This window comes from Vidua macroura, chromosome 3, assembly GCF_024509145.1.
Source record: "Vidua macroura isolate BioBank_ID:100142 chromosome 3, ASM2450914v1, whole genome shotgun sequence".
NCBI lineage: Eukaryota > Metazoa > Chordata > Aves > Passeriformes > Viduidae > Vidua > Vidua macroura.
Window position 1 is genome coordinate 46,040,621 of NC_071573.1, and position 256,290 is coordinate 46,296,910.

The window sequence follows — 256,290 nt, forward strand, 5'->3', positions numbered from 1 at the left end:
CTTGGTGCTGTGACCACTTCCCTGGGGAGCCTGTTCCAGTGCCCAAGCACCCTCTGGGTGAAGAATCTTGTCCTGATATCCAACCTAAACCTCCCCTGATTCAGCTTCAGGCCGTTCCCTTGAGTCCTTTCGCTGGTTGTGAGAGTGAAGAGATCGATACCTACCCCTCCACCTCCCTTTGTGAGGATGTTGAAGACGAACAATGAGGTGTCCCCTCACTCTCCTCTTCTCTAGACTGAACAAACCAAATATGTCCCAGCATATCTCCCTATAACCCCAGTCTAAACGTGGTCCAATCTGTACAACCCAGTCCAGACCTGTACAAATCAATTTGGCCCACTGTATCCCAGTGCACTGCAGTACAACCCAGCAGGCTGGGGCTCTGCTGCCCCAACGCTACACAGGTGAGTTGGGCAGGGCCACAGGACCCCCTGCCCCTCCATTGGGCAGCTCAGAACCCATCTTTTGCTCCCAACAGTTAAATATTTATCTGTAATTCATTTCCAGAATTGCAAAAAGGAATATTTCTGTGAAAAACTTGAGTGTTGCACTGATTTAATGTGCAGGGTTGCTGAAATTAGGATTCTATTTTCAATTCAGATGGTAATTCAGATTCTTCTTACCCCCTTTCATTTGGAGAATACACCTTTACTGGAGTGTGGAGACAAGCTTCAAGTCTAGGGTAACTACGTCAGAGGGCTTAAAAGTTTTTAGATTGACCTTTGTTATTTACTTACAAATTCATTCAAATTAGCTTTCCATTACATTTGTCCTTAGGGGCCAGTGTGTCACAGATTTTTGCATTGCTGAAAATGTCGCAAAGGGATGGTGTCTAGGAATTACAGAGAACATAAGATGAAGTAGGCAGTAGTTAGTCTGGTTCCAGAGACATGATGTAAATGCTCCTTTCTTTCCTCACTGGAGTACAGGCAGTACAACTATAATTTGGGAACAGATGACTAAATGAGAACCTATTCCTACTTCCAGCATCAGTGGAGCAATACATTAGCTAGATATTTGAGAAGAAATTAGCAGAACAGCTAATGTTAATGTTTACATTGCCATAGTTTGCTCTCAGTATCAGTACTCCATACTTTATCACAAGTGATTTGTACTTCTCACAAAGAAACTGTTTCTGTTCAGCAGATTAAGGTGAATTCATTGCATTTATTTACATTTTGTACCTTCAATTCTGGAAAAAAGTTTCCATCACAAATATTTAGAAAAGCCCTAAAACCTTGGAAGAATCAAGCACTGTCACATAAAGGCTGCATAAAGGCCACATAAAGGACTCTAAAAGTTAGACGTAAACAATCATATTTTTAAGTCATAGTGTTCACTGAGTTTTCAGTTCAGAACACTTTATGTTAGTTACAGAGGGTACTTTATTTCTTCACCTCTGAAATGCTTGTACCAGAAGTCAGTTGTGGTTTAGCTTTTTACTGCCATATTAGAAGGATAAGGAATTGGCTGTAAAAATATATAATGGATAATTTTAGGAGGCAGTAAAAAAAAAAAAATTCCTTTTACACGTAAGTATTGTCTAAGACAGCAGAGCTGAATGTAGCTTAACACAGTTTTCTAAACTCTAGGGTATTTTCAATCTTATTTTATGTTTTAGTGTAGATTTAAAACTATTAATGCTACTTTGCTAGTGGTATAAAAATGTCTAAAAAACTCCAAACTTAAAAATCCTAATATGGGATTTCTGTGTGAAATCAGCTTCAGGAAAGATCTGCAGAAGAAGCAGTGTTACAATTGCAATCAAAACCCAACAGCACATTACAAAGCTGTGAGTGTCTACTAAGCCTCTTTCTTTTAAAGAAATTTGCTACAGTGTTATGACATTTTAGCCAGGGCTGAGGACAAGCTCTTACTGGGGAGAGGGATAATCACAGTTTACAGGTTGCTGGGGTCATGAAGAGTCTGGCCTATATGTTTAATTTTTCAGTGTGGTTGTCATAGGAACAAACATCTGTGATTTCATAATATGTACTGCTGTTACACATGTTGACAGTTTAATTTAAAAGCATTAATGTTTTCTTTCTATGTACAAGCAAAGAAAGCCTTGAACACAGGAGCTAAAACCAGTGTTCTTTATTCTTAAATAAGAAGTAAATAAAGAACATCAGAGTCGCCTTTTCTTCATGACTCTCTGATGTTCTCCAGCGTAGGCACAGATCTGGGTGCACGAGTGAGAGACTGTCTTTTAGTGGATGCAGCAAATCTGCAATTACCAAACTTGCCTCTGGCCTGAAACTGATCAAGTCCTGCAAGTTTTATTGTATTACCTCCAGTGGTGCTTTTTAGCCAGCTCTTATTTGCCAGAATTGAGCTTATGGACTCTGGTTGTAGACAGAAATAATGATCTATGGACATCAACTGTGGAATCCAAAAATGGATCTTAGAGATTATTATAGACTGATTTAAGTGAACACACATGGTAAAAAAGGGTGGCTTCACATTTCCTATTAGGAGAAACTTCATAAATCCCAGCTGCTTTTTCAAGTTCATGAGTTCATGAGCTAGATTTCAGTAATCTGAAATGTGGATTTTTATTTTGAAGCTTTTTGCCCTTGAAACTTTTGCCTTTATTTATTTTTCTTTATTTATTTTTTGCCTTTGTTGATTTTTCCAAATTATCTTTTGAGTGACTCCTTCCTAAACTTAGGAGAGTAAACCAGAGGAATCAATATGTCACTATCTCCTGTTTAAGTCTGGCAAACAGCAGCAGTGGGAGGGCCATGCCTGTTGAGCAGTGGAACATCTTGTGGTAGTCTAGATTTAAATGATACAGCAAGGCACAGCTGTGGGTGAGAACTTTCAGTAAACCACCTGACATAAGTACAGAAAGCAGCCAAGTGCCAGGGCACAAGTTCTGTGGTCTGTCAGGCCTTCTACTGTGAAGAGCTTGTACACTCTGTTCTGTCCTGCTGTCGTTAGGCCTGATACAAGTTCTGTTTCCTTGCAAGTCATGCCTCACTGACATCTTGTTCCCCACCTACTGATGTCTGCCTTAAAACCACAACCTATACTTAAGTCTGCAGCAACGGGTGCAAATCTCTTTCGAAAAGTACCTATGGATGTCTAGGGTTATCTCAGGAGTGTGGCCTGTAAATGGCAAAACAATATGTCAAATTCAATACACTGGTAAAAAAGGTAAAGTTTTAATAAGAAAACTTTAATAAGAAAAGAGCAATATTTTCACAGTGACTATGAGGAAAAAAGCAAGGAAGATAGAATGCAGTAAAAAATAAAGAATAGCAAACTACAGGGATGAAGTGCATTTTTAGGAAGTTTTTGTAGGTGGTGAAAAGCTAACTACAAATCTTAGCTGTACACCTGTATTCTCATTTACATGTTTCACATGTGTGTGTTACAGCTGGATGTTAACAAAGAGCTTTGTGTAGTCTATAACAGCATCATCTGAGTGAAGATTAGGAGTAATCTATAGAGTTTTATTGTCATTTCTGTAATACCTATTCTTTTTTAAAGGAATGCCAGCATAGGAATGAGTCTACTAGTTCTGTCAAACTTCTGAGTATAGTGAGTGTGTTGAAAATACATAATATTGTTTAAAAAAAACCTAAGATTTGTGTGCACTTGCTCTTTCAGTGTGTGTGCTTATCTGTCAGCAAATCTGACCATGAGGTATAGATCTCATCTAAATTGATCATTTATGGAAACAAGCAGCCAGGCAGGGGGACTGGGCTAATGTCCCTGCAGAGGCATAAGCTGCAGCCTGAAATCAATTGTATTAAGCTCAGTTTCAACATGTCAATCTAGAGAAAGCAAGGTTTCACTGTTTCCGTGACATGTGTTTGACTTGGACACAGCACAGCTCCTGGAATGGTGGGAACATTTCCGTATCATGCAGTCCTGTCAGGCAAACAAATTTCCCACAGGCTTACATAAGATGGTCCAGGTATGTGTCATTTCTTCCATTTTCTCTATATAGTGCTGTTTCTGTCAATTAAATGTCAAAATCGTGACGTTCCTGTAAAAGAACTGTAAAAGAGCAGACTAATATAATTACTGGCAAAGAAAGTAGTTTTAACTTTCTAGCTGCTGGTTAATTATCCCTACTCCAAAGCAGTGTCAGAATTTTCAATAACTTTTCTAGCAGCAGTCTGAAGCTGCTGACAATTAAAAACTATCTGTAAGATACTGGGAGAGAAAATGCAGGGAGGTTTCTTTCTAAATCTCCTGAAATACAGAGTTATATTGACATAGAGGTATTTTACTTAATGTGAACACTTAACTTCCTTAAGTGAAGATATTTGAAATGTAGAAAGCAAACAGATGAGGAAGAATAAACAAGGTTGCCACGTGATTTTGGCAGGCCCACAGTTACCATGACTATTGGCAACCTGTGTCGAGGCATGGGGAATATTGCTGATCCCCTGTGTTATAGTAGCATTTGTGATCTGGAACAAAAACTCTCTATTTCCGTGTGGAAAGCTACAGAGGATCAACTGGAAAAAAAAAAGTTTGTTGTTTTTTTTTTTGTTTTGTTTTTTTTTTTTTTTTTTTTTTTTTTTTTTTTTTGTTTGTTTGTTTTATTTTGGTTTGGTTTGGTTTGGTTTGGGGGCGGGGGGGGAGGGTTTTGTGTGTATGGTTTTGCTTTTCTTTTTGTTGTAGGGATGTATAAGTTATATTTTTCTGGAGAGGAATATATTATCCCTTGTTTTATCTGCAGTCTTATGCTCAGAAGGTGGGAAGAGCCCCTTGAGACTGTGTTAATTGCTATTTCAAACAATAAATTCTCCAGCTCTATTACTAGATTGTAGATCTTTGAGAAAAGCCTCTGTCATCAAATATGTTTGGGTTTTTTGATGGGGCCAAGAGGAAAAGAGTGAGAAGAGATCTGCATAGACTTTATTTGTGAAAACCATTTGAAATTACTAATTCTGCATTTGAGGGGAAATTTACAAAATTCTGAACTCTTCCCATTAAAATTAGCTATACTGAATTTAGTAGCTTATGGGGTTATAGCAAGATAAGGTACAGATAGTACTTAGGTTTAGAAATTTGATGAGAAAATTAATCCAGCATTCTATGGAATGCCATTGCTTAAAGTTATATCATTCTGGACTTCACTTTTATGATACAGTTGTGTTTAGTTTTGCCAAAATAATTGCTGGTTTTCTGCACAGGTCAGTTGGCTAAGTAACAAAGATTTCGACAACACTCTTTAAAGAATGATACAAGAACAGGCATGCAACAGCCAATTTAATCTGTACTGTTATCAGTACTCTAGAGATACTTGTAAGTAATTGCAGTCTCCTCCTTCAGTACTATGGAAAAACTGTTAAATTATGATTACTAATCTAAGTTTTAAAGCAGTAATATTTTCTAGACTATTCATTTCTATTATTAAATTTAATTATTTTAAAGGGTTCTCTGTAGATAATTAAAAAAAGAAATCTGCTTCAAATTGAAAAGCCAATCTAATTTATAGATACACTTATTAAAATACATTCTTTTGAACAACATTAACTAGTTGTTAATGTTAAACACAAGTTGTTCCACTAAAAATACTTTGTTACTGTTTACTGAAATAATTTTTAATCCTCATGTAGGAAGATTTCAGGTTGTAAGTTATGAGAAGAGTAAATGCCATGTTGATTATAAAACCTGACTTAGCCCCAAGCACCCATGTTTTGTAGCCTTCTGTTGTTTACAGCCATCTGTGTAACAATAGTACACTAGGGATATTTTGAAGGAAATCAATGGGTACATTTTTATGTAGGTTGTAAATATATTTCCCCAAAGTTTTTGCAGTCACTGTGTCTACTTTTGGGGTAAAGTCCAGTAGTTTTTGAACAGCACACAGAGGCAATACATACATGGAGGTCCTCAGGATAGACATGGCATTCATTTGATTGAAGCATAAATGTGACAGGTTTGAGTCTAGAACATTCTTAGTTCTATTGTGGCTGTGTCATTCCTCACAGCTATAAAAGAGACTCCAATTATTAGTATAGCATTTGTGCAGATCTATGTATATAAGAATACACTTATTCTGCTCTCAGCCTAATTATCCATCACCAAAACCCTTGTGCTGCTAAGGAAATCTAGGGAAACACACAGAATCAGCAGTTTTAGTTCTAATTTGATTTGGTGTTACCTTTTAAAAGTAAGCCCTTATTATTTGAGAATGAGTTTTAATATGAATGTGGAAGAAATGAGAGGCAACTGACCTCTTGAACAGTTGGACGACAATGATAGGCCTAAAAATTTTTTTTTTGTTTTTTTCACATCATGAGTTGCATAAATCTTAGTGATCTATTAGGTGTACTTGGAGATTAAGATACATAGAGATATATGTATGTGTGTGTGTATAAGCCAATGGTGGAGCCTCCGTTTATCTCAGATGAAATTCAGTAAGAAAAAAAATGGAAAACATCAATATTACTGATGTTAACTAAAAAACAAATAACAAGTGTGATGGTGCATTCCACATCCCCAGCCCCCAGCCACCTCCCCTTTCCAGGCTGCAGTGTGAGAAATGTTCATGACAATAGGATGACAGCTACTGTCATCAATTTAAATTGTGGAAATAAGAGCAATTTAATCTTTGTCACTTAAAAAAAAATATTATTATTTGTAACATGAACAAGAGATGAAAAATAATCCATGGAAAAGCACTCCATTTTAATGCTTAATGGACCAAAGGCTACTTTTAGTTGTGCCAGTGTAAGCCAGTTGGCTGAATTGGAGTTCTCTCAGTGTAACAGAACAGAATCTGTCTGTAAATTTACCTCTTTAATAAATTAGCCAGGTGACTCGCAAAAGTGATCTTTATAATGGCAAATTCAGTTGTGCTGGCTTCTTTTGCTTGTATTGTACACTAAATAGCAATACATAATATTTCTTATTTAGAGAGTGATTTTATGCACAAACCCCATTTAAGAAGCTTGTATTACTTTACGTCAAAACCATAAATGAGAGAATTTGCCAGAGATGACAGTGGGGTTCCAAAGCAATTATATCCAAAAATTTGACTTCGTCATAGTATCAGATGTGCCTGTATCATAAGAGGACAAATTTTAAATATCTGTGAGAAACCAGTGCAGTTTATGATTGTTGCTCTGCAGTACTTGCGTTTATGAACTCTGTCCATACACGTTGAGTCACCTGCAAATGCACCTTAAGCCCTAATGGAGAACGCCTTTCTCTGTCGGAAGGCAGTGATTTAGGCTCGTAAATGTCCGCAAGAACAGGAGAGCGAGCACTTGATTTCATACTGCTGAAGTAGCTCACTTTTAAATCCGAACTAGCACTACTTGACGAGCGGTACGTGCACCCCGTGTCTGTGGTCTCAGCGAAACACGGCGTTTCCACTCAGGGGAGCACCTCCCGCACGGAGGATTTAATCCGACGTATCCGCGGTATTTCCCGCTGGGAAATGCAGGCTCCTGGCAAACGCGCTTTCTACCCCGGCGGCCGTCACGCCCGGGACGGCCATGGGTAGGACCGACCTGCCCGGCTCCGTCCCTGCTGGGAGCGCCCTACCTGCGGCAGGGCGGCGCAGGAAGGGGGCGGCGCGGCGCGGAGGCGGTTCCGGGCACGTCGCGTTCCTCGCCCCGGGACCCGCCGCGCCCCATGGCCGCTCCGCAGGACCCGTTGCCCCCAGGTGAGGCCGACGCCGCGGGGAGCCGGATGGGCGGGCGGGGATGCCCTGAGGGGCGGCGGCCGCTGCCGGGGCCCCCGGGGGTCCGGGACAGGCGATGCGCGGGTGCGGCCCGCGGCGCCCGTCCCGGGCCGGGCAGACCCGGGGCCGCGGCTACCGGGAGCCAGGTGAGGAGCGTAGCCCCAGCCGGGCTGAAAAGAGTTTTAAAGTTGCTCCCTTCCCTCTCCACACACGCCAGTTAAGTATGGTAATAATTTATCATGTGCTCTGCTGATGTGATTTAGTGTAACTTGTCTTGTCAAGCCTGCTCCAGTATTTAGCGTATAAGTTAGTTTGCGCTAGTCAACAGCATGTTCAAAATACCTTTCTAAAAGACGTTTTCTTAGAAGCCCAGAGCTCGGTTGGCTACGAAGTCCACGTGCATTAACTTATATAGTAATGGTAATGGTGCAAATGACTTTTAAGCACCTCGCCTGTGGTGTGCCAGCATCACGGATTTTTTCCATGGCTATCTGCTCAGACAGGGACAAAGTTTTGAGTAGTTGATAGTAAACAAAAATGCACAAGTGAGGATGGACTTGGGCTTTTCAGGGTACTGAATATTCTAATATAATTTGTCATATCTTCTCCTCCTATTCAAATCTAAAATTCATGTGCCTGTAGTCAAAGCAACATTTTTAATTTGGGTTTAGTTAAAGAGTTCATCTCTATGAGCAACATTAGTATTCGAGTGATTACTTGTTTAAGTTGTGCTAAGTTAAACTAATGATGTGTACGCCCAGCCTTGGTGTAGAAAGGTCTTGTGAGCCTGGTTGAACTATGTAACTATAGCTGGTCTTAGGTGCTTCCCTCACCTACTGGTGGTGTCAAGACTGTGTTGCAGAGTAATACTGTAACAGAGGGGAATACTGTCTCTGCTACTTGGTGCTTTGTGAACCCCCTCATGCTTAAAGGTCAAAATCTAGAGGGTCTCTAAAACTCGCTTTCAGACTTCCTTCCAATGCAAGGGTGAAAAGCAGAGAAACTGTTTGCACTGGTAAGTGCGGGGCATTGCATCCCCATTATAGCAGCAGTATTGGACAGAATGAAAAGGTGGGCATTGGTACAAGTCTGCTGCTCGTCTTGCAGACTGGTCATACTGGGTGGGCCCTGGCAGAGCTGTGGCAGCTGCTGAGCAGCATGCAGGTGCCGCGTGGCAGAAACGAACCTCAGGAGCAACCACTGAACCTGATTTATGCCTGTCCGATTCAACGTGCACAGGCTGATTTATGTCCATCTGAATCTATTCACTTGTGGTTCCCTGCAGAAATGTGGGGAAGTAAATGTGGTCCACTGTCTGTATCCTGTCAGGGTGAGTACAGTGGTAGTGATTTTGTGAGGGATCCCAGGTAATGTTGTTATGAAGCTGTCTGTCAAAGTAACCGTGAAATCAGACAGTCAGATGATTGGCCATTCAGCATGCAAAACTGTGTATGGTTTACATCTGAGATAAACACAGAACTTTCCTCCCTACTGCTTTGTGCACCTGTGTCCAGCTCTATGACATGAGCTATCGAATGTTGGGGCAGATGCATCTGGGAAAGAGAGAAAGGACATTCAATTTGTCCTAGTCACAATAAAATATTAGGTCTGTTTTCAGATTATCTGCCTACTATGAATGGTCAACAAGACCCTGGTGAATCATCTGCAGCCCAATATGTGGAACCTTTAATCTTAGGTGCAAATATTCACTTATAAAAAAAACGGGGGACTTGGTAGTGCTCTGCAACCAAAACAAAACAATGGAAATTAGTATTCTTCATAAAGAACTATTAAATAAAGGGAAGCAATTGAGGTATAGGAAATGAAATACAATTTTAAAATACTTTTCAGGATGGATGCTAAGCAAGAAAGATGCAGATTCCCATGACTGTGTTTATGTGTGAGACCTAGAAAGCAGGATTGAGAGGTACCACCCTTGTACCCCATCACCTCTTGTAGAGATATCCTTGGGTCTGTCAAATCCTTGTTTCAAATGTCCCTACTCTCCAAATTCTCCAATTTTTTCAGTGCTTCCCTCTGGGTTGTGGAAAGTAAGTTACCAGTGTCAAAATGTACCTTGGTAGTGTCATGGAAATGTAGCAGAGAATAGAGGACAGAGCCCTTACATAGCTACAGTAACAAGTGAGGTTCACCAAGGCTTGGGTGTTCTATGGGGTCTGCCTTCACCTGCCTCAAGGCTCCTCTTACATGGGAAGAAGAAAGTTCTGTGGGGTGTTTTGTTTGCTTGGCTGGTTGCATGTTTCCTGGGGTGTTTTTTGGGGTTTTTTTTTTTTTTTTTTTTTTTTTTTTAATTCATCTAAGGATCTGTAAGGAGGAGCTGAAAGGCCTCCAGAATAAACCAACAATGAGGTGCATGCTTTGCCATTGGTTTTGAGTGGAAAAACGGTGAGACTAGGGATGCCTGGACTAGCCTTCTTCCCTGGAGCCTTTCTTTGGCTCCCAGTGCCTCCTTGTTTTTCAGCTTTCTTTTACTGGGTGTGCTTCTCTTTGCCCAGTTCCTCTGCAGCTTTCCACTGCAGTTCCCACTACGAGCCTCTATTTTTGGCCCTACCCTCAAGCAATGTCTTATGCCAGCTTATTGTATTTTCCCATGTCCCAGTAACTCTCACTTTCTCTGCATTTGAGAGTCTGTGCTGACTGTTGCTATCAGGGCAGACTTTATCCAGAACATTTTATTAATACCATGTTTCTGGAGCAGGGATTTCAAATGTACCAAAAATATGACAGGAACACAGGGGTTTTGTTTGTTTTTTTTTGTTTTCCTCTTCTGTATATGGCTTCCTAATTTGCAGTGTGAACAATGCTCAACTGCAATTTCATGGGCCCTTGCCTTTTTTAAACATTCAGCGTGCAAAGACTGTGCTCAGCCCTTGTCATCTGATCATGTGCCACCTGCCTGGCCAATGTCTATGCATTTCCTGGGGGCTCTAGCACTGAGAAAGGCTTTACATGGAATCTCAGGGACACCCAGGAACTGCTGGTGGTGGGGGCTGCCTGACAGAAGCAGAAGGTAGAACAACTCTGTCCTACTACTGCCACCTTTTTTATTTTCAGTTTATTGTGCTGTCTTGCATTGGTTATTGCTTCAGCTTGTTCTGTTGTATTGAGTGGATTACAGTGGTGGGTCCTGAAATAAGCAACTATGCTTAATTTTAGCTGGTTAGAATAGTGTCTGTGTAACTTCTGTTCTGTTTTGGGGCTCCGTGTTTATAATGTGTGCTTTGTAGTTAATTTCTGTGACTCTGTTTCTAAATCTACTGGGTTTTATATTCCAAAGAAGGTAGTCACCAAATACTGATTACAGTCATGTCTTACTTGTTGCAGCTGAAAACTTAATGTGTACTTGCAGTAAGTGACTTTTAGAGTAAGAGTGACAAGAATGAAGATCTTACCACATAATTTAAAATGTTTTTATATTTTTGAAAACATTTATACTTATCACCAGAAGAGATTTCTGAAAAATATGTCAGGATTATGTTAAATTACAGGAGTAGTTTTGTGAATCCTGACTTCTGTATGAGATTTGTTTCAGATTCTCTGTGCACTTGTGGTCAGTATCCCACTAGTATTTGTCAATTTAGCCATTGATGCAGAGGGGTTAACATTTCATGATTCGCCTCCAGCTACTTTGAAGATTAATTTTTTGATTCTCTTGATATTAATATAGTTGAAATTTACTCTTTTATTGTATACAAATAATTAATATTTTGCTCAAATATTTTTAATTAGTATTTTCAATTTTCTATTGTAATCTGGTGTACATTATAGTATTAATTTTTGTTGTAGTGGGTATGTTCGTTTCCTGTTTGATTTCTTTCTTTGAGGAGAAATTTGAATGCTGTCAATAGGAGAACAGAACTTAATTCAGTTTTAGAACTGAATTTTAGTATTTATTGCTGACATGTTTTGTGATTTTTTTTCCCCACTACGGATAGTTTAGGATTTTAGTTGAAGTCTATCTTTTGTTAGGTTGGCATTGGGTGTCCTTATTACATGTAGTTTCTAATGTCTGTGCTAGTAGTTCCTACATTTTCCAGTTTGTCATGTTTTCTTGTGGAAATATGACATAATGCATGTAATGGCTGTATAGTTGTATTTTACCTTGGTCAGACAAAGAAACAAAATATTAATTGGCAGAAATACTTTGATGATTATGCAGTGGTAAAGTTTTCTTTTTTCCAGCAGATCATGCTGCAAAAGAGCCAGTGGAGGATACAGATCCAAGCACTCTTTCCTTAACAATGGTATGTGTTTCTGGTCTAGTGCAGTTGAATTCATTATAGCTCTCTATGGTTCTGCAATGCCACAGTGGGGAAAAAACATTCAAGGATGCTAAATCACACTGTGAGTGTATATACAAGATTTTGCTTATCTGTATGACTGCACAAAAAACCTTAATAAATTAACCTGTGCAGTCAAAGTGTAAATAAAAATACCAACATGTATATCAGTTGAACTGGATGGTATTATCAGCAGAGCTGTCCATGGATAACCTCCAAAGGCTGTGGCAGTGACATCTCTTTAATTTAGAAAAGCCCCAGCAACTAAGAAAAATTGGTGCTGACATTCTTCTGTCTACATAGTTTAGACGGATTAAAAAACCCACCTAGGGCTTAAAATTTCAGCAGAACTAAGCTATTATTACTTCCTGTAGCTGATTTGAAGTCATGGAAAGGTAGGATCTAAGAGCGGTGCCTTAGGCAGGCTCGGCTGAGCCTCGGGAGGGACCAAACCGCGCCCTCTGGTGCTCGCTGGCTCACGAGCACCGCTTGTGTCGGGATCTCAAACATCCCAGGCTCCTGCTGAGGTGGGAATAATACGTAAGGGCGAGGGCCATAGGGAGGGAGGTAAATTTCAGATCTAATAATAAGTTATGTCATGCCTGGGAATCAGTAGCTGTCACCTTAAACTCAGTAATAATAGCTTCCTATTGCATCTTAATCAGCTAAGTAGGTTTAGAGAAGAAGGGGAAAATATTTATTTTTCTTTCAATGCAGAAACATTTTATTAAAAGCTTAATCTGCTAAAAGAGAATTCACAATCATGTCTGTTCCTCCTGGCATACATTACCTTTTCAAGATTATCTTGCTACTTCAGTACAAAATTTCTTTTCCTAAACTCTGTTTTTTCACTAAAAATAACTTTAAAAGTACTGTAGCAAAGCAGCAGTCTCTATTACTTCTTCCTGTGCTAATCAGCAGTGTTAGTAACATCTGTTTCCCACAGAAAAGTGATGCTGTATCTGATGGTGAACAGATCAACTAGTAGCAACTTGAGAGATACAACTATAATTATGCACTTACAAAAGTACATAAAGAGCATATAAATACTTTTCCCCAGCACAATTGCACTCAAAATAATAAACATTGGTGTTTCTTGCCTTTTTGTGACAGACTGAAAAATATCCTGTCCAAGACACAGGAGTACCTAAAGGTAGGTATTGTGAATTCTGTCTATTCAGATATCATTGATATGTGTTGCTGTCTGCAATAAAACCAGTGGTGTTACCCAACAGATTAAAATACTCATACTTTTTGTCACCTATTTGTGTTTTAAATGTAATGCCCTCTTTATTTTTGAGGCCGGTTTGGTATTTATATTAACTTTTGAAATTTCCTTCCCAAGTTTAGTTTTCATCTAAAAGTCACTCTAAAACTATCATCAGAAGACCTGGGTTCTTCATCTGAAGGGAAAATACAGTGGTGCCATTGAAGGACACTGTTCAGACAACAGATGGGAGAGATATCATAATGTTAGATGGTGGCTTTGAAGGGACTACCAGTGCCTTCATGTTGTTAGAAATAAAATCTAGAAATACCTTTCAGGTCTTTTGCCTCTGACTATATTCCCAGCCTTATAACCAGTCAACTCTTCCTGCCATATTTTACCTTCAGCAGGTATTAATACCGTCTACTGGGGAACCTACTATTAGGTCTGCTCTGCACAAGTTCCTGCCTCTCCTTGCTGAAAATGGAGTGAGGGAGTGCAGGTTCTGAAGAAAAATACATGGGTTACAAAGTGTGAATATCCTCCTTATATTTCTTTGATGTGTGGGGTGGGATTTTTGTTGTCATCCCAGGCTTCGCCATTGACTTTTGTCCAGGGAATGCATGGGCAGGGGCTTGGCTGAGGAGCACCCTGCAGGAAGTGTGCTTTCCATCCTGTATTGCATAGCAGATTTGCAGTGGGACAGCCACAGGAAATCAGGCTTGTCACAATGGAAACTTGTGCTGAGGAGTGGGAGCAGTATACCACTGGGGTCAAAGAAAAGTTGGAGATAATTCTGGGGCTTGAGAAAGCCAGGCAGAGGAAATGAGCACTCTTCAGAAGTGCTGCTCAGCAGGGAAGGATCATGTGGGATGAAGACTCTTTGAACTCATAAACTAGTTTCTGTTTATTTGCAGGCAGGTGGTTTGGCCCTTCAAAATTGTTTATTAGCACCAAAGCAATTACACTGGAACATTCTTTTCTATGTTCTATTTTTTATTTCACCTGTGACATTAGATCCTCCTCAAAATTAATTAGATAAATTCCCAAATTTCAAATTTGTCGGGGTTGTTTAAAGTCCAAAATTGCATATTCTAAATGCATGTAATTTAAAAAGTAAAGCTAAGAGATAAGTAGAAAGGTCAGCACTTTCTGTAAAAAGGAAGTGCACTTGGTTTACATTTAATTTTCATTTTTGCTTCCTCTTACTTAGTGTAAGAAGATGTAATTACTAATATAGCTTGACATTTCCCCTTTGAAGTTGAATGTGATACAAATACCTCTTAGTATTCTGTTAATTTCTGTGAATTTAATTATTTCTCTGAGAATGGCTTTTCATAGTTATTTCCATAAAAAATACAAACTTAGAAGTATGAGTCTGTCAACTAAAAATTATAACATATGTGCTGATCTGATTCTGTATAACACACATAATTATGTTTGTTTCAGATTTAATGTTTGAACAGACAGTACATTGGTGAGAGGGGCTGTGTGTTTCTTTTATTGGTCAGTTAATTAATGGGCCGTTTTGGAGCCATAACTTACTAAAGTTCTTGGCACCCTTAACTGATTATGAAATAAAAGGGAGTTGAGGGAACTTGTTATCTTGCAGAGGTCGCCTTAATGTTTATCATGATCTGATAATAATTCTATTTCCACTGAAATACAGAACAAATTTTCACACATATTACTTCCACAGGTTTGATGTCCATGCCTTGCATTTTCAGACAGACTTTATTTTGGTGGTTTTTTTTTGTTGTTGTTGTTTTTTTTTTTGTGTTTTGTGTGTTTGTTTGTTTGTTTGTTTTGGTTTTTTTTTTTTTTTTTTTTTTTTTTTTGTGGGGTTTTTGTTGTTGTTGTTGATCACTGGGGATGAAATATTTTCCAACAGTCCTATAAAACCAATAAAAGAGGAGAACAGTGATTTTTGGTTTCCTTTTTCTGCAAGTGTAAGGATGAATTCTTTGATTCTTAGGTGAGTTAAGAAAATATTGATTCTTTCTGTTGTGTGATGATCCATAAAGGTAATAGAGGTTCTTCAATGAGATCTTGCCACTAAACAAACAACAAATGGAAACATACAGGTGCTACAAATGTTGTCACTCCCATGCAGTGTTCTTGTGTGTAAAAACATATGTACTATATAACCCTTTTAATAAACCTTGTGTTAATGGTTAGTCAGCACCTGACTCAGGGGAATTATGCAAATAGTTTGATGAGGAGGACCTTACTAATCATGCAGAGTGCACAAGGTCCACAAAGGGTTTATGTATCCTTTGCATCCCATTTTGAGGGCTGAAGTTAGTAGAGTTTGTGCTGTACTAGGGAATGCTGTGCTTTTAAGTGGACTCCCAGGGCTGTTGATAAACACACTTTGAAATGGATTAGTTCAATGCTTCAGCAAATTCCTGTGTAGTAGGAATCACTAGGATGAGTCCAGTTCACAAAGGGCAGAATAAAAGATAAGTATTTATGGAGTACTTATTTTAACTGTCATTTTAAGTATGATGAGAAAAGCAAAACAAAAATTAGAGTGACTTGTGACATCTTCAGCCTAATTTGTTGTATTGGTTCAGTTAATATTCTGTAGTCAGCTTTCTGAAAGAACAACATGACTCTTGCTTTAAAAATAGTGTGGTGTTTGTTTAGAAAACAACTGCTACTCTAATATCTAATCTCTGTAAGGATTATATTTCTTCTCACAGTCATGCTAAGCATGACTGTTACAAACTCTGCTGACTTAACATTTTGGGCTTTTAACCTAGCAATTCCCAGTGTTTGATCATGATATGGAGTTAAATTTTGTATGTTAGACACCTATACTATAATTTGTTTGATAGTCTTACTATTTAAATTTGTGTGTGAGCGGAAGACCAGTGTTTTACACTCTTTGCTTTAGATGAGGAATACCTAAGAGATCAAGTTACTTTGGAAATTGCATCTGTGAACATCAAGACCCTTACGTCAGATTCTGGCCTAATACAACAGGTAAGAAAAATGTTACTTGAATGTGAACTAAGTTACTGCTGTTACTTCATTAAGTATGTTAACAAATAAGTATATTTTCAGACTACATCTGGAGACCACAAAATTATTCAGTAAAACAGACCAGAAATTTGCTTTCTTTTCAAGAGTTAAATGAAGGGGGCTTTTGTGGAGAAGAGCAAAAAAAGAGATTATTTTATCATTAACATGTATTTTTAGTTTAAATAGGTTTTGATCAAGGTATAGATGTTCTGAAGAAGAGCCAGCAAGTGTTAAAGCTTTGTCATGCATGCTGTCCCTCTGATGGAAATATTTCCTGGTGAAAATAAAGCTAGACAGAAAAGAAGTGAAGAAGTAAGGAATCCTAGATTTTGCCTTTAGAGAGGCATTACTGTTTTGCTTTGATTTTGGGACACTGCTCTTCCCATAGTTGAAACACTGTCCACTTTTTGTGAAATCTTTCATTGCCATAGGAAGAGCAATGCTGAGTGACTCCCATGCTCCATGGTTATCATCTTTCAAGTGAATGTTTTTTTTCTGAATTTCAAATTGATTCTCTTTGGGTTGAGCAGAAAACTTGGAGAAGAGAAATGAATGAGCATTTTCCAGCAAGATGAAGAATTAAAAGGAGTTCCTAATGCCAGAGTCCCAGCTGAATTCCATCAGAAACAAACATGGGATTCGTATGCATTTCACAGATGATGGAGGTAACTGTTGCTTCCCATCATCAAGAAGAGAACATTTATTGTCAGCTTAGAATCACTATAAAGATAATTCAGTGTATTAGGGTGGTAATGGTTCCACAGAGCTGGAAAACTTTCTGCTTACGTTCAGACTGTACATAAGTTTATAGCTTTGATTAGACCTGTAGAGGATGATTGGATCTTCATTGTGGACAAAAAATATTGTTGCTTAATGCCTTCATTTCCCTGGCAGTAACACTACATTGTCTTATTGCAATTACATTACAAGAAAATGATCTTGAATAAACCTGAGTGCATCTGACTTGATAAATTGGATAATGATGATCAGTAAAAATATGAATTTTGAAAAAAGATGTATGGCACAGGTAAGTATCACTGCTTTTCTTTGTACTTTTTGCAGTACTACCCACTCTTATTTTTTATGCCTCATAAGGCATGTATAATGACATAAGGGAACTTAGGCATTGGCTTTCACAGTAAGCTTTGAGCTTCAAAGAATTGATAAAGTTTGGGAAATCAAGCAGTTAAGTGAACAGTATCTGCTTTTCCTTTTTTTTTTTTTTTTTTTTTTTTTTTTGTTTTTGTTTTTTTGTTTTTTTTTTTTTTTGTGTGTGTGTATTTTTGTTTTGTTTGTTTTTTAAATTTGCTTATTTGTTTCTTTTGAAGTAGATCACTGGGGAGGCTGAGCTGTCCTGGGAAGTTCCTCATTCTCATTCTCCCCAATGAGTTACTCTTCTGAGAATTTGCTCCTTGAGGCTCAGTAATAACATTCTGCCATTTAAGGGATTTGTGGGAGTGGAGACAATTACTATAATCAGGAACTTCAGATTTAATTTTTTTTAACTTTGGGTGCTCACATGTTGCCATGAAGGCCAACTTTGCGTTTAAAAAGCGTTGTCCAGATAAAGCTGTTGTGGTAGAAAAGTAAACTGCTAGAAGATAATGGCAGGGCTTATACAGTTGCAATTGGCATGTGCAGTCTTAGATCTCTCTTGAGCAGACAGCAGACATTTTGATGTTGCATGTGTGGTCTTGCAGTTTTCAGGGAGTAAAGAAATACTGAAAACAGTATGCAAATTTTTCCTTTCTTAATGAAGTCTGTAAATATTTTAGAGAGAGTTCACCTTCTTTATAAGTAGATTGTGAAAGCATGCAAGTTCACCACAGCAACTGAAATTGCCTGTATTCTATTTTTAGTGGATTTCTTAGTAAAGAAGGTGTAGCAGATAGGACTAGAGTATCTTATTACACTATATTGTTACCCATATATTGACTTTTGTTTGTATGCACAACCTGCAAAACTAAGAAGCCTGCTGTTTCAGAAGAATGATACAATAAAAAAAGATCAACAATACTTCATTGCAGCTATCTAAGGGGAAATTCCCCAATCTTTAAATTCTTCACAGAAGAAAGCTATTTCACCTGGCTTCACACCTGCATAGTTAAAGTAAGGGCAGCTGCAGTTTCCCCGCAGTTCTACAATCAAGGGGCTGTCCTTCCAGTTTTTAGAGGTTGCTAAGTAGTAGAATTTAAATGTTAGAATGTGTGTTACAATCTCAGGCTGCTAAGAAATTTCATTATGTTTAATTAGCAGATGAAACACCATTGAGGGAATGTTAACTTCAAATAGGAGGAGGGTTAGATGTGAGCTGCAAAAATATTAATATCCACCTGTTGTCTATAAAATCTTCCTATGTACGTAAAGAAGTTTATAAAAAAATTCTCCATTTTGCCTAGATCAACAAAACAGTCCCTTAATGCTGCTTGTTACAGGCAAAATTCTTGGTTTTTACATTGCAAAACATTTAAAAAATCTTTTTAATCTAACCATATGAATTGTTAAATAACAATTGTTAAATAACAATTTGAGTATTTAAGAGAGAGTTAGTCAAAAGATGCAGTGCTATAGCATATCATTAATAAAAATGCTGTTGTTCAGTGCATACAGCCAATAGAGCAGTTTTATGAGCCAAAGCATGGAAATGCTGCCTGAAAAGACTGCAGATTGTTAGCAATTCCTCAAAATGATATGTATATTCCCTGTCTGACTTTACAAGTAGCTTGGGATTCTTTTAAGTAATCTCCTGCTGGTTGTAAATTAGTCAAATACTTATTCTGGTGTTCAATTATATTGTTTTATTTTTACTTTATATTTGTTTTCTGCTTTGTAGCCAGAAGACAAAGACACACAAAATCATACTGATGAATCGGTTTCAGGTAATAGGTCAGCTTTATTGTTCTCCATATTTTATTCCTAGGTTTTATTTGAAAGTGGTTTTTTAAAAATTGCTATTTGTCATAACAAATAACTGCCTGGATAATTAGTGCTTATGGAGCTCATTTCATTACCAGTGTCATTTACAGCTTCCCCTTTGTTCTAAGAGGATGGTGATCAATAATGCAGACCATACAAAATATGCAGGTTGGGCTTTCCAAATATGTTTAGTACCTCTGCCTTTGGAAGTGATGCGGAAATAGCTGTCAGGAGAGAGCAGAAGCTGGCAGTAGGCTGTGAGTGCTTATCCCATAATTTGTGTGAGTTCTGCTGGAGAGGAGTGTGTGTGTATGCTATTCAGTTCTCTTAGTCTAACAGTAAGAAATGGAGAGTTTCCTATTAGTAAAGAAGCTTGTCCTATCAGGTAGCATTAGGATCATGTATTTCATTGGGTAGTGCTTGTCAGTGTCTAACATAGGGGCACCTTAGAAAAGCAGGATTCTTTATGATGCTTTTGATAGTCTTCCAGATGGTATAGCACAAGAAGCAGATTGGTTTAGTTTTGTTTACTTATCTGTGCCCTTTTACAGAGGTGTTTTCTTTACCCTTTCTTCCCTGTTTCTATTGGAGGACAAAACTTATCCTGGCAACCCTGCCAGAGTATATAAGATGAAATTCAGATAGGGTGCTTTCCTGCCCTCTGAGCTCAGCCAGAAATTTGATTGGGTTATATTATATTCATTTTGCCTTGTTTGTATAAGTAAAGGTTGGTATGAATGAAGCAAGAAAGTTTTGTCTCACTTCAGCAAGTTTAGAGTGCACAAGAAGAACAGAAGAGTTAATATACATATTCCTGTAGAGAACAGCTGTAAGGCCCGTGGAATACCTGTGAGCTAAGATGTCACCAGAACATGTTTCCCTTTAACAGGGAATCTAAGCATTTGTATGAAGTTATGTGTCTGCAGCAGTGTTGTTGCTGCACGTCCTAACTTGTTGAAAACTTCAGAAGTTGTCCTTGGCCTGCTAAAAAAACAATCTGATGAGCAATGTTACAAAACTAACAATAGCCTGTTCTTTCTTTAAAAATAAAATAGAACATGCATGCAGACATTATATACTGGAATTTTCACACAATCTGACAGTAATTACTGAAAATAAATAATTGATGTTAAAAAAAGAGCCACAAAATCCCGCAGATTTTGCTGAACAGATGCTATTGTCCTTATGAGTAGGTGGCACTAACTACCAGATTTATCCTTTGCCAGAGATACAGTTCAGGCCTCTGATACAGCACTTGTAAATTGTGTGTCACTGTTTTCTGTTGTTTTTAATCAATCTGTTGATTACTATCAGTCCCTTTTTCACAGAGTTTCATCTGAAGTAGGACCAGCTACTTCCCTATTTCAAGCTGTACAATGAGGCTGGAACACAGAAACTTTATGAAAAGCTTCTAGGTTGTGTCTATTATATACTATTTGGAGATACCAGATTCTCCCTGCTTTTGAAAAGGAGCAGGGAGAGTTAAGGTCATATCTGCAGCCAAAATGCTCAGACCATGTCCTGAACTGTGGCACTGTTAAAGGTCTTGGTATTAGTGTTTGACTGGAGGTATGACTCAAACTGGTTTCCATGTGGTTTAAGGGATATTAATATATAATATAGTCTGATAGCACCATATTGTTCCCAGTTTTGGGGGAGATACTGACTATAGTGTGTAGGAGATTTCTAAATGGCAATTTTCAGTATTTGATACAGATTTTAGAACATATCACCAACTCTTTCCAAGAACTTGGTAGTTTTGTTTTTCTCACACATGGAGGAGTATACACTTTATTCCTTTTCATGATGTACATTTAAAATAGGCTTTGTTGGTAAAACATAGACAGTTTTTATTGTGAGAGCCCTTACAAAGCAAAGGAACATATCTACTTTTTCATTGTGTTTACGTACTAGATGTTAGTTGTGTTTGGATCTGTCAGCAGAGATTCTCCTGGTGCACATATTTTATGTTGTTATGAAGGTAGCAGCTCAGAAATGCAAAACCTTTTCCTTCATTCTATAACACAGGTACACAAGATGTACAGAATGCACACATAATCCTGTTGGTGATGTAAGTGGGCATTATGGTAGATTCAAGGAAGACACATTGTTCCAAAAACAAAAAGGGGACTATCCTAGCTCACACGCTGCATTGAATCCTGTGTCTTTTCTGCAAAAGTATAAATATGGTACTTTCAAAATTACTGGCTTTTTTATTAAAGCCACTTTTGATTAGAGTGTAGTGAAGAGAGAAGTTTTAGAAAGTTAATTTAATAGTTCTTTATGAGAAAGAAGAGGCATTGCATATCACTATTCTGACTTTTTCAGAAGCAATTCAAAGAAAAATAATAACTCCACAACCCTTTATGCTTTTGACTTTTTGTTCCTGGTGATACCACAGCAATAGATCCTAATTCCTTCCCATGTAATGGTTTTCACTGCAGATCTCAAGAAAACCTGCAAGGAAAATGTCACCTGCTCCTTGTGCTTATTCCGTGCACCAACCATCAGTGACATGCTCAATGATGAAGACTTGTTGTACACAGTGAGGTTAAAGCTGGATCCCTGCCATCCAACAGTGAAAAACTGGAGAAATTTAGCAAGCAAATGGGGGATGACTTATGATGAATTGTGTTTCCTTGAACAAAAGCCCCAAAGTCCCACTTTGGAATTCTTGCTACGGAATAGTGACCGGACTGTGGAGCAGCTGATTGATCTCTGTAAATTTTATAAGAGAATTGATGTTGTGAAAGTGCTGCTGAAATGGGTGGAGGAGGAATGGCCCAAGAGGGGGAGCAGAACTTACCAGAATGACTTCTAAGTCAAAGAAAGTTGTTAGTCTGTACATGTTAAATGCTAGCTACCACTAATACACTGGAAGTTTCCCTTGCAAGAGAGAAAACCTGTACTGAGAGTTTGTATACTGTGTAAGCTTTATCTATACACAAGGTAAGCTTTATGCCCTCAGGGTTGCAAAGATAACCTTCCAAAAGTGAATGGAGTCATCCAGGTTGTGTTCTTGAGTCTGCAAATACCTTCAGTTTCTTTGCTGCTGTTCACAGCCTTCCTAAACAGAAAAGGAAGGAAAAGGCCAGACCATGTGTTTTATTGCAGCAGTTGTGAACGATATCAGTTGTGTGCTGTTGTTATTGGGAAAGCTGTAGTTAGAAGGCAAGTCTCTTGGCCTTACTGGTAGCCCTTCTACAATTTTGTATGTTCTACCTACTACAAGATGAGGTGGAATCTTTTTCTTCCTTTTTAGTTGCTTTTTAAGCTTTGTGACACTGTTTTTGGCACAGGAACACCTCAGTGTTCCAGGCAGCAATTTGGATCTGAATGTTACAATTAACTGAATATTCAACATCACTTTTGAGCAAATTAAGTCTCTTTTATGAACTAGAGTATACATTAAACAATAACAGATGTTAAACAATAAATAATTGCTCACATGTTACTACATCGTAGGCCATATATTTACTGTAGGAAGAAATCATGCAATTCAGAGAGACTTTTCAAGCCCTAACCTTCAGGGGCGAAAAGAACCAATTAAAAGGCTCTATGCTTAAAATTACTTTCCACAGGTTTAAAGACAATGTACACTCTGAGTGCAGGTATCAAATCCCTCTCACTTTGCAGTGCGAGATGATGGCACCACAGGGTATTGTTAGTATTGACTGTAACGTCCCTTTTCACAGGCTGTGGTTTTCTTTACAGTCCTGTGGATTGGCCTACTTTCTGTCGCACAACAAGGCAGTTGCAGTCTTGTGTGAAACTAGCACTATATATTGATTAAAGCCACTCTAATGGAAAATGAACAGCTGAATTCACCTACAGCCCAGGTGGATGGTTATTAAAGCACAGTGGTTAAGACTGATGCTTTTTTAAAGTATTTTAATAGTCTGAATTACACTGTTTACATTTTAAATGTTTCAGAATTGGCCTTTTTCCTACCATTCTTCTGACATCTCAGAAAATGTAGTATGTACATAGGTGTATATACCCAAGCACTGGTCAAGATGTGGGGCAAAACAAGAACGGGGTGCAGGTTGATACACAGTTTACTTTTCTCGAGTAGAAATTATAAGAATTAGTAGCAAAGCTAAGGGAAGTCTAATGCTGTATGCTGAGTTTCTTACTGGAAGAGTTTGAAAAGAGACCTCTAGTAATACTTTACTGTAGATACTGAGTGATATAGTTACGGAGGAGTTAGAAGTAAAGACTAACATTTTCAAGTCAGGCACTTGTTCTGGACTGACATAAAATTAGCTTTATTTTAGTGACTTCAAGAAGCTGAAAGTCTTGTTTCAGGGTAAAGAAATTGACCTAAATTTGAGGTTTGAATTTTTAATTTTTCTAGAAAAGACTGGAATTTGTAATGAGTTTTTTTAACCATTCCTCAAAAAAAGCTGCTACTCTTTAGAACTCTAGTTTTCTAACTGTATTTTAAGGAGAAAATTTTACTGCTCTGTCTTGTTGGGGCTGGAGTTCAAGTGTTTAATGGTTCTCTTCTATGAGTGAGTGTTTCCCAACAGATGTCTGTCAGCTCATAACTTTTGCAAATAATCTTCTGTCTTGAGTTAGATGCTCTAGATTCAGCTTTGGGGACTATTGCTGAGGCTGGGCTGCCTGCTGCTTTCAGTTCCTGCAGAGGAATCCACTGCTGATGTGCAGTAGCTCATAATGCAGCTTGTCCAACATAATTCCCATACCTTGGGCTGACTGCCTGCAGGATTTAGGATCATATGCCTGTGTGTTAAGTTGTTCTTCTGAGTGATGAGTGCTGGCATGTATGCACACAACTTTTCCCGCCCATAACATACCACAGGTGTACCTGTGTGGTATTATAATATGCTAATATGCTCTGCTTCGGTAGATCCAGACCAGCTAGGAGCTGGAATCCTCACCTAAGAATCAGAATGGGAATATGAAATGATGCAGTAGGATTCCTGAATCAAGGTGTTCAACTGAAATCTACCCCTTTTTCTGATTTCTGGGTAAAAACTGTAAAATTTTGAAGAAACTCTGTTGTCTTGTGAAGATGAGTTTGATCCCTTGAAGCTCTTCAAAAGTCAATGTCAGATGCAAGACATGTCAGATGGAAATAAAAGTGCTTCTGAGAATTCATAGGTGGATTCTGTATAAATTCAGCTCTGAAGATTGAAAATGTTAGCCTTAAACTTCACCACACACTGGATTATTCATTACTATACTTGAAATACTTTTTTTTCCTCCTTGTATGCCATAAATGGAGATGTACACACTCTTTTTTTAGTTTTATATCTGTTTACAAGATATTGGTTCTGAGTGTTCAATTTATTCTTATGTCTTCTGCTATAATGTGTACTATTTTTAGAAGAAATATAGTTGTCAATGTTTGACTTAAGTGTATTTGTTTTTTTTACAGCTAGGAAAACAGCTGTTTTCCTTCTCACCAGTCATCTTGGAATTACTGAACTATCAATTAGTTGTTCTGTCCTTATATATGAAATTTGTGATGCCTTAAAGCACTTATGTTTGCAACACATACTGCTGTTGAAGAAAGGAAGATGCGATTTTTTAACTTTTTTCCGTATGAAAAATGAGTTTTGATAAGCTGATGAACAGAAACTTGTAGCTGAGTTACTGACTAAGAGGTATGAAATCTGTATGGGGTGAACTTTTTCTGAATCAATAAAGAATCTGATACTGGACACTATAAAGGCTCTACTAGGCTGTCAGTTTTCTTCCATTATATCCTTCTCCTATTCCTGTGTATGACCTGCTCTCCCTTCAGGGATTTCCAGTTTTTTACCTGCTGTCTTTGTGCCTGGGGGATGATCAGTGGCTTTTGCCACCCATTTTGGCTTCTATGAAGCTGGCTAAACCACTGTATTATTTCATTCCTGCAAGCTTATCTAAGATAAAATGAGCTTAATAACTGTTCTTCAGTGACAAAGTTATGGTGCTGTGCTCCAGGAGAACCTAGCTTTCCTGTGAGGACAACTATGGGGTATCCCCAGCAAAATGGTGACAGTGTTCAGCTGCCATACTCTCTGCATGCACTTCCCTTGGATCTGTGGAGAGGAATGCAGGATGGGTTTGGGACTATCCTTTGGAACCTACCATAAAGGATCGGCGTAGTCAGCATGGTTCCAGATGCTTTGCTTCAAAATAACTTGTACAGAAACTGTAAACAAAAGATTATTCCTGAACCAGTACTGAAAAATGGAAAGCTGCAGCTTGGCCTGGGCAGTGCTTTGTGCAAGAGACTGTATTTTTCACTGTCTCAAAAGGCCTCCCACAGTTCCAAATCAAGCTGTTAGTGAGAGGAAAGAAATGTAAATTCTGCCCTATGGTTCTTTAAGCTAGGGTAGCACTCTTGACTTGTGGCCAGACATAGCTGGAAATTATTTGTCAGACAGCAGAATTGTTTAAACAAGGTCAAAGAAAATGCATGACATTTATAATAACTTAAAGAACAGCGTACTTGTGTAATTTTTGCAGCAGATAATATTCTTCTCTCCTTGAAGGCAAAGCAATTAGTTATCCATAACTACTTTCAATATATCTTGTAAATTTTAAATTTTGGCTCAGTTTTGGACAGAAGGGCAGAGCACCATTAAATAAGGATGTGAGCTTGTTGCCTGTTTTGACAGAAATGTGCTTTTCCTAGTCCCCAAGTTCAGCTAGTCTTGATTCCATGGCTATAGTCAGTCGGCCATAAGTGGATAGGTATGGATCTATTGGTCAGATAGGCTGAATATCAGCAGCACTAAAATAACTTACTTTGAGAGGTGCAGTTGGTAGTATTTGTCTGTATTTTGGCCAAGGACTGGAACTGACTTCATCTTACAAGAAACTGATGGCAAAGAGAAGTAGACAGCCTTGGGAAAGGGTTGCTGTACCCTCTGTTAGGGGCAGAGGGGCAATTAACAAGCTGGGCATACTTACTAGCTTAATCTCTATATTTTGCCTTTGTAAAACAGTGATTCTTAATTTCAAAGGCAGGCCATTTGAGGAAATGTATATTTGTTATTGTGGTAATGAGAGTTGCCTGTGATTCTTAAATGAGAAAGATCCGCACATGTAACTTGGATAATAAATGTGTTCTGTGTATCTATGTACAGCAAGGGATGGATACACAACTTTACACGTTCACCTGAAATTGCTTGTTCTTATTTGATTATGAGTTTGCTTCAAAATGACCCAATATTTAATTTGTGAATTTTTTTTTTGTCTCAAAAAATAACTCAAGTTTCATGTTGTTGATGACATAAAAAAAAAATTTACATAACAGAAAAGTTCCTTAACAGAAAGAGCCAGGATAAGAAAGGGGCACACAAATCCTTACAGTAGTAAAAATATCTTGAGTCTAAGCTGAGAATTTATTTTTGTCTTTGCACCCAATATATGTTAGCTTCCCCTACTTCATTCACAATCCCTTGAACAGTGGGTGGTATTTTTTTGGTCCTTATTTACTTTTGCCTCTTTCTCTGAAGCTGAGAAGTTCACTGTCTCAAAGATCTATTAAAAGCCTGATCCTCTCTAACCATCAGGAAACACCTACCATCATGTGGTGAGAGTGATACTACAGCCCTCACACATCTCCCTTGAAAATGAAGCAGAGCTGAGGGCAAGTGAGCTCATCTGTAAGTGCAGAGACTCACCAGGGATATCCAAGAGCAACTGCAAGGACGATGATGAAGGTGTGAAGGTAGAGTTCTAGAGATCTTGGGTTTGGTAACAGTCCCCAGTTTGAGAACATCACACAGTCTTTCCTGGATTTTATCTCCCTAGGTAGGCAGGGATTGGATCACTATGTGCAGATCATGGCACAGCCTCCTGGGGGTGAGGGTGTGCTGGGTGTGCAGACAGGGCAAGCACAGGCACAGGTTTGCTCTCCTATCTACTGCAACGCAAATGAAGGAGTGATCCTGACTACTTCAAGAAAGCTAGAATGTTGTGTCATGTCACTGATTTAAGAAAGCAGGGGTGAGTATGTTTTAAGGGTTATATGGCCTAGAATTGGTTTTCAAAAGGTCTAGTGACATCTTGGTATCTTCTTTGTCCTTTGGCCTGCATATCTGTTCTGTACCTTTTTTACTCTTATGCTTCTCTTAAACATTTTGCTTTAAAAAGCAGGCATTGCAACAAAAAAAACAGAATACTTGTTAGCTCCTGAAGCAGCTGTATCATTTTAAGCTTTTGAATCTGTAAGCCCATTTAAAAAAAAACATGACTTTTTGTTTCCTGTGGTTTGCAACTTTAAACTGAAAACTGGAAGATCTGAATGATCACTAAAGCTAAATAGTAACATATCAAGGAAAAGTTATGGAAGGCCACTGATTAACTCACAGCTAAGTAAAAGCTGAGCCAGCTGGGCGGCCAAATGAAATGTTAATGTTGGTGTACCAAGAGGTGGTGACTCATGTCCTCCTTGAGTCTAAAGCTTTTCAAAGAAGCTAGGGGAATAATTTCCATCAGAAAATGCTGTAATGCACAAACAGCTCCATTAAAACTACAGAAGACACAACAATGTCAGTCTTTTGAGATCATATGAAGTCCTTAAGCACAAAATATCTGCTGAACAGTCCAATGTGCTAGAGGCTTTACATCTGTGTCCTGTAGTACTGTATAAACTAGGGAAAAATAGTTATTCTGGTACCACAACTGTTATGAACAAGTTCAGTATGGTTAAAGTTGTTGAAACACTTACAGTTGTGATAAGCTAATAAATGTTAAACTCTTGTTGTACCCCCCCCCCCGGTTAACACCCCCACATACACTCTAGTTGTACCCCTCACTGTTAATCCCCTTACATATACCCTTTGTTCTTACACACCCTGGTTGTACCCCCCTTGTGCCCTCCCCACTGTTAAACCTTTACATACCCCTGGTTGTACTCCCTTTACCTGTACCCTTATTGAGTCCCTTGGGTATTGCCTCTGCTGCTCCCAAAAATGGCAGTCAGAAACAGTCCCGGTAATATGCAAATTAAACAAAGCAGAAGAAAATCCAACAAAAGACCCTAGAAACAACGAGCCAACCTAAAATTCAGAAAAAACTAAGTGACTGGACTTGCTGGGGGAAAGCGCCTCTATTCCATCAACAGGGTTTTCAAGGTCACCACCATCTAAGAGTAACCGGACTAGAATGAGGACCCTAGCCGACGAGCCAAAAGATGTCTTCCTAGGCACGCCTGTGAGGACAGGAGTCCCAGTTCTGCTGTGAAGCAAAACTGATCACCTCCTCCTCTGCGTTGCCAAAGGGAGCAGCGGCAGTGTGCGCAACCCCTCGGGCCCCCACCCAGAGCTGATCACTTAATAAAGGCCTTAAAAAAGGAGCTGGTCTCCTGGCCCATTTCTATCAACAACACTATAAAAAATTAGCCAAGAGTAACTTCCAAGGGCAGATATCTTAACGGAAACTAGTGCTTATTTGTGTCAAGTCTAGAGAATTCCATTATTGATCGATTTTTTTTAATTGGAACTGTGCATAAAATACCAGGCCAAGTAAGTGTGACTATGTATGTTTTCACCTTGACTTTGGAACATGGCTTGCTACCCTGAGAGACACAGGTTACAGGCTTGGCATCAAAGACAGAAGAGGCAGGTAACATTTCTTAGGGGTAACAGGGTCCTCAATGAAATGCTACCTTATGGCCAAGAATAGCTGCTATATTTACTTCAGCTGAAATTGGCTGCACCTGTCTTGACAACGCCTTTCTGTTTTTCCAGCAAGCAAAATTCTACTGAAACGTGAGAAGTCTGCTGATAGGATTACACAAGTCCCAGCAATGGCTGAATGCACATCAAATTTAGAAAAAAAAGCCTGAATTAGGACTTGGACTGTGGAAATAAGGGAAGACTTTGTCATTTGCTGTCAGGACTGCCATTAGTAAATGGTGCTAGAAATAGCAGTCACAAGAAATCAGCAGGATCAGAAGACAGTCTATGAACAAAGCACAGCACTGTAGCACAAAGCTGCTGAAGCTGTAACCCAACTGACTCATTGTCAATGCTGCATCAGGTTTGGGAGCTGAAATAGGGGTTTCCGTGCAAATTTCATAAACTGCCTGTGACTCAGCCTAAAATCACGTTAATCAAACAGCTGTTCTGCTTCAGTAAGGAACTGGTGCATAATTCAAATCACTGTATTTCCTCTGGATTGTTTCTTTCCAAAAGTAGAAGAGCCCTGAGCAAGAAGTAGTAAAGCAGTAAAACTTTCTTTTCTGTGGTTCTAGAAACACTTCCACTTATTGCTCTTCCTTTCAGCATCATATCTTTTTATTCCAACCTTTCAGCAAATTTTCTGTCTTTGCTGTTTCACCTGAACTTTCAAACCTGCTTTGAGGCTGCAGTCTCATACTGACAATTGAGTGTATTTCATGTATTTATGTCAGTCTGGTTTTATTAAAGTGCTCTACTCTTTCAACTAGAGTGCCTGGAAAAATACTAAGAAATGAAAAGAACTATCACTTAGTTTTTTAAAGAAAAACTAAGTGGTAGTTCAGGCTTGGGACCTTTTATTTGTTCTCTTTTAAAGTAGTGCTGTGGAATTATGTAGAACAGTTGAATAGCAGACTTTTTGCTAGCACCTAACTACACACTATAGTTGTCAGTTCTCTCTCACAACCATGCATGATTCTAAGGTACCTACCTTTCCCCAGGCAATCTGCTTTGCTGCTCTTTTATCTGAGTACCTCATTTCTGCAGTTCTCCTCAAAAGAAGCGTTATCATACCTTTCTGTGAATGAATCCTTCCAATCTGATATAGGTAAGCTGAGGTACCCATAAAAGCAGCAATCCTACAACTATCAGAAGAATTCTAGCAAGTAGATAGATGATTTGAGATGGGGCTTTTGTGTCGGTTAATTGTGGAATGAAAGACTGGGTATTATCTAGCTAAAATACTCTAGTGGTCTTTGTGACAAGTGGCTGAATGTCATTCTAAATTCTCTGCAGTCACATACACTGCTTTTTGCAAGGCAAAGAAATACTGAATGCCTTTATTTGAATAGGAGATGGTGACTGAAGCTTGTGAGCGTTTTATATTGCACTCTTTATTTTTGTGCTCATTTTTTCCCCATCCAGCGTATTAACAGGGGGAACCTGAAGTAGTGCTTCTCTAAGCAGACTGCTGTTTAGACATCATGAGATGTAAAACTGCATGGGACTTCGTTGGCCTTCCCGCTTACCTTACCAATACTGCCAAAATCACTCTCAGTGGGGCTTGCAAGGGAACAGGAAGATGGAAGCACGGCCTTGGGGCAGATGGAAGCTGGGCTTGGGACAAAAATGACCACAGTCATTGTGGGCCACTGGAGAGCCTGGAGAGTTGAGCACAGATAAACCTAATGAGGTTCCACAAGGGCCAGTGCAGGGTCCTGCACCTGGGGAGGAATAATCCCAAGTACCAGCACAGGGTGAGGGCTGATCTACTAGAGAGCAGCTTGGCAGAGAAGGGCCTGGGAGTGTTGGTGGGTGAAAGCTGACCACGAGCCGGCAGTGCTCTTGCAGCCAAGAAGGCCAATGGTATTCTGGGGTGCATTGGCAGAGTGTGGCCAGCAGGCTGAGGGAGGTGATCCTGCCCCTCTACTGCACCCTACAGAGGCCACATCTGGAGTGCTGTGTCCAGTTCTGGGCTCCTCAGTACAAGACAAGGAGCTCCTGGAGAGGATCCAGTGGAGGCCACAAAGATGATTTGGTGTCTGGAGTATCTCTTAGGAGGTGAGGCTGTGAGAGCTGGGTCTGCTCAGTCTGGAGAAGAGAAAGCTGAGAGGGGATCTCATCAATACATAGAATTATCTCAAAGGTGAGGTCGAGAGGATGGTGTCAAACTCTTTTCAGTGATGCCCAGTGACAGGGTGAGGCACAATGACCATAAACTAAACCCGAGGAATGTAAGGTAGAACTGCTTTATGTAGAGGGTGGCAGAGCACTGGGAACAGGCTGCCCAGGGAGGTCGTGGAGCCTCCCTGCCTGGAGACCTTCAAAACCCATATGGCATTCTTGTGTCATCTGCTCTAGTTGACCCTGTCTTCGCAAGGGGCTTGGACTTGATCACCAGAAGGTTGGAAAGGACCTAACAATTCTGTGACTTTGTGTGAGATGTGCCTCGTGAGGACATGGGGCTGCGCTGTAACACGAGGCCTTCAGAGGAAGCACACTACACATAGGAAGCGAACAGTTCGCAGGCGAGGGAGCGCCCCGCCGCCATATCGGCGGCCTCAACCCAACCCCGCCGGCCGCACGGGGAGGCGTCTGCGCGCGCCGGAGCCAGCAGGCTGCGCCGGGCACGCGCCCCAGCCCCCGCGCGGGCGGCGCCGCGGTGACGTCACCGCGGTGAGGGCCGGGGCGGGAGCGGCGGCGATGGCGGCGGTGCGGGGCGGGCACGTCCCGCCGGTGTGCGGGCGCTGCTGATCGCCGCGGTGCGTCCTGCAGGTAAGAGACGGAGCGGAGAATGCAGGGGCACGCCCCCTGCCCGTCCCTGTGCGTGTCGGGGAGAGGGACTGCTCCCGGCGGGGCTATGGGGAGCCGGGACTGCCTCGGTTCGCTGTAAAGCTGAAGTGGGCGAGGTTGCTTGGTCCTGTGTCCTTCCAGTGTTCGGGAGTCTTGGGTTTATAGTGGGGGACGGGGGGACACCGCCAGTGTTTTGTACTTTAAGTGCTTGCAGATGTCCAGAAAGCGTCTTGGTAATTCTCTGTGCAGAAGTCTTGTTCGCACTGGTGTAAAATCTCGTTTTAATTGTAAGGACTGGCCGGAGTTACCCTCACGAAGGTAACTCATGAAGGACACATTTTCTCTGTATCACAGTGGGAAGCCTAATAGCTGCTTATTATTATTTTTGGTCTCTGTGGTTTCCTGTTTGTCTGTGGGAGATATATCCAGCCCCTTGGAATGTGTGAGATAACAGGGCAGCCAGGGACCCTAACTTGCCGTGTTGCAGATTTGGTGTAACACGTACCCTGGTGGTGCTTCCTCTGGCAGAAGGATACAGGAGAGCTTTGCAGTTGCATGTCCTGCTTTGGACAAACAGAGCCTGAATTGCAGCTTTCCTTCATTATTGCGACCTTATCAATAAAACAGTAATAGGCAAACAAGAAAACCCCTAACTCGTCACTTTGTCATAGTGCCACCTGCTCTGCCAAGATCCTGTGCCAGGATCCTCTCCTAGCAGAATCTAGATTGCTGTTGCAGGCACAGGAAGTTCAGATAGCAGGCTGCTGAGTTGTAAGTTTCATTTTTGTGGCGTCTACTGTTGGACTGTACAACCATAAAGGCAAAATTATTGTTTGATTTGGTCTTTATTTTCTCCTTTTAAAAATGAAATCGATAAAATATGCCTGCAGAGGCAAAAGTGGATTTATGGTAGTATCCCTTGAGAATGTCAAAGGGCAAAATAGTTGTGCAGTGTTGGTACCTTATGTTCTCTGAATTGTATTCTTGATACTGGTCTCAAGTGGGTGAGTTAATTCCCATCTGGTCCAAATCTCCAACAAGATTAAGTCAGATGTTGCAAAATGGACCACTCTATTGTTTAATCATTGCAGAAGATTAACCTCTGTGGAACAGGCCACAGACCTTGGAGTTTTGGTTTTGTGTTGTTTTGGAGCTTTTTCTGGTTTCTTTTTCTTCTCCATAACATTGCTTTCTGTTGTCACACAATAATGTGGCTAGAGCCTTCACCTTTGACTTTTTCCCTGTCTGCTTGTCATTGCCACACACCTTTTATGCTACCTTATTTCTCCAGTATATGGCAGAAATAATACTTAGTAGTTTCAATTAGGCCCTGAATTTCGGACACTTTGTTAAAGGATTTGCTAAAGAAGTTGCAGTGTAACTGAGTATGCTCAAAAACTTTATTTCTTATTAATGTTGTGGACTTAATTATACTTTACAAACTTACATTATTACTTGCGGAGTTCTGTGATTGTATGTGTTGGAGGAAGAAATGTAAAACAGCCTCTGTTTCTCTTCTTTGCCTAATACTTCTTAACTTTATGTAAGATAAAGGTGGAAAAGGCAAGGTCACTCGCTAAGGCTTGTCTGCCATGGGAAATCTGGGAATAGCACATTGCTGCTGACATTGTTTACCAGTGAGGCATCTCAGTGCTTTAAGCAAGCCTTTTAATTTCATATTTCGAAGCTCCAGCAGATGTACTGGAAAGATGTTTGCATCATTTCTTCTGCTATTTGTACCTGTACATTGGAGGGTTTCACTTCATGTTGTGTTATTTCTTTTTAATTAAAATTTTTGTGTTTTTTTTCCAAAGGGATCACTCCTTTGGTGTTGCCTGATCAGTGAGTTCTTTACATACACTCCAGCAGTGGCCACACAGAACTGACAGACCTCAGCTGGAGGAAGGAAGATGACATCCTTAGGTGCACCACAGGAGGAAATGCGTAAACTGACCTTGGGTACACCACAGAAAGAAATACATGAGCTGCCCTTGGATACATCACAGAAGACAATCAGTAACCCGGTAACTCCTCTGTCATGTCAACAATGTCTCCCTTGGGAGATAGAACTTTGCTGTTTTATATCAACAGTACTGTTTTGCACAGTGAGGGATGCTACTGAGAGCTGTGCATCACTCAGGTGTTTGAGGGAGAATGTCACAGGTGACAGGAACAGCTGATGGTGTTTAGAAATTGTGCTGTAAACAAATGGACAGGACTTCCAAAAGAGGACAGATGTTCTGTCAGCCTTGGAGGATAATCCTGTTTCATGTACAGCTTACACAGATGTCTGGCATTTTTGCAGAATGTGCTGGAAAGTGAAAGTATGATAAGATGTGTTTTCACTCCTAATTCTCTGTAAACATGGGTGGGGCTTGGCAGCTCTCATGAAATGTTTATTTTGTGGTGTCTGTAACTTCAGTCTGAACAACTAAACTTGGAATCTTTTTTCATAGTTCATATCTTAATCCATAATAAATCGTGTTTTTTACGGAAGACTTGAGCTGACATGATGCAGCAATTGCAGAGACTGGATTTGACAGGATTTTGTTTGCCCGGCTCAGAGTCTGGAAACTTCCTCTGAAAAGTTCTAGCATTCTCATGGTCTGTGATAGCATGGAGATCTTGGTGGGAGAGGAGGTGTGAAGAGAAGGATTAGGAGATGTTTTGGACAAATGAGTAGTGTCAGAGAGAGACTAAGAGTTCAGCAAAATTTGGTGGCTGCAAGGGGACTGATCAGTATGATGGGTGAAAAGACCTAGCAGGAGAATTCAACTAGAGCTTAGGGGTCAAGAGCCTATTGTGGGAAAAAGAATGAGTATTTGGGATTGGAATATGGAGGCAGAGTTGGGAAAGATTGTGCCAGTGACTGGCACAAAGTCTGGAGGCTTTGGGGCAGTCTCCAGACAAGGCAGTGAGTAACTGTCTGACCTTGCTTTGAGCAAGGCATTTCGTTAGAGAGACCAGAGGTGTCTTCCAATGTCAGCCCTTCTGTAACAAGCCAGGCTATGAAAATGTCATTGTTTGTATGTTGTTCCATTAGCAGCAAAACTTCATAGCTTTATTACAGGTTTGAATCTGAATGTATTTCTTCATTACTGTACTGTTCTCAAGGATGCAGAAAATTTGCTTTGCTCCTTTATGCCCTTTACTCCACCTATCAGATAAGAAATGATGTCATGTCCCATAAGGTGGGACAGCTGTCTGATATCCAGCATGCTGGATAAAAGCTTTTATCACTGTCCTTTCCTCTGTAAGACCATAATTCTCCTCTTGTTTTATGAAAACTGGCATGTTCTTTTAGGAAGAACATTGTCTTCAAGACTTCTCAAATTCAGTTGACATTGACCAGTTGGCTTTAGAGCTAAGTTTTGGAGGTCTGGAAGAAAGGCAGGATGATGGTAGGTCATGTCATGTGACAAGCACTATCCTTAATAAAGGAAGAAAAAGTAGTAGTAGTATAAGAAGAGCATCTTGAGACATGAACAAATTACAGACACATTCTGTGATGACGAAGTCCCATTAAGTAGTATTGCACCCAGAAAATGCTCTATTATGCTCTCGTTGGTTCCACATCTGAAGAGTTGATGGGCCACCTTTTCTTTTAAACAAATGCATCCTTTTGAATATAAAGAAGTGCTTTTGCCACAGTTCCTTTTCAGGAGTAGAGAACTTTGCTTCACTAAAATGGTCAAGTCCCAGTATCCCTGACCTATGTGTGCCTCTTTGGTTTGTCTTTGGAGACTGAACCAGTAATTTACTACTTTATTGCAATAGAGCTACTGCCCCGCAGGGGCAGAGTGTAAAGATGAGAACAATCAAGGCACACTTTTTCTTTTTGATTATTATTGCTTGAATAAAAATTATTTTCTGGAGGGCAGCTTGTATTTTAAGGAACCAAGTCACTACTACTAAGCAAAGGAATTTCACTTTTCTTTCGCTTTTAGCACTTAATTTCACATTTTCGTCCTCTTCTACTGCACCTGCTAAAGCCAATAAACATGATGAGACTGAAAACCTGCCAATTTGCAGGTCTTTTTTTTTTTCCTGGTGCAGAAGATTACTCTGAATTAGGTTTTATGCAGTGGGTGGGTAGCTGACAAGGAAAGTGGAGAACGGGCAGAAAAGGATGTGTATCTACTGTCAGAAATTATCAACACTCTGGATTTAGACAATTTCTGTTGTTGTTCCTTTTTCCTCACAGATTAACAAAAATATGTGTCAGCAAACACATATCCTTATCTGCCTGTTTCATGCAATGATCTATATATTTTAAAAATAAAAATCTCAACTCGTTGCTTTATGGTCCAATATTCCATTCAAGAGTAGTAATTCCAATGTGTTTGTTATTTCTGTTGTTTAATTACTGGAACTCTTGTTTGCAATTGATATTTCATTTCAGGAACATCCTGAAATCTGATAAACTACCAAAACCAACCTTGGCAAAATTTCCGTTTGGTTAACCAGAGCAAATGCAACATTTTCTACCATTTACTTCCTTTTTCAATCTGAAGCATATCACACATGTAATGAGATGTAGACTTACTGCTTTGCTTTCGGGCCAGGCACCTGGGAAGTTCCACAGTTTAATGTTAAGGTGCTTCCCATCCCTTCCTGAAATACTGAATGATCAGGGTAGGGCTTCTGTGAGCACATCTGAGTCTTTGCTGGTGAACTGTGCTGGGGTGTTTGGGGCTTTTATCCTAGGTGACATATCCCTCCCTATGGCTTAACAACTCTCACCATGCTGCCATTTCAGTTCAGTGTAACATCAGTGTAACATTCCTATTGATAAGGAAGAAAACACAGCGAAGCTTTGAGCCAGACTGCATACTGTAGACACCATAAAATTCAAGACTCCTGACAGGGCTGTTTTAGTGCACTTTGCAGTTCTTAGCTCATTAGGATGAGGTATTTTGTTGTGTTTGTGTAGGTTTTACTAAGAAGACACTCTTCCTGTCATTGTTTTCCCTAATGGAGCAAGAACAAGCAAAAAGCCAGCTCCTGTAGTCTGGGGTCAGGGGAGTTGTAGAAGTTGCCTTCTGGTACCAGCAAGAAGGCTGATAATAGTTAGCCCTTGGGAATGACCTAATTTGAAGTGAATCCTCTTTATGCTCTATGAATAGTGAAGTAATAAAATATCATGACTCTTCATTTGAGGGCTAAGAATGGAGGATGGAAATTTTAGCTTTGATTTTATCTGAAAATCTTGGTTTTCATAGTGGAAAATATGCTGGGTTTTCCCTTCCTGTTGTAGATTCTTTTATATTAAAAGCTAGCTGTGTTTCTTCTAATGTTGTAGAGCATCATATAATTAAGAATTAGAATATTAATTTTTAAACTATTTCGGGGTTTCTTGCTTCCATCACAAAATGGTACTGGAATATTTTTTTCTTCTTTTTTATTCTTCCCTCTTCTAGATCATTCCATATGTTGGGACAATACATGGTGGCCTTGTTCCTGGAGAGCTAATTGTGATACATGGGACTGTTCCTGATGATGCAGACAGGTAGAGGCTGTGTTGTCATGTTTTGCAGTGTCACCATGTGAGCAAGAATGTAAAAGGTGAAATATTTCCAGGGGTCCTACTTAGGATGGCACACCTTTGTGCTTGATCTAAATCCTTGTGATAACATCAGATTGAATGCAGGCTTAAAGGGTAATCTGACACTTAACAAAATTGGTAACTGAATGTGTTGTGTGTAGGAATTAAGTTAAACTGGGATAAGGAGGTATGGACTAGTGCTTGTGCCCAGTAAGGCAGTTCTGTTCCCTGACCTTATCCAAGGTTCATTTCATATGTTCTGCTGAAGGTGATGGGAGGGAAGGTGGTGAACACAGTAAGTGAGGCATTTACATGATATGAATGATAGCCATTAAATAAATTTGAACATTTATATTCCCTGCAAATAGGTCATGGGAGAACCTTTTACATCTAAGTAGGAAGAGAGGAGGACAAATGTTTCTTTGGGGATTTTTTCTTATCCAGTGACATTCATTGTGTCTCCCTGTTCTGAGGCTCCACAGTAAAACACAAATGTATCAAGCCTTTAAGCGTGCTCTTGAGAGACTGAGCTGAATGTGGTTTGTCTTATTTTCGTGATTAGGTTCCAGGTGGATTTACAGTGTGGCAGCAGCATAAAGCCTCGAGCTGATGTGGCATTCCATTTCAACCCCCGCTTCAAAAGGTCTGGCTGCATTGTTTGCAACACACTGGAGAGGGAGAAGTGGGGCTGGGAGGAGATCACTTATGAGATGCCCTTTGGAAAAGGAAAGTCATTTGAGATTGTCATCATGATTTTAAAGGATAAATTCCAGGTGAGTCAGGGTTGATTCTTCGTCTGCAGCCATTTTCAGGCCAATAAAGTAGAGGTATTTTGTATAATTGAAATAAATATTGGAGCTCTAGGTGTCTGTGTTACCTAGGTATAGTCTAACTACAGAAAAGTTTAGAGCTTTTCTTTAAAGAAGTGCTAATTAAATCCGACCTTTAATTTTGTGTTGCTTCCCTCCAAATTGGATGAGTGGGCAAGGAACTTCCTGCCATAGCTAATGGCTACTCCACCCTTCCCTCTGTATGTGCAAAGGGCTAATTTTGGATAAACCTGTTCTGTGGCTAGTGTAGGACAGTCCTCCTGGAGGGCACATGTGAGATGTATTTGTCTTGCTCTGTTAGACTGCAATAATAGATTCTATTATATTGATAATACCACACTGGTAAATGATCAGGTGTTAGAAAGAAAGGTGTGAAGTGCAAATTTCAGTGTAGGTAAATTAATCTCCCTCATAGTGATGGAAAGAGAGACTGACTCATGGATGAGCTGAACTTAGTTGATCTGATATTTCTAGGACACTCCTAGGAGTGTTTTGTACCAAATTGTTTCTGTACCAAACCAGTGTAAGCCAGAGATGTGTGCATACAGTTTGATACATGGCTGGTGTAATGTATGTTTAATACAGTTTTTCTGTTTTGTTTCTCATCTCTTTAGGTTACTGTAAACAAAAAGCACTTGCTGCTCTACAACTACAGAATTAGTCTTGAAAAAATAGATACTCTTGGAATATATGGCAAAGTACAGATCAAAACCATAGAGTTTGTTTCTAAGGTAAGTTGTATAGATAGCTGACTTGTTTGATTCATTTCCTCTTTCCTGCTAAACTGCATAGTGGGATTTATGGTGAAAAGGAAGGAGAAGCAGCTACACAGTCCAATGTTAGTAAGGAGATTTTGGTTTCCCCACATTTCAGCATGTGACTCTCATGAGGATTTCTGTCTTCCTCTTTCTTGCAGTTAGGGGCAAGAATGTGGCAAAATTTTACAGCTTACAAAGTTAACAGGACAGATGGTATGAGAATTGATTGGATACTTAGTCTACGAGTGGATTAGACTTTTCAAATATTCCAGGGCCTTCAGAATGAACTGTTGAGTATTCAGTGCTTCTAAGGGACAAGTGTAGCCGTGGCTGTAACTTGTTGCTTGGCTTTGAAATGCCAAGGTCAGCCACAGCTGGAACTCCTTATGTACATAGCACTGTTTTTCCTGCCTAACTGACTGATTTGTTGACTGAAGTCAGAAGTGTACGTTTATGGGGATGAGAAGAGGTATTCTTTCTCAGACTTTGTAATGGACCAAACTGCAGTGAATTCGAAGTGAAGTCTGTGCTGTGCCTCCTCTCAGCTGTCAGCTCTGCTACTGATAGTAAACTAACAGGGAGTTTTTCCTTGTGGAGAAGGAGAGATCCTTTTGTTCTGAAAGAGTTAGATTTTTAGAACAGAAACTGAAGGTGATAAATTCCAGGGAGATACAGAAGGTGAACGCCTTTTCCCTTTTCTGCCACTCACTAAGGTAGCCTACCTACTCCTGTGAGATACTCTGGGTCTCTTCAGCACAGTCTTCACTACAGTGTGGGTGAAGCTTTTGACTCTTGCTGCCAAATACCAGGTCTAACTCAGGTCAGCAGACTAATAATTGTTTTGGTAGGAGGCGAAGCTGAGCATAATGAAGTCTAAGCTTTAAACATAGGTCTGCTATGTTTAAAGATCATTTGCAAAGATGGTAAACATCACTTGGCCTTGGGCATGTTGCCAGAATAATATTCCTGCAAAAGCTGTCTGCATCCTGATCTTGGAGGACTGACTCCAAGAAGAGCCTGTGGGCAAGCAGGTGCTGTAGGTTGTTTTCCCAAGCACAAAACATACACTTGTGCCTGCTGATGCTGTATGCTTTGTAGAAGAAAGGAATGGAGAAAGGCGATTTTTTCCTTTTAGTCTTTGCTTCTAATACACTTTTCTGAGGAGGAAGTTGGAGGTTTGGATTGAAATAAACAACCTGAAGACACCAGCTGGAACTGTCTCTGCCATGGCCATGCTGCTCATCTGTCCTTCCCATGAGAAGGGACAATGATGTAGAGGGCTGCTTGGATGAAGAACCTTGCTGTATGGACTTGCCATATGGGTATTTCTACCCCAGTGAGGAAAACTCTATGAGTACCCTGAGATTCTGAGGGTTTGACACTACTGACTGTTAAATAAAGATTCAAATTGTAATGAGCTGATCTTCAGAAATCTTGATTTGGCTTCAGCAGTTGAACTTCAGAGCTTTCCCATAGTTTGTAGGGGTTTGGCTATCTTTTTCATTTACATAGCCCTAGATTTCCATCTTAACAGTTCACCATTCAAAGCATGATGATCCTTACATTGTTCTAAACCAACTTTAGCATAAAGTTATATGATGTTAGCAATGACACCTAAATATCTCTCTTTCTGCAGTCTTTACAAGGCTCTCAGCCATCGTGTCTAGGAGTAACAAAGATAAGCACAGAAAATGTACGTATGTTTGTAAAAGGTTGAATGAATCTCCCTGTTGTCTGATAAACTAGGTAATGTCTTTTCTTCTCTTGTAGGGGGCAATGCCAAATGGTTCACAATTGGTAAGTGTTTCCTGTAGATTTGTGGCAAATGTAGAATAAAATCAATCAAAAATACTTCAGTTATTTATGAAAAGACATGCACAAAAGACAAGAAGAAAGGAATTGACAGTCAACTGGAGAAAGATCATCAGTGAGGTTTTATAGAGGGTAATCCTCTTCTCTGCTGCTAGTACAAATGAGACTATTGTTAAATCATTTAGAAAACCCAAAAGATAAACACAGCATTATGTAATTTATTTGTTTTAATTTGTTTATAGTTGTATATGTTGTTGGTATATGTATATGGTTTCATATGGTTGTTTATTGTTTTAATTTGTTTATGGTTGTAAACACTTTTAATTTGTTTACAACCATAAACAAATTAAAAGTGAAGTATCTGAAGTCACATTGGAATTTTTGTCAAATAGGCATACTTTGTTGTCTCTGCCTTAGGGAATACCTGCAAAGCAGAAGTATTCTGCAGTCATATTATGTTAACATGAGTGAAACCTGTCTGCTACATCTTCCTCTTGCTGATCGATCCCTGTGTGCACTTTATGTAGCTGGATGCAAGCGTTGCACCTTAGGGGTGGAACTTGTACCCAGCTAACATGGAGTATAGATGGAGTGAGTGCTCATCTTTTTGCAAAAACCTGTGCAGGTGGACTGTATCCACACTGGAGCAAGGACCGCACTCAAACTGAAAAGGGGTTGAAGCCAGGAATATATACAGATAGAATTTGTGGAGAAGGTGAAGTTACAGTGAGTGCTGTAATTTTAGATGCTTTGTCACTTGACAGCCTGCCTTCTCCAGTCTTTTTTTTCAAAACCAAGTAACATGCAATACTGTAATTTGCAAGGGGTGGACTTCAGCATAAGCATAAAGTGAAGTGCTTCTCCATTCCCTTCTTTTCCCTGGTAAAAATAACTGCTAACACAATGAAGAAGTAAATACAAATAAAATACTTGCACCATCTATCATTATGAACTGCTGCCAGGAGGACAGAACACTTAGTGACTGCTTCTAGTAGTTATGTGACCATGGGACAACAACACACCTTAGCAGGAGTCTTACTCTTTAAAGCAAAACTGATACTTCCAGAGATGAAAAGTCAGGTATAAGTCTGAATAATTATGTGATTAGAATTTAAACTATTACAGGGAGTTTCATGCTTACTTTTTTCTTCTTTTTTTTTTCCTTTCCCCTTCTTCCCCTCCTTTCACCATTAGTGGTGGCAGAAGTAGTTGTAAATAATGTTTGTTTTGATCCCAAGGTGGCAGTCTAAATTAAAACCCAGTACACTGATGTATTTATCTTAGTGTAAGTTTTCCACTATAGTATTAGGATCCTGCTGTAGGCTGTAGGAATAACTTTAGCTGTAAGTACAGATTTGCAATTGTAGGCCAAAATTTCATCATGTCATAGTAAAGCTCAGCTTGTATTAAAAAAAAATGGAAGAAAGTAAGTCAATGTCAAAGTTTTTACTGGGGGTGTACTTCCAGGGTGTTCCTTACATTGGGAAACTCGATACTGCACTTCGTCCAGGATGCACAATTGCCATTAAAGGAGAAGTGAATAAAAACCCAAAGAGGTATGTGTTACTGATGGGGTTTTTTTCGTTATTTAACTGACGTGCTCTTGAGAATGAGTAGGCTTTTCCATTGCCTCTGTATATCCTTACTCACTTGCAACTTAGCATCTGGAATCACCTGAAACTACAGTGCAGTTTCCTCAGGAACCAGCAGGATTACCGCTTTAGAGAGGACTTAAAAGAGCAGCTCCGTTGTGAAAAGTGAAGGTAAAATCTGAGTGTCTTACCTACTAAATCTGTGTCATTCACAAATTCGTGTGTTTGTTCAGGGCTTTCCATTGTGCAGGAAGTGTGAGCAGATGTAGTGTACAGAGACAGCTTTTATTCTAAAGAAATCCAAGAGTAAGGATCTGGCAGAAATAGATGAAACATAAGTGAGGCGAGTTGCTGGTGTGCTCAAATGCTGCATGTTACAATATTTCTCTGACAAACCTCCTTGGTATAAGCATGAAGGTGCCTAACTGACAATAACTGAGTGATGAAAGTGATTAACTGGAATGATTAAGAAGGATGGAGACACTCTCCAAAAAGGAAAGGCTAAGAGAATTTGGATTGTTCAGCCTGGGAGAAAAAGTGCTCCAAGAAGACCTAATTGTGGCTTTCTAGTACATGAGGGATGCCTATAAGAAACATGGAGAAGAGACTATATAGAAGAGCATGTAGTGACAGACAAGGGGGAATGGCTTCCAACTGAAAGAGGGTAGGTTTAGGTTAGATATGAGGACGAAATTCATTACTGTGAGGGTAGTGAGACATGCCCCATGTCTGGCAGTGTTGAAGGCCAGATATGGTGAAAAGTGTCCCTGCTTGTGGCAGGGGGGTTGGAACGAGATGAACTTTAAGGTCCCTCCCAACCCAGGCCATTCTGTGATTCCATGAAAGCTGATAGGGGAGTATGAGCAATAGGTTTGGTAGCAAATGAGGAACAAAGGGTTGCAAAGAACACATTTTCCAAACATGAAATAAAGCTCAGGGAGTAGGAGAGCACAACACAGTCAACATGGAGCTGAGCAAATGTCTGTGCTTCAGCATGCCCTTTACTTGAAGGGTAGTTTTGGCTCTGCAAAAACATGCCTAAAAATGAAGCAATTAATAAGAAATTAAAATTATGAGAAGCATTTTTTCATATTGTGTGTATGTATTGCTCTTCTGCCTCCTCAGGGCACATTTCTTCCCTGCAGTTGAACAGCATTCAGAGTTCATACTGGAATCCAAGGTCTGCAAGCTTTATCCACAGAGTTTGGATGGACTTCAGATTGAATAGGATAATTAATACTTAGAAGAGTAGCATTTCTTTTCCTTCTTTTACCTTGAAAAGTTTATTAGCACTTTTCAAGTGCTGAATATGCTCAGATGTGTGTAAGCATGAAGAGGCTTTTGGCTATTAAAGCATGCAGGTTGTCTGCTTTTTATGTTTATGCTTTTCAACCTATATATTTATATAGAGTTTATAAGTTATTTCATGTCTTTCACTCAGTTGACACAGCTTTAGGTGTTTCTTTCTCTGGTGAAAAGGAGAACTTCACAGCTTAGAAATGTTGCAATATTTCCTATCTGGACTAAATAATTCTCAAAAGAGGGCAACAGTCTGACAGCTGGAGCTAATTTGGGTGGGGTGGAAATATTTTTTCTTCAAACACAGTAAGGTCTTTGCCACAGGTTGAAGCGTTCATTTGAATTTGAATGACTGTTCCCTCTGATCATTCTCCTCCAGAGCTCCCCTTTAGGAATCCTGTTTGGTGAGCATGTCTGAGATGGCAGAGTATTCACTCAGCCTGGGCAGAGCTTTGCTGCCTGCAAAATAACATTTTGTATGCATGGTGTCCCAGCAGTCTTAAATGTATGGTGAGAATCCTTGAACTTTTCCTTGGAGTCCAACCAGTTTGTTGGCAGAAAGAATATGATGTCTTTAGGTAAAACAAAGTCTCCCACTCTCCATTGCCTGAGTGAAAGAGCTGGGGAAGCAGGCAGCTCTTTATGTTCCTGTGAGAATGCTGCTTCCTAGTATTACGGCTTGGTGGTCCCCGGGGGTCTGTCTGGCCCCCAGGGCAGCAGCCGCCTTAGGTGTCCTGGATAGCACTGTGCTGGTGAGGCACAGCCTGTCTGGGCCCCCTAGCTAGCTCCGAGCCGCTGGCTACTTTAGCGAGCACTTGTGGAGTGATTTCAGCTCTTAGTGATTTCAGCTCTGTGCTTGCAAAGTGTCTCAGCAGACGCAGGGAAGGAGAGAGGTGAAGGCTGTGTGGAGTTCTGCGGAGATGTCTTTATTAGCAGCTTCTGCAAAGGGTTCCAGTGACAGCTCTTCTGTTTGAACTGGGCAATGGTATGGGTTTATATAGGCTGTTGAGGGATCAGGATTTGTCCTATGGCTGAGGTCGAGGAGAATATGACCTATAGCCTTACAGAGGGATAACAGGGGTCTGATGTGCGGAAGAGGGGCAGCTCTGTTCCACTCATCATGACTCTGCATTTCTTATCTTAGGCTAGTGACCGCCATGGAGGCCTTGCAGGGCCTCTGACTAGTGCAGTAGGGGAGCCACTCCTGGCTAAATAGCTTCTTGCTGAGACATGTACAGAAAGCTGTGAATGATGAAGTGGATCTAGCAAGGTTATGTCCTACATTTGCTGCCTCCAGCAAAGGTTTCTGTGCAGAGGAGACAAGTGCATGCTGGCTGGCTGCCTGCTTGGTTTTTCAGGTGAATCACAGCCCTGGCTCATAAGCAGCCTAAGTATTGGCTGGGGACTTGGTAAATGGCATTGACTGTTGTCATGTCTGTAAACCCTTGGTGCAGTAAATTTAAAAAAAAATATCTTCCAGCTTTGCAATAAATCTGAGACCAAGTGACTCAAAGGACATTGCTTTACATCTGAATCCCCGAATGAAAAATAAAGTTTTTGTAAGAAACTCCTACCTTCATGACAGCTGGGGAGAAGAAGAAAAGGAAATAGCTAACTTTCCTTTCAGTCCAGGGATGTATTTTGAGGTAAGATTAACTGAAAGAGCATCAAACTGAAAAATCTGCCAAACAGATTAACATTGGTGTTTAAATATCCTAGTACTAATACAGATTTAAATTAAACTACTATTCCTGCATTTCATGTCTTGAAAATACTTAGAATTAAATGGGACCATAGAGAGCAGACATCTGTCTTTATTTAGTAACAGTTTTCTTTTTAAGTAGTTGCAAAAATTCAACTTGTGCTAAGAGTATATTTAAATTAAAATTGAGTTGGACTTGATGATCTTTATTGGTCCCTTGCAATTTAACTTGTTCTATGATTCTGTGAATTTTATTGATGTCCCATTTTTTGTTTTTAAATTTTGCATTTGCATGAAACATTCTCTGTAACAGAAACACATCTTGCCCAAATCTATGCTAGGTCATCAGATTGTTTTTTGCATCTTACCTGAGCTTAAATGTTAACTTTTTCTTACTGCTTTCCAGCTGATTATTTTCTGTGATGCCTACCAGTTCAAAGTTGCTGTTAATGGTGTTCACACTCTGGAGTACAAGCATCGTTTTAAACAACTTGAAAAGATCAACATAGTGGAAGTCACAGGAGATGTTCACTTGTTGGATGTGAGGAGCTGGTAGTTATTTTCAATAAGTACTAAAAGAATTTAACCTCTTCTAATGACAGTGCCTCCTTGTCAAGTACAAACAGGTGCTGACTCATGCTGAGCCTGCCTTTAGCCTATCGTGGCTTTGCATTTGCCTCTCTGAGTTAGGCAAGTACCAGAAATGCTAACTGCAAATTTAAATCCTTCTCTAGCCTCCAGTTTCCTGGCAAGCTAAGTTAGTGTTTGCTCAGATAAATCTCCTGCATTCCTGAACCTAGCAATATGAAAATGCTGCATCATACTGTGTCCAGCAATTGCACTCTGTATGTTATGTTTAATTTAAACTACCATTTAGCATTCCTCGACACTATACATTCAATATTGTGAAGTAGAAATTATGCTGAAATAGAATCCAAAGATAGTTATCCACCTCAAAAGGGATGTTTATAATTTATTTAATATAGAACTATGGATTATAATTTTATATGTCTTAATTTATGTTAGCACCAATAACCTTTACAGTGAGGTTGGATTAAGCAAACAGTTGACCCCTTCTGGTAAAAGGCAGGAAGTTTGATCTTACCTCTTAGCCTGCTGCTGCAATAGCACCTTCTCTGACATCTATGGTTATGTCACCTCCTGCTTACAAAGGCCCAAGATTTCTAGCTTTTAGTTTTCCAAAATGAAACACAGGAAAGGGATTTAGCTGGTTTCAATTACATGAACTTTTGAAAGCTTGTTTGAGCTGAAGTGGCTCCTAACTAGGTTAAGAACCCTTGGGGTCTGAAGTAGATGTTTGTGGGTTTCATTTTTAGAATATATCTGAATCCAGGCAGTCCAGGTAGAGTTTCAGCTGAGATGGCACTCAACTAGAGAATGAATACTTTTTCAGTCTTTTTATATCCTTTTAAAAAATAAGTTACTAACGGTTGTCAATACATGCCTGAAGGATGTCCCTGTATGTCTTAAGACTGCTAATACCGAAGCAATTTCAAGAATAAGATGTGCACTAAAAGACTTAAAATGAGCAAATTTTATGTATAAAAAGCATCAATAAAAACATATGTGAATTCTGCTTTTCTCCAAGTGTGGCTATGATCCCTTTTTGGTCTATTATCTTGTTTTGTTATTGTGTTACAAGTGTCTGTAAGTTGTCAAAGCGACCCTGACCAGAGAACCATTTCCACATCAATGAATTAGTAATGCATAGAGCAGTTAATCTGAGCAGGTGCTGGGACTGGGCTGTGGCCATGCTGGGGTGGCCTTCAGGGCTGTACTGTGCTGTACAGACCCCTTGGCTGCAGGATAAATCATTCGAACAGAAGAGCCGGTAGCTTCTCATGGCCGTAATACTTGTGTGTCCTTGCCTTTAGGTAAGTGTTCAGCAGATGTTCTCATGGGAATGTCCTTTTTGTTTGACAGCAGACACAACCAACAGTTTTAAGAAAATCTGGTAAGAACTTGATGTGGTAATCTTTCCATGTATGGGCTCTACAGGTCATACTGCACCCTGGACAGAGGCTCGTTCCCAGCACCCAATGAGATGTAACATTATCCCCTGTATAGTGTCAGTTCTACCCTGTTGCATTTTAAACCCTATTTCACAGAGTCTGAGTGCCTTACTATCAGTGTAATGAAACAGCAGCTTGTGGTGCAGAACAAGTAGTAATTTTTTTGGTAAATTCATTATCATAGCAAACAATTTATTCTTGAACTTCAGCTAATCAGTAGCAGTCTTTAAAGGTTTAGTTTCTACATGAATCAGTTTCTTGGAACTTCTTTTTCAGTGTCTTCAGTAGGTATACTTTTTAGTTTTTACTTCCCTACAGATGACAGAAAAAACCCCAGATTTTCAGGATTGCAGTGCATTGGTCCAGTAAGGACCATGCTTGGAGCATGACAGCCTCTCCACTGGGACAGTAACTGTATGCCCTGAGCACCATGGAATTCAGTGAGTCTCACATGTTGTCATTCAGGATTTGTTTATAGCCTGTGCTAGTTTCCCACTTTTAAGAAAGAGCAGTTAAGGAAAGGTCATAAGAAAAGTCCCCAGTCCATCCAGAAATGATAAAGCCAAATTCTTAAAATATTTTATTAAAAAGTTAAAATCTTGTCTCTGATAAAAACTGTTATGGACAGTTTGCCGGTAACACCTGAATGTGTAAAGGTAACACAATTCAGACAAAATTTGAAAATGAAGGGCATAAACTTAAAAGTAGCTTTGGAGTGGTTCTCCCAAAATGACTTCCAGTTGTTGAATTGTCTTCTGACATTGCTGTTCAACTTCTTCACATTCATCTAGAAAATGAAATTGAGCAGGAATTAAGTAGAGCAGTGATTACAAGGCTACCCGAGGAAGGCTTCATCATCAAGGTTAGAACCATCCTCAAACATCATATGTGAAATTATTATTCAGAAATACCTTGTCACTGAACTAGGCAAACTCTTTTCTACTAACAGTGATCTAAAACTTGCACATGGGGAGATATGCACAGGCTACAAACCTGAAGAAACCACTGTAATTTAACTGAACTTCAAGAGTGTGTTTGATATAATCCATTTTAGTTTGCATTTTGCACAGTATTAGCTACCATATACAAATTCGTAAGATTTATAGCAGCTATAACAATGAGCCTGTCTGAATCTTTGAAATGAGTCACCCTTCACTAATGCCACTTTGGAGTATTACCTTCCATAAGCTCAGCTAAGAATGGAATAGATTCTGGTAGCAGGACCAGGTAGTTCTCCTTCAGTTTTTGTGCAACTTCTATCAAAGCAAGCAGGGCAGCAAATCGGACCTAAACCAAAACAATTACATAAGGAAACAAACATTACAGTATAGTTCCCTGTTTTCCCCCACCCCTACTTTCTTTCCATTCATTATAAGGTTGTAATTTTTCGTGACTGAAGGGAACTAGTTTTCAGCTAATTTAAATATTAACATCTGGCAAATAAAACATAATTAACATAATGGCAAATAAAAAATAGGTTGTAAGAAGGAGATAATGTTGCTGGAAGTTATTTAATATAAAGGACTTTAACTTCTGTTACAGTGCCACTTCCACTCTTATCACGGCTTAGCTCAGCACTGTGAAAAACCAAGTACACTCCCTGATATCTGTGACATGTCAATAGGAGAGTCTTGACAAAACTCTGTGAACAGGTCTGAAAGCTGACTGTCTTCCCATTACCCCACTAGAGTGCCCCTGTCTTTGTACGCAAACAGTTCTCTCTTATTCCAACAGATACCAAATCTTTAAGAGGCCCAAACCCCACAGTATGAAAGACATGGAATATTAACTGCTTACAGCAAGAGCAAAAGAGCATGTTGCACCCATCTCTACAACTCGGGAGTACTATGGTACAGCACCAGTATTTTAATTTAGGCTACTATTTCAGCAATGACTTGGTGTTATGGTTTGACACTGGCGCAATGCTAGTGCCCTTATGAAAATACACCTTCCCAAATAAATGCTGTGAGATGTTATCAGGAACAGAGCAGAGCAGGCCCAAGCTTAATAATAAAGGAAAAAAACTTGATTAAACTACTACTACTACAGAAGACACACGCACTAAATCTAGGATGAAGACCTTTTAAAACACCCCTCTTCCTCTCAATTTGTAAAAACACTTACTATGAAACATCACCCGGGATTCCTGATCAAATTACTACCCTTCAGATAGTAAATACTCAGTCTATCAAGGGAGAGAGAAGTCTCTCTTGCACCATAGACATCCCCCCCACTCCCCGTCCCCCCCCACCCAGGAAACACAGTTGCTACTTCCTGTGTTTCCATGTCACACATGGCAACTGCCCGGAGAAAATCCACCAGTGTGACACTCTCCTTTCCATGTCACAGTGCTCTCACCACCGTGCATGGACAGACTGCTCATAGGGTTTCTTTTTAAGGATGCTTTGCAAAGGACCAAAGCAAAGCAACAGTTCATTTTCTCATTTTGGGACCACAGTCCCCCCCATTTCCCCCTGGGGCTGAGGGTCCAACAGCTTCTTCTTTTTGAGACAACAGTCCCCCCCATTTCCTTCCTCCCCTGGGGTTGAGGGTCTAAGAACAGAGATCTTCTTCTCTGAAGACAGAGGGCATCACCACATCCTCCTCAACTTTTCTCTGTTCACTCTCCTCCTGTCACTCTGAAGCTGAAGCAGGTCTCTTGGCTCACCATTGCATCCCCCTAAAATGCGGTCTCTATTGCAGGAGAATTTGGTTCAGTCTATGGCTAACAAGAAAAGTCCACAAAAGCTACTCCATCATCTCCTCTCACCTAAAAATTTCTTCTTTTAACATCTCAGGTCCCGGACTGTCTCTCTTCCACTACAAATCGAGGAGTAGTAATATTTTACAAAGCCCTCATTTCCCAGGAAAGGGTTAAAAGTTCAAACTCCCTGGATGGCTGAAATTTCTGCCCAGCATTCTCGACTCCCACACTAGACATCATCTCGCCCCTTTCTCCTTCTCCTCTGCTGGTAAATTTCTAGGTGCCATCAGGCTCTCCGTCTCTTTCTCTCTGAGGGGGGGGAACAAAGGCATCTCCGCTTCTCTCCACCCTTCTGTCTGCAGGAGCTGGCTCAGTTCCAGACCTTCAGCCCCTCGGCCTACCTGGACAAGGCCGCGTGGCTTCCCCTCCCCCACCCAGCCCATGGCTGGGCAGGGGAGAGTCGGCACTCTCTGAAGACCGGAACTAAAGAGACAGTTCTCCTGGGAGTTCTTGCTTTTAACCCCCTGTGTTCTCAGAGGCGTGCCCATACTTTCAGTGGTCACTCCAGGTGCCAATATCCAAACCTGACCACTGACTGGTTTGACCCAACTTCCTGGAAAAAAAATTCATTTCCATGTCAAACCACGACACTTGGTTAATTCACTTCTGACATTTGGGAGCACTGTTCCCACTTTCCAGCAAGACAAAGAAAACCAGTTCAAATTCTGATGGCTCCCAACCTTAGGAGAACTGTGCCTTGTCTTCAGCAGGATCTGGTAATTCAGTGGTTTCCAAAGAGAATCATCTGCCATTGCCACTGAAAACTGAGCTATGCAGGGTATCAGGTGTGCTGTCACTCTTTCCTGGAACTTCTCATCTCCTCCAAGCACATTTTCTAGCTGTGGAAGTAAAACAGATCCAGGCTCAGATAAACCCAGCCAAAACCACTTCTAGCTTTGACTTTTAGGTACTCAAGAATTAAGTCAAAGCTCATCAGCGGGAGTGCACTGGTCTGCAATAAACATGCACGAACCTTACAAAATGAAGACATTTTAAAAAAGAATACAAAAAGTCAGTAATTCAGAACCTTAGGCAAAGAAATCAATACTGTCTGTGGCCCAAAAACTATGAACTAATCCCCCCCTTTTAGGTAAGGGGGGCGACTGACATCTGATTTTTTTTTGTTAATTATGGAAAAAAAAAATCAGCTATGAATCTTTTTTATGGATTTGTCAATACCTGATCAACCAGAGGCTGCATCAAGGTTTCTGCTCGCTCTTTACTCAAGAACTTCTGGGTGTCAAACAGGAAGAGCTTGTGCAGACAGTCCATGGTGAACTGCAACAGCAGACAGCTCTTTTCTGTGTTATTATCAAAGAAAGCTTCATCTACACATGAGCCAAGGAGAAGAAAAAAAATATAATCAACAGAATGAAAATGCAAAACTTCCCACAAAACTGCAGGACAGAAACAGTGCTAGTCTGTCAGTGTAGCTAAGGGATGCACTACATAGCAATGATGTACTCATCACTCAGAACAATAAAGTGGATGTGATACATTATCTGCCTTTAAGCTACTGCCCCAGCAGGTCTGCTACTGATGGAAATAAAAGAGAATAGCCACTGGCTACAGGAGAAGTGCTTGGCCATTCCTGTGGATATGGAGAATTTCTTCAGGTCACTACAACTATGATGGGCAAAATTTCCTACAGAAAATAATAACACCTATTTTTGCCTAAGAAAGCAAAGGAGTCTAGATACACCAGACAGCATATAAGAGAAGTCAATGAATGAAAAAGAAAAAAGTAAAAAGAGAAACCCTCTTTCTACACAATTTCATACTCGGGGAACTCACTGGGGCTGACACAGAAAATTTTCATTTTGTCTCAACATTGTAATAGCAGCCCCATGCCCATGGATGAAAAACATCCTTTGGTTCCATCAGAGAAAGATTTCTCATTTACCAGAGGAAGAAAAAAGAGAAAAGTGAATTATGTGTGCTGTGAAATAAATCCTGTAAGACTAAAATTTCTGCAATTAAATTTAGCCTCTCAGCAATCAAGACTAAGCCTCTCTGTAGCCAGTAACGGACAACTTACCAGTTTTAGAAATGTTGACCTGGTTCAGTGTCTCAGCAAACGGCTTCACTAAGTGACCAGCAAAGAGGGTGAAGAGACCCTTGAGCTTGTCTGCGATGCAGTCTGCTATTCGGTGGAATGTCAGCAGCCTGTCTCTTAGGGTAGCCTCTGTTTTGGACCAATCAAAGAGCTGAAAGTAAAAGGCAGATTAGCTGTTTCTGTGCATTGGAAAACACAAACATGCAGATGAATTACATTTAGACTTCTTACCTTGAAGAAGAGGGGCCTGAAAGAAGCCTCGGAAAGTTTCATAACCATACTGATTAGACAGTCAATAATGTAAGCCTCTATCTTACCAACTTCCTCTAAGTCATCCTAGGAAAATCAGAAAACATAATTCTAAGTTTGAAATGTAAGAATTTGAGCTTTCAAAGCACAGTTTAATTTTGTCCATTTCAGACAAAATACTTAACTGCCATGTTTTCCACCAAAAAACCAATTTGGAACAGAATACCTGATAACCAGAATTTCAGAGCACGTGTACAATGGAATCTACTAATCTTAAACAAGTGATGGAATTGGCATGTAGAGAGGTGCAGCTGCTGCTCATCCTCCCAGTCAAGCTACCTTGGCATGCTCTGTTCGGAAGTCCAAGACTTTCAAGAAAAATGCTGTCAGTTCAGGCTGATGTGAGATCAAGTGCTCCTTCTCCATACCAGCAATGTGCTCCTTCAAAATGTTCATAAGGGGACCCAGGCAGTTCTGCCAAAACAAAAGCAAAGCAATGCAAAGGTAACTGCAATGTAGACAGTAACTGAAAAACATAACTAGGGAATTGGATTTATGTACTTCATGCATTTATTCATTGAAATACTGTTGATAAAATAAATAAGCTTTATCCCTGTATGTTGGGGGCTTAAGTTAGTAGGATTCCTGAAAAGCATTTTGTCTACCCTCTGCCATACTGGAGGAAATTCTGACTCACTCATGTCCCTAGCACATAAATGAAGTACTTTATGAATGGGATGATCTCCCAAGCATTCATCATTTAACATGCAAAGGACAATAAACTGCTGGATCTCTTCCAGATCTACCTTTCCTGAATCACCGCAGCAGTACAAAAAGCCCGAGAGATCATAATATCAAGACTATGGCAAATTTGGTGGGGATGGAGTTAATTCTCTTCAGAGCAGCAAACATGGTGCTGTGCTTTAGATCTGTGACCAAAACAATGCTGATTACACAGTGGTGGTTTAGCTGTTGCTGAACAGTGCTTGTGAGACTTTCTTTGTTTCTCACTCTTCAGCCACAGCGAGCAGGCTGTTGGTGGCCAAAGCACTGGGAGGGGACACAGCTGAACCAAATTTTGGCTTGTTTGTTTCTTTTTATCTTCTCCTTTTTTATCACAGTACTGAAGGATGAAAAAACCCTTACCTTGCGGGTATGCAGCACTTCACTGTAACACTTGGTAACCGCAGGCAGGAGTATTCGGGGGTCCAGCCTTGTCGCTAGGATGGTTTTCAGTGCTGCTACACGGACACTTATCTGGGAAGTAGGACCGAACTCAGCCACAATCTTTTCCAAGCGGACAACCTGTGAGGAATTCCAACAAAAGTTAGGTCTACTTAGCAACTTAAGAACTTATTTTATAGTAGTTGTCTGCTTCAAATGTCAGTCAGGAATTTTGCTGTTTGCACCACTTGGAACACCTTACATTAAGCTGTGTACAAAGCCTCACTGTCTTCAAGACAAACACTGAAAAATAGCCATGTCAGCAGCAGAGAGTAAGAATGACTCCAACAAGAGTGTCAGATACACATTTGAGGAGACTGAATATTACACAATGATCTTTTGTGATTCATCTCCCTTTTCAAAGAGGCAAAATACAACCTGAGGGAGGAGGAGGAGATGCTCTCAGGTTCCACACCTGAGTTATCTACATAAGAAAGTGAGTGGAAGAGTAGTATGTTATGAGCCTTCGCACAGTTGGCACACACTCCTACTTCAGTTTCAGAGGAAAAAAAAAAATCATCTCTACAACTTCTTCTGGGATCTGGGCAGGTCTTGTTCCCCCTTTACACACCTGTAGGAGTCACAGAGCTCACCTGCAACAAGCACTCCAAAACGTAAGGACTAAGGAAGTGAGGCAGTGTTTCTGCAACCTTTAGCAGAGCAGTGATGGCACTCAGCAGGTACATTTCATTGGAGACCAGCTCCTTCTTACTTTTTAAAGTCTTCAAGAGTGCCGGCATCAGCCTGTGAATAGCCAAACACAAACAGAGAAAGGTGAAATAACTGACCATTTGGAGGTATGTTTCCAACCAAATAAATCCATCTCTTAAGCCTGCAGGGACAATTTTCACAATAATTTTTTCATACATATTTGAGAAAACTCAGTATTCTGGGCTCATTGTCATATTTTATTTTGAATCTAATGAAGGATATTAAGACTTAGAATCAAAAAATGGTTTGGTCAGAAGAAATCTTTAAAGATCATCTAGATCAACATCTTTCACTCTGTCAGGTTACTCAAAGCCCTGTCTTTAGTTTAAAGATTTAATGACAATAAGAGACTAGTATTTGTAAAGAAATGAAACAGTCTTACAAGGAACAAGTTAGATACTTGGATTCTTCTTGAATAGGGAGAATAAAATAATGTAGCATGGAGGGTTTTCAACTGTACTCATTCTCATGTTTTTAAATGCTATCTATTCTACAGAAAAAATACAGACTAGAGTCTGGTTTTTCTAAAGCCATAAAGGTTGCCTCTCTAGTGACAGCAGCAGACTCCATAAGGAACTCTACTGTGCATTATAAAAGTCTTGCAATTTTCCCCATTAGTTTCTTAGTTCTATGACCAAAAAGCACCTTCAAGGATTAGAAATATTTTTATTTTGTCTGCACAAAATACACATAGGGCAGACAGCCTTCATCAGCATTCCTTCAGTATTGCACTTTGGTATAACTAATTCTTGCTGCAGCTGGTTCTGTTAAGAAGAACCTAACAGTACCTTGGAAGCTGAGGTATTGCTTGGGTTTTCAGTGTACAGGTGACTTCAGCTATACAGAGCAAAGCACTTCCCATCACATTTTTTTCCTCCTTCTCTGAAGAAATGAGATCAATGGCCGTTTTCAGAACAGGCACAAATGGTGCTGGATTTTCTGTGCCAAAACCTTTGCAGAGCAGCTTGAGGCTGAACAAAGCAGTCTGCCTGTTGATGGCTTGCTCCTCCTCTTCCTCCTTTCTTCTGCACTTGACAATAGCAATGAGCTCAGGAACCAGCTCTAAGAGCTGCAGGATCTGAGAGGACAGGAGAACACACACATCAGACATTCAATTAGAAACTCAGGACCTGCAAGGTAGCTGTGGGCAGGTAGCCTTTGTGTCACTGCTCAAGAGCCCTTGCCAGGCATGACACTGGTACTTGAATTCTTTACGTCAATCTCTTTCTGGGTACTTTTGCTAAAAGAACTGGGTTTACCCCTTTGCCTCACCTGGCTCTTCTGCCACTTGGTGCGCTGCTGCACCTTGTTGTTCAGGAGGTCCATGGCCTTGCGTCTCACCGACGGCAGCTGATTCATCATCAGTCCCCCAATTACAGGGATGAAGGTTTCTGTTGGCAGTAAGGCATTGACCTACAAGAAAACAAACAAAATAATACCATAAATGCTTTTGCATGCACTGTGACATGGCAGCCTCCTGATAAGACTCTCTTCAACTTCCTTCATGGGTTTCAGGGTCAAAGAAGAGAGGACAAGCCTGCAATGCTGTATCTGAGGCATGCAAAACAACAAAGCAGGTTCCAGCTAGTCTGTGTTCACTGGCTGCTGAGCAGCCATTATCCACCAGCTCTGAGATTTCCTCAGCAAGTCCTTTTGTCCGTTCTCGTGAGCTGTCCCTCTTTACCCAAAATAATTCTGCCAATGTCCTGTGCACGTACATCATGAAAACTGGAATATGCTTTACAGGTAAAAAAAAATTCCAACAAGATAGGCACTCAAATTCTACAAATATATTTCTAATCAGAAAAAATAGTAAGATGAAAAGTGAAACAATTTAATTTCATGTAGAAATACGCAACAGCATTAGCTAAGTAATTTTATGAGTTAGCAGTGAGAAATGCTGCCAAGAGCCATTTTTCTCCACCAGACATAGTGAAATGACTGCTTACAGCCAGTAGAATGTTAAACTAAAGGAAACAAGCATTCCTGATTTTTGTTCTGCTTGTCCTAAGAAGCTGTTAGCTGCAGTTATTCAAGTTGTTAGCTGAGTTTAAACATTGATGTACCAGGCTGCAGACCATCCAATGAAATATAGTACTAAAGCAACAAGAAACCCTACAAAGTTTATAATCATATTAACAAGCAAAAGCAGCAATGTCCCAGTGCTAACTTGGGGGCTAGTGAGACATACTTTATCCAGCATATCATAACTCTTGCTAAGCAGAACCCTCCAAAATTTGGCCGTTGGCTTGTCCACGTTTCCTTCCACTGAAGATGCCACAGTGTTTATGTAGTGAAGAACTTCTTCTAACAGCCTAGACAGAAAAGAAGTAACTTTTAGCAAGTAACAAGGAGACTAAAGAAGTCCATTGCTATTACTGGAAAGCATAAAATCTCACATGACAACAAAAATACAAGGAAACGAAACAGAAAAATTTAAAAATGAGCATTCATGGAACACAGCATTTAAAATAAATCTTACACCCTGTTTCTCTTGGAATGAACATAAAAGCTAGGCCTCTGCAAAAGAAACCCTCAATTTCCTATCACTGTCTTTTACAGCACAATGGCTATAACTGTGATCTTTGATTACTGGTACTTACAGCAATACAGAGGCACCCCTGAACAATGATCCTTTTTTTTTTTTTTCCCTACCAATGAACCAATATATTTTGATAAAAATCTGGAATTCCTTTAGTGATTCAGACATGAATAGCATGACAGTTATGGCCAAGCATGTCAATAACCTCTATCAAAATACAGAGGAGAGTGGATATTGGGTAGAGCAATCTTTCAGAAATAAAAAGTTTCACATTCCATTAAAAGAGAAAACCAAACCAAAACCAAGTAACTTGCACATAATAAATACTGTTTGTTGCAGAGGACATTTAAAAAGTATCATTATAGTAAAAGATATTCTAATGGCATTACACTTAAAGATATTCCTGGGTTGCAGTAAAAGCTAAGAACAGGAGTAGGGCATATTTAAAGCATACCTCTGTTCCAACTCTTGCAGCACTTCTGGTTCTTCATATTCAACTATCTAGTTTAAAAAGCAAGAATGAAAATATGAAAATTACCTCCTCTCATTAAACTAAAATGCCATAATACAAAAATTTCGTTTTCTTGAATCAAATGTCTACTAACATGGTAATTATGAGTCCCTACACTTGTACTTAAGCCATCATTCTAGAAGGAAATCTGAACACATTGAGCAATGCAGTCACATTAGCAAATATATTTCATGCTGGTGGATGATTTTCAGCTGAAAAACTTGGACTACCAGCTAGAGTCAGAGCCTGAAATTCATAACATTTTGTCTTTTCAATTAACAGCATGAATCTCACGCTGAATTTGGAGTTACACAGGCTGTGAGTGAAATCCCAAGCTCCTTAAAGCCAGTGGGAATACACTGGGACCAGAATTTCACTTGGTTACCTATGCATCAGTCACACAAATGGAGACTATCTGGAAAAGCCTTAATAAAAAATAAGTAACATTACTGAGAGGTTTCAAAACTGTGTCAATAAAGATGTCAGCAAGCTACACTGGAAAGTGCCACCCCTTTGAATACCAAGTCATACTAAAAAGTAAATTACACCTCAACTATTCCAATATGGCACAATCACTTACTGTGATCAGTCTAGAAGTAAACTGCCATTATTACCTTTTTCACAAAACTCTGAGAGGACAGAAGTTGTGACATGAAGGAGACTGACAAGAATTTGAAATGCCGGAGTTGTTTGTCAGAGTGAGACTCCACATTAAAGAGTTGCCCATCCTGATTTTTCAGCTTTGTCTTACATGTTCTTAACTTTTTTGTCCCAGGATCATCTGTTGAAGACATTGACAAAACAAATTTGCATCCAAGGAAAAAAGATATTTAATTTCTGATCACAGAAACAAAGTAAAATTAGTTGCTCAAAGGCCCATCCAGCCTGGGCTTGCACACTGATGGGGATGGGGCACCCACCACCTCTCTGGGACACTTGTTCCAGTGCTTCACCACTCTCAGAGTAAAGAGTTTCTTCCTTATATCTAGTCTGAATCTATCCAATTTTAGTTTAAAACCACTACCCCTTGTCTCTTGTATTAGGAAGGTTTACATGCATTTGCTGTCTCTGTTTTGTGGTTACCTTCTTTATTCTCTGGCAGCTCTGTCAGATATTGGATTATCTTCATCACGCTCTGGAACTGCAAACGTACATTGAATTTGCAGCAGATGGAAATCCAAAATTCGGTGTCTGCTTGCAGAACAGCATCCTGTTAAAGGTTCAGAAAAAAAAGAGAAATATTTCAAGGATTAAGAAAGAGTATTTCTATCAATACTAATAAAAATACTTGAAAACGCCTAAGTGAGCTTGTGAAAATGTCATGCTGATCTGGACACTTCCAGGATTAACACCAGTGGTAAAAGCAGCAAGTCCTTCGAGAGAACATAGGTCCAGAGGGTAAAGAGACAGATTAAACTGCTGCAGTAAAGACTATCTTCTCACTTCCTTTAATAATTCTTTCTGTTTTCCCCATCAACTATGCTTTCACCTAATCTCAGGGCCTGCCTACACAAAAACTTAATAGGGTTTTCATCTTGGTCTGTAGAGAAAGACCAGTATCATGTTTCACAAACACAATTGAAAGGAAAAAGCCCAACTTCATTACTATTGAAGCACTACATAATTAGATTATCAGCTCTTCAGATCAAGGATTGCTGTACAATATGATCTGATCTATTGTTCAGGCTCCAGGACATAACACTATTGAATGTACAGTACAAGTCATAACCAACATCACCATCAGGTTCTGCTGTAGCACAAATCCAGAGCTCACTACCTTTTCCAGCATAACTTGGGGCTTATTGAGAACCTCCCTAAAAGCAAAATCATGAACAAAAGAGATCAGGCTCTCAATGAAAAAGCTGACCCCTCAGCCTGCTAACCTTGTCTGTGCTTAGTGTTGCTGTCACAGTTTTGGTCACGTACTGCTCAAAGAGCAGCACCAGGAGAACCCAGAGGAATTTGTCTCCTCCCACTGTAGTGATCAGCTGGGACAGGATGGGGAGACGCCGGTGCTCTGGCACGTGGGGCAGGGCATCCACAAACACACGAATGATCTTGATCACCACCTCCTCCACGCTTCCCGAGGACTCTGACAAGTCACTGTCTTCAGCCTGTGCACAAACACAGCAGTTCAGACAGGTTACTGCAGGTGGGTAGAAAGCCTTTCTTGCAACTTCAGCAAATAAGAGAAAGCACTAAGTGCCAGACAACAGCATTGCCAAGTGCTTAACCTCAAGGAAAATGTAAGTGTTCCCAAGTAAAGTTTTAAATCATACAGTTCCTTTTCAGTGTTAAAGGAAGACGCTTCAAATAAAGTTTATAAAAAGAAAAAAAAAAAAAAAAAGGAAAAAACCAAGAAAAAATCTACTTGACATCAGCTGAAACAAACAAGACATTTTCAAGAGAAAGCAAAGTCACATCCATCAGAAAACTTTGCTGAGTTAGGGTCTTAGATTCAAGGGCCTAGGAAAAATAATACACATGGGCTACATGGTCTCAAGTAACATTAGTCTTCCCACATCTAATAATCGTATGCAACAAATAATTTGTCACAGAAACTTGTGTGGGCTGCTAGAAAAGGTTTTAAAGAAAAAAATTAAATCAATTTTGTCTTTCTTTTTATATAACAGAGAACTGTAAGAGGATGAAAAATGTGTACACATATACTTAAATATAGTCTGGGAAATCTTCAGCCCATTATTGAAGACATTTTTTTCCCCAATTCATTTTTACATGACATTTATACATCATGTTTCATGTTTAAATCTAATTATGATCAAGAATCAAGATTTCTTAGGTGCTAGTGAAATCTGATTGAAGAAAATGTTGTTTTGAAAAACGAGGATCTGGTTTTGTTTTGGTTTATATCCATTTATCTATGAGGTCCAGGCAAAACCAAGAAATGCCCCACAAACACCAGCTGGAAGAATGAAAGCACTTCCACTTCTTTCAGACCACGTCTACTATTCCTATGACCATGGCATATTATAGGACTAATAACCAGCTTCTTTCTTCCAATGGTTCCTCTAGTGAACTTGCCTGCTGTTTTTATGACAAAAAGCTTGAACTTAAAGTATGTTTCAGGTCCTCTCCACATATAGTTGTGGTAATTTTGGCTAAACCATTTATAAAGTGCAGAAACTCAAGAGACTGAAAAGCAGCAGTCTGATGAACTTGGTCAGAGACAGAGGAGTCAGAATTACATTATATTACATAAAATTTAATGTCTATCAAAATAATCCTAGAGTAGGTGACAACTTATTCTACCACTAATATTCTAAATAAAGTTACTCAATTAATAATCTTTTCATTAAGTGGACAAATGTACCTGTATAAGAGCAGGAATAACCATCTGCACTGTCTTGTTAATTACTTGAAAAGTGTAGGTATCATCCAGACGCAAGACATTTGCTCCCATGAATGTAAAAATGGGCATAATGTTGTGAAGAACTTTATCCTGGAGAAGAACAGATGAAATTAGTTCATGCTGCTGTGCATATTGTACCTTAAAGTTTCTCATTCCCACAAATGAAACTAGATTCCTATTAAAAAAAACCAAAAACCAAAAGAGAATAATGATTATCTTTCAAAATTTCCCTAAATGAGTTTTAAATGGATACTGTCCCTTAATGCTACTTACTGTGTGATTGGTAGAGTACTAAACATTATTTAAAAACCAAGACACACATCTAACCAAGTAATTAGAGAGTGGAAATTGAGAGTTTAGTGTGATAAAACACCTTGTATCCTTCCACTCAGTGTCAGGTGAACACAAGTAAAACCAGCTATGAGTAAATCTGCGGAAGCACAAATGTGGTTGTGGCACAGATTCCAGTTATTTTCCTACCCACCTTTTTTGTATCTGTAAATCATCTGCAATATCCACAATCATACAGTGTAAACTAACCATACTAATTTCAATTTCTGACTTTTTGAGGGCCTAGACTGTAATCACAATAACCAATTTTAAGAAGGCTGGATTAGAGGTGCCACCTACCTCAAATGTTAGTTTCCTAGATTTTGCCAGGACTTAGAGCAATAAATTATGGGCATATTTTTCATTTAGTTTTAGTGACTGGAAGCGTTTTAGATTTTAAAAGTGAGATGAGGTGAATACAAAATGTTTCCTTCTATTTTGACCTTGAAAAATTTTTAAGGGCCAATATTAATGTAAAATAAATGCCTGGTTCTATAGCAGGTGATGACAGTAAGATGGAAACAAAAACCCCAAACAATAAAACTACAAAATCCTCCAAAAATGTATCAAAAACATCACAGTTCTTTCTTTCGGAAAACATGCTACCTTTCCAAAGGTGTGGAGAAAATGCTGAGGTGAATATAAAGATGCAAACTGAGTTTGATACACCTGGATACATTTTGCTGGTTTAGAGTTTCAAAGCAAAAGAATCTTAGAACAGTGTACAGTCAAATTTCAGTCCGTACAAGGAAAGGCCTGTTTCTTGGTGAATCAAAATCAAAACAACCCAGTTTTATTATCAACTACAATTACATTTTTCAGTGTTGTACAAGATAGGAACTTGTAAGAATTCATGTGCTAACAGGCCAGGTGCTTTCCCTTTTTATAAAAAAAACAGGAGAAAGAAGAGACAAGGCATGAGAACTGTGACCACAGTGGGAAGGTGAGGCAGGGCTGGTGTCAGAAAGCTTCTTCCATTTCTACTGCACTCCACTGTGCAGTAGAACCACTGAACCACAAATGGCTGGTGACCAAAGCATCAAGACAAAGCTTGTTTTCAACTAAAATGGAATAGGAAAGCCCTAAAAGAGCAGGAAACCTGTCCATTTTGCCTCTGGCTCCTTTTCAGGAATTTTTTCCCCACAGAGGAGATCTGTATGTTCTTCACTCTACCCAATACTTGGAAACCAAAGAGAAAAGCCAATGCATAAATTCCAGGTCTTACTTACAGGAAACATTCCAGCAACAGCACCAAGGAGCAGCAGGGCATGGTGGTGTGTCTGGGGCATTTTAGAAATCCTGATGCACTGAACTATCAGTTCCACATTGAATTTTTCCTTGTCCAGGATATCTGCAGGTAAAAATATTCACTGATTCACATATTAATGGTCAGCCATGTAGGAATAAACAGTACACTCAAGCACTGTTTTCAGTTTGCAAACCATACCTACTGCATCTACAAAAAATTATTAGGGAGGCAAACTTGTATACCCTCATAGAGGAATCTCTCTCTCCATAACAAAATAGTGTAGACTGAGGAAGAAAACCAAGTTGAAACCATTGTTTTAATGCTGACCTAGTGACAGAATTACCAAGGGATGAGTGTGGTGATTTTTACCTGCTGGGACCTTGCCACCATCTGATGACAATTTCTGACAGATGTTCAGCAGGCAGCTGAGGATCAGCTGCTTTGTATATTCCATATTTTCTTCTTTTGATGCCCTAGGTTCCAGACACCTATACGTTCATGAAAAAAACAGGATGGAAAAATAAGTGACTGAACTGCATATTAAGCTACAAATAAGCAACTGCAATTTTAATTCCACAGAAGTTCAAAACTGAGGCTTCCATAAAGTCTTTGCCAAAAGACTGGGTAGTTTCTTTGCCAAAGTTTCTTTTTTTATTTTCAAATGCATCAACTGGCCTAATAAAAGACATTTATCAAAGCACTGCCAAAAACTTAAGTATAGCCTGGACTATAATTGTCAAGCAAGTCATAAAGAAAGAAAGACAAACACCTAATCTACATATAAACTTTCCTAAGTGTCTGGATATAGGGCTGGCAGGAAAAACAGTAGTTTCCTTAGGTTGCGCTAGACTAAGATTGTTCCACAATGTGTTGGGAGGAATTTCAAAGCTTAGAGAATTAGCTCTTTACTAATTAGCTGTAGCTCTGCTGAAGACACAACTCCTGCCAATTATCCCAATTTTAAGACAGGTATCACCCTTCTTGGCAATCCCAAGCCCTCTGCCCAATGAAGTTTTCACAGAAGAGAAGCTATGCATCAGATAAGAATCTTACTGTTTCAAAGGGAAAAAAATCATAATTAACTTCCCATTCCCCTCCTCTGATTGGCCTAAAAGAAGTTCAGTTGAAAAAGGCAAGCTACAAGACACGGCAACAAAGCAGAGACACAGTAGCCCATGTTTCCATGCTTAGGGTGCCTGCTGCAGCAGAGAAGGTTCCAGGGCTCTGTGTTACCTGCTCAGAAGGTTGAAAAGTGCAGGTACCAACGCCTGTGGATGCCGAAGCTTCTTCTTATGCTGCAGTAACTCCAGAATAAGCATCACCCTCTGCCAGCTGGAGTGCCTTGTTTCTGGTGCCAATTGTGCATCTTGAAGTTTTCTAAAAAGACAAGACAAGACAATCATGGATTTTCAAAGGAAATGCTACAGTGCTTCAGAAAACACACACACACCCCCAACTAAAAATAGACAATTTTTCTTTGACATAGTATTGTATGTCCTTTACTGCTGCTCCCTGGAGGGGTGGCAGTATGTGGGCTTTTGATTGAAGCAGCAACACATTTTAAACAAACAACAACAAAAAAAATTCAGACAGAATTTGAAAAAACAAGTGTTTCTTGGAAACACTTCTGGAAGTGGGGGAGAAAAAAAAATCTGTTATCAGGTAACTGTCCAAATGATGATCTGCTTGCCATCCAGGAAACTTGCTTCTCTGGAATTACTAGTGGTTAACACACTGACTATGCAGGCAACGGGGGATGTGTGAGCATGTGTGTTTGTAAACTGTGACAGGTACAGTTTACAGATGGGTCAATCTAATAGGTGATGATTATTCAAAATGGTCAAGTGAAGGAAAATTAGAAAAGCTCTTCCAGGTTAAACCAGGAAAATTAACTCAATATCCTGTCTCAATATGGCTGAAAGAATGTTAAAGAGAGTGAGTACAGTGAACAAAACAGTTCCTTATGAGAATGGAGAGAAGAAACAGGACAAAGATTTAAAAATTAGTGATTACATTACCACCTTATTAGAAACAAAATACTGTTTTTCAGTCAACTAACAAATATTTTGATGAACATCTGTTAGGTTTCAGCCAAGTGTATGTAATTTGCCCTTGCATCTATATTTAAAACTAATCTTACTATTAACAAAAATGAGTCTTGTTCAACTGTGTCAAGATTCTGTAACAGCAACTGTCAATATTAAATATACTGGATTTTTTAATATATTTTGACTGTATTTCCATCAGTTCTCAAACAGCGGCATGAGCTGGTTTTCCCATGCCAAAAGTAGCTTGGATTTATTTTACTGTGAAAAGAAGAAATAGTTGCTTGCATTGTCAGTACAAACTATGCAACGTATTAAGACAAGTGGTGTTTTCAAACTGCACAGATAATACTTGTGGGTTTCTAATTACTTTACCTCTGTTGCTGCATTTTCTGCCTTCTAGTCTGTTGAACAGTGGCCAGACTTTTGGTTTTCTCAGGAGGCTCCAGTTCTCTGACAATCTGCTCAGCACACACTGTAATCTGAAACAAAACAATAACAATGCAAGCACCAATGAACAATTTGTCACATCACATATCTGTGCCCTGCCTTTTTAAAAAAATACATGCCTTTCATGCACATATGGGTATATAATCCACATATTCCTGTCATATCCCAGAAAATGAAAACCAGTGCAGCAGAAAAGAAGTGACTTTCTGCTGAATTCATTCACTTAGTGTAGTAAATGACTGATAGGTGGATATTAAAGAAACACCTTTTAAAAGCAGTCATTTAATACAATTTTCATGCCATTAACACTATTCTATTTTCTGACAAAAAGCTTCCCATTCCTTTCCCACTATAAATGACATAAACAAGTGTTACTGAATGTAGGTGACACAAAATCACACTGTGATGGGTTTGAACATATTTCTGTGTTCTGGAGGTTTCCACTTACCCCTTTGAACACACTGCTGATAGTCTGGGCACAAAGTGAGTTCTTACAGGTTAAGAGTAAGTCAAACAATACTTTTAGTAGCTTCTGTTGCACCACTCCATCTGACACAGCTGCAAAGAATGGTTTAGTAATCTACAAAAGGGGCAAAAAAAGGATGCAGAGAGGTTTACTTTAAGAGGGCAACAAAATCACAAGGTGATGAATGAATATATGCTGGATTCTGTATGACACACCCCATCATGCAGTACTGCAAAAACCTGCATATTAACTATGTATTTGTATATATCCAGGAATCTTAAAGATGTGGATCACATACATGTGAAATATCCAACAGACAAACTGATTTCTGAATTTTTTCAAATGACTGGTGTGGGGAACAAACTTGCTGTTGCCAGCCTTTGGGAAGTACGTGCCAACACCTGGCCAATATAGGCCCGAATTTGCAGCTTCCTTCAAATTAAACTATTTCTCACCTACTGCATTTTGTTCACAATTTTTCTTCAGATGAAAAACATTAGGTAAAGCATTTGCCTGACCAACAAAAACCTAAAACCTGTGGAACAGTAGCATCTGTAACAATACAGAAACTCATCTGTGTGCAAATACAGTATTGCTATTTTGTGCTTGTCAAAATGCAAAAAATAGAGCAAGCAGCAGTACGTCCTTCTGATAATTTTAAGAGTTCAAGTTTTGCAGCCTGTTTAGATGTTTCAAAGACACTACGGAGACACTAAAATCTTGTAGTACAAAAAAGACAGGTCGAAAGCTATGGACTCCTCCACACAGAAAGAGCCTTTCTGTGTGGATCCAATCTCAAACACTGCTAGCTGCTTCAAGTTTAAAAATAAATAAAAGGTATTTCATAAAGCCATACCTGCCCAAGTGCTGTGATCTGAAATGGTGGAATTTCTTCATATATTTTCTTGGCAGCATGCAGACTTTTGATAAATAAATCCAAACTCTGCTGATTCTTGCAAAGGAGGGTTGCTGAGTGTTCATTAAACTTTCCAAGGATTAGATGCAGGAGAATGACTTCATCTTTTAACATTGCCTCAGATTTCTTAAAGACCTTCTCTAGCAGACGGTTTAGTGCAGGCAAGAGGTGAGAGAGAACCATCTGCAAACAGAGATAATGCATAACAGAAGTTTTTATCCATTCTCAATTTAACAACTTTCCAGTAGCACAGCTTCATTTTACTGCAGCTTCCCCTCTCTCGGACCACACCACACACAGTATTTTAGGCAACAGCTGTTCAACTGGAAAAATACAAGGCATAATATAAGATTATGTCAACTACCTGCTCATCTGCTCCTTTGCTATTCTCATTTGCAGAACATTATTTCATAATTTCAAAGTACAGAAGCAAGGTAATTTTTCCATCCATTTATGACTGCTGTTTTCCACAAAACCCAAATGTGAAGCAAAACTATTCACCCCTGCTATGCAGTTCACAATCTTTTCAAGACATATACAACTGAACAGAACATAAAAATTCAAGCTTAATTCAGCTTTTTGAACTTTGAAGTCATATTTTCCAGTACTTGGGAGAATTCTGAATATGCTAGATAAGAGTAAGTTAATATATACAAAAGAAATTCACAGCACTACTTAATACTTTGCAATTCTGTACAGAAAACTATGTTCACTAACCAAAGTAATAAATGTCTTCTGTAACAGTCTCTTCTGAAATAGTATTCTTTAGTAATATCAAGGGAGTTTCTTTAAAAACTCCAGTGCAAAATTCTGCAGCCATTACATTCCTGGAAGGAGCAAGAAAATGTTTAATGTTTCATTAAACCATACTTTGCAGTTTTACAGCATATTATTGGAGGTGTCAACTTAATACCTAGTAATCTAATATATTATGCAATTTTTTAACAGCATTACCACTAAATGAAATGTGATTTCAGCATTTCACTCAAGTGCAGAACCCATTAAAATACTCAAAAGGCAACACTTACTTCACCATGGATTTCATGAAGAATTTTCATTAAGTTTCTTGCAATATATGATGGGAAAATAGGGCTCTGTACACAATCAAGTAAGTTTTCCAAAGATTCCAACAATTTTTTCTTCTGGGATTTCTGTTTTGGCTGTGTCTCAAGCTCCTCAAATAGAGTTCCCATCATCTAGTTCATTAGCAAAGTGAAAATTAAGTTCTTTTCTTGCAATAAAAATGCCTTAAAACAACAATTATTTGATGCTTTCATAACACTGCAATTGAGATATAAGCAGAGTTCTTCATCTGGAAATAAACCACTGTTAATGCCTCTTAGGTTCTCAACTCTCTCCATGTAATAAATCACTCGAATGTTTTCATAGTTCCTAAAAGAATGTTAAATCAGTCCACTATAGGATACAAAGACAATTACCTTAATGGTTAACTTGATTTCTTTTCTGTGAGATAGAAGCTCACAGCAGCAGACAAAACTTAATTTAAAAAATACCTGTGCTATGTATGTAGGGTCAGATACAATCTCTTCTGTCTTTTGCTCCAAATGCTGAAGGACAGGATGAAACAGAGACTCCTTTATTCCTCTCAAGGAATGGAGGCAGTTGAGAGCAGCCCTTCGAACTTCACTCACAGGACTAACCAAGTTAATTAGCAGAGATATCACCACTACAAGAAGAACGAGAGAAGGAGGAAAAGAACAGAGCAAAGTGGTGAAAATTTTACTGTAGCTGTCGCTGAAGAGGCATCCACATTACTTTGGAATTAAGAAGTTGTCTCTTTTCACCGTAAACCTCTAAGGTACACAAAACCAATGAGTCTCACAGATTCATGACTCTGAACTTCATCACAGTCCTTATATTCATGTTTAAGCTCAGAGTTCATATATTGCTGCTGACTGTCACACCCCGAGACTGCACAGAAAGTAATGTCCTGTAACTGACTCCTTCAGCACAGCCCTGTGCTCCTTTAACACTTATAAAATTTAAAAAAATGTGGCTTTACTTACTTCAAGCTTGGACTTACAACTGCACCAGTGAATCAGCAAGAGAACTGTCTCAGCCCAGTGCAGCTGAACATAAATAACTTGAGATACCCTTCATGGTATAAAATATTGTAAAATTGCACAAAATTAAAAAGTACGGTGATTGAGTTGTAAGATGAGAGACACACAGACAGATAGATACTTTTTACTTTACCTGGAGATGATGGTGATAGCAGTTGTTTCTTTTTCTGGTTTGTTTGTGATTCAAGCAGTGCATAGCCAATATACAGAGCCTGAGTCTGTAGCATTGCACTGACTTCATAGTTCAGTTGATTTGAAAGGTTGTAACTGTAAGTCCATAAAATGGCAAGAAATTTGAAGAGAACCTCTGAATCTTTTAGATGTACCTTAAATTAAACACAATGGAAAAGAGAAAAAAAAAGAAAAAAAAGCACTTGTTTAATTTATTTGGCAAACAACTACTGAAAACATTTGATAAACCACCCCACGCACTTCAAAGGAGTACACTGAAAGAGAACTTTGTCTCAGAAAAAGAGCGAAACAGTGTCTTTTGGGAAGAAAAAGTTACTGAGTAAATGCTGCATGTATACACAAGTCCAGATGTTATTTACATATACATGTGAAAAACCATGAGATGATGTAATAAGGAAACACTACATTTCTCCCAGAAGTTTTCCTTCCAGTTTCTGTATTTAAACACTACCAAATTTTACAGAGCAACCCTTTATTGTACTACCAAGATAGAACCAAAACTTTTTTCTTAAACTTTAGGCTCTTGATCTTGTTCTGCGAATCAGTGTTATGTTTTTATCTTTGCCTCCACTAGTACATTTGTGTTTTGTTTTTTAACTTTAGTTTTCCATTATTACATTTAATTAGGGTTAAGTAACCCAGCTGAAGTTTACACTTCCATCTCCTCACAGTACTTGAATTTCACAAGCAGTGTTGCATGAATTGTTGACCATTTTTCTCAGTTTTCCATAAAATTAATGTAACCATAAAATAGTTACTGAGTCATAATTCAGAGCAATAATAATACCTTGAATAAGAGATTCATCAATGCTCTGTACCGAAGAACATCGCTTCCCTCACTAGCTCCGCTGACAAGCAGGTCAAACAGCCCCAAAAGGAGGTGCAGGTAGTCTTGGCTATCTTGATTCAGAGATTCAGGATTCCACCAAGATTCCTCTAAAAAATTAAGGTTATAATTAAGACCCAGCAGGTGCATAGGAACACCCTCAGAAACCAGGAGAAAACAGACATCTGTAGTTAAAAGAGGACAATACATTTGGTTGATTTAATGTTCACAAGTAAGTCATCTTTACAGACACCAATAACAAAGGAGAAAGTTAGGGAAGCAACATCTCCTTGATTCCAACAACTTCTGAAAGAAAAAAAAATTAACTTTCCTTTTTTGCTGGTGTTACCAACAGGTAAAATCTTAACACCTACCTTTTGAAAAGGACAGGGGAGGTTTTAGGCCATTAATGAAGTCTCTCAATAAGAACAGGACCATAGCTGACTCCTCTGCATGAGCAGTCTCATCACTGCTGAGCTTTTCTATATATGCACTTAACAAGTCTTTAGGCACCAAAGTTTCCTCTATTGTTTCAACAGACCAACTTAGGGGAGTTTCCTGTGGATGAAAATTGATTTTAATGTATTCTGTCACAATTCCATGCAACAGAAAATGGAAATTTAGCATTAAAATTCAGCAACGTTTCATTTCCAACCTCCAAAGAGGTATCCTTATGGAGTGAATTACATTTCTGATTTTACATTGAAACTTGCATATGGAGTTTTAAAACCTATGCTAGCTCCTTCTACCATAATTACCGTTCACATAAATGAGGTAACATAAGAGTAAAATATCAGTCTCTCTAAAATATATCTTCAAAAGGATTGGGAATTGCAGCACTTTTGACAGTCAGTTTAACACTTTGATCTAGCTCGGTTCCAGAAAAAGAATTCATATGTTTCAGATACTTGCATATACAAAAAAATCGTTACTGGAATAACCTGAGGTCAGAATAAATAATTACCATGTGTAACTATGTGTGTATATGTGAGGGGATGTACACACAGAAACACAGCCCTGCTCAAATGGGTTTCTTACACACAGAAAAAAACCTAGAGCTGTTTCTCAACAAGATAAGTCAAGAAAACTCCAATGGAAACACACATAAAATATTAGAGTAATTCTTAATGGCACTATTGCCAAGTGTGTGTCTTTGCTCTGAGAAGAAATGAAGGTGAGGTTTTTCACTTCAGGTTTCTGAACTTGGCCTTCAGTAAAAACAATTTAAAAAATCTTCTAAATACGGTTTTCAGTACAAAGAAAATACCCTCTCCACACTGTTTACATCTTACCTCTGCAGGTTCACAAGTTCTGAGATTCTTAATTTTTTTATCCAAAAAGTGGAAGACTCTGATAGCCACTGGCAAATAATTTCCCTTCATCTGTGTATTGCAGCAGCACTGAACAAGCACTGCACCGATTATATGAGTAGCTACTTTCTGTCTCACACTGTCAGATTCTGTTTCAGCAACAAGTATCAGGTCATCAACCTTAGAAAAAAGAGTGGAGGACAACAAAAATCAGTATGACAGTGGGACTTCACTATGACTAAACTGAACATGTTAATGAAAAATGGTGCAATAGAAAAATGGTATTTAGTTTCTATCGTAGGTAAAAAGTTACTGTCTGCTGTAATTGTACTCTTTGAAACCTTACAACACACAACAAATATCAGTTTCTATGAACAACCTACAGGTATACTTCCTTACTCTCTAGAAATTCTTTTTCAGGAAGGTAAAAATTCCTCAAATTTAGTTACACTAAACATTTGTCAAAAAAGGTAATCACTTCTTTTCCTTAAGGAAGAAATTAGTTTTATATGGATGGTATTGTGGTTTGCTATATATATCTATGTATCTGTAATAGTATATAAATACATATAGGCATATATATATAATTAATAGATATAATTTTATATATATACACATACATACACATGTATTTGCCTAGCAGCCTGATGATAGCATACTAGTGCCTAGAACAGCTATGCAAAGTTCTTCTATATGACATTTGTTTGATTACAGTCACCACCTGAAAAGTAAAACTTCTCTAAGGTTAGGTTGACATGGTATACTTACCTTTTGCAATAGTAAGGAAGGGTCCCCTGATGTCAAATTTCCAGAAAGTAGCAGAATAATTTTCTCATTGGCCACTCCAACCAACTCTGTAGACCTGGTAGATTTAATTGCCTCTCCAAGAGCTACTCCAAAGGAAAAAAAAAAATTGAATAATCTAGGTATAAATTTCACATATTAACATACTGGTGGCTCAATATTTAGAATCAGTCAGAAACACACGAAACAATTTCTACCTTTTTTCAAAGAGGTTTTTTTCAAAATCCATTCACAGTTACAGCATGATAGCCTGATAGTAACAGCCTGCCTCCTTCAATATGTGTTTAGGTTCAGTAAAGATGAGGTCCTAACTTGCCACAGGGTTTCTCTTATCAAATTAGTTATAAGGAATGTTTTACCTTCTGGCCAGCCTTTCAGTAAAGGATGCAAGGAGCAGAGATCAGACTCTGACAAACACACAGCCATTTTCCAATCTGCAGATTTTGAATTTGCATTAGTGATTATCATAAAAGGTAACAACTGCATTACTGCTGCATCTAGCAGCTCTTTCTTCTCTTTCAAAATCTCCTCTTTGACTAAAATTTTTACTGCTTGTTCCAAAACCTTGTACCTAAAAGAGAACAAATCATGTTGAAAACACATTACTCAATCACATCAGCAATATTTCTTTCATTTGTTCTCTATTCTCCATGGTGATTTTCTGTATCTAAATAATAATTGGACATCTCTCCTGTAACTCAGCATAGACATAGCATAACAAAAAACATTTGCAGAGAAACACAGTTTTTGAAGTACTCTTTATAGTTACTTTAAAAAAAATAATTTGCACAGAAATAATGTAGACTGAAAAAAAGAGCATGGACATACCATTTTCCATCCTTTGAAAGATCAGCTTTCTGGAAAATGTTCAAAAGACTTGATACTATTACTTCTGGATTGACTTGTTCCCTGAAAGTCTGAACCATAATCAAGAAAAATGAATGAAAATACAACAATATACAAAACAGTCTACCACATCATAATGGAAAATGCATGTGCTACACCAAGTGGGAACAGAGATCAAAAATTACTAACTGCATTCCTGCTGATGTTCATGTATTGAAAATACTATCAGGTGAAAAGAAGTAATAAAGCTACCCAGTATGCCCTCTTGAGATGCTGAAGTATGGAGAATTTACTGAATGTAGAAATGTTTAGTAAAAATTATAAACAATATGCAAACTATGTTGTAATTAAATAAGAATTACTTTTACTTTACATTCCATCTGGATCACAAAAATAAAAGGCACATTAACAAAAGACACTAAAGTTTAAAGGAGCCCTCACATGCTTCTATTCCTATTTACTGGTGATCAAGAATGAATGAACACACAAGACCAATTCCACTACTACTAATAATATTATCCACTACTACTAGCAGAAGCCATAAAGACAGACTGTTACTCTAGCTGGAAACAATCAGTACAATGCATACCAGAGTCCTATCCAGTAAACCTGAGCTGGAGCTCAGGACTTTGCCACTATCAACTGACCAAATGACTCGCATATGGAAAAACTCAGCTGAGCACCTCTCACTGGAGTAATGTCTTGTGACTGCACCACTTTCCATCCAAAAGACAGATAGTGTGGCTTGCCTTTTTATAGAAAAACATACAGAATAAGCAGGAAGCGTGCCTCAAATAATAATCAAAGATTTAAGTATGGTTCAGTAGCTACATTAAAAAAAAAAGAAAAACAAAATTGATAAATTCACTTTAACTGCCTACACCTTGGTACGGATCGGGTAGCAGAGATTTGGGGAGAATTTGTGAGATGGAAAACAACACAACTCTCCTGAATTTGTGTTGCTTTCACCTGTTAAAGGATAAAAGTAATGCAATAAGGACACAAAGACAAGAAAGACAACTACACAGAATACAGTCCAGGCACACACACATTGGAGACCAGGGAAAATCTTGCATGCCAAAAGACACATACTTACCTCCAAAGAACTGAGAGCAGACATCACAACATCTCTGTTGTCATCCTTGAGCCGTCCAAAAATTGCTTCTTCTATGAAAGCCTGATCAAAACCTTCCTGAAAAAATAAAGGAAAACAGAGTCAAAGGGAAAATAAATAATTGGTCTGTAGAACACTTTACAGGCTTTTAATGAAATATCTGAATTCTAGTGTAAGAGAAGTGGTAATATAATCTAAATTAAACCTTATAGGCAGACTAACTTTCAATAACAAAAGAAAGAAAACTAGAAATATTAATTAACTTGGACTTTATGAGAAGGTGAGCAGCTTAATCAACAAGAACTATATCCAGACTCCAGAATATGGGGAAATGGTGACAGAAGCCTACTGAAAACACCATGAAAAGCAATAAGGATGACATAGGCACAGTTTCACATACCACTCATCTTCAACTGGTAAGTCTGGCAAAAACGTTTTGAAGACATTCTATATTAAGTCAGTTCTGTAAGCGAGAGGTTCAGACACAAACCTTTGAAGTTTCAATAACACCTTTCAAATGCTGAAGAGCCAGGACCCGCACAGCAGGCTGAGGATGATTCAAACTAAGCAGAAGGGAGGTATCAGAGTCTTCCAGAAACTGAAATACAGATTTCACAGTGACCCCATTACATGTTAAAAATATTTTAAATATACATAAGGATAATGGGAGACATTCTTATGGCAATTTTTTGTATCAGAGGAAAACCTGCATAATCAAAACCTAGAAAGATGAACTACAGTACAATGATATTGTATAACTATTTTAAATTATTACATTTCTTCACTATTGCAGACAGTTTTTGGAAGATAGCTTGAAAAGTACAGTAAGCCACAGACACCATTATGTCCTAGAAAAGCATTACTCTTATCTAAGGATTCTGAGAAAGCTCTAGTGACAATGTCAATGTGACAGAGCACAGAGAGAAACTGTTAAAAAGGCATCCCTGCTAGTCCAATTGCGTGCACTTATCTCAGGAACCTTAAAAGCTGGAAGAGAGTCATATGCCTCTGTTCTGCATGCCTTGTGTTTCTGTTAATCCACTTGTTACTCAGACACAGAATCTGCACCTTTGTTAAAACAGTACAAAATTACAGGAAGTGTTTCTTTATGTGGTTTGTCATATTTTCCTAAGTGCTTTCAGTCTTTCAATCATTGCAAACAACAGCCATAATACTGTTTAACCAGGGAAAAAAACCCACACTTACGAGTCCTTATGATTAAAAAAAACTTAAAAGACTGACAGCTTTTGTTTTACCACAGTTTTGACCAAGCTCCCCCCACAAAATGTTTAATCAAGTTAGGGTGTTTTGGTTTTTTTTGGTTTTTTTTTTTTTTTTTTTTTTTTTTTTTTTTTTGTTTTGGTTTTTTTTTTTTTCTTTTTTTTTTTTTGTGGGAATGGTAGACAGTTTGTTTACAAGGAGGAATAGAGAGCAGAACTCTGTCAAAAATCAGCCTTCTGACCGTATAACCATACAAGATCTAGGATCACAATCCTACCTACCTTGTACTTGCCACAGCTTAATGAAAGAGAAATAAATTGATGAAAAAGATTTTGGTCAGCCTCATCTGTGCAATCTTGCAGGTGCTTCTCCAACACAGAGTCTAAGGCTTTAGGATACCTGCCAAAAGACAAAACCATCAATACTTTCTTCAGAGGATTATAGAAAAACATGTATTTACAGGAGAAATACAGGGAAAACCAAGGAAACTGAATGCACATGCATTCATCCAAACCTGATATTTGAAGTGGTTTTGCAAAGGCAATAAACCATTATGTCTTAACAGATGAATGATTTGCAGACCACTAGGAGACATAATGAGCAGAGAAGCTCATGCTACAAAGTAAAGGGCTGTACAAAGCCCGTAGGTCTGCATCCATGTATTACAGTGTTAACAAAATATGTAATGACAATCAGTAAAATAAAATTTGGACAGAGTCTAGGAGTCAGTTACTTCTTTTGTATCTACTTCAGCAAGACTATTGTGCTTACTACACCAAATAATCCAAGATCATTGCTGATATCACCGCTCTACAGACTGTGGGTCTGTCATAGAAAAATGCAACTTACTTTCTCTCAAGAAGTCTGATGAGAGGAAGGATCTTTTGATTGAGTGCAGCCATTTTGGTGGGATTAGATTCAATCTCTGTACCACGCGAGATAAACTCTTCAAGAAACTTGCTGAAATTACAAACAAAAGAAAAAGCCACAACGTTTTGCATGGTACCTTTTTTATTACTGTTATAAAGCCCAGTGCTTAACAGATTAGGATTAATATACATTATTTACTGCAAGTACAGATTTGCTGCTGGCCTCAAGTTTCACTCTGTCCCACAAATACTAAATGAATGGCTCTTCTGGGTTACTGAATGTTTAAATTTCAAAATCCACATCTGGACTTGAATTATGAACTCAGAAAAACATGCTCATATAATGCTAATGCCATGGTCAGGAATTATTTATTATTAAACCAGAAGTGACTGCAGTACTGCATAAGAAAAAGAACTGAAGTCAACTCACGAAGCCAACAGGGAATCTAAATCCTTTTCCAGTGGTATACTCTCAAGAATATTTTGAAGATGCTTGATGTAAATGTCATTTTCTGTCTCCTCAGATTCTTCTTGCTCCTCTAAGGACATTCATAAAAGATGAACTATAGTTAGAGAACAGTCGCCTCATACTGATTAAAGAAAACAGGTTCTACAGGCATCATCCTCTGGTGAACGAAGCACACAGCTTGAAGACCACAGTGCTCATCCAGTACTAACTCTCTGTGATCCATGAGCAATGCTTTATACCAATGTCATTAAAATGCCAACGCCTGGATTGCTGCCAATAAATTCAAGGATGCTTTGGCATGTTCCAGACCTGCTGCTAAAAGCTGTGCCAGCAACTTCCCTAGAGCATTCCTTGTGTGAATCTGGACCTTTTTAACAAAACAGCTTTCCCAGTCATGACTCAGCATGAAAATGTCACAGTGCAAGCAGAGTCTCTAGCACAGACACAGGCTACAACTGCATGCCTGGCAGCATTGCTGCATCAGACTGTTCCCAGGCACATTTAATTCTCTGGGTAAACACAGGTGTCCCCTAATTAAACTACATAGGGAGTACATGCAATCTACCCAAGATTTCATAGTACTACAATACACCTTTAAGAAGGAAAAAAAAAAAAAAAGAAAAAAAAAAGCAAACACAGAAGCTCAATCAGGTCTTCACAGGTACTGGCACAGTTTCAATGGAAGAAGCAATTACACAGCTGTGACATTTACCACAGTTATCCATCCTTAATGCTGATCCAAGTTTTACAAAAAATCTGTGCTAACTTACCTGTATCACTTTTCACAATGGTGTGAACAAGGTGAGGCAACAGGTAGCGGAGAAGAGGAGAGATATCATAGCCTGCTGACAGGCCTTGCAAAAGTGTTACCAGTTCTGGGGTTTTGCACAGATAATTAAACGGCCTGCACAATTGAAAGGGGGGAAAAAGAAAAGTATGTATGCTTATCTGGGTTACAAACACTTTCAAAACCATGCAGACTTCACAAGGATTCAATTCCCAGCATCAGGTAACAGCCCCATTGTAAACAAACACTGAAAAGATTTAAAGGGCTCCACTTAATGCCAGATGTTTATTGGCAAATTTAATATCCAAGAAGAAAAGAGGGTACTGTCAGCCATTTTGAGCACAGCTGCTGCAACAGCACAGTGAACCTACCTCTGTTTTTTGCAAAGCTGACAGTAAAAGGAAAAATACTTGTATAAATTACAGGAACAGATATCCTCACACTGCAAGGAGCATATCTATCCCCAGACGCAGCAAAAGGGACGAGAAGTAATCGTGCAATGACAGATCCTCTGAGGAGAAGCCATTTCCCTTTTGGCTCACACAAAGCTTCATCTTGTCTCCTTTTACACCCATCTGGCTGGATGCTGCATAATATATCAACCCCATACCTGCACTTTTTAACGTATGACAGTGTTCAGTTATCTGGAAAGTAATCACTCTATATATCACTCATAACATTTTTCCTATTGGAATACTCCTCTCTGCCAGCAAGCAAATGCCCTGCCGCATGTGGGACTATGTTCACATGCACGTTACTAGCACAAGCCAACTGTGCCAGATGGGTGGGAACCTACCACATGAGCCTCCAGGAGAACACCTCACCTGAAGTGAGACCAAACAAGTGGTGGTATAGAAGCACTTACGCTTCAGGTGTTAAACTACACCAACTCAAAGCCCTTCCACTGAAGGGACAGAACTTCTTTGCACTTTCCAGAAAACCTCTTACTTGACAGGGCTCAGTCTTGCACACTGACATCAATCCCTTATTAAGAGAAGAAGCAGAAGGACCAAGAGATGACCAGACTGCACCACTGAGACTCCTCTGCTGCAGTGAGCATACAAATTTTCAAAGTAAGCCAAAGGAACTTGCAAGCCCTTTGAAATGTTAACAACCAAAACTTCTGACAGGGAAGTATCCCTTTAATGATGAAGATATAAAAATTTCAAATTATCAAAGCGCAGTTTGGAATTTTAGAAAGTGGGGAAATCTGATTCATGTAGACTTACTTTTTCCCAAGTTTATCTCCTTTCTGAGTTTGCAGAAGTAGGTTCAAGCAAGCCAGCCCATCCCTGATTAATGAGGGCACTTTCAAAAATGTCTTGCTTATCTGTACCATCAAGGAATGCACCAAGGAAGTCTCCACTGTCAGTTTTACCGTAATCTGGCAGATTATCATGTATGTTGCAGCTCTGTAATCCTGTACAGAGGATTTCAAGCCCTAGAAAAAGAGATAAAGGTGAATTTTCAACACAGAATAACATAAAAGAGTACATTAACATAAAAATAATTTTTATTCTGACATCCACGGAATCCTACTATGTTCTTTTCCATGTGTTGATGTGGGATGTGCCCATGGGGAGGACAGTGTGGGAATGTCATGGGAAACTACAGTTGTTTAGCATAAGGCATTTCCCCAGAGTCCTCTGCCCCCCAATGCAAATGAGCACATGCCCATCACCTGTCAGTTTGTGGCTGTCATCTCCCCAAGTTCTGGAAAGTTCCCCGTTCTCGTTGTTTCTAATGGTTCCCTCTGTAAACCACTCCTTCCCTTTTCCCTCATTGGCCCAGTTTATGTTACCCCATCCCTGTTCCTCCCTTACACCCTTTTCCCACTGGATCATTTGTACCCTAGCTACTCCTTCCCTCCCCAGTTATATACTCTGGCCCCTCCTTCCCTGGGTCGCCCTCAGAGTCTGCTCCCCTGAGTGTGGTTGTCTCCCTGCTCCTATTTCTGCCTCCCTACTCCTTCGATCAATCCTCAATAAACCCGCTTCGATTCCAGCAGCTCAAGAGTCCTTCGGTCTTCCTGGTGGGGATTTTAATTACGCTATCCAGGCACCCGTTGACCAGCCAACTGAGGGTTACCCTGTGGGACTCGGTCCGGGGTAGCCTAATATGTTAATGCTTAAGGTATCTATAAACTAAGCTTTCAAGAAGAAAAATCTGTCATGCAGGGTCCACAGATAAAGAAGACACATTTATCAACTACTGCTTTGTTTGTTGACAAAGCAACAATCGTGGACAAGAGAGGATATTAAACCAGGCTGTTTACCCTGACACCATTTCCTCATGGTTTAGCATGATAAATCTCAAAGCAAAGACAGTCTTCAAACTGTGTATCCATTTCTCACAGCTCCATTCCTCATGCAAAGTAGAAAACAGTTCCTAAAGTGCTCATCTGAGGTGTGAAAAAACATTATTTCCCATGGACCCTCACCTGCCTGAGGTTTCAAATCAGGCTGACTGGTACACTATGTATCACACAGGATATCTCTCTTGGATGTTATCTGCAGATGCACGTCTGCAGAACACAGTACACTTCATCACACAGGAGGGAAACAGCTTCACCTACCTTTTGGACATAAGGGAGCAGAAGAGAGACCATAGTGTCTGTTATCTTCTCTGCAGCTCCAAGAGCTGACACAATGGTGGAAGCATAAAACACAAGGAGGACTCTCAGTTGAGCTGAGTTGCTGGGACACTCTGAAAAGACCTGGATCACAGAAAAAAATCAGTTGTTCAGACATCAGGGTAAGTGGAAATGCACATATGGCTTCCCTCAAACCACCAAAATCTTACAACTCTGGCCTGCAAGCTCCAGGAGCTCCTGCTGGCACAACTTAAGTCATCTCCTCTCACAGCAGAAATCCTTGCAAGAGGTTACTGCTCCTCCTCACAGACACGGCAGATGGAAATGGGTGCCGATGTAGTTAATCAGAATAAGGCAGCCAAAATCACGTGTGATCCTGGTGTACTGCTCAAGACTCAGAGCTGGACAGCCAAGAAGCTAAAAGGTTTTATGCTTAACACCTCCTTCTATACCTGTGAATAAACTCAGTTACTGTGTCTGCTTTGCTTAGTTTGACAGCAGATGCATCCCAGTTCTCTAAATAACTGGATCTATCATACATCTTACCCTTCTGAGACTACAGAACTAGCCCTCTATTTGACAATAGCTGAAAAATACAAAAAAATTTGCCCACCTTCTAACATCCTCAATTTCAAAGTCTCATTAATATTTGAAGATGTGTATTAAAACACCCATGACAACCCCCAGAAGAGACATGGAAATTCAGAGCACAGTTAAAGACTAATAGAAGGAATGAGTTTATGGAAGAAATTAAGACAATTAAGTAACCTGAGGCAACACAGTAAATAATACAGTATGGCCAAATTGTTTTGTCATGGCTCATTGATTCTCAGCCACTTCTTATAAGAACTTCTGACAGACTGTCATCTTCACAAATTATAATAAAAGAAATCCTCATATTGTTTACTGATAAATTATTTTACTCTTTGATATGCAGTTCAAAATATTAAGAAATAGCACACTACCATAAAAACACAGAAAAGACAAAGTGACAACAAGCAATGTTCTAGAATAAATGAACAACCTTCACAGATTTTGCCACCAGCCTGCAGATGAAATCCATGAAGTCCAGGTCTTTGTAGCAGTGTGTAATGACAGTACCCCTTGCCAGTGGGACTCCAGGTTTCTTTACACAGTGAAAAAAAGTAAAGTTAGAACACTCAGAGTAAAACGAAGCACAGAAAGTAAAAATTACTATAATCTCTGTATTAATCCTACTGATGAGTAAACACTGTTTAAATTGAAATAAGCAATGGATTTCTTCACACTGCTCTAGAATGTTTTGTGTCTACATTAAGACACATGATAAAGAGTATTACATTTAAGATACATGGAAATAAACATAAATTCATGTATCTTCCTAGCAGTAGCAAATACTTATACCGTAAAAGCATGCTTTAACTTATCTAAAGCAAAGAGTAATTACAGTCAAAGCTTTTTAATATCAACTTCACCTTTAAAGAAAGATAGCAGAAACAACATGTGGGCATCCAGGCTCCGTTCCTGTAATTAAACCTTTCAGTACAGTTCTACAACTAACCACATAAATTGGTGGACCATATTCATAAGTAGAGTAGAAGAGTCAAGATATTATTAAATAAAGTCATTAAGGGTCTTTCCATCTTGCATCTGTTAAGTACTTTACCCGTATTGGATCCATCCAATGCCACTTATGAGTTGGGCTTTTTATATCTAAAAGTTGAATAACTCTCACAAATAGGTTAGTCTCATGATATGGCAGAACGCAACCAATCAAACTGTCTTGATTGTAGAGATGAATGTGAAATCTAAGGAAAAGAACATACATATGTAATTAAAAGGTATCTGTAACCCAGAAAGGAAAAAAGACCCCTCCACATTCCTCTCAGAATACCTTGTTTACTTGCTTTTAAGCAAGACCTGACATGGTTGTCATACTGAGTCAGATCTATGTTCCACCTACAGTCCAGAAACTCAAGGTAGCCTGTTTATGCTAGAAGAAAAAAATAGTGCTAGCGTATTTTTTCCTCTCACTATCAACAATTTTATGTCCCTGTACGACTTAAAATTACCTTAATTTCTTCTGCACAGATTTCAATATTATACCAGATGTTACAATAATCTAGTATGAATCTCTCAGTACAATACCGTTATAAAAAAATTGTGATTCAAAGAAATGTGTATCAGGAAAATCACACACTCTTTCATGATAAGAAATGCACTTTCTGCATTTGGATAAGTTAATTTATATAAATAAATATAACATCACAAAATACTTCATTGCTTTTTTCTTCACACCTTCACAAAACCTTGAAATAAGAATAGTTAGGGTTCATGGTACAGTGTTAATATCAAAACTTTGCTATTTTAAAAAGCCCACTTCTAAAAGCACAATATAGAAGTGCCTCTCTATGTGCTCTGTAAGATGCTTAGGGCTGGGCAACTTTGGTGAAAGCCAGGCATGGAAGTAATTGCTTTTATACAGAGTACCATGACAGATCAAAATAATCACAGAAATTTATCGAAAAATAAAAATCTAATTGGCAAAAAAGAGCATCTGGCCCCACAAGGACTAAGTCTAAATGCACATTATTAACATTTTAACCTATTTTCAGAAAGCTAAAGTAAAATTATTCAAAATTTTTCTCACTGGGGAAAAATAAATCTTGCATTTCTAGCCTTATCTATTGACATGTAGGATATTCAGTGGATTACCTCTGAATCAGCCATTCAAGGCACTTCTGGGCTGGCTTAAGCATAAAGTAGGGGGACAGGTGAATAAGGAACAGTGAAATATTCTTATTCAGCTGCTGATTTACTGATTTAGTCTGAACACTGCGTTCAAGGCCTTTGGATGTGGAACTAAACAAACTGGACTGGAACTCTTCAAATGAAGGATCAATGCCCATCAGCTCTTCTAAGCCAGTGCATCCTGTGGGGAAAAAAATTAAAATGGGAGGAATGCTTTTAACATGACAGTTTTTGTTCTCCAGTCCTACCCACTTACCTGCTCACTGGCATATCCAACTTTTTTGCTGTACTGGTATATGTCATCCTCACCAAGCAAACCAAAACAAACAATAAAGAGGCCTAAGACAAAAACCTTTGATATACTTAAACTATTTCTCAACTGACAAAGAAAAACAGTATTAGCAACTATCAGCAGAGTGCTCTTGCAGCAATGAAGGCCAGCAGCATCCTGGGTTGTGCTGTGCCTGAGAGCACAGCCAACAGGCTGAGGGAGGGGGGAACTGTCCCTTCCATTTGTGAGCTGCAGCTGGAGCCCTGTGTGCAATTTTGAGATCATCAGTAGAAGAAAAACATTTCTAGATATGAGTTCAGTAGAGGAATGCTGAGATGGTCTAGGGGCTGGAAAACAACATACAAGGAAAAGGAGGAACTGCTCAGCCTGGAGAAGAGAGAGTCAAAAGGAAATCTTCCTGCTGTCTGCAGCTACTTAGCAGGATATAGTGTGGGTTATCAAGGAGATGGAGCCAAACTCTTCTGGGAGATGCATAGTGGAAGGATGGGAGGATAACAGATGCAATCTGGAACATAGGAAACTCAAACCCAATGTATAGATTTTATTTCTTCTAACAGTGGAATGATCAAATACTGGACCAGAGGTCCAATATTGGATAAGAGACCATAAAAACTCCATCCCCAAACTCAGCCAAGCAGTTCTAGAGTAACTATTTAAGAAACCAAAAAACCACACTGTGCTGCATCAAAGATATATATCTAAAATTAAAACATGATATTAATCTGTCTGGTTTTAGAAAACAGCTTTCTTATTCAACAGTATCAAATTCCCAGATAAAATTTTACACAAAAATGGAAAGGGATAGAGCATAAAGAATTTGAAGTGTGACAACACTGCAAAGGCTACTGCCACTTCACATTATTTGTTTACCATAACATTACTCAAGAACAGGGCATCAGCATGTTTTCATGAAACAAGAATTCATGTCAGAAGGCACACTGGGAGATTTCCAGTCCCAGGCTCTGCTCAAAGCAGGGTTAAAAGGGTCTCCAAAATTGGACCAGGTTGCTCAGGGTATTATCCTGAGAGAGTTTTCAAAAAAGTCACTTTTTCTTTTTACCAAGCACAATCTCCCCAGACAATCTTTTTAACTGCTTGACTGTCCTCACACTGAAAAAACTTTTCCATCTGTTCAGTTTTAACTCCTGTTCTTTCAACTTACTCCCACTGTCTCCTGTCCTTCAGCCATACACGCCTGGTGCATCTTCTGGGAACCTCCTCAAAGGTAATGGCAGGCTCCTATGAGACCCATCCAAAGCCTTCTCTTCTTCAGACTGAATGAGACCAGAGACATTCCTCTCATCAACTTTTCCTTATTGGGCAAATTCTCCAGTCCCTGAGCATCTTGGTGATCCCTGATTCTACCCCTTCACCTTACCCTTACGTGCCCAGAAACATGCTCGTAGAGGCACTGCTCCCTGGTTTTCCCAAGGATTGGAGTGATGCTGACTAGCCGGCAGCTTTTTGAACTATCCTTTTGGCTTTTTTTTGAATACGGGTATGCCTTTCCTATTTATCTTCCTCCATCTGTTTTTTGGAGTGTTTTTAAAGCCAGTGCAGCCAAACTCACCGATGGCAAAAAACGTGTCCCTGTCAATAGTCGCGGCTTCCTTGCAGGTGAAGAGCAGTGATGCCACCTCGCTGCGATCCAGGAGGCTGGGATCGGTCTGGGGAAGCGCCAGCCGCTTCAGCTGCTCCGCCAGGGACGTCATGGCTCCGCGTTTCGGGGAAAGGAGCCTCCGGAGAAAACTGGGGGAAGAAAACCACAGCAGGCCCGCCGATGAAGCAGCCGCCTCTCCCGGCCCCAGCGCGGCCCCGCTGCCGCTCGGGGCGCGCAAGTGTGGCCGGGCCGGGCCCGGCCGGGAGGAAGGGAACAGCGCCCGGCGGTGACGCGTGTCCCTATCCCTGTCCCGATCCCGGTCCCCGCCACCGACCTGGCTCCCGCCGCTCCCCGCCGGGCCCACGTGCGCTGCGCGCGCCGCTCACCCGGAAGCGGCTGCTCCCGAGGCTCGGGAAGTTCCCGCCCCGGCGACGGGAGCCGGGCCCGGACCGGCCCCGGCCGTGCCCCGCCCCGGCAGCGGCCGGCGAGCGGCCCGGCGGGAAAGGGGCTGGAGCCGCCGGGCGAGAGCTGCGAGGCCACGGCACCCTGGCCTGTGTCAGGAATAGTGTAGCCAGGAGGACCAGGGAAAGGATCGTCAGATCCTGTGTCCGGTTCTGTGCTCTGCAGTGCAAGAAGGACATTGCGGTGCTGGAGCGAATCCAGAGAATGGCTGCAGAGCTGGTGAAGGGTCTAGAGCACAAATCCTGTGAGGAGCAGCTGAGGGAGCTGGGGTGTTTAGCCTGGAGAAAAGGAAGCTCAGCGGGACGTTGTCGTTCTCTACAACTTCCTGAAAGGAGACGGTAGCCAGGTGGGAGTTGGCCTTTTCCTCCGAGCAACAAGTGACAGGACTAGAGGAAATGGCCTCGAGTTGTGCTTGTTTAGTTTGGATATTAAGAAACATTGTTTCACCATAAGGGTGGTCAGGCATTGGAACTGAAGGGAAGTGATGGAGTTACCATCCCCGGAGGTGGATAGAATACACGTGGATGTGGGATTTAGGGACATGGTTTAGTGGTGGGCTTGGCAGTGCTGGCTTAGTGGTTGGACACAATGATCTTAGAAGTCTTTTCCAACCCTAATGATTCCATGATTCAGCTGAGTATGTGCCACTTCCAGGAGCGGCCGTGTCGGCGTGTGGCTGGTGTCCGTGAGGAAAGCAGCTGTTGTGGCCATTGTGGATGGTGTCACCCATCCAGGTAGGTGCCTCACAGTGCCGTGTCCCTTTGGAGGCATCACGTAGGTGTGGGGCAGGCCTAGCCTGCCTGCAGTGAGGCAGCAACCAGGCCAGGCAGCAGCCAGGGTGAGAAGGCAGCAGCAATGGAGAGATGAAGACACCTCAGCGTGGCATGGCTGCTGCTGGCTTTGTGCTGAGCCCAACAGCCTGGAGTGGGGATCCACCAAATATCTCTTCACAGAGAAGAGATGGAACAACTAGAGCAACTAAAGTTGTTCTACCTTAGGATTTTTCCATATCTGGAGTGAGTGAAGTTAGGGAAAGTGCAGGACTCCCATGAGCAGAAGGTATTGAAAGTTGCAGTGATGTTTGTGGGCTAGATCCTAGCTGCAGAACCTCAGAACAATGTAGACTGGAAGAGTCCTCTAAAAGCCATCTGATTCAGCCCCAGAGCAGGACCAGCTTAGAGCATTTTGCTCATGGTTTTGCCCAGTTGTGTTTGGAATATCTCCAAGGGTGGAAACTCCATGGCTTCACTGAGCCTCTCATCCAAGATTTGGTTAACCTCAGACAAAAAATAAATTTCTGATGTTAAAACCTGTGATGTCTCCCATCAGTTTGTATTCAAGGTTGCAGGGTTCTGCACCTGGAAGTCGGTGCACAAGGCCATAAAGGGAACATGGCTTGTGCCAAACCAAGAAAAGCCTGACACAAAAATCAGAAATAAAATTTTCCCGAACTGATGTCAGCAGAAGGACAAAATGATACCAAAGATATTCCAGCACCAGTTCTGTGAAGTTTCGTAGCTATGACAGAAATAACAGATTTGTTTGTAAGGCTGCTGTATTTGGCAATCATTTAACATGCAGTAGAAATACAAAATGCTGATAAAAGTCTGGGATTGCAGAGAATTATTTAAATGCTTAATTTTATCCATTGTAAGTGTCCCCTAATTTCAACATTTTGTTATTCCTCTCTGATTTTTCTTTGCTTGGGTTAAAGCATTGTAGGTGTGGCAGCAGAGGGAGGAAATGCAGCTGGATGATATTTACCAGTGTCTTGTTAGAGAGTGTGTGTAACTCTGTGTCATGTTCCTTCTGACATGGTATGATCTGGATGTAATCACAGCAATTGCTGAGCTGGTAAGAGTTGCTACCACTGCAGTGTCAAAGTGTTTGTAGGATATAACTGATTTAACAAGAATTGATATTATTTTTCTGATGGTTCTAACACTTGAGATTCTGACCACCTAGCAAAGGAGCTGGCTGGGAGTGGTGCAAACCAAAAGGCCAGTTTTATTGCACTTTTGTCACATTCCTTGTGGCTTCTCTGCATCCTTTTCTTTCATGAAACTTTCATGTGACTTTACTTCTAGCATAACTTAAAACGTACAGAAATATGCATGTTTCCGTGCCTAAAAGTACCAAACATTAAGATACCTAGAAAATATTTTTGCAAGGGGCAGAAAGATGGCTCTAAACCTAGAAAACTAGTCTTGTTTATTTGTTTGTGTTTAGCAATGAGGTTCATTATTTAAATACTCTAGCCAGAAAGATAAACTGGAAGTTGTAAATGCTGGAATGTGTTCAGGTTCTGTTTTTTCCCATGGAGAGCTGCAAAACTTTTATACCTTTGTGCTTTTTCTTCCATCCTTATTTGGTTCCAGAGTAAAGCTGGGATTTCCTTTGGAAGTTAATTGGAGGAACAGAGACACCTTCTGCAGAAGGAAAAATATTTGTTCTTGATTTGATTATAAACAAGTGTTTTATGGAAAAGATTAGCTCAGAAAATCTATTAGGAAATATGCTTAGTTGGCATTTTAATTAGCCAGTGTTGAAGCTGAGCCTCATGAAGATTTGCTCCATGCTGGACTCTAAAGAGGTGCTTTTTTGAACTGAAATCCAAACCTATTTCAAGTAGTCCCTTTATTTTCTCATCACGTAGATGGTCTGTGTAGGTAGAATTCTCATAGCCCCACTGCAGCTGAGATCACCTCTGCCGATGGCTACTATTAAACTGTAGGCACAGAGTTTGTGGTAATTGGGCGTGGAGCTGCGGCTGAGCCTAATCCCCAGTGGGCTGCAGCTGTGAGGAGCAGGTGAACAGCATTGAAGGTAATGAGACCTGGAGTGCCCAGGTGCACTGACCAATCACCAGAGGCAACAGAGGGCACACAGGTGCGGTGCATAAACATGAGGGCTATAAAAGGTTGGGCTAAAGAACAAGAGGAGCAGATGCTTGCAGCCTTCTGCAGTGGCTTGGTGTTGCTCTGTATGGGCAGCTAATTGAAGCCTTCTGATGTGTTACTCTGTTTGGGTGACTGCTTAAAGCGTTCTGAAACTGTATGGTGTCTGTCTCCACTGCAACATTAAACTGCATTTGAAAGAATCTATTGCCTGTTAAAATTCTTAGGGTCTTAGAATATTAATTGTCATATGCTAATTTTTAACTGGGGAGAAAGGTGATCTGTTTCAAGCATTTTCTGTAAGTTTACTTGTAAGCATTGGCATGCTTGAAAAGGTTTGATTGAGAAAGATAAACACTATGAAATTTTAAATGTTCTTTGCTTTTGTAAAAATACTGCTGCTAAGTTTGTGGTACTTTTAGAGAAAATATAATGGATGTCTTTATAAAGATAGAGGTCTAGTCTTCATATTCTTTTTCTTCCAACTCACCTCACCAGCTGTACATTAAGCAGAGCTTCATCTACCTTACTAAGTAATGTAACCCAGCAGGAAGAGATTTGTAAAATGAAATGGTGCTGAGGAACCCTCATCACACTGTGCATTTCAGAGGTTGCATGCAGACCAGATCATGTTCTCTCTGATCAAACCCCTGTGAGTTGCATTCCTGGAATACATCTTTCTGTTCTGGCTTCATTTGTAAGCAAGAGGTGGGAGGAATTTCATGTAGAGAGGAAAAAGGAATCTCTTCTGATTCCTTTTCAAAGGAAAAAAAGGGAATGCTCAGTAGTGTTCAATTGTCATGTGTGAGAATGAATGTGAAGGTGTTGAGTGCTACTTATGCAATTTACTGTTTACATACCAAATTATGGTGGTTGTATTAAATGCTCTTAAGCATTCTCAAACAATAATTAATATGATACTTCTTTTTTCCTTCTTGCACCACCTTCTGTAATCTAGTGAGCCACCATGATAAACAATTCTGAAGGAGGTAGAAGAAAGCCATCTTCCCTGTGCTTTCTATCACTTGCTAATAATCTTGGTATGTTCCCTGACATTTCCCCATGCCATTTCTAATTGGGAATGTGACTGGCATTTAAAATGCAATCTGATTGCAGCATAATGAAGTAATATTAAAACCTTCCTAGGTTATGCAAAGCTCATCACTTTTTCAGAGTGTATGAAGTTCTTTAATGTTTTAAGCAAAAGTAGGTGTTAAAAAATCCATGTTTTTAATATGGGTTTGTGGCTGCGAATTGAACTGTAAACCCATCTGTGTTTCAGAGCAGTGGCTTGAACATCTTGTTCACCCAAGGTAATCTCATTGTCAAGGAATATATTGTATTTCACTGTTGGTTTTAGGAGGCATGCTGAAGTTTTGTGGTTTGGGAGACTCTGCAATTAAATCTGCTATTCTGAGTATTTGTTCTTAATTCATGTACATATCTGCTTCCTATTAGAACATTATAATTTATAAGAATGCACATGTGGTCTCTGAATTTATGGAGTTACTGTGATTATCAGGAAAAACTGTGCTTTATTGTGTTCTTTAGTCTGTGTTAATATATTTTTCTCTATTTTCAGTTCTTTCTGTACCCTGCCACCGATGGGCATTGTGAAATGATGAGGCAGTACCTTTCTACAGGGTATGTGTTTATAAGGCCTCAAGGCCATTATTCCCTTGGCTAAGCTTTTGCTAAAAGCAAAGAGATAGGAGCTGTTTTGTCCTATAGCAATGCACAGATCTAAAATGAGGGAGGTAAGATTTATTTTCCTTGTCTGCTTTCTCCCATAAGGGCTTCATATTTTTATGCTCGCATCAGTGAAACTCGGGAGTAATTCTGATGAGGTCAGTGAAGCTGTATGAGTATGCAGCTGGGGTAACTGGAGGCAGACAAAATCAGGTATAATTCATAGAATCACTGAATGGTTTGAGTTGGAAGGGGCCTTATAGATGATCTGGTTCCAACCTCCCCACCATGGATAGGGTCACCTTTCACTAAACCAGGTTACTCAGAGCTGCATCCAACCTGGCCTTTAACACTGTCAAGGTTGAGGCATTTACCGCTTCTCTGGGGAACCTGTTCAGTGCCTAACCACTCTCACATTAAAGAACTTCTTCCCAACATTTAATATAAGCCTACCTTCTTTCGGTTTGAAGCCATTCTCAATGTCCGGTCACTACAGTTCTTGACAAAGAGTCCCTCTCCTGCTTCCCTGTATCCTCCTTCAGATACTGGAAAGCTACTGTTAGGTCTTCACACAACCTTCTCTTCTGCAGGCCGAACAGCCCCAACTATCTCAGCTTGTCTCCCGTTATCAACTTCATGGCCCTCTCTGGATTTGCTCCAGCAGTTCCATGTTCTTATGTTGGGAACACCAGAGCTGGATGCAGCACTCCATCTGAGGGTCTCATAAGTGCAGAGTAGAGGGGCAGAATCCCTTTGCTTGCCCTGCTGGCCGTGCTGCTTTGGATGCAGCCTGGGATTCAGTTGGGTTTTTGGGCTGTGTGCACACGTTGCTTGGTCATGTTGAGTTTTTTGTCAACTGTCACCACTCAGTGGTGGCTGAGGTTACAGAGAGTTGCAGTTCTCACTGCTGGATTGGGTCTGAAGGGAGAATAATTCTTGAGTTGAACTGAAGGGCTGGAAGAAGTTTCCCTTCCAGGCAGTGCATCCAGCATGTCATTGACTTACTGACCACTGTGGGAGGCATCATGTTTTCCTCGATTTCCTTGAAAATCTACTGTTGCTTCCCCCAACCATAAATTCTCATGTTTAGCTGCATTCCAGATATAATAATAAATAGAAACCCTTTAGTAGGGTGGTGGAAGCTGTTTTGGGGATTTTACTGGATTAAAGGCTTTCTGGTAACATAGACTAAAGGCTTTTGAATCAAAATTGCTGTAAAGGAGGCTTTTAAATTTATATTCTACATAAGGAGAAATAAACCCAAAATAAGCAAACTAGCTTCAGCTAGACACATGCAGAGGAAGCATCATCTTGAAAGGATTAGGCAATAGTCATCTTTGTAAATCCTTTTGTATCCATGTGAGGTAGTCTAGTTTATCCTAGGAGCATCCGGGAGACAAATGGAGAAAGTAAACAGTGGAAGAAAAAAGCTGTCCTTTCAGTGCTGAGCTGGTTGATGAATTGTGGCTTTTTTGTTTGTGTAAAAAGTAGCTAGAAAGTTGGATTTATAGAGACTGCATAATAGTTGCGATGAAAAGTAGGAAAATGTCTCTCATGATTGCTGTAAATGTATAGTCCTTTGTCATGCTCTGATGTTTCTTAGCCTGGGGCATACAATACTGGGTGTATAAATTAACTGTTTATTATGAAAATGTGCCTGTGCCAGACAGGCTGCTGAGAGAGTAGGTGTTCTACATCTGCTTTGTGGAAGTTGTGAGTTACATTGTTTAATGCATTGGGAGAACTTGGTAATTGGAGAGTAGCAATGTGGCCATTGGGGACTTGAGTGTAATGAACAATAAGGAAAGTGTTGTGTACTAGATATGTCTCATCGTTCATAGTAGGGCTGTAAACAGGAGAAGAGACAAACTGAAGGATGGGAAGGAGGAAGAAGTGTTCAATAGGGGTCATGCTTAACACACTTTTCTTAATGCAGTGTACAGTCTTGCTATTGCCTCCTTCAGTTGCCTGTTAATCAAGCAACTGACAGGTATTGGAACAGCAGCAGATCTCACTCACCCATTCCTGACCTGTTGTTCAAACCTCTATTTGCTTGTTAGCCAACCACTTTCTGTGTCTTGTTAAAAATGTTAAGATGAATCACAGCTCTTTCCCTGAAGAAGAAATAGTGTCATTCCTATCTGGATGCACTAAATACAAATTTCAGCTTTTTTCCCAGGCTGGCCACTGAAGTCTGTGCTGCTTTCATTTCTTCATTTGTCCCAGTCACTGCCAGTCCATGGGCCTTTTCTGTAGCTGGTGAATATATGATTTGAACTACAATGAGCTCACAACTTTATATGATAATTCCTGAAAACAGGTATGATCCACATTCAGTAGCACAGAAGAGAATGTTTATTTGCTGGTTTTGCTGTTCAATTATATTCAGTTACATATTTTGTTTATTTATGTTCTAAAGTTTATTTTATGTATTTTCTGTGTAGGAATGAGTTGTGTTTATGTAATGCCTTGCACAGTGGCACTGTAAACACTCTGAAAAACAATATTTTTAAATGTTTATGTATGTATATATGCATACATATATGAGAGATATTAATACTGTTATTAAAGGGTCAGAAAGTGCATTTTCTTGATACTGAGTCACACAGAGTATCTTCAGTCACAAAAATCCCCTAATTTTTTCTCTGTGTTTTAGTGCTATTAAAAAAAAATGTTTGGCTTTTGTATAGTCTTTCATTGTGGATTGGAAACTGTTCATGCCCTTATGTATTGTGGAGATTCTTGGAGGGGAAAAGCCCCCTGTTATTAGAAGAAATAGTGTGTTAGATGAGGATGTGCATCTGAGTTTTACTAATAAGCCTACATCTCCAGATTTGCTGATTACTAGAGGCATGTTTTCAGATTTAAAATAGTGGCCCTGGTGTCTCTGTGCCTTGCAGCATTGTATGAAGTAGTTTTGACGACTGGAAATGCTCTAGATAACTGTTAACAGCTCTTACTGACAAGTGCATGTCAGTGGTTTCTCTTCTTTGTCTCTTACTGTCTAACACTCTGATTGCACTGTCCATATTGGGGATTTGAGGGAGTTCTCTACAGAGAAACTACTACAGAGACATCTTAGAGACCCTGTGACATCAGAGGCAATTCCTTGGATACACAGAGATGAGGGTACTATTTCTACACAGTGCTTGACAGGCACTTAGTGTAGGGTTGGGAAGGCAGCCTGGGCTTGAACATGTAGTGGAGAGGAGTGTGGAGCACTGAGAAATAGGTGCTTCGAGCACTGAGAAATAGGTGCTTCTAGCACTGACGCTGATACATTTATTTTAAATAAGCCTGGTGGCAAAACACTTCATGCTGTGATACTCTCAAGTACTGCATGGGGGAGGTTACACTTCAGAATCTTTCTCACTTTACTTACAATGTGATCCCTTTGGTCTGTATTACCTGCTGATTCTTAATGGTATGGTGATGTATGTGGCTTGTTTTAATTTGCAGAGGGGCAGCAAAACACTTTAAACATTTTATGACTCATGTAGTAAAAAGTCTAGTCTGTGTCAGTGTAACACATTTAATGACTCTTGTGTGTGAACTGCAACAGACAAATCTGAGATGCAAAACGTTGTTATTTCTTGAGCAGAAGCAGTATGCAACTGCTGGGCTGCACTGGAAGCCTTTAGTGCTTTTCTTGACATTGTGTATGAATGTTCTTCCAATTCAGAACCCATTTATAATTACTTAATTTATACTTTATTTATAATTGGTTGTAGCGTATTTATCTTAAAAAAAAATCAATATCACAATTTAATTTATGGTGGGCAGTGCCAGAGTTAAGTTTTCCAAGCTGTTTTGTATGTATCAGAATGCAGACTTTATTTGCATAGTCACAAAATTTTTTCCCAGAAATTGTGCTTTGTTCAGTGTACTGCATAAGCAGTGCTCAACGCTATTATAATTTTTCTTCTTTGTTCAGTGAATGTCTGTTGCACACAGTTGGAGCATGTTCCCAAATATTTAATTTATGGTTTTCTGCTCTGGTCATCACGGTATTTGTACTTGTCTTCAAGTATTCCAAATTTATCTGGTATTTGATTTTCACAAACTTCCTTATACTTCACAATATTAGTATTATTCCTGGTCTACAGAAAGAAAAATGAGGCACATGCTCCAAACTGTATATACTTCCATTTCCCTATACAGTGGATAGTTTTCAGATAATGAATGCTGCTAGTGTGGAATGTCTTTTCCCTTATGTGCTTTACAGAGTATAATTACATACTGTACTTTTCCCCACTGGGTAAGCCTGGTGGTTTAGGCCCAGCAGAATCCTAAATTTTCCTTGTATTTCCATCATGTATTGTTTTAAACATTCTCTCCTGCAATTGGAGATGCAGTGATGCTCCTAACTCCCACCACTGGTACTTTTGCAGTAAAAAATCAGGCCCTACAAATTTAGGGCCTGAACAGCCTGATCTTCCATAGATCATCTCTGTGTCAAGGTTACTAATGAAATTGGTACAAGAGGAATCACTGAACCATGGGGAGCAAGTGAAAAAGTGTCACGGTGTTCTAGAAACACATTAATGACAAAATCATTTCTCCTAGAGAAGCCTCAAATATATTTGAGTCCGTTCATTTGAATTGCAGAATGAACTTTCTGCAGAATGTTTTTATCGGAGAAGATGTGTTCAGATTGTATCTACTGAAAAATTAATGTGGGAGTTTGTATAAATACATGTGGTGCCTTACAGCCTGTAGGGGTAATTTCACTTTTGTTGGTGACTCCACCCCCAGTAACTGTTCATAAGAACTGAAAAATTACCTAGAACAGCTTCTAGCTTAGAAAAAAAAAACGCCACACATGTTGAATTTCGTTCAGCTGTGAAATTCTGGAAGATTACAGCTATTCCAAATTTATCTATGGGGCACAACAGAGATCTAGACTGCCCTTTATCCAGTTTATCATAAAAATGAACTAGTTTCAAAGTGAAGAAACATTTAAATGCTCTCCTGTCCTCCTTTGCTTATGCTTAACTGAACTTAGGCAGGGAGAGAGGTTAGCTAGTTAAGAAACAAAGGACTTGCCCACATTCAGAGGGATTGAAAATAGACAAGAGCCTTCACCATCTACCGGTTATTGCTGGTAGATCTCAAGAGCAGGCTGATACTGGAAAGTGTGTAAAACTGATACTTATTTCTCCTGACATAAGAATGTCTGAAGTTGGTGAGAGGGACCATAGCTGGAAGGAAACAATTGTCTTTAGAACTGGTATTGACAAATTCAGGCCTTGCTGCTTTTGCATCAGACATGGCATGAACGTTGCTCATTTTCTCTATGCTGGTTCTTAATGCAGCTGTCAGAGTAAAACTTTGTTGGACAGCATGGAAGGACAACAGTTCTGGAAAACTTGTGCTATACATAAAGAACATGTTATCCCTCTTTGGCAGTAATTCAGGTTATGCCTAATGCTGTTGTATACAAGGATGAATTTGCTGCTTTTATTAAGCTCTGTATCACTTCTGTGGAATGAATAATAAGTAGATAGTATTCATTTTTGCAGTCTTGCAATTTGTTCAACCGGGTTGCCTTCTTGACTGTGTAACTTGAGTATCATTGATGTTAGTGATACTACACTGGTGTATCTGGAAAAAGAAATGAGGGCATTGAGACTGCAACTTGTCAAAGGTCAGTCAGTCAATGTGTACAAATGCCGAGTTTAGAACACAGCCTGGTATCCTGTGCCCATAATCTCTACCTCATACCTCAGTGATTTAAAACCTGTGCCTCTCAGATAATTGTTGTCTGGAAACTAACTTAGTAGATGGTGTTTGTTTCTAGATAAGTAAAGGCATATTGTCTTTGCACTCCTTGTCTTTCACACACACACTTCTCTCATTGTGACCAAAACTATTGCTGAATGATATGGTGCCATTTTAGATGACCGTCTCAGTTAAATCAGTTAAGGGTCACAGGCTGGCCTACAAAGGAATTTTTTTAACTGGTTGTATTAATGAATTACAAACTGTATCATCAGTTGCAGCTTTCTCATTGCCCTAGTCACACAGTTTCTCCTTGCTTAGTATCTCTCTGTGGCAAAGCTAAGCCGGCATAAAATAGGAACATAGGCAGGATTCTGGGAACACATGACGTGTGAAGGTTTCTTCAAAAGGTTTGTAACAGGCCATGCTATACCCCTGGTCCTACCCCTTGCATTCTCGTCACTGAACCATTTTTAAAATCCTGGATCTGTCTCACCATTTTTTCCACTATTACGCCAGCCCTATTTGTAGTTTCCCCACCTGTTACTGTGTGTATTGCTCCACAACTTCAGTGTGCCAAGACTGACTGCAGTGTGATAGATAAATTACAATGTACTTTTCCCAATTTTTCCTTTGCCCACTTCTAATCTGTGCAAAGCATCTATCAAAATTTGTGATAGTATTTAGTCTAATTATCTAATTATTTAATCTGTCTTTTTGAGTTGCACCTACCCTGACAATAACTGTTAAACCAAAAAGATACCCTCAAGAGCCTAGCTCAAGGGATAAGGGACTTCAGCTGTTGTGGTTCTTTATGACTAGAAATGCATAGGAATGTGATGTCTGAGGGCTCTCCTCATTCATGAAAGAGATGATCTTGTGCAGTGCTGCCTGGTAGTGCCATCACTAGAGGGTTTGCCCAGTTATGTTGCACCTTTCAGCACTCACCTTGCAGTTTGTGATTGTTACAATGTATCACAGTACTGCCTAGTGACTCTGGCAGAGACCAGATGTTGACTGATTCCTACTGCCCTGAACCCTCTCTGAGAACCAGGGCCATCTTCTGTGCAGGATGCAGGGCTCTAAGCATGGCCCTACAAACAGTGGGAACCCTGGTTCCAGGGTACAAGGGACCCTAAATCCCTGACATCCTAGAATAATGCTAGGGATGTTTGGGTGCAGGCCACACACAGTCTGGAGAGGTGAGCACGGAGGCGCAGGACGTGTGATAGTTAGAGCACACTGTAATCATAATTGTTGTGTGGATTCCTCAGGGCTTTTAGACAGACAAAGCCTCTGCTCCTGAGAATTCTTTTCTAGGTGGACATTAGGGACCAAAGGAAGCATCGCTGACAGAGTTTCAGAGATGGCGGAGTGTGGCATGATAAGCTTGTTTCTCTCAGTGAGAGTAGTCTTAACAAGCTAACACTCAGATTTTTTTGAAAATTTTACCTGAATTGACTTGCTCAAGGTCACATAAGGGCATCTTGAGCTGGCATGGTCATACCATGTCTCAGCGCCGTGATTTTCCTTCTGCACAAAGGGTTGGCAAAAGCCGGTGATGTCAGTGCAGTCAGCATTTTCTCCATACCCCTGAAGCCCAAGCTATGCTTTGGTAGTATTTGTTGGTTCCATAAATGTTTCTTGCTACACTTCATCCATGGCTGAATTCCAGGGACAGAGTAAGTTGTCTCTATATATAGCTGATGAAACACTTTGGGGTCTTCTGACAATGACAGTTGTTACTATGAAGCCAGCAAATGATTTTTTTCTGTTCTTTCTTAATTTTTATTTCCAAATCTGTCATTGGAAATAATATACTTCAAAAAGTAATTAGCTACTGTCTAGTTAATATCACCATGTATGACTAGCATTGAGATTTTTCAGAGTCGAAGTTTGTGCCTCTTGGTGCTAAATGTGGGAAGGCTAAATATGCTTAGTGCCCACAGTGCTTTTCCTTAGCTCAGAGAAAATCAGGGATTGGTTCCCAGATGTATGGCTCTGTTCTTTCTTTCTGTTTTTCTTAGGATGTGTTGGTTTCAGAAATATTGAGTTTAAAGTTTATTCATGCTACCTTTACAAAATTAATTTAATTACTTTGGTTTTTTCTTACAATATAGTGTGTTTCTTACATTGAAGAAGGCAGGCTATATTTATTGTATGGCAAAAGAAAAAAAAAACAAACCCCAAAACACCTCTAATAAATGATGAATGCATTTTATAATACACCTTACCTTTCTGCTTAGCTTTGTTAGGGAAATGTATGCATAATTTTTAACAGAATCCAACATTTTGGCCCAATCTAAATAATAATTTTCTTAAATAATTCAGATTTTTGTTGGTTGAGCTTTAAACTAGTGGATATTTGCTACAAACAAAAATATATTTTATGTACAAGTGACAGCTATGGCATGCTTTGAAAAGAAAAGGCTTTTTGATCCCTGTTTTAAGATTCTATTAACAGTTTACACAGAAGAATAGTCACTTTGAATTTATTTTCTTTTACTTTTTATTGACTTCTTTCTTGAGAAAGCATCCTACCATTCTTTTCCACAAAGAAACAGGCTGTGACTAGGACAAGATGATTACTTGAAGACTCAATGGCTGATTGAGCTCTTGTAAGATTCTTTATTTTCCTGTGGCCTTTCTGAGACAGTTTTGGCAGATATGAACTATTGTGTTCTTACACAGAAGTGTTACAGCTGAAAACTAATGGTGGCCATTTCCATGTCAGTTGACTGTTTCACAGGTAATTATTTAAGTAGAGAAATCTGGCTCATTTCTTATTCCAGATCTCATTAAGTTCAAATAGAAGGATGATCTGGTGAAACACTCTTGCAATGTTCAGCATTTTTTAAAGTTTTAATAAAAATTGTCAATTTAATCTACAATTCTGTGGGAGGGAAGTGTAAGAAATATGTTGAATGAAGATCTGAGAAACAGTAGAAATGCAAAGGACAGAGTTCTTGAAAGAATGATATGGTGGCTTTTGACAAGTAAATGAATGTTAAATATAAATGCTGTGAAAACCTTCAATTTCATTAAGAAGAATGATAGAGATTAATATCCTTTAGGTAGAAAAGCCCTTTGATTCTCAAGGAGCTTCATGCAAAGGATACCAGAAGGCTTTCACTTGTGTGGTACTCACTTGTGTGAACTTGCAGACGTGCTGCTTCTAGGAAAGATCTGGCCTTTTGGTGCTCTTCATGCATGGGAAGTGATGCCTGTTTGCCATAATGTTCTCCTGGGTTCAAGGCACCATTCTCCTGGATAGGCCCTTACTAGTGTATGTGTTAGCATGTACAGCTGTGCATCTTCTGCCAAATAAAAGACAAAAGTAGTTGACAATTCAGCTCTGCCATCTCTACTCCTGATCTCCCTCTGCCACCTTATTTTTTCTAATCTGTTTGGCAGTCATGAATATTCTTTTGTCTTGCCTCATTGTAAACAACCTGTGTCATTTCTGCCTTAAATATATTTGTTGACTTTCAGGTGCCCTGCCATGTCAGCTTAAGATTCCCTATTCATATAGTTCATTGTGTTTCTTTTTCTCTCTTTAAGACTTTTGTCCTTTCTTCCCTGCTCATGTTACTTATTTCTTTTTTGGTTTTATTTTCATTCTCTTTAGGCACACATAGTTCATGGCTATGCAATTCTGCCAGCTATATTTGGGAATAGTCCTAACCTACCTTGGGTGTGAGAAGAAGTTAAGTGAAGCAAACTGCTTTATTCATAGTACTGTGCTAGGCACAGCTTTCCTATTCTCTTGTTGAGCTGAAAGAGGCAGCTCCCTTTCCACTTCATGTTTGGCTCTCTTTCCAGTACAGACCTCCATTCATATGCTTCTCATTACCATCCACAGAGTTTATAAAATTAAATTATAGTAAACAAAATTCCACATACTCCTCCTAAAGCTCCATCTATAAATATCTTCCCTGCCTACTCATGCTGTCTGATTAAGAGGCAGTAAGCAGTTAGTTAGAGAACCTAAAGCAGGTCAGATTCCATCAAGATAGGCAGGATTTTTTTTAAAAAATGGGGCTACTCCATTTAGCTTCCTGTTTCGTAGGTAAAAAGCCCAATGTTCCCAAAATGCACATGGACAATGTTGAAGGCTCCTATTTTGACATTTTCAGAATTACAAAGATTTTTCATTCTGAAATATTTTTTTATCCAAAATGGACTAATATAACCTAACAAAAGTGGATCTTGAAACATGTGCTTTTTTAAAATTTCTTGGACTAGCTGAGGGATGCTATAGTTCTGACTGTTGGTTCCTAGGAACAATGAAGACATTTTTGCTTTATTTACTTTATCAAGTAGTGTTTACCTATGTACTAAGTAAACATGGAAAAATGAACAGTCCCTTTGCAGCAGTGGCTAGCTGTATTTTGAGAAAATCCAGTTATTTTATGAAAAACTTAATAACCTTCTTTAAGAATTCTAGAAAATTAGGGTAAAATGTTCTTTGATTTCTAAAAATCTAGACATGGGTCTGATTCTAGTCCCAATCCACCGTGTGATTGGATATTCTTTATCAAAGAAATTCTTTGCCAAAGCACCTCAGTTTTTATTTCATGACTGAGGTGGGCACCCTGGCCCATATTAGAGGGTTAGGACCAACAAATAAAATGTGGGTTGTAGCTAATACCTCCCTGTATGAAGCCATCAGTACCTGTAAGGCTCACCTGTGCTGCACAGTGGGGACTGGTGCAGAACCATTTCCATCCATGCATATCCCCAGACACGCCAGTGCCAGGAAAAGGTACAAAGCTGGTTGCAATGGCTCCCTTCTAATGAGGGAGCGTGTGGAAGGTCGCAGGTTTCAGCAGTGCAGGAGAGCTCTTTGCATGGGGGACAGCTCTGGGTCACGGTGTTACAATTTATGTGTGTATTTCTAGGACTCCTCTGACGACTTCTTGCATTTCCTTTAGAAACTTCTCCTGCGCTCTATATAGCAAATAAGAAGAAATGGTTTTACTGACTTTGAAGGCTTGAATTATCATTTAAGTGATTGCAGTTAGACTTGTATTGAAAACCAAAGGTGACTACCAAGCTATAAAAATAAGCCACACGAGTTACACCAGCATACATATAATGTGTACACACATGGATTATGTTGTTTTGTAATTACTATTTGATCCTGTCTTAGAGTATCCTAAGAGAATGCTCATCTGTATTTGAACAAAAAAAGGCTAAGCATAGCATTTGCTTTGTTATGTAGATAGAAGTGTAGCAACCTTGAGAGTATTTGCACTGAGCAGGTGAAAAGCATGTGGTTCTGTCTGGCTGCTTAGATTTGGAATTTCATTTTTAGACTGCTTATCTCAGTATGTACATCAGTCTTCAGAAGTTCAGTTTGCTATTATTGCATGATTTGTCGCAATTGTCGTCTGAATTCCAATTTGCAACCTTAGTGCTGCATTTACGAAGTCTTTTTGAGCTGAGGAGTAGTATTTTCTGTGCATGTGTGCATATTTTTCTGTATTGCTTGGAGTTAAGGGATAGAAGATGAATTGGAAGAAAATAGCACTTCAGATAGCAATGTGAAATGGAGGGCATATGCTGTCTAGGTGTAAATTGTCCTGGTTATTCATTCCCATTGGCTTGGGGATGTACTGAGCCTTTAATGAGCACAGTTTTCCCTTACACCTGATTTTGAAAGTTACGGCTTCCAAAAGCTCAGCTTTTGTGAGCATTTTCATTTTCTAGGTGAGGTTGGTATTGTATTCAGTGTGGACACCGCTGGAGAAGATGACCTTGGCTGATGATAGGTGCAGGCGTTAATGACAAGCTCCATGAAGAACGTAGTAAACTTGCCAATTCCCAGAAGAAACATTGTTGCCAAAGCAAGTGAAATGAGAGAGCATGGGAGATACCAGACATGCTTGCCGGGATGCTTGATCTCGGCGCTATCCTTTGAGATTTTGCCCTGTGCAAAGCACGGGCAAATGGTTGCTGCTGCACACTTGCAAAGTTACTGGTTCCACAGAGTTTTGTGTGTGCTTCTTGGTGCCCGCTTTTGGATTTACTGAGCATGTTTTTTGGCAAAAACATGTGTGTTGCTTTTTAAAGTTGTGTTTCCATGTTGTCTGATTAACTCCAGACCTATTTCCACTGGAAAACGTTCTATCGCTTGGGTGTCCTTGCTGGGCTCGTGTAATCCTTAATGTGAAAGTGCGAAGTGGCTCAAGGCGGGGCACGGACTCAGACTAACGCTAAGCAGTGTTGAACTGCATTAGCAGATGGTAGGCGGGCCTTGGGGAGTAGGAATACGTGTCAGTAAGAGAGAAACAAACCAAAACAAAGGACAGGTATGTATCAGGCTGGAAGCGCAGACGGGCGGGCATTCCGGTCAGCCGTGTCGGGCCGGAGCGCCGAGGGGCGGCAGCCTCCGCCGCGTTCGGCAGCGCTGCCCGCCCGGTGCCCGCGGCGGGGCCGGGGCCGCCGCCCGAGTGCCACGTGACGGCCCGGCGGGGATAATAAGCGGCGGCACGGAGGCGCCCCGGGCTCCTCCGCAGGGTCAGCCACAGGGACCGGCAGCAGCAGCAGACAGGGACAGGACACAGGGAAGGGAGGTCATCACAGGTCAGCACCTACCTGGCAGTTTCAGCCTCTGCTCTCAGCAAGATTAGTCAATATTCATTTCCTGTCACCTTGCAAAAAGAAAAAAAAAAAAAAAGGAAAAAAGGCATTGCTACCTACAACCTCTCAGCAAGTACACTAAACTTAAATCGTAGTAGAAGCCACAGCAGCTGAAGCTGATCCCTGGGTAGCATGAATAACATGAATCAGATAGAAACAAACATGCAGTACACCTACAACTATGAAGAGGATGAGTACATGACCCAAGAAGAAGAATGGGACAGGGATCTTCTCCTGGACCCAGCATGGGAGAAACAGCAAAGGAAGGTGTGGAAATAACATGTATCTGTCTGTGTTCTGTGTGGAATGATGCCCTATTTTACTGCCATGCTGTGTCTGGAATTGTTGGGGTTCTAATAAAATATATTTTACATTGTATAAACCATTTATATAATGTATAGTAACTATGTCATATTTTTAGTATACAGCATTCATTTTTTTAATTCTTAAGTAAAACCTATGTCAGGTGAAAATAATTCATGAGAGTCAGGAGGTTATTTTTGTATTGCACTGCAAGTATTCTGTCAGTACCTCTAGATTTATAGTTAAGAATTTCAGTTACTTTTCACTTCACTTCCTGGGTCTTCCTATTGGAAAGCAGACTGAATTGATGTGTGTGCGCCTGATTGATTTTCAGAAAGAGTAAATTGCAATTATAAACAGAGATGAATGAGGTAGTTCAAAATTAATGTGCAGAAAACTTTGCAATATTTCTGAGAGCAGACTGAGAAGTCACTTTTGAAATTGTGATCTTGCAAGTCAGCTCTTAGCAGAATTTATTATTTCTCTCCATTCTGACTGAATGACCTGACAGGAAAATATTGCCTAGAAATATATTCAGGCTATATTTGGAAAACTGTATGTCATGATTATGTTCCTATATGCCAGTTCAGTGTCTGGGAAAAAAAAAAACCCAACATGTCTGTAAACTCCTTGGAATGCACAGTTTAGAAGAAATGCTTCTTGCCTTGTAGGTGTAAGAAAACTATTGAGTCACCAAGAACTGCCCATATTCTTTTTCTGAACATAGGCAGAAATTATGATCCCATCAGCAGTCACATCAATGCTTTGGTACTTTAGTAATGTTTGCAATATCTAATTTCATAAAATTACGTTTTAAGTAGCATATGGAAAATAAAGATGAATTAATGCAAAGGATTTATTGCTTCCTAATTTAAAAGGTGATGTTGAAGTCACAGCTGACAGATCTGGGATTAAAAGGTTATCTGCTGGTTACAAGAATGAAAAGGGAGGGAGTGAGAGACAGTACTCTGGACAATAAGGTTGAATATGCATTTTGCATAGATGAGCAGCTTAAGTAGAAGGTGCCAATTTAGATCTAATGACAGTCTATCCCACTGTTACAGCTTCTATAAAAGCTATACTATAAAAGTGTAATTATAAATTTAGGGCTGTTAGAATAGTTGGGGCCAGTTTGTTTGCTTTTCCATTAAAATTTGAAGCAATATTTTCCTCTCAGATTTAGCTTGTAGCCTTTCTCCTTCTGTTATTTTTAGCCAGTTTTGTTCATTTTCTTAAATTGATACCTGTTCAGATCCCACTGTGTGAGGATAAGGGGAGAAGTTCTGCTCTAAGTTGAAGTTCACTTTTCTTGATCTACCAGCTGCTGCAATTCCTAACGAATAATTAAGTTGTACTCATCAACACTGGCACTTGTTTTAATTTGGCACTCTTCAGATGGTGAACAATACTTGCATGTTTTATAATGAGAAGGAAAATTATTGCTGAAGTGCTTTAGTGATTTGAAACTGTTCAGCTGTAAGAGGTTGTGTTACATCTGATTAGGATTCAATTGTCCAGTATTTCAGAGAAGGCTGTTTTCAATAGAAAATGGGCAGGTTACTAGATACTAATGCATTCTAATGCAGTTTTTCTTCAATGCAGATAAATATTAAAAATTAAAGAGAGTTTGGATTAGGTAGACATTCTTATAATAAGTCTCTTGATTTTTACAGAAAAGTGGGGAGCAATTAAACTGCATTGAAGATTTTGTGTTTCCATTCCTCTGAACAAGCAGTACTTCAGCAGAAAGTCAAATTTCCACACTGTCAAATTAAAGCAGACTCTGCTTTACTTCCATAGAGTAGAGAGTGTGGTTTTGCTATTTAATGTTGTCAGTTCCCAGGGTTTAGTTTTAATATTAATGTGGTACTATATTCAAATAAAATTTACAAGAGGGGATCCTTATTCTTCATCTTGGAAAGAAATCTGAATTTATTATTACGTGAAAAGTAAGTACTCACATTATAAAGAGCCTGATAAACTTTGTAAAATGTCAAGGCTTCTGTCTTTTCCTAATTTGTGCTAAGACAGTTGTGGAAAGTGCTTTCTTAGTTTCCTTATTCATTAGGAGAAGACTGCAAGTACATGGGCACAGTTCTTTGTTCTAACTGGTAATACAATATTCAGAAGTGATTTTGGTGGAGCCCTGGCAGTTGGCAGCATATATTTTCTATTAGACAGTCTTGGAACAAACCAAAAATAAATGCCATTGTTTCTATTGTGGGCTGCCCTCTCCAGACTTGCCATTTCAGTGATATGCCTGGTATGAAATCTGTCAACAGATGCTGGTAACACATGATGACGTCCATAGGATTACAATGGAGGTGACGCCTAATTATAACCATGGTTCATAGATTATTATGGTCTGCTGTAATCCAGGCTCCTTGGTGGTCGCAGATGTCCAAAAATACATGAAGAACACTATAGGAAGGAAAGCTGAGTTGTAGTTTAGCACTGTCTCTCTGAATGTGAACAGCAATTTAAATGAGTTAGTTGAGGTAAAAGGAACAAAAGGAAATGCAGTGTCCCTTAGCTTAGGAAACCAAGCACAGCAATGGTACTTGAAATGCACACACACTGTATTTTTGCAATCTTTTGATCTGCCAGCACTGCCTGGTGAGCCATGTGTTTAACGTGGCTCTTGCCTATTTGCAACTTTTGCTATAAGTAATTATAAGAGTGAGTGTGCTTTTTAAAACTTTGACATGAACTGTAGTTTGTTAGATTTCCAAGGAAGGTTGTGAAACAAGCGTGTTCCCTTTTTCAGAACAGTTGTGTTGTATTGTATCTTAAGGCATTAAACTGAGCTCACATATTTAACGTCATGCCTTAACATCGTGCCTTCTGCAGTCATAAAAACGTGACACTATTGCCCTAACACATGTAAGGAAAGAACTGGGAACATGGTCTTTGCCTTACTGACATTGTTATAGATGAATTATCTTATTCTAGCTTGCTCTGTAGCCCTACTACCACTTCTTTGTTAATGCAGAAGGGTTTTAATGTAGATGTCAATATAAATGATAACCATTTGGATGGGTATTTATATTGGTATAAAATAAACAAGATTATTTAAAATATTTATTTACCTTGATATTGCCCTCTTTCTGAATGCAAATCTACTTGATGACATTGAACATTGTTCATGAATGAGGACTTTGGAAAAGATTCTTAAGGAAAAAAGCTGTGTCTTTTCAGCAGTACATATCAGATTACTTTTCCAGTGTGACCTATAAGGATTTATCTGCATTACATCCTTTGGCTGGTAATATAACTCCTGTTGCCCTTGCAAGCAAAAAAAAAAACCCTAAAAAACCATTTGGAAGTCACGTGTATGGCAAATTATTTGGCAGGAGCCATCAGAACTATGGATTATGGACAATGTTATTATTTTTTCTTATGTTACTGCAGCTTTATTAAGTTCAGCAGATTTGAGAGGTTCATTGCAGCCTGAAAGAGAAATTGACCTTGTGTTCCGTCTGACTTCAGAGTCTATAAATAGAGTTACAGTCAGTATCCTGGATTTACTCTAAAGTTTGCTTGGTCTTCTATGGATGGAATCTAAGTTGCTTTCTTATCAGAAACCTCTTCCTGTAAGAATTCTACTGGTGGGTGAGAAGACAGATACAGTGGTAAGGAACAACTTCATTCTTCACTGGGCAAGAAAAATAAGCAAGGATGAATGAATGAAAAATAAGTATAAGACAGAAAAGGGTTGGCAGGAGAGGCTGGATGCCACCAGCAAAATTAAGTTCTACAGAACAACTTCTCATGGATTTACAGGCTCCAGATTGAAATTGTTGTGGAGAATATAACTATATCCTCAATGTGTGGAGGGCATTCCAGCTTAGGTCTTCCTCTTTTACTGAGATTATCTGGAAATAAAATTGGCTTGGTTTTTTTTTTTTTTTTTTTTTTTTTTTTTTTTTTTTTTTTGGTTGGTTTTTTTTTTTTTTAAAACATGTAAAATTCTTTCCTTGAATAATGAGCCTTGGGGTTCGGCTCGCATGGCAGACACAGAAACCACCACTAGAGGGTTTTTACTGAGGTGGCACTTTTTACCCACTTGGAATACCAGTGCGATTGCTGAGAAGGCACAGATTCCCCTCTGCAAGTGAGCAACATGAGCAGGGTCTGGACATGAACGTAGGAGGTGTAAGGAAGCAAAAGGTCCTCTCCTTTCTAAGAGAGTGTAAACTTCTCATTACCTATTGCTAGTACTAACCTATTAACAGTTGCATATTTCTTATAAAGAGGATATTTCTTATGAAGAGTTTAGTAGCTTTAGAACTACGTTCAAGAGGGGATTGAATATGCCAGGAGGAAAATCATACAGAGTGAAAAGCAGAATGATAATGGAAAAACCATGTGCCACAGTAGCATATGCTGTTTCATATGCTGTGTCCTACATTGCAGTTCTTTCCCTCCCTTACCTTTTATGCAGATAATTAGGATTATGTAGGTGAATTGGGAATTCTGTTGGCTGAAATGCAGGATTTTCTATTAGTATTAATAGTCAAAAAGTGCCAACAGTTTCACCTTCTTTAGATTTTTTTCACCCTAGTGTTCAGCAAGTATTTGGCTGTCTTGTATAGAATAGCAATGTCTTGCCAAATGACACACGTTACTGTAGACACAGAGTGCACCTTATCAAACATACATTTCAGCATTCCAAGGCCAAATGCTCCTCTTTCGGGTGCATCAAGATTTTTTTTTCAAACAGTAGATGCCAAAAGCTCTAGCATTAAGAACACACAAAGAACATCTCTTGTTTTCTTTTAAACCCTATGTGCATTCTCAGTGGGAGATGGCCCCATGGCTGAGAACTTTATAGCCAATAGACAAACATTTTTTTTTCTACAACAGCATGTCTTGATTTCTCAACATATACTCTAACTGTCCCAAGTATTAGACACTGATGCAACAGAAAGCCATGGAGTGGCAATTTCGTTTATCCTTTGAAGAGTTGCCATGAGAGCAGAAGGAGTCTCTGTAGGTATAGGGAATGTGTTTATGGCCTGTTCTGTACAATTTGCCTCTTGGAGATTAGTGCTTTTTAAAATAGTAACATGTAAAATTCCTCTTGCTGATGTTACTTGCATGGACTGGTGCTTGAAAGGAGCATGCTGAAAGGATAGTGGAACGGTCATATTTTGTCTTGGAAGCTGTCAATAAGGTGTGCATCCCTGAATACTGTGGTGCTGGTTTATAAAGGAAAGAATCAAAGAAAACTATTATGAAATTCACTTTACAGGAAATTATTATGTAGGTACTTTGTTTGAATGGGAAGGTTTTCTTTATCAGTACTAAATGAGAGAAATCAAACAATCAATATTATGTTTTCTATTTAAACTCAAATGAACCTCTCAATGTTGACCCATTCCAGGCCCTATATGCTTTTAAGTGTTGTCAAATTGATAATTCTTACAGTCTCAGTTTAGCTGTTAATTTCCATTGACCCCCAAATATCTGCCAGCAACAGATTATGAAAAGAAATTTTATAATGAGAACCATTTTATAATGGGAAGCAAAGGGTACCTGCTTCCTTTACTCATAGATACACACCACAACCTCCCCTGAAATTTGCATAGTAAAATGTCTGTCTGTAGGTACGCTGATCCAATTAGTAAGACAATAAGGATTGGAAGAAAGTATGGATCTAAGTGGGTTTCCATAAGCTGCAACCAATGTGCTTAAGAGCTAGAGAAAATCTGTGTGTTAAGCAGTGTACTTTGCAATAATCTCTTGGGGGTGGGATGTCTGCATCTTGCCTGAATCTCTGTTTGGGTCACTGGAGAGCTGAAGAGAGAAGCATGGAAGGTGTTTACTTGGGAGAGCTCTGAGGGTTTTCAGCCCTGAGACCACAGCAAAAATGAATCCATGCTTGTACAATTTCTAGCCCTGTGCAAACAAAAGCTGGCTGGGGTAAATTCTAAACTAGTTCTAAACTAATGAATATCAGTAAGAAAATACCATGATTGCATCATCAATTTCCAAATTAAACTAGAACAGCTTTGCAAAATGAATTTTGACTGCTTTTGGCCAATGGGGCTAGGTCAAAATCTTTCATTAAAACCCTTCTGTCTTCTCACAAGACAAAAGGCGTCATTATGATGGAAAAATCAGATGCCAGCAAATGCCTCACATGAACTGATCACTGTTGCATGAATTCTGATCTATGTAATGATTTTTAATTTAGCTAGTAATTTCTGAATTGCACTTTACAGTTCTACTGATTAATTTCAAAAGGACTGAGCATTAATATTTTCTTTAGTTGCAAATGGTGATTAATATGTAGATATTAGTAGTATTTTACAAATTGTACTGCAGACCCTGCTTACAGAGGGATGCATTGGATTTGCAGCTGGAATGCAGGTAGATCTGATGCAGGAAGAAACATGTCAATGAAATAGATGGGAATTTGTACTGCTTTGCTTTGTCCCAAGTCAAAAAAACCTGTTCCTCCTGTGTGTTATTTTATATCCTTACAAATAAACAAATATAAAAGTGCTTACACAGTTGGCAAAGTTGAATTGGTTTCAATGGCTTTACTGCCAAGCATAATTTCTTCTGAGCTATAATTGTTGGGATAAACAATGTGTAGCTGATGTGGTATTCCTCCACTGTGAACACTGAGAAGTTGCTGACTCTGAATATCTCCTTTTTGGCCATTCATTCTTTATTCTCAGCTGGTATCAGAAGGAGAGTGTGTTCACACTGAGTACTCCATTTCTTCCTAAATTAAATTTCATTCCTCATAGTTTGGGATAATTTTCACATCTTCAGTGTTTGGGGAACACCATTTCATGAAATGCTGTGATAAGAGTGTGTGATGTTTGTTTTTAGATCACTGGATTTGTTGGTTTGAAATATGCCTCAGGCTGAGAGACTTGATGCATAAATGTTATCATAACTATACAGGTCCTACACAATGCACTATTTCTACACAATAAAATTTGGCAGGTATTTAAAGATAGAAGGTTCTTTTCACATTAACAGCAAACATAGTGCTATGACCACCCTCTGTGCCTGTTTCTGTACAGAACCTGTAGCAGCTCTTCCTGCTGGCAGTACAAGGAACGCTTCAGTACAGATCAAGGCAGTGTGGTCTCAGTAATCCTCAAACTGCTGATGTGAAAGGCTTACAGGGCAGGTGTTACTGCTCTGCAGGAAGAGACAGAGGCAGAAGGCTTTGAAATGCAACGATCTCCTTTTATGAAAGTGTCTCCTACTTGAAATTGTAGCTTGTAGAAATACACTTCATACTTTTGAAGGCCTGTCCAGAGGGAAGCAGAAGGTGACAGCTGTCTGGCTGATTTTTAGTTAGTTTCTATAATTGGACCTAAAATTTCTGAGTGTGCACAGAGGGGAGAAAATAAATCCTAAATTTATGTCCTAAGTGCAAGAAGGGGCACTGCTGCTCCTGTGTCTGGTCCTGGTTTTACTCACTTTTGAGTTATAAAGACACATCGCTTTGTCCATGTCTTCATCTCCAAAAGAGTGGTTGTAGTACCTATGTGCTGGCTTTGCAGATGGCAGTGATAAGTGTTTACTGTACTTAATATGAGTAGGATTTTCCATTTGCTTCAAATGCTTCCTCCCAACTGCTCTGAACTGCCAGAATTCCTTCAACTTGAAATCAAATGTTTTTATTTATCTTCAAAAAATTTGTAAATTCAGGAAGTCCAGTCATCCATTACTTTGATAACTTGCAGAACCAAATTTAGAGCAGACAGATTCTAATCTTAACTGCCCCTCTGAAAAGCCTTGCTCACCCCCACTACCATAGCAGGAGTCTCTGGAAAGTGACTACCCCAGGCTAAATTTAGCATCTATGATTATTCCTTAAGCATCTAAGGAAACACTCATATTTTTATAGGTGTTGAACATCCAGGCATTTCCACTGACGTCAGGAGGAACTTCTGTCTATTTTGCACCTTTGAAAATCAGCCTGTCATTTTGGCAGTCACAGAAAGGCTTAACTATCTAGCATTAAGTGATTTTTAAAGTTCTGTTTTATATTTAATCTTGTCACCAGTGTAGCTTTTCACTGCTGCAAGACTTAAGACATTGCACTCTTTAATGTGAAGAAAACTGGTACCCAGCTGCATTGAATTCAAATTTAAAAACAACCCCAAACACCCAACTATAAATGATTGTGTAGCTCTGGGGTATTATTTCACCTAGAGGAGTTCCTTTACGCTATGAAAACCTCTATAATCCAAGCTCATCTCCAGCTCGGTTCTAGAGAGTAGTTCCACTTCAAGTTTTCTTTGGCAGAGTAGCTGATCATCTTTGACTCTACTGCTATCCATGGGCTTCCAGTCCCCTTCATTTGCTGTTACAATGATCTTCTGCTATATACCAGATCATGGAAGAAATTTGAGGCAACCCTCCCTCTTCTTAATACTTCTTAGTCCTAAATAATTTCAGTAATGTGGTTTGGAGTGCAGCCCCGCAAGCAGCTGTATCTATGCATGCACGTATTATGTACAATGCACTTATCACCCATCTGGCATTATAGTAACAGACAAGCAAAACATCAGACATGAGCCTGAAGTTGATTTTCTTTCCTTTTGTCTAAGGCCTTCATTTCCATGACAGAGCACAGGTCTCAGAATGGCTCATGTTGAGAAGAGAGATAAAGAAAGAACTGTTTATTTAATTGATAAAGCAGTTTGCTTATCACAAACTGTCTAAAATTGTTGTTTATGCTTTCAGCAGTTACAGTCATAATTGTTTATTTGCCCATCTATTAGTTAAATGCTTGAGAACTGGTTACTTAGTTAAATTTCTTATTCATATATAATCAAGTCATCCAAAGATCCCAAGTAATGTTTTGCTATTTATTCTTGTTTAAAGAAAATGTAAGTAATTTAGGAACCTGAGCCTATTTCAGCGTTTCTAAATGCTATTTAGAAACTCTGAAATTTGTCTGAAAGTCTGCTGTCTTACAGGATATTTTAGCTGTTTTATAAAATGTTATTCTATAGATAATGCCTCACAAAAAATAATTAAAGCATAAACAAATTAACCCAGTATGTTTAAGTGGTATCTTTAACCACGGAAATAACTAAATTCTTTAATAATCAGTTTCTTAAACCAAGCATGGAATAAAAATAGATTTTTTTTTAGTGATCAATTACAATAGTGAAGTAATTCACATGGACAGATTATGTGCTTTGTGTGTTGATAAATACTATATTGAGTAATGTAGCATATATGCCACAGAAGAGCCTTTTGTTGCATAATTGGGAATTAATGTATGAGGATTTTCTTTCTCTGTAAGAGTCTCAGCTGAAACCTTAGTTTAGATTACAAGTGAAACTAGATTTGGTTGTCTCCAAATGTGCTAGATAAAAGAGTGCAAAGACAACGTTTACAGTGTAGATGTTTTGAGATCTGTCTATTGACATATTTTCCTATCATTTATTGGTGTCAGAGACTTAAGGATGTGTGTTTTGGTAAGAGTAAAACTGAAAAAAACATTCAGTATCTGTCACAACCTGCTTATATGATTATGGAAGTGCTTTAAAGAATGCTGCTAAACTGGATAGGAACATAGTTTTATCCCACTCTGACTGTATTGAGAAATTTATAATGGATTTACTTACTCACCTGGCAATGTAATATATAATTACTGGATAAAGATAGCATGATGAAGAAAATCAACAGAGAAAGCAAAGGAAAGGCATTTAGAAATCCAGTCAACGAAATCCTGCATTAGCCTACTTTAATTAATCCTTCTATTTCCAGAGGACATACCTTTAGTTCCTTCCATACTGTAATGTGTGAATGCTTCTTTCATATAATCCTAAATAGTATTTGGCCATTAAAATATCTATCTGCTGAAACAAAACTATTATCTGTGATAGTTCATGAGCTCTTGGGAAACCAGGAGTTGTAATACAGCTGGTGGAAGAAGGACCTAAGAATGGAGACAATAGGAGATCCTATCTCTTTACTAAGAAGGTTCATTTGGCACTGACAGGGTAGTGACAATGCATGTTCCTTGTTTAATACACTTGAGCGAAAGCTCCAGGCAGTATGAGGTGCATTCATTTCTCCTTTGAAACACACTTGCAGATTTCTCCCTTGAAGATCCACCACAGTATCCTTTTTGGGATTACCGGTACTTCATTTGCAACTCCCCACAGGGAGAGACAAATGAAACAGAGATTGTTCTTTTCTTCTGTAATAGTGAAGAAGTGGACAACTGGAAAAGAATATAGAGGAAGAGAGAAAACAGTAAAATGGCTGGTCTCAAATATTTTATCATTGCTGAAACAGTTCCCTTCAAATCTGTTGGCATTTTTAATGCAAATCTTTTCCTGAAGAGGCCTTACAGTTTGTTCATACTCTCATGAAGCAGAAATACAGGAAAGGTGGCGTTCCAGAATTAACTTATTCTGAGCCAAGTAGAAATGGGTGAATTTCTTTTGACCCTATCACATTTCAACTTTGTTGTATATTTTGGTCCCGTGACATATGGAATACCTTTTCCTATGCTTTTTTTCCTCGGTTTTTCAATATTTAGATCCTTTGCCTAACTAGCATTTTGAGTGAGACTTCCCAAATGTCACTTTGCTCAAAAGTGATCCAGAAAGCACCAGAATGCAAATAGGACTCTGTTCCATTAACTGAGCCTGCCTTCAAAAGTATCAGGAGTTGTCTTAATTTTGTTCACCCAAGATATGTATCTAAAAGTCTTGTAGAGAGCAAGAGAGAGGATGCGTGGAAAAGAGATATTTGGGAGTGTGCATCAGTACTTTGGAGTTTCTACCAGAACTTAGACACTTCATGCTCTGCAAGCTCTCTGCTTGGGTCCCTAGTGCCCTGCCTGACTGGTTGGGGAGGGGTATTTGGACAGCACTTTATGAGATATGAATATGTACCTCTGTGTAAATGCAAAGTCTTTATTACATGGATGACAGAGTCCATTAAAACTCATAAAAATGTGTACATTTCTTTGTGGCACTCAATTTTGTGCAGTGTAGTGGCAAATCTATTTTAATGCCCTGACAACTGGGCAAAACCGAATTTATTTCTAGGCGTGCCGTGTGAGGTTCTGTGGCGTAAAGTGAGCAGAAATGCTGTGTAAGATGTTAGTAGCCACACTACTGCAGGTTCTAATGTCAGGCTTATTTGTTTATAGAGTGTACATGCAAGCTCTGCAAAGTGCAGTGTATCAGAGCAGAGAATATTTGGTTAAGGTGCTCTAAAGTTAGCTTACCCTGTTAGAGGGAAATATTGTTGTGCCATGCAAATAGCTGGCAGTCCTCAGAGGTTCAGGCTGGATGCTGTGAACTCCCTGCTGTGCCGTGTAGGAGTGCCCTGGTTCTGTCAGAAAGGCACAGGTCCTTGTGGGGGATGCATCTCTATTTCTGCAGATTTCAGTAGGAAATCTGAAATCTGATTTGAATCAGATTTGAAGGGCAAAATTTGGCAGTGCTGCATGTAACAAAAAGAAAGTCTTCCATGATTTGTTAATTGTTGAAATAATAAATGCTAGAAACAGTATGGCTAATTTAAAGAGATCAGCATGTTCATAAGCTTTTCCTTTGAGAGAAATACAAAACCGACATCTGAAAAGATAAAAAAGGCCATTGACCAAAAATAGATTATTCAAAACTTTGCATTTGTGTTATTCTGTTGATTCCTTTTTTTTTTTTTAATTGTCTGTGTTTGGTTTTGTTTTTAAAGCTTTACTGCCATTTAAGAGCTGTGTTCTAAATATACTTGATTCACAGATAATTTTTTTCACAAATATTTGTTTTTTGAGGATTATGAAATACAAGTTCTTTCACTTTCTACAGCATTTTAAGTTTTCAAAATATACATGAGACTGTGAAATACACTCCATTTTAAAGATTAACAGAGCCTGTCTCATCCTGCATTTAGAGTTCTCAGTGCATGGAATGTATTTATATTTCACCTCTACTGTGGGATAAAGGTTTTGGACATGTAAAGAGGTTTTATAATTTGAACTAAGTTATACAGAAAGCTGTGGAAGAGCAAGAACTCAAACAGTCATTACTCACAGTCTGTCTTTTCACTCTCATTGGAGAATGCAATTTAATATGGGGGCTGTTATAACTTGGAAATTTGTTAGTAATTTGAGAACTTTGTTTACTTCACAGACTATACCATTATTTACTAGTCTCTAAAGCTAATCTTCCACATTGAGAATGTGCATTAAATAATGGTATGTAATCCAAAATCCAGAGGTATTAATTCTGTTATGACGAGGTATTAACATACTTGTTGGTTTACATAAAAGGCAAAGAGAGCAGAGTCATAAAAAGACTGTTGTGTAGCTGTAAATGATGTCATGCATATTGTGACTGAAGTAGAAGGGAAAATGAAGAGGTAAGATCATTATAAACAGCAAGGGACTGCTCCCCATCAGTCCATCTGGCTACTGTGAATTATCCAGGGCTGCTATAATGCAGCTGGACTTGTGCATTTGGACAAAGGATTCTTATAGAGTATGGCTTGGATGCTGTTGAGGACCATCTTTTTCCAGGGATTCATGCATATGATGTGAATGAACAAACTGTACTGCAAAAATAGTCATTCACATCCAAGAGAAAGCTGACTTGCACTGCTTAGCAAGGTGGTGACATTATTAATTAAAAGTCTCAGTATTGCAAAGCCTTCCGAGTGGAATATTCTGATATCTCCCATACCCCACCTCATGATGAAAGATAACCTTGTGCTGAAGATGGACTTTTAATTTATTGGTTGGGAATGTGTGGCTGATGGGAAACTTTCACTTTTAGGTCAGTGTTTTGAACCCAAGCCAGGTGAGTAAGTGACAAGGTTGCTAACACATGCAGACTGTTTGGTAATATCTATGAGGTGAGTTGTACGCTCAGTTTAGCTCTCAGAGGGACAGGTGTCCCCATCACTTAAACCACCAGAAATGGCAGCTTCATTGGAGGTGCCCACAACTGACCTTATTAGTGAGAGGTAGGGACAGTGACTTTTCATCCTAGAGGTGAAAGCTAAAAAAAATTCTGTATGTGAAAATGCTTTCTCAGATTGCATCTGTGGGGTTACTCACAGTCGTTGCTATTCTTAAACAGTTCCCTGAGCTACTTCTTTCTCCATACTGGAGAGGCTGGCATATTCACTAAAGAGTTTAAGGCGAGAAGAATAACTAGCATGTAACTAAATTTACAGTAGTAGGTAACTGGTTTATACTAAAAAGCTCGATTTGGTTTTTAAATGCAGAATTAACGTTGGGTGACAGTGAACAGACACTGAAGATGTTGGTAGTTATGTATTGTTTTCTGTCTGTTTAGAGTAGGTTCTGGTTTTGAATAATTTCTTCACAGTTCTATATTTACAAGACATTTTATAGTTTTGTCAACTTTCTAATCTCTCTTGCTACTCTTTCTTTATTGGGCTTTTTTCAGGGTAGTATTTGAGCATCTCAAAACAATGGTTAATTTCCCCACAAAATAGTGCTGTGGAATATGGAGGGTTTATTATTATCCTTGAATACAGAAGTGGGATGCTGGAAAGCACTCAGCTATGGCTAACATTTGCTCCCATTGTTTTGAAAAGGATTATAGTCCCTTGTGAGGAATCATGGGTCATAATTTGCTCAGCATTTAAGACAGTAAAAACATTTTTAAAATTCCTGTCTTAAGTGCATTGAAGGCTGTTGCAAAGCTGGGGAGAAAACACAGGTGCCAGGGTCTCTTCTCAAGGATGATAATACAGACTTCAGGAAAAGCGTGTACCCATAAAACTGATCATGGAATCCACTTTCATTTTATTTTGGTTTGTTTAGTTTCCCATAAACACACTTCTGCCTATTGACTTGGACTCTCCCTCTACCCTCTCTTTCTTCATCTTTGTTTCATTATTGTTCTGTCTTCACCATCTTTTTCTCCAATATCACTGACAGTTCTCCAATATTAAATTTCTTTTTGCTAAGGGAAATTAGAGGGTCATATGAAAATAGAGGATGGAAATGGGGATCACCACTTAAAGAACACCCTGACAGAAACAAAATTTACAGCTACCTTTTGCTTGCCAAGTGCTTGGATTCCTACAAGGGAGTTGTTTTCTGCTGAGTGACTTCTTTTTTTGTAGTCTTCGGATCACTTATCTGGCAGGACACAATCTGGCATGAAAAACTGTCTTCTTGATATTCTCCCTTTTCAAGGCGGCAGTGTAGATGTCAGTTAGGATATGAATATTCCATGAAGATCATAGAAAGCATGATTGGGACAATCAAGACTTCTTGCTTATCTGAATTTGGCTTTCTTCAAGTTATTTAACTGATTCATTAAGATTAATTTGAATTGTAGCTCTGACATGAAACATGCTTGCAGACCCATTGTTTTGTTGTCTTACTCAAATGTGATAAGCATGCACTCTGTTCTGTTATCCAAATGAGTAAGTGAAGAGTAGTATAGGAAATGCTTCAGGGCAGATGCCTACAGAAGTCTGTTTAATAAGCCCTTCCACTTAGAGTAGGCATTACATTAGTAGGAATAAACTCTCTGTCTTGCTAAACACTTTCTGCTTCTGTAGAGTCTGGGTGGGGGACCTTTAAAATACTTTGGCTTAACCAATGCAACTAGGACTAATGGCTAGAGTCTAGATAAAATCATGAGTAGAGGACATGCCTGTACGTAAATGCAGGCTTAGAACTGTAGTACAATGTTAGTTTTTGCTTGCTTGTCCTTGGAAGTTTAATTTAATATAAATTTAATTTAGCAGAAACTCATGCTTACTTACCTAATTTCCCACTTTAATGTAAACAAAATATGCCAGACTTTTTGTAAGACTATGTTTCTCCCTTTTTTATTTAAATTGCCACATGTAAATTTGCCACAGACCATTCTGGTCTGCTTGGATGATAGGAGTATGTTAAAAAACATTCATATTTCAGAGAACACATCAGAAGCAGGCAGGAGTGTTTTTTTTTTCCCTGGACAGTTCCTTTGTCTTTCTAGTTCCTTCACCTTAACAAATTGGGTAGCTTGTAATTGTTGTAAAGATAAAAATGAGTAAAAAAATCTTACTTTTTTTATAATGCAGGATAAAACCATACCCATGCTTTTATTAAAGGTTTTCATGGGATCCCTACATCTTTTATTTCTGTGTTATTTTTCTGAGTAGGCATCTCTTACTTGCATGATGCTTGAAATTCCAAAAATTAAAAGTAGATTTAGACCAGCATTTTCCTATGGATCCTAAGTACGTTTTAGTTTCAAATGGGATTTTTAATATTGCATATGTTCTCACTTCTGAAATGCTAAAGTTTTTGTTTGAAAATACATTTTGAAGAGACAGAATAATTTTAAATTTAAAAAATACTCCAACAGACAACCCTATGGTACTGCATGTATTGTGAGAAGTCGCATAGTTGGATTTTTACAGATGCTTCCTTAATGGGTGTCATCAACAGTACTGAAAAAGGAAGGGGCTTCCTTCAGGGAATAGAGCTGTTGGATCATGGTATCATGATCATGGATCATGGTATCGATGGTCCATCAAAGCTCTGAGTTGTCTGAACACTTGCCTAAATTTTCACATTTAAGCCTGAGGCTTCTCTCTTGCATGTAAAGAGGGGTTATGTGCCTAAAATTTCTCTGCCTTTTCCAGCTATCTTAGTAGCTGGAATAAAGATATCTGCCTGCTCCTAATAAACTTTGCAATATTTTAACTGTTTTAGCCTCTTCAAAGACCTTGTGAAACCTCTCAGCTTCCTTCCTTTCCTTCCTGTTCTTTCCTTAAGAATAAAAGGCTGAGGTGAGGGTAGTGCAGGCAGTGACCCATACTAAATTTTCCATGCAACTTGCTATCGCCTGATAGCAAGTTTTTTTTTTTGCAGTTTAGACCACTGGGAAAACATAAACTTTCTCTGTTGTCTCCTCTGAAAGAAAGAACTAATGTCATTCTGTAACAAAAGCTTAATAATCTTGATGTTGCTCGAGGTTCAACCTTGCCAAATTATTCTTCAAGGGCTATTTACATGCTCTGGGTGGTTTTTTGGTAATAGTGAGCACTGTAAAACAGATGTGCAGTCATTCAATACTGGAGGGAGTTGCATGTTTTACAGGAAACCCTAAACTCACATGGGATTAGGCCACCTGCTTTGCAAGGACTGAGGTCTCCCCAGGCTCTTCCATGCAAGCAAAATGCAGAGTGCCAATAAGACGTGTGCAAAGTCCTGTGTGATGAATGCATCCCTTTGGTGACTTCTCCTGTGAGTGATAAAACTACGGGAGTGGAAGGAAGTTCCCTGAGTTAGTAGAGCAGATCTGCTGACAGTGTAGAATGTGCCAGCATATCATCTCTGACACCATCTGTTCTGCTATATGTATGGATGTGCTGGAGCAGGGAGGGATTAAGCTTTGGATTTGGGGTACTTGTGGATGGAGTTTCTATTCACCTCTATTGTGAGATGGTTCTGTGCTTATCCTTTCTGGTGTTCCCAGGAATTTATTTTGACATAGTGCCTGTGATTTGAGGGTTTCCTTTTAATAACATTTTGGAATATGCTAAACATTTCCCCTACCTTAACCTTCATGCCATCCTTCACAATATTTTCCCTCTGTTTCACTTGAATTGTTGCTTTGCTCTGGTACATTTGGTGTTAAAATCCCAGTTTGCTTCCTGGTGTTCTGATGTGATCCAGTTGTACTGGTGAAGCACCTCTGCTGTTAGAGTTATTCTAGTTAATTCACTGACATGTGCCAATGTTTTTAAGTTTCCACTGAAAGGGAAAAACGAGCAAGGGAACAGTTAATTAATTCAAGCCAACAGCTAAAATATAAGATTTTGTTTCTTTTCAATTAATAAAAATATACTCATGAATGTATACAAGCACACAAGTATAGGTGCTCTAGATGCTCTAGGAACAGATGAAGATACCATATGTAGTTATTGGTTTACAGCAAGCTAGTTTAAAAGTGCTGTGCAATTTTCTGCTGCATTTCACCTTCCAGCCTCTTCTTTTGGGAACAGAATAAACAGTTAAGAGAACAAGGGCCAACACAGACTGTATCCTAAGTCCAGAGAAAACATATGTAAACAAATGTGTTAAATGTTTGTATTTGAAGTTAATTTTAGACAGGTGTGTTCTCCTGCTCTAGTTATTAGAATTTAAGGTCCACAAAAAACAAGTTGTGATTCTGTTTTCCTTAGCAGGCACAGAAAGTATTAAATTTCCAATTCAAGTAAAACCAAAAGACTCCTTTGAGCAAATAGCCTTTCTTGGGCTACTGATAGGGTACAGACAAGCAGATGTATGGCTTTTGAAATAAATATTAATTTTTAACACTTAAAAATACTATAGCAGACAGAAATTGATTTGAGTTGGAGTGAGTGAAAGGCAGAGTTAACCTTGATATGAGATATGTGTACTAAATAGGATGCAGGTCCCCAGTGCTTCATTAGGCTGCATCTACATTGTAAGAGGCCATCTGAATTTCAGTACTGAGTGCAAGTGTATCCCCTGTGCATGCAAGTTATGCTGCTGCTTTAGTGATACTCATTATGGACTTGCCATTGGTGCCAAACTAGAAATTTACTTTACATCTTCATGAGGTGGAACAAGTTGTCTTGACTCACCAATATTGGAAGGTGTGGTGACTGTTGCTTTCTCAGTTGTCTTTATCCATATTTTTATGTGCACATGTGAAGCTTGTTATCACAGTATCTTGTTTTCTGGCTTTGACCCACTATCAAGAGCAAGTTATCATTACACACACATAAAAAGGACACGTCGACTTTTCGCATAGGACAATTCAGATCTCAAAGGCACCATTTTTCCCAGCAAAGCATGTCTTTCATTGTGTAAAAAATATTTGTACAAATTGGGCAAACCCTATTCTTTTTTTTTTTTTTTGCATTAATTATTGATTGATAATTAGTTAGGGATATCTCCTTTTGCTGCCCCAGGGTTGCAATTTTATTTGTCAGAGACTTGTAAAATTAAATGACCAGAGTAAATTACCAGGTAAGGGGTGTTTTCCCCCATACGTATACACTTTGCCATCACAGATCTGTGAATTGTGGAGAATATGCTATTGGCAGTCTTCACAAGGAAGCTAAGTGGGCATAGAACATAAACTGCATTCTCTTTCCTGGAATTACTATTTCCAAAATAGACCTGTGACAGCAGTAGACAAATTAATGGTGCATTAAGAGAACATTCACCTGTGCAACTGCAAGTCCTTTGGCTTGGATGCCTTGCATCCTCTTTTCTGGGTCTCTCCTCTCAGAACGTTAGCAAACTTTCTTTTGTAATAACAAACTTGGAAAGGAGAAAATTTTATTTATTTATATTTTCAATTTGTAGAGCCATGTAGGGTAAATAAATCCTAAAAAGAAATGTCTAGCTCTGTAGACATTTATTTGTGTTCTTCCTGGTATTCAGCTTGGTGCCTTAAGTCCTGCTTTGTTTCTCTGAGCAATCTGATACTCTGAAATGTTCTGTACAGCTCAGCAGAAAAAGGAATTTGCTTTGTCTAAGTCATTTAATAGCTTTTAAACTCCAATGGATTACAAATTTCCAGGGTACTATATGCTGGCTGTATCTTGATCTCCAGGACTTGAACGTGCTTTGAATTGTTTCTCAATAACTATGAATAGAATTGTTAGTTAAAGCCAAAGCAGTGAGAACAAGTGCTATCACAATAAGAATAGAGGGATGAGGGTTAAATAAAATGTGGATCGAGGAAACTGTTAAAATTTGCAAGTTAAATTGTGCAGTAGCCTTCATGCAGTCACTAATGAATTGCATCACTGAAACAAAGCTAACACTTCCCTAAGTATCATTTCTATAACCATGTTTAGTCCTGGGAGAAATAAGCTAGTTTGGAACGCAGCAGGCTTCAGAAGCCACACACCAGGAGTCATTTCTATGAGGCACAGGACAACTCTTGGAAGGGGACTGACAGCAACAAGGCATGGCCTGGGGCACTGGTAAAGCAGAAAACTGAGCAACTGTAGTTTAAATAAAAGATGTAACTCTCTTATTCTAGATATAGAAGGCAGTCAAAACTATCTAGATACAGACGGTTTAAATAAAGACTCCAATCACAGTAGAGTGCTTCAGCATCATGGATGGAGGCTTTGTGGTAATTCCAAATTTATCCTTCAAAATGCTACAAATGCAATACAACTGGAAAGAATCTTAAATGACCTACAAATATAGAAAAGCAAATCATAAAAACCACTCTGTCATCAAACTGTTTCTTGAAAACAGTTTGACTCAGCAGTAGCAGCATCTTTTCCTTGTCTGTATCACAGCAACATAGGCTGATCATTGTCTGCATAGAAAGAATGAGATGAGAAAACTATTTGTCTCTCAGGAAATTCAGTGCCATAAAAACGTCCATTTTCAAGAGTAACTATTTAAGTTATTTGAAAACTTTGTGATCTTTGGATAAAACTTGTTTTGTGTCTATCAGTGCGGCATCAAGTAAGTTGATTCTATATATATATATATATATATATATATATATATATATATATATATATATATATTTGTATTTATATGAGCTAAGTGCCAAGATCCTTTTCTTCTTAAGAAACTGAGAAGTAGCCTTCTTCATAGTAGGCATCAGATTCACATTTTAAGACTTCTCAACCAATGGGGTTGTTGCCATTAACCTCTTAATTATATGAAAAATGAGGAAAACTCATTTACTTGAGTGGTACAAGGTGAACATTTACCATAAATATCTAAAAGAAAAGATGGAAATGGCTGAGTTTATTATGGTGTGCTTGGATCAGTTCTACAAACTGCAATAGCATCTGCAAATAAGCATATGTCCATCACTTAAGCCTAATTCATGAAAGGCTCATTTATTTAAATGTTCAGATTTCTAATATTTATTGCCAAATTGCCATGCAAGGTTCATGTGCATTTACCCCTGAGTGCTTTCAGCTTCTTTTTTTCTGTATTGCCATGGTATTATTCCTTCCAAGAAGCTCATAATAATTTTTAATGTGTGCAAATGACTTAATGTGGTGCTAAGCCTTTTGAGATACATACCATTAAAACAAGATAACGCTTGAGGCAGACAAATTAGTCTTGTAAACTGGATACTAACCCTATAATGATCCAAATGAAATGCCATCCGAACACTCCATGTCGTGCCCTGATGGTGGAGGTGCCTACAATCTGTGCTGTGAGGATTGGTATGCTCTGGTTTCAGGTCTCTCATGAACTCAGTAAAGCTGTTTACCTTAAAATGAGGAACATTCTGCCTTCCTGAATGGGAGCTAACATCCCTTTATTAAAATGCAGAAGCATATATGCTTCAGCTGCAACCTTACTTATCCCACACAGAATAACTTGCATTCCTACCTAAAATTCATCCTCTGCATATCAACACGGACCTCTGCCCAGAAACACGTCCAATATTTTCATCTCTTTCCTCCTTTTTCTGGGTACCTAGAATTAGAGATTTCACTGTACAGCTCTGCCATATCCATAGCACCTCTTGCTTCCTTTCAATTCAATAGGAGAAGATGGTAAAAGGAAGCTGTTCCTTGTCAGCATAGGAACACTGAGAAAAGAGTCCAGTAAACTGCCCATCAATTCTTCACACAAACTGAGTCAAGCCCAACAATAGTCACAATGTTATTCTTTAACAAAAAGTTGCTTCTTTAAGATTAAACTATTTTGCAAAGTTCAGTCTATGTTTTATTAAGCTATCAAATCTGTCTAGAATTTGCAGAATTCAATTCCAGGAAAGATCTTTGTCTTAATCTACTGGCCTTCCTTATTCTATTTCTGAGAGATCAGAAATTAAATAGTCTAAAGAAAACAGGCAAGAATAAAGAAGGCCAAAGGGAATTTCGTATTTACATTTGGGATATATCTTGTTTATTTTTAATTATTTGAGTTAAATGTTTTTAAAACTGGAAATTTGATGTAGCAAAAGAAGGGGAATTCCAAATATCTGACAATTTTAAGAAGCTGAAGTCTAATTTACTAAAAATGTTTAGTAACAGTGGCTTTGCTATATAACTAAACACCAGCTAAAATACCTAGTAAATACAAACTTGCCTTGTGTATCTTAACAGACATTGAAAAACAAGGACAATTTGTCAGAAAGCTGAGAGAAGTAATGGATATTTAAAACCAGACTAATTTAACTACTAAGTTTTATAGTAGCCTGTGTTCTGACTTCATTCATTCAAAAGGTAACATGTAAATGACCTCTGCAATGGGATTAGTTCAGCTTTTCAGCTCTGCAAGTAAAAGCATTGATTATTCACTATGGACACAAAAATATTCATGGTTGCTTTTATAATATTTTTTTCCCTGCAAACTTAAGTATCTGCGTTTGTGTCCAAGTTTTGCCTTTATGTGTAGAACTTGTGTCTGGAGATGCATCTGCAACCAGAATCTAGCACAAAATTGTTCCTATTCAAGAAATTCTTTGCATCTTCGTGAACATCTGGGATAAGAATTTTGTACTTGGCAACATGTGTAGAGTGAATGGGAGCTGGACATCCAAATCGCAGATGCAGTGTTTACTCAGCTGGCTTAGCAGTTGTTTGGCAATAAGTATTGATAAGTTGTTGATAAGTATTTTTTTTTAATTGCTCTTACAGACGTTTACAGCCTGGTGCAATTCCCACCTCAGGAAGGCAGGCACACAGATTGAGAACATTGAGGAGGACTTCAGAAATGGCCTCAAACTGATGCTTCTCTTGGAAGTTATCTCAGGTTAGCTAAAATAAAGTTTTCTGTGTATTTACAGCACACAAACTGAAACACTCTTCAAGTAACAAAAATCGTTAACAATTCAAAACAGTGAACACAAACTAAGTAGACTGAAAAGTGAGAGATGAAACACTGTAAAGCAAAAAGGAGGGGAGAAGAAGCTCTGCTTTTTGCTTGTCTCCAAAATGTTCTGGTTTGTGCTTGTGTTTCAGGATATCACAATGTATCAGGGTATCATTGACATCACAGTGTTGTTGAACAAACCAAAAACATTGAGGACCTTGTCTTAGCCCCTAACACTTAAAATGCCTTTACACATAGGTTACAAATTAATTTTATTCTGCTTTTAGCATAAACATTTTGCTTTGCTTTTAATGACTTGGATGTACCAATGCTTTCAAAAGTGAGTGCCTAAAGCTCACCTAGATCAATATTTAGTCACAAATAAAAGGTCTCGTTTTTCAAAAGAGTGGAACATCCAAGAACTTTTGCTAACTGATGTAAACTTAGTATTTCCCTTTTGTTATGCATTATTCAGTGGGGCAGCCTCCAAGGTAAGAATGCCCCTTAATGGGAAGGGAATAGCTCAAGCTACAAATACACAAGACAGTTTAGATTTTCGCTGGAGATTTCAGTCTGGAAAGAAATTCTTCAAATGATCATTCCTCATGAAATGGAGAATCTTTTTAGAAATTATTATTCTTTGTGATCATTTGAAAAGATAAGTTTGTTCAAACACATCAGCTCTATGCTCTGAAATGAGCTGCTCTGCTATGCTGGATGAGGTTGCTAAAAGCCATTCTTCTTGGTCAGATGTTCAAGAATGCTATGGTTGATCTGCTGGATAGAATCCAGCCTCTCTTTACAGTCGGGCAGAGAAGGATGATTCTGCCTTCTTAATATTCAGCTACTGTAACAGATAGTAGCAATAAACCAGGAGTAGGAGGAAGTACACTTACCTTGCAGATGTTAGGACAAACAAAAATTTTACTGCGGTTTTACTGCTATATCAGAAAGATCAAAATCAGATGCTTCAACATTTGAATTTTCTTTTCAGGGTTTGATTCAAACTTCTTTGGCATTTTTTCAGAAAAATACCTATTAAAATAATTGCTGACTTTAAGGTAGTGTTAGGGAACAGCCACTCTTGATTTCTAATCACTTCTTTGTCTGTAGCAAGGTGTATATAAGAATAATCACATTAAATTTGTTGTTCTGCAGGGGAAAGGCTACCAAAACCAGACAGAGGGAAGATGCGCTTCCATAAAATTGCTAATGTCAACAAAGCTCTGGATTACATCGCCAGCAAAGGAGTGAAACTTGTGTCAATTGGTGCAGAAGGTATGTGACAGATCTGGACAGTGCACTTTACTTAGGTCACATTACAGAGCAGTCTGGTGGAGACTCTTGGCCACATTATGTTCTTTACATATGGGTGCCACAAAAATCTCTTAATGTTGATTGCTGGACTGTAACTGTGAAAGGACAAGAGGTGGAAATATTTGGACTGCTGGAGAGGGATAGGGGTATAAATGAGCACTAAGCTTAGTTTGTCTCTGAGGTTAAATTGAATTGTCTGTATTTCAGTAGGTGTTCAGATAATGTTTTTTTTTTTTTCCTTACAGAACCATTGTGGTTTTCCCATAGATTATTAAAAGTAAGGAACTCCTTTAGAAACCAGTTTGGATTTAGAAACCAGGTGCTTTATACGGTCTGACATCTTTAGGAGATGTTATTCAGACAAAACAAAGGCTGACATCACTACTGAGTGGCTGGAACCTACTCCCACTTCATTATGAGATTTTCTGCAGCTTTGTTCCTGAAATTCAGATGTAGAGTTAAGGGAGTGATCAAAAGAAACTGGTAGCTGGGGAGAGATTGAACATATGAAGAAAGTGGAGTGGGATGCTATTTACTAATGTAATTGCTTTTTTAATGTTCTGCTGTTCAGGTAGCTAAGTACCAACATGTGATTGGCTAGCTAGATTCTGATAGATGTAAACTGAGCTAAAGAAGACAGCCTCTCACTATAACTGAATCTATGCCTCCCTAGGAGATTCAATTGTTTAAAAATGACAGAGATGTGTGTAGGACTTGTTGCTCCATGAAGATATTTGCATAATGGTTTCCATAGCCATTACCATACCAAGAATGATGTGGCTAACATGATATCAAACTTTTTTTTATTCAATAGCCTCAGTGATGTGTTTTCTGTGTTTTTTCTCCCTACTCTAACATGTCCTTAGAGCAAAATTTTGGCTGTAACCTCATTATGATGATGATAAGCACTCCTATATTCTACTGACATTTTTAGGCCTTTTTAGATTGATTTATGAGCCTCTTCTTCCTGTTTCCAGATTTCTACAGGCTTATATGTATCCTTATTCTGGCTTCCAAGTCTTGATCCCAGGAAGCTTACTGTAATTGTGGATGGAAGAGGAGATTCATTATGTGGGATAAGGGTATCTGTAGAAATAATGGACAGATCTGGCATCATTCATTGGTTCTACTGTGGTTTGACCTAGCTCACTTGGTTCCTTAAGTGTTGTTCAACAAATGTGTTCAGTTTCTAGATCTAGAACTCAAAAATCCCAAGAAATGTGCTTCATGGACAGAGAGTTTGTTTGAATTCACTCTATTTATTTGAGACTGAACTGGGTGAGTCACCTGAGTCCAGATTCATACCATCTGTCTTTTGGCACACAACAGAGATCTTTTTTGGGGAATATATCATCAGTGGGGGGAAATGGGCAATTCCCACAGGCACCTCAGATCTCAGAAGAGCTCTATTGTATTTCAGAGGTGTGGCTCCCTCCATCACTTGTACAGACTGTTGGGGCACCTGTACCCTTTGCTCAAATAAATGAAGTCGGATGGAAAAATATGCTTCTAAACTTAAGCCTCTGCAGTAAGGCTCTTCTGAGAGTGACATGGCATTAAATGGACAGCAGAGGGTACTGAAGAGACAATTTATGTGTGGAAATAAAAATTAAGAATACAGATAGCTGGTGAAGAAATGCTGAGATTACAGAGCATGGAGCAAATGAAAGGTAGCTTCTGTCATATCAGGCATGAGACTCTCAGGCTTCCTAACCAAAACCGGAGTGTAGCAAAAGGAATATCTTGTGGGACAGAGTTGTTCTTGCTGATCACTGTTTGCACAAGGCTGGAGTATTTAAACCAAGATGCATCAGCTCATATCTGCTCCTAAAAGGAGCAAGCCAGCCCTCTGCACTCCCATCTCCCTTATTTTGCCCCATTTATTGCTGGCCACTACTGCCAGGGTACTCAGGCTGGGGAACAGCACTTGAGCATTTTCATAAGGCAAAGCATCTGGAATAGCTCAGATCAGACACTAAGAACATTTAAACTAACTCTGCTGTTCTCCTTAGCAGCAACTGGCATGGGTTCAAATGCTCTGTGATTTAGGTGCTCCATGGTAATTCCCTTTGGAAGTTGGCAGGAAAAAGGGCAGTAACCTCTTTCAGCTTTTCTGGAACTTGCTGCAAGTTGACTGTCCATGCATCCAGTATTTATTAGAGATTAAGGTGATGGTTTTAGCTATTCCCTGTTTCTGGAATTCTCAATCTGTAAAATGGATGTATTAAAAGGAAAACCAAATTAATTATAATTAAAAAAACCCTAGATTCTTAGATGGAAGCATAGGAGAAAAATTCCCAGCCACTGTGATGGCTTAGGTGCAGAGAGGAACCTGTCATGGTAAGACATGACGCTGTGTCGAGTGTGGCCTGATGCCCACATTAGATTACATCCATGTGGGTAGGAGCAGATAGATTCACGTGCCTTCCCTCCCACTCTAAACAGGCTGAGCACAAAGCCAGCTCTGACACAGACATGCTTAGTGCCCTGTTAAGTTTACTGCATCCCCTCTGCTAAATTTGTTACCTAAAGCACAGCGTTGTGCTGATGCAGCAAAGCAGTATCACATCTGACAGGGTATGGTTTCACAGTGTGGGACCTCTGGCACCAGTGGGTGTTTAAAGAGTCCCTGTGCCCCCTGGAACTGCATTCCTGCTCCCACACTTCACAGCCCTGCCTTCTCACTTGGGCTGACAACTGTTGCTATAGCTCTCCTGGAGACTGGATCAGCAATCTGATCTGCTTTTAAAAGACACTTCACTTCTTTTTTTTCCTTTTGCTGCATTTTTCAGCATTGTTGACCAGGCACTCATTATAGTAGGTTGGAGTGAATGCCAGAAAGGAGGAGAGCACAGTCTCCTTAAGCTTGTCTCCTTATCAAAGTCTACAACCCCTTAACTCCTTGTCCCTGTGGGTGAGCACAGGGCTCGTGGGCTTGCCCGCATCCATCTGTTTGGGCATTCCCTGAGTTACATGGATACTTGGAATACTTTCTAATTTCCAAAGCATGAAGGTTTTGTATCTAAATCTACTGAGGATCGTGTTCCATTATCTGACATACTGAATGGTGAAGAGCACATAGGCCCAAGGGGAACAACTGGCATTTAAAATGGGGCCTCAAAACAGTGATTCCTGTGGGACATCAGTACAGAAATAAAATTAGTATTTTAAGGGTCCAGTGATATTCTTTGAAGTGATCATTGTTCTGAGCCTGACTTTTCTAGGCTGTCTGTGGAGTGGAGAGAGCTGATCACTTTTAATTGTGATGCTGAGCAGGAGACAAATTGATCTACTCTGACCTCTCTTGTCAAAGAATCTCTCTCTCCACTGTCATTAAATGAGACTACAGAATCAAGAAGCTAAAATTAAAAACTGTGAAAGTAGTCCTTATGAACCATTCATAGTCCAGGACTTAAAAGTTTTCTCTTAAGTTTTAAAAAAGTGCAGTAACTCCATTTGGAAGGTATTTGCATCCTGAATGAAATCAACTAGATATGGAGAACCACAAAAAGACAAATATCCTGTTAATTGGGAAATACTTCTGTATTGCTTTTCTGGGAAATGGAAAAAATGTTGAAGACCAAATGATCTGTGAATCTGCCACAAGAAGGTTAGAATAAAAAAATAAATTAATGCATAAAACCAAAGCAGAATAAAAAAAATGGGACTAAAACCTTTGAGAAATTGCTTTACTTTACTTTTCCCCTAGACAGTTTTTATTGTTTCCGCTTCATTTTCTCTTCTCTTCTGCCCTCATCCCCAGAAAGCTGTAGCTTTGTGTATGTGAGGGGTAGGAGATATATTCCAGCCAGAGCAAACTGGCAGTATGAAAAAATTAATGAAGTCTTCTACTGATCTGTAGAAGAAAATTATAGGAATGAATCAATGCCTTTTTGTCACTGATACTTTTCAATATTTTAACAACTTTGTTTTCTTCCTTGTCTTGTATAGGAGTCTTTTTTGTTGTTGTTTTATGCTAGCAGTTTTGTGAGAAACTAAAGCTGGCAAATCACTTGAAAATCCTCCTGAGGCACAACACAGATCTTGCTGTGTTGCTCTTTCATTCTGTATGTGTGTACATATGGATATGCAAATCAAAAAGCAATGTAGTGATTATGCAAATCTATTAATTGCCTGAGAATCAACAATGCCTCCTGAGTATTTAAATACATTTATTTTACATTTGAAGAAATTTGTCTTCATTGTATATACATATCATACATCTGATCAAAATAGTGAAATGACTTGACTTCACCCAGGAGGAGGGAAGAAGAAATAGCTGCATGCTCTAATTGACATTTGGTCTTTTTTTGTCTGTAATGGTTTTGTTTTGAGATTTGAGGTCTTTCAGGGCCAATAAGACAGGATGCATGGAAGGCAGGCAGAGTGGTGTAAGAAATCTGGAAGATTAGTGCAGGATCCAAAGGGGAAAGTGAGTAATTAGCCATTTATATATAAACTTGAATTATCACACTAACAAAATAAGTAGAGGGTAGTGATGGGTTACATATTTCCTATTACATTTGTTAATTCCATAGGTTCAAATGACAGCCTGTGTCACACCCTACTGCAATTTAACATGTATCTCTAGTCTCAGAGATAGCAGCTGCTCTTGTTCTGTAAAAGTTGCCCCTGGATTCAGGCAATTTTAAGTAGCAGAGTGACAGTATTTTCTGCTGGCTCCTCTATTGGCATTTGATGTTAAATTGAATAAATTCCTCCTGCTCCTTGCCCTGAACACCAGTGGGCCCCAGGCAGACACAGCTGCTTCACTTTTTGATAAGGGCTGGAGGTGACTTTTAAGTAGGGGAGCAGCTGGTGCCTTCCCTGCTCCACTGCTCCTTTGGTGTGAGGTGACTGGAAAGTCAGTCTGCAATGGTGCACCCTCCTTATGGTCTCACTATGTTTTTCTGAGTCTCTTGACTTACTTTTGAGAACGATTTAACATTACCATCACACTTAAGTGATCTGGCAGTACATTTTGGTGTTCAGAAATTTCAGTGGTATCACTTAATTACAATGTGGGAGCATTGGATTCTGACCTGGCTTGCAGCAGGGATTCCCATGTTCCCTGTGTTATTGGTAGTCTCAAACAGTCAAGCAGTCTTGGAATAAATTAAAACCCCAGAGGTAAAAAAAAAAAAAACCAAACAATTTATATTAAAGATACTTAAATGTGTGTATGCTTCAGAGCCGTGAGGCATTACAGCCTCGTGGCTGTGGTTCTGAGCAGCTTGGCAGGACGCTGTGTACCTCAGTGTCAGGTGGCGCTGCGTCTCTTGAGCTGTTCTTTGTGTCCTGTCTGGGCTGGCACTATAAGTAAATTCTCAAACATCTCTAAATAGTATAGAGGAAATTCTGAGTACCATTTTATTAAAAACCAATACTGTTAATGTCCTGTAGTTTCTTAAAAACTGGGGTAAGACCCCAGTGTTTTTTGGTTTTGTTGTATTTGAAAACTGTTAATACTGATATTGTTCTAACTTTCAATATTTCCCTTCATGTTGTGTCTAAAACATCATCCTAAAAGGTAAAGATTTGAAACTGCTGCAACTACCCTGAGAGAAACCTTTGAGCATGGAAGGACTGAAGTGACCTTGACCTCAGTAACCTTCAGTCCTACTGACAGAGTAGCACAAGCATGAGTTTGTTGAAAAATGAACCCAGGTGAACTCTGTGTGAATAAAAAATATAGTAAAAGTAGAATTAATTGATTATTTACAGTGTATTATTTTAAGAAATATATGATTAAATAAGACAAAATTGAAAAAAACATTTTAAATACTACTACTGTATCTATTTTTCACCTTAGAAATCGTGGATGGCAATGTGAAAATGACACTGGGTATGATCTGGACTATCATCCTTCGTTTTGCTATCCAGGATATTTCAGTGGAAGGTAAGAGTAATACAATTATCTTAAATTATTAAGAAATGTGTTTAAAGATATTTCTAAATAAATTGTGTATAAGTGGGAGGAGTGTTTTAGTTTTTTCCACAGAAAATGATACTGTAAGTTCTCTACCTGGTAACAAAATGAATTTCTGGAGGGAAAATTATTTACTCTTCTTATCTTGACAGAGACCTTGAGCCAGCTTTCTAAGTGCAGAAGTTCTGGTCATGTCTCTCAGCTACAGAGACAGAAACATGACTATGTTTCTGAGCTTCTGAGCTGCACCCTTTGTGTACAGCTGTACCCTTTGTGTTTGATTCTATTTACAACATACATTTTTAGTCCTGTCCATTTGTCACATTCTTTGCAAATAAATATGATCTTATGATACCCCTCTTCTTCTTTCTATCATCTATCTATCTATCTATCTATCTATCTATCTATCTATCTATCTATCTATCTATAATTTTTTCCCCTCACTGTTTCAGAAGTCTTTTCTTAACTTCTACTTGGTAACTGGCTCCAAAATGCATGTTGTTACAATACTCTTTAAATCAAGTCTATGCTTTGAAAGTCTAGAATTCTAGAAACTAATCTCAATTTTCAACAAAACTATAATTGTTTCAAGCTCAACATATTGTCCTGCCCACATAATTGGTATGATATTACATGTGGACCTAATGGTTTGTTTAATAATTTCTGACCTTTACTTATGCACTCATATGCCCATTGGGCTCAAATAAAAAATGTATTTTTTGGGCACTTAAACCTCCCCATAAGCAAATGAACTGAGATTACAAGCATATTTCATGTAGGCACCAACACAAGCTTTTTTATGTCTGTTTGCATTATATTTTTATTGGGTATTTTGCTCCAGGGTACAGTCTACTGTGCAGACTTCCTTCCATATAATTCCTTCCATTTCTAACATCCCAGAAGATTCTGTGCAGGCTGAGACTCTAATCTTAACTGACCTCTGTATTTTAATGAAATTCCAGTAGTCCATTTATATGAACATCTTCTAGGATTAAATGTTGGTTTATGACATTCATTTTCATGTGGCCAATGACATTTAAGATAACAAGAAATTAATTACTTGAGCACTTTAAAAATTTTTCCTTTTTTTACCTCTTTGTCTTTTACAGAAACCTCTGCCAAAGAAGGGCTGCTGCTGTGGTGTCAAAGGAAAACTGCTCCTTACCGAAATGTGAACATTCAGAACTTCCATCTTAGGTAATCTTCCATTATTTCAAGAGGTAGAAGCAATCTTAAAAATGTTATGTCAAATTTTCCCCACAGTTGTGTAGGTATATATTTGATCAGAGAATTCTGCTCTTCACTAGACCTTTTTCAAATTCTCCTGCTCTGTCTTCAGAGTGTTATTTTGGTTAGCCTTTAGCATTATTTACTATGAATTCCAGAGTTGTTATTTAAGAAAAAAGATCCTGCTATATACAGAATTACCATATTACATTGTTAGGCGTCCTTTGTATTAAATGGGAATTCCTGAGTACTGTAGCATAGTGGGAAATGACTGCTTTCAAATGAGAGCCACAGAGAAGTTCTTCTGGCAAAAAGACCAGTGTGAAATCTCATTATGTTGAATCAGTCTTTACTGTTTTGCAGTGTACATTACTATAAGAAGCATAAAATGTGCTCAGTACATACACAACAGCAGCACTGTAAACACATTTTACATAATCAGGCTCATAACATAAGTTGGAAAATTTACTGAAGCTCCAGCCTTGTGTTTCTGTGTTTTCATTAAGAGCTAGGATGGGAATTCCAGGCCCTATACAGACTGCCTGGTTTGGGGATTTTGCTGGCCTAGTTCCTGAATCTGTGCCACTGGCCTACCTCATTAAAGTACATGACTTACCATGTGCACTGTTTAACAGGTGATCTTCCCTTCCCTGAGACCCTTCTAATATTTAAAGCAAGAGCTCTATATTAGTGTTTTGAATTAATTTGTAATGTGTAGTACCTAAAGCACATTTAGTGACAGAGAAGATGCAGTTCATACATACATTTCAAGACAAGAAAATTTGTCAGATTTACAGTCCCTGTATTGCCTTTCAGAGATCTGAAATTTGTTGTATGTTACTTTCCTAGAATATGCAAAGATATATTTAGTAGAACTTTTTATGGATTGAAGGTATACTGTAAGTTATAGTGTCAGAATCTTAGTGTATTTATGTACATACACTGGTCTAATACATGATATGGGGAAAACATCTTGAATGGAAGTACCTTGATTTATGTTTGGGTGGATTGGCTCCTACAGTATTACTTTGCAGTGGGCTATCCAGATAATTTTATTTTGCACCTTTTGGAAAAAGAAAAAGAAATTTTTTGGTGCTCAGTTTGATTTGGTTTTACAATCCAGATGATTTTATATTATACAATGTAGGTATGTTCTGCTTGATTTTGTTATATTTGTTTTTGGAGATAGTTCTATTATTTGAAGGACCTACCCAGACATCTCAGTAGTAAGGATTTTAACAGAGTTAACATGCTTAGGCTCACACAATTACTGCACAGGACAAGACCTCAAACCCTCAGTCTCTGTGGTTGCTAAAGTCTTTACATAAAGTATCTTTCAGAATAATTGCTTCTGGCTGAAAGAAGCCTCTCATAATCTTTACAAAAATATGTTATTTGTAGCTCCATTCATTTCCTGTTCTTGCCACAAAAGGTAGCAGGTCTGAAGTCAGGGTGAAGTGTAAGAACTCAGATCAAAGCTGTCATATGTGTGAAGTGTTTTAAATAAACTGAGCTGATTTATGATTTCTTACTTCTCTGAGCATATGGTTGTGCCAGTAAAATTCTCAGAAATAACAGAGGAAAAGCCAATTGCTTCAGCAAATTCAAGTAATTGCAGGTTTGCTCTCCTTTTATTTTTTCACAAATACGCTGTGAGTGTAATGGGAGATGATGCACTTTCATGGATGAATGTATACTTGAACTGTCCTAGAACACTGCATGAATTAAGCAATTCAAATCAGGGACTGTTGCACAAAATGTACATTGCCTAGAAAGTATATGAAGTCTTCATGGAGTTTATGGAGTATATGGAGTCTACCTTAAGTGTGTATGGACTGTAGAGTAAGGTATGTACTATAGATAAAGGAGTGCAGTAACAGCAGCTCAGAGAGAGTTGACATAAGTTCAGGCTTTGACAGAATTCCTGCTTTAATTTGAGCCTTGAGCAAGGATCAACTGTAAAATGCCATGACTTTATTAACTAATTTTTTTCCATTTTATTTTTTTGCTGTAAAGCTGGAAAGATGGCCTTGGATTATGTGCACTTATTCACAGACACCGACCTGATCTTATTGACTACTCCAAGCTAAATAAGGTCATCAGTCTGGGTGGTACAGCATGCTGTCCTGCAGTGATTTGGCTGGCTTCTGGTTTGCTTAGCATGTTTTCTAAAAGACAGGCTGAGGAGTGCATACTAATTCTGACTTTCTAAGGTCTTTCCCAAAAAAACCTCAATGACACAAGGGAGAGGACCTCCTGACTGTCCTGTGTCCTTTCCTTCCCATTACAACGACTTCAGCATTTAATTGCAAATAATCTGGCCCTCAGATTCTGGCAGTTGATTAAGTATTTATACTGCCCAATATGGATGTTAAATCAAATACTTTGGAATTATCCATTTACTGCTGATAGTATTGTCCATCCTGTTTTTATCCGGTGTAAATGACTGTAGATTGCAGACCAGTAGATAATGACACGACAATTAATCCTAAAATTCCTCAGAACAAACACTACCTTTGCTAATTAGGAATACACAGTAAATTACTAGTCTTACATATTCAGAAAGTATTCACTGATTCTCAGATCTACTCTTCTACCTATACTTCCAGAGAAATGGAAGCAAAAGCCATAAGCTAACCTCCTTAGTAGTACTTCATGGGGATTAAAAACTATTTTATTACAGTCTGCTACTTATGGCAAAATGCATGTTTTCTAAAAGATACTTTAGTTTGAGAGGGAGAAATGAGGAATGAGCAGTAATGTCAGAATTTCTTGGTATCATTACTGAAGGAAAAAACCTAGAAAGAAGTAGAATGTTGTTGTTTCACATGAGGTCTCAATACACACATGGTCTCAATACACACATGCTGATTTCTCCTCTGAAATGAATGTAAACACCAGTGTCATGTAAACACCAGTGCAACAGAAACCTTAATCATGGTTTTAATCTGTTGTGTGCAACTTTGCATTGATGAGAGAGAGTGATAAAACATCCACTGTATTTTTCCATTCCATGCCCTTTCATTGCAAATTGGTTTACTAGTGGAATCAACTGTTACTAGAAAGTCCTTGGTGAAGAAAAGATAAATGAATGAACTGAGACTACTTTAAAACTTATTCTGCTTTATATGTTTATATGTTCAGTTTATGACAGAGTCCCTGAAATCTGCAGTGATGAAAATTAAATGAACTTAGTACTGAACACCTAAGATTTAAATTTAGGCAGCTGTTAAGTTAACTTCAGATCTGAACCAATGGGCAAACTATTAGCCATCAATACCAGCTTGTTCTCCAATTCTATATGCAACCTTTCCTACAGATAAACAGAGTAATGGAATGACTGAGCTACCTGTCTCTGTGCACATGTGCTTATTATGCATGGCATGAACAGAAGTGAGTCTGGTTGAAACTGTGCTTTGAATAGCAGTATGTGGTGCTGAAGAACATCACAGTTAACCATCCCATAGATGAGTGCTGAGAAAAGGGAACAGAACATAAGCAGGTCTGCTTCAATGCTACTATTTTCCTCTCAGAGGTTTCCAAAATAAGAACAGGTCAGGTTTCAAATTGAGGCTGAGCTGTTGCATATAGAGCACATGCAGAAAAAAAATCCTGAAATAGATCTTGCTTTTCTGGCCTGGCTGTGTTTGATTGACTCTTAATTTTGGTTACATTAACAGCTGTCTTGGTGTCTTGTTTCTTACTGCCTGCATGCTGTCCTTTCCTTTTCTCACCAATATGTTTTGTGTGAACTTGTAGCTGGAAAGATGGCCTTGCTTTCAACGCCCTTATCCATAGACACAGGCCTGATCTCCTTGACTATGCCAATTTAGATGAGGTATTTCTTTAGCTGTAGCAGAGATTTTTAGTTACTGTGGCTTGTAGTTCTGTTTAGAAGGATGGGTGATGGAAATCTCCAATTATTCAGAAGCTGCTATGATTTTAAAGCAATCCTTTACCAGTGGAGCACTATTTACTCATGCACTTAGTACCAAGCACACAAATAGGAGGTGCTCATCCCTCATTCATAGGCAAAGTGCTTTAACCTAGTTAATAGGTCTCACTTAGATTCACTGTCTTTTGACTTTTCTTTTAGAAAATCTGTGCTCACTATCTGAACTGTGCTCACTACTTCCTTTCATTTTCCTTCAAAAACCAAAATCTCAAAACCAGAGGAAGTGCTTGAATTTCCACAGCCCTAGAATTCCGTTTATAGAGGCACTACGGGTTTTTATTTCCAAGCCCAAACTGGCAAGTTTTGCTCCTTCTGGAGAACAATTCTGCCTGTGCTTGCTTCTTCTCATGCAGGCACCTAACCAGCAGAGAACTCAGTGGAAGTCATATCCCTATGATGTAGTGTACATTAGATATAAAACAGGCAGGTCTAACTTTGTGTTGAACAGTCTCATTTAGCCTGCTGGTCCAGTGGCATTTAGTGTCTGTATTGTTGCTGTACTTCATTCAGAATTAGCTCAGAACTGAGTGTGCACTGTTATCTGTGTTCACCTCCAGGATGCATTTCCAGCAGAGTTCTAGCAGTAGATAGCACCTTATTAAAGTTTTATTTTGAAAACATAGCAGCAGATGGACCAAAAGTTCATATACCTAGACTCTGTTTTTTGAAGAACAATAGTTGTGACTCCAGTTTACAGTTTGGAAAAACAGAAGCTAAGTTTTAGTGTACCTACTCTAGTCTTGCTTCAAAGAAAAACTTCTATCTTTGACTCATTGTATTTTTTTCTTTAATGCAGGATGACCCCATAGGGAATATCAACCTTGCTATGGAAATTGCTGAAAAGCATTTGGATATTCCAAAGATGCTGGATGCAGAAGGTGAGAGTTACACCTTACTGAAGTTTGTGTTGCTAGTAAGTGGGACACAGTAAAATTTCTATTTTATTTTTTTTTCCTAGAGGATTTTCAGTATTCCTTCCATATGAATCATAATGTAGCAACCTGCTTAATTTTCAAAAAATATTTTCATCCCTTTCCTGCCTGCATTGGATAATTCCACTTACTTTTTACTTTATTATTTATTGTTTGTTAATGCTTGCATTTATTATGGTGCTTTGGACCCTAACCTCAGCACATGGCCCTACTGTGTTGAGGTAAAATGCAGGATCAAAAGTTAATCCTTGCTTTTAATAATTCAAATTTAATAAAAGGAAATATAACTATTAGCAACTTAAAGCACATTCAGTTTTTTTTTAAACGTTTAAGCAAGGGGCCAAAAATAGAAATAGTAGAAGTACTTTCAAAGCTTTCAAAATACACATGCCTCACCTCCTCTGAAAGAGAGCTAGGTTGAGAGAAGCATTTTTTTGCTTCATTTTAGTTGTAAACTTTTTGAAGTGATACTTTTAAGAAATAATTAATGTGTCTCCAATTATCTTGCAAATTTTCTGAATTTCTTCAAGACAATCAAACTTTCATACTCTGGGCAAAAAATGCTGCCAGAATACTGGAATTTGTCTTCATTAGTTCAAAGCATTCTTCCCCAACAATGGAGACTCAGCTCTGGTGGCTTGTCAGTAGACCAGTGATAACATGGGAATCATCTAGAGCACTCAAACTGACTATACCTGCTCCTCTTGAAGTCTTAATTTGGAAAGTTAGACAGGATGATTTGGAAAATCTAGGCTGTAATCTCTTCATTGAAGAGTAGTTTCACTTTCATGCTTTAAAACAATTTTTTTTCATCTTTTGAACTGCAATTCCACTTTCAACAACACCACTTAATTATTTTGCTCTGAAATAACTGTGCAAGGAATAAACACAGAAGTGCTGTCCCCTTGCCATTGAGCAGCTTTCTACATTTTTTTCCTCTTCTCTTTGTAGTCAATACAAAAAAAAATTATTTTCCTCATCAAATTTTCTGCACATTCTATTCCTTATCTTACTATTCTCCTCTTGGCAGTAATGAAATTATATTCTTTCTAATACCTTTTAAGTATTCATGGTCACTTTTTACCATCTTTACTTCCACTGTGTTCTTCATGGAAATTTTGCCAAGTTTTGTTCACAGCTACATAAAGTAGATGCAAAATCAGTAAATATATTGGTCCTGAACTTAGAAATTTCACTGTTAACATTAGAGGATTTCACTCATTCCAGGGTCTTTCCAAGTCAGTATCTTCCCACTCCTTACATTGACAGGAATTCATGCAGCTTGAACCAGACTCATTCATTGCTCAGCCATAACTGCTGTAAAAACACCTTCTCCTGCCTTTCTTTGTTAAGTACTGAAAAGGTCCATTTTTACCCATGGATACATACCTTGATTGCACCCACTTTATATTTTCACTCTCCTGCCATGGTAGGGACAAAGCTATTAGCCAGCCAAGCCAAACCCTCCTGTGATTTATGCTATTAACTAAAAAGATGGGCTGGCACAGGGATTGCAGAGCTGCTACTATCCAACTTTTCTTAGCACAAAATGTATTTCTGGACTGCAGGACTTGTACAGGTTCCCAGTATATGCCAGTACCCTGTCAGCCACAGGGACCCTGTGCTGATACACACTAAGTGCAGTTCTAGTTTGTGACTGTCAGTGGCTGTGTTTAGCTCTGCAGTAATTGCAGTGATTCAGATGAAGTTGCTTTGGAGTGGCAGTGAAGCTGAACCCAGCAGATCTGCCAGCCATGCCATCTGCTTGGAAGTTTCCACAAACCAGAAGGTAGCAATACCCTTCTGTACAGTCTCATCCTTCAGATGTTTTGCCATTTCAGGGAGAGTTGTATCTTTTGTGCTTGCTGATTCCTAAAGCTTAGGTGACTTTGCACTCATATCAGTAAACAGATGCAACCTGAATAATTGTGTATTTATTTGGAATCCTTACAGCACTGAGGTGGCACGATTAGCATAATCAGATGAAAGTACCTTGTGGGAATTTCTGAGCAGTTAACCCTCTTTTCTCCACACAGATGTAGTAAACACTGCCAGACCTGATGAAAGAGCCATTATGACTTATGTTTCCTGTTACTACCATGCATTTGCTGGTGCTCAGAAGGTGAGATTGTAGATAGATCAGATCTCATCCTTCACCTTCTGTCTTGTTTTTTTCAGCAATTTTTCCTTTTCTGATCTTTTCCTCACTAGGACAGCATCTTAGAGCTGAGCTCATTTCCTGTCACCTCCTTTCTATGTGAGCCGCTGTTTTGGTAGAGCCAATAGTGGTCTATCCATTTGTTCCATAGAAACAAACCTTCCTGTCTCATCTTTTTGCATATTTACTAATAATATCCAGTAGGTTTTTGACAGCTAGTTACTGAATGGGAGAGGATGATATTGCCTTAAAATGAATTTGTGTGCATTCATTTGAAGCACCATTAAAAATATAAGATGAAAATAAGCTCAGAGTGAAAAACAATAGTAGAATTCCATCTTTCTTCTCTCTGCTGGATATTATTTCTGCTACAGATGTCAAAATCATCATAACATGCTCAGAAAATAGACCCTTCTCTTATGCTTTCAGGATTGTTTTTAAAATGTTAAATGCTTAATGGTAAGTACAAACAGCAACACCAAATGATGCTACTAAGCAAAACAGAAACATGTATAGACATCTCAGACAAGCTCTGGAATCATGTTCTAAAGAAAAGAAGGAAAATTCTAAAAAGTAAGGTGGTTTGGAGTTGGGCATACTTCAGGTATTGGTAATGTAAAAATACTGATATGTAATGCTAAAGTGCAACTTCTGGAGAACATCTTCCCAGACTGAAATGTAGTCTGCCTTTCCTGGGTCTTAGTCAAAATCCTCACCATTTAAGTCACCAGACATATGTGTGCCAGTTCTTAAGCAGACAGTCCTGGTAAAATTAGGGTTACTCCCCCCTATGATAATACTGCTGGATCAAGCTTAATGAAAAAAATCCTCCTCTTTGTATTAGCTTATACTGAATTTTTAGTGTACTTTTTATTCCATCAGGACCCCTCAATCTAACAGTAAATTTTTTACAGCTTTGTAGAATTTCTCGGATACAGAGCTAAGGACAAGAAAACAGTAACAAGGACATGAAGTTATGCATTTATTTATTCATCCTATTTTCTACTCCTCTATTCTTTTTTTTCTTGTTTTATTTTAATTTCTCCCCCCTCTTGTAGATATTGTGAACACTCCCAAACCTGATGAGAGAGCTATCATGACATATGTGTCCTGCTTCTACCATGCTTTTGCTGGAGCAGAGCAGGTATTAATCAACTGTCTCTTCAGGTTGCTGTGTTTTTGATTGGTTGTTTCACATTTCCACTAGTTTATTAAAAAAAACCAAACAACTCAACTAATTTAGTACTATGTGGTTTTAATTAACTTTTGCAAGTATTCCTTGAGCACTAATACTTGTTTTTAACCAACTCTCAAACCTGTTTTAGTTAAATGTTGTGTAACAAGTTAACTTCTTTAATTCAAATAGACATTCTGTTTCTAATTTTGGGTCTTTATTTGGTAATTTTAAGGACTGCTTCAGAAAAAAGTGATTTGAAGATATTGTTAAATGGAGGTGTTGCTTGTTGCTACAACATCTAATATGTATATAACAGAATGTTTCACTTTTGGAGACTGAGACTTAATCATGCTGAGTAGTAATTTAGGGCTAGATTTTCAAAGATGCCTAAAGAGACAGAAAGGCACTGAAGACATTCAACACAGTTTTTGTGCCTGGTTCCCACTGAAGCCAACAGAATTATTTGTGGATGAAAGTACTAGTATAAAAGGCATGAACATCGGCAGCAGACCTGTCATTAATGGTATATTCACTTACAAATGTGGCACTTCCCACTCTTTTCTTTCATACATTTCTAGCCTACAAATGGACATAATCCAAGTTACGTTACAAAAAAAGCAACAAACCTTTAAAGTAGCGGATATTTTCCTTTCATCCTCAGGGCTGAATTTCCCTTCCTGTCTGCTAGGTCCCCTATACCTCACCACAGCACAGCTATGCTGTTGCACTCTGTCATTCCTGGGTAGGAATGTTTTGCTATTCATGCAAAAGGGGAATTCCAAATACTCTGCAACACAGGAGTTTACATGGATATTTATTTGATTATATATATTCCAGAGTCATATTTGTATGAAAGTACTGCTTTGTGGTATCAAACTAGTAAATTTAAAATATGGCAGAGCTACACAGAGCCTTTGTGTATAATTCTTAGGAGGCCTGAAAAGATTTGCTGTCAGTGGTTGAGCTGCACTTTTCTCAAGGGTTGTACAGATATAGCGTGGTCTGAGACTCCTGCATCACATGTGGTGTCTTTCCAGTGTGGCTAACAAGTCTAATACTTTTTGGATGTGACTTAAAAAAATAACCTAATAGGTTATTAGGTTATTTGGGAATGGCCTAAGTTGTCTTAAAAAATAAAAGATTCATTAGACAACTATATAATAAGGCTTCATTGTACAACAAGGGGACCTCTGTGCTGATCCGTGCCTCATTCAGGCCATTGGAATCTATGGCTGCAGAAGGAGGGAAAATGAGTATCTAAGCAACCTAGGAGTATAAATCACCAACTGTAAAAAAATGTGGTTTTTTTATTTGCAGCAGCCACATTCTCTCTCTTTCTCCAAGCCTATACCTTTCTCAGAATATGTTTATGAATATGTCCTGTTTATTTGCTGTGTGTTACAGGCTGAGACTGCAGCTAACCGGATCTGTAAGGTGCTTGCTGTGAATCAGGAAAATGAGAGGTTGATGGAAGAGTATGAGAGACTAGCAAGTGAGGTAAAGATGCTCTATCTGTAATGTGGTGACAACAACATTCATGAAATATTGAAAGCTGAAAGATTCGTGCACTCTCTTCAAGACAGAAAAGTGGAGACACTGTAAGGGTAAATCTCTCAGTGGCAGGTCACAAAGCCAAGTTGCCCAAGATAGAGTTTCAGGTGACTCCTTCGCCACAGACTTCCTGTGTGACCTTCAGCAAGTCAGTCAGTCTTGTTAATATGTCCAAAAGGGTGTCTTGAGGATTGTCATCCATCTGCCCCAAGACCAGGCTTCCTGTCTCTCTAATCTTCAAAGACAGCCATCCTTGACCACATGTGGAACATACTAGATCAAGAAAGCCCCTCAGCTTTGCGTACTGCAGAGCACACCTGGAGAGGGTCTGTCAGGTTGTTCACAATTCATCTGTGAGCAAGGACAGCAGATGAATGTACAGATGAATGTGCTCCTCCTGTCCTTTCTTGTTTAATGGCAAATCTGCTGAGCAGAACTACAGATGTACAGTGCACAAATGAGACCTCTCTTATCTTTTGTTGCTTAACCTGCAAAAACATACTGAGATCACAGCACCACTTTCTGTATCTAAATTTGCACTAATGGCCTTCTGAGTGAAGATTTTTATATGACCTGAAGCTGGTTTCTGTCGCAATTCCATGAGTACCTGAAACACCAAGACCAATACTTTCGAAAGTGGCAGTTGATATTGGGTAACTCAGATTTTGAGTAATTAGAGACACCTTACATGTGTGTTAATCTTTCTGAAAATCAGGTTACTTCTAGAAATACCTGAAATATATGGGAAAATTTGCTATTTGTATAAAGCAATGCAATATAAAAGTATTGTTTAGCTTTGAATACGTTGTGCTTACTCACCATTAAGGCATCAGTACCAACTGAAGTCAATAATATTAAAATGGAACAAACTTAATTACGATTTGTATGTTCAGCATAATCTTTTTTTGGTTGTTTTTCCATTGCCTTTATTTGACTTGTTTTCGTTCGTTTGAAAGCTTTTAGAATGGATTCGCCGGACAATTCCTTGGCTGGAAAACAGGACCCCAGAAAAAACAATGCAGGCTATGCAGAAGAAATTAGAGGACTTCCGGGACTACCGCCGCAAGCACAAACCTCCCAAAGTCCAGGAGAAATGTCAGCTGGAGATCAATTTCAACACCCTGCAGACAAAACTGAGAATCAGCAATCGGCCAGCTTTCATGCCATCAGAGGGGAAAATGGTTTCAGTAAGTAAAGGAGGCATTAATAGTCTGTTTGTTTTATCAATGATCTCTCAAAAATGCCAATGTGAAAGATTGAAAAGCCATTCTAAGTCATTCTCAGAAACATCAGTTTGTTGTACTTTTTCAATACCAAACTCCTTTTACTCATTCCCTTTTGTTCCAGAATCTTGCTTTCTAATAAGCATGTTCCTGTCTCTTTGAAGGTTTTCCCAAAAGCAAATAATCTGAAGATGCAAGATGATATAGAGCTTCCTTTGGGAGTGTTATCAATACTCGTATATCATTGAGCCAATGATAGCTTATTTAAGTAAAACTCAGTGGTTTCACTGACATTTTAGTCATGAGACAAACAGACATTGCTCAATACAAATTTCTACATTTTTTTTTCTATTCTGCTTTTTCTTTTACATCTATGAAGATAAGAATAGTCTGTATCAAGAATTCTCATCTGCTGATAAGTACTGTGACTTGACTGTGGGTCAAAACATTTCCTGTGGAATACAGCAAAACTGTTTCTGTAATCTATTCTATCACTTGTTTTGTTTTTCATAAACAAAAAAATTGCTCTGTCTGGAAAGGGTTATTGTCCACCCCCCATATGCAGAAAATAAAGGCCCTGTTACTTCAGCTTCCCACTCACGTCTTTGAGTTTGCAAGGAAACTCACAGAACTTTGGGTACTATAGAAAGTGAAATGAATTTGTGTTCCAGGTAAAACATGCACCAAATCCTCATGATACTAATTACTTTGCTGTTGTCAACTTGTGAAAGCAAAGCACTTTCATTTTGATAACAGATAAATATAATATAAACAACACACGCATTGTAAAATGGGAGGTAAAAGCAATATATTGTGATGACTTTGGACCTGTAGCCATGCTTGGAAATCATTTCTATAGGGGCTTCTTCAAACCCACCTGAACACAACGCACTATGAGGAGCAGCTGTCTGCACTAGAATACAACTGCCTGACAACATTTTCTATGATTCTGTGATTTTACAAAATTTGAACATAAGAACTTCTCTTTTTGAAGCCAAATTGTGAATGAATCAAAAATCTGTAAACTTGATAAAAAGAGATTATAGTTTCATCCATCTCTCCCATGTATTCTCTTCGCAGGATATTGCTGGCGCTTGGCAGAGACTTGAACAAGCTGAGAAAGGCTATGAAGAGTGGCTGCTGAATGAAATACGACGACTGGAAAGACTTGAACACTTGGCTGAGAAATTTAGGCAGAAGGCTTCCACTCATGAACAGTGGGCATATGGTGAGGAGAGATGGTTTTTAACATTTTTTGTATTTGAATGTTTCAAGTTGAACTGTCAGTGCTGAGTATTTGCCAGCTATGAACTCACTCATAAGTAGTTTGGACAATTTCAGACAATCTAAAATAATAACAGATAAAATGTCAGGTTTTGTTGACTGTAGTCACAGTCCTAACTTGTTGGCATGTTGCTAATGAGATGTAACTGTTAAAATCATACTTGAGGTAGTGAGTCAAACTTAATGGGAATATTCTGCATTTGAATAGAGGCCATTACTGCTAATGTATTCCTATGTAGTTGTACACCAGTAATCCCACCAGAAATGCAGTCACACCACTGTTTGAATGTGAAATTATTAACAGAAGTATTCTGAATTTATTATTATTTGGTCATCATGATGTTCTGAATAGTTCAGATAAACTACATGATACTGGACTCATGTCTGCTTTGCTCCAAACCCTGAATTACATGCATTTTATAGTTCTGGCTTTTAATGGTAACCTAACCTAACCTACCTGTAGTTGTGACACCTGTAGGCCTTACAGTGGTGTTCAGTTTTGTTGGGGACTATTAAACATAGGTCTGCTCTGTCATCCTAATGACTCTTCCTGTTTCTGCCATGCTTCTGGCTTTTCCCAGCTAGATTCTTTTGACATTGTGAAAGTCCTCTAACAGAGTTGCTGGAAGCATGCAGGGCTGTAAATGGCTGCCAAGCAGACACTAGAAGGGAAACTACAATGTTTATGAGCCCTGAGAGCTGAATTTCTGAGCATAAAACTCATCACTACTCATGGTGACAAGTCATAGCTGTTATGTAGGGAAAACTTCACATAAGCTGGTACACAGCAAGTGGAACAATAGTTGCTTCTGGCTCTAGGATTCACAGAGCTGCAAATGCCATGTGGTGAGTACAGCTGCAGGGCCTGTCTGTTTGGATTCAGTTGTCCAACACAGGAGCTACTCAGCAGGAGTATTTCAGTTTCTACTTAATCTTTGTTTCTCTAGCCTTTTGAAGATAAGTTGGCATTTTCCACTTAAAATTCAGTGTTCAAGACAAAAGGCCGTCACACATCTCAGTTTCATTTTTTTTAAGTGCTGAAATGACTAATGAATTGAAGGCAGAACATAAAAAAGAATAACAGATCATTAGTAAGAGTGAAGCTGAGCATAGCAGTGTGATTTCTGTTTTTTTAAGTCTATTCTACAAAAAATTATCACAGTGGCTTAGAGATACAGTTTTTGCTAATATACCATTTTTATGCCAGTTTCTCCAGCAATGTAATACTCACTATTTTAGACCTATATAAGCAGCCTATGCAAAAACCAGGACATTACTGTGACAGCTTTAAAATTATATGTTTCTAATTAACTTGTGTGGACAATTTGCTGCTGATTTCAGTGGGGGTGGGATTTAATTTCATAGATATGATTTTCACCATGCCTCAACTAAAAAGTTGATTAAATTCACAATTTTCCTAACAAATAAATTGAGTAATAAATGAGTAAATAAACTAAAACTAAGGAGTAAATAAACTAAAAAATTAGTAATATTTTCATTTCTCTTTCAGGCAAAGAGCAGACCTTGCTTCAGAAGGATTATGAGTCTGCCTCTCTGACAGAAGTCCGTGCCATGTTAAGGAAACATGAAGCTTTTGAGAGCGATTTGGCTGCTCACCAGGACAGGGTGGAACAGATCGCTGCCATTGCCCAGGAGCTGAAGTATGTTCCATTTAAAGGCTTGCAGCTGCTGACATTTAACTTTGCGATAAACTCTTTCCAATGAATTTGATAGTGTCATAGGTACCAAGGTAGGAATTCCAGGCATAGCTTCATAAGTACATTATCTGAGCTGGTCACTGAGACCTTTCCCTCATCTCCCCCTTACCCCCAACCAAATATAGATATTCAACTGACCAAAACTATTTGAAAAGAAACATTTTCAACTTGACTTCACAGTAATATTTTGTCATTAGCTCTACCCATGAGTCCATTGTGGGTTGATGGGAATCCTGGAGGTGTTTATTTCTCAGTTCATATCGTCTGCTGAGAGGTACAGGCTATGAATTGTTTAACAGAAAATAATTTCACTTACACAAATTACAGATCAAGTATCTTCACAAGTATATTGGTCCTTTCAAAAGGCTTCTCATGCCTTTATTATCTCTATAATAGTGGGTAATGCACTGACTTCCTGCAGATGTAATTGTCTCTGTTTATTTTTACAATCTCTTGATATTATATTTGGAAGTCCCATTGTCTCCATTTTACAGAAGGGACACTGGAAACTAAATAAATTGCTCTCAGATTCCCGCCCTTGGCTTCAGCTCTCGAAGTTTCAATTTCTCACCTTGAACAGACAGAACAGTTACTGCTCAGAAATGAAATCTTAGAAACATGCCCTTTTTTCACTTTGTGAAGGACCATGGCTCACAAACAGCTCCATATTCATTAATGATTAAAAATCAGATACTTGTCTAAAAATGTAGTTCATATCTGATAGCAGCAGCACTTAATTGTGTAATTCAAATGGATTTAAAAGAAAAATCCTGTCTTCAGGATTATTTAAAGGAACAAAAATAAAGCACAGTGGGCAGATTATGTACTGTGCTTTGGTTAATGAGAAAGAAATCAGAAAAAAACACAGAGAATGGAGATTTCCCTGAATATGTGAGATTATGAAACACTTTCTGGCATGCCTTGATCTCTCTTGTGGAGTTATTTCATAGGATGGCTTGGGTTGGAAGGGACCTTAATGATCATTTAGCTCCAGGGATATCTTCCACTAATCATGATGCTCCAAAGCCCCATCCAACCTTGCCTTGAACACCTCTGGGGATGGGGCATCCACAGCTTCTCCAGGCAACCTGTTCCAGTGCCTCACCACCCTCACAGTAAAGAATTTCTGCCTAATATCTAGTCCAAACCTGCCCTCTTGTTGTTTAACGCCATTCCCCCTTGTCCTTGTTAAAAGTACCTCTCCAGCTCTCCTGTAAGTCCCCTTTAGGTACTGGAAGGCTGCATTAAGGTCTCCCCCAGATATCCTCATCTACATGCTGGACAGCCCCAACTCACTCAGCCTGTCTTAGGACAGATGCTTCATCCCTCTGATCATCTCTGTGTCCCTTCTCTGGACCCATTCCAACAGGTCCATGTCTTCTCTGGGGGCCCCAGAGCTGGATGCAGGGTTCCAGCTGGGGTCTCACCAGAGCAGAGGAGCAGAATCCCCTCCCTGGCCCTGCTGCCCATGCTGCTTTGGATGCAACCCAGGACACGTTTGGCTTTCTGGGCTGTGAGTGCACATGGCTGGGTCATATTTAGCTTCTTGTCAATCAACATCCCCAAGTCCTTCCTCCCAGGGCTGCTCTCAATCCATTCTCTATCCAACCTATGTTTGTGCTTGGGATTGCCCCAAGATTTGTTTCTCTTTATACTAAAGAAAGTTTCTGTAACACCTAATCATTGCTAATTCAGCTTCAGCTTTATGAATTAGGAGAAACTTTGGGAATATAGCATACATAGCACAGCATCTGCTTTACCAGTGTTTTGAACCCTCTGTCCTTTACCTCTGGTGACACCAATGAACACTGTATCCTGTCTATTTTGGGATTGTCTCTTCTCAGTTGTTTCAGTAATTTGCTGTGTGAAGTAAAACAAGTTATTTGTGGCCCAGGCTGCAAAGGTGCTGAAAGCTGATTTCACTTAGAGATGCTCTAATTTAACTTCTCTGCTTCTCCATACAATGGTGCTATCAGTGCCTGATTTTTCACTGTGACTCTGTAACTCAATTAGGCTTAATCCCCTTGGGGAACACTGAATGAAAGGTCATAAAGGTCAGGTTTTATCACTGGCTTCAAGCTAATGGACAGTTTCTATTAAAATACTGATTTTAATTATTTATACATAATTCCTTGCACAATAAAATTATGGAGGAAAATGCGAATTTATTTTTTGATCCATATTTTTAAAGAAGGATTAATGTCTGAATGCTAAGAAATGTGCATTGGCATCTGATACAAAGCCTGTTGAAGTAAGTGTGGGTATTTCTTGATTTTTATTTATTTCATTGGTGGGTTGGTTGTTTTTTTTCTCATCACTGGAGCAGGCCCCTACAGAAGCCATTATCGTTTGTGTCTAAATTCCAAGTCAGTACACCTCCATGTTTTGTTTTAGTCAATCTGTTGGATGCCTAATTTTGCAGTTTCAAAGGAGAGCTATTGCTGTATGACCTTGAACTCTACTAGTTATAGTTTCTTGTCCTGGTGTTTTCTGCTACAGCTCAGTCCACTGTGTGCTTAAGGTTAAAGTTGCTACAAGCTTGTTTATTGATGCTATTTAGATAGAGAATTTATGTGTGTATGCAAACAGGTGATTCCAGCCAGGATGCTGCTATAAAATTGTTGTGTTCCCAGCCTGTGTAGACTTAGGTATTCCTTGGCAAAGAGGCATGACAGGGCTTGGAGAGGACTTTATATAAAGCTGAAGGGGGACAGGCATTTCTAAAATGAGATTTGCCATTTATGACATAGCAAGTGCTCATTTGAGTGAGCTGCACTATAAAAACCCATATTAATTTATGACCTGATGTGCTCATATCAATGTTTTCAATCATCAAGACAAAATTTTTGGAATGTAGTTTCTTGTATATCCATCACTTGTAGTATAGCGACTGATTTTCAGCCAAGCAGACCATTATCTGTAAGACTGATCTTAGAGTAATTTTGATTCTGGAGACCTGGGCTCAAATTGTGCTTATGTGCATGATTAACATGAGCCTTGTTCTGAAGCTCTGCTAAAACATGTTGCTCAGCAGGTTATTTTTAACACTATCACTGTTCCCAAAGTGAACTTACACTTAAGTGCTTCTCTGGATCAGGTCAAAATTTCACTGAATTTTAAATTTTTGACAGATAAGATTGAGTTACCTGTAAGATCAGTAGTGGTAACTTAATGATTTTTAAATTCCCAAGGCTGTAGGTTTCAAATGGCCAAACAAATAGAAAGATTGCTTTCTTTGAAGGATTATAACACATGAGATGCAGTACTTCACGCACTGCAAAGTAAAAATTTTTACAAAATGTAAATCTAGTCTCTTCAATGTCAAGAAAGATACAAAAATTAATAGGACAGGGAATGTAAGCCTGTGTTTTATTTCCAACTAATAAATCTTTGATGAGTTATTATTTCCTCTGCTCTTGCTTTGAGCAGAAAAATGTTCTTTGATACCTATAATACACTTATTTGAAGTAAACAACAGCAGGCCCAGAAAGGTAGTGGAGCTACACTGCTTAATGCCACCTGGTAAACTAACTTAGGATTTAGTCAGTTAGCACCATGGGTGCCCTTTTTAAAAGTTGTTTTGATATTATTCTCCTACCTATTTGTCCACAGCACACATCTCTGGAAGGAACAGGATAGTAGAGAATGGGGGGAACGGGGAATCTCTGAATCTCCCTGGCAGAACTTGTGGAGGAAAGTGGCGTATCACCTTCCAGGACTTTGACCACAGCTGGTACAATCAGTCCCTCACTTTCATGGAAGGACACCTGCCCTTACCCTTAACTGACAAAAGGAGATAAGTGATCCATTGAAGCAAAAATAAAGTTTGCTCACTCAGGAACATAACCTAATAAATTAAATGAAGCTATAATGAAAAAAAAAAAACCTTTCAGCCAAAAGTTCATGACAGCAAAATCAATCTCAGCCTGTTTCATCCAAGACTCTACACTCCTGACTTAAAATTCCTTAGCAGATAGGTGATTTTTGTTGTACCCCCTGAAGGCTAATGAAAAGGCTTTCCAAAGAAGGAAGTGAGTTTTCCAGTTAAGGACCCTTTGTACAGTGTGACTTGCTGGCAGTTTTCTCCTTACATATGAGAGTTTACTTTCACAATTTTGGGTTGTTTTTGTTATTTTTAAAATTGTTCAGAGGGTTGGTTTAGGGAATACCTAGGCAAACTTGACATCTTGCAAGTCCACAGGCTCTGATGGGCTGCATCCATGAGTGCTAAAAGAACTGTTGGATACCATAGTGAGGCTGCTCATGATGATCTTTGAAAGGCCATGGCAGTCAGGAGAGGTGCCTGAGGACTGGAAGAAAGCATATGTCACCCCAGTCTTCAGCAAGTGCAAGAAAGAGGACTCAGGGAGCTACCAGCCAGTAGCTCCAGCCTCATCTCAATCCCTGGCAAAGTGATGGAGCATCTGATTCTGGATGCCATCTCTAGCCACAGGGAAGACAGGAAGGTGATCAGGAGTAGTCAGGTAAATCATGCTTGACCAACCTGGCTGCCTTCTACAATGAGTCAACTACCTGGATGGATGAGGGAAGACCAGTGGATTTTGCCTCTCTTGAGGGAAGACCAGTGGATTTTTTGCCTTTTTTGACTTTAGTGAGGCTTTCAACACTGTCTCTCACAACATTCTCATGGGCAAAGTCAGGAAGTGTGGGCTGGATGAGGAGACAGTGAGGTGCATTCAGAACTGTCTGAATGGCAGATCCCAGTGGCACATGGTCAAGTTGGAGGTCTGTCACTTGTGGTGTCCCCCAAGGTCCAGCACTGGGCCCAGTGATGTTCACCTTGTTCATCAATGACTCAGGTGAAGGGGCAAATGCCTCCTCAGCAGGTTCCCTAACAACACAAAGCTGGGAGGAGGGGCCAGTACCCCCAGAGGGCTGTGCAACCCTTCAGAAGGACCTTGGCAGGTTGGAGAGATGGGCAGAGAAGAACTGGCTGAAATTTATCAAAAGCACGTGCAGGGTCCTGCACCTGGGGGAATAACCCCTGCACCAGCACAGAGTCGGGGGGCTGAGATGCTGGAAAGCAGCTCTGTGGAGAAGGACCTGGGGGTCCTGGTGGACAACAAGATGTCCAAGAGCTTGTCTTCGTGGCCAAGAAGGCCAATGGTGTCCTGGGATGAGTTAGCAAGGGTATTGCCAGCAGGTCGAGGGAGGTGATCCTGCCCCTCTACTCAACCCTGGTGAGGCCACATCTGGAATGCTGAGTCCAGTTCTAGGATTCTCAGTACAAGAGAAAGATGGAGCTCCTGGAGCAGGCCAGTGGGGGGATACAGAGATGATGAGGGGATTAGAACATCTCTCTTATGAGGGAAGGCTGAGGGAGCTGGGCCTGTTCAGCCTCGAGCAGAGACGACTGAGAAGGGACCTCATCAATGTCTATCAGTATCTAAAGGGAGGGTGCCAAGAGGATGGAGCCAGACTCTTCTCAGTGGGGCTGAGCAATAGGACAAGAGGCAATAGGCAGAAAACTGATGCACAGGAAATTCTATCTGAATATGAGGAAGAACTTCTTCACTGTGAGAGTGACTGAGCATTGGAAGAGATTGCCCAGAGAAGTTGTGGAGTCTCCCTCGCTGGAGATATTTAAGAACTGCCTGGCCTCAATCCTGTGCCATGTGCTCTAGGATGACCCTGCGTGAACAGGGAGGTTGGACCAGATGACCCACTCTAGTCCCTTCCAACCTGACCCACTCTGTGATTTTGTAATTCCGTGATTCTGTTATGGTATTTTTTTACCTGTTTTACCATTCCTCACTTTCAACAGTCAATTGATTGCAGCACATCTGAAGCTTCTTTTAAACAGAATTCTTCTTACACTTCTCAGATTTATCCCAAACCAGATTGCTCTGACTGGGCTTAGAAGAGGAAATATGAACACTGCCCCTGGCCTACAGAGCTGCTGGCTTCTGCCCTCTGGCTTCACAGAGGAAAGCTGCCTCTGTTCTCATTTTGTCCTCTGTGATTCTCTGTATTACTGGCAGTGTGATCTGTTCATTCCTCTTGCCAATTGCCTAGAGAAGAATGCTGAAAGAAAAGGGGAACAAATTCTATCTGCATTTGCTGTCTTGTTCAAGCCTCAAAGTAAACCTTAGATCCATTATTGCCATGTGTCACGTATTTACAGTCTCTGCAGCATTTAGTACTGGGCAGAGTGTTCTCAAGGCGAAGCCAAGAGCTAAATTCAATGGATGGTGATGTACCAATAAAAGGGAGTTTCGAAAGTGTCAAACACATGTATTATATCATTTCCCACTGAGACCAAAAGTTCAGTTTGAAGCAGAGTCAGTCCAGAATCTCAGGACATAACCTCAAAAATTTATTCCAGTCTCAGGCAGAATAGTAAGTTGCTTTCTTCAGGATGATACTAACCTATTAAGCAGGTGAAAAAGCAATGATAACTGCTATCCTTTGTGAATGCACTCATTCATCCTGGTGGCATATGTGGATCTGGAGATCCCTGTATTCCAAACCAGCCAGTTCTGGGATGTAGATCTGTGAGGAGATCATGGAGAAGAAGATGAAAATTGTTCTCTGCTCCCCAGATCTTGGAAGTCCCTATTAGTATTGCCAGGCATATGAGAGATTATGCTTTGAATGCAACCTGATTTGTGTTTCTCAGTTAAATAATTTCAAAGCATATAAGGAAAGGATCATTGGATTATTTAAAACAAAGTAGACATTTCAGGCCAATTAATTTAAAAAGGTACCAATCTCTGCAAACTTGTTAAAGACCAAGACTGAAGCATTCTGGCTATCAGGGGATCAAATTGCTTGTGTCACAGGAATAGCTATGACAAAGATGCTTGGACAGTGACCTTAATTGTGATTAATACCTGGATGCCACTTGATTTTTCTCAGAACAGAGGGGATTGATCTTGTTCCTGTGCTGTGCTTCTTGAAATGCTGAATGCCTAAACACAATGTCTGTACTGCAACACTTGGTTACCTTAGGAGAAATATTGCAAAGGAGGGGAAGAATTGTTGAGGGCCAGTGGAATTGTGAACGCTGCTCCTGTCTTTCAAAAAGTCACACAGAGTTTTGTCTTTGCTCTTTCTTAGTGAACTGGACTACCATGATGCTGCAAGTGTCAATGATAGATGTCAAAAGATATGTGACCAATGGGACAGTCTGGGAACACTCACTCAGAAAAGGAGAGAGGCACTGGAGGTAAACCATATAATAAGGATCAGCAGCTCAGCTGAGGAAGGGAGAGGGAAATGAACCATTTATTTCAGATCTGGAAATGGTGCCTTTGAGCATCCACTTTGGAGTCCAAATAGCAAAAAACCCTTTCCACAGATCTTAATTTAATTTTCGTGTGGTTACTCTTGCAAATGGACTGAATTATTCAGAGTAGACTTGAAGTACAGCCACAAGCCATTAGAGCTTGTCCAGTGCCACGGACAGCTCTAATGCAGCAACAAATGACATATGGTTTGTAGCATCCCTCTGTGGGAATCTGATGTCCAGAAAGGCTAAAAAGAGCTATTGGTTGGTTACCTTTTCATACCAGTCTGAGTTTGCAGTCCTGCATACCTTTCTGTCCAGCAGTAGGTAAATTTTTGGTAGTGAGTATTTCAAAGCACTGAGATACTTTGCAAAACGTTATTATTTTGGAAAAGAGGAAGTTGCACACATAAATGCCAAGGTGGGAAACGTGTAATTCTTCCTTTTTGTACTTAAAAGAAGTCACTAAATCAAAATTAGCAGATTTTAATTCATTTGCAGATAGATCCCAATTAAAAAAATACTTAATATAGACATATATTAAAACATACTTATTAATATTATACTTCACAGGCATACACCCACCCCTTTTAATGTGTTGGATATGAGAGTACTTCTACTGCAATTAGTCCTATTGCCTTGAGTGGGAGTCCTTAAAGCAGGTGGTGAAATCAGTCAATGCAATCAAATGCATTTCAAAAGTTGAGGCATGACTTTGTTTTTGGGTAGGTATGTGTGTGGAGCTAGATCTTGCCCTAATAACAAAAGAATGCACTTTTCCCAACCTGTACAGAGGACGGAGAAACTGCTTGAAACAATTGATCAGCTTCACCTGGAGTTTGCCAAAAGAGCTGCTCCTTTCAACAACTGGATGGAAGGTGCTATGGAAGACCTACAGGACATGTTTATTGTTCATAGCATAGAGGAAATTCAGGTAATTGTATTATTTTCTGTGTCTACACCCAGTAGCCAGGATGTTTGAGAGGTTGAGAGAGGAGCTGTGCTTATTTACAGCAGATCTTCCAGAAGCTGGAAGAAATTTTACAGTTTTTATGCTTTCCCTCCCTGTTTCTGATTTTAGAGTTTAATCTCTGCACACGATCAATTTAAAGCTACTTTGCCAGAGGCAGATGGTGAACGACAGGCCATACTGTCAATCCAGAATGAAGTTGAAAAAGTCATCCAGAGTTACAGCATGAGAATAAGTGCAACCAATCCTTACAGCACTGTTACCGTCGAAGAGATTCGTAGTAAGTGGGAAAAGGTAATGTATGCTAAATTGCTAAACACAGAAGGGACATTGTAACACATTATTCCAGTTGAGAATTACTGAGAATATGCAGAGAACTTTACAATAAATCTCTAAATTATTCTAGATCATCAGATGCCGGAATGAATTTCTGCAGTACCTTACGCTCTCCCTTATGTTTTCCTGGCTCGCTTCACAATATCCCTTGCTCCTGTCACGCAGTATTACCTATGTCCTCTTCAGCTTTTTGCCAGGACAAGAGAAACTTGTGTTGAGGCTGGTGCCTGGCTAGGGATGCTGGTAAAAGAACAGGAAATGATTGTATTCTTTCTCTTAGTATAAAGAGTAATTTTTGTGTTTCTTCTACTCAGATGCTGCTTTTCAAAATATGTTGTATAAAATCAGCATCTTTGGAACCATTAGTGTTTCTGTCCAATTAGATTAAAATTGGCATTAGCAACTGAAAAGTACTGGGAAGGGATTAAAGAGAGGCACCTAGAGCAATCACACCAATTTAATTTCATTATGAACCAAGACAGAAAAAATGCTGCAGGTAAATGATTGTGTAAAATGTAGAATTACAGAAACTTACATGGACAAGAACACACCCTGAATGAGTAATAAATATCAAGCAGTAAGGACTAAGGTTAGGTCTCCCTGGGCAATTCAGAAGGATAAGCCAAACAAAAACATTTGCAATGAATTAGAGACCTCCAGATGTGCATGGCAGACAGAATATGTCTCATGTTATCCTATTCTAATGGAGGTGCTCAAATAACATGTTTTACACTAACTCTTCTTAGAACAATTACTTAGAGATTGAAAAATCACCTTCATTTTTCAAAAGAAAAACAAAGTAACTGCTCAAAGAGCAGTTAAAGTGAAATAATTGTCTTGAACTTGAATCCAGCCAGAGGTGAGAATTTCTTCTCGCTGCATGTCAGTCTCTCTGGTCAGGCTGCCTAAGACCATGTTACAAATTTCTTATGTTAGCACAGAATTTGTAAATAAAATAGTGATCATTCTGGCTTGTTCTGATATTGACCTTCAGACCAATAATGAAAATTAGTAGCTGCAGATGTATTTGTTCCATTTGTTTTTAAACTATTCAATTGTGCCTACTCACCTTTAGTGCCTTCCCACTGTAACAGGTGAAGCAGCTGGTGCCTCAGAGGGATCAATCCTTGCAGGAGGAATTAGCCCGCCAGCATGCCAACGAGCGCCTGCGCCGCCAGTTTGCTGCTCAGGCCAATGTCATCGGGCCATGGATCCAGACCAAGATGGAGGTAAGTGCCAGACCCTCAGGCAGAAGCTGATGAACAAAGTGATTTTTAATTTTTTTATCTCTACTTTATATACAGGGCAACAGCAAAGTCAATGTCAGTTCTCCAGCTGTTTGATCCTAAACTATTTAGCACCTGTTAAGATTATTCTTAAAACTGTGGAACTTTATATAAGTGGTACCTTGATGGTGATGAGGAGATTCAGCTTTGAAAAATCAATCACTAAACAATTACTGCTTCGCTTCTGCTTTTTGCAGAAAAGATACCAGGTTCACTGGGGTCTCAATATGAATTCCTGATTTAAATGTGACACATTTCTTTTGAAATGTGTTTTCTGCAGTAAAATTTCTCATCTCCACTGTATGAAGGTGTTATTACTGTTGCTTCTTAGTATAAAAATACAACATATTTACGTGAACATTGGTCAAATTAGCACATCTGAAGCTTAAATTTTGTGGGATTGGGGGGTGTCTCTTTTTCTTTTGACAGGAAATTGCCCGCAGTTCTATTGAAATGACAGGGCCTTTGGAGGACCAGATGAATCAGCTGAAGCAATATGAGCACAATATCATTAATTATAAACACAATATTGACAAACTGGAAGGAGATCATCAGCTTATACAAGAAGCCCTGGTGTTTGACAACAAGCACACCAACTATACCATGGAGGTAGCCATTTACTCCCTTCTGTATTTATTAGTTTATTCTGTCCTATTGTGCTGTGTACCTGCCTTCCTTGATTTAAAGGGACTCCCACAGAAGATGGAATTTGGCAGGCTTTCTGCCAATCTCATAAGCCTTGTTTTATTTTCATTTATTTTCACTTTTTAGTGAGGAAGTACTCATTTAGAAACCAGTTCATATTTTTCTGAAGGCCATTTTTATTTTTAGTGATCCTTGGTCATAATACAGTTAGTAGTATGGCAAAATTATCACATAAATATTTAAAGCTGATTTATTTCTTATTGTACTTTTTATACTCTTAAAAGAATAAATTTGCTCTGTAATAACTCAGTATTTTCTCTCTCATAGCACATCCGTGTTGGATGGGAGCTCCTGCTTACCACCATTGCTCGAACTATCAATGAGGTTGAGACTCAGATCCTCACAAGAGACGCCAAGGGTATCACCCAGGAACAAATGAATGACTTCAGAGCATCGTTCAATCACTTTGACAGGGTACAGTACTCCTGCTTTTTCTCAACTAGCAGTATTTATTCTTCCCAAAAGTGAGTTTCTTGGCACTCCAAATATAAGCCTGTTTAAAAACCTGAAAATGGGCTAGCAATGGGCTCTTTTTAAAAGAGAAAAATGATCAGTTAAGAAAGTATTTATAGCCTTTTAAACTCATGGGATGGCTTGGGTTGGGAAGGACTTCAAAGATCATCTAGTTCCACTCTCCCCACTTTGGGCAGGGGATGCCATCCACTAGATCATGTTGCCCAGGGCTCCCCACAGCCTATTAGCATTGTGCACATAAATTAAAGATTAATTTCTGCTTTTTAAATGTAATGCAGAATTATAGCTCTGCTAATATGATTTAGTATTTGTTCAAATAATAAACAGAACTGCATAAATCTGTGTGTTTTGGAAAATAACATGACTCTTTTATTTTAAGACTGTACAGCATGTTCTAAGTACTTGCTGTTGTTTCCATCTCATTAAATTTAGCTGTAATCTATATCACAGAGGCTTTTTTCCCCCCTTTGAATCACAACTTGTCTCCTTGGAAATGTATTTGTAAGAAATATAGTTGGGACACTTACAGCTGTCCAGGAACATCCTTTATTTTTCTGGCTGTATGTGGGAAATAAGAGGCTGTTACTTTTTTTAGTTATCTAAATATGGATGAATAAAAAAGCAGGAAGGAAAACAGTAATGTGAAGAAACTTAACTCACTTCTGTGAGTTATGCAGTATTCATGGACAGAGTGTAATATAATATAATATAATATAATATAATATAATATAATATAATATAATATAATATAATATAATATAATATAATATAATATAATATAATATAATATATGTATATTAATATATTGTGTATATATTAATATACACAATAGCAAAATATATGCAGATGGGGATCTGACATTTGCAGTTGGAGAACAGTCTGAACATGAGTTAGCTCTGATGGCTCTGTGCTCACATAAACCCATTTTTAAAACCAAGTTCACAGTTCAAATACTGAAAAAACTTATTATAATGCAGCACCAGTCTGTCAAGTCAATCCTTCAAATCATTTCAGGGTACAGCAAAATGCCACCTTCTTTTCACTTACATCCTATTTGTCCAGCTCTATTCAAATTGTTGCCCATATATGCACTTGCATTTGATATGTAATGGATGCTGATAGTCATAGTTTACTAAATCTTTCTTAGAATACCTCTAACTGTTTTGGAAAAACACAAGAATTATCAAACCTCTGCTTGCTGAAGAAACATACAAGCATAGGGAGATTTAGCTACACAGAACTAGGAACAGATTTTATGGAAAAATCTTAATGTGATTCTAGTACAGCATAAATTTTTTTTGTATTTTCTAAGGAAGTGGGAGATAACATCACAAAAGCAGAGATAGATTTCCTGGGGTGGAAGGAAGTAGCATACCAAATGGCTTTCCCAATGCACTGGAGCAGATGATTGAGCAATTAGAGCTATTAAAAGCAAAGTTCCAGGCCTGGATATGAGTCTCTCAAATACAGGCATGCTTCTCTATGGGAAACCAAGGTCTTTGCACAAAGATTTGACAGTTCCCTAAAGATAAGGAAGCAAAGTGACTGAATCCAAGTTTATTTTACACTGGATGGCCATTTCTAGCATCCCTGTAACTTTGTAGTTCATAGGTGAGTTCTCAGTTCCACTCTCAGCAAGGCTGGCTCCATGGCTGAGGATATATCGCAGTCAGCTCTTGGTGCCTCAGGCTGCCTGAAGGGAGAAGCTAAATCCTACACCAACCAGCCCTACTGTTAGGGATTTTCAGGCTTTGCAGATGCAGTAAGACACTGAAATACCAAAGTATAACACAGAGCAAGGCCTTAAGAAAGGTTGTATGACCTGGAAGAAGGTGGTTGTGTCACACAGCTGCTAGCACAGTGGAGATGGGCTACAACAATAATGTGTAACACAAAATTGCTTCCCAGCTCTTAGATTCTTACCTGCCCCTGACTATCTCTTTCCTCAGGCTATAATGGGTCATGGCTTTAGGCTGTGTCCCTTCTGTCCTGGCACCTGTTGCAGGAAGCCTGAATGGCCAGGTCAGAAGTAGAAGGAGACAGGTGTTTCATCTATCATACATCCTTATCTGTTTCTGTGGCCTCAACAGCCTGGGCCTGGTCTGCAAGTGTAGCTGTAGACCCTGCCTTTCCCCATGACAGATACAATCCAATGGCTTAAAAAGAGAGGTTTGGAAGGATCACATAAGGAAAGGACCATTTTACAAATGCCCTCTTTATTATACCCCATCGCTCACAATCAAACATGGGAAACAAGTCTAGGTGGACTTTTGCAGTGACAGAGTTATTTTCTCTGTAGCATAATGCAAGTTAAAGAAAGGAAGAAGGTAAGATCTAAAATGACTCAACCATCAAGCCAGACTTTATGCAGGGAACAGATAGTAGAAACACTGATAGAAGAGAAGTTTATAGGGATTAAATTACACTGTTACTTAATAGACAGATGCAACTCAATCTACACAGGCTGGAAGAAGACTTTGAACAAACATGCTGGAGAAAGACAGGCTTATTTTTAATTTTTCTATCTTTCCTGTGTCCTTGCACATTCGACTATTTAGTGTTAGTGAAAGAAGGCAACTCTGGGTGCTCCAGAGTTACTTCAGTGTACAGAAAATAATGAAAACTTTATATTTGTTCATCTTTAGATAGAGAAGGCAGTAATGGATTATTTTATGGTTTTGATTTCCTTAAATAGAAATAAAGATAAAACTGGATTATCTGAACATAAGCACTAGCATGAAAAATACTGTCTTCTTCATGTCAGATGGAATTAACAATATATGTAAAAATTTTGTGGCACTTAGCAGCATTTCTGAATGCCTGATATAGTTTAAAAATACACTTGAAGGATTGGATTGCTGTTCACCATGATGAATAGCCAGAAAGGATCCCAAAAATTAATACTGTCACTGACAAGGAGGCTTTAAATATCTAAGTACAACAGAATAATTTATGCATGGTATAGCTGTGACTTGTGTGGCATTTCTCACATTTAAGCTATTTCTTAATGTCTGACAGTGTGTGTTGATGATGTCAGCAAAGTCCTAATATGCAGAGTAGCTCCCTTCCCCATTTTAAAGTATGTATTTTGGTATACATAAATCTAACAACTCTTCTTAAGGTGCTTCTAGAAAAAACTTCCTTTGCTTGTGATCTGAGAAAGGAACCCCCTATCTTCCTCCCTGGGAAGAATATATTAAGAAAAATTCTCACAGTGCATGTGAGAGTTACAAGGGCAAGGAAAAGTCATGTTTGTTTCAGTGCATCCCCAGCAGAGATGTGCTGGCACAGAGAGCTTTACAAGTCACCCTTGAAAAGGCACGTGGCAAATATGCTCTCTCCTGTGGCTCATGGGGGTAAGAGCCCTCTTGGCTCTTGTGTTCCCAGCAGGCATGTATGCACGCTGTTGCCCCGGGGGTTATTCCTGCATGTGCTGATGCTTACCCTTGCTTAACACTGCTGTCCTACTCCTTGCTAGAGACTGTGCCTTCAGGCACAGTCTAGTTGTAGTTAAAAATATAGATCTTTAGCAATGCTGCTGTATTTCCTTCCTTAATGTGACTGCATGGAGAAAAAACGAGAAAGTGGGACACAATGTCTGAATCACAGAAGTGGTTTAGAAGTGTTCAAAATGGTGCATAGCTGAATAATGGTATGCAGCCAAATCAGGATACCACACAGATAGGTTGTCAGTCACTGGTTTTGGCATCTCTTTATGCAGGGATTCCTTTTTCAGATTCAGTATATTTAGTAAATTCTAAATAAGATTGCAAAGTATGTGATGAAATATCTGCAGCTGCTCTGCCTGTACTATCTTAATGGCTGCTAATACATTCTACTATTGATTTTTCTGCAAACTACAGATTTCAAGTAGGAGCTCTGCAGGCAGAAAAATAGCATCATGCCACCCTATATTTTGCTAACAGAAAAACAACAGCTCTCTATTAAAGGAATCATATGTTTAGGCTTATGCAGGTAGATTAGCATTCAGGAAAATTAAGGACATATTTAAGAATGGATTACTTTGACTCAGAAGTTCGCTTGTTTTGTAAGGTCACATATAAATCACAAGGAGAAGGGAAAAGATTTCTGGGGACTAATAATGAAACATGAAGGAGATTTTAGTGTTTTTCTTTGTATTGGCAAGAAAAGATGAACAAAGCAAAGTTATTTATATGTGTCAAAAGTTTAATTTCCTAATGTTGGTCTGCAAACAATAAAAATAAATATCAAGAACCATTTCCAATTGAGAAATCCTTCACCCGGGCTTGATCTATGCCTTAATTGCAAAATGCCATTGAATTCCATGAAACTCTGATATACTTCAAAGATGCTTTTTTAGGCAACATATAATGAAGATTTGAAAATTTCACTACAAGAATGTGAAAACCTGCTGTAGCACTTGGCACTACTACTTGGACCCTCACTAGGGAGTCCCATTTAACCATATGACTGTTCTGAGCTGCAGCACAACCACTGCACTTCTCTCCTAAAGAAAATGGTATCTTGGAGCATGTGCCAGCCCTTCACTCCCATCTGCCCTTCACTGCCTCAGCTCCTGCTGCTGTGTGTGCCTTAGTTGGGGAGCTCCTGCACACACTGCCCACCCACCCCCCAGGGAGTGGGGTGGTAGCTGGTGATCCTCCACCAACACCTGCTAGAGGAGATGGAGGGGCAGGATTTGGCTCTTAGCTCCCATTTTTGTATCATTTTGTTTGCAGTCACACAGAAGTATCTTCAGCTTTAGAAATTAGGTAAAATGAATAACTTTACCCCTGGTGGGACCTGCCATAGCCTGTCTCCATGACAGCTTTTGAAAGTTTCAAACCAGCCTAGATTAACATTTTGAGAATGATAAATTAAGCCATTTTGAATGCTTTTTAGCAGGAATCATCATATAAAATGGAAATATTAAAGGATAAAAACTTTATTGTGATTATGGCTTTTAACTAAATGCTGCTCCAGATTTGTAATGTTGCTTTTGTTCTCTTCATTGACTTCCCACTGTTATTTTTCATCTTTCTTTTATGGGGCTGGTGGATGTTGATGCACAGGGAATCAATAACAGCATGATATTTTAAAAATGCATGGTGTTATTAACTTACTAAAGCACCACTTCATCCTATTAGTATATTAAATAAGCCCAATGCATTTGTTAAACTCGTATAATTTTACCTATGCATAGCTATATAGAAATTTTCAAAAATAAATTATTCATCTAGCAGGCAAATATGTAGCAGATAGAAAACCTTGGATCTTCTCCAAACTGTCTGTAAAATCAGTAAGGGTAATAATTTTTCATCTTGAAATATCTCCTTAATTGTATTTCTGTTAACTCACTCTAAAGTACCCCTCTGATAGGATGCATTTTGTATGAACAGGAAGAAAAAGATTAGCCAGTCTGTTTTTAAGAAGTTAGTGTGAATTTCTTCACCTGCAAAATACAAAGATACTGGTTCAAAAGAATGTTCCAGGTGCTTTTTTAAAGTCAGTTTTCAAAGCAAAACCTGACTGTATATATTGTTAAAAAAGCCAGATAACTGAACATAAGTTCAATTATAAATTTCTTTTGTACTTAATCTCCTTTGAGATATGCATATTATATTAAGTAGTATTACCAGATCAAGAATGAAGTAACAGTAATTGAGTCGGAAAAACATGTTTTGCCCAGGTTCAGTGATATTTGTATTGCATCTCACATACACTGCATGACAACAGAAAAGGAAGGAAGCAAATGGCAGTTCATAGAATGAAATCTGCCTTGTCAGCAAAGGTGTTTAAAAAAAAAAGATGGAAGGAAGCAGTTTTAACTCTGTAGTTGAAGTGAGGACCCTCTTCTACTAAGAAAAAGTCTAAAGCATGAAACTGCAAAAACTTCACACTTTTTAGGTAATTCATTGCATATGTTAACATTACATTTCCATGAAAATCTGGAAGAATGGGATTATTAATTTGCAAATAGAACGTTCTTTACTAACCAACTAACCTGATCTGTGACTTTTCTTTCCTTTCCCCTTCCCAAATGCATGACCTGTGATGGGATGCTAGGATGAATCTGACCATCTACAGTCTGATGAATTTAAAGCCTGCCTCATCAGTCTAGGACAGGTTGGAAATGACTTGCAGGTAGAGGAAACTGAAATAATTCTGTTTTCAAATGTAACAATAGCCGAAAATATTGCATGTTTAAACTCCAATCTGTTGGTCATAATGCTTTGAAAAGATCCTGCCTCTAGGAAGACAATGGGTTTATATGGACTGTCAGCATCACTTTGAGCTGTATTTTTGCATTTTTCAAAGATTTTTCAGTTAGCTTGTTTTACTTGGTTTGAGATATTTTTTTGGACACTACTAGATACCTAGGAGAGCTCTTGCACTCAGACTTTTGTCAGTTTTCCTTTCCTCAGACTCGAATACAAGTTCTCTTATGCTGTCTCCTAATACAGGATGACACAATTCTCTCCAAGCCACTGCAATCTATCACAGCACTGAGGAAAGATTTATTTACCTTCTTACTTTCATGCCATTTAGTGTTTACTCAGCTTCGAGTCTAGAATGTTGCAGATATGTTATTGCCTGGAAAATGAGCAGCCTCGTTTCATACAAGGTCTTCAACTGATCTCCTTCTAATTCTTGCGGGTCTCATCCTTTAAGCCAGTATGCACATCTCTGCTGTAGTCAGGGTCTTGACAGCCTGCAGTCAGAAGGAAAATCCCTGTACTTATTTCCCATATATCAGCAGACTGCTCTCATAATGTATTTACTTTGGCCTTGGAATGAAGTATTTCACTGTTTTTCACTGTACTTTTGGCTGCTAGGGATTCCACGCAGAACATTTCAAAGACATTTCATATCAGGGAGGCAGCTTGAACATCTACTGAGTTTGACTAATTTAGTAACAAACTTTTCTCCTTGCTCTTCTCTTTGTCCTCTCTGGTTGTGTTCTCTGTATTCTTGTCCCATTCATCTCCTCTTCTCCCTTATCTCTCCCGTGACCTTTCCTGATGTTGTTTTTTTTGTGGTGAAAATGTCTCTTTCCTGTGTGTAATATGTTAGTTACTTCTTCCTTTTTTAAAACTGATGATGATTCTGGTGACCTGATTGGGCAACATCAATGAATACTGTTCATGCACTGGATCCAATATGCCAATGGTCCAAACTTATCACCTCTCTGGAAATTACCTTGGATTCTTCAAACCCTCCCTTCCATATTCCTTACGTTGTTTTGCTCAATAGAGGAAGAATGGATTGATGGACCATGATGATTTCAGAGCTTGCTTAATTTCAATGGGTTATGATTTGGTATGAGCTTTAAGAAAAAATGTCTACTCATTCTGCTTGCAGCTAAAACGTTAACCACAGCAACACTAAAGCTTATCTAAATGGAGAGGATAGTAATGTCATTTACACTAGAGATAGTACTTTCTTTGCTTTTTCTTTATTTTCAAGTGGTTAAAAGGGAAGTTAAAAGTAAAACAAAAGACTTGAAAACCATACTCTATGGTACATTGCATTGCTCTTTGAATTAATGCAACTTTAAAAGTTGAAATTAGCAGTTATTAAACTGATGTTTTTGTAAATTTCTCCTTTTCTACCTGCATGATGAAGAATGAGTTTGATATTGTTTAATTTTCATAAACTTGCCTTGGGGGTTACATTTTCCTTGCTTCAATGATTTATTCTAAAAATTTCCTCCAAAATGCACCTTTTTCATGGAAAAGAAAGAGATTATCCTTAGTTAAGCTGCCCTGTATTTGGCAGGAAATTTTCCGAATTGTTTCCCTTCTTAGTTCTGTGGGTCTGTGACTACCCTGCTTGTTGGGCTATTGTTTCACTTCCCTGCATGGTACCTAAATTACAGTGGGTATAGGATGAGATGGAAAATTAAGTGTTAAGTTAGAACAAGCTAAACAGGTATTTTGGGAGGGAGAGAAGATGGCGACAGTTAATTGATACATATTATGTATTTAGGACAAAGGATACACTTTCCAAAAGCACAGTCCTTTTTACAGAATTGGGGTGGGCATTTAAGATGCAGATTTCATCGGCTCTGATTGTTGATGTTCCTGAGTTAGGAAGATGCTTTATAAGCTCTATAACCAGTGGTTCCAACTGGTTCATGAGAGGTTTGGGCTGCTGGAGATCGGTATTATGGTGACCATTTTCTTTGTTTTGGATTTTGTGAAAGGGTGAAGCTGAGTTTGCCCGAATCATGTCTCTGGTTGACCCCAATGGGCAAGGAACAGTCACTTTCCAGTCCTTCATTGACTTCATGACCAGAGAAACGGCGGACACAGACACAGCTGAGCAAGTGATAGCTTCCTTCAGAATCCTGGCTTCAGATAAGGTCAGTCACCGTGCTGCTGCTGCAAGGATTCAATTGGTCTCTTGTTTAGCCCTTCTTGTTACAAGCCTTTTAGTAATAGTGAAGCTTTGTTTGCAGTTTGTCAGACTTCAGAGAAAGCATGTGTGTTTTCTTCTTGTTTGGAACCAAGACTCTTACCTCAAATGGGTGCAGAATACAAGGCTTGGTCTGTGTGTCATATCACAGAGAGCCAACATAAAATTAGGCATCTTAGACAAGACTTAGATGGTTGGTCTGTATAATGGATATATTGTACATCAGGTTATTTCCAAACCACAGCCTTGACTAGCGGGGAACTCGTTCTGCCTTTCATGCTGTTGTCTGGATGTTTCAATGCAGAGTTTGGCCCTCTGGAACATATCCTAGATCAGGTGCACAAGACTACACCTGGTTGTGAGCCATGTTGTGACTGGGCAGCTCACTCAACAGGATGATGCAATGTGGTGTATCCATATCCTAGAAGGAGCAGCAGGAGGAGGCCTCCTGTAATTACTGGGTTTGTAGAGAAAGCTCCTGAATTTGGCATACTTTTGTCCCCACTGCCAGATGCACTTGTGACTGAGTGGTGTTTGAACATGCAAGGGAATATAATGGCAACACAAGAGCTTCTGGAGGAGTCAGGACCATAAACAGTGCTGCCACCAAACCAATCCTGTGCTGTGGAAAAAGGAAAGATCACAGCAGTACAGGTCTATTTGCCCAAACTCATTCTATTGATTTTATAATTCCAGCTGCTTGTATTGATTTTGTGATCTCAGTTAATGTGGACCACATTTTAAATTGCAGACGTGTTCTTGTGGGTATTCTCAGCTCAGTCAGAGATAAAGAGAAAGGTTTTCTAACCAGGCGACAGCCTGGGAAGCAGTTGGGAAAGAATGCAAATAATTCTCTAATCTATCTTGTTACTCACATTGTTTATAGATATGTCCTGTTACTGTGCGTCATTCACTGCACACCAATGGTGTGACATGTTTTTACTCTAAGACCAATGAAATTAGTCTTCTCGATGTTCTCTATATATAGAGCGGTACATTTGAAATAAAGAGAGAGCTCATTTTCTTTGCCTTCTGATCTGGAGTTCTCTGTTCCTGTCCTGCTCAACAGCATCATGTTCTCAGTAGCAATTCATGTGGAAGATGGTCTCAGGAAAAAGTGGTTTTAAATAGATTGCTATTTTAAGCAATGTCAAGTCTGTTAACAGAGGGTATCCCTCATGTCATAAATGCATACCATTAAGAACAATAATGCATCTTTCTTTACGCATATATTAGAACCTTGAAACTAAGAGGAATTACCTGCATCTGTCCTGTCACTGCAGAAGGGGCAGTATTGCACTGCAGAGATACTGACTATCCAGGAATAAGCAGTACCTGTAGCAGTCTGCCCATGGCTGCGCAGTGCTTCATAGCTAACATACATAGTCACATATCCCGATACTGCATTGTGACCTGATCAGTTTGTTGGTGGAATTGCCCCCTTCAACTCATAATCTGTGATGGAATTTACAGAGGAAAATATTTGGTCTCAGAAAAATAGGCAAGATGCCCAAATTTATTAGTCACAGTTACAGAGAATAAATATATTTTGTGTTTTTGAAGAACCCATACTGAATTTGTCAATCCTTTTTCCCCTCCCAGCCTTATATCCTGGCAGATGAGTTGCGTCGAGAGCTGCCTCCTGAGCAGGCTCAGTACTGCATCAAGAGAATGCCTCCGTACACTGGCCCGGGCTCTGTTCCTGGGGCTCTGGATTACACCTCCTTTTCATCAGCACTGTATGGAGAGAGCGACCTCTGATTCAGTAATTGGCTGTATTCATGGTAGACACTAAAAATACCCACCTTATTGCCCAGATTGCTTCTCAAAAGCTTTGACAAGCTGATTTAAAAACAAATTTTACAAATACAGTAGGTACCGTCAGTGTAAAGTGCTAGTAACTGAAGTAACCAGTGTATATTAAAGTGTGCAGCACGCTAGATACCCTGCCTTGTTGGTTTTAGGTTGTCTGTCCTATGCAATGCTAGAAAATCTATTAAAAAATGCAAGATATTAACTTTGGAAATATACATTCAGAAAACAGAATGTAAAACCTAAAAACATTGAAACTTGCAAAATATTTCTCCATTTTCAAAATGTTTCAATGCCATATGCGCTTCTTTTACAATGTTCATAAAACTATGTTAGAAGTCATGCATTTTTTTCTTCCATAGAGCAATATTACTTTCCTCTCATGATTTCTGATTTTGTATGCTTCTATTAGTGGAATTTAATAAAATACTAAAATGCGGATTTTCAGGGAAGAAATATAACAACCACATAAACTACTTAATTACAAAAATAATCCAGAATGCTATGCTTTTGTCTCAAAGAGTTGTAATATAAGGGGGGAAAGCTGATTAAAGTGCAGTTTTAGAATTCTGTAAGCAGTTCTTTTCTTTTAGGCCTTTAACTTTTACAGCTGAGGGAATACAACTTTTATAATCAGAAATAATAAGGAAGCTAATTTCATGTGAACTGTTTTGTTATGAAACCCTCATTCTTGTCTATGTTGGACAGTCTTTGTTTCTCAGTATAAGAATGCATAATCGTATGTATTAGTGGGCAACATTCATCTCTCTTCTGCATAAAGCAAACTCCCATCTGAGCAAATGTAGTATGGTTTTCTTGCAGCTTAACTGTTCAGTGCTCAAAATTCAGTTTGTCTTGACTTCTGCTGCGTTGCAGGCAGTTCTGTCTGTACCCTGCTCCTGTGCGCTAGATGTTTACTGTTTTTTTCCATCTTGAGAAATGACAGAGAATGAAAGCAGTAACTTTTTTACTTGAATCCTACTGGCACTGAGGAAATGCAATGTAATCAAACAAAACCATTTACAAATGGTGAAGTGAGCTGTGCAGCCCAGTGCTATTAAAGCAATGATGTGCCTATTAAATAAAGTCTGCTTTTCAAAACCTTATGAGACTCTGTCATTGGCAATTAACCTAGCGGCTTCCCTCTAATAATTGGAAACATTTCTGAATGTCATAGGAGTTTTCAGATACTAGAAGTTCAAAGTCTTTCACACATTTCAATACATTGTGTCTGCATGAACAACAGTCTCTGTGTGCTGGAGGGACAAGTCTGGTTTCATGAAGAGAGATGGAGCTCAGAATGAGTTGGAGAATTTCCGTTTAGGTCACCTGAGCACAGATGTCCACAGCTTGTTAGACTCCAAGCTTAGATTGATTTCAGTGGAACTTAGGCACTAATGCTTTTGAGGACATTGGCCTTAACTTTTCTGTATGTCACTTTTTCCTCATGTGCAAAAAAGCAGATGTTAAGTATGCGGTAGTGCTTTTGCTGGCCATTGTTTGGAAATTTATGGATGGCAAGCATTAAAAATCTGTGTGTGATTTCGATCCCAAAGTAGGCACCCTGCAGGTTAAGGTGGGTGGACATGAGAGCATTTTAAAACAATCCCAGAGGAGACAGACAATGACCAAATATCTCTTCCTTCTCCCTTGTGTACAAAGGCCAGCAGAGGACTTGCTAGGGCTAGGATCTCATCTCCTACAGTGCATGTGGAGCTTTACACACAGCCAGAAGCTGCTACTGCCACTGCTGATAATGACATGGTGCAGTACCATCTCCTTCTGTGATCACAGTGCCTGTAGCAGCTAAGTCAGGAAGCTCTGCCTTAAAGCAAAACCATTTCCAGCTAAATGACTGCTGGTCAAGCTGAATCCTATTAAAAAATAAATCTATATATCTCTCATTGTCACAGTTTAATGCAACTGGAAAAATAAAACATTGCACTTCTGAATGTGGCATAAAAGCAAAACATCAGTGCTACAGGCAGGATTATGCAAAAAAAATTTGCACAAAGATAGTTTATATCTGACACCTCTGTCAGGTATTGTTGATGTTCTCTATACACTAATTTTTATATTGTGATGTTATTCCTGTTTCTGATAGTATGGAAGGGACTTCTAAGCTCCTCCTTTAGCTATGTTCTGTTGATCAAAGCATGTGAGAGATAATGTTATCAGCAGCAAGAGAAAAATATTTTGCAAAGTAATTTTTCCAATCTTATATCAGGTTTCTAATTTCTAAAGCAGAATGAACAGAACCAGTAGCTGAGAACTGCAGGGATTAATTATCCATTCACACTTGCCTAAAAATGTTATACCAGAATTATGACTTTAACATGTCTTTTGTGTAAAATGAAGATATATCTTAAAATGTTTTCTCCCAGGATCAACATAAGTAAACTGTGTTATTTTACCCTAAAGAGAGTAATCCTCAAGCTCCTTTAAAATGTTCTGTGATCATGTTCAGGGGCTGTGGGTTTTACAGAGAGATTTTCTTTTCCTCTAAGGCTCTGTTTTTATTAGGTGGCATTTGTATATTTCTGCGGGATCACTTTTCACACCGGGAATCAACACAGCAACATTTTCTCTCTATGTAATTCTGGCAGCAAACTAGTTTTACTATAAAAAAAGTACAAGTGCTGAGTCTAGGGTAATGAATGTGTCAATCATAGGGGCCAAATCAAGGTTCAGTAGCTGGAGGTACAGCATTATTTTGATGAACATGTGAATGAAGGTTGTAGAACAAATTACAATTCACAAAAGTTGGTAAAGTTTTAAGTTGCTTAAATGACTGTAATGCAGATGTCTTCTGTAACTTTACATGAATACAACAGTTCTCTGAAAAACTTCCTGCCAAGATAATTTTGATTTCATAGTAATAATTTTCAGACACTAAATTTTAAAAGGTGTTGATACAGGTAGTAATCTGCTGTCAGCTCTATGCTACCTTCATACCTCCCTTCTTTGCACACAGTTTCCATCACTGTTTTCTTTACCCACTGACCACAAAATGCTTGGGTCAGAGCCACTCCTAGAGGCTTGTATTTTCATCAGAACATCCTGTTGTTCAGTTTCGGAATTCTTGGAGATCATGTTCTTTTATTCAGGTTGTTCATGGTGTCTGTAAAGGTTATCCCAGACACAAGTGGTCTCATCAAAGGAGGAATATAGTTCCTGTTAGCAGCTGGATTTGGATGGTAAGCAGTTTCCTTTATTGACTGAAATAGCTTGTGGTTGAGACTAATTCTGTAAGGAAGTAATTGTTTCATCATCATTAGTAAATGAACTGGTGCTATGGATCATGCTTTCATCACTCCAGTGGTATCAGTACTTTTGGTGGGCTTCTACAAATAGTTCCAGTAATTTTTAATGAGAAAATAATACCTATTCATTACCTGTGCCACTCTTCCCAAGTTTCATGGTTTACAACCTGTGCACGCACTTGCTTGTGCATCAGTCTACCTTCTGCTCATGTTCAGAGGGTATTTTATTTGGGAGCCACTTCAGCAGCATTAAGTCTGGACTATACACAGTTGCTAGCATGTTCTTGTGAGATTCTACTTGTTTTCAGTCAAATATTTTATACAGGAAAACTCACTGTTCTAAGCTGGATTTTATTTCACATTAGTCTCTTTTTAAAATGTGTAATTCCTTTCTAATTTTAACCCAAGTTGTGGCTGCCACCACAAAGGACAAGTCTATCTCCACTTTTTCCATGATCCCATTAATTTATAAATAGAACAGTTCCCTGGTCTGGTTACCATGCTGGCTGGGAATACATATCTAGAGTGCTTAGAACTGTAGATTATCCCCTGGAGTAGCAGCCTGTATTTATATTACCTTAAAGTGATTGTATAACTGTGGAATTAGGGACCCAGCCACCTACTTTCACTGAAAGTCCTTTATTATTCCCAACAAAAGAACATTTATGTGCAGACAACTAAACCTTGAGCCAGTACTAGGACTGCCACTTGTTCCCCTCATTAATTAAGGCAGCTATATTAAACAATAAACCAAGTCTTTTCCATATATGAGCTTGACTAGGATTTCATATTCTAATCTTCGAAAGAAATTCCTCTGCTAATTTGCTAGGTTTTGGGAAATTTCATTAGTATTTGTAATACTGCTTTTCACAATTTTGTTTATCAGCATATTGCTTTAATTACTTGGAAATCAAATATTTTGGATGAACGTCCTGAGACAATAAATGTCCTGAGGCTATTTTAACCCCCATCCATCATCTACTTGCACCTGGCTGTTCTGTTTCAAAACCTGGCTGTTTTATTTGGCCCCAACATATGGAAACTTTCTTCCTTTCAGGATTTCTGTTAATACTTTGAGTGAAAAATGACGTTGAGCGCTGTCCTCGGGAGGAGTGGTTATCCTGTGTGCTCTCCTGAGCTGGAGCCTGCCAGCTGCATAAGGGATACTTGTGGCAGAAGCCCAGGTATAGAACAGCTCTTTTGGCTCAGACACTGAAGGTCCTGTTTCAGGTTTCAGCTGGTCTGTTGCTAAGACTGAAAGACAAGAAATGTTTGCACAAGCTGCCAGCAAGTCTGGCCTTGATTTGAATGGAACTGTCCATACAGGCACAGCAAATTCTTATAATTAAAAAAAAGGCACCACAGAAAAGCAAAGAATGGCTGTATCAAACATCTTGTTCAGACTTGTATCCTAGCTCCGACCATTATGAACTGCAGGAATAATTGAAAAGTCGGTAAAGGAGATGGTAAGTGGTCATGTGTGACCAAAAGAATCTCCAAGCTGACAGTAATTTGTGGATCACAAACTTGTAGAACTCTGCACACTGATGCCAAAAATTTAGTCTGCTTTTCTGCCGAAGTAATATATCTGCTTTGAGAACTCCTTCTGTATTCCTTTCAGTAGGACCTACTGCATCTATAAACCCTCCACTAGCCTATTGGATATGCTTGAAAAAAAAGACTTACTTTTCATTCCTTTATCTTTTACAAGCTGTTTCCCAAAGTCTTTTTGGTTGCTCTGGTTATCTCTTTATCTTCTGGTAACCTACTAGAATTAATACAGATGTGATTTCAGCTTTCTAATTAAATGTTTGCAAAACGCAGGCAACCCAAGAGAGAGGAAATGTTACCTTCCAGGAAACAAACCCCAGTAACAGTTGTGAGAAACTCTTTAGCAAACCTATTTAAATGAAAATCAGACACCCAGTAATGTTTGGGGGGTACCCAGGTGAGTGTGATGAACACATATAGCAGATGTGATGCAGTCGAACACCACATCCCTGACATCTTGTCTATTGCTGCTGTCATTAAACCAAAGGTACAGGATCTAACATTGGGTGGTCTTGCTGTTATTTGTGCAGTGTCTTGGGACAACACTCCATGGCAGCTCTAACTTTTACCTTCATTATTTACCAGTGGAAGGTGACAAGGCCTGATTTGCCACATCAAGCTGGCAAACACCTGTACTGTCCAGCAAACAGTTTTGGCACTTAGAAATAATAACTATCTCATTATCTGAAGAGACTTTTGGGTCACTTCATGGGCTTGAAATGTCAGTTTTTTAATATGTAAATAAAATGTACAAGTATTATTACAATCTTAAGCCGTTGAATTACATTCAATTTTTTCCCATTTTTCATTTTAATATAGCTGCATATGCAGTTGTAAGAAGCAGAAATTATGCTTGTGGCAAAAAGAAAAATGTAAACTTTATATAAAAAAGACAATACATTTTTAACATTTTTCATTCTTCTTAACAAACAATACATGTCTGCCAGTTGCCTAAACTTAAGAAGACTTGTCCCAACAGCCCTACAAACGAAATGTTTTGATTATGGTTGTGCAAACACCTTCCATCCATCAAAAATTAATAACTAGCTTTTTCATTTTCTTTCAGCATGAAAAACCAAAACCATTCAATTATGACCCCACATGACTGCCCCAACACTCTCACTCTTCTGGGAGCTTAAGCAGATTTTCTGTACGACTCATTGTTTCTTCAAGCCAGACACTGAACCCAAATGGCCTGGCTGGCCTTATTTGCAAGGGACAACTGGAACAGCTATAGTGAAATGAACATTCTGCTTTTGGAATAGCTTTTGGAATAAGGCAACATCGTGATCAGGGTCACTATCCCTTCTTGTAGTGGGGGCCTTAACTCAAGTGCTGCTCTGCAGACAGGACTGCCTTTAGCAATCCTGGTCATTAATTTGCGTTTTCTGAGGAGGCACCTCCCTTCCTGCCAGCATTACTGTCTCTTGGCAGATCACTTTCCCTTCTAACTCAGACACCAGCCTCTGTCTGCCACAGCCCTCTTCCCGCTTTTCACAACTGTGCCTTAGAGCTTAAATGTTTTTGACTGGAGATGTTGACTCAAATCTAGTTTAATGATGTCAAGGCTTCCTTGAAATGGATTTTAAAGGGAGACACTTTATTTCTGCTTGATCAGAATGCAGTTATTCTTGATCTGTACTAAAGCAATAGAGTGTTCTTCCCTTTGTTTTTATTTAATATCTTTAGCTTTACCTGCTACACCTAAAGTACTTATTAGACCCTTCAATAGACAGGAATGATAGTATGCTCTCCAGTCATCAGGTCTATATGGAAAGATGTTTGTGTACTACATGAAAATTTAAGATATAAACCACAGATTATTCCACTAGCACCTGCTGGCATCAAAGTCCATGTGCTTGCAGTGAGGTTTTGCTTTACATAGTAAAGAGGGGATGGGAGGCTTAAGTGTGATTAACCAACACCCCAGCCTCTACCCTCTTCATATCCTTCTGGAGGCTTTGCCAGCTCCCAATGTACCTGTCCTATCTGCACGTGGGAGAGCAAATAGGAGAGAAGGGAAGGATAATACACGGTATTTGCATATGCCAGAATATACAGGGAGACTCGGATCTACTTTCTTTTGCAGGTCTTGATGTTACCTCCAAGCTCAAGTCATTGACAGTGACTCTACTACATGAGGGGTTGTACAAAGACCGCTTTCCTGATCCTGGAAAATATACAAGGAAAATGCTAACATGATGTAGCAATGCTAATAGAGACTTCTGAGGGATTGTCAGCAGATCTTAGATTGCCTAACACATTTTAGGCTTAACAAATGTTAAGGCCCAAAGTGAAGTCCTTTCGTTTGCAAGGCAAAAAAAGAGACGCCAAAGGAAAAGAAAAACTCAAAGGGAATTATTGCAGACCACAGGCTAACAAAAGAAACTTTTCACTTCTATGTTGAGAACTTGCCAAAGAGTAAGACCTGACAGGTATCAGTAAGCAACAGGATAGAAATACTTGGCCTTAGGATGACAAAGTACACTCTGGGCATTTTTTTAAATGTTCATGTGTATTACTGATAACTAAAGAAAGACTGCCCTAGAGCAGTGTTCCATGCTGTTGCTGGTGTAAGAGGCTGTGTCTTCCTCACAATTTTATTTCTGAAGCTTAGGTAAGATTTAGAACCAACATCACCTCTGAAATGTTTCTTCATTTCTTCATTCATACACAAGACTTTCGGCATGAAGGTTCTTTTTTGTCTGATAATTCTATATTGTTGTGCCATTTGCATTTGTTTTTTAGTCATACTATCTCCAGCAAAATAAACTTTCTAGAAGGGTTTATATTTCTGGAAGAGGTCCCTTAAACTTATTTTCTACCTCATGTCTGGGACTTAAATCCGTGCTGCTGTTTCCTTGCTCCTGACCTCATCAGCTTCCTTCTCCCCTCTCTGTTTCTGCTCTTCTAGAATGAATTGAATGTATGGGAGGGGATAGCATTGCTCAAATCCCTCTCAAGGTAGGGGAAATGGTGCCTTCCTAGAGAAAGGGTAGGGAAAATGTCCCTGTTAGGTCTGTGCTCATAAGCAGCTTCCACAAAGTTTTGAAACCTAACACGTTAGACTTCAAACCAAACTGAATGAATCATGTGGTTTCAAAGTCCTTTAATGAGAAGAGAACTGCCTATAAAACATGATTTTTAAGAGATTGTTGACAATATACTGGACTGTTTCTCTGAATAAGTTAGAGAAAGCCAAGAAGGGCATTGGTCTTTCAAGGTATTTTACACAGAAAGATTCCCTCTGCCCTTGCAAAAAAATCTTACAAGGTTTGCTATTTAATGAAAGAAAGCAACAGAATTGAGGCTGCTCTCTCCTTGGGATGGAGCCATGCCTGACAGCCGGATGCACTGCTGGAAGCTCTCCAGTGCCACTCACACATCACATGACCTGTGCACGTCCCTTTTCTCTGCCTCATTGTGCTGTGCTTGCACTACCAGGATGCAGATGGTTGGGCTACTTGGCTTTGTTTTCTTATTGTCCACCATTCAAAGCTGCTCAAACCTTTCTATAATCCTCCTCAGTCACCACATTTTCATAGATCTCAAGCTGTGTCCATCACAAACTGATGTGCTTGCCAGGAGAAGTGTAATCCCATTTACAGTGCATAGGCAGCAAAAGTATGCCTAGGGCTTGTGCTCTGACAGTTCCCTTCAGCTCCTGGAGTCTGTATCTCTGAGCTTGTGAATCGACTGGTATGGCCCTTGATGTAAATTAAGGGCCAGGAGACCAGCTCCTTTAAAAAGGCCTTTATTAGGTGATCAGCTCTGGGTGGGGGCCCGAGGGGTCGCGCACACCGTCGCTGCTCCCTTCGGCGACGCAGAGGAGGAGGTGGTGAGTTGTGCTTCACAGCAGAACTGGGGCTTCCGTCCTCGAGGGCGTGCCTAGGAAGACGATTAGTGGCTCGTAGACTAGGGTCCTCATCTCGGTCTGACTACTTTCAGGTGGTGGTGACCTCCAGAACTCGATTGATGGCATGGGAGGACTCTTCCCACTAGGTCTAGTCACTTGGTTCCTCGAATTTCCACGTTAGTTTGGTGTTTTTAGGCCCTTTTGGTGGATTCTGTTCTGCTTCACCTCATTTGCATATTGCCGAGGCTGTTTCTGGCCGCCATTTTGGGAGCAGTGAAGGCAATACCCGAGGGACTGAATGAGGGTAACAATAAAGGGATTTGACAAGGGGTAACAGGGGGGTATTATGCAACACCAGTGAACATAGGGGAGCATATAACAACCAGGGGGGTATTACAACAAGGGTACAGTTGGAAGGGACATGGGGAGACATATAGAAGCAGCAAACAGGGGGGGTGTATTACAACCAGGGCACAACTGGAATGAACGGGGAGAGACCTCCACAGTGGGAGACATAACAAGGGGGGTACAATTGGAATGAACATGGGGGCACAACAAATATGCACTGAATTCATTCATAACAGCCCTGAAAATACCACCAGCCTCTCTTCTGTGATTTTGATGTGGATGCCTGAAAGGTGCATACTTAGAGTTTTAAAAATGCTGCAAAATTTCATAATGAAATAAATATAAAATATTTACAGGCACAAACCTGTAACTAGTTGAAAACAGTTGACACAATTTGCCAGCAGTATGAATAAGCTGTAAGACTATACCCCCTATTGAATTTCCAGTCCTCTTATGCCTGCATTTTAGTTCTTCCAGGCATTTATACACTCTTTCATCAATAAAGATTCTCTAAAGTGATGCAAAAGGTTCTATTCAGTTGACTCTAGTGTGTTTGGTTTTGCTGTCATGTAGACTTCGGGCTTTTTTTTAAATAGTGAAGGCCAAAGTCTATGGTAAATATACAGAATAAAGTTGTTGGTTTAATATCTTTAATAAGCTATTCTGACATTTGGAGTGTGCTTAGAATTGATCTCAAAGCACTCAGCTTTCTTTTGCCTTCAGGTAATATTTTGATCCTGGAAGAAAAATGTTAAGATCATAATTTGTAAGAAAATTAAGATCATAATTTGTTAAGATAATTTGTATTTGGATCACAAAAAAATCACCCTCTAAGTTGTGGGTCTACAAAATTATTAAAAATAAATAGTAATTCTTCAGCTCAGAGGAAATTCTGAAAATAAGAAACAAGGAGTGCAACTTAGTCATACAAAATAGGGCAAGAATCCAGCTGCAGCAAAACAGCACAAGTAGTAACTTCACAGAAGAGAGTGCCACAATCTGTACTCTGAAATCAGATTAATCTGTTTTCCCCTTCAGACTTCTGCATGGAGTTGTGAATGCTTTGCTTGGATATATTTCTCTGAAATGCAACTGTTCTATAGTAACATGAATGATTCTACTGTTCTTGTTTAAATAAGGATTACTTATGTGAAAAACCCATTAGGAACTGCATCCTCAGAAATAAAGGCAGATAATATGGGAATGAGAGTTGTATTTTTTAATTAATATTGTGGAGGTATTTAAAACACAACTCCAAAACCTAAGAGTAGGTTAAAGACCTGTGTTTGATCTTACACATGTGTAAGGTGAGTGTGTTATTTGAATGCATGGGTGTGCAGGTAGACTAACAAGCTGGTGAACAGATCCTTAGCACTGGAAAAATAATCAAAATACGAGGATGGCTTTGTTTGCTTCAAACACTGCCAGGTTTTAAAAGATCTTTTAGTGAGAGTTTATCTGTGTGTGTGGGAGGAGCTGGGGAAACAGTGGTTTGAAAACACCTTCAAATATACTTGGAATAAACACCAGAACTCGATCTGACTTAGAGGGTTTTTTTTTTTATTTCTTTTGCTAAGGATATTAATTTGGATTTAGTCTTGCTACAATTAGGAAGATGCTAGCTTCACTAAACCACCACTTACAACTCCCTTCAGAAACCAGGATTCTCACCATGATGTGTGACTCCATGTCTGTACCTGATGTTTAAATGTGGCTAATTCCCAACAGTGCTAAGGTCAGGTTTCTTACACACAGGAATGATGCTGCCTTTGTGCTCTCCCCTGCTTTACTCACTGCTCTGCAACTCTAAGCTGCTTCTGATATTGCTCTAAATGTATTAAAGGGAACAGTATTTTGACAGGCTAATTTAGCAAAATAAGAACAATGCTCCGTAAGACAAAAAAAACCCCAAAAACCCCCCAAAAAACAAAACAAAACAAAAACAAACAAACAAAAAAAAGAAAGAAAAACAAAAAAAAAACCCCAAAAAACCACACACAAACAAACAAACAAACAACCACAAAAAAAAAAAAAAAAAAAAAAAAAAAAAAAAAAAAAAAAAAACCCAAAAAAACCCAAACACTTTTCAAGCTTAAAGGCATGTTCACTGCAAATCCTTGAATGTTCCCTCCAAACACACTATGTGTTAGAGCGTCTCAAAGAAATAGTTCAAAAATCTTGGTAATTGCAGGTGTGTGTCAGCCTTGGGATAGGTTACACGCATCAAGATTCCCAGCCCTGTGCAATACTGTCAGCATTGAAACTAAACCAAGAAAAGGGACATGAGATTCTCTAACACTGCAAAACACATTAAGGCTGAAGTTTTGTGTTGTTACTTCTTTGTTGCATGAATGCCACCTGTACCACTCATCCACTCATTCCTCTTCCCTTCACCCTCTGAAGTGCTCTTTCATTTGTTTGTACAACTCCAGTTTTTCAAGCAGATTGAACACAGTCTGAGGCTGGAGGGTTGTTGCCCTTTCTTCCTGCTGCTGTTCCTACATCAGCCCTGGAGATCATTCCGCTGCAGATGAATTGGATCAGAGATCAAAATAACTGATAACTGACTTTTAAAGAACTGTGTTCCAGAGCTTGCACCTGCATGAATAAAAGGATGGAAACAGGAGGATGGCACAGGGTGGAATTTGGGACTAACCTTTCACAGCATCAGTCAAACTGGCTCAATTCGATTGCGAAACTGCAAAGGAACTGGGATATGTGAAATGATCCTTTTCAAAAGCACCTTCAAATCTGCAGCTTTTTTTTTTTTCCCACTGACCTACTTTGCAGCAGTTACACAAACAACTGCATCAGCACATGCGAGGATGTGCTGAGCTGTGTTACAAAGATCTGTTGCCACAAAGCAACTGTGTAGACAGTGAGCTTTGTAACCTGCACTGCTGCCAGAGGAAATTTTCAGTGTTATGTGACATGACAAAAAGGTTGGAAGCTGTCAAAAAGTCAAGCAAGGAAATGCACCCTCTAAAACAAGCAGTTTTCAAAGCATTGCCCATCTCTGTAATATATGCAAATTGTATGATTAGGGATCAAACTAGGCAATCATTAGGAATACCTAATTTCTGCTTCTGTTTAGTGTATTCCACTTATGTTGTTGGGTTTTTAAAGAGTATGGGTTTCCTGACAATCACATCATGCACTGGAATTTTGGGTCACATTTTCACACTAGGAGCTCAGGCTGACCACTGCAATAGTTCGCTGACAGGTAAGATTTGCTCTCCAACATCTCCTGTCATTCAAAACTGGAGCATGGAAGGCCTCTGCAACTGAAGTTGGACTGTTACCTAGTTGATTTGTGGGCTGCCAGCATTTTTTCTGAAAATGAATGTGATATATATATTATTTAAACATAAGGTTAATTTTATATAGATAGATAGATAGATAGATAGACTTGATTTACTATTGACCAAAAGTGACAGTTGATTATGAAAGTTCCTACATCACACTGGACTCAAAGGAGTTTGTAATCACTGTTTCTGTGTCTCAAAAGAAAATTCAAAAGTGAATATTTAGCTTTCACGAATTGCCTACACTAGTGGCTTTTAACTCATTTTGAGTCCCTTAAAGTCTTTTCAGGGAAAATGCAGAAGCCATTCTTAAGTAGCAACCCACAGCCTGAGCTGATAGAAGGCTTTATGTTGCTGCACACAGCTGAGGCCCAGGCACCTAAAGGAGGGAAGCCACCTCAGTTTGTTCCTGTTAACACAGAACCAGTGGTCCCCGCATCTTCATCTGCAGCATCTGCTTTGCTTGCTTAACTTATTGCAACATGCAGGCTGTTATAAATGAAAAATGATCCAGCCGAATTAAAAAAATAAAAAGAATTTATTTTAGCAATACAGATATAACTTAGCCAGCCACAAGGAAAAGGACAGTGCCGAGCCCGGGATCGGCACTGGGTGCGAGACAAAGATGTCAGCCTCAGCAGAGGTTTTCCTCTATGCTCCCACCGCACCATCCTGGTACAAGTGATTTTTATAGGGAAAATTTTGCCTGAAGCCAGGATTTCGGCATTCAGTCCTTTGTTTCATTCAAAGTCCCATAAATTGATGAGATTTCCTTCTCGGTAACAAGGCAGAACAATTCGAAGTCCGGTGTCGGTGTCGGTGAAACTCTGATGAAACTTACGGGAACACGGTATTCACATGTATTGGCCCAGGGGGATGTTCCTGATGTCCATCTCGGGTCGTTCACGCGATGATCAGCGCCTGGGTGTCTCCATATCGCCTCAGATAAGGCCCATCTCCTGGCGAGCCACATCCTTTTGCTTGTAAATCGGGTTTCAACACACACCTGGTTTTGCCTGAGAAGGGGGGGCTTCTAATGCCAAAGGGTACATTCTAACAACTATTTAACATTATATATATATATCATGCAAAAAAATGGCGCAAATTATACCTGTTACATATAACAAGGCATTTTACAGCAAAAAGCTGACAAGTGGCTGACAGACGCTAGGCTTCTGAAATACGAAGCAATTTTAATTCATTCTCACGACTTGGAGCTAAAAACCACCCCGGCACAAAACCCGGCCCAATTCCTATTTGGGGATGCTCCAGGTGATCTGTCTCATGATTGTGTTGAGATGGTGCAGCTACAAACCAAAATAAGACCGGATTTAGTGGAAGAAGAGCTCGAGGAGGGGGAAAAATGGTTTGTGGACGGTTCTGCAAGGGTAATAGAAGGCAAAAGAAAGTTGGGATATGCGGTCATTGATGGGCAAACGGGAAAAGTGATAGAGTCCGGACCCCTGAATGCAGGATGGTTGGCTCAAGCCTGTGAGCTATATGCTGTATACAGGGCATTGCTGGGACTTGAAGGGAAAAAGGGGATGATTTTCACTGATTCCAAATACGCATTTGGGTTAGTACATACCTTTGGGAAAATTTGGGAAGAAAGTGGACTGCTAAATACCCGGGGAAAGGGGCTAATTCATGAAGAAATAATTAAACAAATATTAAAAGCTATCAGAGGGCCAAAGGCAGTTGCTGTAGTCAATGTAAAAGGACACCAAGCTGGGATGCACTTCCGAACTCGGGGGAACAACTTAGCCGACAAAGAGGCAAAAAGTGCAGCTTTGTTAAAGGTAAGTATCCTGGAGGTTGAAAGGGAGGAAACCCAGGAACCGTCCCCCCAACCCTCCAAAAAGGAGATAGAGGATTATCAGAAGATTGGGGGGCATCTGGAAGGAGGTAAGTGGAAGTTGCCAGACGGGAGGGAATTATTATCGAAAGAATACACTAGGAAGATTCTAAGGAGATTACACCAACAAACACACTGGGGGGGCCCAAGCACTAGCCGAGCAATTCCTGAGATTCTTTGGCTGTAAAGGGATATATGAACTGGCTAAGCAAGAGGTACAGGGGTGCATAATCTGCAAAAAAATAAATAGGGCAAACTCCCGGAAACTAACACTGGGGAGTCGCCCAGCAGCTTATCAACCTTTTGAAAGAATCCAGGTAGATTTCACTGATCTACCTAAGGTCGGGAGATACAAATTTTTACTAGTCATAGTAGACGAACTAACCCACTGGGTGGAGGCTTTTCCAAGCTCCAGGGCTACAGCCCAGACAGTATCAAAGTTCTTATTGGAGGAAATTATACCTCAATACGGTTTAGCAAGCTACATTGATTCGGACCAAGGAACACGTTTTACTTCAAAAATTATTAAGCAATTGGCAGATACCTTAGGTATCAGATGGGATTATCACACCCCGTGGCACCCTCAGAGTTCTGGGCAAGTGGAAAGGATGAATCAAACATTAAAGGCCCAACTAGCCAAACTAATGTTAGAAACAAAAATGTCATGGATAAAATGTCTCCCATTGGCCTTATTAAACATAAGAACTATGCCTCATTCCGAAACAGGGCTTTCACCTTTTGAAATGTTATATGGGATGCCTTATACTCATGGTATGCCTGTAGGGCATCCGAAATTAGAGGATGGGCAAATACAACCATACCTGATAACATTAAATAAGAATCTCGATGAATTGCGAAAGCAGGGTGTAATCATGCAGCACAGCCCCCTTGGCTTCTCGATACATAAGAAACAGCCTGGGGACAGGGTTCTCATAAAAACATGGAAGGAAGTTCCACTATCCTCTCATTGGGAGGGACCCTATATCGTCCTTTTAACTACAGACACTGCTATTCGCACCGCAGAGAAGGGGTGGACACACGCATCGAGGGTGAAGAAAATTGACCTTCAGGACTGAGCCCCGGAGTGGAAAGTCACCTCCTCCCCTGGAGATTTGAAGATAACTTTGCGCCGGCCTAGTAAATGACCGAGAGTAACTTGGTCAGATGTTCTGCACCAGATTGTAACTGTTACCCCTTTTGCATATTTCATTTGCGAATACTGTTATAAGAAGTGGGTTGTTCATTGTCAGAGAGGAATAAGACCTAGTGGGCTGTGTGCAGTGATTTAAACAAGAACAAAACCTCACTAGCCATTTTTCTGGTATTGGCCACCAGGCTGAGACTGACTCAATTGGATTCAATAATTTAGTTTCGTCTATATCAGAACGGATTGAGGGGGAAATTACAAACAAAAGCTAAAATCATTACTGTTGAGTGCCGTAGGTTGAACAAGGTACCCTGCAGTGCAGATCCTGTTGAATTACGCTGGTGAGGCACCTTTAAGCGAAGGTATGCAGCTCGGTCTTGGTACGAAACCACTGACGAAGATTCCTGCTGCCAAGAAGATGGTCTACCCCGCCGCTGGAGGCACCCCAGTGGGCGCAGGGAACGGCAGAGGAATCCTAGCAGTGGGAGTAATCCTGACGAGCCTGAGTCTAGCCACGTGCCTCAGTAACCTTCCTAACCCTGAAACAGGGGAATCCAGTGGCAGGTACCCAGGAGGTCCAGTGCCCCTGACCCCATGGAACTGCAGTAAGGGTAAGCCTAATAAACCTTGTTCTAAAATTAACACTCAACAGGGGGCATATAAATTCAAGGAAAAATTAAAATACCTCGAAAATGGACAGTCAGCACATAAATTGCACCGAAGGAGCCCAGGGGAAATTTCCATCCCAGCCTGTAGCAAATGTAATCGTACTGTACGGATTGGTGGAAAGCAAGAGTCAGTTTTTGTTGCTTACTTTCAAGGTAATTCACTGTGTTATAACCCCGATGAACTAGGTATGTGTGTGATGGGGGGTAAAACCTACTGGGTGGGAAATAACCTGAAGTATGAAAATATGATACCTCTAAAAACTGAGCCAATTATCCTGGACCTTTTAGAGGACCAGGACAATAGGGTTTGTTTACAGTATGACAAGATATTCTGCTTCACAAAGGACAAAGAGGGAATGGACCCAGAAAATAGGATGAAACAGGTAATGCAAGAGATAAAAAGACAGGAGGCTGAAATGAGAAAAAAGAGGGTGGAGCAGGAAAGGTTGAAAACTCTAAGTGAGCAATATGACCAATTGGAAAAACAATACACAAAATGGGGATTACCTGCTTCAGATCAGAATCTATTTGTGGATCTGATGCAGGAAATTGCCACGGAACTAGAGTTGTCGAATTGCTGGATCTGTGGGGGGCTAAAATCTGCTGAGAAATGGCCTTGGAAGGGTGAGGGGTTGACTCCTGAACAATTACTGAAGTGGAAGGCCGACTGGACCCCCAAAATAATTCAAAGACCAGAGGGGTGGGTGTTAGATAAACGGGTAATTGGAACTTTCTGTCTCAGCAGAGAAGGTAGAGAATACTCAGAAGTTGTAGGCTACACTCCATGCATATCCACTTTAACCATTAACTCTACCAGCAAAATTAAGACCTGGCAGCCCGAAAACCCTACTGGGTATTGGAGCCAGGAGAAAAAGGATAAGTGCGAATGGAGTGATAAAATCGGGTTTTGCTGGAACAAAAGCCCTGGAGCCAACCCAAACCAGTCAATCAGCGAGTTAAGTAAGTACTGGGATGAACCAGAGAACATAAGGAATAGATGGAAAGCACCAAATGGGTTGTACTGGATCTGTGGGAAAAAGGCCTACAGCGAGTTACCTCAACGCTGGAAGGGATCCTGCATGGTAGGACTAATCAGACCTGTTTTCTTCACTTTACCCAGGTCAGAAAGCAACTCACTGGGGGACCCCTTGTATGAATCTCTACATCGGGAGAGGAGAAGCTTAAAGGAAAAATTCCCTCTCATTGGTGGGGGACAAACTCGGGGGGAAGACGAATGGCCCGCTGAAAGAATTATTGAATACTATGGTCCAGCAACGTGGGCACAGGATGGGTCATGGGGATATAGGACCCCCATCTATTTGCTGAACCGCTTAATAAGACTGCAGGCTGTGGTAGAGATCGTATCCAATCACACCTCAGATGCCCTCGAATTATTATCCAAGCAACACTCTCAGATGAGGGCCTTTGTATACCAAAACAGGATAGCCCTCGATTACTTACTAGCCAAGGAAGGGGGTGTCTGTGGGAAATTTAATGAATCTCAGTGTTGTGTGGAGATAGATGATTATGGGGAGACTATTAGAGACCTGGCCACAAAGATTAAACGAGTAGCCCACGTCCCGGTACAAAAGTGGAATTCCCTGCTCCAGTCATCGTGGTGGGACCATTTGTTCGACGGGACCTGGTGGAAAAAGGTAATTTTCTTCATTTCATGCTCGGTGGCAGGGGTCATATTCCTACCCTGTCTCATCCCCTGTTTCATAAGGCTCATACACTCAGTAGTACAGGGGATGCAGATGGCAGCATTACCCACAGATCCAGAATCTGCTCTAGGAAAAATGAACCAGGTATCAAAACTGATGACACTAGAAGAGGAGACACCACATAGCAGGGCAGCTGAAGCCCTAGCCAGATTCGAAAAACGAATAAAAGGAAGAGAACAGGCACACAAATACTGCCACGAAATTCCGGGAGGGGACTTGAACATGGGGAAGTAAGAAAAAATATATATATATCAAACTCGTTGTGGGCTCTGTAACCGTAAGATAAAATAAAATAAAAACTATAGAAACTAGTAGAACTAATAAGTAGGGCACAAATTAATGGGTGAATATAAAAGGTGGGGCATTGTTATATGTAACAGGTATAATTCACGCCATTTTTTTGCATGAAATATATAATATTAAATAGTTGTTAGAATGTATCCTTTGGCATTAGAAGCCCCCCCTTCTCAGGCAAAACCAGGTGTGTGTTGAAACCCGATTTACAAGCAAAAGGATGTGGCTCGCCAGGAGATGGGCCTTATCTGAGGCGATATGGAGACACCCAGGCGCTGATCATCGCGTGAACGACCCGAGATGGACATCAGGAACATCCCCCTGGGCCCAATACATGTGAATACCGTGTTCCCGTAAATTTCATCAGAGTTTCACCGACACCGGACTTTGAATTGTTCTGCCTTGCTGCCGAGAAGGAAATCTCATCAACTTATGGGACTCTGAATGAAACAAAGAACTGGATGCCGAAATCCTGGCTTCAGGCAAAATTTTCCCTATAAAACTTGTACCAGGATGGTGCGGTGGGAGCATAGAGGAAAACCTCTGCTGAGGCTGATCTCTGTGTCTCGCACCCAGCGCCGATCCCAGGCTTGGCACTGTCCTTTTCCTTGTGGCTGGCTGAGTTAGATCTCTATTGCTAAAATAAATTCTTTTTATTCTTTTAATTTGGCTGGATCATTTTTCATTTATAACAAAGCCCAAACAGGAAGGGCTGGTCAATGATCCATTTTACAGGCTTCTTTTCATATTTTCACCATTGAACCTGTTTAGATGACAATGCTCCCCCATGCTTATAATTGGCACTTGAATTCCTAACATGAAATGAGAGGACCAGTTATTCTGTTGAGCTACTCCAACTCTTGGCACCACATTCTATACACAGCGTGGTGATTGCAGTATTGTTCTGCAATTATTTCTTTCTTTTAGAAGGTGAGTCCTCATATAAGCAGTTGAAAGGGTGTACCACCAGAAGTGAAACTCTTGTGTCAAAATATGTCACATTTTGTGATAGGTTAGAGAAGACTCTTTGTTCATCAAGACAGAAAGGAGAAGCCTTGTGTAGATAACAGAAAATCAAAGGAGAAGCCTTGTGTAAGATAACAGAGAGCCAAAGGAGAAGCCTTGTGTAGATAACAGAAAACTGCCAGACAGAAACTAGCTAATATGTTGATTACTTAAGCTAGTTGTGTAATTAGAATTTAGGTGCATATAACATATAACCTTATATGGAAAAGACCATTACAGGGCCGTGGACTTTCACCAAGGAAGAAGAGAGGAGCCTTCGTCAAACGACCACCAGAGAGTAGAAGACGACCCCCTAGCAACAGAGGGCGCAAGCGCAGAGTACACCCAGAGATAACGCGGACACAGAAGAAAAAGAGTATAAAAAGCCTGTGGGAAGGGGGAAACGGGGTGAGCCGTAGGCGGAGCAGAGACTCCCCGGCTGCACCCAGCACTGTTTGCTTGCCATCGCTTGCTGTAATAAATAAATTTCTGATTGACTCTTGAAAGGCTGAACAAATTATTTGCCTCTATTTATAACACATTTCATTTTGTGTTTTTCCTTTGCAAGTAAACTGTGACTTAAATTTGATTTGAGTATAATCTTGCTTCCAGGTTTATGACAGTACATCACTAGCATGTCTTACACGCCTCAACACTGCATTTGTCTCTAATTGCAGCCCATTTGTCACTTGAGTTTGAAAGAATCATCCCCCTATACCACATCCCGTCCCGCTTCTCCCCGCGATGAGAAAACTCAATTTTACTAAACCCTGCCTGGCTCTAAGATAATCCCTCCCCCCGGGGCATTTAACGTTAGGTAAGTTAGTTCGAAGGCCGAGCTGTCGCCTGGGTCTGTGTGTCTGTCTGGGTCTGTTCGTCTGTCCATCTGTCTGCCAAAGACAGACGATTCCCACTCCCCCCAGGCCAAGGGCAGCACGCGCTGCCTGCACGCGCTCGGGGCGGAGCTTGCGCGTCACGGGCAGCGCGCGGGCTCCCGGCCGCGGGCGGTGACGTCTCGGCAGCAATGGCGCCCACGGGGCCGCCGGGTAACGGCCGCGAGCGCCGGACGGCGCGGGGGGACCGTGGCGGGGGTGGCCGGGCGGGCTGTGAGGGGGCGGCGGCCGCGCCCTCTCTTCAGATTCCCTGGTCGTGCCAGGGAGGGCTTGGTGCAGGCAGGGGCGGAACTTACGCAGCACGTGTAACTTCTTTGCAGAAGCCGCGTGTGGCCTGTCAGTGAGTGAGTGAGTGAGTGAGTGAAAGAAAGGAAGGAAGGAAGGAAGAGTGAATGAGGGCGCTTTTTGGTGCCGGCCCCTTGGAGCAGCTGCATCCTGCCAGGGAGGGGCTGGGAGGGACCTCCAGGGTACCCACACCGACCCGTCCAGCGACACAGTTATGCTCGGTGGGAGGGGCTGGTTGTGCTCGAGATCCCTGGGGCTCTGAGTCAGAAGTGCCATTTCACGCGTTAAATAGAAGTCGTTGCATGGGGAGGACAAGTAAAATTGCAGCTCCTAATTGGCGTTGGTGCTTTAAAATGGACTGGTCTGTCAGTGGCTGCTTTCCGTGGTGCTGCGGCCAGCAGAGATCCTAAGCACTTCCCCTTTTACTACTCGTGAGCGAGTGCTGAGCCTGTGCTTCAGCTCGGGCTTGCATCCCCCGGCATGTGAAAACAGGCCTGCAGTCCCGCTCGGCACCGACTCTGAAGCCAGCTTCTGTGGCCTGAGATTTCTTCAGGTTCCTCTGGCAAAGAGGATGTTGACGTGACGTGAACTGCCCTGCCCTGCCCTTTCTCCCGTGCCACTTGGGGTCCAAGCCGTGGGCTAGCGACTGCCCTGCTGCAGAACCGAGTGGGTTTGGAAATGGAAAGTGTGAAGGTGTTGTGGCAGCAGCTTGAGAAGTGGTGGCAGTGGGACAGAAGTTCTGCATAGACAGAAGCACAGATTGTGTGACAGGTATTTGTGGAGCCCCAGTGAGTGGGCAGGAGGCAGTAGGTGGTGGTGTGTCCCTCTGGCAGCGAGGCAAAGGACCTGGGTTCGGGAGTGCATTATGGAGAAGCTGAGCACAATGTTTCCCCCTAGCCTTTGAGGGGCAGGGCATCCCACAAAGTGAGGCCATGCAGGTCTGTTTTCTTGTGAGTCCTGCCTATAATGAATATGTGTTGTGGACAATTTAATGTCAGAAGATAAACAATTGTGGTTATAACACAGCTTTCTAAATGTGGGATTTGCATGTTTAGCTTGCGACAGTGGGCACAGCTAACAAGAAGCTGCTATTCTGAAAATTCAGTGACTTTTGTAGTGGTTGTTTGCCTCTCAAACTAACTTTGTAATTGCATTGGGTACATAAGGATCTTGTCTGTCTATTATGTAAGAACTGAATGGTTCATAAGGCAGGTGCCAACATGGGAATATTAGCAAGGTGCACATAGGTTCCCAAGGTGAAGTGGTAAGAGCCAATACTTCTCTCTTTGGATAGGTTGGGTAGCAAATAATGTAGGAACAGGGTGCTGCTGCTCACTGTTGCAGAGAACCTGTGTAGCATCTGTTGCTACAGTTCATGAAGCTCTTATTGTTGCTAGTGGGCATTCAGTTGAAAACAATTTAATTAACTGAGTAGCAAATAATGCTGAGGTTATCATGAGCTGTCTGTGGCACGCTGATAGCAAGAGCATCCTTTCTAGGTACTAATACTGTAAATTCTGCATGCTGCACAGTCATTTTTTGAATGATGGGGAGACTTGTGCTTGGAGCTGTTGGGGGGAATGCTGATTTGTTGAATTTGGATGTGCAAATATGGAGAGGCCCTGTTTCCAGTGAAAAGAGGAGCTGGTCAACCTAGGAAGCAGCGGGTCCTGTAAGTGCCTGTGTAGTTCCTCTGCTTGTGTTCTGGCACATGAATGTGATGAAAATACTTTAATACTGTCACAGTTGGCTTGGTCCTTTATAAAGGCTTTGGAAACAACTTTTAATCCTTTATTCCTTTCCAAGTACTTGTATACCAGACTATTTCATACTAAAAATAAATTTGTGATGGAAGTGCATCAGTAATAAAAAACAATACCTTTTGAGAAGCATTGCAGGCATCACAAAAGTTTGGTTTAGAGCAAATTGCAATCTTTGAAGTCCTCTTTCTTGTGGAAAACACACATCCCTTCAATTCTGCACAAATGGCCTGTATGTGATTGGATTGGGATAAGGAGATGAAGGAACATCATCTTACCTTATACCCTGACTGTTTAGTTGCTTACATTGTGAAAAATGAAAGGTTGCAGTTGGGGGAAGTTTATAATTGTTAGTGAATGACTGTAGGGGTGAACAGCTGCTCTACAAGGAGTATAAGTTCTTGTAACTCAGATCATTTCTCTGTTGCAGACAAGTAATTCCCTTGTTCATATGATTTCAAGACTGTTTACCTTGGGGAAGTGAAGTTGGGTATTAGGATTTTTTATTTTGCATTCTGTATCCCACTGACTTTTAAGCCAGTGCTGTTATTTTTGTTCATTTGGATTGGTCTTCTAAACTAGTTCTAGCCCTGCAACACTCTGTGGTAATGGGCTTTATGTTTTAAGTTTCAGTGGAGTGTAAAATCAAGGTTATTGGTCCTGGGTCCTGTTACCACTGCTGGTTTCCTTCTATTTCTGTTATAGCTATAGAAGCAGTTTATTTTCCTGGACACTTCTGAATGGAAAAGGATATCCATTTCCCAAAGCTCACCAGTAACCTTTATTAAACAAAATTTTCACCAGCTCCTGGCTGAGCAGAAGTAAGAGTAGGATACGTAAGCAAAATCAACAAAAAAGAAAAGACTGACCTGATTTTTCCCTGCTTAGGAATTTATCCAAACATTTTTTAATTTTATTCTGTAATATTCTGCACCCTTTTAGTGCTGGAGAGGGGAATTGCATGAGCTAAATGCTAAATTAAGATTATGGTACTTCTTAGTAGAACTGACTCCCAGCTTCCTCCCTGCTTTTGTTCCAAGGACAGAGTTCAGCACTTCTAGCGTGGCTTTTTGAATCAATCTTTTTTTATTTCTGGAGTGTTTTGGACCCGTCTGCAGACTTTGTTTTCAACTTGAAGTTGCATCATCAATATGCCAGGGCATGACTTCAAGTAGTGCATGCTCCTATGGAAGAAGAGTCAGTTGTTATCCATAGCAAGGACAAGTAAATTGGGTTTTGGTGGGCTTGGAGCTGTTGCATCCCTCTGTAAAGCACTGATGGCCACTCTCATGATTCTCACCCTATTTCCTGCAGCTTTTTGAGATGCTGCTGAAGAAGCACAGATTTTGAAAACTTCAGAGTAAGGCTCTTGCAGCAATGAGGCAGGGATCCACTGTGCTTCTATGAGCAGAAAACCATAGATTGCTCATTGCTTCTGTTCAGTGAGGCAAGCAGTAGAGAAAGCAAGATGGACCAGGTGAGGTGCAGGATTACAAACAAAGCGTAAATCTTTGCTTCCCAGCGTGGATGAGGCTCCTTAAAGCACCAGTGAGCTTCAGTGCCTGTGTGTGTCACTGGGCTGTGGCTCTTGGAAGCACATGAGTTACACTCCATTGGCAATCTGCACTGCAGACCTACTTTCAGATACAGTTTTTCGTGTCTTGCTTCTAAAAGCCTTTAGCTCAAGGATTGATTTTATTTTCATGAATAATTTGATGGTTTAATGTGAGTAGATTTAAGCTCTTATGTAAGAACCTGCTGAGCCTGCCTGTGTGGTGTTAAAACTTCCAACTTGAAGCAAGGGTGGCTTACTTTGTGTTGTTTTAATCTGCCTTCAAATGCTTCATAATTGTCAGAGAGCACATTTTCTTTGACTTCTCGTCATGCTGAGCCTACTTCTGATTTAGGGCTGTTTTTCCAGAGTGTTGGTATAAACGTAACCTTGCAACGCTTTCCTCACAGCCTCAGCTTCTCTCCAGCACATTGATTTTTTAACAGTACTGATGTTAAAACAGAAGATGCATTGCACAAATGCAGAAGGAAAAAAGTCAAATCACTTAGCAGTTGCCAGTGATTTCTAAGTACCATTGCGTGTAATAGTAAGTTAAGTTTTAATGAGACATGAGGATGTTTTTGTATCTTGGAAATCATTCTTTTTTTTACAAGGGCTTTGATGATAGTTCATAACCTAAATGCAAAACAAGTCTTTTAGAGTGAGATGAAGCTGAATGAACAAAACAGGTGAGGAATAGCACATCATTCACATGTTTGTGAAACATCAGTGGGGTCCTACCCTTGTAGTTTGGATTTTTAGTAAAGAGGTTGTTTGATTATTTTGCTATATGTACAATCTTATCAATGCCTGTAAGTATCTAAAGGAGGAGTACCAGAAGGATGGATCCAAGCACTTCTCAATGGTGCCAACCAACTGGAGAAGAGGCAATGGGCAGAAACTGATGCACAGGAAGTTCCACTTGAATATGAGGAAGAGCTTCTTCACTGTGAGGGTGACCAAGCACTGGAACAGGTTGTCCAGAGAGGTTGTGGAGTCTCCCTCACTGGAGATATTTAAGAACTGCCTGGTCTCAATCCTGTGCCATGTGCTCTAGGATGACCCTGCCTGATCAGGGAGGCTGGGACAGATGATCCCCTGTGGTTCCTTCTAACCTGACTCATTCTGTGATTCTGTATGTGTGTTTGCGTTCTGAAATGATTCTGTGTATGTTCTAAAGGGAAAAAGTAGAATTACTTTAGTGATGGTCTTGGAGGTTTTATTGGAGTTTGGTGGGTTTTTTTGGTTTGGGTTTTTTGTTTGTTTGTTTTCTTAATGCCTCAGATTAAGCTTTTTGTTAATATTTGGGATGGCTGTGTTTGGGATCTTGAAGAAGTACTTCATCTTCATTTCTAATGATGGTGCTGAAATGTCTATAGTATTTTGTTTCAATCATGGTTAGATTTACCCTGCTCAGTGTCTTATAATTAACTGTGTGATTTGCCCTATCTATTTTCTTCTGGCATTACTGCAGAGGAAAAGAGTATCTTGTTACTTTAGTGCAAAAGAAAGTAAAGCCTGATATTATCTGTTGGCATATGTTGGTGTTTGTCAAGTTGTTATTTACTACTGTAATCCTAAGGGAATTTACGACTCAGTTGAAAAATTGTTTTTGTTTGCTCAGTTTATTTCTCTTTATCATTACAATATAGGCAATTAGAGTAGATGTGGGTATTTGTTTTTTTAATGATGTTCACTAATTTCCACTTTGTGCTTGTGTACCACTTACAGTGTGGTGTCTGGTATCAAGACATTGCTGCTCAAGCATTGCTGGGGTAAAAGTTATCACACTTTTCAGTTTTGGAAACGAGTTTATGTAGAGATTTTCATGTATGCCCTTGAACTTCTGTTATTTTTTTCTGTGGTTGACTATGCGTGGGTGACTGTCCTTAGGTAAAGGACGAATTGAGCCTAATTGTACTTAGGTAGATGCAGCTGTTACCTTACATCAGGTGATTGGAACTGCAGGTGAAGTAAGCCAGTTAGTGTCTGATTTCAGTAGAGGATTAGTTACTTTATTCTTGAATGGGAAGAGCTCAGGTTGGCCATGTGTATAGATAGGGAATTTCAGAATGACTTAAATATTGGGTTTATCTTTTTCCAGCAGATCCCCAGAAAAGTGTGGAAGATGAAATTGAATCTATTCTGCAGGAGCGGATAATGGTTTTGGATGGGGGCATGGGGACCATGATCCAGCAACATGCACTGACAGAAGAGGATTTCCGAGGGCATGAATTTAAAGATCATTCCAAGCCTTTGAAAGGCAATAATGACCTTCTGAGTATAACTCAGCCTGATATTATCTGTGACATACACAAGGTAGGTGGTTCTGGTTTCTGTCTCTTGACAAGAAAAAGAGGGAGAACTTGCTCTCTGCGCTCTCCTTTTCCGTACTACCGGCTCCTGGCTCTCCACTGTCTTTTCGGGATAGGGAAGAGAGTGCTAGGTAGCCATGTGAAAAAGAATGAGCAGATTTGACTCTTCTGGTTGTGTGAGCACAGCATTTTTGTCTTGATTCCTGATGTCACCCAGGCAGTGCTATTTTTAAATCCCTTTTTGACTTTATGTCCCTGATGTATTTCTATTAATTGTAGATTCTGTTTTATTTAATTTTTATTTTCTCTTTTTATTCTCAGCTAGCACTAGAAATGCATCTAAGTAGGACATACCTGAATTCTAGATGTGTTTCTATAATTGTGTGTTAAAGAGCTGTTAAATGTGGCAGCCTGAAGCAGGCTGTGTAGTTAATGAGCATATGAGCTTCCTAATGAGTGTATGTGCTTCCACAGTCTTGTTTTTTCCCTAGAATATTAATGTGTGTCCCAGAGAATAAAACAGTCTAATTTGCTGATGATTAGGAATTTGCAAACAGATTTCATTGTTTTCCTGTTTTCAATTAGACTTTAAAAAACAACATCCTAACTCTTGTATTTATTGAGCTGCATGTATTCATAGGTCTTACTGTAAAAATTGGAATGCTTGAACAGTGTTGCAGTTGTTCAACCTCACATCTCTTGTGGGCTTTTCCAATTATTTATTGACAAAATCTGTATTTCATTGATGAGAATCATATTTGGCTTATGTTAGTTAAACTTGGAAGGTGATCTGTATTTTTAATGAAGTTTTAACTGCCATTCTTTGGATTTTAAGAATGATGAGCTGGAAGGAATCAGTCTTTGACCTATAAAAATTTCAGAAGGAAGTATTTGTAGATTGAGTTCAACTGAGCAGTAGTGCTCATGAACCTTGGAATTTATAATAATTTGTGGTTTTAATAAGGTAAGCTGCTTTAACAGTTGAATTTGGCAGGTTTAGCAGAGCAATAATGATGTGACTTGAGAATGTATGTATTGACTCAAACCAAGTAACCTGTTGTTATCTCTGTAATGGCCAGTTATAGGTGCTTTAGGAAGAGTGTGATAAAAGAACTGTCTTTTGTGGTCTCCATCCCTGCAGCAACTATTGTTGCTGAGCAAATGGTGGTGACTTCATATTTCAGAGCTACCAGGGGTTATTTCTTCTGAGAACTGGACAGAAGGAGCTTGCAATAATAGATGAAAATATTTCTACAAATAAATATTTTGTTTAGTTTTTGGGCTTTTTTTTTCTTTTTTGTTAATGGCCCAGTGAGTTAGATCTCACAGATATCAGTAGCTTAAAAAGTAAATGTTAGCTGTACCTTGACTGGCAAAGTCAAAGTCAGATTCAAAGGTAAGAGATGTGATGTATTTTCAAAGGCAAAAATTAACTACCTACTTTGAGTATGTTATTTCCTTTTGTGGTGGTAGACAGTAAAGTTGGAGGGCTTTTATATGTTTAACATGTTTCGAGAATTTTCAGAAAATTAATATGTTATTAGTTGACGTGTAAGAACTTACATATTTTCATATATCTATTTGTAGCTCTTTTTGTGTGTTTTTAAGAGGAGTTGAGAGAAAGCATATTTGTTTGCAGCAAAACATGTTTTAAGGCAAATTTATTTTCAGCTGTCATTTGGATCAAGGCTTTATTTGAACTCAATGAGTTCATCTGCTTCTTGTAGGAAAATCTGAGGGGTTTATGTTCAATAGTGGCATCAGTATTTTTGATTAGTTAGCACTTCAAATGTTTTAATTTCCTTGAATATGATCATGCTAGGGTTCAAAGGCATCAAAAAGATGAGTTAGGGAGAAGGGCAAGTAATAGAGGTTATACAAATACAGGCTAGAATCTGCAAAAATGTTTAAGTTTGCAGTGATTTCAGTTTACTTCAGTGGGAATTAGACAACCAAAATGGGGCAGAAGTCTTAAATGTTTTGTGAATCTTAGTCATTAGTTAAACTTTAAATGAGATCTGCACAAAACATAATTCTCCTAAGCTTGTGTTCTGTCCCAGTGTGCTCTTGTGCTGTACAAATCTCTTCAGAACACTTAAATTTTCTAATCTTTTCTGTTTAATCTGGGGCTTTTCTGAGACTGCCCCACAGCAGCCCTTGCTTGCTGAAGGTGATTGGACTGCTTCTGACCATATCCCTGTGCAGAAATCCAGAATGTGCTCCCATGGCAGAGATGACTGTATAAATGTCATGTATTAATATAAAGTGTGGCTGACACTGACATTCTGAAAATTGGTTACATGGAGCACTTCTACTGCTTTGACCCTGTGCTTTTGAATAAAGCCTTTAGAATTTGATCAGCTTTGAATTGGGAAATGATTTGTGACTTTTTGTCAACTGGATGAGTCAAAGTATTTGGGTTACTTGCATTCCATACCTCAGGCTTTGTTTTTTTCATGTCTTGCAGGAGTACTTGCTGTCAGGCGCTGACATCATTGAAACCAACACTTTCAGCAGCACCCGAGTTGCACAGGCTGACTACGGCCTTGAGCATTTGGTAAGAATGTTAAGCTATTTACACATTAAAATATTAATCATGTGCTAACAACCAAGATCATATTAGTCCCAGGATTCATTGGTGTTGTGCTTATTGGCTGCATGCTGCCTCTTGAGCCATGTGATGGGATCATAGCTCCTTTCTGCTGCTGTGGACAATTGCACTTGCTGTGTCACAGAGATAGTGTGCTTCTTGTCGGCAGAGGTACAGGCAATAATAATTAGTCCTAGATTTTGTTTGAGCATTCACAGGATCCCTCAGTTCTGTGAACAGGGATGTTTTGCTTCAGTCCTTCCAACTTACCAATGCCACAATGGAACTGCTTTTTTCTTGGATATTTCTTATGTGTTGTTTGTGCTGGTGTATGTAGAAGTCCTTTCTAGTTTGTGTTTATTGTACCTATTCTTTGTCATGTATTGTTTTGAGAATTTGAGGAAATATATGAAAGTAAATACTCTCCTTGTATAAAAAGTAGACTTAAGAGTAGGCTAATTTTGCCATCGAAGTCCTGTCCTTCAGCTTCTGTTGATCTCAGCAGGATTTATTTACTACCTTAAAGAATGAGATTTTATGAGTAGCAGCAGTAGGCAGGGCGCGTGTGGGACAACACACATAACCGTTGCTGAGATATATCGAGCTGTTCCTTTGAAGCCTTCTGATAGTGCTGATACATACTTGTGTGACTTGGAATCTTCGGAGTGTACTTCAAGCTGCTGGATGCAAGTGTTGTGTTTCTTTGATGATGAGTTACCCTGGACTGAACTAAAGGTTGCTCAGTAATTTTCTGTAATTGTTCCAGGCATATCGATTAAACAGAGTCTCTGCACAGGTGGCCAGAAAAGCAGCAGACACTGTAACTGCTGAGACAGGTTAGTATTATTTTAACTTTTTACTTGTTTGTAGTTTTGACAATGCTGCAATCTTTGAAATGTTGCTAACTAGAGGATCACTTGATGGTTTACATTACGGGGACATAAAATGATGCTGTGCATGTTTGCAAGTTAGGCACTGTAACAGCAATTTCGTACCTCTATTTATAACACACTAATTTCATTATGTTTGAAGGATCTGGTCCTTAAGGTGTTCTTCAGCATAACTGTCTTGTGCCTGCCTGGTGTAGACTGCAAGTGATATGCATCTTCAGATGGGTTTTAGAGAAAATAAATTCAGCAGGGACTGTTAGAAGTTCCTTAGGTTTGTACAGCACAAGTCTTTGTGCTCCAGAACTAGGATAACTGATTGTATGTAAATGTGGATTACCAGTTAATCTTAGTGTTTGTCTAGTGGTTTAACTTTATTTGGCAACTAATGGGATCATCTTAATACTTTCATTTCATTTCTATAGATGCCTTCCAGGCATTATGTGAGATGGGTTAGAGCTCATTTACACTGCTGTAGACAATGCTGTCTTTCAAGACTCATTTCTGCTTGTATACTGCAATCAAACTGTATTTCAGCCTAACAGTGCTGCTGCTGTTCAGATAGCACCTTACTGAGGTGATTCATAGTATGCAATAAAAAAGTAAGATTTGGAACGTGCTTTTAAAAAGTGGGGCTTTTATGACACATGCCAGAATATCCAAATAAGGTTATGTAGTGAAAAATGCAAGGACAGTTCTATGCTGTGCATTTAAACTAATTAAATGAAGTTTTTTGTGTTAAAGACAAATGATTCTTAGAAGAAAAGTTAATTGAGATAGCTGACCTTTTCAGAAATGTTCTTCTGTCCTGTGAGTATACATTGAACATCCTGTTGGATTGAGATAAAAAAGTTGGCTGTGCTGGATGATCCTGTGCTGACTGAACTCCAGATTTGGGACAAGAGTTTCCTGTTTTGTAGTTCTTCATCCTTGAATGATATGCATGTCTTGGTGTCCTCAGAGGTATTTTACATTGACTGTCACTGTATAGCCAGAGGTGAATAGTTTAGGGTCTTTTTCCGCTCTTGTGTCTGATCTAGGAATTAGGAGATATGTTGCTGGAGCCATGGGTCCAACAAACAGGACACTGTCTGTGTCACCATCTGTGGAGAGACCAGATTACAGGAACATAAGTAAGTATTTATAACCATCAAGTTATTTGACTTAGGCAGTAGTCTTGAAAGATTTTTCTCCAGATGAAATTAACATAATTCCTGTTTTACAGCTTTTGATGAACTGGTTGAGGCCTATACAGAACAAGCCAAAGGACTTTTGGATGGAGGAGTTGACATCTTACTGGTGGAAACCATATTTGACACTGCCAATGCTAAGGTGAGACTTCTGGGGAAAAAACCCCACCACACTAATGTAAGTATTTGCTGTACTACCTAAGGAAATCCATGACAATATTCTTTGAGGTATCAGCTACTGTTTAGTAAATACATGAAAAGACTCCTCAGTTGATAGCAAGTGGGTAGAATGTGAGGAGATGGTTTTTAATCAGCCTTTTCCAGAAGGTTTTTCTTAATATGGGCCATTTGTATCTTTCTGGCTGTCTGTGCCAGCTGTCCTCTTATTCCCAGAAGCTCTACTTATTGCTCAACATCTCCAAATGCTTCTGATTGTATTTTTCACTGTAAGCATATCTGTCCAAGGGATGCTTGTGATGTCCACTGGAAAGGGAATGTCCAGTAAATCTGGTTTCAGGTGTGGGAAGGCTTGTAAGGCAGCTCTGTTAAAAGGTGTCTTTTGCGGGGGAACTCTGCCATCAGTTTTAAGAAAGAACAATTTGGAATAGAAGATTAGAAAGGTAAAATAGAAGGAATAAAATGTTGAAATATGCCACCTCTTTCTTTATCTAATAACTGCTCAGCACAGGGAATGGAGTTGTTAGGGTACTTAAAACTGTCTTGTGATTTTATGTGGAAAAGTCTGGCTGGATGTGTACACAGTGTTTCTTTAGGCTTTTGCTGCAGACTGAATAACGTGTGCAGTGACATCACTTGCCCTTTGCAGATCTGACCAGTCATCATGGAGGTTTGGCTAGGAGCCTATAGGCTTAACATAATGCTAAGGGCATGTTCAGGGGTGACTTTCTTTCCCTAAGGAGGGAGGACATTTTCAGGACCTTCAAAGGAATCACTTGCAGTTCTTACTGTAAAAATCTGTGGTGGTTGGAACCCTTTGGAAACTACATGTTTAAATAGACTCAAGGGCAGTGAACGTGTCCTGGGAAGAGTATGTACAACCATATTTGGGGTGGGGATTGTGCTGCAACTATGAGGGAGAAGCACATGCTGCTGTGATCTGGGTTTCAGAGTAGTCTTGGTCTTATTTGGTTTCCCTGTGATGCTTCCTTTCTACTTGTTACCAAAACGTGTTTTGGAACATCTGGAATATGCTGTGGGTAAAGGTAAAACTTCCTGAGTATAGGAAATTCTGGCAGGCAGTATGAGCTAGCAAGTTGCATAAACAGCCATAGAATAAATAAAAAGGGCATCAAACCCACAGAAACAAAAAGAAATGAACAATATGAAGAACTCTCAAAGCATCATTAATGTTTTGCAACGTATTCTTCTGTAGGCAGCTCTTTTTGCACTCCAGATGTTGTTTGAGGAAGAGTATGCTTCCCGACCCATATTTGTAAGTATATTTCAGTATTTTACATATCCATAAGCTTTATTTGTGAACTAGCTGAGATGGCAGTTGATTAAAGTGCTTTGAAATGAAGGAAATTAGCTTACTGGAAATGTACTTTTTTCCACATGATTGTGAAAGTAAAACCTCTTACAGTTTTGTCAAATCAGCCTTGGATAGCTCTGTTCAGCAGATCAAGCCATAGTCTAAGGAATGACTTTATTCCAGTGTGTATTCATTCTGTGTATTTCCACAAGAAAAGGTCTAATCATGGGGGTTTTTTTCAGGCTTGCTGTCTTGAGGGCAATAGGAACCAGTGCTTCAAGGAGGAAATTAAGCAAATTCTGACATATTTTCAAGTAGAAAGAGTGGCCATTTGAAGTCGGAAAAATCTGTCTTACTCCATATTCTTTTTCTGATGTTCTTCTTCTGATAGTTACTGTTCATGAATGCATTGGAAGAAATACAGAAAATTAATAAGATTGTTTTAAAAGTTCTGATGTATTCTTCCGGTTTTCTACAGTTTGCAGTCCAGGCTTTCTGATTTGCAGTTGGTGTCTATTTGTAGGCTTTTGTTGAATGCATTTACTCCTTCCTTGCATCTGTGTTCAAACCTATGTGGGACCCAGGCATTTACAAAATAATCTGCCAGTAACTTTCACAGCTTATGAATGTGCTGGTTTGAAAGTTTGCTTACTTTTGGCTCGTCCACCTGATAACTTCTATTGTGTCTTGCCATTTATCTCTTGAAAATGATAATGAGCAGCTGTTCTATGTTCCCTTTGCTGCATAGTCATGGCATTTGTAGTCCTTTGTGAGAGCCTCCTTTAATCATCTTTTTTTCAGCCTGATGAGTCCACTTCTATTTAGCTGTTCTATTTGGTTCATTCATTACTGTCCCATTTTTGTTTTCTACTTCCTCAAGTCAGAGTGGAATGACAATAGAACACAGCATTCAAAGTGCAGACGTCAGGGATTGTGTGATAGCCTAGCAATGTTCTCTGCCTTTTCCATTTTTTTTCTTTATAGCTTCTGATGTTTTGCTTCACTGCAAATGAGCTTGGAAATTGCATTCGTAAAAGTCTCTTTTGTTACTTAGTTTAGCTTCTAGAACAGTAAAGACTGGTTTGGAGGTGTCATTGTGTAGAAGTTCTGTGTTCACAACTTAGTACTTGACCAGTTAGCACAGGGAGTTTTCTGAGTTGGCTTTTTGTCTTCATTGCCCTGAACAGAGTGGTCCTTTAGCCTGGTTCCTCATTCTTTGTTCTCTGTTCAGTTATGCTGAGAAGTTACAAACCTTAGCACAGCTTTCTAAGATTCCACTGATCACTTTCCTTGACTGAGTATTTTGAAGGTGGGAAGTGGCATCAATATGAAAGCATGCTTTGGAGTAAATAGTGGATTTACTTTCGCATGGAGTCTTCTAGACTCATTCCATCTTCTGGAAAAAAAGGCTTTTAGACCTGGTGTTGTGGTGTAGGAATGGTACTCTGCAAATTAGTGCCCTCACTGAGATTCTCCAAATCATGCACAGTATTTTTTGCTCCCCCACTTTCTTCCCCTCTCTCTTTCCCTGCGGCAGGAGGGAGAGGAGAATTGGAAGCCCAAAAGGCAAAGATCAGGGGTTGAGGTACTAACAGTTTACTGGAAACAGCAATAAGAAAAGCAACTCTAACAGCAACAATATCAATAACAAAAGTGTAGAAAAGAGTGACTCCCATGCAAAGATGCTCACTGTGGAGCTCAACCTGACTGCACCCACGCCACCCTGACTGCTCCCTCTGGCTTGGGACCAGTGTGTCCCAAACTGGAGAGAACTGGCTCGGAGCTGGTGTTATACCACTGCTCTGTCCCACTGGAAAGAACCCCTTCTCACTGGAGAATCTCTCTTCTCCCACACCTGGCAATGATGTGGTAGAACCTCTGTTGTCCTGGCAATGATCAGGTATAAACTCTGTTGTCCTAGCCATGTCCCCTCCTGGCTTCTGCAAGAATTAACCTTATCCTGGCCAGAACCAGGATATCTGAGGAGCCTTTCCTGGCTCATCCAGATGCCTCCCAAATTCTTGACTTCATAGTTGATAGTTGGGGTCAAGACATTATTTATTATTTGTACATCTCTTTCTGTATACTGCAGAAGAAGGGTGAATATACAGGTTAAAACTTATACTTCCACTACTAAGTTATAACATTTGATGTTCCTTTCTGGTGAATGGAGTAAGGTCAGACCCACTTCTCCCACCAACCACAACCAAACAACTTAATAGCAGTCCTAAAACCTGAAATAACTTAAATGGGTATGTGAAGAGAAGGTGACTACTGAGAGCTGCCTAAACAAAAAAACCCTGTGGATTGGTTCAGAGGCTGTCATCAGAATGATACCATGGTACTCATGCTACCTGGCTGTTGGATGGTTCAGAGTAGTTTTCTCCCCGTTCTTTTGTTTTCTTTCTTCTCCCCTGAGGAGGTGAAGCATGGAAAGAACAATTCTCCAACTAGTTAAAGTTGAAAAGAAGGGTATTTATTACAGCTCCGGACACATGTGGAATCTTTTCCAAAGACTTGCATGAGGAGTTGGAGACTCCTGCTGTCTATACAGAAAAGGTTTTACATATCCAAGCGGTTTCTAAGGAGGCATAATACATAATCATTACCTGCCCACTTCGTGTTATAATCAGCTGAATATCCATTACGGCTGCGCAGTTGCTCTTTAATTGGGTTGGTGGGCTTCTGAGCAGGAAGTAAGATGTCTTCCTTATGGTAAATTCTTCACCCATGTCAAGTTGGCAGGGCTCCTTGACTTGCTGGTCACAGTCCAAACCACCTCTTATTCTTAGAAGTCAGTGGTATTTATGGCTCCTGAACTCTTACAATACTTCATATATCACCTTGTCATTTCCAACCTTGTTTCAGTTATCCCCACCTAATATCAACTGATTTTCTTGTTAAGCTGTAATCACAGTATATGATCTTTGCTAACTACATTTCTAACTTAACCCCTTGACTCAGAGGAGGGAGAGAGGGAAAGACAAAAACTTTGAACCAGTCTTCTTTCTCTTATAAAAATATTTAAACATTTATATGGTGAGAAGGGTTTAATTTTTCTGTTTGAGTTGTGCCTCATCACTTTGAGTGGAGCACAGGTTTCTCTACTTTGAGTTATAGCAGTTCATCCATTTTAATTTTCCATTCTGTTGTGCATTTAATTCTTCTCCTTTCTCTGTGTTGAATTGATATTTAGGTTTCTGGAACTATTGTGGATAAGACTGGGCGTACCCTCTCTGGCCAGACAGGAGAGGCATTTGTCATTAGTGTTTCCCACAGTAAGCCACTTTGGTAAGGAAATGTATCATTCATTCTCTTAGTAATGATTTGTAGATTGAGATTCTTTTCTATTTTAACCCTTGCTTCCAGCTAAATGGAAGCTACACAAATTGTAATCATATGTAATCATGTGCATTGCTAATGTGTTTTTTATTGTTCCCTCAACAGAAATTATGTTTCCAAAGAAAGCTGAATTTTTAATTCATTGCTTTAAATAATGTTTACACTGAAATCACAATTAGGTCAAAATCTGAGACTGTAGTTTGCCATCTCCTACTGTCCTGTGCTGTGCAAGGAGTCAATCCCTGGTACAGGCAGGACTTGTATCTCTTAGAGGGAAGCACTGCCATCTGAGAGTGTTTTAGGGTGTGTTGAAAGAACAAAGCATAAAATACTATTGCAGTGTTCTTTTTACGGAACTTTAGAAAAATGTGCCCTGAGTGATTTTCTCAAGGATATGCATGGTTGTTTTGAGAGCTCCTGATGCCTCCATTTACTTTAATTCTTTTCTATCAAGGCAGAAAAGTTCAAATAAGTATGTGGTTAAGATCTGTGCAAATGGATAATGTGTCAGATTTGGTTGTTGTGCAAGGTTTTGCATGTTAATTTTAGTACTTTCCCCTGGTTATCTATTCTTCTTTACCCTTCTTTACCCCTACCTCTTTGTCTTCTCTTCCCTCTTTGCCTTTTTTCACTCTCAGGTTGGTTCTCTTCACAGGAAAGCTTACACCAGAAATAGATGTTTTTTTCTTAGAATATTTTTATTGAAAGCATTTAGTTCACTGTTAGTAGTGCACACCATTCACATTATGGTGAGTCATTGTTTGTTTTTACAACAAAATTTCAGCTAAACCATGCAATCTGTCATCTCAGTGATGCAGACGCAGAACACTGCATTCACAGTTTTCCTGACTGCCCTTGAGGCTCCACTTTCCCAGACCAGACGGTGTTCCAGAAGTAACATATGGAGCCTCTTGGAATAGGGTGGTAGTTGACTTCTTCTCTCAGCATCACGGCCTCATGGTCCATATTTGGCATGAGTCCCTCTCAGATAATTTTGCTCCTTCTTGCTTCTGAAGAAGAGAGAAGGGCACTGGAGCAGAAATCAATAATTTATTAAAGCGTATTTCATAAAAGCTATCTTATGGGTCTCAATGTTTAGGGCCTGTTTCTCATTTGTGAAAAGGCTACTATACAGCACTGTAGCAGAAGGGTTTTAGTGGTTGGAACAGATTGCGTTTAATGTTGTTTCTGTGGCCAAATTGGTGCAGAGTGGCTTTAGGGTTGTGAAGAAGCTGATTAATGGTAGAATCCTAGGAATCACGTTATACATGTTCATGTGTTTCTCTTTGGGTTGTGTATGCCCTGATTAGGGTGATGTGTCATCCTTAATTCAGTTTGGTTTGGACCCCACCCTTAAAAGTGTGTGCTTTGTGTCTGGATGATGGAAGTGGTAGCTGAGAAACTCATGAACTGTACTTACTAAGTGCTGAAAGATAAGTGTCAAGCTGCTTGCCATGAAAGATGTTCAGATGTGTTGTTTCAGATCCTATGATTGTTTCTACTGTAGCAGCATTGAGAAGACCTACACTGAGTTTTGGGCCATAATGTGGATTTTGTTCTAGTCCCAAGGATGCTCTGCAGCCTTATCTTTTACAGGAGTTTGTGTATGACTGCTGTGGAGAAATGAGCAAGAGAGGGAGGTGATGTTTAAGATGGGTGTGTGATGGCTATTACACTAGGGTAGCAGTGACAGAATATCAGCTATCTGGCTCAAGGCTGCTGGCTTTTAAGGCATGGTTAATAGTTTGCTTTTCTCAAATGTTTTCTCACATGATTTTGACTGCTTGTGAGAAGAGGGTACTGGCCACAGAAGCTACTTTTTGTTTCTGAATGAATATGCATGTCTTTGATACAGTTCTGAGAAAAGTAATGCTTGGATTGTGTCATGCTCATGAATATACTTGTCAGCAACCTGTGTAATGGGTAATAATTCAGGCAGTTTGGAATGTGGAGAGTATGAGCTGGAAGCTTGTAAATTGAATGACTTAAGAGTAGGAAATATACTGCATTTGATAAGGGCAGTATTGCTAACTGTTCTTAACTTGCTTTGCTTTGAAAACTTTGTGTTTGTGAGGGAGCCCACACTTTGAAATAAATTCCAGAACCTCATTGCTGTAATGAACTGTGTATTCCTTGGGCTTGCTGTTTGTACCCAGTGAATCTGTATGATGGATTTAAAGATATGTAAATGCCAAATCTTGAAATGAGGAAAAAAAAGATTATTTTCAAAATTTTCTGGCTAGTATAAGATGTATTAGAGAAAGCACTTTGAAGGTAGAGGTTGCTGTTTAAAATAACATGTACCCTTCCCTCTCCAACACCAAACCAAAACAAAAAATCAACCAAACCCTCACTGTCTCATCTCTAAGTTATTGGAAGAAGGGGCTTGTGTGTTATTTGATCTTGATCTGTGACTGTGATATTCAAGATCCTTAGTTTGGATGTTGCTGTAAGCCCCTCAGATTTCAATAATTTTTCATTCTGTCCAACAAGTAAATCTGACTGTAAGCATTTATTGCTACTACTTAGGAAGTTACCAATGCCCTGCCTTCTCCTTGGAAACAGGAGAAAAGTCAAAAACCATTTTATGCTCCCAGTCCTGTGCAGGGCTTTTCTGCTTTTGACCTCTGTGAAACTAAGTGGGCATACAGGTGCTTAATTAGCTCAGCTGCCTGTGGAGCTCAGTCAGTTGGGAGACGTGGCTCTTAACGCATTCCTGTTTCAGTGGGTTAGCTTGCATCCTCTCTGAGACTGTTATTCCAGGAAAGGAGAAAGCTTTTCTACGTCTTCCTCTTCCAGCCGCTCTATGAACACCTTCCCAGTTCTGCAGTGCTCATAAGGGGGTTTTTAGAATGCTGCAGAAAGATCAGGAAACATGTAAAAGATATCTTACATAGTTTCTGCAAGATAAATTTCTGTATTTAATACAAATGGAGATATTTTGAGTGCAAGTCTCATTTATGTATCTGTCATTAAATGAAAGAAAATATGATTATATCTCATATACTGGTAAAATTGTTTAGAAACTTATTAATGTAAAAATTCTTCTGCTGTAGTGCTGTCTTGGTTAGTAAGATGTAGCAGATGCAGTTGCCCAAGCTTAGTGCTGCCATGAGGCTTCTTGGGGGAGGCACTTGCTCTCTTCCAAAGTTGACATAATTTATAATTTGTAAAGAAAATGATGAGTTAGCAGCTTGAAGCAGGTCTTGCCTTTTCAACCTTTTTTCATACTTTTTCCTGTAGCACAAGACTTCTTTCCCATCTGCCATTCTCATTCCACTTGTTCTCTCTCTTACCTAGAAAACACAGAGCCGTCATGTTGCTGCAGTTGCTGTCAAAATGCTGCCACTTTCCTCCTGGATTTTGAAATGAAATCTTGATTTATTGTTCCCAGTTCAATTCAGCCCAGCCCCCTTCCCTCTCGTGCTTTTCTTCCACCTGAGGGTCCTCCTTTTGCACAGTCATGCTGTATTGATGATGATGATTAAAGAAATTGGAGATCAGGTTGGTTTTGTTTTAGATGATTGCGGGAGTTAGCAGTTGCCAGCACTAACATTCATCTGTGTGTAAAAGGTGTTTTTACTTCAACATAATTTTTGAAAATTTATTTTCCAGTATTGGCTTAAATTGTGCTTTAGGGGCAGTTGAAATGCGTCCATTCATTGAAACAATTGGAAAATGTACAACCGCCTACATCATCTGTTACCCCAACGCAGGTGTGTTGATGCCCATGTTCCTATGCTTACAGGCACGTGAAATGTAGCTAACCTGTTCCATCTCATTAGCAATTATAGAGTTGAAGTAGCTTAAAAAGATGATTGCTTTTACTATTAAAAAGAAAGTAAGAATATTTTAAACTGAAAGTAATTGTTGTTAGTTCTGTAACAATGAATCCAGAATATTTTGTTGCATAATTAATAATCTGCTGAGTAGTGATTGCAAGGGTAATGAGGCATTTTAGTCCTCATACAATTGTAGCTGTTTTAAATGTGCCTTTTATGGAATTTAGTTCTGTTCTTTTGGACGTTAAACAAATTGTAATACTAAAAAAAAAAAAAATTATGTTTTAAGGTCTTCCCAATACTTTTGGTGGTTATGATGAAACTCCAGAAGTGACTGCCAAGCATATAAAGGTATAAAATATGTCTTCTGATTATGTCACATCTGACGTACTAGTAGACAAGAACTCTGCTTGTATCCTGTGCATACTTGTTACAAAACTGGGGCTGGATTTTTTTCCCCTTCAGATAGCTATATATGTCATTTGGAATGTTTATAGGCAATTTGCTGAATGATAGTGATTTGAAGTATCACACTAGGAAAACTACTTAGGAAACTGAAAACCTTAATTACTTTTATGTACTAAGCTTAGGTTTCCTGTCACTTGATCTGTGCATGTTACTCATTGCACTCCTGTGTTCTTACTGTTATATTTGGGAATTGTTCAAAAAGCGGAGTGGTGTTTATGAACTTGGCAAAATTTAACAGAGTTGAAAGTACAGGAACTGCCGATGTTGGGGGTCTTACAGTGCAGGGTGTCCTTCCCCATGCCACTGGATCTGTGCAAGACAGAACTATGTGTCTGAAGCTGCAGCTGCAGTATAAAATAGGCCAGTTTCAAATGTAGTCTCTTGAAATTACCTGTTGAAATTGCTGGTTAGCCTTGGGAATCCAGTCTCAAAACAAATCCTAAAGAGACAATATAGTGAAAATAGTTTTTTTAATTTAGTGTTTTTTTTCTGAGCTCCCTGAATTGCTTCATATGTGAAGAAAAACAAATAAAATTTATATATACATTAAAAAGGTATATATAAGAATAAAATAAATGTATGTATAACATAGCTTTAATAACTTTGAACAAAATGTTCCTTCCTCTTACAGAATTTTGCTTTGGATGGTTTGGTCAACATAGTTGGAGGTTGCTGTGGTACCACACCAGCACATATCAGGTACTTTACTTTGGACTACAAAGTAAATTTAAGTGCTGCTTCTGTGGCACAATATTCCATGGCTTGTCTTAGAGTTTCCTGAAAAGGTGGATCACTTGAATGCCAATAGCAGGAATATATGAAGTGGGAACAACCTGTGCATATCATGAAAAATTAGTTGAGGTGGGGTTCAGACAAGGATTAAGCCTCTTGGATTTTGTCATCTAAGATTGTTCTGGAATTACTTTTCCCTCTTTATTGATTAATAGAATAGACTTCCCATTCTCTCCTTTATTGTACTGTATCTTCTTTCTCTTTTTTTGCAATCTTAGCCACAAGATTAAACTTAAGGTTTCCTTTGATGGTAGATGGAAGGAAGGGATGTGTGTGTGTGTTTGTTGGGGAAATTCCTAAACAGAAGTTCTATGAATGCTGTACAGCTGGTACTGGTCCTGGCTAGTCAGAAGGAGCATTTGATGATTTTGTCACTGCAAGTAGGTCAGTGGGAAAGCCTCCTTTTTTCACTTAAATTTCAAAAAGAAAGGGCTGTTGTGATTAATTTTTACCCTGATATAAACTGGGACGAGGTGACATGTAAACAAGTAGAGGACAGTGTGTGTCAGTCCTGAATAGTGTGAAGAGAAAGTGAATGTGAACAGCATGAGTCATTCTGGCACCTGAGAAATGTGTCTCAGTACAGAACAATGTTTGTCTCTTGGGTTTTTTGCTTTTGTGGGGGGGGTGATTGTTTGGTTTTTGTTTGGCTTGTTTTCGAGGTTTTGTTTGTTTGTTTTTTTTTTTTTTTGTTTTGTTTTTTTTTTTTTTTTTTTTGTGTTTTTTTTTTTTTTTTTTTGTTTTGTTTTGATGTGTTTTGTTTGCTTGGAGTTTTGTGGGCTTTTTTTTTTTTTGGTTGGTTGGTTTTGGTATTTCAGTCATTAGCAGTTGCTCAGCTCAGCAAGTCATGAATATGGTAAAAGTCAGTGTGGTTGAGAACTGATTCTGAAATCCTTCAAGTGTCCAATTGTATCTCATTCTGTACTTTAAAAACCTTCAGCATTATATATTTCCTGCAAATAGCTATGTTAGAATCTTCTGGGAGTATGTTTTTGCCTTTGGCCTCACAAAGTGAAACTACCATCTTGTCTCTTAGCTATGTGTCTGGTATATATGCTCTTTGAGTTTTGTCTGGAGTTACTTAATTTTAATTGAAAACTTCACTTTCTCATTTCTGTAACTCAGAAAAATTGCTGAAGCTGTGAAATTCTGTAAGCCTCGTGTTCCACCTTCTCTCTCTCAAGGATACATGCTGCTGTCAGGTAAAGTGTGTAACAGTTTAGTTTCATAACTAATGCAAGTTTCCTTTATAAATTTATTGGCTGTTTTCTGCTGATTAGAACAATGCTGTGAATGTCTGGTTCTGCCTGACTCCAGCAAGCTTACGGATGTGTAACCACATCTAAGTCATACTGCTTTGTCTAAAGGAGTAGTAGAACATTTTTGCTGCCATCTTGTATAAAATAATCAAGCCGGCATATTTACTCTGTGAGTGTCAGATGTGTTGTAATGGTGAATGAGTATCTTTGTCTTCACTTTACAGCAGGGAGGGTCAAGCACAGAGAGACCAGGTAATTTGCTTACAGTTATTGGCAGAGCTGGGATGAGATCCTTGTACACCAGCTGTGTGAGGGCTGCCCTGTCTCACCTCAGAATCTGATTCAATCGTACTGGGACTGTGCTCCAGCAATACATCCAGGTCTTGAACATGTTTTGTTTTAACAGAGTCTAGATCTGTATGTTCCACACTTTGGGCATTCTTTCAAACCTTTGAGCCATGTATCTGAGTAAACAGTACCATCTTTTCAGTCTGGCATTTTAACCTCAGGTCAAAGGAGTTTAGCATAAATAACATATATCATGGTTGGCCTGTGATGTCATACCTTAGCTTATTTGGTTCTGCTGTAGAGTTTGTTTGCCTCTGCCCTGCCTGCTACCCAAGGGCCCAACTGGCCTTGTTTCGCTGGACTAAGGTATGTGGTTATGTGCTGACCTTGTTGGTCAGTCAATTCAGTGGGCTGTTGCTTCTCTCAGGGTGTCATGCGTGAGGTAAAATAGTTTAAAGTTGAGAGGACATACGCACAGATGTCCAAAGAATCATAGCTTAACTTCTGTATTGGAAAAGTTAGTTGTTATTTTTTGTGGATCAGGTAAATTATTGGTTGTCACTGAGGAAGATCAGAAAGATTTGGTGTATGTATTGGCAGTTGTTTCATTGCATTGCTCTGCTAGTTACTCATTAGAGCACTGATGTGCTGAGAAATCACTATTCATTAAGAGAGGCACCTTTATTTTACAGTTCAGAAAAGAGATTTTGTCTTTCTTACGCAGTTTTTTTCTTTTCTGTTTTAACAAATATGTTCAAAAATATCTTTTTAAGGTCTGGAGCCATTCAGGATTGGGCCATACACCAACTTCGTTAATATTGGTGAACGCTGCAATGTTGCAGGATCACGGAAGTTTGCTAAACTCATCATGGCAGGCAACTATGAAGTATACATATTAACAATAATCTCATATGAACAATAATCTTTATAGCTGATGCTCTGATTTTTCTCTTGCTCCATTACACTATTATTGTTTGTTTTGCTGGCACAAAGCACTATTCTTCACCAGTAAGAAAATGTGGAGGATTAATTTTTTCACTGTTCTTTGTTTCTCTGCTTGCCAGCTACTAATAACTTTGTGAGAAGGGCTTTACAAGGACTTTTTTTTTTTTTTTGACAAATGTTACAGGAAATTTTAATTTAGTTGTACAGCTGGTAATGGTTTAGAAAATGTCCTGGTCTGTGCTGCATCTAGGGGTTGGTTTACAGAGAAGAGGGGAAAGAAGGTGGATGTAATCCCCTCTTTCAAGTTATGAGGTACATTTAACTTGGGATAGATTGTGGCACTGTGCAGCTCTTGCTCCCTCTCCCCTTCCTCACTTCCCCAATTCTGCTCAGCATTATGATTACATCTAATTGCTATCTACTTTGATCTCTGCCTTCAACATGCTACATGAGCATTGGTACAGAAAAAGATACTTAGAAGGTAATGCTTTCTTGAAACTACTGCAAGGCAGAAATGAAGAGGCTGGAAGACTCATTCTTTACTGGTGTGAATTGATGTAACATTGAAACAAATAGCACAGTGACTTTTCTTGAGAGCTGAGTCTCTGCCCCAGAGTATACTCTGATGTTACATCAAATCAGAATGAAAGCCTTAGTTGCTATTTTTTGAAGTCTGACTCTTAGGCTCCTAGAAGTCATGGAGCAGGTTAGGCCTATTAAATCAAGAGACCTTTTAACACAGGTTGTTGGGGACTCTGCAGAATGACAGAAAAGAGAAAGTGAACAGACATGGGTGTTCAGATATTTATGTAGACTGGGGAAAAGCTTTAGTTTTCCTTCTTAGCACTTGTGATTATTCTGCAGCTTGCAAAAATATTAAACAGCCTTTAAAAATTAAGTATCCTGTTACAAAACACCAGAGCTTTTGATGCAAGGCCTTTATTTCATACCATCACAGAGACTGTATTTTCTTGTCATCTTGTGCAGTCACAAGTCCTTGTTACCATGCAAATCTTAAATTATTCAAATAAGCATATGACCAACTTTCTACAGTCAGTGATGCTACCAGCACATCAGGTCTCTGATGTCATGTTCTGTAAACAAATTCATTATAGGTTGTTCCACATTAGCAACTGTTCTGTTCTGTTGTACATTACAGATAATTTCCTTATTTTCCTATAGGATGTCTTACAAATTTTAAAAGTTTTGACTGCATGCTTAGTTTGGAGAAGTGAAATGTTATCCTGAGAATAACTAGGATTTTTTTCTTCTCAATGTTGTTTTGGTTTCTGACTTTCTTCTTTAGGAAGCCCTGAGTGTAGCCAAATTGCAAGTTGAGATGGGAGCCCAGATTCTTGACATAAATATGGATGATGGGATGTTGGATGGCCCCACTGCAATGACCAGATTTTGTAACTTGATTTCTTCGGAACCTGATATTGCAAAGGTTGTAATTGAGTCACAATAAAGAACATGTTACTGACTTGTAAATTGCATGCAGAAGATATTGATACCGTTTCATTTAATAACCAGTTTATGTGCTTAGGCAGATGTAGTTGTCCCCTGAGAGGAAGTGATACTGTAATAGGGAAGGCCTTTGGATGAAACAGAGGCTTTTCTGTCTGTTTTCACATAAATGTATGCCAGTCCTTTTCACTGGCTGGAAAAGCTGAATGCAGGTTCATTCTGGAGCAGTTATTAGCCATAATGTATATGTTAGCAGTGTATAATGGTATTGTTTTCTACAAAACCTAAAGTTGCTATGGATATAGAATGGCTTTAAAAATAGTTCTGCAATGTGCTTTCTCTGAAAATGAGTATCTAGATCAGAAACACAAGATATTACGTATCTTTTGTATTGTGATATTACATATCTTGTGTATCATAATATCAAGATATTATGAAGTAGAGATCTCTATATGATATATGATGGAGCTGCCATGGAAGCTCTTGAAATAAATCTTCATTTGCGTTTTGCGTTTAAAGCAATTGAAGCATTAAAGCAATATGATGGAGCTGCCATGGAAGCTCTTGAAATAAATTTTCATTTGAGTTTTGCATTTAAAGCAGAGTGAATTTCTGACTATCATGTGGAAGCATTTATTAATAAATGCTGATTAATGTTGTGTGCATTTTTATGTCCAAATGGACAAACAGCACATAGAACTGTAATTTGTAACTTCTGTGTGTTCTCCTGGCTTACATCTCTATTATTTACAGGTGCCATTATGCATAGACTCCTCAAATTTTTCAGTGATTGAAGCAGGTTTGAAAAGTTGCCAAGGGAAATGCATTGTAAACAGCATCAGTCTAAAGGAAGGTGAGGAAGACTTTCTGGAGAAAGCGAGGAAAATTAAGTTGTATGGAGCAGCTGTGGTTGTTATGGCTTTTGATGAAGTGGGGCAGGTGAGTGTTACTTGAAAGGAGAGGTGTTTTTCTTTTGAAGTGTAAGGCTTTCTTCCTCTTTTTCAAGACAAAGTTGTTTTGTTTCATTGACACAATTGATTTAGAGAAGTTCTACATAACCTTAGCAGTAGTTTTGACCCTGATTTGTAAGTATTTCTTACGCTGCTCAAATGTTTGAAGAATCCATGTACTAAGTGGAACTCTGTTAGTTCAAGAGAGTCTTTTGCTATTCAGACATGCTGAACTGTTCCTTCATAAAAGATATTTTTAGTTCCGAAACTGTTTCTCATGAGAGTGAAACCTTTGAATTAATTTAGTGATGTTGAAAATCACATATTAAGCTTTGCATAGGATGATGAAACATTGGGCAGTGGGATTGCTTTTTATAAGCTGAGTGAAAACTCCAGGTGTAGGGGTGGCAATATTTTAAATGCAATATTCTTATGTATAATTGTTTTCTAATATTTGTGATGTTCACATTCTCAGTCTTGAGTTGTTGGAGCTGTAAGTGGTTTCTGGAGACTTTCTTTTTTGTGTGGTCTATAAGTTTCATGTCAGAATTCTTTTTCTTCACTAGGCAACAGAAACAGAAACCAAGATTGCAATCTGTTCCAGAGCTTATCATCTCCTTGTGGGAAAAGTGCACTTCAATCCAAATGATATAATATTTGACCCTAATATTTTGACCATAGGAACTGGAATGGAAGAACATAACCTTTATGCCATAAATTTTATCAATGCTACTAAAACCATAAAAGTGAGTTGTAAGATTATTTTAACTTGAAGTATATTGCTGAGGTTACTTAAAAACCTAAATCCCCATAAAACAGAAAAAACACCCCACCTCCCTTCAAACAACAAAAGACTGCTGAAAAATGTTAGACGTTTTAGCCTAGTGAGGAGGACTACTCTTCTGAAGTCCAAACATTCCCCAATATTGCTGTATTTCCAGCAGAACAACTTCAGATAGTTCTATAAATATATTTCAATCCATTTTCTGTCCTGTAAATATACTACCTTAATTAAATGAGGTAATAATCACATTTATGTGAAAGCTAAAAGGACCTCTTTGAAGGTGTGCAAAAGTACTTTATTTTTTTGTAAAAAGGTTTCTGTAGAAGGCAGCCTGACTTCTGTTCAGCAACCTGACTTTTTATGTAGCCAAAATATGTGTAAAGAAGTATAGCAGTGAGGAACATCACCTGCATACACTGCAGGTGTAAAAACCACACCGTTGTGTTTCACAACGTGTGATAGATGTGGAGATGCTCTGTCAGTAGCAGTCTGAGGCTGAACACCCCACAGGCTGCTTTGTCACCACAGGGCTCCTGGAAGTGGGGCTGCACCCTTGAGTTTAGCTGCTCAGCTGCAGCCTGCTCCTGAGACATGCAGGCAGGCAGACTGGCTGCTCCTGTTAGCAGAGGAGTGGGGACAGGAAGAGCCAAAAGTAGGTTTGCATGGAGAAAATACTGAATGCTGCAGTGGGAGAACTGATGTGTTCAGAATAGCACCTGTGGCAATACAAACCACAGTAGCTGCTGGATCTTTACTTTACTTGTAAATTTTCCTGCAGAATTGAATTTGATTTTTATGAATTTGAGTAACTAGAAGGATCTGGAATAGGGAAAAGAGAAAGGGTACATAGCCAGTGCACTGAGCTCAGGGGCCAACTGTTTTATGAACTGAATGCTTTACTTACATTTCCTTTTTGGAAAGCACTTTTCTAAAAATCCGCATGCAATTCCTACAGGAAACACTGCCAGGAGCTAGGATAAGTGGAGGTCTTTCCAATCTGTCCTTCTCTTTTCGAGGAATGGATGCCATTCGAGAAGCAATGCATGGAGTGTTCCTTTACCACGCAATTAAGGTATGATGTGCTTTTGGCTTCCATATGTTTGCGCTTGGCAGATGTGCAGTGCTATGTCTGACAGCCTTCTCTGGAGGATTCTGTATGTTTTTTTCCAGTATGGCATGGACATGGGAATTGTGAATGCTGGAAATCTGCCTGTGTATGATGATATCCACAAGGATTTGCTACAGCTGTGTGAGAATCTAATCTGGAATAAAGATCCTGATGCGACAGAGAAACTTTTACATTATGCTCAGGTAACTTCCTGTTTTAAGCTTTGAACAGTAGTTAGCTTCACACCTGAGCCTCACCACCACCCTGCAGGTCATAGGTAAAACAGCCTATAAACTGCATGTGTCAGTATAACTGTGAGTGTAACAATCTACTGATGATACTACAAGTGTTTCAGTATTAACACAGAATAAAATTACTAATCGGTGATAGATCAAACCTCTCCAGTTTCATACCATGGAAGAACCTGTGTGAGAGTTTTTCATATGCTTCAGGACACCAGGCTGCATAGACATTCTCTAAAGAAAAAAACCAAACCCTCAAAAAATAAGAAGCAAAAAACCCAAACTTTCCCTCAAAGGAAATGCTCACAAACAAACAAAAACCTGAAAAAAGACCAACTCATAAGCAAACTGATCTTGGTGCTGGAACTTAAATTACAAGTGCAGTGTTGGAGACAGAGTAAACCTCTCTCTGGTGGTAATGGTTTGCTTGGAGCATATAAAAAAGGTGAAATAGTTGCTTCTGATTTGTGGCTGTGCAGACACTTCCAATTCATGTATTGTGTCAAGACTGAGGATCAGCTGTTTAGTGTTTTTGAGATGTTTTAGTGATGCTGATAAAGGACAAAGATTACAATTGTCTGTAAAGTAACTGGTGAAATTCTGTTCTGAATGGGAGATACAGTAAAAATCTCTCTAGTTTAGGTGGCTCTTAGATTCAAGTGCACAAGAAGATTTGTATGCCTATTTTGTAGCTCCTGGAGGCAGTATTTCTGTGCAGAGCTTCACTTGGTTTGTATTTTGCCCAGTGGTGGTACATGCTTTATAGTAACAGTGGCAACAAGTTAAAAACTACTGTAGGAAGTATACTCTTTATGCCTTGTGCTTAGGCTGTTCTATATGGTGTTCTTGGTGTCCAAGCAATTTACCTGGGAGTGATCTTGTCTGTTTAAGCTGAGTTGCACCATTGGGGTATTCAAGATTGCATAAAGAGGAAGAAAAATAAAGGAGAGTTAGAAAGGAATTGCTTGAGCAGTGTTTCTACAGAAGGATGAATGTGAGTTTAAATGGAGCCTTAAAAGTAGAAATGAAAGTGAATGATGAGTCCTAGGTCTGTAAATTCGGGAAGCCATTGTTGGAAAATCTGCTTTTATTTGTGGCGGTAGTTTTACTGAGGGAGTGAAATAGTCTAGTGGTAAAAAAGAGGAACTTAATCCTTGCAGATTTAGGGAATCAGTGTTCATTTGAAGTTTGAGATTAAAAACCCTTCTCCATGATGTACATAACTGTAGACATTCACAAACACTTTCGTTCCTGCGTGTACACCTTACAGTGTCATGGGTTATTTTTAGGAGGGAGTGTTTCCCTTGTTAAACTTTCTGGCCAGAGGTTGAAGAGCACTTGGTATCATTTCAGTGAATCACATGAGGTGATTCCTGAGGTGGATAGAGACTTCTGGAGATCATCTACTACAAGCCCCCTACTCAAATCAGGGGCCAGCCAAGATCAGGTTACTCAGGGACATGTCCAGTCAGGTTTTTAATATAACTAAGAATTAATATAACTCTGTTGTCTCCAGACAACATTTTATTCCTTCTTTCATTCTCTTTTACAATCTAGACATATGAGGGGAATAAGGTTAGGAAACAAGAAGCTGTGAAGTTAGCTAATGTTTGTATAAAAATGAATGAAAGCTTGTTCTGTTTTCTGTTCCCATGAGTGAGGTCTTGTTTCAATGGCTTTATCTTTAAAAACTTGCTGATGAGCACTCAAAAGTATAGGAAGTTCATAAGGTCTGAGAGATGTCAGACTATGTCTAACAACAGAGTAAGAAAAAGAACTTACTTGCCTGAAGTGTGTTGGATAAAGTGCTCTTCCACAAGCCTTCCTGGGGTGGGTGCTTGTGAACTTCCTTGCACTATGAAGCCCTTTTGGCCTCTGTGTTCCTAGCCAAGGGGAGTATGAGTGTGAGACAAAGAGGATATGTGGTAGTTTGGGGCAGTCTATTTGTGTGACAAACAGTTTTGTAGGCTGACTGATTGAAAACACGTCTGTGATATGGAGTAACACAACCTATTCCAGCAGAAACTGAATTAGTGCCAAATTAATTAGAATTTTAAAATTAAATGTAATGTGTGGGCCAGGAATCAATTTAAAATATATTCCCAGAAGTAAATCCCTTAGGATTAGTCATGTCATCATTTTTATGAGCATAAAATTTGTCAAACTGCTTTCTCTTTTTTTAAAAAAATTATTTTGTTTAGATTTTCATTGAGGTGTGTACCTTTTGGGATGTAGACTCTCTGGTTGCCTATATTACACCACTGGTGTTTGCAACATGATTTGCGTGTTTAAATAAACCTTTTGAATAGTCTAAAATTATTTTATGAGTCACTACTTGGAAATATCCTCATTTTTCTGAATGTGACGTCCAAAATTGTACTTCTTATGCATGCAAGCTCCTATGGATGTCTTTTCTTTTCAGAATCATGCCCAAGGAGGAAAAAAAGTTGTACAGACTGATGAGTGGCGTAAAGGCTCTGTGGAGGAAAGGCTGGAATATGCTCTCATAAAGGTGAATCTGTGTGGAACACTGTCCTACCCGTCAGCGCTCAGAGCCATGAGCTCAGCTCAGACCTTAAGGGACATATGGGACATATTTGCCTTTAAAAGTTCTTCAGCTGCCATTTTTTCAGAAGTTATTAGTTAGCAATGAATAATAAAGGCAACTGATGTATTTAATTTCAATAACAGAGAAAACTGTAAAGGCGTGTCTTTAAGCTTCAGAAGTTGAAGTCTTTGACCCTTAATATTGTGCTGGTAGAAACATACTGCTTTTACTTTGGAACACACTCCTTTTACTTCCTAGGGCTTTTTTTGGTCCTTCAGTAGTACTGCACTGAGTGGTACCTGCACTGTGGAAGAGTCTTTGAGTGTTGGGTTTTTCTGATGACATAGTTAAGAAAAATGAACAAATCTGTTAATACTGGGGACGTGCTGTGAGTAACTATCTGCCTAAGACCAGTGGTGTTTTGATTCCTAAGAAAGACTGTCTTCAATACACATTTGAGATATTTTTAAAGACTGTCAGTATCTACAATATCTATTTGTACTTTCATTGTGGGGTTTTTCTGGGGAGGAGACAACTAAATAAAAGTTGTATTTCTAGCAGGATAAAACCTTCTTTTTTTTTTTTTTTTCTTCTCAGGGCATTGAGAAGTATGTCATTGCAGATACAGAAGAAGCAAGATTAAAACAGGAAAAATATCCTAGACCTCTAAATGTAATTGAAGGGCCTTTGATGAATGGCATGAAAATTGTTGGTGATCTTTTTGGTGCTGGAAAGATGTTTCTGCCTCAGGTAATGAGAAAATAATGTCATATATTTTCCTACTTTACAAAAACTAGCATTGTAAAATGTAGCCAAAACATTCTATACTGGCTGTTTTCTCAGATACAACATAGGAATTGCAAAAAAATCAGGTACTGCTGAGAAGCAACCATTTTCTTATTTTACTTTGAAACTTGACTTTCTTTGTGTATGATTATGTTTGTTTCTGTTCTTCCAGAGTGTTTTTGCTTTATTTGAAATGCAGTTCTGGCTTAGCCCATGAAAAAGCACAAGAGGGGAAAAAAGCCCAAATAAAATTTGCTGGGTTTAGCACCTTTCAAGTCTGGGCCTGTCTGTAGCTTCCGGTTCTGGCATGATTGATCTGGGAGGCTGCATTTTGGAAGAAAGTGTTGTGTGTAGAGCCTTAACCCAGTAAGGCCAGCAGCCTGCTGCCACAGAGATCAGAAAACTGCCACCTGGGGCTGCAAATGAAGTTTCATTTATTGCCTGAATGAGAAAGCTAAAGAAAACTGATGTTATTCCAATACCTTGTTATTATTGTTTATTCTGCCCCCACCTTTATCTGTGCAGGTGATAAAGTCTGCTCGAGTTATGAAGAAAGCAGTTGGCCACCTTATTCCCTATATGGAAAAAGAAAGAGAGGAAAGGAGAGCCAAGCAAGGCAGCACAGAAGAAGAGGCAAGATACAGTCCTTTGTGCTATAGTTCTTTCATAAAATGCTATGACAAATATAAGAATTATTTATTGCTATTTATAGTTATTATGCTGGAGAGTTGATGCAGTCACATGGAAACTGACAATCTCAGCATAATCTGAAGTAGGTTTGAAATTCTTGAAGTGCAGATTTTGTGGAACTCTGCTTGGTGTGTGCCTAAGCTCACAAAGTTTTCTGAACTATGCCAATGAGCCTTTGTAGGCCCTTTATGCCAGTGTTACTAATTTCTTGTATTTTTAGAGGCATTTAATTTTGGTGTTACTCATTCTAACTTTATGGCAGATTTTGCTACTTGCTTCTAATACTTCCATCCTGGGTAAACTGTCTACTTCTCCATTAAAATTTTTAATGGTTCCTAATTCTTTGCATGAAATTTTCTTACAATGTATTTGTTGTGCATCTGTTGTGTGATTGTCCAACTGTTCTCTTTTAATTCAGACAATGCTCTGCTTTGTTCTGATGCTGTTTGAAGTTGTTTAAAATTGCTACTCCATTGATTCCATAAGCAGTGGATTAGGATCTTCTGTGAACCCTCTGGCACTTAATTCTCTGGCTAAAAAGAAGTGAAGTGGAATTTGAGAGGTTCTGAAAAAGATAGCAAACACTCTAGGCAAGTGAGTTAGATGTTCCGTGTGTCTGAGGAGAGTAGGAGAAAAAGGCAGGGCTTCTGTCATCCTGCTTTCTCTACCTTCTGCTGGGCAAGGGATGTAGTTCCTTCCTTTTAAAAAGACATGCCACTGTATAGAAAATCAATGAAAGAGATAAAACAGCTGCATCTGTTCCCAAAGTACTTTGGCTTGAAGGAAAAAAATTTGCAGACTCTGATAACTGATATGTCTGATGTTACCCAGGCTACCGTACCCTCCAGGACAGTTTTAGTCACAGATTGCCAGGAAATGCAAAGCGTTGATAGTTACATTAGAGGATAAATAGCTGTGGCTCTGGATCTCTATCAAAGATGAAAAAAAAAGAAGGCCTTTGGATGTATGCCCAGAACTTGAGGACCTCCTTGCTTAAGACAACTGAAATAAGTGTGCCTTAAATAGGGTTTATTTAAAGTGGTATGTGCTGTTGCCCATGTTGTTTGCTACCCAGCAAAGATATTCCTTCTTATGTGAAAATCCATTTTTTTTTTCTTTTGTATCAATCACTAATTAAATCTTCAGTAATTATTAGGTATGATTAGGTGTGATACCTAATGGGGCCAGCATATTTTGTTCTTCTCTCAGTCCCTGATTAATTTCATTCCCCTTTTTCTCTTGCATTCCAGCAGTATATTTTCAGCTGCAAAATTTTATGTTGATGTACTGAGATGGCTGACGTACAGACCTCCATTTTGCTTCCTATGTTCTCTGGCCTTCTGTAAAACAGAACCACTGGGAGATATTAGATTTTAGTAAACAGCAACATTGGTGATCCAGGGATTTTATTCAACAAATGTGTTAGAATCACAGGAAAATACTAATGTCACTTTTCGTAATATATCAAGATTTTTTAACCCATAAGACTGCAACTACAAAAGCAATGTAGGTTCATGAAATAGAGAGCTACTCTATATGTCCAGAAATATAACATGCTTCATAGAAGGATTCAGTATCCAGTTCTGCCATGTGTGAAGGAGCTGAGTTACTGTCTGGAAAAATATTTTGTAGTTTCACATAGAATATGCTCAGGTTTCCACTTTATTTAAATTCTGTGCAATTTATGTAGTTGCTTACTGGCATCTGATGCTGCAGCAGCACAGACATACTACTGTTATAGCCTGGAGCTGTTCCAAATGACAGCAATGATTATACAACTAAAAAGGTATTGCCAAGTCCTATGTCCTGGTGGAGAGCTGCTGTGGGAAGTTCCACTGTTGTGCTGCTGGCAGCATCCTTTGTCAGGCTGAACGCCATCTAGCCTAGGACCTGCTTGTGACAGAACAGCTTCCTTTCTTCAAGTTCTTCAGCCTCTTTGTTCAGATTGGGTAGTCTGAAGTAGCCTGATCACTGCACTGAGAACTCTGTTATTTGTGTTGCATAAAAATGAGCCTCTTCTGCTTTTTCTAATTCCTCTAGTTTCTCTTCTAAGTTTGCTAATATCCCGTTTTTCTCAGCATTGCATCAAAAGGTTGATATTTACAGACGTGTAATTATAAGTATTCATACCCTTTTGTTCTAAATATTTAATCTCTTTATTGGCAAAGTGTGTATTTGGAGCCGAAGTACTTTACAAGTTCAGTTATTGCACTGCAAAAAATACTATCCAGATCTGAAGTGGTTTTATCTGCTATTTTGTTTTTTCAAACACAGATTTTGGAATAACATCCATGCATTTTGTAAGAATAATTCATGTGCAAGTTTCTATTACCTGGATCTTTTAAGATGGTTTTCAATACTTACTGTATTATCTGTACTACACTTTGCAGTACTATAATAGAAGTCTGGGTCATGGATTAGGATTGCACTGTTGAAGGACGTGTTAAAACATACCAAGGCTTCCGAGTAATTTAACTCTTGCTACTTCTTCAACTTCCAGGATCCTTACCAGGGTACAATAGTATTGGCAACTGTGAAGGGAGACGTACATGATATCGGCAAGAACATAGTGGGAGTTGTTCTGGGCTGCAACAATTTCAGGTAAAGGGACATCAGGTAGCTGAGAACACAACTGTAGAAGGGTCAGTAATTAGTACCTCTCTGTAGCTACAGCTGTGGTGGTAATAGAGCTGGGCATTTCTTGGGAATTGTCCTCTGTTCCCCAGGTTGTGATTGGGAACACAGATCATAGCAGCTATTACTAAATGGGGAGGCAAGAGGGAGTATTGCATCCCCCTTGAATACTGGTTTTCTTAACAAATTGACATCTGAGATTATTCTGCAGTTTAACATCAACTGGAATATAGATGAGAACATCAATTTTTGTGTTTGTTTTATATCAGTTAAATATAATAAGTGTGATGTTTTTATAATGTCTGAAGAAATCAGATATGACAGTTGCAGCAGGCAATACTGTATATGGGTTGTGTTGGGAAAAAGTAGTCTTGTAAGATGCAAATGAATCTTGTAGTGTGTTTTTCATGTTGTTTGTTAACTATGAGGTTTTAAAAACTTACTGAGGTATATTTTGTTAAATAAGAGATGAGATTCTTATTCTGTTTCTGAACTTCAAAAGTTAGAACCTTAAGAAAAGTCAGGTCTTCCATGGCCCGTGTACGTGCGGAAGGCTTGGCAATAGTATTGGAATGAATGGTCATGTTTCCATCAGTGTTCTTTTCAAGGGTCTGTCAGACATTGTGCAAAGCTGAATTGGTTTTGGAACTCTGTCTTACTGTTCATTCCTTTAGTTTAGTTTTGACTTTGGGTTGTCATTTGCTCTAAAAAGAGCCAAAATTATCCCTTTATTTCAAAACACAAAGTGTTGAAGTCAGTAGCAGTGCTGTATATATAAAATATATTCCATTTAATTTCCTCTTGAAGTTCTGTTGATTGGATTCAGGCTTTCTTGAGCTTTATTTAGACTTACTGAAAGGAAGCCATAGTGTTCTCTGTCACCATGAGTGAGGCTGAATGAAATCATCAGGCTGGGGTGGTTTACTTGAAAAAATAAAAACATCGGCATTTGCTAGGGTTAATAGGAATAAAATGCTAAAAAGGGAAGTTCAATGTCCCGTTTCATAAAATGTATGCTTTAATAAGGCAAACAAGCTTGATGTGAATCATCTTATGTTCCTGATGTAGGATACGATGTCCAGAAAACATTTTTGTATTATCCAGATGCCTTCAGAAATGCTACCGCTGTGGGTAGCCTGGTAGGTGGCTCAGCACCACACAGCCATTCATTCATTTTCATCCAGCCAACCTCAGTGAGATGGGAAAAGAGGAAAGGAAGAAAGAAAGCAAGAAAATTGTGGGTGGAGAAAGAAAGCAAGAAAAATGGTGGGTAGAGAAAAGTAATAACTGAAGGCCAAGTGGAAGAAGAGAGAAAGAAAGAAAGAACAAGTGATGCAAAGGCAATCCCCTTGTCACCTCCTATGGACAGATGGGTGCCTAGCCAATTCCTGAGCAAAATATGGCTAACCCCTGCTAAGCCTCTTACTCTCCTTTTTTATTGCTGAGCTTGACTTCATGTGCCATGGAATATTTCTTTGGTTAGTTTGGGTCATCTGCCTAGTTGTGTCTACTCAAAGTCTGTTTCTTGGAGGGGTAGAGTAAGAAACAGAAAAGGCCTTGATGCTGTGAAAGCATTGCTCATCAATAGTTAAACTTTAATTTGCAGTACTGTTTTGGCCACATCTAAAACACAGCACCATACTAGCTGCTGTGAAGAAAATTAACTCATCTCAGCCAGACTTAGTACAACCACAAAAATTTATTATAAAGAAAAAGCTCATTATACACTTAAATTTTCTTAACTATTATGCCATCTGGAACTCTTACTGAAAATTTTACCAGACCCACAGGTATTTCCTATACAAAGATTTCCCAATTTCCCATTTCCCAAATGGTCTTAAGAGAAATAAACAAAAATCTCAATTTTAATGTCAATTTTTAGGTCAGTCGTTTACAGCAAGAGGAATGTATTTGCCATGTAACAGAAATTTTGATTTGCTGTTTAAAGGATCTTGTGTCATCTCCTTTCTTTCCACAGAGTTATTGATTTAGGAGTCATGACTCCATGTGATAAGATATTAAAAGCTGCTGTGGAGAACAAAGCAGGTATAGAAAGATGTCATTAGTACTTCTGAATTGTTTGATTTTTAAATCACATTTTTTATTGCTGCTCATTGCATTCCTATACTGTCTATCATTTGATCAGATTATCTTCAGAGAAATCATAACTTCTGCTTTAACCATGTTAATTATTTAGCATTTGGTACTTCTCTGAAACTTAGCCTGAGGAACTGAAGCCCTGTATCAGAAGGACAACTCTGAGAGAGATGGTGTACCATTTGTTTTACAGATGGATAAATGGAGCCTTGAAAAGGTCTAAGTAACTTCTTTTTGGGTCTTAAATCAGTAAAAGAACTTGGCATTTGGCCTGCCAGATCAGTGAGTGTGAAATCCGGAATGAATTGTTCTAATAAATAATGAACTTCCTGAAACAACTTGCAGTTGCTTTGGAACAGTCTGCTGCATCTTGGAAAAGATGAATTGTGTGAAACATAGGTGGTGAAGTTTGCAAGCACTTGCTATTTCTAAGAGCAGAACTTATAATTGTTTTGTCTTATTTCCCTCCTCAGTGCTGAACTTCTGAGACTTGGAGCTTGCTAATCAAAAGTGCTGTTTATTTATTTCTGAAACTAGAGCAGTAGGTGTTCAGCAACTGTGAAGACTGAGAAATATCTTAAATTGGGGATTTGCAATCACTGTCATTCTTGGAAAGCTTTCACTTTCTGATTGGGTCAAACCTCCATTTTAGACTAGTGACTATCCTGCTTTTCATCTCATTATTTTCTATCTGATGTATGAAGAAACTTTTCTGTACTAATTTCTGTGTCTTTCTAGAATGGATTGGCTAAAAGTTTTGTGCATGTGTGTTTGTAAATTTACAATAGATATAATTGGCCTGTCTGGTCTCATCACCCCATCTTTGGATGAGATGATTTTTGTCGCCAAGGAAATGGAGAGATTGGCAATAAAGATTCCTTTGCTCATTGGAGGAGCAACTACCTCTAAGTAAGATATCTCAGTTGGGAAGATGGGCATCTTGTATGCAAACAGTGTTAACTAGTGAAAAGGAAAATTTATAGCCATTTCTTTCCCCTTTCTCTCATTTTTCTGCAACACACATACTCATATGTATTCACTCTAAGATTGACTATTTGACTTGTTCCAGAAGTCCTAGATTATCGAGGTAAAATCTAGTTAGTACATAACAAATAATGGACATCTTAAACATCTAATTTTTGCAAGTATATATTATATGTGGAAGTACTGTGTTTTCTCTAAAAGTTTTTGCTCATATGCAAATAAATATGATTCTGTTCTTCTAAGGAGCTGAATGATGTATTTTGATTCACCAAAGTATTCTAAAAATGCAGGATTTTGAGACTAGAAATGGCCATGTTGACATCGGGGAGCTATTATCTTTAAGGAAGTTACTGTATTTTCCTGAATCACTGTTCAATGCAGTGATGACTGCGTTGAGCCTCCAGTGCTGCTCAGGCAGGCTGGTAGGGGATAAAGCCCCACTGCTTGCCTTGAAGTACTTATCATGTTGATTTTGATAGACTGAGCTGTTAATCTTGTTCTCTCAGATCTGTTCAAATGAAATAATAGAGCTGCTGTGATTTCCTGAAGACCATGTTGATAGCTCAGTGACACCTAGTATTAGCATTACTGCACATGTGTTCTGGGCATGTATAACAGCCATGGGTCACACTTTGCTGACTGTTTTGTGTACAATATACTTGAGGAGGTGACAGCTCAGAAGACTGTTTTTTGTCTAACTAAAAGCTGTGAGCAGTGTTGCTTTCTTTATCAGAGCAGCACGTCGTACTGTATTCTGTATTTTTGGCTTTAGCAAATCATCTCATAATTTGACAGACAGTGGAGAGTAGGATCACTACCTGTCTTTATTGTTCCTGCATGTATAATGCAAGGGTCACTGTATCCCTTTTCTCCTTTTCCTTATGAGCCTCTTCCTATTGCTTTGATACTGAGAGCAAATGTGGAGGATTTTTTCTTACCAAGAAAACCCAAACCAACCAACCAAACAAACAAAAAAAAACCCAAACAAACAAAAAAAACCCAAAAAATGTCAGAACTCGAGGGGAAAGCTTTATTTTAAGTGGAGGTCTTAGGAGAGCCTTTTCAGTTCTTCTCAGTTTTTTTCACCCAGGGCATTGTGGACTAGTAATTGATGTCAAATAATGAGCATCATACAATTCTGCAGAATTTATTCACAGAGAGGAATGTAGCTAACAGAGAAGCTGCACTAGTTTTAGCCTAGAATATGGAAATTACTAAAGAATATATGTATACTTTTGAGTACAAAAATTGATTTTATTCATGTGAATTGTATATAAATGTATACTTGTACGTATGCCCAGATACAATGCAGTGTCTATAAAATATATGTCCAGTAAAGCTATTCTTTATGGAAGACTGGATTAATAATGTATATTTAACGTTACTTTCCTAGTCTTAAATTTAGCCTCCCATGTGCATTCTTAAAGGTTGTGTATATGTCAGAGGTTGCTAATGAAGAACCATCTGCATTTTTTTCACTGTAATAAATAGGCATTGTTATTTGGAATAAGGAGATCATGAGTACTTGGAAGAGTGTATAGTGAGGTTAGTTTGAAAGAGAGAGAGGGAAGCTGGATTTAGTCTCCAAAATCCACACAATAAGAGTTTCTTCATAATTTACAGTAAAGATGATTTTTCCATTCGTATTACGCTACTTTGGTAAATTCAGGTACTGAGAAATAATGATGACATTCTCATTGCCATAAAATTTACTTTAAAAAAAAAATACAAAAGTTAGCATGTAATGGTTGATACAGTGCCATTTTAGGACCATGTCTTCTTTTGTTTCCTTTGTCTGTTCCTATCAAAATAGAAGAGATACCTTTTTGTAAAAAATAGAGCTGCCAAGATCAAAAATGCGTCTCCTAGAAGCAGATTCAGGGCATGCTGGACAGTTGTTTACACAACTGTGTTGCACAGTCATGAGTAAACCTCCATGTCCAAGTGCTTTAAATATTTGACAGAACCTGAAGAAAAAGGGGATCTACCTTTGTTAGGGAAGATTGCTTCCTGGGCTCTGATTTAAGGTTAATTTTTGAAGTGTTGTTTGACCTTAGCAGATAAGAAAGCAAATTATAAGGCCCATAAGATCTTTGTTCCTACACTTGCTTGTAGAGTTTTGGTAGGACTCTGAGCAGAGCTCTTTGTTGCATCAATAGAAACTGTTAGCAGTGTTGCTTTCTTTATCAGAGCAACACATATTGTAGCAGACCTATTAGAGTCTATATTTTTTGGCTTCAGCAAGTAGTCTCATAATTTGACAGACTGTGAAGAGAAGGGTCTGTCCTCATTGCACTTGTAGTTACAATGCAAAGTTCATTGCATCTTCAAGGTGCAAGTTTGTAATATTTATTGACCACTGGCAGAGTTCATTCTTCAGGTGTATAGAGGACTTGGGCCTCTGATTTTGAGAAATTGAGTAATCATCACTGAATTAGGTTAATGCTAATCCACAGACCCAATAATTAGCATGTGGGAGGAAAAAATGTAAGAGCAAAAAGGATTAAAGAAGTTGTTAGTTCTTGGTAGGCTTAGTTTGGAATAGTCTTACTGATTTCTGGGACTCAAAACTAATGAGTTGTTGGTTTTCATTCAGCTGGTAAGGCATTGAGGGAATGTGAGTTGGCACGTTATTTATGAAGTGTTAGGATACTCTTTGAAGAAAAGTGTTATTAAAATCTGTGTTTAATGATTCATGGATAGCAGATGGATGAACTAATTTCTTCTTTTGAAGTTCTGGTCTATGCATTAAGTCAGGATTTATTTCACTGGGGATTTTTTGTTGGTGGGTTGCTTGGGGTTTTTTTTGGTTTGGGTTTTTTTTTTTTTTGTTTGTTTGTTGTTTTTTTTTTTTTTTTGCTTTAGTTGTGAAATGCTCACTCTCTTTCTTTTTCATTGAAGAACACACACAGCTGTTAAAATTGCCCCACGATATAGCGCACCTGTAGTTCATGTCCTGGATGCATCCAAGAGTGTTGTGGTTGTAAGTTCTAAATTATAGTTTCTTGTCCATGCAAAGATATGTGCCCTGTTTTTCTGTTGTCCCTTTCATCCTTTCCTCTAAGGCTTAAAGTTGTGGCAGAAAATTAAAAGGGGCACATCAGAGACAAGTTTCTAAATTACACTTGTTTCAGCTGTTTTGTGCTGCCATGTGGTTCTCAACTGGCTTGTGACAGTTATTGTCACTGAGCACTCTTATTTTCATGTCCATTACTCTAGTGAGGGTGACATTCACCGAGTCCTTGACTGCAGCTTTGTAGTGAAGACTGATGGAATTCTATGTGTACTGCTATTCTGGCTAATTTGGATATATTTCTGAAGTTAGATAGCAACATTCGTACTGAGAAACATATGGCTGGAGGTTTTTGGGATGGTTTCTCTTTCAGAGAAATGGGTGGTCTTAGCTGGCAAATATGTGGTGGTAAAGACTAGGCCAAGCTGTGTGTTGCTTCTGTGACTATTCAGTCTCTGAAGTTTTGGAGTATTCTCCTCTCAGGTCTTTCCAGAGCTGGACTTGGCTCTGCTAATGTTACCTTTGTAGTAGGGCAGAAATCTCAGTAATAATTGTAGTCTAAACATGGCTAGTTTGAATGTAGGTTGCAGATTATGGGTAAGGCTTAGTTTAGTGTTGCCAAGAGAGTCTGAAAGACAGGTTGTCTAGTTTGAAATTCATACTCTGTCCTTACCATAGTGTGTTATACTAGGTACTTAGTACTTTTTCCTTCCTGTTCTTTTCAGTGCTCCCAGCTCTTAGATGACAGTATGAAGGATGATTTCTTTGAAGAAATATTAGAGGAATATGAAGAAATTAGACAAGAACACTATGAGTCTCTCAAGGTACAAATGTAATTGATTATCTTCTTGTTTGAAGTGCTTGGCACATGTTGTTACTCTTGCTGTTCAGCTCCTTGTGAAGACCTTTAGGTATATTTGTTTTGATTTAAAACTTGCGGTAAAATGGATTGAAAACTTCCACAAGTGCTTATGAAATCAGATTTTCTAGCCTATAAGGCCTTGCTGCATGACTCTTAACACGTGCTTGCCAAATTCTAGGTTGTCCTCAATGCCTAATCAGTGGTATCTAGGACCTCCATGGAGCTGGCAGTCATGTCCATCAACCTATAGGAGACCAGTGCTCTCCTGGAGCAGTAGCAGGATATGTGGAGCTTCAGCTAGGGTAGTGAAAATGGTACTGTAGGTTATACTGGTTATACTGAGCCACACTCTATTGAGAATTTTAAACAACCATGCTTTCCTAATGTCTTAGTCTTGTTTAGGTGAGTGATCAGAGCAGTAGGAGAATATCTTTCTCAGCTTGTATTTTAGTGTACTTTGAAGTAATAAAGAAACTTCCGGTGTAGTTGAGAGGAACCAGAAATCTTGTAGGCCAGTTTCATTAGCATTATACAGGCAAAAATAATGATGTGTTTGTGATGTAATCTTACTTTACACCTGGGAACTTGGAGTTGTTGAGATGAAATTATGTTTTTAGATTTATCCCGAAGAGTACTTTGAGTAAAACTACCATGAAGTCCACAAAGTCTGAAAGGTGTTGTTCTGAAATTAACCTTTATGTCTGTATAGGAAAGAAGATACTTGTCTCTACAGCAAGCTAGAAGAAAAGGTTTCCAAAATAATTGGTTATCAGGCCATATACCAGGTCAGCTATATGTTGTTGATTGTGATTGCTGTGCCTTTATTTTATTTTGTGTGTTTATTTTAGATATATTTTTAATTAAATTATGCTTCAAACTTCAGAATGTAGCTGTGTAACAGCTTAAGTAAATTGGTATCTGTCTCAACTGAGATTTTTTTGTCTTACTTTGAACATTGTTTCTGCTTTTTTACAGCTCATTTAAAAAATAAATTAATATTCAACAAAGATAATTTTAAAAAAAAATCCCAAAACAATGAGTTACCCATCACAACATATAATCAAAGAAAACACTAATGACAGCTTTTGAAAATACTGTCTGCCTGGCTCATTACATTGCACACCTTACTGTACCATATTTGGGGAACACATGCTGTAACATGGCATTTTTATCAAATTCCTCCGTACACTCTATCCTACCCTACCCCCATCAGTTTGTGTACTGTTTTGGTTTTTTAAAAATTATACTAGAAGTATAAACAGCATTCAAGTTGCATCCTGCAGTGACGTTAACACTGCATTCTGTTGTTTCATTTACAAGATTCAACCAGATGCTAATTTTCAATAACTTACCTTAATGTGTTACAAAGTGTTGTGCAGACAAAACAAGTGCAAAGCTTGTGGCTTTACACAGATAGATCCATCTTGCTTTTTCACTTGTGTGTGTGCATCTAAACATGCAAAAGTTCTTAGAAATTACATAAAAATTTACAGAAATATTCTGCAGTGTCACAGTACATGTCTGTGTATAGAAGGGAATTGGTAAATGTGAAAGGCCCATTAAGTATGTTAGGGGTTGATAAGTTGTGTAGGTTTGTTTGGTCTTGTGTCTTGGCCAATATTCTGGCCAATTAAATAAGTTCCAAAGTCCAGCAGCTAAAAGCTATTGATTTACATGAATGAACAAAAGGCCTTAATTTTTCCATTTCAACCTTATATGCCTTTTTTTTTTTTTTTTTTTTTTTTTTTTTTTTGTTACATTGTAACTGTGGAGTATGGTATGACTTGGGAAAATATGACTATGAGAATTTTAGGACAGTTAGTTTGGAAGAGGTCGTTTGCAGGGGTGAAGGCTGCTGAACATCAGTTATACTGCAAATATTAAAGCAAATTTAAATTATTTTCATCATGTCCAATTGTACTTCTGATTCCTACAGTTAAACCAAAATTCATTGGCACAAAAGTCTTTGAAGACTATGACCTGAGGAGGCTGGTAGAGTACATTGACTGGAAGCCCTTCTTTGACGTCTGGCAACTTAGGGGAAAGTATCCCAACCGGAGTTTCCCTAAGATCTTTAATGATAAAACTGTAGGTGGGTTTGAAATTGCATTTACTTCATATAACTAATCCTAACAGGCCTAATGTGCTGCAGTAAGATTCCAAATGTTTTGAAATATATTAGGAATAGTACAAATACATGCAAAGAATGTCACTGAAATAATTTGTTCAAAGCAATGCTTAATGAACCAACTGTTGCCATGTGAGGCTGAAAAACAAGTGTGGAAAAATGTTCATTCCTCTTACTTAGCATTCACCTGCCAAAGCACAGGGAAGTATTTTATTAACAGAAAATGGCAGCAGAGCACTTAATATATGCGTTCCTGTTGTGGGTGAAGATGGCAAGCTCCTTTTGAAGCTATTCAGCAGGCTTTGAAATACGTGATAAAAATGCAAGGGTGACGCTGACAGCAATGTTCTGGGTGGGTCCCTTGCTCATTTTATTCTGTGTTCTCTGCCTCTGCTAGGTGGTGGCTGAAACATTTTGTGTTTTGTTTGGGTTTTTTTATTCCCTAAGATATGTTGTTACAGCCCTGTGATCACACTGCAATCTTCCTATTTGCTGTAGCTGACAGATCGTTGCAGTTGTTGAACAATTATGTGGAAAATGAATCAATCTTCAAACAATTCTTAAACCTATTTAGCCAATTATGAAAGCATGCCTTTTTTAAGGCAATTTCTTTTTTTCTTTTGTTTTTAATAGGTGAAGAAGCAAAGAGAGTTTATAATGATGCTCAAGATCTACTGAAAACATTGATTAATGAAAAGAAATTACAAGCCAGAGGTGTGGTTGGGTTCTGGCCAGCTCGAAGTGTTCAAGATGATATCCACTTGTATGCTGTAGAAGAGGCAGTGGGATCTTCAGAACCAATAGCAAAATTTTATGGATTGAGGCAACAGGTACAGTGATAGCACATTTGTTAAGTGACTTTTTTTCCCCTGAATTTCAGGAATGTAATAGAAGTACCCTATTAAATCTGTAGAAAATGGTTGTAATCTCTCTGCAGCTGTTGTCTTGTAATTTCTTTCAATAACAAGATCCTGTTAGTGATAAGCCAGGTCTTTGTAGTACTGTAGTATTTGTAGTATTTTGCATTGTAATAATTGTGCAAAAATGCTTTGTAGGTTTGACATCTTCAGATATGATGTGCATTTTCCGTCTCAATTTTAAGATGTCCTAAAGCAGTGTGTTGCCTAAATTAGTCACGTGAATCTTGTGTTCAAGATAAATTAGAACCTAAAGAACCTTAGTTCTCTAATATCCCTGGATTCTCCTTTAGATGAAGAATTCTGCTTTAATGTGTTAATGCTTAAACCCAGTTAGAATTTAAGAAACCTGGAAAATAAAGCCCAATGGAGATAAGTGTTTCTGATAGCCTTAATTTTTTTTGTAAAATGCATTATGTGAAGGGGCCATTTAGAACTATTTGGCAGCTAATTTTGATGGAGAAAATCATACTTACTTAGATTTGCATTTAATCTGGTAGATTGAACTTGCAAGATATTCTGCCTTTCCTTTTTCCTTATCTTCTGATTTGGCTTCTTCATAGTTCACATATTCAGAATCATCAAATGTGGGCAGAAAAAGAGTTTTTCTGGAGTACAATACTCTGTGAGCACAGTCGTGTGGCAACATTGCAGAACTGTGCTAAGAAATACCTGACTCTTAAGTTTATCTGTTGCAGTTCCCTGAGATGGATCTAGTGCATCTTGACAGACCATGGCAGATGTTTATATAAAATGCTCTCAACAAGCACACAGGCACGGATGTTTCAGAGACTTCTGGCCTAGTTAAAACATTTTGATATCCCATATAAATCAGCTTTACTACTCTTTCTTTTCCTGGCTTTTCCCAGGATTTTCCCAAGGAAAATACCTGATTTGATGTTGTTCTTGTAATGCTTTTTATTATTGGAATACTGTTATATTCCTTAGCCTTTTTTACTTTGTATATCCCAATTACTCAGGCTTCTCTCAAAGGTTAAGGTCATGAAATTCTGTGCATACTGTTCTTCTGGACTCCATGTATTTTAGCTGCATCTCTTCCAGCCTGGTGTATGTAATAACTCAGGAGAGTTTTCAGCAGAGCGAAGTAGAAGCGAATAATTGTCTTCTGTTTCATATGTAAAATGTTTCTTTCAGGACACAGAGTTCTTTCCATGACATTGACACTAACTAAGGATGTGATATAAATCTAAAAGTTAGAGGTGCATGTAATATTTTCTTTAGCTCTAATAATTGCAAATGAACCTTAAAATTAATATAAATTTCACCTGTGGGGAAAAAGGATATTTTGTTAGTTTTATAGTACTTTCTGTAACTTTGCAGGTTAATAGACAATCTTTCTTGGTTTTTCAGGGGTAGGAGTGTTTTATTTGCTTTTAAGATGCAGTTGGGAATGGGTGAAACACATTGTTAAAATATTGTCATAGGTGAAAAAAATGAATCTTCAGCTAAGTGATAGCCATCAAATAACTTTCTTCTCTCTGTAAGTTGGGTAGATTTACAAGAACTGTGCCACCTCTTAAATAGCAATCATGCTTCAATAATGAATATACTGATGTGATTAAAGATTTAGTTTTGGGTGCTCAGGCACCTCTTTCTGTTACCTTTCTTCCATTTTGGAAAAGGATCCAATAAGAAGTATAATTCCCTATTTCACAGAATCAATTAGGTTGGAAAAGACCTCTGAGATTGAGTCCAATCTATGATTGAAGAACCCCGCATCAACTAGACCATGGCACTGAGTGCCATGTCCAGTTGTTCCTCAAATACCTCTGGGGATAGTGACTCCACCACCTCCTTGGGCAGTCTATTCCAGTATCTGATCACACTTTCTCTGAAGAAATTTCTCCAAATGTCCAACCCAAACCTCCTCTAGCACAGATTAAGACGGTGTCATCTTGTTCTGTCAGTTGTTACCAGGGAGAAGAGACCAGCTCGCACCTGGCTACAGCCTCTGTTCAGGTGGTTGTAGAGAGCAATAAGGTCTCCCTTGACCCTCATTTTCCCCAGCTCCTTCAGCCACTTCTCATAGGATGAGTGCTCCGGAACTGTTATCAGCTTCACTGGTACTTCTCTGGACTTGCTCCAGCATCTCAGCATTCTTCCTCAGTTGTGGATCCCAAGACTGAACACAGTATTCAAATGCAGCCTCACTAGTCGCAGGTAGAGTGGAAGAACCACTTCCTTGGTCCTGCTGGTCATACTCTTTCTGATGCAGGCCAGGGTGCCATTGGCCTTCTTGGCCACTAGGCACCCTGCAGATTCATGCTCAGCTGGATATTGACCAGCACCTCAAGGTCCTTTTCCATTGGGCCACTTCCCTTTGCATAAACCCACTCAAACTTTGCTTAGGATTCAGCTTTCCAGTAGCGATACATGCATTTTGTTTGTGTTTGTGTGTGATTAGTAAAAAGTCTGCATCCTGGGCACTGTTTTGTCTGGATTACTGAGCACATAGTTTGTAGCATAAGAAACTAGGAGTGTTTATAAACTCAAAACCATTCTACAGTGGGAGTTGCTGAAGACTTCTTCAGTTTGCACATCAGCCATCCATTTTGTTAACAAATGTGGAATCTGTTAGGGGCAGAGATTAAATATTCCTCCTCTTCCCCAGTTGTTGGCACAAGAGTATTCCTTTGTAATATTTTTTTTGCAGTATAAGCTGTTAAATCTTAGTAGCTGCAAATAGAAGCAAAATGTGTGTTCAGTTCTGCATCTCTCTTTGGTGTTTTGTTCTTCAGTGGTCCAAACACCCTTAGAGTAAGAGGTGATTTTCTTCTAATTTAAATACAGGAAAACTACCACGACTCAAAGACTAGTTAGGTGTTTGTCAGAAATGCCCTAGGCCCTTTAGTCTTAAAAATACTGGTCTTAAGCTTAATAGTGCACTAATAATGTGTTTTAAAATGTTCTGATTTATTGCATTGATTTCCTTACTTTAGGCTGAAAAGGACTCTGCCTGCACAGATCCGTATTACTGCCTCTCTGACTTCATAGCACCACTGGATTCCGGCATTTGTGACTACTTAGGCCTGTTTGCAGTGGCCTGCTTTGGTGTAGATGATTTATGCAGTGAATTTAGGAAACAGGAGGATGAATACAACATCATAATGGGGAAGGCTCTTGGTGATCGGTTGGCAGAGGTATGAGGTTTTATCATGCGTTTCCTTGCAACTTTCTGCAGACTTAGAGCCACTTCAATACAATGCCAGTGAGGCTTGCTCTAGCTGGTGATTTCAAGCTATAGCAGGGTTTTAGAAATTACTATTATTATTGTTGCTGTTGTTACTATTATCTCAAGATATTTACTGAAGTGGAAATTCTTCCTGAATGGCAGCTGGTGCTGGTAAAATCATGTAGACTGCAGGATCAGTTCAGAAAAGCTGTTGCCCACTTTGAGCTAGAGGAAAAGTCCTCTGCTAAAAGGAGCAGCAGCACAGGCTTCTATCTGATTGTAGCAGGGAGGCAAGAATAATGTGGCCTTCCATAGCTAGACCAGGGTGAGACACCCAAATAGTCAAGACCTAATGACCTCAGTGCTATAATGAAGTGTCACTACCATAGGTTAATGAATTTTGTCTTTTTGGATTACTTGTCCACATCTTTACCTCTTTAAAGCAGGACAAACAAAAATGCACATCTACCAATAAGAGAAGTAACTAAAATACTTGAATTATCAAAATAAGTGTTTCATGTGAACTTTAATTCTTTCAAATGTCTCACCTATGTTAAGAGCTCTCTTAAAAATGAAAATGGGAATGCGAGAAAGCATCTCTCATTGTTTGTCTTAATCAATCACCTATTGCATCAGTCTGTACAAAGTAAAAAATTTAAAAAATCTTTTCATTCTATTCCAAGGCATTTGCTGAGGAGCTTCATGAAAGAGTTCGAAGGGAATTCTGGGCTTACAGTAGTAGTGAGCAGCTGGATCTCTCTGGCCTACGCAAAATTAAATATCAGGGAATTCGCCCTGCTCCTGGATATCCCAGCCAGCCTGACCATACAGAAAAACTCACCATGTGGAAACTTGCAAACATTGAGGAAACAACAGGTAACTCTGCTTTGCTAAGATTCTTAAACTGCTTTTTATGTGAAATCAAAATTTCAGCTGAAGAACAAATTGGCTGTTGCAGAATTACATAAAATACTGAAGTGCTTGGGAATTGCTGTCTTCCCCTTTTTATCCCCATTTTTATTTTGCCTCATTCAAGGAAGAATTTGCAAAACATTGCCAGTGCTTTTGGTGGAGGAGTTGTGTCCTTAATTAGCAGATTGCATGCAAATGGGGTTCTGTTGCACAGAAAAAATTTATGGCATCCTTATGGTGGTAAGAAGACATTCCAGATAGAAACAGAAAAAAATTCAATTCAGCAGTGTATTTCCTGGTCCACAGGAACCTTGAGAAGGTACTTCTTAAAAAGGGATTAATTCCATTTGTCTTCCTCTTACATTTTGCATGTCAAATGTTTCACTGGTACTTCTACAATTCAAAAAATAATTTTCATTGCTTCAAAACCGCATTTGCCAAAATGTCCAAGTTTTTTTCTTCAAACTATGGAGTTACTCTACAGTAATTATAATGAAAGTCTGTGGTATGTTTAAAGCTCTGAGATTTTCTTAATGGTTAACAAGTGGAAAAAGGGTTTGGTTTTAGCTCATCTGAAACCTGCTTGGTTTTTTTTGAGTATGCTTGAAGCTGCCCAATATTAAAAAAGGTTCATAATTTGTGCTTATTCTTAATTCTAAGAATAATAAAATCCTCATCCTCTTTTCCAGGAATTGGTCTAACGGAATCACTAGCAATGATACCTGCTTCTGCTGTTTCTGGCCTCTACTTTTCCAGTCCCAACTCCAAATATTTTGCTGTTGGCAAGATATGTAAAGATCAGGTAACTAACACCATCAATTGTAGTAGTGTTAAAGCATTCAAAATCATCTTATGAGCAGATGTCTTAAAGATTTTGTAAACATTTAAAGCTGCAGTTTCAAAATCTTCATCATATTTTGTGGTCCCTTTGCAGGTTGAAGATTATGCACTGAGAAAAAAAATTTCTGTGGCAGAGGTGGAGAAGTGGCTGGAACCCATTTTGGGATATGATACTGAACAACTGTGATATTTGTGGATGAACTTCCTTTTTTGATGGTCCATTTGCCAGAAGGAACAAGAAAATTCTTCCTACTGAAAACAGCTTTCTTCCATCCACCCCTATAGCTTGTCTGATTGTCTTGAATTCTTAATCAAGGAATTTAATATTTCAAATCACATCTGCCTGGTGCCCTTGGCTTGGGACTATGAATGTATTTAGTTTCTCAATCACAGCATCATACTTTTATTTATTTTTGTGTTTTCACAAAGACTCTAGCAGAGAAGCTAGGTGTAGGGTGAGATGGGGAAACAGCAAAGCTTTCCTGGTCTCTGGAAGATTTTGAAACCAGGGACAAGAATTTCTCTCTCATGGCTGTGGATACGCATAGAACAGAATTTGACTTCTGTTATTTTAGTGTGTTTTGGCAAGTCCAGGGACAGAAACATGATGTGATTCTCCTGCAAAGTCCCAAAATGTTTTTTACTGAGTGATCAAGAACAATTGAAGTACAACAGATCTCCTTTTTAAAAATCATCTACTCAGTGTTTAGTCTTGTGCTTGGGAACACACATTGTTCTCAATGGTAGAATTGTCAGAATAATACAATCTTCTGGAGTAATATCAGAGATCTGTATTGGGAAATGGCATGACAGAGCCCATGGAGTTGTCTGCTTCATGCTTCTTCTTCCTTTCAGCAAGTCACAATCTTTCTATTCTTTATGAAGTATACTGGCACTTCCTACCTTACAGTTAATGTTGTCACGCTTAATTAATACATAAACAATAATTTGTACATGAAAATTATGAGAGCAGCATATTTGCTACTGTAGATAGCCAGAAAGCTTGGGGCTAACTTTTGCAGACTTTTTAACCTTCTAGAAAACTGGATTTTAAAAGCAAATAGTACTGTCATATGTAACAGTTAATATTGTAGACTATTCAGATTTAACTGAGTGTGCTAATTGTTCAGCTTTCAATAATTTCTGAAAAGTGTCTCAAGTATTATTTAAATGCTAATTTGTAAAATATTATGACAGAACCCTCTCATTTTTTTGATCTCTAATTGTAAACAAAAGACCAATATTGTAAGGAAGATATTCTTTTAATAGTTTATTGTAATCTTTTATTAGCTACATAATTTTTGTGATGTCTTCATCTGACTTTATGCTGAAAGAATCATCTTGTATCAGCAGATTAATAAAGATGGTGTTATCCTATTAGAATCCTTTAAATGGCAACAATAAAGTGTTTGCAATAATCTGAATAGATAATGTCAAAATTAATATGTGCTTGTACCATGAACCTGAAATTATAGAAGCTGCTATGGGGTTTTTAAAATAGTTGTGTAAGTATGTTCTTAACTGAATATTTTAGAATGGCTCATCCTTTAATGACTTACAGAAATAATTTCTAATGGATCTCCCTTCCCCCTGCCTCCCTCCACGTCAAGAGACTTGTGACATGTCCATGCTGAGCAGCTGATTTTTGTAGTGAGAATGGTTTCTCAGTAGAACACTCGTTTAGACTGCCAAAATGAAGTAAGATGTTCTTAATATAAAAGATTATTTGTTCCTGAAATATGCAGCATATGAAATTGAAATCCTCTCTGTTTTGTTTTTGGTAATTTCACTTCTGCTGATCAATTTAATGCTTGGAATCTCTCCTCTCCGGCACTCTTCCATATTCTTACATTTGGAAGCATAGTGCCTTATTAGTCTGAAAATTTGATAGTGTGAATGGGGTCAAAGTTTGACTTGCTCAGCTTGGTTTGTTTATTGATTTATTTTCCTGAAATCAGTGGCAGACAGTTCAGTGAGTACAGCTGACAGCAGGAGGTCCCTGCTGTCTAACGGTGATGGTGTTACCTGGTGTACAAGCAGAGAGTTTCAAATGGTGTGCAGTTGCTTTAGCCTTTCACACATGGTGTCACACACTGAGAAAATCTTCATGTTTGCCTGCAAAACTTGTCATTGGGAGAATCTGTTTGGAATAATTACTCCTTGTTATTATGCAAATGTATTGAATGCAAATCAAGAACAATTCCTTTAAAGCTTTGTTATTTTAACTTGTCATTTGACATTTTGGGTAAGACAAATTTTCATTCTTGTCTCCAGACCTAAGGTAAATTGTGAAGCAAGAGAGTCTCATAATTGTACCAGGTAACGCTGCTTTACTTGAAAGATTGACAAGTTTATAATGCATAAAATATTTTTTGCAGTGCTTTTCTAAATACCACCAACAAAGGTTCTAGATGTAAGAGATGATGGGAAATTTAGAATGTGTTGTAAATGACTCTGGTTTAGTTCTTGTGAGTAACTGACTTTGGATACTGATTTTTTTCTTGTAAGTCAGGCCAGCAGCCTGGAGATTAAGTTTTGAGGCACATATATTTTATGACTGTCAGGAGGGAATACTACCCTTAAACCTGCTCCTTCATTACCAGGTTTCAGTGCTGCTGTTACTCCTGGGAAGAATCTAGTGCAGCTTATTTTGTCATGAGGGTGCTATCAAGGTCAGTTCATTTCTCAGAAAAAAACCCTAAAACTCACTTTTTTTTTGCTTGTTTAACAGTGTGAAACACCCTTTCATTTAATTTCTGCTTCTTAAAACACAAGTCATGTCCAGAAAATTAGGGGAATAATGAGAGGCCTATGAGGGCCTTGCCTTTTCTAAAAGGAATTGTTTACTAGTAACTGTGACTGGGTTTCATTAATTTCCCTTTTTAAATTTTTGTCTGGTTTACCTGAGCGTGCCTCGAAAAAGTGCATTCAGGGTCTTAAAATGAAGAACAAGGAAAGAAGTAAGTCCATTAATTAGTTCAGGAGGGTAGTTCCCTTACAGAAACAGTAGGACATGTTCTTAGTCACTGGAGAAATTGATTCCTGTGCCCTCAATTTATCGTGGCCTTGTCACTGCAAAGCCTTTAAAGCCCTGCTGCAAAGTTCTTTCATTTGATTGTCAGGCTTCTGTAGGTGCCAGTTTTCAAATGAAGATGCACTGTGAACAGAATGCAAACACATCCACCCTGCTTTCACACAGCATTTGTGAACTGCCCAGCTAAAGGCAGCACTGAAAGCCTATTGGAGTTCGCCCCCATGTTTGTTCTAATAATACCACCATGGCTAAATATCGTGAGTTTCTGACCATGCTTGACGTAAATAGCTGTGCAAAGGAGACCTCAGCTGAGATTACCAAACTTGGTGTTTTGGGTTTGTGATTCAACTTCAGCCAGGATGGCAAAAGCAAGCCAGTAATTATCCTTGCTGGCCTGAAGCTGCTGTGAGGACAGCGGGATGAAAGCCTTGTTTTCTTCCTCACTGCCCCAAGGCACCAGTGTGTCCTGTGCCTACAACTCCTGATCAGGCAAAGGGGAGTGATCCCAGGTCAGGTGGGTGGTCTTCCTTCCTAGAGAAAGAGCACGAAGTACATGGAGGGAGTGTGGAAACTCAAACTGACCCCATATTAGTTCTTAGCTCATGGTGTTTCCTGTTCCATCTCCCTGTCAAATTGGCCTCCTCTTCCTCCTTCTCCCTCCAGCAGTTCTCCTCCATAGCTGCACGTCAGGGTCGTCTGTAGGTTCTGCCAAAATGAAACTGTAGGAGTCTTTTTAAAAAGTTTCATTTTTGTCTGAACAAGTTACTGTTCCAGAAAGAGAAGATTTTTCACCTGGCAAGCATTGGATAATATTAATAAATGGTGCTCATAGCTCTGCCTATAGGAACCTTATACTGTGTATGTCAGTCATTCCTAAAATACTAAGGAGAAGGCCACACAACATGTTAAACTATTCCCTGTGTTTTAACTGCATCTTTAGTTACATAGTGGTTTTCATCTAGATAGCAAAACCAAAATGTATATTAATTGCATCCTTTGTCAGTGTGCTGTTTTAAGCCCACAATTAATAATAAGCTGAGAGTAAAACTAAGTAAAACTAATGTAATTTTCAACAAGTGTATTAATGGTACAAACTACTAAGAAGCAATAAAGAATTTATCTGTGCCTTGCTGTTATAACAAAGGCTTTTAAAATTCTTTAGGCAGCTGATGACTTAAATATTTTATGAAGCAAAATGTATCTTTAGTAAAAACTCAGGTTACAAAACACTTATAATTTGAAAAGGCTTTTTCACTGCTTTCTAGAAATAGCTGATAAAAATGATTTATGAGACTGGAAAGTTTGCTGCACTACCTGCAGAAATTTCTATGCATGTACTACATGTAACAAAAGAAAATAGAGTAGTGTGGGATTCACAGAGGGTAACTTAATTGCAGAAGAACAGGCAGTTCTTCGGGGAAGAGCTGAAATATTAACTTCCAGGGAATGTCTCTTAAAACCCAGATATTCACAATATTAGTAATTGCAGTAAATAAAAATAAGGGAAACATTTTTATGTATACATCAAAGTATAGGAAATGCAATTTAAGAATATTTTTAAGGGTAATTTTTAATATTTTAAAATAATTTTAATATTTTTAATAATTTTATGAATAATTTTTCATAAATCTAATGCATACTTGGGATTGATGAGTTGTACTTGCATGTCTAGAGTGGGAGAAGGAGGAGGAAATAATAATTAGGTCGTGAACTTCTTCTAGGGTTAAGTAAGAAGCTGTTGAAAAAAAAAAGGATAGCCCATGTCATGACACCCTCCTCCCCGTTCTGACATTGTTGGATCCATTACTTACATGATTGTTTCTGAAAGGATTTTCAGTGACGCTGGCATTCCCTGATTCTGGAAAAATATTGTGAGAAATGAAAATAGCCAGTTTTTCCACAGTTTCCACAGTTTTTAAAAGTTAGAACTCTAACATCAGCTCTGTATCTGCACATAGGTCAGTGCAATTTTGACCCAAGAATTCCTTCAGTCTAGCAGATAAAATATATCTGGGTGTGTAGGTGTAATGGATTTTTTTTTCTTACTCAAGGTGTTGAAAAGATCCATTTTTCCTCTCTATTAGAGTGCAACTTTTAGGGGATGTTTTGTACTTACTTTACTTATTTTTATACTTGAGCTGTACTTGTTTCCCCTTCTCCAGCTTCACAGATGTGGAGATGTGACTGAGAGTTCTCTAATAGCCTGTGAGTGCCATATGTTTGTGTTTTTAACTAAAAATACATTTTTTTCAGGCTTTGTTGAGTTTTATCAAGGTTCTTGCCAAATAGCTTCTTCCCAGGAAGTAGACAGCTTTATTCTTTTTAATCTGGCCATCAGTTGGAAATCTAGGTTGAGGTTCAGAAGTGGAGTGCAAATATGAGGTCTAAAACAGGTGTCAGTTCTCTGTGGTTGGTGTACTCCTTCTGTACTTCTGTTCCTGCTATGACCTTGTGAGAACAAATGTGTTTGTATCTCTCCGTTGATGAGGGCAGTGGTGGGACAGCAAGTCAGGGAGATGAAACACTGCCCTGTATGGCCAAAGGACTTATTTAGCAGACTGCCCTTTGCAGGTGCATTGGTACAGCATGTTCTCCTGTCTGCCTGGTCAGGACCTGTTTTCAACTGATGTCTCAAGTTCATCTGTACTCAGCTGCTTTTATTTCAGGAAGCTGCTACTTGTGAGATCTCCTGCTAAGTACTGCACGAGATCCTCTTTGCATAATCGGTCATTTGTAATGGATGGCTTCATAGTAATTATCTACTGGTACAGTTTTGGCCTTGTTTAATTTTTCAGTAACCAAATAGATGGCTTTCTTCAGAATACTAATGCAGAGCAAATAAACACATTGTTTCTCTAAGGCCCATAAAATCAGATTTTACTGTCAACACTTGACCTAACAACTTTACTCATGTGGACAAGGATTTGCTATTTACAAAAGCATGACCTTGTTTGTGCTTTATTTAGGAAAGAAATGTAAGCACTTGGGTTTATTGCTTTTACTTTCTTCCAAATATTGTGCTTCACCTCTCAGGACCGCTAAAGGAATAAAAGTTTTGATTCAGTTATTATAATACCACATATACACATATGGCAAGGACTACTAAAGCAAGACATTCTAAACTTAACATGATGTAGGAGTGTACAGGCTACTTACCAAATATCAAATTGTCACTAAAGATAAGCATTAGCTGAAAATGCTGTAAGACAAGAGTCAGCAGTCAGCTAGGGGTACATGAAGATTTTAAGACTTTAAGGTGTTGGATCATCAGTATTTCATTAGGCATTATATTGCATGTTTCGCCTCTTTCTGTGTCACTGTTTCCCAGAACTGGAACCTGCTACTGCATCCAGATTCCTAGTTATTCCACAAGAAGAGTTTTGACACAGGTTTTATTGAAGTTTTTTATGTGCATTTGCAGGATTATTTTCCCAAAAGAGTTTAAAGTACCACACGGTAGATAAATGATTCAAGTTCTTGAACCATAAAATACTTGTTTTTCCTCAAAAAGTCCCCAGGTACTGATACATTTTTTTATTACTTGGTGGACAGAACCAAATAGCATGCATTTCCTCAAAGCTATGAGTGTGCTGGAGGAGGGAGTGAATATCAGTGAAAGGACTTTTTGTGGTACTGTTTTAGTCTCAGTTCTTGATCAGTATTATCCTTCTGCTGTCACATTCATTGCTTGAGAGCTGAAGTGAGCTAGAACACCTCTTAGCAGGTTTTCTAGTGCTGACCCAGCTGCTATTAAAATGTCTGGAGAAATTACTACCTCTCTGAAACACCAGTTTGATCAGTCCTAATGCAGTAATCTGGAAAGAATATTTGGTGTTTGAGTCCTGTCAAAAATACTTGGGGACCAACAGGATATGCTGTTAAACCATCTTCAGTGCTCAGCTTCATTGAAATAGATGGCTGGGACTATGAAAGTAATTTTTACTCTCATTCTGAAGCAGTTATCTGAGAGAAAGTGCTACCCTATCAAGCCAGGAACAGATGAGCTTTCCAGTCCAGTGTGATTAATGGTAGCCATCCATCTCAGATATGCTTGAGGGAAACTGCCCAACAGAACCAGCAACATGGGCATTGATTCTATTCTGTACTCTGAGTGATGGAAGGTGTTAGAGTGCCTTGGTTCAGCAGGTGAAGATTGGCAAACACTCCAAAAATATTTTTGTGTTTTCAAGCCTCTTATGATTTTTAAACAAATACTGTTTAATGAGAGTTTGAGCTTCAGAGTCTTTGAAAGTTGTGAATATACATTGTGCTAACTTTCTATATGTACTGTTGGGAGTTTCACTTGGCCATTTTTTAAACAACAGCTGCCTTTTAGTTAAACGTACTCCTTAAATATATGTTTTGTGTTGTGTAACCCTACAAATATCAGGAAAGTCACAGTACTGTCACATATTTCGTGCTGTTCATGCACACAAAGTGCTGAGCAATGGCAAGGCAGCTACCACATATGGTTATTGCTAATCAATCTGAATAAATTTGAGAATTTTATTGCAGTTTCTTTCCAGAACTGTCAGCATGAAGTATACAAAATCTCTTGCTTTTGTAGCTCAAATGAAGCCTGTAATGAGGTGAAAGTCTTAATGTTATATAAGACATCTTATCATGTGGTCTTTTGATCTGTCAGTAAAATATGCCTTGATTATAAGTAAACTGAGAGAGCTTTTTCATTTCCTTATCATACTGAGATCTCACAAGTTTCTTTTCCTTATGGTACTTTTCTTGGCTCTGTACTTCTGTGGAACTTTTTTTAAAAATTCATCAGATTTCTGCTGCTGCTGCTTCCAGTCTCACCACTGGAGTTTTTACTTGCCTTCTAGACTGTTATAATTCTCTTTCAGTCATGCGTATTTGCCCAGTATCTTGGATGTCATACTTAACAGTTTTCGTGTCTTCTGTAGGAAATTCCACCATTTGTAAAGAGTCCATGTGTTGCACTTAGCTTTATTGTTCCTAGGAATCTTCCTAAGCCAACTTCCCACAGAACTGACTGAGAAGTTGAGGGTGCTGGAAAATTAGGCAGACTAAGTGTGTGAATGATGTAAATGTTTATATCTGTGTAGTTGGGTTACAGGGATTTCTTTTTTACTGGAGTCCTGATATTCCAAAGTTTCTAACAGTGTATTCACTGATTGCTTAGAAAAACAAATGCCTGAACTGTGCTTCTGTCTCTTTCCCAGGTAAGAATCACTTTATCTACTACAAAGCTGATAACAATTACAGGACTTGAGGAAATTAAACATGAGACTGCTGCTAAAGTTAAATATATTTCTTCGCATTAATTTGACCAAAAAGCCTAAATTAGCCTAAGGAGAAACATGAATGATTTTGGTTTTGTCTGTAAAGTAAGTTTTCTGTAAGACATTTTATGAGTGTGGCTGCATGGCTTTTTCTTCTGAAGCAAAAACTGAAGCAAATATTTATGTCACAAACATTACAAGCTTTTTAGTATCTGTGGTGGAAGATATTTTCCCTTGCTGTAAGGAGTACACCTATTGAGGGGTGTTGGGAAAAAGCCATCATTTAATCATAGAATCATGGAATATACTGAGTTGGAAGGGACTGTTCAGGATCTTTGAGTCCAGCTCCTGGCCCTGTGCAGGACACCCCAAGAATCACACCATATGCCTGAGAGCATTGTCCAGACACTTGAACTCTCCCAGGGTTAATGCTGTGACAGCTATGATTGAAGAATAGCAGGTACCCGCACAGATTACTGTTCAAGTGCTGAAAATCCCACGTTATCAAATGTAAGATTTGTCCAAATCTGGTATTGAACTTTTAGGCACTTTATTTAAGTATACTTGTTTTGGTCATCTATTTCTACCCAGTACAGCTGACTGGTCCTCTAGTCATGCTCTATTTTGTCAGTCAGTCCCTGGAAACAGCCATATAAGTAGGGAAATGTTTTGGATTAAGAAATGTAATCTATCACTGGATTTGTGACTGGGAGATACATTTCCATCTTTCATAGCCACAAGAGTCACTTTCTGGGTTCAGTTCTGCACGATATGGTGAAGAGTTCTGACATGTTTTTAATTACTTTTTGAAGACTGCAGTCATTAGGGCCTCTACTTGTACATATTTAAATGGTTGTGAGTCTTGGATTAAAAAATTCAAACAAACCAACTAAAACACAGAGAACCCAACAGCAAACAACTGTAAATTTAAATGCTAGCCTCCAGGCTAGTCTGTGGTACTTGAGTCCAGTTAATATTTCCATTAACTGGTACACTCTTCACCTGCACTTATGTAATGTACATGGAACTGTAATAGTTGTCCTTGCAAGGGAATATTTCAAATAAATAATTCCTAGACAGCTACTGGTAATGACAAGCCAGTATTTACCTATATAATACACCAATACCTATATTGATTAACACTCTTTGGTACCACTCTGATGGCAGAGGTAAGAACAGGAGTCAGCCTGGTTTTACACCTCAGCACTTCTGTTTTCAGCCAATTAAAAAACCGCAAACAAACAAAAGAATCCATGAACAACAAGACTTTGTTTCAGCCTGTTGAGTGCAAATTGGTCAGCATTTGCCCTGCCACACTGCTGTAAGGGGTGATGGGCTGAGTGTAGACTGCAGGATGCATCAAGTTTCTGGTGTACTCAGCTTCAGCATGGCTCTATGCCCAAATGTATGCGGGGAGGAGAGCCAAGTGTGCACTTGGAGAATGATGTAGGCTCATCCTGTCTGATGGCTAGGGATCAGTGAAATCCAGTTCCCATATGTCACCTCTTGATTTATTATGAAGCTACTGTGGAAAATTGTCAGCATATAAAGCAGATTGCTTTCTTCTAATAGTTCATGTGAATTTTATTCTCAATTCTTGGGATTCTTGACCAGCTGTTGCCATAGAGCAACTGCAACAGTGGATGAAAGTATTGTCTGTAGAAGCAACTAGTGCAGCAGTGTGGAAGATACCACTGCTTATAGGATTGTGGAATTGGCTGCGGGATAAGCTTGCGACAAAGCACTTGAGATATGACTTAGCAGCCTGTAATTTGTGTTCCAATTAGAGCCCCAAGATGATTTTTTAAAACCCATGGATATGGCTCCTTAATGAAAAACTGTAGATAATGTAGTCCCTGTAATCTTTTGATTCTTCTGTCAAAACTCAAGGATTGGCTGAACTCCAATTTATAATATAAACCTGATCCATCTCAGAATGCAATTGACCTGACTTTAAAATATATTCTGTTGGTAGAGAGCAACCATGTTGCCTTTTCCCAGAAAAATGAAATGTTGCTGAATACAGTAAGCCAGTTACCCTGTAGAAGCCAAATACACTGTACTCAAGGTTGTGCTTTATTAGCCAGCAAAATTCTTACCGATCCCAAAATCTGAAATCAGCTACATACCTTTTTGAATTCTAGAATGTGTGAGCAGTGGATGTTAGATTATTAGACAAAAAATGTTGCTGAGCTTGCTATATTTTCAAAGGCACAATAGTTTTTAGAAATAACTCTTTGCTGGAAAAAAATACATATAAGCATAAAATATTTCATTCTTTCAGAGAGATAACTGGACAGTATAAATGTAAGCAGATGAGGTAAGGACAGTGAATGCACAGGTTGGATTTGCTTCCATAAATATATATTTAGCAGGTGTGTGCCATCCTACAAGCACAGCCTTATGCTCCAAAAAGGAGAGCTGGAGGAGCACAGTGTAGTTAATCACCAATGCTTGTGTGTGGATCAGCATGAATAGTCTTTAGAAAGAGTGAGAATTCTATATTCAGCTTGAGAGTTTACAGCTTTTATACAATACGCCTTTTGAGTAAATCTAAGCACAGTTCTTCACATGCTTTTTGGGCAATTATATTCTTTGTTGCATGGGAAATGGAGAATACCAGCCTCTTCTGCCAAAGAAATGTTAAGTGACATGATTAATTTTTCTACTGGAGTGGGAACTTAGTCTCACAACTTTTGATTATGTAAAGGATCCAAGTGCATATAGGAATGGATAATTACCAAGAGTTCCTGTTCACATGGGAAGAACAATATAAACTTTTTATCAAGGTTCTTACTGAGGAATTCTTATCATCCATCAACCAAATAGATTTGCTTTGAGCTGATAGCAACTGTATTTTTTTTCTTTCATAGTTTTCAATGTTGCAATAAATATTACAAATTTATAGGAAGCACTGTGTTAGCAGGTACATGTTTGAGAAGCTGCTGGGCATCAGCACATCAGAGTGTAAGCAATAAAATAAATGAATGTACCATTCATGTGGAAGTCAGATAAACAGTTTGAACCTCCTCCTAGCTGACTAGAAATAAAGGTTTTGAGATGTCCATAGACAAATTGTGAAGAGAAGCACCTTTTTAACATGCTTTCACAGATATCATTTGAATTATGTTATCTCTACCCCTTTATATTATTTTAGTAGTTACTTCAGAGAAATGCAAGTTGAGTTCCTTTGTTTCCAAACCTTCTGGTTTTGAGACTGGATATTTTAATTCCCATGCATGTCATTACCATAGTAGTTTAGTAGGTTCTTAGCACAGACTTTAAAATCACTTATATTTTCTCTTTCTTAGAACTGGGCATATATATGTCTCCTGCAACACCATGACTTATAATGGAATTCTGGGAAACATAGATCTGAAGTTTTATTCTTGAGTAGTGAAGACAAACTGTTGGGAGTTTCAAGATTACTTGATTTACTTCTAATACTGAACATGGTATTGAGTTGGATCAGATTGTGTTCAGATTTATATTCTTTTTTGACTACTTCTACTCCCATTTTTCTGATTTTCACTGTATTGTAGTAATCCTCTAGAAAGCAGTGGAAATGTCAGCAAGGTCTGTCCTCTGGAACCACAACTCTTGAGGCTTCTCTGCATTGTTGCCTCAAGAATTTTGGCTTTTTTTATTGTTTCCTCCTTGAAAAGGGATGCGTTCAGTGCAGAATTAATGATGACATTAAGGAGTGAGATGGTCTCATATGAGGTGATATGAGGCTTGCCAAATGCCTATTTAGACTGCACTAATGCACAGTGGGCTGTTTGAAGTGGAAGCCTGCCAGTGACCTACTGGTGGTGTTCATGCCTGGGAGCTGGTGCTGTCATTGCCTGGTCCGTCCCCAGCCTCCACACTCATCCCTGCTGGCTCCAGTGCTCGTGGCTGCAGGAAGGTGCCTCAGCAACCTCAGTGGCTGCAACTCTGACCCTCTCCCCACACTGCCTGGGAAGCCAAAGCACCTAAATAAAACTGTCTTGTTTCACTATCCAGCTACTTACTGTGAATGTCCAAGAGAGATGCAGAGACAAAGTTGGCAGGGTGTGAGGACTACTCTTATTTTGTAGGAGTGAGTGTCACCTTAAATACATGTTAATGCATAGCTCAAATAATTTGCTAAATTGCAGCCCTGACTCCACAGCAATTAAGGTTAGAAATGTGGGAGAAGGGGCAAAAGAAGACATCATGTTTTGAGCTGGAAGGTGTAATGCTACTAACAGGACACCTAGTTTACCCTGCCAGTGTTCATGTTCCTGGTTGGCTGGTGGTGTTTAAACTATTCTGAAGTGCTTACTTGAAAAGAGTGGTAATGAGATCTGGCTGAAAAGTCTGCAGTTCAGACATGCAGTTTTCTTTGACTAAAAGGGTAATTGACTTAGATTCTTATTGCTCAAGTTTGTTTATTCATGTTGAACCACTGACATCCAAGGACCATGTTGCAAGTTATGGCATTACTATGAATTAAAAAGCATAGGAGAAATACCCATGCAGGGTTATAAATTATAACAGCAAGAAGTACTGTGCAAATAAATATTTTGGACTTTGTTGTCAAAACTTTGTTACATTGCACTTATTCTAAGCACTGAAAATTAAAGCCTTCAGAAGCTCTGAAGTATTTGAAGGAGTAAATGTAGAAACAAAAGTCTTGACAGTTTTGCAAAATCTTTTCTTCTGGCAAGAAAGACTTCTTGATAAGATCTAAAATGAAGTCCTGTCCAAATATGGTCATGGAAGAGTACAGGAGCACAGTGATTTTCACAAGAGCCAAAATGTTAGCAGCAGCCATATTTCAACAGGGACAGCTACATCCTTCCCACATTCAGCCCAGGACTCCGTAACCCTTGTCTTAAATAGCTGTATCATGTTTTTGTGAGTTAGCAAACACCAGCTGTGGAGGGCTCTGCTTTGCACAACAGCATAAGAAATTTGCTCTGTATGGCACAAGAAGCTTTGCCAAGACCAGTGCTGATTTCCTGGTGCAACTATGGCTGCAGTCAGGGGTTTGTCTCCCAGGCTGTGCCAAGGAGGAGTCTGCCTCCTCCTCCCCATCTTGCAGAACAAGGCTGGCAGGAGCCTGTAGATCAAACAGGAAATGACAGACAGACCTTTTTTTTTTTTACACTCCAGTAACTACCTGATCAACAAGTCACCAAGTCCTGATATACTAAGGATTTTCTAACACAACTAATTTACTGAAAGTTATTAGTCTTTTTATCTATAATTACTCTGAAAGAGTCACATAGTGAAATCTCTGTTGTGCTATAAAGAAGTGACATAATATGGTCAAAATACGAAACTTGTAACTGGGATGGTACATTGTGGTGGCTCTGTCAACACTTAATTTTAGGCAAAAACTTGTCCCCTTTTTTCCCCTTATTTTGTCTTAATTATACTTATTTTTGGCCAGACTAAAGGACTACTACCCCAAAATATCTCTCTGCTCGGTTACCAAAGGGCAATCCAAAACTCACAGGCATGGAGACAAACCACAAGAGTTTAAGATGCAGAATAACTTTCTAAAAACAATAGGAAGGCACCCTAGACTGTGCTTTGGAACATAGTAGAAATCCAGTTATTTCACACCAGTTCCCTGACCCCCTCCCCAACAGCAGCAAAGGGAGAAAGGCACAAATGGCACCCAAAAAAAAGGGCAAAAGAACTAAATCTCTCATGAAAGTCCAGGTCACTGATGTTTTAATTTGTTCATTAAAAAAAAAAAAAAGTGTCCTTTTGGCATATGGCAAAAAGAGTCCATCAAACTTACTTACTGTGTGGGAAGGAAGGAAGGAAGGAAATTCTTAGAGGGGGAGACAGAGGTTAAAGGAACAGGAGAGCCATCTTGGGCTTAAATTTTCCTGGACAGTGGAGAATGTGTGTGCTACAGCTAGGGGAATCCCTTCCCCAGGCAGCATCTGCTGCTCTTCCGGATACTTTTGAGGGCAGGAAGGATGATTCTCAGTGGGTTTGTGTCCTTACTCCATGGGTCATGCAAAGAGCAGGGCTCCCTCCTTGTCATACACAGAGACACTTAGGAGGCAGGCTCAGGGGAAGAGAGAGGTGACAGAGGGGCTGTATCCAGACTGATCCCCATGCCCTACACTCCATCATCCTACTCTTGTCTAGGGGCTGCCTGAAGCATGGATTATTTCCCTTTTAGGGATTTCCTCATGACAGAAATGAACCAAGGGAAGACTGTGGAGCTGAAAGTGGAATATAGACAGAGCCTAGAGTGGAGCTCTACAACTGCTCATAGGTCTACTGCTGAAAGTGCATCCCAGCAAAACAGATACCTTGTAAAATATTAGTCCTTGGTCCTAAATACTATTATCCCCTTTCCTGTATTTTCACCTTCTTCATGCTGCTGTCTGGTCTGGGCTCTTTGTCCTCTAGCCTGAAGCTTCCCCTCATACGTCATCATGTGCTACTGGCAGAGCTGAGAGCTGGGGGAAGAGTGGCTTTAGAGCACAGTGACGTTATCGCAGACATTCTCCATTCTCCTCAAACTGTGTGTGTTAGGAATAATAGGTAAGTGCAGGCACCTTCCCTTGATGGTCCCTAAGCCTACTGTAGCACCTGGACCTTGTATTATCCTTAGATGAAGTCTCCTTGGGCTCCCAGGTGGCTATACAGGGCAAAAGCCAGAGAGCACTTTCTGGTAGATGCATGTGGTGCACACAGATTTCTGCTGAGTTAAACTCTGCCAGTGCATGAGAGAAGCCTGCTGGGAGAGTGTGCTCTGCTGTCTGCTTCAAATGGCAATAGGCTGCCTTGGCTGTCGATGGCAGTGTGTGCTGTGCTGAGCACAGGGCAGTCATGCTGCCTGTGGGCACCCAATTTAGGAATGTAGCTGTGCTCAGTTCCCTGTATGGGCTATGGAAAGAGAAATACTTATTTGGAGAGAGATTTAGAACAGCAGCTGAAGTGCTCTTCCATTCAGCACAATAAAAATGAGACACTAAAATTTCTAAGCAAATAATTGTTATAAAAGGCCTACACAACATTAACTGGTCTGGTAAAAGACTACAATTGATGTCTTGTACGCAGAGCTGTAAGGTCTGTGTTTCTTTACAGCTATGTCAGTCTGTTTTGGATCTTCTAGCAGACTGTGGCATATGGAATGGAAAATTAAAACTTTTGATTTATGTGTTGCTGCTTTCGTACTTTGGCCATGGTAGAAGACTTAAAAGTGTGAGATGACAACAAATATTTAGTTGTACAAGTAACTGAGATGGTTACATCTGGGAGCAGAGGGAATGGATAATTCATCACTCTAATAGTTTCTATGTGCTGGAAGAGGCTCTGTGGTTTTGTAAAGGAGAATAAATAGAGAAGCATTCTCAGCCCCCCCCAAGCTGCAAAGACCAGCTAAAAACTGAACTGCTGCAAAACAAGTTTACATGAGCATTGCCAGCCTGATGGACACACTAAGATTAGCAAAACAGCAAGTGCAGTGAGAACAGACAAATGCTGTGCATGAAAAATCTTGTTAATGCATCCATCCTCTTACCTAAACTTTCTGTATGGCTAATTTTTCAATATTTTTTTTTCTCAAAAGTTTTAGGGAATGTTCTAAGTTTTGATAATCTGTACAATATCTGTATTATGTTGGGACATGTCTGAAAATGTCAGGAGGCACTGCACTCTTGATGATCAACTTTGGAAAAAAAAGGCAGAGCAAGGCCTTCATGGTTTTTAAGCTCAGAAGAGACTATTAAAATCATCAGTTACTCTAGTCTCCTTTACAGAAGAAGATTAGAGTACTTGATCAGTTAATTCAGCATAATACCTTTACCTCCAATTTAAATTGCATCTTTCTTAGAAAGCCATGTAGGCTGTGGGATTACAATATCTGTCTTTAGCTGGTGCTTGGTTTTGTTTCAGAAATACCTATTATCTATGGATAGTATGATTCTTCTCATGTGCTTGCAGACAATGACACAGGGGAAAACCTCTGGCTATAGTTTTCCCCTCCTGAATTTTGCAATTCCATTCTTTAATATATTCTTGCTGAGCTGTGCTCTGTTAAAAAGACAAGATCAGGGAAAACACTCCAGGCATTCCTTGCTACCTTTCTCAGCCATCAGAATCTGTTCAGGGTCACTCTGAGATCTCTGAATAATATTTATAGATATAAGAGGAGAAACTCTTAGATTCACAGAGTTATAAGGAGACTTCAATTAAGTTTACTAGGAGGCGAAACTTGATATGCTAAAGTTAGCTTTTGAGTACTAAAGCAATGAGATTTTTCCTTAAGAATTTATATTTGCAGGGGCTTCCCACTATGCAATTATTCATCAGTAATTGGAAAGTCAAAGACAGGGCATAAAATCCAAACAAATCAAGTTCTGTCTTGATGAGTGCATGGCCATAATTGTGTTGTTTTTAACAAATTTTGAAGGCCAGGCGTCTTTACTGTTTAAGCCTGTCTCTACAGTACTATATATTTAAACTAGCTAACAGTAAATCAAACACAGAGCCCTCACTTTCACCTGTTATTAGCAAAAAAATCTTGTAAAAAGAAAAATATGATAGGCTAAAAGTGCTGAATATTCTGCCTGGGAAGCTTGGCATTCCTCTTCTCATATAGTCCTTCAAGTTTAGGAAAATTACTCTGAAGGCTAACTAGACAGGATTTGATATCAAAGTTGGATATATAGCCCCCTTCTCAATTTCAGACAAACATGGTTCTTGCTTCAGTATGTGACAAGTTACTATTTCTAATCAAAATTATTTCTAATATAATTTTGCAACAAGTCACCAAAAATACCTGCTCAGCTAGATGCAATTCTTATTATATACAGAGTATAACAATCTGTTTTTTAGCATGTGGTGATATATATTCAGAAACAAAACTAAAGGTGAATAAAAACTAAAAATCAATGACCTTTGTGGGTAGAATTAAATCTTGGATAATGAATAAACATTTATATTGAGTGGGAGAACAAAACAGGCAATCTGAAACAGCAATTGGTATAAAAATACTAAAGATAGGTAAGCAAAAATTTTACATGGTTATATGAAGCTTCAGAGTGATAACACTAGAAAGTACCTTTTGAAAATGGAAAGGAACACTTTGATAGTCCCTTTACCTAGATAGAATCAAGGAAAGAAACAGGACAGTCAACCATCTTAATCACAACAGTCATTTAAATAGGCTCAGACTGTAATTCTCTTTGGGCTGTTAACTGCATGTCCAACTGATACCCAGTTCTGAAATTAGGTCTCTGTGTTCTTGTTAAACTGGTTATTTTAATACTGAATAATACTACTGAAGGAAGTGTCTGCTTTGCATTGAAAAGTTTCTTTTAACAGGACTAAATTTTCTTCCATTAAAGCAAAAGAAAAGAGTACACTCCTTAGAGATTAAGATTTTCTCTGTCAGTCTTCATCCAGCCTCAGGCTACAAACAAAAACTGTTGTCATTCACCTAATTGTGGGGAGCTCTTAAAAAGAAGGAATCTCTTTATCTCCTGCAGCTTGTTCTCAGGGTGCTGCTTTGGCTCAGGTGACTGTGAAGGACAGCATAGAACTAAGGTTTGTTTTTTTTTTTTCCACATTGCTTAAGTTTTATCAGTGTTATGGTTTGACAGGGAAGTGAAATTTTCCAGGAAATTGGAGTCAAACTAATTAGTGGTTAGGTTTGGATATTGGCACTTGGAGTGACTACTGAAGATATGGACACACTTTTGAGAACACAGGGGGTTAAAAGTAAGAACTTCTAGGGGAACTTTCTTTTTGGTTCTGGTTAGAGTGTAGTGTAGAGTTCTCTTGCCCAGTTATGGGCTGGGTGGGGGAGGGGAAGCTACGTGGCCTGAGAGAGGTAGGCCAGGGGGTGAAGGGACTGGAATTGGGCTAGCCTTCTGCGGATGGAAGGGTGGAGAGAAACGGAGATGTTTTTGTTCTCTCTCCTTAGAGGGAAAGAGACAGAGAACTTGAAGGTACTTGGAATTTGTCAGTAGAGGAGGAGAAGGGGGGGGGGAAGGTGCCCAGCTGTGGGAGTTGGAGTCCTGGGCAGAGATTTCAGCCATCCGGGCAGTCCAAGACCTTTAACCCTTTCCTGGGAAATGAAAGCTTTGTGAAATATTACTCCTCTTTGGTTTGAAAGAGAAGAGAGACAGTCTAGGACCTGAGGTGTTAGAAGAAGAAATTTTAGGTGGGAGGAGATGATGGAGTGGCTTTTGGCTGGACTTTTCTTATTAGCCATAGACTGAACCCATTTCTCCTGCAACAGAGACTGCATTTTTAGGGGGATGCAATGGTGAGCCAAGAGACCTGCTTCAGTGACTACCAGCACAAGAATGGAGTAAACAGAGAAGAGTTGAGGAGGGTGTAGTGGTGCCCTCTGTCTTCAGGAAGAAGATGATCTCTGTTCTTGAGACCCTTGGCCCCAGGGGAGGAAGATAATGAGGGGGACTGTGGTCCCAAAATGAAAAACTGAACTGTTGTTTCTTTTAGTCCTTAGCAAAACATCCTTAAAAGAGCCCTATAGGCAGTCTGTCCATACACAGTAGTAAGAACACTGTAACATAGAAAGGAGAGTGTCACACTAGGAGATTTTCTCCAGGCAGTTGCCATGTGTGACATAGAAACACAGAAGAGTAGCAATTGTGTTTCCTGGGGGGCAGGGTCTATAGTGCACGAGAGACTCCTCTCTCCCTCAATGGAGTATTGATTATCTGAAAAGTAGCAATTTAATCAAGAATCCCAGGTAATGTCTCACTGTCTTTTAGTGAAAATTGGGTGGGGGGGAGAGGAATGTTTTGGAAGGCTTTCATTCCGAATTCTGTGTCTTTTATTATTATAGTAGTAGTAGCTTAATAAAGTCTTTCTCCTTTATTTCTAAACTTAAACCTGCTCTACTCTGTTCCTGATCACATCTCACAGCACTTATTTGAGAAAGTGTATTTTCATAGAAGCGCTGGCATTGTGCCAGCGTCAAACTGTAACAATGAGAAATTCAAGCGTTTGTGCAGGCACCACTGTTACACAGGATGTACCTATCTGTGTTCCAGCATCTTTGTAAAGCTTACAGAGGTCTAGATAGCATTAGTGTATTTATTGTGATTCTTTTCTGTGTCTTTCTGTTATAGGCTCAGCATGAAATAACATATTTTCTTTTACCAAAAGTTAGCAAATTGCATGTGGATATAAGAAGAACGCAACTACTACTTGAGAGAAACACAGAAGTAGTCACAGATAAGGAGATTATTTAGGAGATGATAATTTTCCACATCTGCATTTCTTAAAATCTTTCAAGAAACTTGTCATATGCCATCTTCTGTACAGTGTTTGTATACTCAAAGATGTTTACTGCATTCCTTTCATCTTGGCAGTTTTAGTTTGAAAAAAGCTACAGCATGAGAGATTAACTGTTTCAGTATCTCTATTGTTTAGAAAAGTAGGCTCAAGTTACACTTGTCCATGTCACTGTCTGTCCTTAGCTTAACACTGTTTCAAGATAGTGTTGAAATTTTTGTACTAAAAATATCCACTATAGCTGACAACTAAATGGAATCAAACCTATAAGGTTGTTTTATGTAACACTGAAAAGGAAAGAAAATACCAAACCCAGAAGGAAACATTCGGTCAGTTGCATAGCAGACTTTCAGATTTCAGCTCTTCAGTTTTATGTCTACTGCCATCCCTAAATATATGCATGACTGTCTGGAGAAGACTATCAGTCAGAAAGTACACAAATATACAAATATACAAGCCTTCTGGTCACCTAAAGGAAATTTTATAGTTCTGTACTTGGCCAGAGTTTTCCCTGGACGGAGGAGGGCCAGAGAACAGCTTGGAGCTACATTTCAGCCATAACTTTTGGATCTGTGGCTGGGACTATGTAAACTCCAAAGTCTTAAAATTCATATTAAATAAAAATGGGAAACTCATGGGGGTAGGAAAGAAACAGAATGTATTTGTTGAGCAGAAGCCAACACATACAGTGTAATGGCCTTTACTTAGAGATGAAATATTAACCATCTGTAGAATGAAACTCATCCTGCAAGCAAAATATGTGTTCAGATCTAAGCTTCTGTGAT

General features: G+C 39.1%; 5 protein-coding genes and 1 long non-coding RNA gene across 19 annotated transcripts; 4 read left to right on the forward strand and 2 right to left on the reverse strand.

The window, feature by feature from the left end:
• The first annotated feature begins 5,168 nt into the window (after nt 1-5,168).
• Nucleotides 5,169-24,814, forward strand: EDARADD (EDAR associated via death domain). Of its 7 annotated transcripts, none has more exons than XM_053972297.1 (7): nt 5,169-5,268; nt 11,864-11,922; nt 13,072-13,111; nt 16,065-16,153; nt 19,026-19,071; nt 21,553-21,828; nt 24,513-24,814. In XM_053972297.1, exons 1-7 carry the CDS (start codon nt 5,202-5,204, stop codon nt 24,695-24,697), a joined length of 762 nt encoding a protein of 253 aa, XP_053828272.1. In that variant the 5' UTR covers nt 5,169-5,201; the 3' UTR covers nt 24,698-24,814. The 7 variants fall into 7 exon arrangements, with proteins under 7 accessions (XP_053828272.1, XP_053828275.1, XP_053828274.1 ...); XM_053972300.1 differs by having other exon boundaries at nt 21,553-22,057; nt 24,513-24,590; XM_053972299.1 differs by lacking the exon at nt 5,169-5,268 and adding an exon at nt 7,563-7,639.
• Nucleotides 24,815-31,443: 6,629 nt separating this feature from the next.
• LGALS8 (galectin 8) lies at nt 31,444-46,683 on the forward strand. 2 transcript variants are annotated; one of them, XM_053972295.1, is made up of 10 exons: nt 31,444-31,530; nt 33,363-33,572; nt 36,969-37,057; nt 37,656-37,866; nt 38,538-38,654; nt 40,318-40,374; nt 40,452-40,478; nt 41,961-42,049; nt 44,865-45,030; nt 45,493-46,683. In XM_053972295.1, the coding sequence occupies exons 2-10, from the start codon at nt 33,459-33,461 to the stop codon at nt 45,640-45,642; spliced, it is 1,020 nt and encodes a 339-aa protein (XP_053828270.1). In that variant the 5' UTR covers nt 31,444-31,530; nt 33,363-33,458; the 3' UTR covers nt 45,643-46,683. The 2 variants fall into 2 exon arrangements, with proteins under 2 accessions (XP_053828270.1, XP_053828271.1); XM_053972296.1 differs by lacking the exon at nt 40,318-40,374.
• A 1,003-nt stretch (nt 46,684-47,686) lies between these two features.
• On the reverse strand, nt 47,687-83,851 carry HEATR1 (HEAT repeat containing 1). The gene is made up of 44 exons (XM_053972291.1): nt 83,710-83,851; nt 81,812-82,028; nt 80,763-80,904; nt 80,142-80,243; nt 79,100-79,240; nt 77,754-77,965; nt 76,508-76,641; nt 75,699-75,807; nt 75,249-75,359; nt 74,681-74,798; nt 73,669-73,776; nt 73,161-73,256; nt 72,047-72,135; nt 71,578-71,789; nt 71,183-71,304; nt 70,397-70,594; nt 69,479-69,662; nt 69,066-69,214; nt 68,220-68,412; nt 67,517-67,689; nt 67,031-67,198; nt 65,943-66,185; nt 65,069-65,200; nt 64,546-64,652; nt 63,359-63,502; nt 62,495-62,613; nt 62,106-62,227; nt 60,508-60,636; nt 59,060-59,290; nt 58,260-58,386; nt 57,791-57,957; nt 57,120-57,166; nt 56,315-56,438; nt 55,396-55,536; nt 54,912-55,201; nt 54,006-54,156; nt 53,335-53,493; nt 52,528-52,662; nt 52,171-52,275; nt 51,922-52,090; nt 51,063-51,211; nt 50,564-50,722; nt 48,298-48,406; nt 47,687-47,906 (listed from the first exon to the last, which is right to left on the reverse strand). Exons 1-44 carry the CDS (start codon nt 83,849-83,851, stop codon nt 47,818-47,820), a joined length of 6,468 nt encoding a protein of 2,155 aa, XP_053828266.1. The 3' UTR covers nt 47,687-47,817.
• Nucleotides 83,852-101,132: 17,281 nt separating this feature from the next.
• On the forward strand, nt 101,133-168,036 carry ACTN2 (actinin alpha 2). Of its 5 annotated transcripts, XM_053974171.1 has the most exons (22): nt 101,133-101,420; nt 123,057-123,171; nt 124,390-124,509; nt 130,361-130,447; nt 131,587-131,674; nt 133,721-133,799; nt 136,456-136,537; nt 138,628-138,713; nt 141,331-141,423; nt 142,434-142,664; nt 143,781-143,928; nt 145,495-145,645; nt 152,783-152,891; nt 153,745-153,885; nt 154,033-154,215; nt 155,352-155,486; nt 155,973-156,152; nt 156,516-156,662; nt 162,771-162,848; nt 163,959-164,024; nt 164,911-165,069; nt 166,725-168,036. In XM_053974171.1, the coding sequence occupies exons 1-22, from the start codon at nt 101,286-101,288 to the stop codon at nt 166,881-166,883; spliced, it is 2,772 nt and encodes a 923-aa protein (XP_053830146.1). In that variant the 5' UTR covers nt 101,133-101,285; the 3' UTR covers nt 166,884-168,036. The 5 variants fall into 5 exon arrangements, with proteins under 5 accessions (XP_053830146.1, XP_053830141.1, XP_053830145.1 ...); XM_053974166.1 differs by lacking the exon at nt 163,959-164,024; XM_053974170.1 differs by lacking the exon at nt 162,771-162,848.
• A 3,156-nt stretch (nt 168,037-171,192) lies between these two features.
• Nucleotides 171,193-187,267, reverse strand: LOC128805456 (uncharacterized). 2 transcript variants are annotated; one of them, XR_008436448.1, is made up of 3 exons: nt 187,140-187,267; nt 171,884-171,962; nt 171,193-171,451 (listed from the first exon to the last, which is right to left on the reverse strand). It is a non-coding gene; the product is annotated as an uncharacterized LOC128805456 (long non-coding RNA). The 2 variants fall into 2 exon arrangements; XR_008436447.1 differs by lacking the exon at nt 187,140-187,267 and adding an exon at nt 173,851-173,920.
• On the forward strand, nt 186,923-237,443 carry MTR (5-methyltetrahydrofolate-homocysteine methyltransferase). Of its 2 annotated transcripts, XM_053974164.1 has the most exons (33): nt 186,923-186,996; nt 192,548-192,759; nt 195,223-195,312; nt 196,112-196,181; nt 197,273-197,365; nt 197,458-197,564; nt 198,816-198,875; nt 202,111-202,205; nt 205,872-205,972; nt 206,328-206,389; nt 207,138-207,205; nt 208,424-208,500; nt 209,619-209,731; nt 211,097-211,237; nt 212,011-212,196; nt 212,774-212,953; nt 213,947-214,063; nt 214,162-214,302; nt 216,764-216,853; nt 217,487-217,639; nt 218,201-218,308; nt 220,866-220,966; nt 222,978-223,045; nt 223,885-224,005; nt 226,982-227,063; nt 227,819-227,917; nt 228,665-228,740; nt 229,892-230,047; nt 230,717-230,913; nt 233,961-234,161; nt 234,877-235,069; nt 235,795-235,907; nt 236,040-237,443. In XM_053974164.1, the coding sequence occupies exons 1-33, from the start codon at nt 186,975-186,977 to the stop codon at nt 236,130-236,132; spliced, it is 3,786 nt and encodes a 1,261-aa protein (XP_053830139.1). In that variant the 5' UTR covers nt 186,923-186,974; the 3' UTR covers nt 236,133-237,443. The 2 variants fall into 2 exon arrangements, with proteins under 2 accessions (XP_053830139.1, XP_053830140.1); XM_053974165.1 differs by lacking the exons at nt 186,923-186,996; nt 192,548-192,759; nt 195,223-195,312; ... (3 more) ...; nt 198,816-198,875; nt 202,111-202,205 and adding an exon at nt 205,700-205,760.
• The last annotated feature ends 18,847 nt before the right edge of the window (nt 237,444-256,290 follow it).

Coding starts and splice junctions, on each gene's coding strand:
- EDARADD (XM_053972297.1), top strand. CDS start 5,202: ATGATACAAGAACAGGCATGCAACAGCCAATTTAATCTGTACTGTTAT. Junction 16,154..19,025: donor ATTCTGGCCTAATACAACAG/GTAAGAAAAATG, acceptor TCTGCTTTGTAG/CCAGAAGACAAAGACACACA. Junction 19,072..21,552: donor TACTGATGAATCGGTTTCAG/GTAATAGGTCAG, acceptor TTTTCACTGCAG/ATCTCAAGAAAACCTGCAAG.
- LGALS8 (XM_053972295.1), top strand. CDS start 33,459: ATGACATCCTTAGGTGCACCACAGGAGGAAATGCGTAAACTGACCTTG. Junction 42,050..44,864: donor GTGAATAAAAACCCAAAGAG/GTATGTGTTACT, acceptor AATATCTTCCAG/CTTTGCAATAAATCTGAGAC. Junction 45,031..45,492: donor GTCCAGGGATGTATTTTGAG/GTAAGATTAACT, acceptor ACTGCTTTCCAG/CTGATTATTTTCTGTGATGC.
- HEATR1 (XM_053972291.1), bottom strand. CDS start 83,851: ATGACGTCCCTGGCGGAGCAGCTGAAGCGGCTGGCGCTTCCCCAGACC. Junction 73,257..73,668: donor GTGTTATTGAAACTTCAAAG/GTTTGTGTCTGA, acceptor TTATTTTTTCAG/GAAGGTTTTGATCAGGCTTT. Junction 55,202..55,395: donor CCAAGTGGCAGAAGAGCCAG/GTGAGGCAAAGG, acceptor CTGTCCTCTCAG/ATCCTGCAGCTCTTAGAGCT.
- ACTN2 (XM_053974171.1), top strand. CDS start 101,286: ATGAATAACATGAATCAGATAGAAACAAACATGCAGTACACCTACAAC. Junction 153,886..154,032: donor ATAGCATAGAGGAAATTCAG/GTAATTGTATTA, acceptor TTCTGATTTTAG/AGTTTAATCTCTGCACACGA. Junction 162,849..163,958: donor AGGTTGGAAATGACTTGCAG/GTAGAGGAAACT, acceptor TTTGCTCAATAG/AGGAAGAATGGATTGATGGA.
- MTR (XM_053974164.1), top strand. CDS start 186,975: ATGGCGCCCACGGGGCCGCCGG. Junction 202,206..205,871: donor TCCCACAGTAAGCCACTTTG/GTAAGGAAATGT, acceptor TTTATTTTCCAG/TATTGGCTTAAATTGTGCTT. Junction 209,732..211,096: donor TCATGGCAGGCAACTATGAA/GTATACATATTA, acceptor TTTCTTCTTTAG/GAAGCCCTGAGTGTAGCCAA.